Below are 288,358 nucleotides of genomic sequence, written 5' to 3'. Positions count from 1 at the left end.
TGCGAAAATTAGTATATGCTAATTTTCGTATATGCGAATTTTCGCATATGCGAAAATAAAACTACTATAACGAATATGCGAATATTCGCGAATATATGACGAATATTCGTCCATATATTCGCGAATATTCGCGATTTCGAATATGGCCTATGCTGCTCAACACTATTCAGGACACAAAATTCTTCACTACACCGGCACCTGTTGCCGGAGCCGAAAATGTCACACTGCCGCTCAGCCTATCACCGGCCGAGTCGGACTTTGCTGCGGCTGGAGATTGGCGCAGTAAGACTCTCCGACCACTGGCAACCAGGAAGACCGTGGATCACGGCGGAGACCAGAGCCGGTTACCGGAGCCCCCGGGGAAGTGGAGGAAGGTATGTACATCTTTATTTTTTTTTTACTGTCGGCAGTATGGTGGACAATTTTTATATTCCGGAGTTCTCCTTTAAGTGTGAGAGGAGCTAAGATTGGATGAGGCTGGACACACCCCTCCTCAGCACTCCAGGCTGCACTTCCTGTGTTTGGGCTTTGGTCCAAAGTCTGGAGTGCAATAGCAAAAATTAGTTTTAATGAGAGTGCCTGTTTAAATATAGTGATTTTTATTTTTTTCAAATATTAACATAAAACAGTCTAAACTCACAGCAGTAAATCTTCACCAAAATCTTCAATATTTAGTACAGCTTTTCGGCTCAGATTTACCGTCTGAGATGCTGTGGATTTTTGGCTGTAGAGAAAGTGTAGCATTTTTGTCTTGCATGTTTGTACCCTTAATATCAACCTTTTCACAATCCCAATCAGAGCCGTTCAGGTTGGAATCACTCCGGCCTTTCACTTGTTGCCATTTGTAAGTCCTAGAGACAGGACGTTCCTCTTACCAACCAATTATAATCAGCATTCCGCCTATTCCTCCGACACAAGAGCCTACGCGCTCTATAGAAACCTAATACAACCAGTGACTAAACATTGATATTTCACATTTATACTCATGGTCAACAATCCACGTCCATGATCCACCTGGCGTTTGCAAAAATTGCTGTAATTTGTGTTTTCTTTTTTAATTTCCCAATCCTGACAGATGTCCAATGTAGGCATCAGCAGTGGGTATGAGACGTAGGAGAGGGGTGAAGAATGGAGTCTGACCACATTTTTAGATATAGCAATATACATAGAGCACAGTAACATGCATAAAGCACCAGTTACAGCTGGATTACAATTCGAATTATATAGAATTATATAGAAAATAAACCAGGATTTACATTAATCATCATAATTCTTCTATATACTTGATAAAATATTTTTGATCTCCTGTGGTCTTTGTAATGACTGTAGAAATCATAGTATCATGTATTGGTTCATTGGCTGCCATACTCACTACAAGATAGCCTTGCTGTACTGCTCCTCCATCTATCTATCTATCTATCTATCTAGAACACACAAAAGAGGTTCCGCAGCATTTCAGTTGAATAAACGTGTTTTTATTGACCCAATGTCACATGCAACGTTTCAACAGCATCACGCTGTCTTTCTCAAGCATAAGTGGGTGGTTACAAATGGCACAATATATGCAGTGAACAATCAACTCCAATAAAAAATCCAATAAACAATCATATGTAAAAAACATCATCAAGTGTATATCAAAATTAGGTACATGAATAAACAAATAATCTACAATGTGATTATAATCATATATAAAAATATTGTGTACAGTGGCATACACCTATAATCATAAAATTACACCAAAGTGATTAAGTGCTTTAGCTGTGAAATTAAAAACCTTAATTAAAAACATTGATGGCGAGTGGGCGTGAGGCACGTACCGGTATCTGTCATGGCGCTCCCAAACACCGGGAGCCGGAGCGCAGGGAACTATGTGTTCTTCCTGGTTCCGGCAATACAACGAATCACATGATCAGTCATGTGATCGCATCCTCCTCCGTGTGCTTGCGCGCTCGGCTATGGAGTGTCAAGCCGGCATATTGGATAAGGGCAAGATATATTTGTATCTTAAGTGTATGACCGTAAGGTAAATAGTTGAGATAACATTATAATGTGATCCATATATAGTGGTTATGTGTATGGGGATTAATATTGTGGGAATAAAGTCTAGTGAACAGCGTGAATGAATTACAGTAACCATAAAAAAAACGCATGTGAAAAAAACAAAAAACGTGTCATGTGAATCGTGACAAAAATCTAATGTGTGAAGACAATATGCTCCCAACAGAAAAAGAGGTGAAAAAGAGAAAAGAAAGAGGGAGGGGAAGAGGGGGAAGAGGAGAAGGGAAGAGAGATGGGAAGGGGGAAAGAAGGGGGGAAAGAAAAGGGGAAGAAAAAGAAGGAAAGAGAAAAAGAAAAGAAAAGAAAAAGAAGAAAAGAGAGAGAGAGAGAGCAACTCTTTAATGTAAATAAAAACATGCATGTGTAGGTGTAGTTTGAAAAAACATTTCAATTTTTTTTTATAGAGATGAAAAGTTAGAAAAAGGAGGGGAGAAAAATTACTCCAAAAATTATGAGTATGTGGCAAAAATATGAAAAAATTATTTGGAATCAATATTGGTCTATAACTGTTTTATTTAATTACCCTATTATTCAACATCATGTTATTCAAATCGCAGCATATAAGAAAACAAAATCCAATATAAATTTATGATACTTGTTGTTCACCCCACTCGTCATCATGCATCTTCATTTCTGCAAGAGAAAGGAAATTATTTTAGACTTTATATATATATATACAATCGTGCATATCTATGTAATCACCATTCTCCACTAAGCATATACAGAGAAGTAGAATGACCGTATTTTTTATGGTACAAAAGAAAACAAGTCATAGTCAGTAAAATAAATAGTAACATAAATCCCTAAAAAGTTACGTTACGTTACATGTTGTATTTTTAATCAGGCTCTATAGATTGAGGGAGTCAATGTGAAATCCACGTTGAGTCCAGCTGGGCGCAAAGTGCCCAGCTCGTGGATCCAGAATAACTCCCTCTTTTTTAATACACTCACCCTGTCCCCGCCACGTTTAGATGGCGGAACATGATCTATCAAAGTGAACTTCAGATCATTTTCTGTATGGCCCATTTCTGCAAAATGTTTAGACACAGGCAGATCCATACGGGCTTTCCGTATAGAGTACCTATGCTGGTTTAAACGGGTACGAAAGTCGTTTCGCCTACATACAATTTCTGGCAGGGGCACATCAAAACGTATATAACAAAGCTAGATGTACATGTCAAGTAAAATTTTATGTTATAATCCCTGCCAGATTGTGGGTGACGAAATGTTGCTCCTTTAACCATTCGTGCACAACTGATGCACGACCTACACGGGAAAGAACCCTTTTTGTTTACCGTCACGTCTTCCCGTGTTGAGGGAGACATCTGTCTTGACTAGTTTGTTGCGTAGACTAGGAGGTCTATGATACGACATGAGTGGCGGCTGTTGGAACTCCAAAATTTCAGGAAAACATTCTCTCATCATAAGTTTTGAATAATTTTGAATAATGTCAATGACCACATTAAGTTTACGCTCACATTTTCAACAACGAATGTACAGTTTCTTGACAGCTCTGTGATGATTGTAGACCATGAACTAATCACAGATTTATTTGCCAAGCCAACAGATAGCAATGCTGTCCAAAGGTTTGACAGTAACCATCCTCGCCCAATGATCAGAGCACTTCCTACCAGTCAGATGATGCGGGCACGCCGCATCATAGGACAGGAAGAAAAATTGGAACTGGCTTTACAAAAGATAATTACTAACTTTACAAAAAGAGGAAACCCCCCAAATTTGCTTAATCACAGCAGGGACAAAGTTATGGGCATGGACAGACATGACTTGAGACAAAAAAAGAAATGATCTAAACCACCACGAATAGCTTTCATCTCAACTTATAACAATAAATCTAATGCTATCGCTAAGACCATACATAGACACTGGTTTATGATGAGAGAATGTTTTCCTGAAATTTTGGAGTTTCAACAGCCGCCACTCATGTCGTATTGTAGAGCTCCTAGTCTACGCGACAAACTAGTCAAGACAGATGTCTCCCTCAACACGGGAGGACGTACAACTTTTCTGACGGTAAACAAAAAGGGTTCTTTCCCGTGTAGGTCGTGCATCAGTTGTGCACGAATGATTAAAGGAGCAACATTTCGTCACCCACAATCTGGCAGGGATTATAACATAAAATTTTACTTGACATGTACATCTAGCTTTGTTATATACGTAGATGTATAGGTACTCCATACGGAAAGTCTGTATGGATCTGCCTGTGTCTAAACATTTTGCAGAAATGGGCCATACAAAAAATGATCTGAAGTTCACTTTGATAGATCATGTTCTGCCATCTAAACGTGGCAGGGACAGGGTGAGTGTATTAAAAAAGAGGGAGTTATTCTGGATCCACGAGCTGGGCACTTTGCGCCCAGCTGGACTCAACGTGGATTTCACAGTGACTCCCTCAATCTATAGAGCCTGATTAAAAATACAACATGTAAAACGTAACTTTTCAGGGATTTAGTTTACTATTTCTTTTACTAACTATGACTTGTCTTCTTTTGTACCGTAAAAAATACGGTCATTCTACTCCTCTGTATATGCTTAGTGGAGAATGGTGATTACATAGATATGCACGATTGTATATATATATAAAGTCTAAAATAATTTCCTTTCTCTTGCAGAAATGAAGATGCATGATGACGAATGGGGTGAACAACATGTACCATAAATATATATTGGATTTTGTTTTCTTATATGCTGCGATTTGAATAACAAGATGTTGAATAATAGGGTAATTAAATAAAACAGTTATAGATCAATATTGATTCCAAATAATTTTTTTCATATTTTTGCCACATACTCATAATTTTTGGAGTAATTTTTCTGTTGGGAACATATTGTCTTTCACCCATTAGATTTTTGTCACGATTCACATGACACATTTTTTGTTTTTTTCACATGCGTTTTTTTATGGTTACTGTAATTCATTCACGCTGTTCACTAGACTTTATTCCCACAATATTAATCACCATACACATAACCACTATATATGAATCACATTATAATGTTATCTCAACTAATTTATTTCTTGATATTTTTATATGTCCCCTAGTTGTCCGCAAATATATATCAATTTATTCTTGTGTGTATCTTCACATAGGACTTACTCGGTGACATTCTTTAGATATCAATTTATATGCGATTTGTTTTCAGTCTATGTGCATAACGGTTCTCTTTTGTAACTTAATATATCTATGCTTGTTTTCCATTCTCTCTATATACGGATCGTATATGATCTGTAGACACTATCTTCTTTTGTATCCAATATTGCATTTGTATCTATTTACCTTCCTGATACTTCAAGTTTATGTCTCCTGTGATTACACTGCTTTTTTACTTGTAAGGGGTTAATTCCTGCCGGTCACATGACCTGTGATCAGCCGCAATTACCTCACTGCCTATATAAACCGACATGTACCATGCATTTGTTGTATGACTAAGAGCGCTTAAAGCGATTGAAACGCGTTACTTGTTCCTTCCTTGTCCTATGAATTAAACCCGGTCATACACTTAAGATACAAATATATCTTGCCCTTATCCAATATGCCGGCTTGACACTCCATAGCCGAGCGCGCAAGCACACGGAGAAGGATGCGATCACATGACTGATCATGTGATTCGTTGTATTGCCGGAACCAGGAAGAACACATAGTTCCCTGCGCTCCGGCTCCCGGTGTTTGGGAGCGCCATGACAGATACCGGTACGTGCCTCACGCCCACTCGCCATCAATGTTTTTAATTAAGGTTTTTAATTTCACAGCTAAAGCACTTAAGCACTTTGGTGTAATTTTATGATTATAGGTGTATGCCACTGTACACAATATTTTTATATATGATTATAATCGCATTGTAGATTATTTGTTTATTCATGTACCTAATTTTGATATACACTTGATGATGTTTTTTACATATGATTGTTTATTGGATTTTTCATTGGAGTTGATTGTTCACTGCATATATTGTGCCATTTGTAACCACCCACTTATGCTTGAGAAAGACAGCGTGATGCTGTTGAAACGTTGCATGTGACAATGGGTCAATAAAAACACGTTTATTCAACTGAAATGCTGCGGAACCTCTTTTGTGTGTTCTGGATCTATGTGCGGTCTGCGACTGCGACCGACTACATCTGCTTGCACCCGATAACTACTTGCACTGCCTGGTTGTGCTGCTCACACTGTTGGATTGTATCTATCTCACATCTATCTATCTATCTATCTCATATCTATCTATCTATCTATCTATCTACCTATCTCATCTCTATCTATCTCATATCTATCTATCTATCTATCTATCTCACATCTATCTATCTATCTCATATCTATCTCATATCATATCTATCTCATATCTATCTATCTATCTCATATCTATCTATCTCATATCTATCTATCTCATATCTATCTATCTACCTCATATCTATCTATCTATCTCATATCTATCTATCTATCTCTCTCATATCTATCTATCAATCTATCTATCTATCTATCTCATATCAATGTATCTCATATCTATCTATCTATCTCACGTCTATCTATCTATCTCATATCTATCTATCTATCTCATATCTATCTCATATCCATCTATCTATCTATCTCTTATCTATCTCATATCTATCTATCTATCTATCTATCTATCTATCTCATATCTATCTATCTTATATCTATCTATATCATATCTATCTCATATCTATCTATCTAATATCTATCTATCTATCTCATATCTATCTATCTCATATCTATCTATCTCATATCTATGTATCTCATATCTATCTATCTCACGTCTATCTATCTATCTATCTATCTATCTATCTCATATCTATCTATCTATCTATCTCATATCTATCTATCTATCTAATATCTATCTATCTATCTCATATCTATCTATCTATCTTTCTCATATCTATCTATCTGTCTCATATCTATCTATCTCATATCTATCTATTATCTATCTCATATCTATCTGTGATAGCCTGGGGGATGTAGGGTATGGGGAGTGTAGCTGTGCGGTGATTAAAGGGTGCTTGTTAACCCCTGCTATTCGTGACGCCAGGGGGAGGGCTCCTCAGTAATGCTTGTCCTACCGCCACCCTTCCCAAGAGCGATAGGGAGGTAGATAATAATGGAATGTTCACAACCGGAGAGTTTTCTGAAACAGGTATAACTTTTACTGAAGATTTTCTGCAAGCTTCATGAACTGAAGAGTCTCTATCCATACAACTGCTTTCTTTGGAGATTGACAAAGGTTGGGACTTTAGCAATTTAGAGTCTTTAAGTATTAGACGCTGTTCCACTGGATTTAGGGGATTTAGTTGCGGTCCAGTAGTCACGCTAGCATTAGCGTGGGTATTTTAGAAACTCATGGTTTTAGTTCAGCTGAGGCTGGTAGCTTTTCAGGCCTAGCGTGTCTTTGCAAGTTGCGCAGATCCGTCCTGCTAGTCCGGCATCCACGAGAGCAGCAACCCAAGAGAGCGATAATTGGCTACAGCTCCCTTATATGGGCAGGGGCTGGACTAGTGCTAATTGGTCCAATACTTGTGTCAATCACCATTACAGAGACTTGTGGGCAACACGTGACCCAAGGACCTCCAAAGGTCCTCCAACATACCATAGAGAATATTAACATGGTAACATGACTGAAGGTCCTGCGACGCTAAACAAGGTAAGTACTTTACATTATATTAGATATACATTATTTATTAAATATATACATGTATTAACATTAGAGAATTAGACTTGAGGAGAGGCGACAAGGGGCTGTCCCACCTTAGGAACCCTACCTGAGCGTAGTTACTCTGACTTTGGGGATCTCTACACTAGGTACGGTATGCAATACGGTACCGAGCCACCACATATCTATCCATCTAATATCTATCTCATATCTATCTCATATCTATCTATCTCATATCTATCTATCTCATATCTATCTATCTATCTCATATCTATCTATCTAATATCTATCTATCTCATATCCATCTATCTATTTCATATATATCCATCTATCTATTTATATCATCTATCATTATCTATAAATCTAATATCTATCTATCTATCTCATATATATCTTATCTATAAATGTAATATCTATCTATCTATCTCATATATATATATATATATATATATATATATATATATATATATATATGTATATATCTTTAAAAAGGTCTCCTGCTAATACTGAGACACTAGATTCACTATTATCCCTAGATTCTACAGGGTTAGCTGCATATAAATGTTTTGTCCTTGTGTATCTTGTGTGTCCTTGTCTTGCTGGCACCCAGTATTTCTTGGACTTGGTAATGCTGCTTTCCTATTGTTATCTATGTATATATCTATGTATCTTGTTCTTTCTATCCATAGCCTTTTATCCCATATCGTCTTTGTATGGATCTATCATCTCATGCAGCGGTATATTGTTATACATACATAAATACATATGTTATAACTGTTATCACTGGTCCTGAGTCTCCCACAGGGAACAGGCTGAAATGACTTTCTAACAATGGGTATAAATATTTATGAGGTGCTGTGTATATACGGACACGCTCACTGCCCCAGACGGCTGCACTATATACAACTGTGCTTAAAATATACTCACAACTTCTGTTTGGTTATAAACACTCACTACATAATCTAGTGATGAAAATATGTACACAATATATATTTGCACAAATATGTTTCAGCACTTTTATAACCTGTATGTATGTACTGTGTTTTATACATGCTCTGATTAACCCCTTAAGGACTCAGCGTTTTAGCATTTTCATTTTTTCCTCATCACCTTCTAAAAATCATAACCCTTTCAATTTTGCACCTAAAAATCCATATGATGGCTTATTGTTAGTGCCACCAATTCTACTTTGCAGTGACATTAGTCATTTTACCCAAAAACCTACGGCAAAACGGAAAAATAATCATTGTGCGACGAAATTGAAGAAAAAACGCCATTTTGTAACTTTGGGGGCTTCCGTTTCTACGCAGTGCATTTTTTGGTCAAAATGACACCTTATCATTATTCTGTAGGTCCATACGGTTAAAATGATACCCTACTTATATAGGTTGGATTTTGTCGCGCTTCTGAAAAAAATCATAACTACATGCAGGAAAATTTATGCGTTTAAAATTGTCATCTTCTGACCCCTATAACTTTTTTTATTTTTACGTGAACAGGCCGGTATGAGGACTCATTTTTTGTGCCGTGTTCTGAAGTTTTTATCGTAACCATTTTTGGGTTGATCGGACTTTTTGATCTCTTTTTAAAAAATTTTTTATTATATAAAAAGTGACCAAAAATACGCTATTTTGGACTTTGGAATTTTTTTGCTCGTACGCTATTGGCCGTTAGGCTTAATTAATGATATGATTTTATAGTTCGGACATTTTCGCACGCGGTGATACCACATATGGGAAAAAGGGGGTGATTCAAAATTTTATTAGGGAAGGGGTTAAATGACCTTTAACTTTTTTTTCACTTTTTTTTTGCAGTGTTATAGGTCCCATAGGGACCTGTAACACTGCACACACTGATCTCGTATGCTCCCATAGGGACCTGTAACACTGCACACACTGATCTCTTATGCTCCCATAGGGACCTATAACACTGCACACACTGATCTCTTATGCTCCCATAGGGACCTGTAACACTGCACACACTGATCTCTTATGCTCCCATAGGGACCTATAACACTGCACACACTGATCTCTTATGCTCCCATAGGGACCTATAACACTGCACACACTGATCTCTTATGCTCCCATAGGGACCTATAACACTGCACACACTGATCTCTTATGCTCCCATAGGGACCTATAACACTGCACACACTGATCTCTTATGCTCCCATAGGGACCTATAACACTGCACACACTGATCTCTTATGCTCCCATAGGGACCTATAACACTGCACACACTGATCTCGTATGCTCCCATAGGGACCTATAACACTGCACACACTGATCTCGTATGCTCCCATATGGACCTATAACACTGCACACACTGATCTCTTATGCTCCCATAGGGACCTATAACACTGCACACACTGATCTCTTATGCTCCCATAGGGACCTATAACACTGCACACACTGATCTCTTATGCTCCCATAGGGACCTATAACACTGCACACACTGATCTCTTATGCTCCCATAGGGACCTATAACACTGCACACACTGATCTCTTATGCTGACCCATGCAAAGCCATAGCTTTGCACGGATCAGTGAGATAGGGACTCGATTGCTCAAGCCTGTAGCTCAGACTTGGAGCAATCAAACCCCGATCGGACGCTGCGGAGAGAGGTAAGGAGACCTCCGCCTGCGTCCCAGCTAATCGGAACATCGCGATTTTATCGTGAGGTCCCGATCAGCCCAACTGAGCTGCCGGGAAGCGTTTACTTTCGTTTTCAGACGCGGGGATCAACTTTGATCACCGCGTCTGAAGGGTTAACAGCGCGCGGCACAACGATCGGTGCCGTGCGCTGTTAGCCCAGGGTCCCGGTTATCGTTAGCAGCCGGGACCCGACCAACCCCGTTTTTCACACCGGGACCGAGCTCAGGGCGTACAGATACGCCCTGAGTCCTTAAGAGTTTATGCACATGCACTTTATTATTTTATGCTAATTTTTTTTACACTGATTATTATTGTACTAATTGAGTGATGTCAGTTGTGGCTATTTAAGAGCCAGTGTTTGTTCATTGTACTATACCTGAAGATGGTGGAGTGAGACTACTGACACGTTGCACTTTTTTGTATATCTTGCTAAGATGGAATAAATTGCACCTTTTTTGCACTTGGGACACTTTGTGTACTGCGTTTTTTTCTACTGTGTTGAAGTCCCTAACCAAGTCTCCTATGACTGCATGCACCAGTATTTCTTCTATTGACTGAGTGGATGTGATGCTTCTTTGGACTTTTTTTTTTTAGCTAGATAGATAGATAGATATGAGATAGATAGATGATAGATAGATAGATATGAGATAGATAGATATGAGATAGATAGATAGATAGATAGATATAGGCGAAATATGACTTCACTGTGTGTATTATCCCTGTACTGTGACATCACTGCATGTATTATTCCTGTACTGTGACATCACTGTGTATTATTCCTGTACTGTGACATCACTGTGTGTATTATCCCTGTACTGTGACATCACTGCATGTATTATTCCTGTACTGTGACATCACTGCGTATTATCCCTGTACTGTGACATCACTGTGTGTATTATCCCTGTACTGTGACATCACTGCATGTATTATTCCTGTACTGTGACATCACTGTGTATTATTCCTGTACTGTGACATCACTGTGTATTATTCCTGTACTGTGACATCACTGTGTATTATCCCTGTACTGTGACATCACTGTGTATTATCCCTGTACTGTGACATCACTGTGTGTATTATCCCTGGACTGTGACATCACTGTGTATTATCTCTGTACTGTGACATCACTGTGTATTACCCCTGTACTGTGACATCACTGTGTATTATCCCTGTACTGTGACATCACTGTGTATTATCCCTGTACTGTGACATCACTGTGTGTATTATCCCTGTACTGTGACATCATTGTGTATTATCCCTGTACTGTGACATCACTGTGTATGATCCCTGTACTGTGACATCACTGTGTATTATCCCAGTACTGTGACATCACTGTGTATTATCCCTGTACTGTGACATCACTGTGTGTATTATCCATGTACTGTGACATCACTGTGTGTATTATCCCTGTACTGTGTGTATTATCCCTGTACTGTGACATCATTGTGTATTATCCCTGTACTGTGACATCACTGTGTATTATCCCTGTACTGTGACATCACTGTGTGTATTATACCTGTACTGTGACATCACTGTGTATATTATCCCTGTACTGTGACATCACTGTGTGTATTATCCCTGTACTGTGACATCACTGTGTATTATCCCTGTGCTGTGACATCACTGTGTGTATTATCCCTGTACTGTGACATCACTGTGTATTATCCCTGTACTGTGACATCACTGTGTATTTTCCCTGTACTGTGACATCACTGTGTATGATCCCTGTACTGTGACATCACTGTGTGTATAATCCCTGTACTGTGTGTATTATCCCTGTACTGTGACATCACCGTGTGTATTATCCCTGTACTGTGACATCACTGTGTATTATCCCTGTACTGTGACATCACTGTGTGTATTATCCCTGTACTGTGACATCACTGTGTGTATTATCCCTGTACTGTGACATCACTGTGTGTGTTATCCCTGTACTGTGACATCACTGTGTATCATCCCTGTACTGTGACATCACTGTGTGTATTATCTTTGTACTGTGACATCACTGAGTGTATTATCCCTGTACTGGGACATAACTGTGTATTATCCCTGTACTGTGACATCACTGTGTGTGTATTATTCCTGTACTGTGACATCACTGTGTGTATATTATCCCTGTACTGTGACATCACTGTGTATTATCCCTTTACTTTGATATCACAATGTATTATCCCTGTACTGTGACATCACTGTGTATTATCCCTGTACTGTGACATCACTGTGTGTATTATCCCTGTACTGTGACATCACTGTGTGTGTTATCCCTGTACTGTGACATCACTGTGTGTGTTATCCCTGTACTGTGACATCACTGTGCTTTATCCCTGTACTGTGACATCACTGTGTGTATTATCCCTGTACTGTGACATCACTGTGTGTATTATCCCTGTACTGTGACATCACTGTGTGTATTATCCCTGTACTGTGACATCACTGTGTGTGTATTATTCCTGTACTGTGACATCACTGTGTGTATATTATCCCTGTACTGTGACATCACTGTGTATTATCCCTGTGCTTTGACATCACTGTGTATTATCCCTGTACTGTGACATCACTGTGTATTATCCCTGTACTGTGACATCACTGTGTGTATTATCTCTGTACTGTGACATCACTGTGTATTATTCCTGAACTGTGACATCCCTGAGTGTATTATCCCTGTACTGTGACATCACTGTGTGTGTTATCCCTGTACTGTGACATCACTGTGCTTTATCCCTGTACTGTGACATCACTGTGTGTATTATCCCTGTACTGTGACATCACTGTGTGTGTTATCCCTGTACTGTGACATCACTGTGTGTATTATCTTTGTACTGGGACATCACTGAGTGTATTATCCCTGTACTGGGACATCACTGTGTATTATCCCTGTACTGTGACATCACTGTGTGTGTATTATCCCTGTACTGTGACATCACTGTGTATATTATCCCTGTACTGTGACATCACTGTGTATTATCCCTGTACTTTGACATCACTGAGTGTATTTTCCCTGTACTGTGACATCACTGTGTGTATTATCCCTGTACTGTGACATCACTGTGTATTATCCCTGAACTTTGACATCACTGAGTGTATTTTCCCTGTACTGTGACATCACTGTGTGTATTATCCCTGTACTGTGACATCACTATGTGTATTATCTTTGTACTGTGACTTCACTGAGTGTATTATCCCTGTACTGGGACATCACTGTGTATTATCCCTGTACTGTGACATCACTGTGTGTGTATTATCCCTGTACTGTGACATCACTGTGTATATTATCCCTGTACTGTGACATCACTGTGTATTATCCCTGTACTTTGACATCACTGAGTGTATTTCCCCTGTACTGTGACATCACTGTGTGTATTATCCCTGTACTGTGACATCACTGTGTATTATCCCTGAACTTTGACATCACTGAGTGTATTTTCCCTGTACTGTGACATCACTGTGTGTATTATCCCTGAACTGTGACATCCCTGAGTGTATTATCCCTGTACTGTGACATCATTGTGTATTATCCCTGTACTGTGACATCACTGTGTATGATCCCTGTACTGTGACATCACTGTGTATTATCCCAGTACTGTGACATCACTGTGTATTATCCCTGTACTGTGACATCACTGTGTGTATTATCCATGTACTGTGACATCACTGTGTGTATTATCCCTGTACTGTGTGTATTATCCCTGTACTGTGACATCATTGTGTATTATCCCTGTACTGTGACATCACTGTGTATTATCCCTGTACTGTGACATCACTGTGTGTATTATACCTGTACTGTGACATCACTGTGTATATTATCCCTGTACTGTGACATCACTGTGTGTATTATCCCTGTACTGTGACATCACTGTGTATTATCCCTGTACTGTGACATCACTGTGTGTATTATCCCTGTACTGTGACATCACTGTGTATTATCCCTGTACTGTGACATCACTGTGTATTATCCCTGTACTGTGACATCACTGTGTATGATCCCTGTACTGTGACATCACTGTGTGTATAATCCCTGTACTGTGTGTATTATCCCTGTACTGTGACATCACCGTGTGTATTATCCCTGTACTGTGACATCACTGTGTATTATCCCTGTACTGTGACATCACTGTGTGTATTATCCCTGTACTGTGACATCACTGTGTGTATTATCCCTGTACTGTGACATCACTGTGTGTGTTATCCCTGTACTGTGACATCACTGTGTATCATCCCTGTACTGTGACATCACTGTGTGTATTATCTTTGTACTGTGACATCACTGAGTGTATTATCCCTGTACTGGGACATAACTGTGTATTATCCCTGTACTGTGACATCACTGTGTGTGTATTATTCCTGTACTGTGACATCACTGTGTGTATATTATCCCTGTACTGTGACATCACTGTGTATTATCCCTTTACTTTGATATCACAATGTATTATCCCTGTACTGTGACATCACTGTGTATTATCCCTGTACTGTGACATCACTGTGTGTATTATCCCTGTACTGTGACATCACTGTGTGTGTTATCCCTGTACTGTGACATCACTGTGTGTGTTATCCCTGTACTGTGACATCACTGTGCTTTATCCCTGTACTGTGACATCACTGTGTGTATTATCCCTGTACTGTGACATCACTGTGTGTATTATCCCTGTACTGTGACATCACTGTGTGTATTATCCCTGTACTGTGACATCACTGTGTGTGTATTATTCCTGTACTGTGACATCACTGTGTGTATATTATCCCTGTACTGTGACATCACTGTGTATTATCCCTGTGCTTTGACATCACTGTGTATTATCCCTGTACTGTGACATCACTGTGTATTATCCCTGTACTGTGACATCACTGTGTGTATTATCCCTGTACTGTGACATCACTGTGTATTATTCCTGAACTGTGACATCCCTGAGTGTATTATCCCTGTACTGTGACATCACTGTGTGTGTTATCCCTGTACTGTGACATCACTGTGCTTTATCCCTGTACTGTGACATCACTGTGTGTATTATCCCTGTACTGTGACATCACTGTGTGTGTTATCCCTGTACTGTGACATCACTGTGTGTATTATCTTTGTACTGGGACATCACTGAGTGTATTATCCCTGTACTGGGACATCACTGTGTATTATCCCTGTACTGTGACATCACTGTGTGTGTATTATCCCTGTACTGTGACATCACTGTGTATATTATCCCTGTACTGTGACATCACTGTGTATTATCCCTGTACTTTGACATCACTGAGTGTATTTTCCCTGTACTGTGACATCACTGTGTGTATTATCCCTGTACTGTGACATCACTGTGTATTATCCCTGAACTTTGACATCACTGAGTGTATTTTCCCTGTACTGTGACATCACTGTGTGTATTATCCCTGTACTGTGACATCACTATGTGTATTATCTTTGTACTGTGACATCACTGAGTGTATTATCCCTGTACTGGGACATCACTGTGTATTATCCCTGTACTGTGACATCACTGTGTGTGTATTATCCCTGTACTGTGACATCACTGTGTATATTATCCCTGTACTGTGACATCACTGTGTATTATCCCTGTACTTTGACATCACTGAGTGTATTTCCCCTGTACTGTGACATCACTGTGTGTATTATCCCTGTACTGTGACATCACTGTGTATTATCCCTGAACTTTGACATCACTGAGTGTATTTTCCCTGTACTGTGACATCACTGTGTGTATTATCCCTGAACTGTGACATCCCTGAGTGTATTATCCCTGTACTGTGACATCACTGTGTGTGTTATCCCTGTACTGTGACAGCACTGTGTGTGTTATCCCTGTACTGTGACATCACTGTGCTTTATCCCTGTACTGTGACATCACTGTGTGTATTATCCCTGTACTGTGACATCACTGTGTGTGTTATCCCTGTACTGTGACATCACTGTGTGTATTATCTTTGTACTGTGACATCACTGAGTGTATTATCCCTGTACTGGGACATCACTGTGTATTATCCCTGTACTGTGACATCACTGTGTGTGTATTATCCCTGTACTGTGACATCACTGTGTATATTATCCCTGTACTGTGACATCACTGTGTATTATCCCTGTACTTTGACATCACTGAGTGTATTTTCCATGTACTGTGACATCACTGTGTGTATTATCCCTGTACTGTGACATCACTGTGTATTATCCCTGAACTTTGACATCACTGAGTATATTTTCCCTGTACTGTGACATCACTGTGTGTATTATCCCTGTACTGTGACATCACTGTGTCTATTATCTTTGTACTGTGACATCACTGAGTGTATTATCCCTATACTGTGACATCACTGTGTGTATTTTCCCTGTACTGTGACATCACTGTGTGTATTATCCCTGTACTGTGACATCACTGTGTGTATTAACCCTGTACTGTGACATCACTGTGTGTATTATCTTTGTACTGTGACATCACTGAGTGTATTATCCCTATACTGTGACATCACTGTGTGTATTATCCCTGTACTATGACATCACTGTGTATTATCCCTGTACTGTGACATCACTGTGTGTATTATCTTTGTACTGTGACATCACTGAGTGTATTATCCCTGTACTGTGACATCACTGTGTATATTATCTCTGTACTGTGACATCACTGTGTGTATTATCTTTGTACTGTGACATCACTGAGTGTATAATCCCTGTACTGTGACATCACTGAGTGTTATACAAGTAGTATACAAGTTAGCCGATAACAGGGGGCTTGGCTGCTTCTCTGATGATACGTGCGCCCATATTTATGTCCTGCCGTGCTATCGTTGATCGCGTCCCTCCTATCTGCAGACTGTGCTTAGATCACATGATGGTGGTGGGCGTTGCCTTCAACGCTGGCATGGAAGGACATAGAGATGGGCCACATGCGTCAGTACCCAAAACCGGGAATACCTCTTTAAGTCTATCTCTTTATAAAATGTGACTCAATAAGACACACATTTTTGCGCAAGTTGACTTCATCCATTTCAAATGGCTCCCAAGCCCTTTGAAGCGACCACATTACACGTTAGAAAGACAACCAGTTCAGATGCACTTTTGTTCCTATAGTAAGTGAATATCTCACATAATTTAGTCTTTGCTGTTCATTTAAATAAACAATTCACAGGTAAAATATCTTGGCATGAAAATGAAGCAAAAAAGGCAATACAGCGAGTTGACTCAAATATAGTGTAAATTTGCATTAGAATAATATTAGACAGAACAATGTCAATTTTGCTGAACCTTGGCTTAATAAGAGTGTAACCCCGCTGGCATTACTCTAGCCACACACCCGAAATATAAACACTATGAATTGTCCAAGCAATGTCTACTGACTATTATCTGTGGGGGGAGGGAACACAGTGAGAGCGCATGGCAGCGCTGGAGTGCAGGGAGCAGGAGCAGCCTATCACTGCTGGGGTTTCTAGCGACTGAGAAAGCTGGGTGGCATGCAGTTTGCGTGCCACCAAGCTTTCCTAGTCTCCTACAGAGCTCCAATGTGGCCTCTTTACCAGAAAGATTTTTTTTCAGGAGACTGGGAAAGCTGGGGAAGTACTGTGAGCCCTGCACAGTGTAGTGTGTGCCACCCAGGTTTCCCAGTTTCCTGAAGTCTCCAGTCTCTTCCCAGTCCCAATATGGCTGCTTTACCAAAGCTGGGTGGTACACACTACACAGTACTTGTACACAAATTCCCCCCTACCCCCCAGCTTTCCCAGTTTCCTGAAAATATGATCTGTCTAGTATGTAAATGATAATAATTGTTGCCCGGCAATGCCAGGTATCCAGCTGGTTAAATAAAATTAAAAAAATATCCACATTTTCTGTGAGTACCTTAGTAAATGTGTTGGGATTTTTTGAAAATGTCGCCCCCTTTTACCAGCGGTCACACCCCTTTTCCGGGTTTTCTGAGTAAAATGGAGAGTTGGTTGGGTTTTTATTACTGTTAGGGGCATATTCTGGCACAGACACAGTTTGTGGCGCAATGCGCTAAATTCTAGTGCGCTGCGCCACATTGTGGTGCACAACCCGACACAACAGCTTGTGTTTGCAATAGTAAATGAGGGTCATTGTATATCATACATTAGATACGCAAAACATAAATGGTCTTTACTAAAAGAACAATAGAATATCTGCATAGAATGAGCAAGCTGGTGGCTGTGCAGGATGTAGCAGAGCTGATAAGGTACCGCGCCATAAAGATAACGCTGAGAACCTTCCTGCAGCCTGATGTGAAGTACGTTTACACGGCGGCTCCTCACATATTCATCCCGCTATAAACATAACGCTGAGAACCTTCCTGCAGCCTGATGTGAAGTACGTTTACACGGCGGCTCCTCACATATTCATCCCGCTATAAACATAACGCTGAGAACCTTCCTGCAGCCTGATGTGAAGTACGTCTACACGGCGGCTCCTCACATATTCATCCCACATCCTATCAGAACCATATTATCATGGATTTGCCATCAGTGGAAGCCCCAATGCAGACTCTCCATATCTTCCTTTTCCTAACCTCCGGTCTCTTCCCTGACCTCTTCCTCACCCACCACTGACCCCCGTGTAGTGCCCCCTCAGTCTCATGCTGACAGCGACATTACCAGGATTTTTGGATTGTCAATTAATGGACAGGGAGGAGGGTAGAGACTGTGGGAGCCGGGTCAGCAGTGATTACAATGACCAATGCTGAGGCCATCACATTATAACCCCCCTCTAGTAATATACTGAAGTGCTGAGGCAATCATGAGGTTATTATAAGGAGAAACAGGGAGGGCGGAGAGGGACACAAACACGCTGAGGGAAGCAAGAGAGGGCGAAAGTGAAGAGAAAAGCAAAAGACGCAAGAGGAGGGAGATGAACATTGGGCAAGATCATTATATGTTGAATATATATGCATTACATATGTAATACACGTCTGACATATCAATAGATGGAGATGAGATATAGATAGATAGATAGATAGATATGAGATAGATAGATATGAGATAGATAGATAGATATGAGATAGATAGATAGATATGAGATATATATAAGATAGATAGACAGATACGAGATAGATAGATATGAGATAGATAGATAGATAGATAGATAGATAGATATGAGATAGATAGATAGATATGAGATAGATAGAAAGATAGATATGAGATATATATAAGATAGATAGACAGATACGAGATAGATAGATATGAGATAGATAGATAGATAGATAGATATGAGATAGATAGATAGATATGAGATAGATATGAGATAGATAGAAAGATAGATATGAGATAGATATAAGATAGATAGATAGACAGATACGAGATAGATAGATATGAGATAAATATGAGATAGATAGATAGATAGATAGATATGATATAGATAGATATGAGATAGATAGATAGATATGAGATAGATATGAGATAGATAGATAGATAGATAAATATGATATAGATAGATATGATATAGATAGATATGAGATAGATAGATAGATAGATATGAGATAGATAGATATGAGATAGATAGATAGATAGATAGATATGAGATAGATAGATAGATAGATATGAGATAGATAGATATGAGATAGATAGATAGATAGATAGATAGATAGATATTAGATAGATATGAGATAGATAGATATGAGATAGATAGATATGAGATAGATATGAGATGAGATAGATATGAGATAGATATGAGATATATAGATATGAGATAGATAGATAGATAGATAGATGATAGATAGATATGAGATAGATAGATGTGAGATAGATAGATAGATATGAGATGAGATAGATAGATATGAGAGATAGATAGATATGAGATAGATAGATAGATAGATAGATGATAGATAGATAGATATGAGATAGATAGATATGAGATAGATAGATAGATGATAGATAGATATGAGATAGATAGATGTGAGATAGATAGATAGATATGAGATAGATATGAGATGAGATAGATAGATATGAGAGATAGATAGATATGAGATACAGTGCTTTTTGGGAGTGCCATCAAATAAAAGCAAACTTGAAAAAGTGTGCATCAGACAGTGTGTACTATATATATATATATATATATATATATATATATATATATATATATATATACTGTGGCTGGGTGTCATCTGTCAAAATCCATGTTTTATATTCTCTTTTTTATTCTATGATGTTCTGCATTGATTTGCAGACTATATTTGATGCTTTATACTGCTTTAAACCAGGTATGACTGCAGTGAGAGGTTTAGACACATACACACTGATAGGAACCTTCCAGTGGGAATGGAGGAGCTTGCTCTGGTCCAGCCTCACTACTGAGAGGAAGTTTTGCAGCCTCTTCATGTAAAAAGTGTTAAAGTGTACCTGTCGTCAACAAAAACTTTTTATATAATGTAGATAATAACTAGGAAATCGAAACCGAAACTTTAGGCTGTGCTTGGCCGAAAACCGAAACCGAAAATGCATTGTCCTGCCCAATTTTTTTCAATATAGTTTTTGTAAAATTGTATTATCAGACTTTTTTAGTTACTGATGTACTTGAAGGGGATGCGGGGTGACTATAGAAGGTACTGGTTGGGCTTGGAGCCACAACACTGTCATTCACCATACACTGACTCCAGGACACACTATAGGGTTACACACCTATCTGATTGGTTGCTATGGGCAACTACTCCATGTATCCTCAGCACGTTTTGATAAATCTCCCCCTTAGATCTTAAAAAAAAAAAAAAAATCAGTATGCTTAAAATGTTCTCTTCTGACCCCTATAACTTTCTTATTTTTCCATATACATGGTTGTATAGGGGCAAATTTTTTGCACAGTGATCTGTATTTTTTATTAGTACCATTTTTTATTTTGATAGGACTTTTTGGATCACTTTTATTTTTCTGCTACATTAAGTGAACAAAAATCTGCAATTCTGGACGCGGGTATTTTTTTTTTACGCGTAGGCCATTGACCGTGCGGTTTTATTAACATTTTATTTTAATAGTCCGGCATTTATTCACGCAGCGTTACCACATATAGTTAATTTTTGTTATCTTTATTTTATTTGAAAAGGGGGGGGGGGCTTTTTTTTTTACATTTATTGCCTTTTAATTGATTACAGATACATTTTTACAATATTTTTTGTCCCCATAGGACAATGTTTTACAGTGTGCCTCCAGTTGTTGCAAAACTACAACTCCCAGCATGCCCAGGCAGTCAAGGGCTGTACCGCATGCTGGGAGTTGTAGTTTTGTAACAGCTGGAGACACACAAATGTAATTTTTTACTTCTAGACACTGATCAATGCTATGCTATAGGAACCTATAGCACAGCACTGATCAGTGTTATTGGCGCTCTATTACTACAGGCTGCTAAGGCTGCCTGCATTATTGGAGCTCCGATCATACAGGACGGACGAAGGTAAGGAACGGCTGCGCCGTATACACACAGCGGCCGGCGGTGCAAGGGTTAAGTCACCTCCTCCCAGCGCCCAGCACTGCTGGGAGGAGTGACAGTCAGCCCATGATGAAGGGCCTGGACCGCGCCACACAAGACTGCGAGGGAGGGCATGCATCGCGCCACACAAGACTGGGGGGAGGGCCTGGACCGTGCCGCACAAGACAGGGTTCGGGGATTGTGTAGCGCTGTTGAGCAGTTCTGCACCTCACACCAGAGAGAGTATCACACCGGAGAGTTGAATGCCACGCCCCTATTCTAGGCAACGCCCACCAAAATTATTGGCAGGAAATCCCCTTGGCCGAAAGGGTCATTTTTGGTCGAAATTTCAGTGCATCCCTAATAATAACATTATATGTATATTTGTAATATACATTGGTTAAAAAATGTGCATATTTTTGGGTGAAAAATTGCTGTCTCTGCAGCTTTTGCCTGTGTGTCTCTATGAGGAGTCCAAATACAGGAAGTGAGGGCAGGACAAATAGGGCTCTGTGCAGGCTCCTGGCTTGTCAATCATCCTGATTGTGAGCCCGTAGCATGGCACATTGTCCTCAGTGCACAGAGCCCTGCTTGTCCTCAGTGTACAGAGCCCTGCTTGTCCTCACTGCACAGAGACCTGCTTGTCCTCAGTGTACAGAGCCCTGCTTGTCTTCAGTGTACAGAGCCCTGCTTGTCCTCACTGCATGGAGCCCTGCTTGTCCTCAGTGTACAGAGCCCTGCTTGTCCTCACTGCACAGAGCCCTGCTTGTCCTCAGTGTACAGAACCCTGCTTGTCCTCAGTGTACAGAGACCTGCTTGTCCTCAGTGTACAGAGCCCTGCTTGTCCTCACTGCACAGAGACCTGCTTGTCCTCAGTGTACAGAGCCCTGCTTGTCTTCAGTGTACAGAGCCCTGCTTGTCCTCAGTGTACAGAGCCCTGCTTGTCCTCAGTGCACAGAGCCCTGCTTGTCCTCAGTGTACAGAGCCCTGCTTGTCTTCAGTGTACAGAGCCCTGCTTGTCCTCACTGCATGGAGCCCTGCTTGTCCTCAGTGTACAGAGCCCTGCTTGTCCTCAGTGTACAGAGCCCTGCTTGTCATCAGTGTACAGAGCCCTGCTTGTCCTCAGTGTACAGGGCCCTGCTTGTCCTCACTGCATGGAGCCCTGCTTGTCCTCAGTGTAGAGAGACCTCCTTGTCCTCAGTGTACAGAGCCCTACTTGTCCTCAGTGTACAGAGCCCTGCTTGTCCTCAGTGCACAGAGCCCTGCTTGTCCTCAGTGCACAGAGCCCTGCTTGTCCTCAGTGTACAGAGCCCTGCTTGTCCTCACTGCATGGAGCCCTGCTTGTCCTCAGTGTACAGAGCCCTGCTTGTCTTCAGTGTACAGAGCCCTGCTTGTCCTCACTGCATGGAGCCCTGCTTGTCCTCAGTGTACAGAGCCCTGCTTGTCCTCACTGCACAGAGCCCTGCTTGTCCTCAGTGTACAGAACCCTGCTTGTCCTCAGTGTACAGAGACCTGCTTGTCCTCAGTGTACAGAGCCCTGCTTGTCCTCACTGCACAGAGACCTGCTTGTCCTCAGTGTACAGAGCCCTGCTTGTCTTCAGTGTACAGAGCCCTGCTTGCCCTCACTGCATGGAGCCCTGCTTGTCCTCAGTGTACAGAGCCCTGCTTGTCATCAGTGTACAGAGCCCTGCTTGTCATCAGTGTACAGAGCCCTGCTTGTCCTCAGTGTACATGGCCCTGCTTGTCCTCACTGCATGGAGCCCTGTTTGTCCTCAGTGTAGAGAGACCTCCTGGTCCTCAGTGTACAGAGCCCTGCTTGTCATCAGTGTACAGAGCCCTGCTTGTCCTCAGTGCACAGAGCCCTGCTTGTCCTCAGTGCACAGAGCCCTGCTTGTCCTCAGTGTACAGAGCCCTGCTTGTCCTCACTGCATGGAGCCCTGCTTGTCCTCAGTGTACAGAGCCCTGCTTGTCCACAGTGTACAGAGCCCTGCTTGTCCTCAGTGTACAGAGCCCTGCTTGTCCTCAGTGTACAGAGCCCTGCTTGTCCACCCTCACTTCCTGTATGTGGACTCCTCATAGGGACAAATAGGCAATAGATGCAGGGACAAAAATATACATATTTTTTAACCAATGTATATTACATATGTACATATAATGGTATTGTCTACATTATATCAAAACGTTTTTGTTGACAACAGGCAAACTTTAAGGTGAAGAGCTACCCCCTTTAGGGAGAGGGAGATGAGTGCAAGCTCTACTTGTGTGAGGATGAGTTAGAGTGGAGGGTTAGCCTCTCTGCTGAGAGGTAGTCTATTGAGTAACAGCAACTGATAATATCTCGTTTAGGGTACTGAAAGTAAACCAACCATTTTATCAAATGTCATAGTGATATGTTAGAAGGTATTATTGGTGGAGGTCTAGGTGCTGAGATCCAAATGATCACTAACACAAACAGCTGGGTTTTTATGTCTTCTTATACCTTGTTTTAGGTGAACGGTGAGGTCTTAGCAGCATGACCCCCACAGATCAACACTTGTCACTATAACATGTTTGTTTGTAACACCTAATCTACATTATATGACCAGTGATGTAAGCACCCAGTACCTGGGATAGGGGGGAGGTTTATCAAAACTTGTGCGAAGGACAAGTCGACCAGTTGCCCATAGCAAACAATCAGATCACTTCTTTCATTTTTTGAAAAGGCCTCTGAAAAATCTAAGAGGCAATCTGATTGGTTGCTATGGGCAACAGGACAACTCTTCCACAGCACAGGTTTTGATGAATCTCCCCCCAAATGCCCATTTTTTTACATAAGAGGATTTTACATTGGGGCCAAGTTAGGCTGGGTTCACACTACGATTTAACTATACCGGATACGGCTGGAGGGAGTGAAAATTGGGCTCTCCTGTATCCCAGCTGGCATACCATGGTTTTAGGTCTGGTCAGGATACCGGACACAGGGCAAAAATGAGCCGATTTGACTCCAGTCGGCTCATTGAAATGAATTAGATATGGGCTGGGTCCGTCCGGTTTTCACTCCCCCCAGCCGTATTCGGTTCCCATATAGTTAAATCGTAGTGTGAACCCAGCCTTAAAGGGGTAGTCCAGTGGTGAAAAACTTATCCCCTATCCTTAGTTTGAGATCGCGGGGGGTCCGACCGCTGGGGCCCCCTGCGATCTCTCTGTACGGGGCCCCGGCTCTCCGCCGAGATAGCGGGTGTCGACCCCCGCACGAGGCGGCGGTCGACACGCCCCCTCAATACATCTCTATGGCAGAGCCGGAGATTGCCGAAGGCAGCGCTTCGGCTCTGCCATAGAGTTGTATTGAGGGGGCGTGTCGGCCGCCGCCTCGTGCGGAGGTCGACACGCCCCCTTCCAGCGGGCTGTCGGGGCTCCGTACAGGAGATCGCGGGGGGCCCCAGGGGTCGGACCCCCCGCGATCTGCAACTTATCCCCTATCCTTAGGATAGGGGATAAGTTGCTCACCACTGAATCACCACTGGACTACTCCTTTAAACCTCTTGGGAAAGGACAATTTGCTGCAACTGGACTTTAGGAAATGACTGTGAAGTTTTCAAATTGAGATTCTTAGAAATACCGGTTTATATCCATTGTAGCCAGAATTCTTTTTATTTATTTTTTGTTAAAAAAAAGCCTTGACAATGTGGATCTCTGCGTCTGCTATGACAATTTTTTCCACAGCTGCTGAGAACGTTCAGTGCATATGGGAAAGGTGGGTGGTCAGCGTATCATTGTGCCTTGTCAGGGCGGAGGGTGTACAGTGAGCTCAGCAGCGTGTGTGTGTATTCCTCTGCATGGGCCAAGTATCTCCTGTGTTGTGACAAGTATGTCGAGAGCTCCTAGCTCTGCTTTATTTAAGCTGCCAAGAAAGCCAGGCTACTGCTTAATTGTTGTGTGGAGCATGCCAAGATGCCCAGCAGCCCTTTCCTCTGCTGTCTGGTATGCCAAGTATGCCTACAGGCTATTGTGTTATAAGAGCGTAGAGGCAGCCTGCTGATTAAAGGGCTTGTGACTGACACTGAGCTGTAATACCAGATATGGCCTAGGGAAAAGAGTGGTGCCCTTTCAGGGGGAAAATGCTGAATCCTTTAAATGAGGTTGTATCACAATCACCACTTTTCTATTTCTATGACCTTTAAAGCGAACCCGTCAGATCCAACAAAAAAATCCTTTATTGTAAGAAAGTCCCCCTGACACCTCTTTAACCATTTTATTAAAATTTAAAAAAGCGCAGGTCATTGAATAAGTCCCCAAATCAAACATAGTCCATTTATGTAACTGAAAGGCAAAAGAAAACACAAAAAAATGAAGTGCATGGAGGCTGTAGTCACATGCCTTTTTTTTTTTTTCAGAGGAATTTTTCAACAGTATTACCCGCATTAACCTCTTGGTATTGGCCTTTAAAGGCCATGTTAAAAAACACTATGAGGGAACACAGCCTGGCTTATCGCTCCTGGTTCCTGTCAGTTACAGTATCTTCATCTCTAGTCCCACCTCTAGGAACCATCTTGTGATCACTAGAGGACGGGATACAGAAGAAGACAGAACAGACAGGACACAGGAGTGTCATTTTTTAATATAGGCAAAACGTCAGGGGGGGGGGTGCTATAATGTTCTAAATTTTAGCTAGCAAACAGTGGATGGAAGTAGTGAGGGAGTAGGGAACTATAGAACTAAAGAGTACCACATCAGAGCCCCTTAAAGGGGTTCTCCCCTGTGAAACTTTTTTTTTTAATCAACTGGTGCCAGAAAGTTAAACACATTTGTAAATTACTTCTATTTTAAAATCTTAACCCTTTCAGTACTTATCAGCTGCTGCATGTTCCAGAGGAAGTTCTTTTCTTTGAATGTCCTTTCTGTCTGACCACAGTGCTCTCTGCTGACACCTCTGTCCATTTTAGGAACTGTCCAGAGCAGGAGAGGTTTCCTATGATGATTTGCTCCTACAGTTCCTGACATGGACAGATGTGTCATCAGAGAGCACTGTGGTCAGAGAGAAAGGAAATTAAAAAAGAAAAGAACTTCCTCTGTAACATACAGCAGCTGATAAGTACTGGAGGGGTTAATATTTTTAAATAGAAGTAATTTACAAATCTGTTTAACTTTCTGGCACCACTTGATTTAAATTTTAAATTTTTTTCCCAGTGGAGTACCCCTTTAAGAAACGATACCTACTGATAAGGGGTTCATTACAGATATCTCAAGGAATGATAAACAAAGAACCAAAGGAGAGAACCTCCACCACTGTTATGTAGTTTTAATACACTTTTAGCATTTTTGGATATTTTTTGATATCTTTGAATATTTTAATAGAGAAAATAAAAGTGAAGTTTTAAAAGGGGATTCCTAGTAAATGGAACTTATCCCTGAGGGGCAAAAGTCCTGAAGGGAATTGACTTACTGAGCTTATAAATACCCTGGGTACCCTATGGGAGATTTGATTGTGTTATATTTATCACTCTGTGTCAGGCCAAGTCTATTTAGATGGCCTGCTGCACAAATATGTGTGCCGTCGGCGATCCAAGAGTTACGGCATAAGAATTAGCCGGCATTTATTAAAAGATGCACATTCTTGATAAATGCCGAACGGATAGGCCTGGTGGACACAAGGGCGCTGCACAGGCTTAAATTTGGCTTGAGCTTTTGGAGTCATCGTTGTCAACATTGCAGGTGATCTGCAGATAGGGTGTCAATGGTGGCAAAACCTCTATAAAGTGTCCCTATACTACTGGAAGACATTTAAAGGGGTAGTCCAGTGGTGAAAAATGTATCTCCTATTCCAAGGATAGGGGATAAGTTTGAGATCGCGGGGGGTCCGACCGCTGGGGCCCCCTGCGATCTCTCTATACGGGGGCCAGGCTCTCCGGCCAGATAGCGGGTGTCGACCTCTGCACGAAGCGGCGGCCGACACGCCCCCTCAATACATCGCTATGGCAGAGCCGGAGATTGCCGAAGGCAGCGCTTCGGCTCTGCCGTAGAGTTGTAGTGAGGGAGCGTGTTGGCCGCCGCTTCGTGCGGAGGTCGACACGCCCCCTTCCAGCGGGCTGTCGGGGCTCCATACAGGAGATCGCAGGGGGGCCCCAGCGGTCGGACCCCCCACGATCTCAAACTTATCCCCTATCCTTAGGATAGGGGATAAGTTGTTCACCACTGGGTCACCACTGGACTACTCCTTTAAAGTGGATGCCTGGTTAAGAAATTCATGGCATAAACTTTAAGAAGATGCATTCAGAATACATATCTATTAGCCAGACTAAAGAAATGGCTACAAAGAGCACTTCATTATTCTTGATGACCCACCATGCCTGAACATTACATTAAGTGTAATGCTTCATTTCCCTTGTAGGTGCGCTACAGGGAAACTGAATGTTAGTTAGACATTGCTGCTGATCTCTGAAGGTCCCAACAGAGGAAAACCCCACGATCCGATAATAGGTAGGGCACTTTCCTAACAAACAAGGGAGAGACTAAAGTCAACAGCCCCTTTAAGGTCTTTACAAAACCTCTCATCAATTTTTCCCATCTACAAATGCACAAATATTTAATAGCTTCTTGCTCAAAGAGAACGGCTTCAGTCTATAAAGGACTTTTATCACTTCCCAGAATTCCTCTTCTATGATATGCACAAGGCCCTCTTGACCTGGAAAGCTAAAGTATCCAGTCTCCTTGGAGACAACAGCATGTCCACTGAGAAATGATTGTTTCAGATCATGGTTATAATATAAAGAGCTAGGATATGGGATCATCTTTATACCTGGTGCTATAAGTTAGTCTAGAGCAGAGGTCTCAAACTCAAATTATCTGGGGGCCACTGGAGGTAGAGGCTGGGCCGCATGCGCCCCTCACATATAATGCCCCCATCATGCTCCCCTCACATATAATGCCCCCATCATGCGCCCCTCACATATAATGCCAAGAGAGAAATGGATGCTTAAATATGCTAATATATACACAGACACAAAACTCAAATAACCAATCAAACTATAACATGATGATTTTGACGTGATAACTAACCTCCCCTTTTTGTCAAATGTAAAACACCAATGTACTTCCGTGTAATAAACAGAACTCTGTACCACTCTTGGGGACAGCTCCTGAGCTTCCTGCTGAGAAAGACTTTTGTACCAACTTTTTGCCTGGTGTATATTTCTTCGACACTCAGCAGTATACAGTGGCAGTCATGCACATTTTCAGGACTAACCAGCAGCCATCCTTGACACCCCTATCATGTGTCCCTCACATATAATGCCCCCATCATGCGTCCCTCACATATAATGCCCCCATCATGCGCCGCTCACATATAATGCCCCCAGACAGATATGACCCCCATCAGGTAGGGCTCCCCAGTTGGTAGACAGGCCCTCATATAGATATGACCCCCATCTGGTGGGGCTCCCCAGTAGGTAGACAGGCCCCCATATAGATATGACCCCCATCTGGTAGGTCTCCCATGTAGGTACATAGGCCCCCATATAGATATGACCTCCATCTGGTAGGGCTCCCCAGTAGGTACATAGGCCCCCATATAGATATGACCCCCATCTGGTAGGGCTCCTCTGTAGGTACATAGGCCCCCAGATAGATATGACCCCCACCAGGTAGAGCTCCCAAGTAGGTATAGAGGCCCCAGATAGATATGATCCCCATCACTGATGGGGTAATATCTACCTGGGGGCCTGTTTACCTACTGAGGAGCCCTACCTGATGATCAGGTAGGGGTTCCCAATAGGTGTACAGGCCCCCGCATAGATATTACCCCGGCAGGTAGGGCTCCTTTTTAAACAATTGCCCCCCCCTAAGAAGAAAGGTTAGCCCCTGGTGATATGCATGTCATCCCTATTGTATCATTAGGCAAGCACTGCTACAGTACTAGTGGTGTTGCTAAGGTTGGTGTCATCCGGTGTGGTAAAAAATGGTGTCACTCCCACCAAATGTAATTTTTTTGTCCATAATGTTGACAAAGATATACAGTACAGATCAAAAGTTTGGACACACCTTCTCATTCAGAGTTTTCTTTATTTTCATGACTATGAAAATTGTAGATTCACATTGAAGGCATTAAAACTATGAATTAACACATGTGGAATTATAGACATCCGGTTTGCGTTTAGTTGGACCATCATTTATTTTTCAACAGGACAATGACCCCAAACACACCTCCAGGCTGTGTAAGGGCTATTTGACCAAGAAGGAGAGTGATGGGTGCTGCGCCAGATGACCTGGCCTCCACAGTCACCGGACCTGAACCCAATTGAGATTGGGTTTGGGGTGAGCTGGACCGCAGAGTGAAAGCAAAAAGGGTCAACAAGTGCTAAGCATCTCTGGGAACTCCTTCAAGACTGTTGGAAGACCATTTCAGGTGACTACCTCTGAGGTGAAGCTCATCAAGAGAATGAGTGTGCAAAGCAGTAATCAAAGCAAAAGGTGGCTAGAACCTAGAATATGACATATTTTCACACTTTTTTGTTATGTATATAATTCCACATGTGTTCATTCATAGTTTTGATGCCTTTAGTGTCAATCTACAATTTTCATAGTCATGAAAATAAAGAAAATTCTGAATGAGAAGGTGTGTCCAAACTTTTGGTCTGTACTGTATATTGAAAGTAACCGCTACAGCCCTGATTGGACATATCAGACAATTATATAAGTAACTCACAGGTGATGTCTTCTCTATAATCTTTCCTTATCTAATTTAGGTACATACCGTTGTGACTTTGTTGGGTCTATAATATTCTGATATATTGATCGCTATATCTATACTCATATGCCTTTGCTAAAATGCTATATGCTATTGCTAAATATTGCAGAATAACTTTGCTTTCCTTAATATAAAACATTTCAGCTTGCTCTATGCCCGTAATCAAGACTAGAACCTTGAGATGGAGACTATGGATACAAGAAGTCTAAACATTGGGCTTTGTGGAAGGATTGAGAAATCTCAAGCTAGAGGGCTTGCAATATAAATGACTTATGCTACGCCATGCTCAAATGACCAATCAGCATATTGAACGATGCATAGTTTTACCTTTTACCCTCCCATTTTTGGTCAGATTGTAAAAAACTAATGTGATTTCCGGATAATAAACAGAACTCCCTGGAGTCAAGATCGAGGAGGGAATTCATACCAACCTGGTCTGGTGTAAATTTGCTTACGTCGACACTCGGCAAAATAGTACAGCGGTAGTCATTCACAGTTTAAGGCCGCACATTAAGGCATCCTTGACAATTTGGTGTCAGAAGTGGGATGGAACACAGGGACTGACTGGGACTATAGACCACAGAGTGCCAATAGAAGGAAAGACAATACCGACAAATCCCTACTACAAAGAATGACAATTGGATGTTGCGTAGTCCCCTGTGTAAAGAGAACAATCTCCACTGTAGAGGCCGCATTTCAAACAGGGACAATGTATGCAGGTATTGAACCTACTATTTCAGCTTATCTGAACCAAATTGATACATCAGACCCAAGCATGACCGAGGGAATTCCCCCATGAGAACAACTATCCTGTATGCCAATGGTGCAAGTACAAACCCAGCAGAGTAGGGCGAATATAGAAGTCCCAGGTAAAGGACAAGTCTGAGTACCAAGAGGGGCGGTTCACCAGGAGCCGCTCGTCTCAAATCAGTGAAGCATCCCTTACACGTTTTTTTATCCGCTTGAACCTGGGACTATTAGGCAGAACGCACCATAGGGAAAGATGAAAGGAAACAAACTTCTTAGGGGGGAATGGTTGGGTCTATAATAATCTGGTATATTGATCGCTATATCTATACTCATATGCCTTTGCTAAAATGCTATATGCTATTGCTAAATATTGCAAAAGAACTTTGCTTTCCTTAATTCAAAACATTTCAGCTGCTCTTTGCCCATAATCAAGACTAGAACCTTGAGATGGAGTCTATGGATACAAGAAGTCTAAACATTGGGCTTTGTGGAAAGATGGAGAAATCTCAAGCTAGAGGGCTTGCAACATAAATGACATGCTACGCCACGCTCAAATGACCAATAAGCATATTGAACGATACATAGCTTTACCCTTTACCCTCCCCTTTTTTGTCAGATTGTAAAAAACTAATGTGATTTCCAGATAATAAACAGAACTCCCTGGAGTCAAGACCGAGGAGGGAATTCATACCAACCTGGTCTGGTGTGAATTTGCTTACGTCGACTCTCGGCAAAATAGTACAGTGGTAGTCATTCACAGTTTAAGGCCGCACATTAAGGTGTTCTTGACAACTTCTTCAAGCTAAATTTTCTCTATGCAGAACTTGACGCCCAGTTGGCTCCTTACTTCATCAGAAGATTCTGATCCATATGAAAACAATAATTAATATAACACTGCCAGTCAATGTATCCTCTGAATATAATACTACCACACACTGCGCCCTCTGAATATAATACTTCCATACACTGTACCCTCTGAATATAATACTATCACACACTGTGCCTTCTGAATATAATACTACCACATACTGCGTCCTCTGAATATAATACTATCACACACTGTACCCTCTGAATATAATACTATCACACACTGCGTCCTCTGAATATAATACTATCACACACTGCGCCCTCTGAATATAATACTATCACACACTGCGTCCTCTGAATATAATACTATCACACACTGCGCCCTCTGAATATAATACTATCACACACTTCGTCCTCTGAATATAATACTACCACACACTACGCTCTCTGAATATAATACTATCACACACTTCGTCCTCTGAATATAATACTGCCCCTTCTGAATATAATTCTAACACACATTGTGCCTTCTGAATATAATACTACCACATACTGCGTCCTCTGAATATAATACTATCACACACTGCATCCTCTGAATATAATACTATCACACACTTCGTCCTCTGAATATAATACTACCACACACTACGCTCTCTGAATATAATACTATCACACACTGCGTCCTCTGAATATAATACTGCCCCTTCTGAATATAATTCTAACACACATTGTGCCTTCTGAATATAATACTACCACATACTGCGTCCTCTGAATATAATACTATCACACACTGTGCCCTCTGAATATACTACCACATACTGCATCCTCTGAACATAATACTATCACACACTGCATCCTCTGAATATAATACTATCACACACTGCGCCCTCTGAATATAATATTATCACACACTGCGCCCTCTAAATATAATACTACCACACACTGTGCCCTCTGAATATACTACTATCGCACACTGCGCCCTCTGAATATAATACTGCCCCTTCTGAATATAATTCTAACACACATTGTGCCTTCTGAATATAATACTACCACATACTGCGTCCTCTGAATATAATACTATCACACACTGGGCCCTCTGAATATAATACTATCACACACTGGGCCCTCTGAATATAATACTATCACACACTGCGCCCTCTGAATATAATACTACCACATACTGCGTCCTCTGAATTTAATACTATCACACACTGGGCCCTCTGAATATAATACTATCACACACTGCACCCTCTGAATATAATACTACCACATACTGCGTCCTCTGAATATAATACTATCACACACTGCGTCCTCTGAACGATGCATAGTTTTACCCTTTACCCTTCCCTTTTTTTGTCAGATTGTAAAAAAAACTAATGTGATTTCCAGATAAGAAACAGAACTCCCTGGAGTAAAGAATGTGGAGGGAATTTATACCAACCTGGTCTGGTGTAAATTTGCTTACGTCAACACTCGGCAAAATAGTACAGTGGTAGTCACTCACAGTTTAAGGCCACACATTAAGGCGTTCTTGACAACTTCTTCAAGCTAAATTTTCTCTATGCAGAACTTGACGCCCAGTTGGCTCCTTACTTCATCAGAAGATTCTGATCCGTATGAAAACAATAATTAATATAACACTGCCAGTCAATGTATCCTCTGAACTGCGTCATACTGCGTCCGCTGAACATAATGCTATCACACACTGCTCCTCTGAATACAATACTATCACACACTGCTCCTCTGAATATAATACTATCACACACTGTACCCTCTGAATATAATACTATCACATACTGCGCCCTCTGAATATAATACTATCACACACTGCGTCCTCTGAATATAATACTGCCCCTTCTGAATGTAATTCTACCACACATTGTGCCTTCTGAATATAATACTGTCACACACTGCGCTCTCTGAACATAATACTATCACACACTGCGTCCTCTGAATATAATAGTATCACACACTGTGCCCTCTGAATATAATACTATGACACACTGCGCCCTCTGAATATAATACTATCACACACTTTGTCCTCTGAATATAATACTGCCCCTTCTGAATATAATACTATCACACACTGCACCCTCTGAATATAATACTACCACATACTGTGTCCTCTGAACATAATTCTAACACACACTGTTACTGCCCCTTCTGAATATAATTCTACCACACATTGTGCCTTCTGAATATAATGCTATCACACACTGCGCTCTCTGAACATAATACTATCACGCACTGCGTCCTCTGAATATAATACTATCACACACTGTGCCCTCTGAATATAATACTATCACACACTGCACCCTCTGAATATAATATTACCACATACTACGTCCTCTGAACATAATACTAACACACGCTGTTCCACTGAATATAATACTTTCACACACAGCGCTCTCTGAATATAATACTACCACACACTGCATCCTCTGAATATAATACTGCCCCTTCTGAATATAATTCTACCACACATTGTGCCTTCTGAATATAATACTATCACACACTGCGCTCTCCGAATATACTACTAGCTTTTGCCCACAGCTTCGCTCGCGTTAAATTTGGAGTAACATAGATCTATTTTTTACGATCCTATAGAAATGAGGCCGCTCTGGGTAAAGTCTACGGGCATCCAAACAACCCGAATTCTTTCAACTTTGATCGCCGCATCTAAAGAGTTAATGCCGGACACCTGCCGGAACAGCGATGTCCGGCATTAGCCATGGGTCCTGGCTGCTGATTTGTTGGGGTGCTAACCGCGGATGTGCCGCCTGCAGCTGAGGACGGGGGGGGGGGGGTGCTGCAAGTGGACAGCACAGCTGACAGGGGAGAGGGTGCTGAGCGGCCATGGTGTCACCCGCCCGCAACTGGTGCTTACATCTTCCTGCAGCAGGCGATGCCGAGCCTTCTTTGCAGGGATGCGCTCGAGGAGAATGGACAGACTGGTTCTAGATGATAGAAAGACAACAGTAACTCACTCGTTACAACCAAGATATGCAGAATACCATCTATGAATGCACAACATGTCCAACCTTGAAGCAGATGGGCTACAGCAGGAAAAGACCACACCGGGTGCCACTCCTGCCAGCTAAGAACAGGATACTGAGGCTCCCAATATTGGACAATGAAAAAAGGTTGTCTGGTCTGACTAGTCTTGATTTCCACTGTAACATTCAGATGGCAGGGTTAGAGATTGGTTTAAACAACATGAAAGCATGGATCCATTCTGTCCTATATCTAATGGTTAAGGCTGGTGGTGTAATGATGTTGGGGAAATTTTACTACCACTCTTTGAGCCTCTTAGTACATATTGAGCACCGTTCAAATGGGACAACCTACCTGAGTATTGTTTCGGACCATGTCCATTCTTTAATGACCCAGGTGGACCCATCTTTTGATGGCTACTTCCAGCAGGATAATGCACCATGTCACATCACTGTGATGTCCCAGTACAGGACATGGTCCTGCACTACACATAGGCCCTGTCAGGTTGGTATCCCTCGGTGACCTGGGGGCTCTCCTGCAGTGTCTCCCCTGCTGTTAATATAGTGTTTGTCACGATTCGGCTGGCTGGAGGTGGATCCTCTGTGCCAGAGAGGGATTGGCGTGGACCGTGTTGGTGGACCGGTTCTAAGTTGCTACTGGTATTCACCAGAGCCCGCCGCAAAGCGGGATGGTCTTGCAGTGGCGGTAGCAACCAGGTCGTATCCACCAGCAACGGCTCAACCTCTCTGACTGCTGAAGATAGGCGCGGTACAAGGGAGTAGACAAGAGCAAGGTCGGACGTAGCAGAAGGTCAGGGCAGGCAGCAAGGATCGTAGTCAGGGGCAACGGCAGAAGGTCTGGAACACAGGCTAGGAACATACAAGGAAACTCTTTCACTGGCACAATGGCAACAAGATCCGGCGAGGGAGTGCAGGGGAAGTGAGGTATAAATAGGGAGTGCACAGGTGAACACACTAATTAAGCCTGCTGCGCCAATCAGTGGCGCAGTGGCCCTTTAAATTGCAGAGACCCGGCGCGCGCGCGCCCTAAGGAGCGGGGCCGCGCGCGCCGGGACAAGATCGACGGAGAGCGAGTCAGGTACGGGAGCCGGGATGCGCATCGCGAGCGGGCGCCTCCCGCATTGCGAATCGCATCCCGGCTGAGAGAGGTATTGCAGCGCACCCGGTCAGCAGGTCTGACCGGGGCGCTGCAAATGCGAGGATGTTGCGAGCGCTCCGGGGAGAAGCGGGGACCCGGAGCGCTCGGCGTAACAGTACCCCCCCCCTTGGGTCTCCCCCTCTTCTTGGAGCCTGAGAACCTGAGGATAAGACTTTTGTCTAGGATGTTGTCCTCAGGTTCCCAGGATCTCTCTTCTGGGCCACAGCCTTCCCAATCCACCAAGAAATTTTTTTTTCCTCTGACCGTCTTGGAGGCCAGAATCTCCTTCACGGAGAAGACGTCAGAAGAACCGGAAACAGGAGTGGGAGAAACAAGTTTGGGAGAGAAGCGGTTAATGATGAGTGGTTTAAGGAGAGAGACATGGAAGGCATTGGGAATACGAAGAGAAGGAGGAAGAAGGAGTTTGTAAGAGACAGGGTTAATCTGGCACAAGACTTTGAAAGGACCAAGATAGCGTGGTCCCAGTTTGTAACTGGGGACACGAAAGCGGACATATTTAGCGGAGAGCCATACCTTGTCTCCGGGAGCAAAAATGGGGGGAGTTCTTCTTTTCTTATCGGCAAACCTTTTCATGCGGGATGAAGCCTGTAAAAGAGAATTTTGGGTCTCTTTCCATATGGTGGAAAGATCACGAGTCACTTCATCCACAGCGGGCAAACCAGAGGGCAAGGAAGTAGGGAGGGGGGGAAGAGGGTGACGGCCGTACACCACGAAAAATGGGGACTTAGCAGAAGATTCGGAGACTCTGAAGTTGTATGAGAATTCGGCCCATGGTAGAAGATCTGCCCAGTCATCCTGGCGGGAGGAAACAAAATGCCGTAAATAGTCACCCAGGACCTGGTTAATTCTTTCTACTTGCCCATTGGATTGGGGATGATAAGAAGAAGAGAAGTTTAATTTAATCTTGAGCTGTTTACAGAGGGCCCTCCAGAATTTAGGCACGAATTGGACGCCTCTATCCGAGACGATATGCGTGGGCAAACCGTGAAGGCGAAAAATGTGTACAAAAAATTGCTTTGCCAACTGAGGCGCTGAAGGAAGACCAGGAAGAGGAATAAAATGTGCCATCTTGGAAAATCGATCAACGACCACCCAAACAACTGTGTTGCCACGGGATGAGGGCAAGTCTGTAATAAAGTCCATACCAATCTGTGACCAAGGCTGTTCGGGGACAGGCAGAGGGTGAAGGAGGCCAGCAGGCTTCTGGCGAGGAGTCTTATCCCGGGCACAGACAGTACAGGCCCGCACAAAATCAACAACATCCGTCTCCAGAGTCGGCCACCAATAAAAACGAGAGATGAGTTGCAAGGATTTTTTGATGCCCGCATGGCCTGCGAGGTGGGAGGAGTGTCCCCATTTGAGAACCCCGAGACGCTGGCGTGGAGAAACGAAGGTCTTCCCTGGAGGAGTTTGTCTGATGGAGGCTGGAGAAGTGGAGATCAGACAGTCCGGAGGAATGATGTGTTGTGGAGAGACCTCTACTTCAGAGGCATCAGAAGAACGAGAGAGGGCATCGGCCCTAATGTTCTTGTCAGCAGGGCGAAAATGAATTTCAAAGTTAAAAGGGGCAAAGAACAACGACCACCTGGCCTGGCGAGGGTTCAGTCGTTGGGCAGACTGGAGATAGGAGAGATTCTTGTGATCAGTGTATATGATAACTGGAAATTTTGATCCCTCCAGCAGATGCCTCCATTCCTCAAGCGCCAATTTAATGGCCAGTAGTTCTCGATCCCCGATGGAGTAATTTCTCTCCGCTGGAGAGAAGGTCCTAGAAAAAAAAAAACCACAAGTAACAGCATGCCTGGAAGAATTTTTTTGTAGAAGGACAGCTCCAGCTCCCACTGAGGAGGCATCTACCTCCAATAGGAAGGGTTTAGATGGGTCAGGTCTGGAGAGCACGGGGGCAGAAGAAAAGGCAGACTTGAGATGTTTAAATGCGTCTTCCGCTTGAGGAGGCCAGGACTTAGGATTGACATTTTTTTTGTTAAAGCCACGATAGGAGCCACAATAGTGGAAAAGTGTGGAATAAATTGTCTGTAATAATTGGCGAACCCCAAAAAACGTTGGATAGCACGGTGTCCGGAGGGGCGTGGCCAATCTAAGACGGCAGAGAGTTTATCTGGGTCCATTTGTAGTCCCTGGCCAGAGACCAAGTATCCTAGGAAAGGAAGAGATTGACATTCAAAGAGACATTTCTCCATTTTGGCATAAAGTTGATTGTCCCGAAGTCTCTGAAGAACCATGCGGACATGCTGGCGGTGTTCTTCTAAGTTGGCAGAAAAAATCAGAATATCGTCCAGATAAACCACAACACAGGAATATAAGAGATCACGAAAAATTTCATTAACAAAGTCTTGGAAGACGGCAGGGGCGTTGCATAGGCCAAAGGGCATGACCAGATACTCAAAGTGTCCATCTCTGGTGTTAAATGCAGTCTTCCATTCGTCCCCCTCCCTGATGCGGATGAGATTATAAGCCCCTCTTAAGTCCAGTTTGGTAAAGATGTGGGCACCTTGTAGGCGATCAAAGAGTTCCGAGATAAGAGGTAAGGGGTAGCGTTTTTTTACCGTGATTTTATTAAGTCCGCGGTAATCAATGCAAGGACGTAGGGAGCCATCTTTTTTGGACACAAAAAAAAATCCAGCTCCGGCAGGAGAGGAGGATTTACGGATAAACCCCTTTTTTAAATTTTCCTGGATGTACTCCGACATGGCTAGAGTCTCTGGAGCAGACAGAGGATAGATTCTGCCCCGGGGTGGAGTAGTACCCGGGAGGAGGTCAATAGGACAGTCATAAGGCCTGTGAGGAGGTAAAGTCTCAGCTTGCTTCTTGCAAAAGACATCAGCATAGTCCATATAAGCCTTAGGAAGACCGGATACAGGGGGAACCACAGGGTCACGGCAGGGAGTACTGGGAACCGGTTTAAGACAGTCCTTGAGACAAGAAGTACCCCAGTTCTTGATTTCTCCTGTGGACCAATCAAGGGTTGGGGAATGGCATTGAAGCCACGGTAATCCAAGAAGAATTTCAGAAGTGCAGTTGGAGAGGACCAAAAATTCAATTTTTTCATGATGAGGTCCGATGCACATTAGGAGAGGTTCCGTGCGGTAACACACGGTGCAGTCCAATCTTTCATTGTTAACAGAATTGATGTAGAGGGGTCTGGCGAGACTGGTCACCGGGATGTTGAACCTGTTGATGAGGGAGGCCAAAATAAAATTTCCTGCAGATCCGGAATCCAAGAAGGCCATAGCAGAGAAGGAGAAGGTAGAGGAAGATATCCGCACAGGCACAGTAAGGCGTGGAGAAGCAGAGTTGACATCAAGAACTGTCTCACCTTTGTGCGGAGTCAGCGTACGTCTTTCCAGGCGGGGAGGACGGATAGGACAATCCTTCAGGAAGTGTTCGGTACTGGCACAGTACAGGCACAGATTCTCCATGCGGCGTCGTGTCCTCTCTTGAGGTGTCAAGCGAGACCGGTCAACTTGCATAGCCTCCACGGCGGGAGGCACAGGGACGGATTGCAGAGGACTAGTGGAGAGAGGAGCCGGGGAGAGAAACCGCCTCGTGCGAACAAAGTCCATATCCTGGCGGAGCTCCTGACGCCTTTCGGAAAAACGCATGTCAATGCGGGTGGCAAGATGAATAAGTTCATGCAGGTTAGCAGGAATTTCTCGTGCGGCCAGCACATCTTTAATGTTGCTGGATAGGCCTTTTTTAAAGGTCGTGCAGAGGGCCTCATTATTCCAGGATAATTCGGAGGCAAGAGTACGGAATTGGATGGCGTACTCGCCAACAGAAGAATTACCCTGGACCAGGTTCAGCAGGGCAGTCTCAGCAGAAGAGGTTTGGGCAGGTTCCTCGAAGACACTTCGAATCTCCGTGAAGAAGGAGTGTACAGAGGCAGTGACAGGGTCATTGCGGTCCCAGAGCGGTGTGGCCCATGACAGAGCTTTCCCAGACAGAAGGCTGACTACGAAAGCCACCTTAGACCTTTCAGTAGGAAACTGGTCCGACATCATCTCCAAGTGCAGGGAACATTGCGAAAGAAAGCCACGGCAAAACTTAGAGTCCCCATCAAACTTATCCGGCAAGGATAATCGTAGGCCGGAAGTGGCCACTCGCTGCGGAGGAGGTGCAGGAGCTGGCGGAGGAGATTGTTGCTGAAGCTGTGGTAATAGCTGCTGTAGCATCACGGTCAGTTGAGACAGCTGGTGGCCTTGTTGCGCTATCTGTTGCGACTGCTCGGCGACCACCGTGGTGAGGTCGGCGACAACTGGCAGTGGGACTTCAGCGGGATCCATGGCCGGATCTACTGTCACGATTCGGCTGGCTGGAGGTGGATCCTCTGTGCCAGAGAGGGATTGGCGTGGACCGTGTTGGTGGACCGGTTCTAAGTTGCTACTGGTATTCACCAGAGCCCGCCGCAAAGCGGGATGGTCTTGCAGCGGTGGTAGCAACCAGGTCGTATCCACCAGCAACGGCTCAACCTCTCTGACTGCTGAAGATAGGCGCGGTACAAGGGAGTAGACAAGAGCAAGGTCGGACATAGCAGAAGGTCAGGGCAGGCAGCAAGGATCGTAGTCAGGGGCAACGGCAGAAGGTCTGGAACACAGGCTAGGAACATACAAGGAAACGCTTTCACTGGCACAATGGCAACAAGATCCGGCGAGGGAGTGCAGGGGAAGTGAGGTATAAATAGGGAGTGCACAGGTGAACACACTAATTAAGCCTGCTGCGCCAATCAGTGGCGCAGCGGCCCTTTAAATTGCAGAGACCCGGCGCGCGCGCGCCATAAGGAGCGGGGCCGCGCGCGCCGGGACAAGACCGACGGAGAGCGAGTCAGGTACGGGAGCCGGGATGCGCATCGCGAGCGGGCGCCTCCCGCATCGCGAATCGCATCCCGGCTGAGAGAGGTATTGCAGCGCACCCGGTCAGCAGGTCTGACCGGGGCGCTGCAAATGCGAGGATGTTGCGAGCGCTCCGGGGAGGAGCGGGGACCCGGAGCGCTCGGCGTAACAGTGTTATTTAATGTAATAGGATTATAGTCAGTATGTCAATGTATAGTCAGTATAAAGGGCTTTTGGAGGACTCAAGTAAATGTCTAAAGGACCTGTGAAATGTCACATGTTATGTTTGTGGTGTCCCAGTACAGGTACATTGTGTCAAGGTATTTTAGGCCCTGTCAGATTGAGACCTCCAGTGTCCTGGGGGCTCCCCTGCAGGGACTCAACCATTTCTAATGTGTACTTGCACTGTTATAACTTAGCAATCCGTTATTAGGTGTCTGTAGCTTTAAGTATGTTACCTAGCAACCTCATGCTTAGTCAGGGTATGTGAGAATGGAGGACTGAGGGCTAGACTAAACTTTTGTGTAAGGTGTTATATTATGTTATTACTTGTATGTAACTTTATTGTAAATCCTAAAGGGGATACAGACAACTCTATGATACACAGCTGCCTGGCCAATGGGCTTTAGTTTAGCCTTCCCTTATAAGGGGTGGCATTTCCTGTGAGTAGGAGAGTAGTAGTAGAGGAGTTGAAGAGTGGTGTGGAGTTCAGAGTGAAGAATCCGCAGAGGAGTGAGAGCAAAGATGAGAGAGCGATAAGAAAAGCATGAAGTAACCTCAATTAATAGCAAGCCTTTACTATAGCCTTGATCAGAGAATTCCTAAAGGACAATTCATTATCTTCCGGCGAAAAGCCACAAATCTACCGACACTTCAGTAAGTGACTTTAATCTCAAGCCTAATATAGCGCAGACCTAAAACTCCTAGTCTGGTCGTAAGAGCCAAGCATATATGCAGTATCAAGTCCAGGCACTGCAAGCTGTGTGGTCCTCTAGAGACTGTCTGTTAAACCTTTGGGAGACTTTGGTTGAGCGCTGTGGAGATTGTACCACCTATCTTCAAGTTAGTAAAGCCTCCGTTAAACTGCAACCTAGTGTGGAGTCAATTCTTTCCTTGCTAGCCTGTGGGGAGACAGAGTTCCCCGGACCTGTAGTACCCCGGGAAATACCAAGACTACAGTGGCGTCACGTGACATTATGGGTTAATACCATCCGACCCTGTGTTCATAACCCCCCAAGAACCAAGTAGCTAACCCCAGCGTAGCGGTGGCTGCGGACCTCACCCGTGGCCACCACATGTTTATGTTATCACATGTTACCCAGAGGGCACCAGTTTAACACATTACCCGCAGCTTGACCGATGGCTCAGCCCCCTCTATATAGGGGGCGGCCATTACCATCATCACTTTACTGAGACCAGCAAACACCAGATGTCTCAGTGCTTGTATCCAGTACCTGGAAGGCCTCAAATCTACAGTCATTCCAGTAAGTCAAGTCTATGTCTGCTGTCACTATCTACAGTCTAGTCAAGCCTCAAGTCAATTATCTAAAGTCTATTACAAGTATAATTGGTCCCAGCAAGCTGCGAGGTCCTTCTGTGTTCCTGGCCACCTCTCTGGGAATCTGGCCTAGCTGTGAAGATTATAAAACCTATCTGACCTCAGTAAAGCCTCCGTTAAACCTTAACCTGGTTTTGGACTCTCATTTTCACTGCCTAGCTATTGGAATAGCAGAGATATCATTTGTTTGGTTCCGCTACCCAAAAACCACTCTGGCGTCACGAATATTAGGGGTTACTAACACCTTGCCCCTTGGGTTTATACCATCTTTCCCCATCCACCTACACCCCGTGGTCCTGCCATCACCGTGGGTCACCACATCACATCCTCTCATACATGACAATGAGGTCACCAGACTCCAATGGCCTCCGCAGTCATCAGATCTTATCCAATAGATCACCGCTGGGATGCGGTGGAAGTGGAGATTCATCATGGATGTGCAGCCGACAAATCTGCAGCAACTGTGTGATGTCATCATGTCTATATGAAACAACTGTGTGATGTCATCATGTCTATATGGAACAACTGTGTGATGTCATCATGTCTATATGGAACAACTGTGTGATGTCATCATGTCTATATGGAACAACTGTGTGATGTCATCATGTCTATATGGAACAACTGTGTGATGTCATCATGTCTATATGGTACAACTGTGTGATGTCATCATGTCTATATGGAGGAACTGTGTGATGTCATCATGTCTATATGGAACAACTGTGTGATGTCATCATGTCTATATGGAACAACTGTGTGATGTCATCATATCTATATAGAACAACTGTGTGATGTCATCATGTCTATATGGAACAACTGTGTGATGTCATCATGTCTATATGGAACAACTGTGTGATGTCATCATGTCCATATGGAACAACTGTGTGATGTCATCATGTCTATATGGAACAACTGTGTGATGTCATCATGTCTATATGGAACAACTGTGTGATGTCATCATGTCTATATGGAGGAATGTTTCCAGACCCTTGTCATGAAGAATGAAAGCAATGGGGGTCTAACCCAGTACAGTGACCCCCGACCTACGATGGCCCCGACATACGATCATTTCAACATACGATGGCCTCTCAGAGACCATCGCATGTTGAAGGCAACATCAACATACGATGCTTTTGTATGTCGGAGCCATCGCATAAACGGCTATCCGGCAGCGCAGACTGCTTCAGCTGCCCCTGGATAGCCGTTTACGGTGCCCCGTGTTGTCCGCTGATGATCACTTACCTGTCCTCGGGGCTCCGGCGCGTCCTCTTCGGGATCCCCAGCATCATCGGCGCTCTCCATCGTCGTCATCACGTCGCGCGCACGCCGTCCCGTCATCCAATAGGAGCGGCGTGCGTAGTGACTTGATGGCGGCGACGGAGAGCGACGATGCCGGGGAAGCAGAGGCCTTGCCGGAGCGTCGGGGACACCCCGGGGACGCGGCGACAGCGATGGAAGGCTACATCCTGGGCAGCGGTGACGGTTCGGAGCGGAGGCGACATGTGAGTATAACCTCCAATACCAGTGGTCTTCAACCTGCGGACCTCCAGATGTTGCCAGACTACAACTCCCAGCATGCCCGGACAGCCGTTGGCTGTCCGGGCATGCTGGGTGTTGTAGTTTTGCAACATCTGGAGGTCCGCAGGTTGTAGACCACTGTCCTAAACTTTACATTGCACGAATCCCTCAACATACGATAGTCCATTTGGAACGGATTACCATCGTATGTTGAGGGACCACTGTACTAGCAGGGCGTACCTAATAATGAGGTTAGTGGGTGTATATGGGACCCTCAGCCAGCCTTACACATGCCAGAAAAATGTCAACCCCCCTTTTCTTCTGACATTATCAAAAAAACATCCATGCTCCATATCTACGGTATGTATATGGGGAGTAAGTCACTGTCAGATACTTCTCTGGGAACAAAGGATCAGGCATGATGAAACCCAACACGTGTGATTTATCTTTTTACCAACATCAGCTGTCAGGGGAAAGTCAGAAGACCCTAATCATGAGATCATCGAATCTGAGGAACTTTTATAGGGTAATCCTATTGTACACAACAGGTATGGTCCTGTACACGACAAAAAATTCATATAGATCCTCTTTGCAACAAAACAATATAAATCACCAGCTGACCAGTACCAGTGAAAGAGGTGCCTAAAATATACCTTTTATTTCCATTCTTAAAATTAATAAAAGCAACACATATGTGAATATTGTGCTTGTATTATGTTAGAAAATACCAAAACAAGAGATGAGAGCTGTTAAGATATATCTAGGGAGTGCTATATTGCCGAGACATAAGCACCTCCCATTTTTATTTGAGTATGATTATTGCAACTCAAATAATTAGAATTACTCCCTTAGTCATCCATTACTGGTGACTAGTTCACCCAACGCGTTTCTGCCGCCTTTTTAAACGACGTCATCAGAGGAGTTTAACAGAACATCAAGAGTTACTAAAAAATATATATGCCAGAGTCCAGTGACCCATCAGACAGTCAGAGATTATTTATAATTCCTCTCCACTACTGCCACATATGCTCTCAATCAAGGGGATATAACAAACCATATGGGTATGCCCCTTTAAGAATTGAAGTCCTCAGCCAGCGGGGGTTTGAACTTTTATAGGGTCTAATCATACGGTAGAATTTCTGCATGCGGAATTCCATAGAAGTCTATGGGCTTTAATTTGAGGCGGAATTCGGCAAGCGGAAGTTCTGCCGTGTGAATAGACCCTTAGTCCCCTAAGTTAGTGAGATGCTGATCTCCGTGAGTCCTACAGGGGTTGTGTGATCCATTTTAGCAATATTTACTAACCAAGAAGAATCACTGAGAAAATGATGCCCATGGTGTAAAGAAAGCCTTATATTATTGCAGCACATCTGATGCCCATGATGACAGTCCCCAGAACAGAACATCATCTGTATATATCAGTTCTTGATGCTGTCATGAGCCGGTGCCTTGTTGCGCTTTATTTACCAGGACAGTTGTGGACATTTGCTTAAGGCGAACACAGACACCAGGCTGCTAGTTAAACATATAAACCTCCATGCACCAGCAATAAAATCAACATGGCTGTGGAGATGAGCAGAGCGCTGACAGGATCCTCATCTGGAAATAAGTATTTGTCCCCGGGGACCGACTGTCATCAAGAAATCACAGGACAGACATAGAGACCTGCACTGTGTCTCTACATTAACTGTCCCCTGTCAGAGGTCTGTGCAACATCGCTCCATTACCCCTGTCCCAGCAGAGACCACTCACTTAACCCCTCCCCTGCTGGCAGCGCGTCCGCCGAGTATTGCCGAGGTCTTGATGGACATTGCTCCATTTAACTTGCCTAGGAGACTGCAGATTATTACTTCATTAAGTATCGGCTTATAACTTCATTAACACTTTATGAGGGACCAGGATAAAAGCCTGCAGATCGGACCTTCATCGGGTTCTCCATGAGGCTGGGTTCACACTAGAGGCGTAGCTTGTAGCTTTTGGGCCCCGATGCAAGATCTGCAACAGGGCCCCAAATGGCAATAATAATAATGGTCTCTTATGGGGCAGATGTGCTTTGAGGCCCCCTTAAGCACCAGGGCCCCGGTGGGACTGCTACCTCTGCTACCTCTATAGCTACGCCCCTGGTTCACACAGTTTATTTTTGTCAGTTTTTATAGCCAAAACCTGGGAGTCAATAGGGAAATATGAAAAACCAGACCACATGGAAGGTTCTTTTTTTTTATTTTTTTATACCCTTTTGTGGCGTTTCTTGGCTCAATTGCAATGGTTTTCTAAAATATCAGGGTCCTGAGGGTATGGCATTTTATTTCAAGACATTTTGGTGTTAGGGTTGCCACCTTTCCCTCAGAAAAATACCGGTCGTGGGTGTGGCTATGTGGGGGTGGAGCTAAAAAGGGGAGGGGTCCGATTGCACAGAGGACGAGACATCAGGGGATGGGAGGGGGTAAAGAAATGGAATGGGGGATGGGAGGGGGGTAAAGAAATGGCATGGGGGATGGGATGGATACAATATATATGCTGGGGGAACTTTCCTATATCGCACAAAAAAATAACATTTAGAGAATAAAACTTACAATTGTAAATAACATTTATTTAACAGGCAATAAATTTAAGGGGATACCCAGCAAATACAAATATAATATAAATACATTTGACAACCTCACCAAATAGTGCAAATGCAAACATTATAACAGCTCCTCTGTATACACACTACCAACAACAAAAAATAGGATGAAAAAATCATCAAAACCAAATTGATACTGATAAAGCCCTCATATAGCTCTGTAGGTGGAAAACGGAAAATGTTGTGCTGAATAAAACCCCTATATACAGACCAGTATACTATAAAGGATCTGTACACAATATAAGTGATTATATACAGGACCATAAGGCGGTAGATATCAGCTGTACACAGGATCTGTATACCATATAAGTGATTATATACAGGACCATATGGCAGTAGATAACAGCTGTACACAGGATGCGTATACTATATAAGTGATTACAGTTACATTTTGGGACTCACAATTACGTCTTTTCTGATCAGCGGCGTCCTCTTTCCTTTTCTTCTCCGTCCGGATAAGACCGCCATGTGGATCTCTTAACATCTGCAGGAAAAACATGTCAGACTCTGCATATATTCAGTGCCCTCCTCTACAATCTTCCCATGTATAGGCCCACAAACTGTAATAATGCCCTCCTTGGGAAGGTAGGTAGGCAGCCAGGTAAATAGGTAACCAGGTAGGTAGATCAGGAAGCCGGATATGTAGGTAGGTGACAAGCCAGGTAGGTAGGGGGCTAGCTAGGTAGTTAGGCAGCCATGTATGAAGGCCAGGTACATAGTTAGATAGCCTGGTATGTAGGTAAGTAGTTAGGCATCCAGGTATAAGTTAGGTAGCCCCCCCAATAAGTATAGGCAGTTACACCCCCTCCCCCGTTCCCTATAGGCAAAGTCACCCCCTCTCTTCCCCATAGGTATAGGCAGTTACCTCCCCCCCTCTTCCCCGTAGGTATAGGCAGTTACCCCCCCCCTCTCTCTTCCCCATAGGTATAGGCAGTTACCCCCCCTCTCTCTTCCCCATAGGTATAGGAAGTTACCCCCCCCCCCTCTCTCTTCCCCATAGGTATAGGCAGTTACCCCCCCCCCTCTCTCTTCCCCATAGGTATAGGCAGTTACCCCCCCTCTCTCTTCCCCATAGGTATAGGCAGTTACCCCCCCCTCTCTCTTTCCCATAGGTATAGGCAGTTGCCCCCCTCTCTTTTCCCCATAGGTATAGGCAGTTACCTCCCCTCTCTTCCCCATAGGTATAGGCAGTTACCTCCCCTCTCTTCCCCATAGGTATAGGCAGTTACCTCCCCCCTCTTCCCCATAGGTATAGGCAGTTACCCCCCCTCTCTCTTCCCCATAGGTATAGGCAGTTACCCCCCCCCCTCTCTTCCCCATAGGTATAGGCAGTTACCTCCCCCTCTCTTCCCCATAGGTATAGGCAGTTACCTCCCCCCCTCTTCCCTATAGGTATAGGCAGTTACCCACCCTCTCTCTTCCCCATAGGTATAGGCAGTTACCCCCCCTCTCTTCCCCATAGGTATAGGCAGTTACCCCCCCCTCTCTTCCCCATAGGTATAGGTAGTTACCCCCCCCCTCTCTCTTCCCCATAGGTATAGGTAGTTACCCCCCCCCTCTCTCTTCCCCATAGGTATAGGTAGTTACCCCCCCCTCTCTCTTCCCCATAGGTATAGGTAGTTACCCCCCCCCCCCCCCTCTCTCTTCCCCATAGGTATAGGTAGTTACCCCCCCCCCCCTCTTCCCCATAGGTAAGGGCAGTTACCCCCCTCCCCCCCCCCTCTTCCCCATGGAATTGGGGTGGGGGGGATTGCCACAGGGGAATTGGGGTGGGTGGGGTGGAATTCAGAGACACACACACTGGCCGACAGACACACAAACACTGACTGACAGACAGACACACAAACACTGACACACACATAGTAACGGACACACACAGACACATTTACCTACTACCGCAGCACCTCTCCAGTCTCCTCTCAGTCTCGGGCCGGTGAGTGACGTGACGTCCTGCGCGGGTCTGCGGAGTGACGTCACTTCCGCAACGTCCCTCCGCAGATCCAGTCTCCCGGCCGCACAGTGCCAGGTAAGGTTTTAGACTGGGACAGCCTCAGAGTCAGACAGGGTGCTGTGCTGAGCGGCATGGTGCTGGTGTGCGTCCCGCACCCCCGCTCAGTGGCGCCGTTTTTTTTAGGTTAGTGTGTGATGACAGTTAATGAAAAATACCGGCCATTGCATGGCCGGTATTTTTCATCCAAACTTACCGGCACAGCCCGGAATCTGAATGAAAATACCGGCTGTGCCGTTAAAATACCGGTAGGGTGGCAACCCTATTTGGTGTTTTTTTCCTCCAATAAAAAAAAAAATGTTCAATAGAAATCCTTGAGTCATATAATGAAAGAATCACATTACTTGTAATGAGAAAAACAAAGAGAGAAAATGCAAAAGAAGGGGGCAGCTTTTTGTGGCGTTATTGCAGGGAAAAAAAATAATATTTAAAATAAAATACTGTTTAAAATAGTATGAAAAAGGCCTAAGGCTACACCTAGGGGGAAATTAATCAAAATCTAGAGGAAATATATGAGGGAAATATAGTGAAGTTGCCCATAGCAACCAATCAGATTGCTTCTTTTATTTTTACAAAATCTGAAAAATGTAAGAATCAATCTGATTGGTTGCTATGGGCAACCTAGTAGTTCGCTATCGGTAACTGCACTACTGTTTCTCTGCACAAGTTTTCATAACTTTCCCTCAAGGAGTTTTATGTCTACATTCTGAAGGCCTTATTTACATGGCAGAATTTCCTCACTGGAAACATCTGGCGCAGAAATTTCAATTTCCGCCTCTGCAGAAAGAATTGACATGTCAGTTCATCCTGTGGAATCAGAAATGCATGGCTGTCTATGGAGATGGCGCATTTCTGAGCAGTCATTGCGGAATCTTTCCAGCTGGACATTCTGCCAACATTCCACCATGTGAACTTAGCCTAGCAAGCAAATGCGGAAAAATGGGGAATTCTACAAAAGCAAATGCGGATGCGAATTGATGCGGACATGTGGATTTTGCATCATGTGAACGCAGCCTAATTGGAGAGGAATTTACTTGAGTTATTTTTCTCACTTATTCCGCACCAAATCATCCAACAATGAAAGTTCCATTGACTTTAATAGACTTTCCGCTGCCCTATTCACACTGAGGAATTTCTGCTAGCGGAATTCTGACACTGAATTCTGTTCCGCCTGAAGATAGAACATGTTCCGTGAGGAAGGCTAGGTTCAGACTGCTGAATCTCCAGAAGGAAAATTTCCGTCTAGACTAGATTCCGATGAATCAGTCGGTGCTAGGACCACGCGGACATTGCAGACCCCAATGGACTGCAATGTGTTCCGTGAGGATATCCGTCTGAAGAAAGAGCAACGCCATTCTTCAGGCAGATATTTTAAAGCAGATTTTCCATTCACAAATTCCGCTTCAAAAATTCTGAAGTGTGAATTGGCGAATGGAAAACCCATTCACTAGCTTATACATTTTAGCAAGCAGAATTTCTGCCTGCAATTTCAAAGCGGAATTGCAGGCAGAAATTCCGTAGTCTGAACCTAGCCTAAAAGTGCATGACAAAATTAGTTTACCATGATTCTTTGTAAAACCGCTGCAAAAACTGCAACTGCAAGACGAAAAAATTTCAACGTGTGAACACAGACTTAATTGCTCCTTAAACTTTCCTCTTACCGTCCATTGGCCTCATTAGGTCTGGAGCATTTACCTGATAATACTCTAAATGCTTGTAGTTTATAATCATTCAGTCCTCGCTGTAATGGACATTGGCATTACACGCACTGACTAATCAGCTTGTGTTTACACACAGCAGCTAGTGAAGCAGAACAGCAGTATAAAGCATGGTTGACAGAGCATTAATCTCAGACCCTAATGTGACAGGAAGGACATCAAACTACTTCAGACTCTCAACAAGAAGTGCAGCTGAAATAGTCATTTATAGAGGGGACAGTGCATGACAAAGACATTTGCCCTTTCTGAATCCCCGTCCATGCACCGTAGCCAGGGCTGTATTTTCTATTGGGCCTGTGCCTAGGGCGGCAGTGTTGAGAGGGGCAGCTCTTCAGTGAGTCCAAAAATGCTAAATACTCGTGGACTGCTGCCATAATGTGGCTCTTTTAGCAGGGCTGGTGCAAGGATTTTTGCCACTGTGGTGGCCCAGTACAGGAGTTGCACCCCTGTACCATTGCTGCCCTGTCAGGCAGACTCCATTCCGTGACCCCTGGGCCTCCCCTTTACCTGTATGCCCTGAATAGTTAAATAATGTATATGTTATCCAATGCAATGTACATAATTGTTCTATGCCTTTAAGTACTGTTGTCATGTGATTGTAAACAAGGAAGGTACCAGTGACCATGTGACCTACATGGTGACCTATGGGACCCCTCCAGAGTCTCCCTGATATAAACCCTGTCTGGAGAGAACATCTGGTGTCCTAAAGAGGCCTAACGTCTACCACGCAGCCAGGAAACCACTACCCCCAAGGTCAAAGTCAAAACCTGGTAAGCTACAAACGGGGTAAAGTCTGTCATAGTCAGTATGAAGCTGTATAGACTGTTACATCTGTATGACTCAGTAAAGCTGCCGTTGTTCCTTAACTTGGCATCAGAGTCATTATTTGCCCCTGAGCCTAGCCCAGGATCCAGCGGTATACCTTGGGGTGATGTAGAGGATAAACCACGCCCTGGCATCACGAACACAAGATGTTAATGCCATCTTCCCCTAGAGTAATTCTATCTGCCCTCATCACACCCTCACAACTTTTGGCATCACGAACAGGATGCGGGTGTGCGCTTTATGCGAAAAGTACCCCCTAGTCTGAACTGTGTCCAGTGTTGCCAAAAACTTGCACACAGATGCGAACAAAAATTGTGCCAGAAAGTGTACGGGACTTTATCAGTGAAAAGTGTTTATTCCGAGGCACTTGTGAAATAGAGGGGGAGGTGACTGTTATCTGCCTTTGGGAATTGTCCAAGAACTGTGCCGACCATGTGTAAAATCAGGTCGGCACAGTTCGTCTCCAAAGGATCTCCATCGGGGCCGAAGAGGCCTACCTCAAAGTCCCACTGCCCGAGGACAATGGAAACTGGCCAGCAACCCCAGCGGAGGGTAAGCAGGTATCTTCTAGAGGAGCTGCGCCGGTGAGGCTGTCCCCTCATCACCGGACCTGAGGATCCTGGGCAGAGATCCACACGAAGGAGTCGGAAGTGAGTACCCTGGCTGAGGCCGCTTTCTCCCCCCCTCTTTCTACCCCCAGCCCAGAGCAAACCCCCCAGAAGCCTACAGCACTCCCCCAGTCACCACCGCTACCCCGGTGGTTGTTTGGCGACGAGCCTAGTCTAATCCACTATGTGCTGCCATGGAAGGCCGAAATAGTGGAGGAAATGAGGGCACAAAGAAGGAAGGAGTATGGTCCGAATCTGCTACCGTGCGAAGTGCGCCAAGCGCAGTAGCGAGATACCAAAGCCCTTGAGGCCCTGTACATTAGAATGCTGGACCACCCCCGAGAAGGAGAGCCACCCCTGCAAAGACGCAGAGCTACATTTGTGAAATTTGACAAAGTCCGGGGGTTTGGCACCCTCATGGACTGTCGTCATGGTGGAACCATCCTTGTGAATAGATGTGCAGTTAAAAGGGACTATCTCCCAACCCAAATGCATTCTCTGGAGAGCGGGAAGATTATGGAATACACTCCAGTTCAAAGAGTGAGAGGAGAGTGGGCGGCAGTGGTGACCCGTCCGAAGAATCCCACGCAGATGCCCTTTGCAAATTTTCCCTCGGATGATTGGGACGCAGATCCCTTCGGGTTATTATCTCCTAAACCTAAAGAGTCATCTACAGAGGAAGAAACCTACTTGCCTGAGGTGCCTGTCATGGCACCGAAGTATCTACATAAGTCGTCTTCGAATGTGCCCATGCCTACTCCTGTTGCTGAGGAGGTTTGGCCTAACCAGCGGGGCATATATACTGTTTATTCCTTTTTGCACAAGTGAATCCAAATAATGTCATTGTTGTATTGTTTAGGGCACATTGTAATGAAGTGTATTTAACGTGTTTATACAAAAATGTGTAAAGTGTTTAATCTCTTTTTTGCCCATGGCAAGTGTATAGGAGGTATCCTGATCCTGTCAGGTGCAGCGTATCCACTTCCTCACTACACAGGGACAGTTACCAGCCAGGTACAGAAAATAATAGTGCCTTTGTACAAAAGTTATTTGTCCATAGTATACCCATAGTCAGTATAGAATACATAATTCTAATGTCATTTCATGGACAGATAGTCAGTGTTGTACATAGCATTGTGCGTATCTAAACTAGTTGAATGTCATGTCTAGTTAGGACTGTAGATAACTGGTTTATATTTCCAGTCCACATCAGTCATCAAATGTCATATCTAATGTCTAAATATTTTCCTGTCCATCGTGTACAGGGTACACTACTGGCCAGAGAGTTCTCCTGGAAGCCTAAGTAAACATGTACAGTGAAAGAGCTACTATGTGTATAGGTAATATTGTCATGTTTTGTCAGGAAATGTGAATTTGCTATTTGTATAATGTTCTGGGGAGAAGTAGCTATAGCTGAAGGGCCCCAGCAGCAAAAGGCATTCGGATAGAGAGCCTCCGACAGCCCGATCCGAGTTTATCCTTATTCTCTAGCATGCAGTTGCAAGTCCTAAAAATCTCACATGTTTATATTACTGTCCCAAATATACATAAACTCATCAATTGAGCATGTAAGGACATTAAGAGCAATGCCACATGGACTCTTCCCCCAGTTGTTTATTTACCAGCCCTGAGAAGGACTTTGTCTTAAAATGCCGCAGGAACTGTTATTACTATCAACAGGCCTCAGTGGCCACATCATGTCGTCCGCCCTCCAGGACTTGGTGCCGAGGACGACTGTTGTTAAGAGGGGGAGTTTGTGGTAGCCCAGTACAGGAGTTGCACCTCTGTACCATTGATGCCCTGTTAGGCAGACTCCATTCCGTGATCCCTCGGCCTCCCCTTCACCTGCATGCCCTGAATAGTTAAATAATGTATACAGTGGGGATCAAAAGTTTGGGCACATAAGGTAAAAATTTGTATTAATGTGCATAAAGAAGCCAAGGAAAGATGGAAAAATCTCCAAAATGCATCAAATTACAGATTAGACATTCTTATAATATGTCAACAAAAGTTGGATTTTATTTACATCATTTACACTTTCAAATAACAGAAAACAAAAAAATGGCGTCTGCAAAAGTTTGGGCACCCTGCAGAATTTATAGCATGCACTGCCCCCTTTGCAAAGCTGAGACCTGCCAGTGTCATGGATTGTTATCAATCATCATCTGGGAAGACCAGGTGATGTCAATCTCAAAGGTTTTAAATGCCCAGACTCATCTGACCTTGCCCCAACAATCAGCACCATTAACCCAACAATCAGCACCAGTTCTTCTAAGCAGTTGTCTATAAATCTGAAACTGAAAATAGTTGACACTCACAAAGCTGGAGAAGGCTATAAAAAGATAGCAAAATGTTTTCAGATGTCAATATCCTCTGTTCGGAATTTAATTAAGGAATGGCATTCATCAGGAACAGTGAAAGTTAAAGAAAAATATCAGACAGAACAGCTTGCAGGATTGAGAGAAAAACAATTCAAAACCCACTTTGACTGCACAATCCCTCCAGGAAAGATCTGGCAGACACTGGAGTTGTGGTTCACTATTCCACTATAAAGAGATACTTGTACAGATATGGTCTTCATGGAAGAGTCATCTGAAGAAAACCTCTTCTACATCCTCACCACAAAAATCAGCATTTGTACTTTGAAAATTAACATATAGACAAGCCTGATGTATTTTGGAAACAAGTACTGTGGACCGATAAGGTTAAAATTGAACTTTTTGGCCTGAATGAGCAAAGGTACATTTGGAGAAGAAGGGGAACAGAATTTAATTAAAAGAACCTCTGTCCAACTGTTAAGCATGGGGGTGGATCAATCATGCTTTGGGGTTGTATTGCAGCCAGTGGCACAGGGAACATCTCACGAGTAGAAGGAAAAAATGGATTCAATAAAATTTCAGCAAATTTTGGATGCTAACTTGATGCCACCTGTGAAAAAGCTGAAGTGAAAGAGAGGATGGCTTCTACAAATGGATAATGATCCTAAACACAACCTCGAAATCCACGGGGGATTACATCAAGAGGCGTAAACTGAATGTTTTGCCATGGCCTTCACAATCTCCTGACCTCAAAATAATTGAAATTCTATGGATAGACCTTAAAAGAGCAGTGCGTGACAGACAGCCCAGAAATCTTAAAGAACTGGAAACTTTTGTAAGGAAGAATGGGCAAAGATACTTCAAGCAAGAATTGAAAGACTCTTGGCTGGCTACAAAAAGCGTTTACAAGCTGTGATACTTGCCAAAGGGGGCAGTGCAAGATATTAACTCTGCAGGGTGCCCAAACTTTTGCAGACACCGTTTTTTTGTTTTCTGTCAATTTGAAAGTGTAAATGATGGAAATAAAATCTAACTTTTGTTGATATATTATAAGAATTTCTAATCTGTAATTTGATGCCTTTTGGAGATTTTTCCATCTTTCCTTGGCTTCTTTATGCACATTAATACAAATTTTTACCTGGGGTGCCCAAACTTTTGATTCCCACTGTATATTATCCAATGCAATGTACATAATTGTTTTATGCCTTTAAGTACTGCTGTCATGTGATTGTAACCAGGGAAGGTACCAGGGTGGAGCTAGTTCAGACGTGGTAACGTCTACCACGCAGCCACGGATCCACAAGTCAAAACCTGGTAAGCTACAATCGGGGTAAAGTCTTTCATAGTCAGTCTCAGTCCACTTAGTTCAGGAACCTCCCATAGACTTGCATTGAGGGGGTCGGGGCGTGACATCACACGGGGGCGGAGTCGCGATGTCACGATACTCCGTCCCCTTGGTCGGGAGGCATAACACTGAGAGCCTCCAGCGCTTCCTGCAGTGCTTACAGGTGGGTGCTGCATGCTAGATTGTGGGGGTCCCCAGCGGCGGGACCCCCGCGATTAGAGATCTTATCCCCTATCCTTTGGATAGGGGATAAGATGTCTTGGGGCGGAGTACACCTTTAACCCCTATCACTGTCACTTTATGCATTAATAACTCTGGGATGATTTTACCTTTTATTCTGATTCCGAGAAAGTTTTTTCGTGACCTATTCTACTTTAACATAGTGGTAAATTTTCATCGTTACTTTCATCCTTTCTTGGTGAAAAATCCCACAATTTCATGAAAGTTTTTCAAATTTTGCATTTTTCTAACTTTGAAACTCTCTGCTTGTAAGGAAAAGGGATATTCCAAATAAATTATATATTGATTCACATACACAATATGTCTACTTTATGTTTGCATCATAAAGTTAACATCTTTTTACTTTTTGAAGACATTAGAGGGCTTCAAAGTATAGCAGTAATTTTCCAAATTTTCACGAAAATTTCAAAATCTGAATTTTTCAGGGACCAGTTAAGTTTGAAGTTGATTTGAGGGGCCTTTCTGTGACAAATACTCCATAAATGACCCCATTATAGAAACTAAACCCCTCAAAGTATTCAAAATGACATTCAGAAAGTTTGTTAACCCTTTAGGTGTTTCACAAGAATAGCAGCAAAGGGGAGGAGAAAAAACAAAATATGCATTTTTTACACTAACAGGTTCTTGTAGTTCAATTTTTTTTAAAGAAGGAGAAAAAGCCCCCCCACCCCCCCCCCCCCCCCAAAAAAAATGTGTAGCCCAATTTCTCTCAAGTATGGAAATATCTCATATGTTGACATAAAGTGCTCTGCAGGCTCACAACATGGCTCAAGAGGGAAAGAGCAACTGTGGGATTTTTGAAAACCAATTTTGCTGTCATGGTTTTTGGGGGCCATGTTGCCTTTAGGAAGCCCCCATGGTGCCAGAACAGCGGGAAAAAAACACATACTATTTTGGAAATTATACCCCTCAAGGAATGTGACAAATGGGTATAGTGAGCCGTAACACTTCACAGTGTATGGAAAATTTGATTTTTAATACAAAAATTATGGTGTTACCCCAAATTTTTCTTTTTCATAAGGGGTAATAGGAGAAAGTGGACCCCAAAATTTTAATCCCAATTTCTCCTGATTAAGAAAACGCCCCATATGTGGATGTTAAGTGCTCTGCTGGCGCACTACAATGCTGAGAAGACAAGGAGCAAAAATTTGGCTTTTTGGAAGAGAATTCTTGGGGGGGCATGTTGCATTTAGGAAGCATGGTGCCAGAACAGCAAAAAAAAAACACATGGCATACTATTTTGGAAACTACACCCCTCAAGGAACGTAATAAAGAGTATAATGAGCCTTAACACCTCACAGGTGTTTGACGACTTTGCATTAAAGTTGGACGTGAATATGGAAAATTAGATTTTTAACACTAAAATTATGGTATTAGCCCAAATGTTTCTTTTTCAAAAGGGGTAATAGGAGAAAATGGACCCCAAAATGTATAGCCCAATTTCTCTTGATTAAGAAAACGCCCAGTATGTGGATGTTAAGTGCTCTGCTGGCGCACTACAATGCTCAGAAGGCAAGGAGCAAAATTTAGCTTTTTGAAAGAGAATTTTGCTGAATTGGTTTTTGGGGGGGCATGTTGCATTTAGCAAGTCCCCAGTTTGCCAGAACAGCGAAAAAAAAAAAACACATGGCAACTATTTGGGAAACTGCAACCCTCAAGGAATGTAACAAGGGGTATAGTGAGCCTTAACACCCCACAGGTGTTTGACGACTTTGCTTTGAAGTTGGACGTGAAAATGGAAAATTTTATTTTTAACACTAAAATGATGGTGTTACCTCAATTTCTCCAGAATAAGGATATACCCCATATATGGCGGTAAAGCACTATGCGGGTGCAAAACAGGGCTTAGGAGTGAGACAGCACTGATGAGATTTGAGGCCTAAAGTGGTGCTTTGCACTGCAATGGTTGAGGTTCTGACATAAAATCTAAATAAAAAACCCGGCAAGTGACCACAATTTTGAAACTACACCCCTCAAGGAAGGTAACAAGGGGTACAGTGAGTACTTACACCTCACAGGTTTTTTGAACAGTGGTCCGTAAATGGAAAAATTTGATTTTTTTACACTAAAATGCTGAGGTTACCCAATTTTAAAAATGTTCACATGGGGTAATGGGAGAAATTGGGTTACAAATTTTGGAGGGCTTTTTCTCCTGACTATGGAAATACATCCACAAATGAGGTAATGTGTTGGGCGGGCGCACAACAAGGCTCAGAAGTCATAGAGGTCTGTTTGCATTTGAGGCCTATGGCACATCAGTAGCTGATGGTTACATACATTCAGAGGAAAATGCAAAAATGAAACACCCACATGTGACACCATTGGAGAAAGATGGGATTTGGAACAGATGGGTGTTCCCTAAACTTATTTTCCAGGAATGGATGAAGTGTAGTTTGGGGAAAATGAAAATTGCAATTTTAGTACTGATATGCCAATGATATTCTCAGAATGATGACCCAGAGTATAGCCGAAAGTAATAATGATGCCCACCCCAAACCCTATGCTCTGAATCATCATTCTGGGAATGTGATGTGTGTGGCTGTCCCTACTCTTAGAACTCCAGGAATGTCTCTGTGTTGTCAGTGTATTGGGACAGTACAAAAGAGTTGTACATGGCAACCTGTACCATGTAGACCGTAACATTTTGTACCATACCCGTGTTTTCCACATGGCGTTATATGGCTTGAGGACTTGATCAGAAAGATCAACTCCCCTCATATATTGATTGTAGTCCAGAATACAATCGGGCTTGAGGACCGATCCCCCGGTACCTCACACAGGGACAGGGGTGCTGCCGTTTCCATGAATTGTGGACAGCATAAGGACATCCCTCTTGTCCTTATACTGGACCAACAACAGGTTTTCATGGGAAAAGGTACGGGACTCACCCCGGAGGATAGGTGTGTGTAGGGGATGGGGCGGAAGGCCTCTTTGATTCTTCCGGACTGTCCCACAAGCGACCGTGGATCTGGCGGCGAGGGATGTGAAGAGAGGGATACTAGTATAAAAGTTATCCACGTAAAGGTGGTAACCTTTATCTAGCAATGAGTGCAAAAGGCCCCAAAAGATTTTCCCACTAACACCCAGAGTTGTGGGATATTCTGGGGTTTCAAAACAGAATCTCGTCCCTCATACACCATAAACTTGCAAGTGTACCCGGAGGTACTCTCGCAAAGTTTATACATCTTCACGCCATACCGCGCTCGCTTGGTAGGGATGTATTGACCGAAGGTGAGTCTCCCCTTAAAGCTGATGAGAGACTCATCAATAGCGACCTCCCTTCCAGGGACATAGGCCTCCCAAAATTTGGCCCCGAAGTGGTTGATGACCGGCCTGATTTTATACAGGCGGTCGGTCATACGCATGTGGTGAGCTTGTGGGGATGTAGGGTAGGTAGTGTGTAGCTGTGCAATGATGAAAGGGTGTTGGATTAACCCTTAACTGTCGTGACGCCAGGGTTTCTTCCTCTATATATATATATCCTACCACCACCCGTCCCAGGAACAATAGGGAGGAATAAAGGATTGTCCACAAACTTCTATGCAGGTTAACAGTAGTAACAGTTTTTACAGGGGACCGGACTTTGGGTTTCTCACAGTTGGTTGGGACCTTGTAGGGAAATAAGCTCTGAGGCTTGCTTTACACTGTTTTACTGAATTTAGGGTTTGGTTTTAGGTTCAGTAGTCACGTAGATTTAGCTGAATTGAGTTTAGTAGACTCATGGTTAGTAAGATGCTGAAGAAATAGGCTTCAGGCCTAGATTTGTCTTTAGACTTGCGCAGAGCTCCGCCCGCTGTCATATCCCGGGGGAAAGAGAGCGATGATTGGGTAACAGCGCCCTTATATGGCAAGGGGCAGACTCATAGCTTATTGGTTCCACCGACTGTCAGTCCCTTCACAAAGCATTGTAGTACATCATGTGACCCACTCACGTGACCTGAAAGGTCCTTAAGCTTAATCTAACAGTAGGCTTAGTAGTCATGTGACCTAAGGTCCTGGAAGTCCTATACATATATATAAATTATATACAAATTATATACACCAAACAAATCAAAGAAGGAAGAGGTGACCAGGGGTTATCCCACTTGGAGGATCCTACCGGTACGCAGGAACTCTGACTTTGGGGACTTAGCACAAAAGGTACGATGCAATGTACGCTACCGGGACACCACACGCGGGATCACTTCGGGGGGGGGGGGGGGGGGGGTGGGGACATGCAGCATTATCAGCATAATGCAAACATTTCCGAATGGCCTTGAACCGGGGACGTGTCATGGCCATACTCTAGAGCGGGGTCTGGTAGAGGACGTCCCCATTCCAGTACTGCCTGACCCTTGGTTTTTTAACTAGGCCAAAGGCTGTCCGGGCATGCTGGGAGTTGTTGTTTTTCAACAGCTGGAGGCACCCTGGTTGGAAAACACTGGTGTATGGAATATGTAGTAAACGAAAGGGATGCTACCCCTAAAGTCAATGTAAGCTGACTTTGCTGTGTATTCTTTTGTTCAGGTTCTCAGTCTTTTTAGGCTAAAAAGATGCCGACTGTAGAGTTCCTCCAATACATTAGTGAAAATGCTTTGGAAGAAGTTCTGAAAAATCCAGAAATGTTGACATACTTATGAGCGGACAGCATTACCGAATGTCCCTGCAGCAGCGTCATCGTCACTCCATGACCCAACAATACAGGGAGTGTGGAGGATACAGGAGTTTCCCTTTAATTAACCACTTCCCTGCCGCCCCTCCTAGTGAGACCTGTGGAGTGATGATCTGCAGACTCTCTCACTACTCTCTTCATCCCTCCCCGGTCACTCTGCCTCTAATTGATTTCCGAAGAGCTGATGCCGGGATTAATGGTCGGTTCCACCTATCAATCAGCCGACGTCGCAGTACCACGCATTTTGCTGAGTGGTCCCCGGGGAGGGTTGAGTGGACCAGTGTATTATTATTTATGTGTTATTCTTATTTAATGGACTTAATGCTGAACAAGGAAAAAACATGTTGGCAAAGCAGCATAACGTAGGCCACAGAGCTAGCACTTCAGATCCACAATCAATATGACTATACTATACCATAATGCCATCAAGACTCCCCATGACATCATAAGTGTACTTAAAGGGGTACTCCACTCCTAGATATCTTATCCCCTATCCAAAGGATAGGGGATAAGATGTCTGATCACAGGGGTCCTGCCGCGTGGGACCCTCGCGACCTCGACTGCAGCACCCCAGACATCCGGTGCATGGTAGCAAACTATGCTCCGTACCAGATGACTGGCGATGTGGGGTCACGGCCACACCCCCTCAATGCAAGTCTATGGGAGGGGGCGTGGCGTCCGTCACGCCCCGTCCCATAGACTTGCATTGAGGGGGCATGGCCTTGATGTCACGAGCCCCCGGCGCTGCACCCGACGCTCTGCAGCAGGGAGATCCCGGGGGTCCCCAGCGGCGGGACCCCCACAATCAGACATCTTGAACAGATGCCATAAAGTTAAACAGATTTGTAAATGACTTCCATTAAAAAATCTTTATCCTTCCAGTACTTTTAAGCAGTTGTGTGCTACAGAAGAAATGCTATACTTATTGAATTTCTTTGAATTGAATTTTTCCACAGTGCTCTCTGCTGACACCTGCAGCCCGTATCAGGAACTGTCCAGAGCAGGTGAAAATCCCCATTGCAAACCTATGCCGCTCTGGACAGTTCCTGACACGGGCAGCAGATGTCAGCAGAGAGCACTGTGGACAAGATTAAAAAAAGAAATTCGGAAAATATAGAATTTTCTCTGTAGCATACAGCTGCTAAAAAGTACTGTAAGAGTAAAGATTATTTTAATAGAAGTCATTTACAAATCTGTTTAACTTTCTGGCACCAGTTGATTTAAAAAAGAAAGTTTGCCACCTTAGTACCCCTTTACCACGGCCATGTTCTGCACTTGCATATGGTGACATCATAGCTGCAGCTAATTCAATGTGACAACGTCCTCCTTGGTATTACATCCTCAGGCGGTACATAAGAAGATGACAACAGATCTGCAGTTAATCGCCCCTTTCCCCTTTGCTGACTGCAGAACATTGCTCTTTAATAACACTCCCCAGCTAGGTTTATACAAGTTCCCAAAACGCTTTCATCTCTGGCGTGACGCAGCGCTCGGTCCATAGCGCAATGCAACGCACGTAGCTATGGGCCCCCAAGGGCTTCTATCGGTTTGGGCCCTGAGCCCCTGAATTTCAATCATTCAGAAGAACGGAGAAAAATCACTTGAAATATTCACGACGTGTAAAAAATTCACCATCCTCCAGTCTGTTCTGCTCCCATTCCTGAGGACAACGTCTTATCCACTCCCCGGGGCTGGATAGGGATCCTGAATAACTCCAGGAGCTTACAGTAATGCTGCCTGATGCTGGGAGGGAAATGAGCTGTGTGACGATGAATAGAATGTATATACACTCATAATAATACTGTTATATCTCTATATACTGTATAATGTATATACCCTCATAATAATACTGTGATATCTCTATATACTGTATAATGTATATACCCTCATAATAATACTGTGATATCTCTATATACTGTATAATGTATATACACTCATAATAATACTGTGATATCTCTATATACTGTATAATGTATATACCCTCATAATAATACTGTGATATCTCTATATGCTGTATAATGTATATACACTCATAATAATACTGTTATATCTCTATATACTGTATAATGTATATACCCTCATAATAATACTGTGATATCTCTATATACTGTATAATGTATATACACTCATAATAATACTGTGATATCTCTATATACTGATAATGTATATACACTCATAATTATACTGTGATATCTCTATATACTGTATAATGTATATACCCTCATAATAATACTGTGATATCTCTATATACTGTATAATGTATATACACTCATAATAATACTGTGATATCTCTATATACTGTATAATGTATATACACTCATAATAATACTGTGATATCTCTATATACTGTATAATGTATATACACTCATAATAATACTGCGATATCTCTATATACTGTATAATGTATATACCCTCATAATAATACTGTGATATCTCTATATACTGATAATGTATATACACTCATAATAATACTGTGATATCTCTATATACTGTTTAATGTATATACACTCATAATAATACTGTGATATCTCTATATACAGTATAATGTATATACACTCATAATAATACTGTGATATCTCTATATACTGTATAATGTATATACCCTCATAATAATACTGTGATATCTCTATATACTGTATAATGTATATACCCTCATAATTATACTGTGATATCTCTATATACTGTATAATGTATATACACTCATAATTATACTGTGATATCTCTATATACTGTATAATGTATATACACTCATAATTATACTGTGATATCTCTATATACTGTATAATGTATATACACTCATAATAATACTGTGATATCTCTATATACTGTATAATGTTTATACCCTCATAATAATACTGTGATATCTCTATATACTGTATAATGTTTATACCCTCATAATAATACTGTGATATCTCTATATACTGTATAATGTATATACACTCATAATTATACTGTGATATCTCTATATACTGTATAATGTATATACACTCATAATTATACTGTGATATCTCTATATACTGTATAATGTTTATACCCTCATAATAATACTGTGATATCTCTATATACTGTATAATGTATATACCCTCATAATTATACTGTGATATCTCTATATACTGTATAATGTATATACCCTCATAATAATACTGTGATATCTCTATATACTGTATAATGTATATACCCTCATAATAATACTGTGATATCTCTATATACTGTATAATGTATATACCCTCATAATAATACTGTGATATCTCTATATACTGTATAATGTATATACACTCATAATAATACTGCGATATCTCTATATACTGTATAATGTATATACACTCACAATAATACTGTGATATCTCTATATACTGCATAATGTATATACCCTCACAATAATACTGTGATATCTCTATATACTGTATAATGTATATACACTCATAATAATACTGTGATATCTCTATATACTGTATAATGTATATACACTCATAATAATACTGCGATATCTCTATATACTGTATAATGTATATACACTCATAATAATACTGTGATATCTCTATATACTGTATAATGTATATACACTCATAATAATACTGCGATATCTCTATATACTGTATAATGTATATACACTCATAATAATACTGTGATATCTCTATATACTGTATAATGTATATACACTCATAATAATACTGTGATATCTCTATATACTGTATAATGTATATACACTCATAATAATACTGTGATATCTCTATATACTGTATAATGTATATACACTCATAATAATACTGTGATATCTCTATATACTGTATAATGTATATACACTCATAATAATACTGTGATATCTCTATATACTGTATAATGTATATACACTCATTATAATACTGTGATATCTCTATATACTGTATAATGTATATACACTCATAATAATACTGTGATATCTCTATATGCTGTATAATGTATATACACTCATAATAATACTGTGATATCTCTATATGCTGTATAATGTATATACACTCATAATAATACTGTGATATCTCTATATACTGTATAATGTATATACCCTCATAATAATACTGTGATATCTCTATATACTGTATAATGTATATACACTCATAATAATACTGTGATATCTCTATATACTGATAATGTATATACCCTCATAATAATACTGTGATATCTCTATATACTGTATAATGTATATACACTCATAATAATACTGCGATATCTCTATATACTGTATAATGTATATACACTCACAATAATACTGCGATATCTCTATATACTGTATAATGTATATACACTCATAATAATACTGTGATATCTCTATATACTGTATAATGTATATACCCTCATAATAATACTGCGATATCTCTATATACTGTATAATGTATATACACTCATAATTATACTGTGATATCTCTATATGCTGTATAATGTATATACACTCATAATAATACTGCGATATCTCTATATACTGTATAATGTATATACCCTCATAATAATACTGCGATATCTCTATATGCTGTATAATGTATATACACTCATAATAATACTGTGATATCTCTATATACTGATAATGTATATACACTCATAATAATACTGTGATATCTCTATATACTGTATAATGTATACACCCTCATAATAATACTGTGATATCTCTATATGCTGTATAATGTATATACACTCATAATAATACTGTGATATCTCTATATACTGATAATGTATATACACTCATAATAATACTGTGATATCTCTATATACTGTATAATGTATACACCCTCATAATAATACTGTGATATCTCTATATGCTGTATAATGTATATACACTCATAATAATACTGCGATATCTCTATATACTGTATAATGTATATACACTCATAATAATACTGTGATATCTCTATATACTGTATAATGTATATACCCTCATAATAATACTGCGATATCTCTATATACTGTATAATGTATATACCCTCATAATAATACTGCGATATCTCTATATGCTGTATAATGTATATACCCTCATAATAATACTGTGATATCTCTATATACTGTATAATGTATATACCCTCATAATTATACTGTGATATCTCTATATACTGTATAATGTATATACACTCATAATTATACTGTGATATCTCTATATGCTGTATAATGTATATACACTCATAATAATACTGTGATATCTCTATATACTGTATAATGTATATACACTCATAATAATACTGTGATATCTCTATATACTGTATAATGTATATACACTCATAATAATACTGTGATATCTCTATATGCTGTATAATGTATATACACTCATAATAATACTGTTATATCTCTATATACTGTATAATGTATATACACTCATAATAATACTGTGATATCTCTATATACTGTATAATGTATATACACTCATAATAATACTGTGATATCTGTATATACTGTATAATGTATATACACTCATAATAATACTGTGATATCTCTATATACTGTATAATGTATATACACTCATAATAATACTGTGATATCTCTATATACTGTATAATGTATATACACTCATAATAATACTGTGATATCTCTATATACTGTATAATGTATATACACTCATAATAATACTGTGATATCTCTATATACTGTATAATGTATATACCCTCATAATTATACTGTGATATCTCTATATACTGTATAATGTATATACACTCATAATTATACTGTGATATCTCTATATACTGTATAATGTATATACCCTCATAATAATACTGTGATATCTCTATATACTGTATAATGTATATACCCTCATAATTATACTGTGATATCTCTATATACTGTATAATGTATATACCCTCATAATAATACTGTGATATCTCTATATACTGTATAATGTATATACACTCATAACAATACTGTGATATCTCTATATACTGTATAATGTATATACACTCATAATAATACTGTGATATCTCTATATGCTGTATAATGTATATACCCTCATAATAATACTGTGATATCTCTATATACTGTATAATGTATATACACTCATAATAATACTGTGATATCTCTATATGCTGTATAATGTATATACCCTCATAATTATACTGTGATATCTCTATATACTGTATAATGTATATACACTCATAATAATACTGTGATATCTCTATATACTGTATAATGTATATACACTCATAATAATACTGTGATATCTCTATATACTGTATAATGTATATACCCTCATAATTATACTGTGATATCTCTATATGCTGTATAATGTATATACACTCATAATAATACTGTGATATCTCTATATACTGTATAATGTATATACACTCATAATAATACTGTGATATCTCTATATGCTGTATAATGTATATACACTCATAATAATACTGTGATATCTCTATATACTGTATAATGTATATACCCTCATAATAATACTGTGATATCTCTATATACTGTATAATGTATACACCCTCATAATAATACTGTGATATCTCTATATGCTGTATAATGTATACACACTCATAATTATACTGTGATATCTCTATATACTGTATAATGTATATACCCTCATAATTATACTGTGATATCTCTATATGCTGTATAATGTATATACACTCATAACAATACTGTGATATCTCTATATACTGTATAATGTATATACACTCATAATAATACTGTGATATCTCTATATACTGTATAATGTATATACCCTCATAATTATACTGTGATATTTCTATATACTGTATAATGTATATACACTCATAATTATACTGTGATATCTCTATATACTGTATAATGTATATACACTCATAATAATACTGTGATATCTCTATATACTGTATAATGTATATACACTCATAATAATACTGTGATATCTCTATATACTGTATAATGTATATACCCTCATAATAATACTGTGATATCTCTATATACTGTATAATGTATATACACTCATAATAATACTGTGATATCTCTATATACTGTATAATGTATATACACTCATAATAATACTGTGATATCTCTATATGCTGTATAATGTATATACACTCATAATTATACTGTGATATCTCTATATACTGTATAATGTATATACACTCATAATAATACTGTGATATCTCTATATACTGATAATGTATATACACTCATAATAATACTGTGATATCTCTATATGCTGTATAATGTATATACACTCATAATAATACTGTGATATCTCTATATGCTGTATAATGTATATACACTCATAATAATACTGTGATATCTCTATATACTGTATAATGTATATACACTCATAATAATACTGTGATATCTCTATATACTGTATAATGTATATACACTCATAATAATACTGTGATATCTCTATATACTGTATAATGTATATACACTCATAATAATACTGTGATATCTCTATATACTGTATAATGTATATACACTCATAATAATACTGTTATATCTCTATATGCTGTATAATGTATATACACTCATAATAATACTGTGATATCTCTATATACTGTATAATGTATATACACTCATAATAATACTGTTATATCTCTATATGCTGTATAATGTATATACACTCATAATAATACTGTGATATCTCTATATACTGTATAATGTATATACACTCATAATAATACTGTGATATCTCTATATGCTGTATAATGTATATACACTCATAATAATACTGTTATATCTCTATATACTGTATAATGTATATACACTCATAATAATACTGTGATATCTCTATATACTGTATAATGTATATACACTCATAATAATACTGTGATATCTCTATATGCTGTATAATGTATATACACTCATAATAATACTGTGATATCTCTATATACTGTATAATGTATATACACTCATAATAATACTGTGATATCTCTATATGCTGTATAATGTATATACACTCATAATAATACTGTGATATCTCTATATGCTGTATAATGTATATACACTCATAATAATACTGTGATATCTCTATATACTGTATAATGTATATACCCTCATAATAATACTGTGATATCTCTATATACTGTATAATGTATATACACTCATAATAATACTGTGATATCTCTATATACTGTATAATGTATATACCCTCATAATAATACTGTGATATCTCTATATACTGTATAATGTATATACACTCACAATAATACTGCGATATCTCTATATGCTGTATAATGTATATACACTCACAATAATACTGCGATATCTCTATATGCTGTATAATGTATATACACTCATAATAATACTGCGATATCTCTATATGCTGTATAATGTATATACACTCATAATAATACTGCGATATCTCTATATACTGTATAATGTATATACACTCATAATAATACTGTGATATCTCTATATACTGTATAATGTATATACACTCATAATAATACTGTGATATCTCTATATACTGTATAATGTATATACACTCATAATAATACTGCGATATCTCTATATACTGTATAATGTATATACACTCATAATAATACTGTGATATCTCTATATACTGTATAATGTATATACACTCATAATAATACTGTGATATCTCTATATACTGTATAATGTATATACACTCATAATAATACTGTGATATCTCTATATACTGTATAATGTATATACACTCATAATAATACTGTGATATCTCTATATACTGTATAATGTATATACACTCATAATAATACTGCGATATCTCTATATACTGTATAATGTATATACACTCATAATAATACTGTGATATCTCTATATACTGTATAATGTATATACACTCATAATAATACTGTGATATCTCTATATGCTGTATAATGTATATACACTCATAATAATACTGTGATATCTCTATATACTGTATAATGTATATACCCTCATAATTATACTGTGATATCTCTATATACTGTATAATGTATATACCCTCATAATTATACTGTGATATCTCTATATGCTGTATAATGTATATACCCTCATAATAATACTGTGATATCTCTATATACTGTATAATGTATATACCCTCATAATAATACTGTGATATCTCTATATACTGTATAATGTATATACACTCATAATAATACTGTGATATCTCTATATACTGTATAATGTATATACACTCATAATAATACTGTGATATCTCTATATACTGTATAATGTATATACACTCATAATAATACTGTGATATCTCTATATACTGTATAATGTATATACACTCATAATAATACTGTGATATCTCTATATACTGTATAATGTATATACACTCATAATAATACTGTGATATCTCTATATACTGTATAATGTATATACACTCATAATAATACTGTGATATCTCTATATACTGTATAATGTATATACACTCATAATAATACTGTGATATCTCTATATACTGATAATGTATATACTGTATAATGATGAGTGGTATCTCTATATACTGTGAATGTATATACTGTATAATGATGAGCGGTATCTCTATATACTGTGAATGTATATACTGTATAATGATGAGTGATATCTCTATATACTGATAATGTATATACTGTATAATGATGAGTGATATCTCTATATACTGATAATGTATATACTGTATAATGATGAGCGGTATCTCTATATACTGATAATGTATATACTGTATAACGATGAGCGGTATCTCTATATACTGATAATGTATATACTGTATAATGATGAGCGGTATCTCTATATACTGATAATGTATATACTGTATAATGATGAGTGGTATATCTATATACTGATAATGTATATACTGTATAATGATGAGTGGTATCTCTATATACTGATAATGTATATACTGTATAATGATGAGTGGTATCTCTATATACTGATAATGTATACACTGTATAATGATGAGTGATATCTCTATATACTGATAATGTATATACTGTATAATGATGAGCGGTATCTCTATATACTGATAATGTATATACTGTATAATGATGAGTGGTATCTCTATATACTGATAATGTATATACTGTATAATGATGAGCAGTATCTCTATATACTGATAATGTATACACTGTATAATGATGAGTGATATCTCTATATACTGATAATGTATATACTGTATAATGATGAGTGGTATATCTATATACTGATAATGTATATACTGTATAATGATGAGTGGTATCTCTATATACTGATAATGTATATACTGTATAATGATGAGTGGTATCTCTATATACTGATAATGTATACACTGTATAATGATGAGTGATATCTCTATATACTGATAATGTATATACTGTATAATGATGAGCGGTATCTCTATATACTGATAATGTATATACTGTATAATGATGAGTGGTATCTCTATATACTGATAATGTATATACTGTATAATGATGAGCAGTATCTCTATATACTGATAATGTATACACTATATAATGATGAGTGATATCTCTATATACTGATAATGTATATACTGTATAATGATGAGTGATATCTCTATATACTGATAATGTATATACTGTATAATGATGAGCAGTATCTCTAAATACTGATAATGTATATACTGTATAATGATGAGTGGTATCTCTATATACTGATAATGTATACACTGTATAATGATGAGCGGTATCTCTATATACTGATAATGTATATACTGTATAATGATGAGTGGTATCTCTATATACTGATAATGTATATACTGTATAATGATAAGCAGTATCTCTATATACTGATAATGTATATACTGTATAATGATGAGTGATATCTCTATATACTGATAATGTATATACTGTATAATGATAAGCAGTATCTCTAAATACTGATAATGTATATACTGTATTATGATGAGTGGTATCTCTATATACTGATAATGTATATACTGTATAATGATGAGTGGTATCTCTATATACTGATAATGTATATACTGTATAATGATGAGTGATATCTCTATATACTGATAATGTATATACTGTATTATGATGAGTGGTATCTCTATATACTGATAATGTATATACTGTATAATGATGAGCAGTATCTCTATATACTGATAATGTATATACTGTATAATGATGAGTGGTATCTCTATATACTGATAATGTATATACTGTATAATGATGAGCAGTATCTCTATATACTGATAATGTATATACTGTATAATGATGAGTGGTATCTATATACTGATAATGTATATACTGTACAATGATGAGTGATATCTCTATATACTGATAATGTATATACTGTATAATGATGAGTGATATCTCTATATACTGATAATGTATATACTCTATAATGATGAGTGGTATCTCTATATACTGATAATGTATATACTGTATTATGATGAATGGTATCTCTATATACTGATAATGTATATACTGTATAATGATGAGTGGTATCTCTATATACTGTATAATGTATATACTGTATAATGTTGAGTGGTATCCACTACACCAAGTTTTAGAGTAAAGATGTGTGGTGACTAAGGGAGGACACAGTTAAAGTTGTTAGCATGGTAGCAGGGCCGGTGCATTTTTGTCTATACAGGCAAAGGTGTATTTTGGCACCCCCTCCCTGCCCCATCTAACGCTGAGGTGTCTCAGCATAGCCTGGGTTGGCAGCACAGGACAAGAGTAAGTATTGTGAATGCAAAGGCTCCTTCACATCTGCATTGCCACCCACCAGTGGTGCCCATAGGAGAAGAGCAGAGAGGAGCAGTGAGGAGGACGCGCTGGTATGGTAAGTCACCACTCACCAGCACGTCATCTTCAGTGCTCCGACCACCGCTCCTCTGGTCCCAGGACCTACTGCTATGGCCCTTAGGCCATAGCAGTAGATCGTGACCCCGGACCGGAGGAGTGGTGGTCGAACTATACTGCACCTAATGTGGGGGAACCATACTGCACCTAATGTGGGGAACTATACTGCCAACCTAATGTCGGGAAACTGTACTGCACCTAATGTGGGTAACTATACTACACTTAATGTTGGGGAACTGTACTACACCTAATGTGGGGGAACTGTACTACACCTAATGTGGGGGAACTATACTGCACCTAATGTGGGGTAACTATACTTCACCTAATGTGGGGGAACTCTACTGCCAACCTAATGTGGGGGAACTGCACTGCACCTAATGTGGGGGAGCTATACTGCATATAATGTGGGGGAACTGTACTGCAGCTAATGTTGGGGAACTATACTGCACCTAATGTGGGGTAACTATACTGCACCTAATGTGGGGGAACTGTACTGCCAACCTAATGTGGGGGAACTGTACTGCACCTAATGTGGGGGAGCAATACTGCATGTAATGTGGGGGAACTATACTGCACCTAATGTTGGGGAACTATACTGCCAACCTAATGTGGGGGAAATGTACTGCACCTAATGTGGGGGAACTGTACTGCACCTAATGTGGGGGAACTGAACTGCACCTAATGTGGGGAACTATACTGCCAACCTAATGTGGGGGAACTGTACTGCACCTAATGTGGGTAACTATACTGCACCTAATGTGGGGGAACTGTACTGCACCTAATGTGGGGGAACTGTACTGCACCTAGTGTGGGGAACTATACTGCATCTAATGTGGGGGAATTATACTGCACCTAATGTGGGGAACTATACTGCCAACCTAATGTCGGGGAACTATACTGCCAACCTAATGTGGGGGAATTGTACTGCACCTAATATGGGGGAACAGTACTGCACCTAATGTGGGGAACTATACTGCACCTAATGTGGGGGAACTGTACTGCACCTAATGTGGGGGAACTGTACTGCACAGTCTTATGTAGGAGGGCAGGGTCTTGTGCAGGGGGGTATGGGGTCTTGTGCAAAGGGGGCATGGTGTTTTGTACAAAAGGGGCATGGAGTCTTGTGAAGGGGGTCATGAGGTTTTGTGCAGGGGGGCATGGGGTCTTGTGTAGGATGGGCATGGGGTCTTGTGCAAAGGGGGCATGAGATGTTGTGCAGGGGGGCATGGGTTGTTGTGCAGGAAGGGCATGTTTTTTTTTTTTTATGTGGCCCACATAAACTTAAACTGATGTGGATCCTATCAGTGTTCTTGTAGCTATATTACTCCCGGCCAAATCCGTATACAGAATGTATATACCGAAGTATAGCGAAGTAAATCAAATCTGTCGGTTTCAAATGCTTCTTTGCCTTTATTCAGTCCTTCACTTGGCTTTATTACCTCTGTAATTGCCATAAGTTCCCACCCCCTGCTAGGGGTAAAGATATGCCATTCCTGAACTGTTTTCGGGCTTTCTTTGTTCAAAGACTTCACATGATGGGAGGGGTGATACCGGAGTGAGCAGATGGGGAAGCAGGATTGTCCTCATGGAACGCGGTTTCCTCTACACGATGGTGAGGGCAAGATGGGAGAGAGCAGATGGGGGAGGGGGGCTCCTAAATGAACATTTTACATTAAAAACATAGATACATCTATTACAAGCCCCCATAAAATGATAATTTTCCCTTTCCCTAATTTCCATCATCCTAACTCATCTGCCCCAATGTGTTTTCTTGAACGCTTCACTGTACTTTAGACGACCCATGGCTTATCCATGGACCTCCTTAGCCTCAGACTTTACACATATGGAGTCAGATGCTGTCCCTATGGGTCACAGGCATTATAGATGGCATTGAAGCTCTGTAATGGGGTATAGGCTTCATCTGTAATCCCAAAGTCCACATTTGTCATCACTGGCGTAGCATTCTTGACGGTCATCTCACACTTCTTCTTTAGGCAAGGCAAAACACAACACACAACAAAGCAAGATTATTAGAATTATAAGTATGATTAATTTACCGGTCCTATATTGGCTGAGATATATCTCCCCAACATCTTGTATACCCCCCTTTTTCCTCTTACACCATACATCATATCTAATGCCATAAAATTTTGGAATGTTATAGCGGATGTGGCTCTTAGTTGTTTGGCCTGACTTTACGGTAGTTACCATTTACTCATCCCTCTATTTGTACATGTTCACATACTGAGTCTCTCTGTTGTGATTATCTTTCCCTTTGGAACAACCATGGCTATGCAAAGACTTAGATTTAACAGTTATCAGAGATACATACAATACAGGTTTAATCATATGCAATCATCTCTTTCCTCACTAATTTCCTGCATAGGTTTTGAAGAAATGGGTGACAATTACAGAATCTGAACCAGGTACAATTTTACAAAAGGTTCCTAATTGTATTCTTTACTGTATCTATGGTTAGGGATCAGTACAATCAGACATGGAGATACTGATATTGACCTACCCCAGGCAGTTAGATGAAGTCTACTCATATTCTCTGAAACCGGTTAAGATGTTTATGGAGCGTGTTGGTCAGGTACCTTTATTGTTTTTACCTTATAAGTTTAAGACAATCAGCATCTTCATATTACACTAAATCTCATTGTAAAGTTATCCACTTAAAATGTATGTTATTCAAATAAATACAATGTAGAATGTATAGGTAGATCACATTGTGTATGCAGGTACTATAACACATTCAAGTTTAAACAGTAGATTTGTAGTTTCCTCAATCTAATGTAACTGTGTTTCAGAAGACCAAGGCTGTTCTGTCAAACTTCCTATAAGCCCCGCCTTTCTCCTCCCACTCCTCTATGTCACTGGTCACCACCCCTTTGAGTCTGGCTTTTTGTACTCCTTTCGGTTTGGTCATTCCTCAACAACTTTTGAGCAACCAGTGTCTACATGGAGACATACCATACACATGTAACATGTAACAATACCAACATTTACAAATACTCAACAAACAACACACACATGGCCCACATTCTCACCAAAAACAAAATGTAAAAGAATAAAAATATACAGAGCTCTTTCAAAAATTGGGAAAAAATCACCTTCAATGCGCATTATTTATAATCAATAAACCATTAGCTGATTTTAAATTCTTAAGGTAATATTCATTAAATTAAATAGTGATCAATTTTTTATTTAGTTTACGTTTTATTTTATTTTCCTTTGCCACACTTCTCTCTTTACTTCTATAATATAATCAAACCATTAATTGCATTTCCTTATACATTTATTTTCCTTTTTTTTTTATCCATGTTGCACTGCAAAAACAAACTTATTAAGATATTAATAAAAAAAATCATCAAATAGGTTCATTATGACATAAACATGTACATACACAGCTTAACCTGAAACAATTCACTGGTCATACTCCATGTATTCCTAATTCATCATACATGCTTCACTAGACTAGGTGTGTTAAAATTGCTGCCGGGGAGTGGAGGTGGGAACTAATTGGGTTAGCTAAAATGGCTGCTGGGGGAGGAACTTCACTTCTGGGGGTGGTAACATGGCTGCCCCCATACGGAGTAAGCATTGTGGCAGAGACTAGCAGCCTCATGGCTATCTCCAGAAAGAGAGAGTGAGAGAAAGCATGGGATGAAGAAAGGCAAAATTCCAATAATGTCTGGGCTGTGATCCCAGGGTGTCACTCCATAAGGGACTCCTGGATCCACAATGACAGAACCATGCAGACAGCCCAACTTTCACACTCCCTCCCCCCCCCCCCTCAATCAATCTCCATTCATGGCATCCCCCCCCCCCCCCACCCTAATACAAAAGCTCTCTTTATTGAATATATGATAATTCTCACTATCCTATTACTAGTTTGTAAAAAAAAATGTATATCTGTACATCACTGTTAATTTCATTACCTAAATATTTTCATCATACATTCAGCCAGCAACTTCTGCCTATCTATATACATTCAAATGACCACAATATAACTAAGTCAAATCACAATTGTTCTCAAGAATCACACTACTGTATATTACCCGGCTATGTATATATATATATATATATATATATATATATATATAATATAACTTCATGTAGAGAGAACAGAAAAACGGAGCAACACACCTGTATGACTTGCTAGTGACGATTTATTCTGTTTTCATAACCGGCAGGTTACAAAGTCCCAACACCTTTACACCAAGCAGAGCTGCAGTGCCAGGAGCCACACACCTGGACGACCGCACTGTTTCATGCCACAAAGGCGTTTCCTCAGGTCCCTGGTGACAGTTTAAAGTTCTTTTACTAGATGTGTTAGCACCACTCTGATTTCCTTGCACCCCGTTCCACATCTGATGCAATACAGACATTCTATATACGTGTATTTTTGTGCATCCGTCCGCTAGCAGTGCCCAGTGCAGACTTCTTCCAGCTGTATTTATATATAATATAAACCTTCTTATCCTATCAACCATCAATACATTTCAAACATGCAACTGCCTTAATATCTATAATTCATCAATTCTCAACTCACCACATGTTTTCCATCAAAACTTTACTTTTTTTTTTCTTCTTCCTGTGACCAACTCACTCTATCAGTGAGGTCAGGTTACATCTGCAAACTCCATAGCCCCCTCTGTCTCATCCAGAAGTCCACAAGCCCTGTTGGGCCTCCAGCTGTTGCCAACTAAAACCCTCTCAAAACCCTCCTGTACTTTTAGGAGATGTCTTTAAAACACTAATTCATTAGATCTAGTATTAGAAGGGAAGGTCCCCCCCCCCCCCTCTTTGTCTGAATTAGCCAATTTAACAATAATCCATGGACTATAATCCATCTATTACAAAACCTTGTTTTTTTGGCCCATGTTAGCCTTAGAGCTTGACATGCTTGCTCTAAAGTATAGCGTGTGTTGTTATACTCTGCATTTTTCCAGAGCCCTCCCCTCCTCTACACAATATTCCCATCTATAGGCCCACAAACTGTAATAATGCACTACTTGGTTTCCTGCACAGTAAAAGGGCAGGTAGGTAGCCAGGTAAATAGGTAACTAGGTAAGCATATCAGGAAGCCAGATATGTAGGCAGGTGACTAGCCAGGTAGGTAGATTGCTAGTTAGGTAGTTAGGCAGCCATGTATGAAGGCCAGTTATGTACACAGCTAGGTAGCCAGGTATGTAGGTAGGTAGCAAGATATATAGGTAAGTAGTTAGGCATCCAGGTATAAAGTTAGGTAGCCAGGGAGTCAGTCTCGTAGGAAGCCAGTCCCCCCCCCCTCCACCTAGTGGCAGATCAAGAGTCTAGTCTCGGGAGGGGCACTATCAGAGTATTTTGTGTTAGCAGACAGAAAATATGGTGTTGCTTACGGAAGTTACAGGTTGGTAATGTCCCCAGGAGGTAGTGGCCCCTAGTAGATCATGCCCCAAGGTAATTAATGTCCCCCAGGTAGGTAGTTATGCTCCCTGTAGGTAAATCCCCCAGATAGCTGCCCCCTGTATGAAACCCCTTATGTAGGTAGTAGTTAGCAGCAGAGTTCCCTCACATTTGGTGTAGGCAGCAGAGTTCCCCCATAGTAGGTGTAGGCAGCATGGTCCCCCAACAGTAGGTGTAGGCAGCAGAGCCCCCCCCCCAGTAGGTGTAGGCAGCAGAGTTTTTCACCCTCTAGCCCCTCCCCCCCCCCCCTTCCCAGGTTGAAAAAAAATTATGCTCACCTGAAGTCCCACGTAGCGATCTTCGCCTCTGCAGGGGAGCAGAGGCCCGCAGCTTCCGTCCTCCACAGTGCAGGTGTTGATGAGTGATAGAATTGGGTAGAGGAGACTTCATTTTGTGTTCAAAGACTCCATATTCTCGGTCTAAGTGACTGCATTCTATCATTCTTCTTTTTCTACATAACTCCTGACCTTTTGGACTTGAGACAATCGGTGTTTTATATTCCAGGCTACAGGACACGGGATACAGAACTCTTATCTTTTGTTACCACAGATGTGTCCTTGAAACAATGGCTTGTTAGATTTCAGCTTAGCTATGTATATTTGCATTCAACTTTCTGCTGACTATGCAAATGATTTACGGTTTCCTGTCTTTGTTACAATTTAAAGTTTACTGCGCATGTCATATTGAAAATCATGTATATAGGAAAATACACTTGAGAAGAGGGTTAGTCTTGTTACTGCCCTCAGCTTAGTCACAGCAGTTTGTGCCTGTGTCTTGATTTGAGTGGCAGGGTGACATTGCGGGAGAGTAGGGTGACTGCAGCCCCTTTCAAGCCTGCAACGCACTAATTGGGAATCCACCGACAGAAGACGACTCGACCTTTGGGGTCGAACCTAACATGAGTGACATCATTGGTTCCGGCACTGCATGGGGGCAGAGGTCACGTCTCCTCTGTGTAAGATGCAGATACAGTTGAAGGCAGAATGGGGAATCTGTCAGGGGTACGTGTCGCACAAGTGTCCTGGATGCTCCTCGGTGGCAGCGGAGCCAGCGGCGGGCCCCTTACCTGGCTGGGCCCCGGTCAGTCCGTCCCTGAATATGTCTGGTCAGAAAGGTGGATAATGAATCCAGTCTGAAATCAGAGAAATAAATCTAAGCTACAAATAAATTACATATTTCGTATTACCGCATCTGGAAATATACAAACTATTAACCTGTTAAGGACCCAGGGCGTACCCTGAGTCCGCTCCCCATCTACAACACGTTGCCACGGCGTGGCCCCGCGTCATAGCGGGTCGGGCCCGGCCTCTAACAACGGCCAGGACCCGTGGCTAATAGCGCGCGGCATTGATCGCGCGCTATTAACCCTTTAGATGCGGCGTTCAAAGTTGAACGCAGCGTCTAAAATGAAAGCATGCCGGTTAACTCAGTGGGCTGTTCGGGATAGCCGCGGTGAAATCGTGGCATCCCGAACAGCTTACAGTACAGCTGGAGGGTCCCTACCTGCCTCCTCGCTGTCCGATCGTCTGATGTCCGAGTGCCTGAGATCCAGGCATGAGCAGTCAAGTGGCAGAATCATCGATCACTGGTTTCCTATGAGAAACCAGTGATCAATGTGAAAGATCAGTGTGTGCAGTGTTATAGGTCCCTATGGGAGCTATAACACTGCAAAAAAAAAAGTTTAAAAAAAAAGTGAATAAAGATCATTTAACCCCTTCCCTATTAAAAGTTTGAATCACCCCCCTTTTACCATAAAAAAAACCAGTGTAAATAAAAATTTAAATAAACATATGTGGTATCGCAGCGTGTGGAAATGTCCGAATTATAAAAATATTTCATTAATTAAACCGCACGGTCAATGGCGTATGCGCAAAAAAATTCCAAAGTCCAAAATAGTGCATTTTTGGTCACTTTTTATGTCATGAAAAAATGAATAAAAAGTGATCAATAAGTCCTATCAATGCAAAAATAGTACCGCTAAAAAGTTCAGATCACGGCGCAAAAATTAGCCCTCATACCGCCCCATTCGCGGAAAAATAAAAAGTTATAGGGGTCAGAAGATGACAATTTTAAACGTATACATTTTCCTGCATGTAGTTTTGATTTTTTCCAGAAGTACGACAAAATCAAACCTATATAAGTAGGGCATCATTTTAACCGTATGGACCTACAGAATAAAAAGGTGTAATTTTTACCGAAAAATGTACTGTGCAGAAACGGAAGCCCCCAAAACTTACAAAATGGCGTTTTTTTTTTTTTTTCAATTTTGTCTCAATTTGATTTCTTTTTCCTTTTCGCCGTAGATTTTTGGGTAAAATGACTGACGTCATTACAAAGTAGAATTGGTGCCGCAAAAAATAAGCCATCATATGGATTTTTAGGTGAAAGATTGAGTTATGATTTTTTAAAGGTAAGGAGGAAAAGACGAAAATGCAAAAACGGAAAAACCCCAGGCCCTTAAGGGGTTAAAATAACATTATTTATCCTGTATGGAGAACAATGAAAATGTAAAAAACAACAGATCACATCCCAAATAACATGGCATAAAAAGTAATAAAAAGCCTCCATCTACCCCAAAATTGTAGCAATAAAAACTACAGTGCATTCTGCCAAAAAATTTAAAAAAATAAAAGCATGGATAAATGAAACAATTAAAGTTAAACAGTAAAAAAGCAACCAAATTTTTACCCAACACAGAATTGTGCAATTGCATTTTTCCCACAACAAAAAAAATTTGGGGGGTGTTTAAAAAGGGGCAGGAAAAAAAACAAAGAGGTGGAAAAATGTAAGCAAAAAGCTTACATGGCTTTAAAATAAAATGCAACAGAAAAAGCAGATAAAAATGCCATGAAAATCAGCATTTTCCAGAAAAGCGCCGTGTGTGAACGCAGCCTTACCGAATATACTCGAGTATAAGCCGACCCGAATATAAGCCGAGGCCCCTAATTTCACCCCAAAAACCCAGGAAAAGTTATTGACTTGACTATAAGCCTAGGGTGGGAAATACATCATCCCGACCCCCGTCATTAACACCCCCTTCATCGATACCCTGTCATCATCCCCCCTTCATCATTACCCTGTCATCATCCCACACCACCCCCTTCATCATCACCACTTGTCAATGTCTGATTTAACAGTGGTCTTCAACCTGCGGACCTCCAGATGTTCCAAAACTACAACTCCCAGCATGCCCGGACAGCCATCGGCCCGGACAGCCATCCCTGTGCGTCGTCGTCGTCAAGGCAACGTCATTATTCCGGGGCCGGGCGCAAAGCGCGGAGAAGAGGCCCACCTGGTGAAGATGGACAGCCCGGAACGACTATCCCTCCCCACCGGACAATCCTGCAGCACAGATGGCCCGGACCAGCTCACCCGAACGTCCCGCCGAGCGTAGGTGAGTACAAAACTAAAGGGGGGGGGGGGGGGGCTGGATGATGACGAAGGCACGGGCAGTGGTCTTCAATCTGCGGACCTCCAGATATTTCAAAACTACAACTCCCAGCATGCCCGGACAGCCGATGGCTGTCCTGGCATGCTGGGAGTTGTAGTTTTGAAACATCTGGAGGTCCATAGGTTGAAGACCACTGAGGGCGGAGAGTTCACTCGAGTATAAGCCGAGGGGGGGGGGGGTGTTTTCAACACGAAAAATCGTGCTGAAAAACTTGGCTTATACTCGAGTATATACGGTATGTATATATATATATATATATATATATATATATATATATATATCTAAGTAGGGTTGTCCTGCAGCAAGTACATGTTTTTTTGGGGGGTTTGTTTTTAAAGCTCCCTTCACAGGACAGTCACAGTCACATGTGAATTCACCCTGTGGATCTATCATGTTCATGACTCCGGGTATGAGGACCAGTGGTGTGTGTGTACAATGATATGTAGATATAATGGCTTCACCAGACGGATCATTTCTTCAGGAGACTGGGAAAGCTGGGGGGAGTACTATGGACCCTGCACTGTATACTGGCTGACACTTAGCCTTCCTAGTCTGCTGAAGAGAATATTTGTCTGGTAAAGCAGCCATACTGGAGCTCTTCAGGAGATTGGGAAAGCTGGGTGACATGCATGCCCTGTGCCACCCAGCTTTTCCAGTCTCCTGAGGTCCCAGCAGTGATAGGTTGCTTGTCCTCCCTTCTCTCCCTCCCTGCCCTAGCACTGATGTTGTCTCTTATCTTTTCTCAGCCCAAAATAACTATATATATATATATATATATATATATATATATATATATATATACACACACATACATATACATTATTGCTATTTCTGTATTATATGCCAGACATACCTATTTGTACTATGGCATTCCTATTTGTGCAGTATATGGTATTACTATTAGCATACTAAATGGCGCTGCTTTTTGTTTAAGCCACTGTAATTTATACACCATTTGGCGCTGTCATTTGTGATTTTGTGCTGTTTTAGAGATGAGCGGTCTTAAAAATTGCAGAGGAAGGTAAACTCAAGAGCTTCAGTAATTTCTGTGCTGAAAAAAAATTATAGCAATTTCTAACTGCTGGAGAAGCCCTTGAAGAAGCTGTCACCTGCCATACTTTACTGAAAATAACACTGGGAATGAGAGCGTAAGAAACTGCTGCCATCTAGTGTTCACTAAAGATCTGCAAGGGCGACAAAGACCATGTTCACACTGTATTTTGGTCTGGTTTTTGTGAATTAAAATGGCTGTTTTTTAATTATTGAATTTAATGGTTTACAGCCTATTATTTGTGTCCCTATACAGTTTTTTTTGAATGTTTTTAAAGGAGTAGTCCAGTAGTGAACAACTTATCCCCTATCCTAAGGATAGGGGATAAGTTGCAGATCGCGGGGGATCCGACCGCTGGGGCCCCCTGCGATCTCTCTGTACGGAACCCCGACAGCCCGCGGGAAGGGGGCGTGTTGACCTCCGCATGAAGCCGCGGCCGACACGCCCCCTCAATACAACTCCATGGCAGAGCCGAAGCGCTGCCTTCGGCAATCTCCGGCTCTGCCATAGCAATGCATTGAGGGGGCGTGTCGGCCGCCGCTTCGTGCGGTGGTCGACACCTGCTATCTGGCCAGAGATCCTGGCCCCCGTACAGAGAGATCGCAGGGGGCCCCAGCGGTCGGACCCCCCGCGATCTCAAACTTATCCCCTATCCTTAGGATAGTGGATACGTTTTTCACCACTGGACTACCCCTTTAACTTTATACAGTGACCCCCTCGACCTACGATGGCCCCGACATACGATCGTTTCAACATACGATGGCTTCTCAGAGGCCATCGCATGTTGAAGGCAGCATCAACATACGATGCTTTTGTATGTCCGGGCCATCGCATAAACGGCTATCCGGCAGCGCAATCTGCTTCAGCTGCCGCCGGATAGCCGTTTACGGTGCCCCGTGTGGTCCGTGACGATCATTTACCTGTCCTCGGGGCTCCGGCGCGTCCTCTTTGGGATCCCCTGCATCGTCGGTGCTCTCCATCGTCGTCATCACGTCGCTGCACACACCGTCCCATCATCCAATAGGAGCGGCATGCGTAGCGACGTGAGAGCGAGGATGCCGGGGAAGCAGAGGCCTTGCCGGAGCGTCGGAGACACCCCGGGGACGCGGCGACAGCGATGGAAGGCGACATCCAGGGTAGCAGTGACGGTCCGGAGCGGTGGGGACAGGTGAGTACAACTTCCAATACCAGTGGTCTTCAACCTGCAGACCTCCAGATATTGCAAAACTACAACACCCTGCATGCCCGGACAGCCGTTGGCTGTCCGGGCATGCTGGGTGTTGTAGTTTTGCAACATCTGGAGGTCCGCAGGTTGTAGACCACTGTCCTATACTTTACATTTCACGGATCCCTCAACATACGATGGTTTCAACAAACGATGGTCCATTTGGAACGGATTACCATTGTATGTTGAGGGATCACTGTACTGTATAGCTGGGAAGAAAACAGACCATTAACAAATAAAGGCTTAAAAAAAACTAAAAGGAACATGGGAACATTATGCCAAAACAGCTAAAAATACAGTAAATTGGCAGTTTTTTAAGCTGTAAATTGCAAAGAATTGTTTTATGCCAAGTTCTTCAGCCATAAAACTCAGTTTATTTTACACTGTGTGGACACGGCCTAAGGCTGAAATGGAGACCAAAAAACTAAGTGTGAACATAGCCTAAGACTGGTTTGCAAAATTGTATATAAGTATTTGCTATAGCAAAATAAAACCAAAATCTAAAAGAAATGTGTTTTTAAAAATGCAAAAACAGGCAAAAAAAAGATTTTAGCAATTTTTTTTAATTTTTTTTGCTTGAAAAGCATTTTTCTGGTGAGGCACAAAGGCTAACAGCGATCGCGGGGCAAAGTTTGCTGGGAGGTGGGGAGTAATGTGCACTGCTGTGCTCTTCTCTCTGCTTGTTCTCCTGATTGGTGGAGGTCTCAGCACTGAGACCAAGACCAATCAAAGCTTTTTATGTCTCGGTGACACATCAAAAGTTTTTATGTTTTTTTGACAAGTGCTCTTTTACCCCTTAAAGGGTACCTTTCATCAAAAAAACTTTTGATATATATATTATTAATTTATGCAGAATAACTTTCCAATAATATGTTATTTAAAAATATACTTCTTTCTATTTAATTTTCCACTTTGAAAAAATGACCACTAGGGGTCTCCTACCAGTTTTTTTTTTTTATATATAGATTTCAGACTCATGCAGGAGTCCTAAACCTCAGACTGCATCCGGGACACAGACAAGCTCAGCACTGCTCCCAGGCAGTGAGCAGTGGTGAGTTTGTCTGTGTCCCGGCTGCAGTCTGAGATTTAGGACTCCTGCATAAGTCTGAAATCTATAAAAAAAAGACTGGTAGGGAGTCATTTTTTCAAAGTGGAAAATTAAATAGAAAGAAGCATATTTTTTAGTAACATACTATTGGAAAGTTATTCTGCATACATTAATCTATAATATATCAAAAGTTTTTTTGATGAAAGGTACCCTTTAAGGACACAGCCAATTTTATTTTAGCATTTTTGTTTTTTCCTCCCCGCCTTCTAAAAATCATAACGCTTTTATATTTCCATCCATAGACCCTTATGAGGGCTTGTTTTTTGCGTGATCAATTTTACTTTGTAATGACATCACTAATTTTACCATAAAATGTACGGCGCAACCAAAAAATTATTATTTATGTCGGGAAATTGAATAGAAAACCTCAATTTAGCATATTTTGGAAAGTTTTGTTTTCACACTGTACATTTTATGGTAAAAATGACTTGTTTTCATTATTCTGTGGGTCAATTTGATTAAAATGAGACCTATGTTACATGTTTTTCTATTATTGTACCACAAAAATCTCAAACTTTTTTCAGGAGAATTTGTATGTTTAAAATTGCCCTATTTTGACCAGCTATAACTTTCTCATTTTTCTGTATACTGGGCGGTATGAAGGCTCATTTTTTGCTCCGTGATCTGTAGTTTTTATTTGCTGATATTTAACTTTTTGATCACTTTTTATTTATTTATTTATTTATTTATTTTATAAAGTGTGAAAAAAAGCAGCAATTTTGGACTTTTTTTTTATTTATAAATTTTTTTACGTTTATGCTGTTCACCATACGGGTTCTTTTACATAATATTTTGATATTTTGGACATTTACACACGAGGCAATACCAAATATGTATATTAATATGTTTTTTATGCTTTTTTGGGATAAAATTGTAAATTAATTTTTTTGTTGGGGAGGGGCTTTTTTTTTTTACACTTTTATACTCCCCATGGGGACTATTTATAGCAATCAAATTGCATATACTGAACAGTGCTATACATAGGCATAGCACTGATCAGTATTATCGGCGAACTTCTCTGGTCAGCTCGATTTCAGACCAGAGTAAAAGACCCCGGGATGACAGCCGGAGCAGGTGAGGGGACCTCCGGCCGCCATGTTGGATGATCGAATCCCTGCGACAGCACCACGGGCGATCCGATCATCCATTTAAACGACCGCATTGCCGCAGATGCCGTGATCTGTATTGATCACGGCATTTGAGGGGTTAAATTGCAGACATCACAGGCAGGTCCATGGTTGCTGATAGCAGCTAGGACCTGCTGTGCATGATGCAGGCATTGGTCTGGTTAAGTACCACCGCATCAGGACGTACATTTACGTCAGTTGCCGTTAGGGGTTAAATCTGCAGTATGACAATTTCCGATGCTAATGGCCCAGATTTACTCTTCTTGCCTTGAAAGATTTTGCAAAACTATTTTGCCGCTTGTTTTTGTGCCCCAAAATTGAAGCAAATTGCGACACTTTTAAAGAGGAAACCGGGAAAAAAAAACGCTCAATTTGCTGTTTAAGGCCCCATTCACATGGCAGAATTTCCAAGCAGAATTTGGCAGAAATTTCAGCTTGAAATTCTGTTTTGGCCGACTCTACTGTTTTCAAAGGAATTCTGCTGCATGCTGGGATTTCTACAGGGAAAACATCTGCCGCAGTAATTCTGATCCTGGACTTCTTCATGCAGAATCCGGTCTGAAATGCATTTCCGTCTATGGAGATGGCACATTTATGAGCCGTCCTAGTTTATTTGTGTCCGGTCATGCTGGGAGTTGTAGTTTTACAACATCTAGAGTTCCACAGTTTAGAGACCACTGATTTATGGTCCTATTGTTATTAAAGCTAAAATAGTCATGCCACGAATATACTAAAACCAGATACATAGTAGATTAAAAAGCCTCGTACAGCCCATTCACACTCACTTCAGATCACAGTCATACAGTTTTGTCAGTAAAATCATAAATGCATAGTGCCATCTGCTGGACAGCAGTGGTAAAACAGGAAAATGAAAAACAAACAAAAAATTCAATTTTTAGCAGGCTATTATTGGTTAAAGTATGACAACACTTATTTGAATGTGATTGCCTTGATACTGCAGCAGAGACCACTTCAGTGCCGGCAGGTACCAGTATATAACGCCCGCTCCAGTTACAAGAAATAAAGAGTAAATCCACTGTACTTACCTGGATCCCTGCAATGGCAACTAAACAAGGTCTAATTGTTATCTAAGTCACAATCATAGGCAAGCACAATCTAACTAAACTCAAGACACATAAACAGTTGAACCGTTCATGGTTTTTATTGAGCAAATTGAATAAAGGTCCACAGTACAGGGGGGAAAAGTAGATGAAAACCTCCGACCAGCATATCCCCTTAAAGAGTACCTGTCACGAAATAAACTTTTCTAAACTAACTCAGGCTATGTTCCCTAATTACTCCTAACACCCCTCCCGCCGATAAAAAGTTTTTTAGAGCTTTAAACAGATGTGTATCATACCTTTATTCTTGCGCTCAGCAATCTCCCAGCAGGAGAAAGTAGATGTTTCCAGCAGGCATGACATCATTGAAGCCTGCTGGGGGACCACTTCTGCCCTCACATGGTTGCAGCGCTATGATGAATAGAAGACCTCAGGCTCTGTGCAGCTTTCAGTGAGGCTCTATGCAAATGTCAATCAAGCTTAGCGCATATAGAAACACCTCCTGAGTTTGGTCTCCTGCTAGGCCGGGAAGAGACCAAACTCACTGTATTAATTGCAGCAGAGAACAGAGCCACCTAGTGGAAGATTTTTCTATTACATTATTAACATGTTGTTGTTGATCATTTTAAAAGCAAGTGAATGAGAAAGTGTCTGCTAATTACACAAGGAACACTATATTAAAAGTTTTATTTGGTGACAGGTACTCTTTAACCACCACCGTCACCTCCACCAATTGTCTCTAACTTCTGATCGCTATATTCCTACACTAGGATCTGTAAATTAGACAAACAGGATAATGTTCAAGGTATATATAAGTCCTTAAGGGGGTACTCCGGTGGAAAACATTTTTTTCCCCCTACTGCAATTTAGGTCTCTGACCTTTCCCAGCATTCCAAGCAGCCAACTCCACTCCACTCTTAGTAAATCAAGGCTATTCAGGGAGATTTATCAAAACCTGTGTAGCGGGAAAGTTGCCCATTTGCCCATAGCAACCAATCAGATCGCTTATTTCAAATTTCAGGGGCCCTTTTAAAAATCTTACTGGTTGCTATGGGCAACTGGTCGTCTTTTCCTCTACACAGATTTTGATAAATCTCCCCCAATAGCCCTGGTTTACTAAGAGTGGAGTGTAGGGACTCTGTCGGGATCTCTTTAGTAAATGACTCCCAATGGATCATAAGTCAGATGGTCTCCAGTGGGCGTGGCTATGCTGCAGTGAATGGGTGGATAGCATTACTTCATTAAATCCCTTTCACCCTGCTATCCACCCACCCACTACAGCGTAGCCCCACACCCTGGAGACCATGTGACTTATGACATATTGTCTCTGACCACATGGAATGCTGGAAAAGGGCAGAGACAACAGTAAAATAAAGAGACTCATTAATCCTCAATGTACTATACATTGCTTTGTGACTTTGTCGAGCACATCTTACGTGTCATTTTATTTTGTTTGTTTTATGTACAGTGGGGATCAAAAGTTTGGGCACCCCAAGTAAAAATTTGTATTAATTTGCATAAAGAAGCCAAGAAAAGATGGAAAAATCTCCAAAAGGCATCAAATTAAAGATTTGACATTCTTATAATATGTCAACAAAAGTTAGATTTTATTTCCATCATTTACACTTTCAAAATAACAGAAAACAAAAAAATGGCATCTGCAAAAGTTTGGGCACCCTGCAGAGTTAATATCTGGTACTGCCCCCTTTGCTGAGACCAGCCAGTGTCATGGATTGTTCTCAATCATCATCTGGGAAGACCAAGTGATGTCAATATCAAAGGTTTTAAATGCCCAGACTCATCTGACCTTGCCCCAACAATCAGCACCATGGGTTCTTCTAAGCAGTTGTCTAGAAATCTGAAACTGAAAATAGTTGACGCTCACAAAACTGGAGAAGGCTATAACATAGCAAAACTTTTTCAGATGTCAATTTCCTCTGTTCGGAATGTAATTAAGAAATGGCAGTCATCAGGAACAGTGGAAGTTAAAGCAAGATCTGGAAGACCAAGAAAAATATCAGACAGAACAGCTCGCAGGATTGTGAGAAAAACAATTCAAAACCCACGTTTGACTGCACAATCCCTCCAAAAAGATCTGGCAGACACTGGAGTTGTGGTACACTATTCCACTATAAAGAGATACTTGTACAAATATGGTCTTCATGGAAGAGTCATCAGAAGAAAACCTCTTCTACGTCCTCACCACAAAAATCAGCATTTGAACTTTGCAAATGAACATATAGACAAGCCTGATGCATTTTGGAAACAAGTTCTGTGGACCAATGAGGTTAAAATTGAACTTTTTGGCCGGAATCAGCAAAGGTATGTTTGGAGAAGAAGGGGAACAGAATTTAATGAAAAAAACCTCTGTCCAACTGTTAAGCATGGGGGTGGATCAATCATGCTTTGCGGTTGTATTGCAGCCAGTGGCACAGGGAACATCTCACAAGTAGAAGGAAAAATGGATTAAATAAAATTTCCGCAAATTTTGGATGCTAACTTGATGCCATCTGTGAAAAAGCTGAAGTTAAAGAGAGGATGGCTTCTACAAATAGATAATGATCCTAAACACACCTCGGAATCCACGGGGGATTACATCAAGAGGCGTAAACTGAAGGTTTTGCCATGGCCTTCACAATCTCCTGACCTCAAAATAATTGAAATTCTATGGATAGACCTTAAAAGAGCAGTGCGTGACAGACAGCCCAGAAATCTTAAAGAACTGGAAGACTTTTGTATGGAAGAATGGGCAACGATACCTCAAACAAGAATTGAAAGACTCTTGGCTGGCTACAAAAAGCGTTTACAAGCTGTGATACTTGCCAAAGGGGGCAGTACAAGATATTAACTCTGCAGGGTGCCCAAACTTTTGCAGATGCCATTTTTTTTGTTTTCTGTTATTTTGAAAGTGTAAATGATGGAAATAAAATTTAACTTTTGTTGACATATTATAAGAATGTCTAATCTGTAATTTGATGCCCTTTGGAGTTTTTTCCATCTTTCCTTGGCTTCTTTATGCACATTAATGCAAATTTTTACCTGGGGTGCCCAAACTTTTGATCCCCACTGTATATTGTATTAACTTATACTTAAAAATTCCTAATAAAAACTAACCAGAAAACGGGACAATTGGGCGCATGGAATTAATAGAAGAGTATTACACAGTATTATAATTTGGTATTATGGGCTCAAAGGCTACAGAATAAAGATCCTGGAATACCCCTTTAAAGGGGTACTCCACTGGCCAGCGTTTGGAAGTAAATTTTCTGAACATTGTTTTCGCGCTGCGGGGATCGGCCACGCCCCCTCAATGCAAGACTGTGCGGGGGGCCCCACCAATAGACTTGCACTGAGGGGCCGTGGAAACCCCCGCAGCGCGAAAACAGCGTTTGGAACATTTATTTCTGAACGCTGGCCAGTGGAGTACCCCTTTAAATACGGTATCTGTTCTAAGCTGTATTTTCCAAGCCATCAACAGGGATAACATCCCAGTGCAGCTCTGGTGGCATGGTTGTCAACTTTGAATCATATGTTGGGTCTTGAAATATGAATACCCTGACCAAAAAATCATGAAATAGTAATAACAAGGCAAAATAATAGCTAGAGCAAGACTAGCACACCTGAATACAAGAGGATTTTGCAGTGGGCCCAGGCTGTAACAATAAGGCCCACAGTTTAACCATAAGAGAACCCCATTTGGAGCCAATTATGGATTGATTTACATTGCAATTAACAGTGGATATTGGTCATGTTCTGTACAGATGGACCTTAGACCCTCAAATGATGCCCTTTGGTGGGCTCAATGAAGCCTAATGTAACAGTGAACATTCAAGGTTTTGTAATGTACTGTACAGCTTTAGTCATTGGGTGTGGATTATCTCACTGTCCAAGCTAAAAATATCTATCTGGAAATCAAATCATTAAAAGGGGTACTCCACTGCCCCAGAGTTCGGAACATTTTGTTCCGAACGCTTGGAGCAGGTGGCGGAGGGTCGTGACGTCATGGCCACGTTCCTCATGACTTCACACCACCCCCCTCAATGCAAGTCTATGGGAGGGGGCGTGGCGGCCACCACGCCCCCTCCCATAGACTTGCATTGAGGGTGTGTGGTGTGATGTCACGTGGGGCATGGCCGTGACATCATGACCCCCAGCTGACCGCATCCAGTGTTCTAAACGAACACCGGGTGCTGGGGTTCCAGCGGCAGAGCCCCCGTGATCAGACATCTTATCCCCTATCCTTTAGATAGGGGATAAGATTTCTAGGGGTGGACTACCTCTTTAACGAGATCCAGCTGGTGTATGGATTCTTACAGGCAATGCTCCATGAGTAAAAGAGATTTTGTCCTTTTTTAGTACAGAGTAGGTGATTGGGTGGACTGGTGAGTTGCCTTTGATGTAGTTCTTGGGAGCGTGTATTGGGAGGGGTTTGGTTTTATTTGAGGAGATTCAACTGGTGTACGGAGTCTATCAGGAAATGTGTAAGGAGAAAGAGTATGCAAATTTGCATTCCTCTAGAAAGAAGAAAACTCTCTTTAGTGCCACCTATTGGTAGCTATCCTGTAAGTCAAAGTCCAACCCATTAAAGAGACTTCAGTAATGAAAGCACAAATAATAAGAGGATGTAAGCTCAATCCAGCCAGTCTCTTGTTTTGAAGATAGTCCAGTTATGTTATAGTACAGTACGTGAAGGTCACCCAATAAATCGTGTAGCAACAATCAAATTTATGAGCAAAAAGGTCTGTGCACAAATTTTCGTACCTAACACTTTTTTTTAGTTTTTGAAACTTCAGTAGTATGGGTGGAAAGTAGGGTCTATAAAATATTTGGAGAAAGATCTTCAGCTCTCCTTTGCCCCCCGTAATGTAATATTGTCATATTCCCTTTCCTTGGTACCCTTTGCTCCCCACTCTTCCTCCTCTTCTTTCCCCTCCACTTGACAGGTCTTTCCTGCTCCCCTGGGCACTGCATAATCATCCCATCCTGGTAAATATGGATATTCATACCCAATCTCATGGGCATCAGTGGCTTGACTTTTCCAAGCATCCACCCTGATTCCTTCAGGCTCATCATACACTGGAGCAAGTTCTGGCTCATCGTAAATATGCTCAGGTTTGCGAAACTTTCTTGTTTTTGCCTGTGGGGGAACATTTGGTCCGAGAAGACCTCCGAAGCCTGTAGCCAAAAGATTTTGTGCCACTTTATCAAAAGGCACGGCATATTCACTCTCGGGAATGGGTTGGTTGGCAAGTGTATTGTTCTTGGGAAGAGTTGACTGTGTAGGGACCCCCGCTAGAGAAGCAGATCGGACTGGTTGACGTGGTAGATTGAAGCCATCCTCGTGATGCTGTTCATGGACAGCTGGGGAATCAATGTGACTTGCTTTAATGGCAGCTTCAATGGACTGGAAAATGTGACTTCCATGGGATGTTTCGAACTCAAAGTTGCCTTCTCCTGAAGCACAACGCCGGCCAGCTTCAAAAGAAAACATGGTCTGTTGGTAGAAGGGGATTAGAAGTATTAATATAAGTCTCTGACCATGGAGGAAGCAGGTATAATAATATTGTAAACTACTAGATGTTCTCAGTATGTGTATACAGTTATTTTAATGTTCAGCAAGATATAATGTATATGATTTCCACTCCGCTGACCTCAGCGTTCGGAACATTTTGTTCTGAACACTGGGTGCGGGCTTCGATAGTTGCACCACGCCCCCTCAATGCAATTCTATGGGAGGGGGCTTGGCGGCTGCCACGCCCCCTCCCATAGACTTGCATTGAAGGGGCGTGGCGTGACATCACAAGGGATGTGGCCGTGACGTCACGACGCCCACACCCAGCATTGGGGCAGTGAAGTACCACTTTAAGAATGGCTCTTTGCCTGGCTATCTCAACTTCCCATGGTGATAATGCTGCACACTATTTTAGTATAGAGTTTAGTGTGTCAACTGTATTCTGTTAAAAGGGTATCAAAAGATGCAAAGATATGCCCTAGCTATAGGATAGGGGATAACTAGCTGATCGTGGGGGTCTGACCTTTAGGAACCTTTATAAATCATGAGAACAGATGTCTATTGTCTGCCAAGTGAATGGAGACTCAGTGTACATGCTCGGCCAACGCTCTATTATCTATTTATGGGACTTCCCAAAATTGCCGAGTGCTAAAGTCAGCAATGTTCGGAAACCCAACTAAGAGAAAATTAGTGATGGCCGACCATGTGTACTACCACTCTATTCACTCGGTAGACTATTGACCTACATTCTAATGATCGGTGGGGGCCCCATAAATCAGAATGTTTACACTTGTGATAACCCCTTTAACTCAAAGCTCCCCCTTTAGTCCTGCCATCCTAATACCCATCAGATCTACTGCTGATCTTTACTTCTTGGTCCCATCTTGACACACAATAAATGTGAGTTTATCTAATCAGGGGCTGAGGTGAGTCACCACTATGGCCAATGATTGACATTTTTAGTCATTTCATGTGTGTTCTAAATGGGACCACAAACTGGAAATCAGCTGTTGAAAGGGTCGCAGTGGGGGAATGAGATGAGTAATGCTCATTTGGTAAATATTTTTTCTCAAAGGAAAACCCATTAACTTTATATAAATCCAAGAACACTTGGAACCATCATCTAAGCCCCCCCCCCCTTCCACCCATATTCATCAAAGCTAAGAGCCACTAACAAAGTGGTCTTTGGACCTGGTCAATAAATGTATTACATAAATGCTTATTCATCTGAGCTACTGCCAAGGAAATGTATGACTGGCTGCAGCTACCTATGACAAGGTTTCTAGAATTCAGAATTTCCGCTTGTGGAATTCCGCTTTTAGATTTCCGTCTCAAATCAAAGCCCATAGACTTCTATGGGATTCCGCACTCTCATTCACACTTCTGAATTTCCGCTTGCGCTTGCAGAAGTGTGGATGGGAGTGCGGAATCCCATAGAAGTCTATGGGCTTTGATTTGAGGCAGAATTCCGCAATCGGAAATTCTGCCGTGTGAATAGACCCTTACAGTGGTGGTGGTGGGGGGGCTAAATCTAAACACTCGGCGATCAACTGATCGCAGGGACAGCTTAAACCATTTCAGGGTTCCACCTCTAACACAGATCCACCAACACAAGCAAAGCATTTCTCTTGTCTTCCTGTCAATTATGTTCTTGAAGGACATTACAGTCATCCTTTTCTTGGTATACTGATCACAGAAAGCATTTTCATATCCCTTTAGGAAGAACAGCATAGAATGGACGGCATTACCTTGTCTCTTCCAAACCTCCTGAGATATGGATAAGGCCAGCTGAAGAGCACATTTCCCGTTTGGCGATCTCTCAGAGAAAGACATTTGTCTTCAGCTACAAGCGTGTACATACCGGAGAGACCACAGCGAGATGAAGCTTCTGTCTGCCTCACCCTCACTGCAAACTGGCCACCTACGGACAAGAAGCCACATTAACCTCACACAAACATTTTCAGCAAAAGTTTTTTTTTGAGGTGTTGTGTTCAAGAATGATGCAAAGTCTATTTTTCCAGGTTTTGGTTAGAGTATAGGCAAGAATAAGTCCGTCATGGGAAAATGTGCCATATCACATGGACACGTTTTGTATTACCATATATACTCGAGTATAAGCCGAGTTTTTCAGCACGATTTTTCGTGCTGAAAACACCTCCCTCGGCTTATACTCAATTGAACTCTCCGCCTGTCAATCACTTCTCAGTGGTCTTCAACCTGCGGACCTCCAGATGTTGCAAAACTACAACTCCCAGCATGCCCGGACAGCCATCGGCTGTCCGGGCATGCTGGGAGTTGTAGTTTTGAAACCTCTGGAGGTCTGCAGGTTGAAGACCACTGCGGCCTTCCTCATCATCCAGACCCCCCCCCCCCTTTAGTTTTCTACTCACCTCCCCTCAGTGGGAAGGAAGGGTGAGCTGGTCCTAGGCATCTATACTGCAGGGACCGTCCGGTGGGGAGGGTTAGTCGTTCCGGGCTTTCCATTTTCACCGGGGGGGCCCTCTTCTCCGCGCTCCGGGCCCAGCCCCAGACTAGTGACGTTGCCTTGACGATGACGCACAGGGACGCGCATGCATGTCCCTGTGCGTCGTCGTCAAGGCAACGCCACTAGTCCGGGGCAGGCCCGGAGCGGGGAGAAGAGGGCCCCCGGTAAAAATGGACAGCCCCCAATGACTAACCCTCCCCACCGGATGGTCCCTGCAGCATAGATGGCCCGGACCAGCTCACCCTTCCTTCCCACCGAGGGGAGGTGAGTAGAAAACGATGGCTGTCCGGGCATGCTGGGAGTTGGAGGTCCGCAGGTTGAAGACCACTGATGAAGGGATTAACAGGCGGTGATGATGAAGGGGGGGGGATGATGACGGGGGTCTGGATGATGACATGGGGGGGATGATGTATTTCCCACCCTAGGCTTATATTCCAGTCAATAACTTTTCCTGGGGCTTTGGGGTGAAATTAGGAGCCTTGGCTTATATTCGGGTCGGCTTATACTCGAGTATATACGGTACCTGTTTTGCTTGGCTCAATCTCTTAATGAAGAATTCTAAATAATGAATGTGTATTTTTGATAAAGTTCCAGTATAATTCATATCCCTATGCACAATGCCTACACTTGCATAAGTCCCAGTAACCATTGGAGAGCATTGGCTTATTTGTTGAAATGTTTTTGGACTATGTGAAGTTAAAAAAAAAAAAAGTATCCCTGTAACCAGTTTGACACAGATTCAGAGATATAAATTAAAGCTTCTGAGCTGCAGCTGCTCTGAAAAGCAGAAAGAAGCAGAGGAACTGGAAGAGGTGAGTATCTAAACATCTGGTCTTTGGTTTGTAAAGGGGTAAACTGGGGTCTACCCCTGGTTTGGGCATTATTTTTAAGAAATCTGGTCTGGGTCTGTGATAATTTAGTTACTCTGGGCTAGGCTTGTGTTCTTAAATGGGTACTCCAGAGTAAATATATATATATATATATATATATATATATATATATTCTCAAATCAACTGATGATGGAAAATTATACAGATTTGTAAACTACTTTTATTTGAAAATTTTATTCCTTCCAGTACTTTTCAGCTGCTGTATGCTTCACAGGAAATTGTATGGTTCTTTATTGTCCAAACACCGGAACTGTCTGACTGTGTCAGGAACTGTCCGGAGCAGGAGAGATTTGCTATGGGGATTTGCCCCTGCTCTGGACAGTTCCTGACATGGACAGAAGTGTCAGCAGAGAGCACTGTGGTCAGAATGGAAAGAACTACACAACTTCCTGTGGAGCATACAGCAGCTGATAAGTACTGGAAGGATTAAGATTATTAAATAGAAGAAATTTACAAATCTGTTTATCTTTCTGCCACCAATTGATTTAAATACATTTTTTTTTTATCTCCTGACTATCCCATTTAGAGAGTCTGGGGACTGCATTATTTTAAGGGTCTGGTCAAAGATCTCTACTTTTAAGGAGTCAGGAGTCTGTCATTTCAAGGAGGTCTGGTCTGGGGTCTGTATTTTTAGGTGGTCTTTTTTGGGATATGAGGAGGTCTGTAAATGGTAAATTAGGATCTATTTTTGGGCCTATGAACAAGAAAACTTCTGGTCTGAAGTCTGGAAACAGCTCATCTAGTTTGGGGTCTTTAATAGTATAGGGGTCTGGTCTATATTTATTTTTGTAGGGGGTATTTTTTTTCCATCCAGGATCTGAGTTACTTTAATGGGCCTGGACTCTGTATTTTTCAAAGATTCAGAAGTTTATACTTTTTAGGATGGTCTTGTCTAGGGTTTGTATTTATTTAGGGAAACTGTATTTATTTTACAGTCTTGTATGGTGTCCATACTTTTTAGAGGGTCTGGGTCAATACTTAATTAGTCAGTCTTTTTAGTTTTTTTTTTAGGGTCTATGGAATCTGTACAGTAGATATCCCTTCTCAAAAAATGGCATCAGGCCATATTTATTTAAACTGCATTAGTGCCCAATGAGTCCTATGAGCACTATTCTCTGTTACGATATGTTCTGTTTGCTTTTGTGATTTTTATTTTTTTAAATAATAATAATATGAAAAAAATGTATTGGTGCAGAGCCTCTTTTAATCTGGACATTGTCCTTGTACATCTGAGACAGAAGGAAAATACAGCATAGTTCAGCTTCTGCTAAACCACCCATCTCATGCCCAATAATGATGCCATCCTCTGTTACACCCCGCCGTGCCTCATCTGCAGATGCAATGTCTATACTCCGCTTATTACGAGCTCCCAGCACAGCATTTCCTTCCACACCTGCTGAACGCCACCTTGTCATCTCCAGCTCAAAGATCTTCACTACCACATCAAATGATTCTCGTACTCACTAGTTTCCTATGTATGTAAAATAATGCACCTTCTCCTGTCTTCTGACCTGTTTCTATCTCCTCACATAATGACGTGACCTGGTGTCTGTCCTCACCTGCTGAAGCCTCCTTGCTGGTGCCGTATAGAGTATTCTCTTGTAGTTGGAGAGATGGAATGAGCGGCTGGCTGCCTGTCCTCTCCAAGGTGCGGCGCTCCTGAGCACAAACAGAAAGCTTAGTAAATATTGTACACTGAGAGGGACGTTCCATCTATAGCCAAACATTGTATGGTCGAATGAAATCTATTGTTTTCTGTTATGTGTCATTTCAGGTTGGGGATTGGATCACTGGAGTAATCCTGGAGATAATTGGAGCCGAGGTCCAGGAAAATCACTGGGACCACTGTAAAGCAGGGGCAATGAACGAAAACTGAAAGGATAGCAGATGGGAGGCATCACTGCATGGCAGTTCCAGGTCACTGTGGTGGCCCAGTATGGGAGTTGTTACCCTTTACCCTTGCTGCTCTGTCAGGTAGCCTCCCTGCAGTGTCCTTTGGGCCACCATTTCACCCCCCGCATCTGTTCTACTGTAATTGTATATTATCCTCTATGCTTTGTATCTTTAACAAAGGTTAACATGTGATCATCAGTTGTCATGTGAGTTGTCATGTGATTGTTACTCAGAAGGTATGAGTGACCAGGTGACCTAAGGGTGACCAATGTGACCCCACCAGAGTCTCCCCCATAAAAGCCCTGGGATGAGTCTCTTCTCTCTCTTAGTTCCTGCTTAGCTGAGTTGCAGTAAGGTCAAGTCCTAGGTGTGTGTCTGGAGTCCAGAGGAGGCCAAAGTCTACCACGCAGCCACGGATCCACAAGCCAACTACTCCCCAGGTCCAAGTCAGAACCTGGTAAGCTACAAACAGGGTATGGTCAGTCTCAGTCAAGTCAGTCCAAGTCAGCTTGTCTCAAGTCAGCGTGGCCTACATCAAATTGTCCCAGTCCACCATAAGTCCCAGCAAGCCCTGAGGTCTCTGAAGTCACTGGTCACCTCTTTGGGCCTAGCCAAGCTGTATAGACTGTTAGATCTATCTGACTCAGTAAAGCTGCCGTTGTTCCATAACTTGGTGTCGAAGTCATTATTTGCCCAGCCCGGGATCCAGCGGTATTCCTTCAGGGTTGGTGTAGAGGATAAACCACGCCCTGGCATCACAAACACAAGGGGTTAATGCCATCTGCCCCTCGGGTAATTCCATCTGCACTCATTACACCCTCACCACATCACGTTATATGTATATTTGTAATCGACAAAATGTGTATAATTTGGTTGAAAAAATTTTCTCTCTGCAGCTATTGTCTGTGCAGAGACAAAATACAGGAAGTGAGGGTGGACAAGCAGGGCTCTGTACACTGAGGACAAGCAGGGCTCTGTACACTGAGGACAAGCAGGGCTCTGTACACTGAGGACAAGCAGGGCTCTGTACACTGAGGACAAGCAGGGCTCTGTACACTGAGGACAAGCAGGGCTCTGTACACTGAGGACAAGCAGGGCTCTGTACACTGAGGACAAGCAGGGCTCTGTACACTGAGGAAAAGCGGGGCTCTGTACACTGAGGACAAGCAGGGCTCTGTACACTGAGGACAAGCAGGGCTCTGTACACTGAGGACAAGCAGGGCTCTGTACACTGAGGACAAGCAGGACTCTGTACACTGAGGACAAGCAGGGCTCTGTGCTTTGAGGACAAGCAGGGCTCCGTACACTGAGAGCAAGCAGGGTTCTGTACAGTGAGGACAAGCAGGGCTCTGTACACTGAGAACAAGCAGGGTTCTGTGCACTGAGGACAAGCAGGGCTCTGTGCATTGAGAACAAGCAGAGCTCTGTACACTGAGGACCAGCAAGGCTCTGTACACTGACGACCAGCAGGGCTCTGTACACTGAGGACAATCGGGGCTCTGTACACTGAGGACAAGCAGGGCTCTGTGCACTGAGGACAAGCAGAGCTCTGTACACTGAGGACAAGCAGGGCTCTGTGCTCTGAGGGCAAGCAGGGCTCTGTACACTGAGGACAAGCAGGGCTCTGTACGCTGAAGACAAGCAGGGCTCTGTACACTGAGGACAAGCAGGGCTCTGTGCACTGAGCACAAAGCTGCCGTTGTTCCATAACTTGGTGTCGAAGTCATTATTTGCCCAGCCCGGGATCCAGCGGTATTCCTTCAGGGTTGGTGTAGAGGATAAACCACGCCCTGGCATCACAAACACAAGGGGTTAATGCCATCTGCCCCTCGGGTAATTCCATCTGCACTCATTACACCCTCACCACATCACGTTATATGTATATTTGTAATCGACAAAATGTGTATAATTTGGTTGAAAAAATTTTCTCTCTGCAGCTATTGTCTGTGCAGAGACAAAATACAGGAAGTGAGGGTGGACAAGCAGGGCTCTGTACACTGAGGACAAGCAGGGCTCTGTACACTGAGGACAAGCAGGGCTCTGTACACTGAGGACAAGCAGGGCTCTGTACACTGAGGACAAGCAGGGCTCTGTACACTGAGGACAAGCAGGGCTCTGTACACTGAGGACAAGCAGGGCTCTGTACACTGAGGACAAGCAGGGCTCTGTACACTGAGGAAAAGCGGGGCTCTGTACACTGAGGACAAGCAGGGCTCTGTACACTGAGGACAAGCAGGGCTCTGTACACTGAGGACAAGCAGGGCTCTGTACACTGAGGACAAGCAGGACTCTGTACACTGAGGACAAGCAGGGCTCTGTGCTTTGAGGACAAGCAGGGCTCCGTACACTGAGAGCAAGCAGGGTTCTGTACAGTGAGGACAAGCAGGGCTCTGTACACTGAGAACAAGCAGGGTTCTGTGCACTGAGGACAAGCAGGGCTCTGTGCATTGAGAACAAGCAGAGCTCTGTACACTGAGGACCAGCAAGGCTCTGTACACTGACGACCAGCAGGGCTCTGTACACTGAGGACAATCGGGGCTCTGTACACTGAGGACAAGCAGGGCTCTGTGCACTGAGGACAAGCAGAGCTCTGTACACTGAGGACAAGCAGGGCTCTGTGCTCTGAGGGCAAGCAGGGCTCTGTACACTGAGGACAAGCAGGGCTCTGTACGCTGAAGACAAGCAGGGCTCTGTACACTGAGGACAAGCAGGGCTCTGTGCACTGAGGACAAGCAGGGCTCTGTACACTGAGGACAAGCATGGCTCTGTACACTGAGGACAAGCAGGGCTCTGTGCACTGAGCCTCTATGACATGCTCCACAGAGCCCTGCTTGTCCTGCCCTTATACTTGTAACTGTATTTTGTCTCAGCCAAGACTGACCCAATAGCTGCAGGAAACCAAAAATATACACTTTTTTTTTTTAACCAATGTATATTACAAATATAAATATAATGTTATTATCTACATTATATAAAAAGTTTTTGCAAATGACACTGGCCATTTAAATAAATTAGGGTATCACCCACTATGGAATGAATGAACGGGGCATCCTCCCTATAGCAGCCACATAGCAGCTGTGATCATCGCTATCATGGGTTCCCACCTAGGGGAAAGGTGTCTCAGAAAGAATGTAAACTAACATGGAAGCCCCAGTCCAACATATTTATAAAACAATAAACATTTCTCCCAGTCTAAGGCTGCTTTGACACTATAAAATTCATCCTTTTTAAAGATCCGTCTGATCTTCCGTCATGAAACCCTGCAAATCAGCCGTTAAAGGGCCGTTAGAAAATCCCATTATAGTCTATGGGATTTTTACATTATCCGTTTTAATCCATTATAGTCCATTATTAATAACGGACGTTATTTTGTGATGGGAGAATGAATGGAAGAAATAGTGCATGCACTATTTCTCACATTACCATCTTCCATTACAAAATAACGTCCGTTATTAATAATGGACTATAATGGATTAAAACGGATAATGTAAAAATCCCATAGACTATAATGGGATTTTCTAACGGCCGTTTTGCAGGGTTTTCATGACGGAACATCAGATGGATCTTTAAAACTGATGAATTTTATAGTGTCAAAGCAGCCTAAGGCCACTTACAATGGTCCCATGGCAATAAGTGGCCTAGCACCTTTCTTAAAAGGCTCATAGGCAGCCAGTACCCTTTGTCAATGTGCAAAAAAATTTTTGGCATTTTTGGAGATGTAAAAAGATGTAAACAGATTTTGAATTTCAGCAGTAAGCAGGGTGCTCCCATTTAAAACAATTGGAACAATCCGAGCAGAATTTCTCCGCTTGGAAATTCTGTAGTGTGAAAGCATCCGAACTAGTTTTAGACTAACCATATGATAGCCCAAACCTGTGTTAGGCAATGCCAGTACAAATATAACGAGAACCATCTTATTAAAGGGTATCCAGCAACTAACTTCCTTTTAAAAATTGGTCAGGGAGGGGATGACCACGGAGCTCCGGTCCCTGCTGTACGTGACTTCTGAGGTTGGTGACGTGACATCACAAGTCTACTCATCCAAGCAGCGGCTATAGTGATTTGCCACCTCAGCTGCTGATTGGTTGAGCGGATGTGTGACATCACATCCCCAAACCCAGAAACGCCGAACAGCAAAGACCGGAGCTCCATTATACCGACGGTGGTGCAGGAGCGAAGAAGGTAAGAGAGCATTCTTTTTTTTTTTCCTTACCATTCCCTGACTAGTTTTTAAAAAGAAGCTAATTGCCGGACTACCCCTTTAAGTCAGTTTTGCTTATAAATCCTTTTTATTTTAAATGATCTAATGTTGTTTTTATTTTGCAATTTTTATGGTTATGGGAAAAGACACTAAAAGTGCTTATATTGATTCAGTTTACATGCTGTGACTATGCTCCAAGTATGCACTTTATAAAAATGTCATTTTTACTATGTAGCCAAATGCAATATAGTCATTGATCTGATATGAGAAAAATGCTATATACAGTGGGGATCAAAAGTTTGGGCACCCCAGGTAAAAATTAGTATTAATGTGCATAAAGAAGCCAAGGAAAGATGGAAAAATCTCCAAAAGGCAGCAAAATACAGATTAGACATTCTTATAATATGTCAACAAAAGTTAGATTTTATTTCCATCATTTACACTTTCAAAATAACAGAAAACAAAAAAATGGCGTCTGCAAAAGTTTGGGCACCCTGTAGAGTTAATATCTTGTACTGCCCCCTTTGGCAAGTATCACAGCTTGTAAACGCTTTTTGTAGCCAGCCAAGAGTCTTTCAATTCTTGTTTGAGGTGTCTTTGCCCATTCTTCCTTACAAAAGTCTTCCAGTTCTTTGAGATTTCTGGGCTGTCTGTCACGCACTGCTCTTTTAAGGTCTGTCCATAGATTTTCAATTATGTTGAGGTCAGGAGATTGTGAAGGCCATGGCAAAACCTTTAGTTTACTCCTCTTGATGTAATCCCCCGTGGATTTTGAGGTGTGTTTAGGATCATTATCCATTTGTAGAAGCCATCCTCTCTTTAACCTCAGCTTTTTCACAGATGGCATCAAGTTAGCATCCAAAATTTGCTGAAATTTTATTGAATCCATTTTTCCTTCTACTCACGAGATGTTCCCTGTGCCACTGGCTGCAATACAACCCCAAAGCATGATTGATCCACCCTATGCTTAACAGTTGGACAGAGGTTCTTTTCATTAAATTCTGTTCCCCTTCTTCTCCAAACGTACTTTTGCTCATTCCGGCCAAAAAGTTCAATTTAACCTCATTGGTCCACAGAACTTGTTTCCAAAATGCATCAGGCTTGTCTATATGTTCATTTGCAAAGTTCACACGCTGATTTTTGTGGTGAGGACGTAGAAGAGGTTTTCTTCTGATGACTCTTCCATGAAGACCATATTTGTACAAGTATCTCTTTATAGTGGAATAGTGTACCACAACTCCAGTGTCTACCAGATCTTTCTGGAGGGATTGTGTAGTCAAACGTGGGTTTTAAATAGTTTTTCTCACAATCCTGCAAGCTGTTCTGTCTGATCTTTTTCTTGGTCTTCCGGATCTTGCTTTAACTTCCACTGTTCCTGATGACTGCCATTTCTTAATTACATTCGGAACAGAGGATATTGACATCTGAAAACGTTTTGCTATCTTCTCATAGCCTTCTCCAGCTTTGTGAGCGTCAACTATTTTCAGTTTCAGATTTCTAGACAACTGCTTAGAAGAACCCATGGTGCTGATTGTTGGGGCAAGATCAGAGGAGTCTGGGCATTTAAAACCTTTGAGATTGACATCACCTGGTCTTCCCAGATGATGATTGAGAACAATCCATGACACTGGCTGGTCTCAGCAAAGGGGGCAGTGCCTGCTATAAATTCTGCAGGGTGCCCAAACTTTTGCAGACGCCATTTTTTTGTTTTCTGTTATTTTGAAAGTGTAAATGATGGAAATAAAATCTAACTTTTGTTAACATATTATAAGAATGTCTAATCTGTAATTTGATGCCTTTGGAGATTTTTCCATCTTTTCCTTGGCTTCTTTATGCACATTAATACAAATTTTTACCTTGGGTGCCCAAACTTTTGATCCCCACTGTATGTACTGTAAATCTTACTATGCATTTTGTGTACAATCTTTCAATCTGGCAGAGGTCCCTTGTGCCACCAAAACAGCTCTGACCCATGAAAACTGTGTTTCCCAACTTGGGTGCCTCCAGCTGTTGCAAAACTACAACTTCCAGCATGCCCGGACAGCCAAAGGCTGTCCGGGCATGCTGGGAGTTGCAGTTTTGCAACAGCTGAAGGCACCCCGGTTGGGAAACACTGCATCAAGGCACGGACTCTACATGACCTGTGAAGGTGTCCTGCGGTGTCTGACACTGAAATGTTATCAGCAGATCCTGTAGGTCCTGTAAGTTATGAGGTGCAGCCTCTATGCATTGGTGGTTTTGATTGATAGTCAATTGATAGTGGATCCAACATGTCACCCAGTCAGAGGCTATATGCCCAGCAGAGGTGAGTGTTATGAGTGTTAGGCTCAGAATTTGTGTTAGGGTCCCATCCGATATGAGGCCACCTCCATGTGGTGGATGGGGGTGGGGACATGTTTTGATCAAAAAGTGCGCTAAGAGCCTCCATTTTGTTGACCAAGTGTGCTGCTGCCATTATATTTCTATTTTTTTTACATGTTTTGCAGCCTCTATGCATCAGACTTTTTTTTCCAGCATATCCCACAGATGATCGATCAGACTAAGATCTAGGGACTTTAAAGGCCACGTCTCTACCCTAAAGGGGTACTACGGTGGCACAGAGATGGACAGAGATGTCAGCAGAGAGCACTGTGTCCGTGATGTCAGCAGAGAGCTCTGTGTTCCAAAAAGAAAATAATTTCTTCTGTAGTATTCAGCAGCTAATAAGTACTGGAAAGAGTAAGATTTTTTTTAATAGAAGTAATTTACAAATCTGTTTAACTTTCTGGCACCAGTTGATTTAAAAAATCATCAACGGCCGGGACCCGCGGCTAATACCACACATCGCCGATCGCGGCGATGTGCGGTATTAACCCTTTAGAAGCGGTGGTCAAAGCTGACCGCCGCTTCTAAAGTGAAACTGAAAAGTGACCCGGCTGCTCAGTCGGGCTGTTCGGGACCGCCGCGATGAAATCGCGGCATCCCGAACAGCTGACCGGACACCGGGAGGGCCCTTACCTGCCTCCTCGGTGTCCGATCGACGAATGACTGCTCCGTGCCTGAGATCCAGGCAGGAGCAGTCAAGCGCCGATAATGCTGATCACAGGCGTGTTAATACACGCCAGTGATCAGCATAGGAGATCAGTGTGTGCAGTGTTATAGGTCCCTATGGGACCTATAACACTGCAAAAAAAATGTAAAAAAAAAGTGTTAATAAAGGTCATTTAACCCCTTCCCTAATAAAAGTTTGAATCACCCCCCTTTTTCCATAAAAAAAATAAAACAGTGTAAAAAAAATAAATAAATAAACATATGTGGTATCGCCGCGTGCGTAAATGTCCGAACTATAAAAATATATCATTAATTAAACCGCACGGTCAATGGCGTACGTGTAAAAAAAATTCCAAAGTCCAAAAAAGCGTATTTTGGTCACTTTTTATACCATTAAAAAAATGAATAAAAAGTGATCAAAAAGTCCGATCAAAACAAAAATCATACCGATAAAAACTTCAGATCACGGCGCAAAAAATGAGTCCTCATACCGCCCTGTACGTGGAAAAATAAAAAAGTTATAGGGGTCAGAATATGACATTTTTAAACGTATTAATTTTCCTGCATGTAGTTATGATTTTTTCCAGAAGTGCGACAAAATCAAACCTATATAAGTAGGGTATCATTTTAACCGTATGGACCTACAGAATAATGATAAGGTGTAATTTTTCGATTTTGTCGCACAATGATTTTTTTTTCCGTTTCGCCGTGCATTTTTGGGTAAAATGACTAATGTCACTGCAAAGTAGAATTGGCGACGCAAAAAATAAGCCATAATATGGATTTTTAGGTGGAAAATTGAAATGGTTATGATTTTTAAAAGGTAAGGAGGAAAAAACGAAAGTGCAAAAACGGAAAAACCCTGAGTCCTTAAGGGGTTAATCTCTTTGTCATGTTTCTCAAACTGTTCTTAACTATTTATGGAGTGTGGCCGGGGCATTATTCTGTTGAAAGAGGCCACTGAACTTAGGTAATCCTGCTGTACATGGTCTGTACAATGTTTAGGTAGGTGGCACATATCCCAGTAACATCCACATGATGCTAGGACTCAAGATTCCCACCAGAACGTTGCCCAGATCACCACACTACCTCCACAGGATTGTCTTCTACCCATAGCGCATCGTGGAGCCATCTCTTTTCAAGGTATGGGTCGCACATGCACCTGTCCATCCACATAGTTTAAGATAAAAGTTACATTTATCACACCCATTCTAATACTCATGTGCCCATTGTGTGTGCTTTTGGCAGCAGGCGAGGGTCAACATGGGCACTCTGACCAGTCTGTGGCTACACACATCCAAAAACAACAAGCTGCAACACCCTATGGGTCCTGACTCCTGTCTATCAGAGCCAGCAGGCAATTGTTCATCAATTTATGCTACAGTGGCTCTTCTGTGTAGGCTAGGCTTCTCTTCCTAAAGCCATCAATGAGCCTGGAGTGCCCAAGACCCTGTTCCCGGTTGTCCTACCTTGGTACAGACCATTACATACCAACACCCAACAAGACCTGCCATTTGTTTGTTTTTTTAGTTGCTTAGCCATTACAATCTGGCCCTTGCCAAAGTTGTTCAAATCCTTACACTTGCCCACTTCTGCTTCTTTCAACACACCAACTTTGAGAACAGTTCTATTGCTGTCTAATATATCCTAACCCTTGATGGCACCAAGAAATAATCAATGTATGGGCCCGTTCACAGCTCAGATTAAGTATATGTTGGAAACCTGTCATAAGTGTCCCCAGCAGGCCCTTTGATTTTAATAGACCAAACTTAGTGAAATAGGGACTACATTAGGTTGACTTCTCTAATGTATATGTGGTGTCCCAGCACCAAAGGCTGTCCTGTGGGCTGTGGCATGCCTGCTGCTCCTGTGATGGGCCTACTGTTCTATTGTTCACTGTGTTTAAGCACTTTGCTGTATTTACTGTATTCTTGTATTATATGTACTGTACCTTTAAGAAGGAGATGCAGAGTGACCAGGTGACCCCTGTTACCCAATGGGAACCCCCAAATTGGCCTGTATATAGTGTAGGGGGGGAGTTGTCCTAGTTCAGTTAAGACCTTGTTCTGAGCAGAGCTCTATGTGAGCTACAGTGTGGAAAGGAGGTGGAAGAAGTGTGAGGTCATCCAAAGGGAAGCCTAAAGAAAAGATCTTCATCAAATCAGCCCTGCCATTCTGCAAGTGTTCCCCATCCAGGAGTTGGTGACTCATACCCTGATAGTGTCAGTGAAATTGGACCTTAGCAGAACCCTAGTCAGCATGGGATCTCTCTTAATCTCCAAGTCTCCAGTCTATCTAATCCAAGTGGGTGAAAAGCACTAAGTTCCAGCAAGGCAAAAGGGCTCCCAAGGGTTACACCACATCCCTTCTACTCTGCTCCGTACTGTGAGTGTTGTACCATCTGCTCCTGCCTCAGTAAAAGACAGTTATCCATAACCCGGCGACAGTGTGTTTATTGGCTCGTGCCTGGCCCAGGAGAAGCTGTCTCCACCTCAGACCATGTAAAGACTAACAGTGTCCTGGTATCACGACCTGACAAGTATATCTTGCACCCCCTGTGTCACCACATATACTTTATCTGTGCAAGACTGAAAAGTGCATAAGGCCATGCTTTAGAGATCCGCACAGACACAGTATATGTTAGAGACTTAGACCTGAATGAACTGTTCCCGTAAGTCACTATCCTCTCTTGTACTTTGGAAACTTACCTGTGGAAACGCCAGGCTGCAGAGCGCTCTTATCCAGTTTGGCTGTTCGCAAATCTCACAAGCTATCAGGTAGACCCTCTGCGCTGTCTCGATGCTGAATACCCGAGTGTCTTTTGGGCAATTTTCTCCACAGCGATCTGATAAACTCACACATTCACTGAGCTGTAGCAGCTTCCAGCATTCTTGCTTACGCCCTGTTTCAGGAGGCTGGAAGCCCTCGTACATCTCCAGGCGTGCCAGTCCGTTGGAAGTGGCTTCGTATAACAGTGCCCATACTTTCTTCCACTTCTGCGAATAAATATAAAATACAAAACACATTTAGTATGGTGACTATACCACTAGCATTTCAGCATGAACCTGGCCTGTACCCAAAAACTGAGGTATTTCTATCCTTCTCAAACCAATCAAACCCATAAGTCACACCCACAAGGATCCAGGAAGAGGAGAACAAAGAGGTTTGCTATGGGGATTTGCTCGTGTTCTGGACAATTCCTGACCTGGACAGAGGTGGCAGCAGTGAGCACAATGTGGGACTGTACAAACGACACAACTTCCTCTAGGGTGTTTAGCAGATGAAAAGTACTATAGGGCTTGTGTGGTATCCCGGTACAGGACCTGGTCCTGTCCCTGTCTAAAGCCCCCTCAGCCAGAGTCCCTTCATTCCCATAGGGCTCTTCTGCAGGGCTAACCCCTGGTTGCCTCATATAAATTGTATATTGTTTAATATATACCGTATTTATCGGCGTATAACACGCACTTTTTAGGCTAAAATTTTTAGCCTAAAGTCTATGTGCGTGTTATACACCGATACACCCCCAGGAAAGGCAGGGGGAGAGAGGCCGACGCTGCCCGCTTCTCTCCCCCTGCCTTTCCTGGGGTCTAGAGCCCTGCTGCTGGCCCTTCCCTCCCCCTGGCTATCGGCGCCGCTGCCCGTTCTGTCCCCCTGACTATTGGTACCGGCGCCCCATTGCCGGCGCCGATAGCCAGGGGGAGAGAAGCGGCGCTGACAGCCAGGGGGAGAGAAGGGGCAGCAGCACCCATTGCCGGCGCCGCTGCCCCGTTGCCTCCCCCCATCCCCGGTGGCATAATTACCTGGGTCGGGTCCGCGCTGCTGCAGGCCTCCGGCGTGCGTCCCCTTCTTCGTTGCTATGCGCTGCATGGCGCGGCGCATGACATCAGTGCGCCGCGCCGTGCATAGCAACGACGCAGGGGACGCACGCCGGAGGCCTGCAGCAGCGCGGACCCGACTCAGGTAATTATGCTACCGGGGATGGGGGGAGGCAACGGGGCAGCGGTGCCGGCAATGGGTGCCGCTGCCCCTTCTCTCCCCCTGGCTGTCGGCGCCGCTTCTCTCCCCCTGGCTATCGGCGCCGGTACCGATAGTCAGGGGGACAGAACGGGCAGCGGCGCCGATAGCCAGGGGGAGAGAAGGGCTGGCAGCAGGGCTCTAGACCCCAGGAAAGGCAGGGGGGAGAAGCGGGCAGCGACGGCCTCTCTCCCCCTGCCTTTCCTGGGGGTGTATCGGGGTATACACGCGCACACACGCACCCTCATTTTACCATGGATATTTGGGTAAAAAACTTTTTTTTACCCAAATATCCTTGGTAAAATGAGGGTGCGTGTTATAGGCCGGTGCGTGGTATAACCCGATAAATACGGTATATAGATAATATAAATGTATAGTCACGGGTAGGGTCACGTGATCTATTATAATGGTTGTATAGCTATTTAGGACCTTTCGGGTCACGTGATGTACAGTTGTAATGTATAATTGCTTAAGGACCTTCCAGGGTCATGTGATGTACCCAGAGTTCACTGGGTTCAGGACTGACAGGTTTGCTGACCAATGAGCTTAGTCCAGCCCCTTATTACATAAAGGGCTGTAGCCACTAAATTCTCTCTCTCTTTGTTCCGGATTATCAAGAAAGCACAAACATCTCAGCAGAAATCTCAATTCATCTAGGCCAAAGCCTAAGAATCCTTCAGCCACTATACCGTGAGTTACCAAGCTCAATCTATCAAATCCTGTGTGACTACTACCAGCTCAGATATTATAATTAGTAGCACAGTGGCCTGCATCAAAGCTCAATGCTTCAAAGTCCCAGCAAAACCTGTGAGGAACCTGCATTCCGGTTACCTCTTAAGGGACTGGTATGTTTAAAGACTGTTGCATAAAATCTTCAAGTAAAGTTCTTCAGTATATTCATAAAGTCTGCTGGGGACATTCCGTTATTTTCCCTACCGTTTCTGGGACGGTTGGCAGTAAGACCATTAACACTAAGGAAACCGCACCCTGGCGTCACAACATCTAAGGGTTAATACCACCAGACCCTGCACTTACATCACCGAAACACCCCAGTCACCACAACTCTCCTGGTTCACCACACATTAATTTTTATATAAATGTTATATATATCTGTATAACTTTCTGGCACCAGTTTTTGGAGGTTTTATGTCCTGAAAAAAAAACCACAAAAATCTGCAGTTGTTTTTGGTCCTTCATGATGCCGTTTTCGAGGCGTCACCCCTCCAATTTTACTAAATGCCTTTTGTGGCAGTTTTATCATTTGTTTTTTTCTCAAGTTATATGATTCTTTGGTCATGTGATTGAAAGTAAAACAAAAAAAATAACTATTGAGCGGAATTGGAGTAGAATATCAGTGCTTTCAAAACAAAGATGCCACTTGAATTCAGAGCCCCATTAAAAAGAGAACTCCAGCAAAGTTATCTTATCCCCTACAGGATAGGGAATAAGTAGCTGATTGGAGCCCCCCCCCCCCCCCCCCCCCCCCGATCTCCGGGACCCTGGCTCTCTCAGTGTGGAGGGCATGTCACATGCCCACCATTCCTTTTTATGGGAGCGTTGATGATGCCCGACGCTCCCTTCACAGTGATCGCGGATGTGTGGGGGTCCCAGTGGTCGAACCCCCGTGATCTGCTGCTTCTCCACTATCCTGCAAATTGGGGATGCGTTAATTTTTGATGAAGTTCTCCTTTAACTTCAGTGGGGCTCTGAATGGAAATTCGACTTTGTGAATGGGACAGTGGAATCCCCACTGAAGATAATGGCCCTCATTTACTATTCTAATCCCGACTTCTTTTGTCAGGTTTTTTTGGCGCATCTTTGTCTGCAACATGTAGCAGACATCGGGCGCCAGTCTGCGACACGATGCAAAATTTTTTCCCGACGGACCCGATGTGGATTCTCCCAAACCCGAAAAAGGGGCGTAACCCGACATTTCTGAGCTTTCCCACGTATTTATAAAGCTTTCCAACCCGAATTTGTTGAATTGTTGTGGATTTTTTCCCGACAACTAAGAGGAGTTGGAAACCAAAACCAACAAAACCCACGTGCGACAAACAGGATGCGACATAATAATAAATACCCGGGGAAAAAAGCAGTCGGGTAAGAAAGCAACATAGACTGGCATTTATCAAGCGATTTAGTAAATTTTTTTTTTTTTTACTAAAAATGTCGCAAAAATGTTGCACCTGCGACTACGCGATTTTTCGTGCAACAATTGGACTGGAAAGCGAGAAAAGCAGGTTTTCCAAAACTTAACTACGAAGTAATCATTTTAAAATGGACTACAGGTAGTCTGGTATTTATTAACTGCGACAGTCGCAACTGCGCAAAAAAAAGTCGCAACAAGGTTAAAAATTTACTACATTTACTCCAGCTCAAACATGGAGCAGAAAAGGCTACTACCCGCCTGCGCCGCACATCTCCCATCTGTCTGCTACGTGTTGCAAGACTACAACTCCCAGCATGTCCATACAGTGAGGGCATGCTGGGAGTTGTAGTATTGTAGCGGGCGGACAATGTGCGGCACGGACGGGTGGAAGACAAGGGGGGGTTGGGGGTATGTACAGCAGTGTCCCCATCCCCATCATTATCTTAGGGTAGCGGGGATAGAATCAGAGGAGCCCGGGCGGCTGCAGAGTGATGCCAGCCCGGGCGGCTGCAGAGTGATGCCAGCCCGGGCTCCTTTTAACAAATGTTAAAAGGAGCCCGGGCTAGCCACACTTCAGTCGCCCGGGCTCCGTCAACTATTATCACCGCAGCGCTGACATAACTCTGGCTCCTCATATATCCTGCAGCGTCGTGGTAAGGAGCCCGGGCTAGCCACACTTCAGCTGCCCGGGCTCCGTCAACTATTATCACCGCAGCGCTGACATAACTCTGCAGCCGCCTGGGCAGGGAGATGTGTAGGTGCCGTCCCTGTCATCCCTCAGCACTGTGGTACACGCCGAGAGATGGCAGGGGCGGCTTCTGCACATCTCCGTGCCCGGCTGTGGGAGTCCCGGGTGGCTGCAGTATTATGTCAGCCCAGGCTCCTTACCACAGCGCAGCGGAGTTTGGTGTAATTTCATATTTCCCGCTGGGTCCCGTGTCACGTGACCCGGCAGGAAATATGAAATTACAGTGATTCTCTAATCACTGCAGCCAGGGAGCCTAGCGCCTTACCACCCGCTTCCCTGGCTGGCACGACTACAACTCCCAGCATGTCCTTACAGTAAGGGCATGCTGGGAGTTGTAGTTGTCACCCGCCCCCCTACAACTCCCATCATGTCCTTACTGTAAGGGCATGCTGGGAGTTGTAGTTGTCACCCACCCCCCTACAACTCCCAGCATGTCCTTACTGTAAGGGCATGCTGGGAGTTGTAGTTGTCACCCGCCCCCCCTACAACTCCCATCATGTCCTTACTGTAAGGGCATGCTGGGAGTTGTAGTTGTCATCCACCCCCCTACAACTCCCAGCATGTCCTTACTGTAAGGGCATGCTGGGAGTTGTAGTTGTCACCCGCCCCCCTGCAACTTCCAGCATGTCCTTACTCTAAGGACATGCTGGGAGTTGTAGTTGTGCGGCAGGGGGCAGGTGACAGGCTTGTCACCCGCCCCCCTACAACTCCCAGCATGCCCTTACAGTGGGGATATGCTGGGAGTTGTAGTCATGTAGTGCGGGAGATTGTTTCCCCCCCCACACTACAATTCCCAGCATATCCTTACTGTAAGGGCATGCTGGGAGTTGCAGTCATGGGCGGGTGACAATAAATGTATTAACCTATTTTTCTTTTTTTTTTATTTCTCATTTCAGATCCGTGTATCCTGTGGACTACTTCGGATTCGGTGGACTGCTTTGATGACCAGCGTTTTTTAAAATCTGTTTAATGTTAATAAAATGGTTAACGAAGGCTTGTGGGGGAGTGTTTTTTGGAATAAATTTTTTTTGCAACGTGTTGTGTTTTTTTTTATTTACTTGACAGGCTTAGTAGTGGAAGCTGTCTTATAGATGAGTCCATTACTAAGCCGGGCTTAGCGTTAGCCACAAAAACAGCTAGCGCTAACCCCCAATTATTACCCCGGTACCCAACACCACAGGGGTGCCGGGAAGAGCCGGTTACCAACAGGCCCGGAGCGTCAAATATGGCGCTCCTGGGCCTAGGCGGTAACAGGCTGGCGTTATTTAGGCTGGGGAGGGCCAGTAACAATGGTCCTTGCCCACCCTGGTAATGTCAGGCTGTTACTGTTTGATTGGTATTTGGCTGAGAATAAAAATAGGGGGGACCCTATGTGTTTTTTTTTTTTAAATAAATAATTAAATGTTTAAAAAAAAAACACACATAGGGTCCCCCCTATTTTCATTCTCAGCCAAATACCAACCAAACAGTAACAGCCTGACGTTACCAGGGTGGGCGAGGACCATTGTTACTGGCCCTCACCAGCCTAAATAATGCCAGCCTGTTACCGCCTAGGCCCAGGAGCACCATTTTTGATGCTCCAGGCCTGTTGGTACCGGCTCTTCCCGACACCCCTGTGGCGTTGAGTACCGGGGTAATAATTGGGGGTTAGCGCTAGCTGTTTTGGTGGCTAACGCTAAGCCCGGCTTAGTAATGGACCCCGTCTGTAAGACAGCTTCCACTACTAAGCTTGTCCAGTAAGAAAAAAAAAAAAAACACAACAGGTTTAAAAAAAAATTATTACAAAAAAACACTCCCTCACAAGCCCTCGTTAACCATTTTATTAACATCAAGCAAAGAAAAACTTTGGTCGTCGAAGTAGTCCACCGAATCTGAAGGAGTCCACAGGATACACGGATCTGTAGAAGAAGTAACTAAACAGTGTTAAAAAATGACACACACACATTATATATATATATATATATATATATATATATATATATACACACACACATTTTTTTTCAAAGCTGCAAAGTGGTGTTCTGTAGTCATTATTTGGTTTTTGCTTATGTGAGCTAAAAAAAAATGGTATTTAAAAGTGATTTATTTTCTCTTTCCTTCTCTTTACTCACCTCTATTGTTTGTATCTCCCTCTAACCATTCCTCATCTGTCTTGTGATCCTCTCTATTTATCATATTTTCTGACTATACATGTCGAACATTCTCGACTGTTTTCCAAGGTCTCACTTTGATCTCACCTGATGGTTTGCTTTCTAATCCTCAAAACCGTCAAAAGCAACTACTTTCAATGGTGATGATATCACTCAATTTATGTAATTTATAATTGCCTCCTTATTTTTGCTTTGCATTACTGTTCTTAATTCAGAATAATCTTTTCCATGCCGCTTGACTTATTTATAAACCTGAGACCTCCTTTTTACTGAGATTTCACGGTTGGACACGTGATGATGAGGCCCCCCTGTGGTCTACTACTCAATACCTCTTATTCTTTCCCCTCAATACTCTTCCTTCTCCTTTTTTATTTATTGTCCTTATTTTTTACTGTTATTTTCCTGTTGATATGATGTTTGTATAACTATTTCCCTTTGTTATGGAAATTTTAAAAATTGTGATAATAAACAATTATAAAAAAAAATAAATAAAAAAAAGGGATTTCTTGGTTTTTGCTCACGTAAGCCAAGTTTATCAACCCCCTGTGATAGTATGATAAATATGTCATACATAAGCAAAAAAAATAGCAAGAAAAAAATGACTACAGAACTTGCTTACCAAAGCAATGATGATAAATGTCCCTGATAGACTTACAACCCGATTTTCTAAGTAAATGAGGGCCAATATGCACCAAAATATGTGACATTTTTTAGCTGAATTTTTCAGCAGAATTCTGCATGGAAATTGCACCATGTGAACACAAAAGTTGCACGGGTTAAAAGGGGACATACAGGGTTAGCCAACCACAAAGTTATGGGGACCATTCAAGAGACTTTACAGGAGGGAGTACTACTCATAGTTGTCTTGAACTACTCTACCCATCCTCCTTGTTGGTACCACACATATAAAGATCAAGGAAAAGAATGACTGTGCTCAAAGTTACATGGATATAATATCTCAAGTATGTGTTTATTAAAAATAACAATATAAAAAAAATACATAAAATATATAGCCGTCTGAAAACCCACAGGGCTCTTGTGGCTGACCTCTAGCTATATCAAAATAACGATTAAAACATGAAATAATGATACCAATAATGGGAAATAGGTAAAAGATATAGTGCCGTGGGAACTGCTGCTGAAATCAAATGCAAAATAATAAAAATCCAATAATAAAGTTAGTAGGGCATTGTGCCACTTGTAGTCCGTGCACATAAATATTTTACACTTTCAGGTGATTATATACTATAGCTGCTGAAGAAAGGATCTATGGAGATCCTGAAACTTGTCCAGCCTGAATATTAATCGTATTTCATCATTGCCCAGTGAGGTCTGCTGCTGCCCAGCATACTGCTACATGTGCTTAGGACAGAGGCTAGGACTCCACTGAGATTTTTGCCCTGCGATTTTTGTGGCATAAAAACGCCAGAAAAAACGCCAGCTACTACAGTTCCCAGCATTGGGCAGAGTGTACTCCATGTTGGGAGTAGTAGTACTTGTAGTTAAGGAAAGATCACTGCGGGTATCACTCCTGACACCCGCTGTGATCCTCCTGTATAATGTATAGATGCAGCGGCCACTCTCCCATGGTCCCCTGCACTGCCGTATATATACACATTCTGATTTCTCACAGAGAGCTGTGATTGGCTGAAATCATCTGGCCAATCACAGCTCTCTGCTGGAAATATGAATATGCGTATATATACGTCAGTGCAGGGGACCAGAGAAGAGCGTCCGGGCCGCATCTATACATTATACAGGAGGGTTGCGACGGGCGATCTTTCAATAAGTACAGGTAACTACTATTCCCATCATGGAACAGTGTGTTCCATGCTGGGAGTAGTAGTACTACCTAAAAAATGTTAAAAAAAAATAAAAAATGTGAAAAACACGCACACACTACATTTTTATTATTGTCGGCTACATTTTTAGTGCTTTACCCGCTCACATAAATTGATCCCTGTTTAAAAATTAATAAACATTTTGTAATAAAAAAAGATACATTTCGTTAGGTACAATTTTTCCCATCACTACTGTATCTTTTTTATAAATTTTTTTTATGGTACCCTACGAAATTTTAATAAAAAAGGTATCTCCATAATTTTTTGGGATCGCTAAAGTTCAAAAAGAATAAAAACGCTTGCAAAAACGCTAAATTTTAAACCAACACGGCGTTTTCTTGGCGTTTTTGCTCTCCCATAGACGCCACGATTTCAGGGCAAAAAACGCCAAACTAGGTTTTTGCAGGGCGTTTTGAAACTCCAGCCTCTGAGCCAGAAATTGCTGAAAAACGCCAAACTGAAAAACGCCAAGTGAATCTGGAATTTTGCAGTTTACCATTGACTTGCAGCTAACATCTGGATGCGGGAAAATTGGCGTTTTTGACGGCGTTTTTGCAAAAAAAACCTCAGTGGAGTTCCAGCCAGATAGTGCCCTGCCAATCAAGCACCCATCGCGCTCAAAGACACAAGGACGCCGGGGCTAAGTATACTTGAAGCAGAGCAGAGGTCCACATGTCTCCGCGGATCATACAGCTGACAGTACCTGCACGCTGCTGCAGAAGATCAGTGCCCGCAAGACACAACTTACACAGCCCGTGATATTCGGAGTTGCGCTGTCAACTCCAGGAGCTGCAGGATCCCGCCGCATCGATCCACACTCCCGTCTCCTGTGATCGGTGGGATAGGTGAGAGGTGCACAGCACCGCCGCACTATATACTGTGACATTATTTCTAACTTGCTGAATATTACTATCAATTGCCGGAGCAAAGTGCATTATCAAATTCCTTGCTGGAATTAGCGCTATTCATCTTGTGAGGACATTTGAATGTATAATCACCTGAAAGTGTAAAACATTTATGTGCACGGACTACAAGTGGCACAATGCCCTACTAACTTTAATATTGGATTTTTATTCTTTTGCACTTGATTTCAGCAGCAGTTCCCACGGCACTACAGTGACCCCCGACCTACGATGGCCCCGACATACCATCATTTCAACATGCCATGGCCTCTCAGAGGCCATCGCATGTTGAAGGCAGCATCAATATACAATGCTTCAGCTGCCCCCGGATAGCCGTTTACGGTGCCCCGTGTGGTCCGATGACGATCACTTACCTGTCCTCGGGGCTCCGGCGCATCCTCTTCGGGATCCCCTGCATTGTCGGCACTCTCCATCAATGTCATCACATCGCTGCGCACGCCGTCCCGTCATCCAATAGGAGCGGCGGCGACGGAGAGCGTGGATGCCGGGGAAGAAGAGGCCTTGCCGGAGCGTCGGGGACACCTCGGGGATGCAGCGACAGCGATGGACGGCGACATCCCGGGCAGCGGTGACGAGCGGTGACGGTCCGGAGCGGCAGGGACACGGGAGTACAACTTCCTCTAACAGTGGTCTACAACCTGCGGACCTCCAGATGTTGCAAAACTACAACAACCAGCATGCCCGGACAGCCAACGGCTGTCCGGGCATGCTGGGTGTTGTAGTTTTGCAACATCTGGAGGTCCGCAGGTTGTAGACCACTGTCCTATACTTTACATTGCACGGATCCCTCAACATACGATGGTTTCAACAAACGATGGTCCATTTGGAACGGATTACCATCGTATGTTGAGGGACCACTGTATATGTTTTACCTATTTCCCATTATTGGTATCATTATTTCATGTTTTAATCGTTATTTTTATATAGCTAGAGGTCAGCCACAAGGGCCCTGTGGCTTTTCAGACGGCTATATATTTTATGTATTTTCTATACTGTTATTTTTCATCAACACATACTTGAGATATTATATCCATGTAACTTTGAGCACCATCATTCTTTTCCTTGATCTTTACATGTGTGGTACCAACAAGGAGGATGGGTAGAGTAGTTCAAGACAACTATGAGTAGTACTCCCTCCTGTAAAGTCTCTTGTGTGGTTCCATAATTATTCACATTATTTATTTAACACCTAGGGTATAGGTGTTTAGAGGGGTTTTGCTCAGTTTTTGGTATTAAATGCTGGGTAAGCGCCTTCCATTTCTTTTGCACATATAAAGATCAACTGATGTTATTTGATGCCACCTTTAAAAAATAAAAAATAAACTTCATGAAAAGGGGTGTCAGGGAGCAGGAAGATAGTGAGTCCTAACTGTACATGACGGGAAACAAGTCAGGAACATAACGGGAATACTACAAAGCTTCAAACAGATATACCAGGCAGAATATAGCATACTAACAAACAGTTCAAGAAACAGGATCAAGATTAAAGGAGTACTCCGGCGCGCACTTTTTCCCTTTTATCCCGTCCGGGCTGCAAAATAAAAGAAAACACACTCTTACCTGCCAACGAGCCCCCGGAGCTCCGGTACAGGTGTTCGGTCCCTGGGCTGTATTCTTCTTACTTCCTGTTAGCCCGGCACGTCACACGGAGCTTCAGCCTATCACTGGCCGCAGCGATGTCCCGCCTCGGCCGGTGATAGGCTGAAGCTCCGTGTGACATGCCGGGCTAACAGGAAGTAAGAAGAATACAGCCCGGGGACCGAACACCTGTACCGGAGTGTACCGGAGCTCCGGGGGCTCGTTGGCAGGTAAGAGAAAGTGTGTTTTCTTTTATTTTGCAGCCAGGACGGCATAAAAGGAAAAAAGTATGCGCCGGAGTACTCTTTTAATGGCAGGTATGATAATATGAACAAGACTCTACAGTGTGAACAGAATACTAGCCTAGGAAGAAACAAAAATCCTAAATACAAGCAAACATGAGGACAGACACAAGACTAACTCACTCCTAGATATATGGATTAGCACAAAGCTCAGAACAGGATTCTATGCTAGGAGATCCAGGATAAACAAGGTCAAAACAGGACTGACAAAACGCATAGTGTGAATACAGACTCAAACACAAAGCATATGCAGAACAAACAATACAAGAATACTAAAACCTTACAAAGGTACTAAAACAAAGCAGGCTAAAATCTACATATCAAACAGGACATATAACCATGGTTTAAACTCAGGACATGTGCTAAGACTAACATAGTGAACATAATGCAAACATGGGCTGAGTAAAAGGTGAAATTATCATCCCAGAACAGTACCTGAAGAGGCCTTATATATCCTCCCAGTGTTGAAGGGCTGCTAGGTTAACTATTCCCAAACCAGGGAGAATAAGCACAGAAATTGTTCAGACATAAAAAATAAACAATAAACATAAACAGGACCCAAAGCAGAAACATGCAGAATACAGATAAACAGACACTACAAAACCTACAAAGGGCCTAATTGCGCCATGCTAGGTTTACAGAGGTCAGATCCTGTTCTGCATTTTACCAGCTCTCTTGTTAAGAATGCAAGTACCAATTCTCACATCTAATCTACTTCCTTCTGTAAATGTCACAGTTCATGGCCTACAGTCATCCGTGTCTTTAGCCATGTAATGATCAAACTCAGAGGATTAGAAAGCTATTCCAGGAGGGCCAGAGGGATTTCAGTCGCAGATGCTGCATTGCTCATTGATAATTATAGGTTTTCTTTAAAAACTGCCTTTATCTCGACAGCCACTTTTCATATGCCCTATTAGATCATATGCATGCCATAGGAGGAGGGGTCCCCAGCTTGGAACTCCACTCTTTGAGACAGAGCACAAAGTTGTTAAAGGGGTATTCCCAAAGTTACCACCTATCCACAGGCTGCTCCAGAAGTCGATATAGCAGCTCTGGAGCGGACAGCATGGGAGCGAAGGGGCACATGACAGGGGAGGATGGACAGCGGAAAGGTAGGGGTTAACAGGAGAAGGGGGGGGGTCTAAGGGGAGGGCTTACCAGACAGGAAGAGGAGCATTAGGTCAGTGCAGCGCTGACTGGAGAAGTTACTGGCAATGCTCCCTGTTCTTCTATATGTCGTCTGCCCTGGAGGAGCTGTTATGCGGGTCCGAGAGGAGGCACTGGTGCGGGGACCTGGCTGGCTGGAGGCCCAGCTGCTCAGGGCCTCTGGTGTTGCAGGGCCTTCCGGTGAGTCGCGCCCCACGAGGTCCAGTGCGCGGCGGTCTCGGGCCCCAGAGAGACCGAGCCCGGAGGTTGTCCCGCGCTCGCGCCGCCGCCACGGGTGTCCCGTTCAGGAGCTCTTGGATTCCTCATCCTGCTGCATCCAGGAGTGACCAGAGCCAGGAGAGTGCTGTGTCTGAGAGTGCTGTGTCTGCGACCGGAGCCGGTGTGGAGGTGCCGAATAACAGTGGGGCTCGGCGGTCAGGGAGGAGAAGGAGTGTCTCGCCCGCGGTCCATCCGGCGGAGCGGTGTGAACTGCTTCAGGACGGAGGGCTGCAACGGTCTCCCACGCTGCGTCCCCCCGGGGCGGCGGCCATCTGTGGACTCAGGCTGCGGGGGGAGCTGCTGGACTGCAGGGGGGCATGATGGTGAGCCGACGGGGAGGAGGGGCTTTCCACTCTGGCCTTTGAGGATGATGAAGATGCTGCTGTTTCCAGGAGGACTGGTCTGCCCGGCCAGCGGCTTGCTGTTCGCAGTGTGGTGGTACTGCCGGATGCGGGCCGCGGGGCTGGGGGCCTAAGTACGTCTCCTGTTGCTGCTGCTGTTCGAGATCGTGGTGGACCTGCTGGAGATACGGCTGCCAGGCCTCCTGCGCCGTTGCGCTTGAGCAAGTCGACCACCTTCTCCAGTTTTGGTGTTGTGGGTGGGGGTTTTGTGAGAGGGTTTGCAGGCTTTGATGCTTGATGTGCGGGTATTGTTAGAGGGACGGGGTTTGCAGGCGGGGTCCCCAGTAGTGGTGTGGTCTGGTGTAGGTCACGTGAAGGCGGTGGTGGGGTCATCCAGTGGGGTTGCTGGGTCCTCTGGGGCTCTGGGGGTGGGGAGTGCTTCTTTGGTGGGGGCGTCTGTGGAGACGGCCACCGCTTCGGGGAAGAGTAGTGAGGAGGTGCGTTTGGCGGATGCCGCTCGGGGGGAAGTTTATGTGTGTTTCGAGGGCCCGTTGGGTGCCCACTTAAAACAGGAGGTTAGGGAGCATATTTGGAAAGGGGATTATGTGGAAATATTTTCCCTGCTCCCCTTGAAGAAATTTTATCTGGACCGGGTTAAGCCGGACGAGTCTAAAAAGGAGGAGGAGAAGTGGCGGCGGTATCGCCTTATTCCTCATGCTTTTACGAATTGGCTACATTTCGCCTTATCCACCACCTCTCGCATCCTGCGGGGGCATTGGTGAATGACGGCATTTATCCGGCACTTTTCGTCGTTTCATACATGTGCTTTGATAAGGCCTTGGTTTGGGTTCAGAGGTACGGGGCAGGGTACCGTACCTCTTTAAAACTGACACTGAGTCGGCATTTCGGCTCCTGCCGATGCACCCAGACAGTATTTGTTTGTTGTGGTGCTGTTGGGAAGGGGAGTTTTTTGTGGACATGTGCTTTCCGATGGGTTGCTCCATCTCTTGTGCATATTTTTTGCTAGTTTCTGGAAAGGGTGGTGCGCTCGGAGTCGCAGGTGGCATCTGTTCTGCTCTACCTGGATGACTTCCTGTTCATTGGCCTGGAGGGCCCGGTGGTTTGCACTATTTTGTTGCAGACCATGGAGAGGGTGGCGGCCTGCTTTGGGGTGCCCTTGCCACCCGACAAAACGGAGGGGCCTGCTACTGAGTTGAAATTCCTTGGTATCGTTATTGATATGGTTGCCAAGGAATGTCGGCTTCCAAAGTAGAAGTTGGAGGAATTGTGGGTGGTTGTGGGGGCGGTGGCCCAGTCGCTGTTGGACCGCCTTAATTTTGCATGCCGGATCATGCCCGGATCGGCTGTGGAACGTGGTGTGAGAGCTGTGCTGGCGCTGGTGCAGCGGTCAGTGAGTGCGTCTACCTGGACTGGTTATGGTCGGTGTTGGGGGGAATGGGAAGCTTTGTTGTCGGAGGTTGATGGGAAGCGAGGCCCGGGTGACTGGGAGGTGTTGGTCCTGTTTTTTGTGGGGCGGTTGTTTGGTGACAGAGTGTCTCCATCTGGGCTGGGGCGCCGGTTGGCGGCATTTGCCTTTTGGTTTAAGGTTTGGGGCTTGGTGGATGTTACCAAGTCGTTTTTGGTTTGCCAGGCAGCGAAAGGTTTTCAGAGGGGTTTGTGGTTCGGGACTCTCTGCGCCCTTATCCTTTTTTCCTGTTGTTGGAGTTGGGGGAGGAGTTACAGTGTGTTTTTCAGTGTTTGAGGTGGCGTTGTTTAGGTTGGCCTTCGCTTTAGCTTTTTTCAGGGCTTTTCGGGTCTCGGAATTGGTTGCCCCTAGTAGGAAAGTGGCGGGCGGTTTGTTGGTGTCGGATGTGTTGATGGTGGGGCAGATGTTGGAGTGTCGCATTCGGGTCTCTAAGACTGACCAGTTGGGTCGGGGTTTTGTTGTCCGGTTGGCCTCGGTGAGGTGGTCCCTTATGTGTCCAGTGGAGTGTTTTCAGGCTTTCATGGTACTTCGCCCGCCTGGGGAGGGGTCTTTGTTGGTCCATGAGAATGGGTATTTTTTGTCCCGGTATCAGTTTACGCAGGTTTTTCGCCGTTGTTTGGGGGCGCGGGGGAGGCCCTCCAGGGAGTTTAGCTGTCACTTGTTTAGAATAGGGGCTGCCATGGAGGCGGCATGATGGGGTTTGGAGCCTGAGGTTATTCGGAGAATTAGGAGGTAGGAATCAGAGCGTTTTAGGTTTATGTTCGACCTCAATTGCTGTAAGTGGCCTTGCAGTGGTTTACTGCTTGATGGTCTGTTGCAGGGTAGTTTTCTGTTTATTTTCTGTCTGTATTTTGCAGGACCAGCTCCGTGTCTCCTGTGGATCGTGGAGCATTCTTACTTCCGGAGGGGCGCCTTGCGGCCAGATGTTCGCCCAAATGGGCATCAGCTGGGACTTGAAAGAGAGGTGGCTCAGGTTAGGTGGTTGGGGAAAAGGGGGCTTTTGTCCAATTTTATGTGGGGTTTTATTGGGTCCCAGATGTCTTAGTGTTGCATGCCGGGGGCAAGGATCTTGAGGCACGCACGTCCAGGTCCCTTATGCGTGACATTAAATTAGACTTGTTGAGGTTATGGGCCTCTTTCCCGGGGATTTTGATAGTATAGTCCTATATAGTGGCCCGATTGGTTTGGCAGCAGGCGAGGTCGGTACAAGGCATTAATAGAGCCAGGGCTAAAGTCAATCGAGGGGTGGGTTGTTTCGTATCCAGGAATGGGGGGTTTGTTGTTCGGCACAAGGAGCTGAAGGTGCCTTCGTGGGAGTTGATGGCGTCCGATGGCGTTCATTTGAATGCTATCGGGATGGACTTGTGGGTGCTTTCCACTCGGGAAGCGGTGAAGAGGGCCATGGAGTTGTGGGTGGCTGGCCACAAGTAAGGTGTCACTCGCGCCCGTTGTGACAGGGGCTGGAGGGGAACTTGGAGGCATTTGGAGAGACCTGGAGAAGAGTATTGGAGATATTAGTATGGTGGGGCAGTACCCAGCCGGTGGTGGAAATTCCCTGCGGCGGCGGTCACAAAGAGGGAATGGTCTCCGAACATGGTGCCCTTGGGTCAGGTGAGGCATGGCAGAGGGTAAAGTAGGAGACTGAAGATTGGTGTGCCTTCATGTCCCTCTCCTGCTCGGATAGTGTTTAAGGTTGTTATTTGCACTGTTGATAATGTTATTGGTAATGTTTACCTGATTATTTATGTAAGTTATTTATATTTGTTAAATATGTTATTTAATAAAAGTGGGCTGCTGTGGCCTTTTTCTACCATACATGGTGTTAGCATATTTTATTAGTGGGTATGGGTGGGTCATAGCGGCATAGACTATCCCCTAGTCAGGGTATAGTCCATTCATTCACAGTGCTCAGCAATGTAGGGAAGCTCCATAGGGGGAGATTTTTCAAAACCTGTCCAGAGGAAAAGTTGCTAAGTTGCCCATAGCAACCAATCACAATTTCTTTCATTTTTTAAAAGGCCTCTGAAAAATGAAGGTAGTGATCTGATTGGTTGCTATGGGCAACTCAGCAACTATTCCTCTGGACAGGTTTTGATAAATCTCCCCCATAAAGAATGAATGGAGCACTGGCAATACACATGTGGTGTGCTCCATTCAGGGACCAGTTATGCTCCATTCTATGGACAGGCTTATTATCCCCTATCCCAGTATTTCCCAACCAGGGTGCCTTCAGCCTTTGCAAAACTACAGCTCCCAGCATGCCCGGATAGACTTTGGCCGCAATTTTGTGGAATGTCCGTGTGGTAGGGCCTTGGGGGTGTAGTGTAGTTGGGGTGTTGCTTCGGTATATGAGGGGTTAATTTAACCCCTGTCACTCGTGACGCCAGGGTGAGGGTTAATACGCTGAGGTGAATCTTCAACCTATCGCCACCCTGACCAGAAACGGTGCGTGCTTAAATGAATGAAGGTCCACAATAGGGATGAACTTGAACTTGTATAAACTTTACTGAGGTACTTGCGGTACATCCAATTAACAGCAACAGTCTTAGTAATACAGTCTCTATGTAGTATGGCAGTGATTGACAGATGCCATGGACCATTAGCTTATCCAAAGGACTAGTAGAATTAGGATTGATGCAGAGATCCGTCCGGATTTAGGGGTCTGTTTAGGTCCGGTGATCTTGCAGACTTAACAGGGATTGAGGTAACTCACAGTTTTGTAAGATGGCCGTTGCCGCAAGGCTTGAGCCTAGGCACTGCTGACGACAGCTGCGCAGATCCTCCTCTATCAGCAGCCCACGAGGAAAGAGAGCGATTAATGGCCGCCGCTCCCTTATATGGGCAGGGCCGTTTTGGATTGGTCCATGTCAGCTGTCACTCACCGTTACAATGCACTCACCGTTACCTGACTTCCTCCAAAGGTCCTTGAACCATAAAACCATAGAGTTTTGGAACGCATCACGTGACCCGCAGGTCCTGCAACACTACAACAAAGTACGTACACTTTATTTACATATTTACACATTGAATTTGAATAATTTGAACTATTACAGGGGTGACAAGGGGCTAACTATTGATGAGGACCCCACCGGTACCTAGGGACTCTGACTTTGGGGACCTCACCACAAGGTAACGGATATAATCCGGTACTGGGACACCACATCCGCCTGGAAAATACCGCAAAAATCAGAGCTTGACAAATTGCTGCTCGGAAATGCGTCGTCTTCATAGGTGGCAATGCATTTACGAGCGTAAATTCTCTCAAAGGAAATAACTGTCATATGTTTCGGCGGAGACTGGAATCGAACTTTCCGTGGCAGAAACATCTGCCGCGAAAATTCTGCTGTGTGCACGGTGCAGCAGAATCTCACTGGAAACAATGGGACCGAATTTCCGAGCTGAATCTTTCCACTGGATTCTGTTCAGAAAGTCCGTCGAGTGCGTCTAACAATTTAGGACCAACCACAAGCCGCGTGTCAGTCATGAGCATCACAATGACTACCGAGTGATACAAAGTCATCACCCGTGATACGTCAGACTGAGATCTTAGAACCAGTATTGGCTAAATGACATATTAATATATAAAGGAATATAAATGGAATATATATTTATAAAGGAATATAACTATGTCCTGATGACATTCAAAGTATTCTTGAAATTCTGGCCCCGAAATACTGTTAGTGAGGAAGTGAAGCATTTGCACGAATAAAAGCAGCTGACACTGTAGGGGAAGTAGTGCTTACATAATTCACACTCTCTACCCCCCATCTCTCATCTATACAGACCACTGATACAATCTGCACCAGAGGGATTCTATTCTCCTTTTTGTTCCCTTTGATCAAGCTGTTTGCAGCGGTCAGCGACTAATCTCTGAACGGCTGTGTGCTCTATATAGTGTTTTTATGGTATCTGCTTAGGGGACTTTTTTTTTTTGTTGATGTGCCACCATTTTACAGCGGCACTTCTGAGAAATATGGTAGGAGGGGAATTGTGGGGGGGAAAAAAAGTGGTGTTCTTCAATATAGACCAGCTTTTTTTTTCCCACCTAGTGTGCCTCCAGCTGTTGCAAAACTACAACTATCAGCATGCCTGGACAGCTGAAGGCTGTCCAGGCATGCTGAGAGTTGTAGTTTTGTAACAGCTGGAGGCACACTGGTTGAGAAACACTGTTATGGACCACCTAAACTTATAGAGTACCTCTCATGAGCTTGTTAAATTTTATAATCCTCCCAGTTCACTGCCCCATCATGATAAACCACCCTCTGCCATTATTTTTATTATTTGTTTTCTGCCTTGATATTGCTCTGTATTTTCTGCTCAGTCTCAGTCAGATTCACAGACTGGGAAGGGGCGTTCCCCAGCAGGCGTGACATCATCTGAAGTCATACAGGGGAGAACTTCCTCCCTCACTCTGCTACACACAGCCCAGAGCAGTTCAGTGTGAGATGAGCTATGATTGGCTAAGGCTGCACAGACACACACCCCTCAGCAATCCAGACTGCATTTCCTGATTTTGGACTTCTGCCAGGCCAGCAGGAGTCCAAAGTCTGTGCAAGAGATGGGGGGGGGAAATGTGCTCTGGACAAGTAGTGGCAGCTTATTTAAACACAAATAAAACTTAATTATTTTTTTTAAAACAAAGTACATTAGAAAGAGTTTTTATTTACCATAAGGAGTGCAATATCAAAAATGTGTTTTAATGAGAGGGCTCATTTAACTCCTTAAGGACTCAGGACGTACCCGTACGTCTTGAGCCCAGCTCCCGGTGTTTAAAACGGGGTCACGCCATGACCCCGCATTACACCGGGTCGGTCCCGGCTGCTAATCATAGCCGGGACCCTGGGCTAACAGCGTGCGGCACCGATCGTTGTGCCGCGCACTGTTAACCCTTCAGATGCGGCGATCAAAGTTGTCCACTGTGTCTGAAAGTGAAACTAAACGCTTCCCGGCAGCTCAGTCGGGCTGATCGGGACATCGCGATAAAATCGTGATGTTCCGATCAGCTGGGACGCAGGCGGAGGTCTCCTTACCTGTGTCCGCGGCGTCCGATCGGGGTTTGATTGCTCCAAGCCTGAGCTACAGGCTTGAGCAATCGAGCCCCTATCTCGCTGATCCATGCAGAGCTATGGCTCTGCAGGGATCAGCATAGGAGATCAGTGTGTGCAGTGCTATAACACTGCGAAAAAAAAGTGAAAAAAAAAGTTAAAGGGGTACTCCGGGGAAAACATTTTTTCTTTTAAATCAACTGGTGCCAGAAGGTTAAACATATTTGTAAATTACTTCTATTAAAAAATCTTTATCCTTCCAGTACTTATTAGCTGCTGAATGCTACAGAGGAAATTCCTTTCTTTTTGGAACACTGATGACATCCCGAGCACAGTGCTCTCTGCTGACGTCTCTGTCCATTTTAGCAACCGTGCATAGCAGATGTATGCTAAGGACAGCATGGTGGCTCAGCGGTTAGCACTGCTGCTTTGCAATGCTGGGGCCTTGGGTTCAAATCCCACTAAGGACAACAATAAATAAAGTGTTATTATTATTATTATGACGTCAGCAAAGAGCACTGTGCTCGTGATGTCATCAGAGAGAATTCCAAAAAAAAAAAATTTCCTCTGTAGTATTCAGCAGCTAACAAGTACAGGAAGGATTAAGATTTTTTAATAGAAGTAATTTACAAATCTGTTTAACTTTCTGGCACCAGTTGATTTAAAAGAAAAAAGGTTCACTGGAGTACCCCTTTAACAAAGGTCATTTAACCCCTTCCCTATTAAAAGTTTGAATCACCCCCCTTTTCCCATAAAAAAAAAAACTGTGCAAATAAAAATAAACATATGTGGTATCGCCGCGTGCCTAAATGTCCGATCTATAAAAATGTATCATTAATTAAAGCGCACGGTCAATGGCGTACGCGCAAAAAAATTCCAAAGTCCAAAATAGCGTATTTTGGGTCACTTTTTATATCATAAAAAAATGAATAAAAAGCGATCAAAAAATCCGATCAATACAAATGGTACCAATAAAAACTTCAGAACATGGTGAAAAAAATAAGCCCTCATACCGACCTGTACCGGAAAAATAAAAAAGTTATTGGGGTCAGAAGATGACAATTTTAAACTTATACATTTTCATGCATGTAGTTATGATTTTTTTCAGAAGTGCGACAAAATCAAACCTATATAAGTAGGGTATCATATGAATCGTATGGACCTACAGAATAAAGATAAGGTGTCATTTTTACCAAAAAATGCACTGCGTAGAAGCGGAAGCCCACAAAAGTTACAAAATGAAATTTTTTCTTCAATTTTGTTGCACAATGATTTTTTTTCCTGTTTCAACGTGGATTTTTTGGTAAAATGACTAATGTCACTGCAAAGTAGAATTGGTGGCGCAAAAAATAAGCCATCATTTGGAATTTAATGTGCAAAATTGAAAGCGTTATGATTTTTAGAAGGTGATGAGGAAAAAATGAAAATGCAAAAACAGAAAACCGCTGAGTCCTTAAGGGGTTAATACCATGCATGCATCATAACTCCGGAGACTACAAGTGGCGGCAAACTAATGCTGACAACCACAAATGTAACAAGTTATAGAACAAGAATCAAATGTAGAAGAAACCTAATATCAGCAAATACAATTTTTGAATAGCAATAAAATGTACAGTGGCTCCGACCTGTTTCCCTCATTTTCTAGCCAGGTTCATCAGTGGACCAAAATAATTCATGCGTATAATAGAGGTTCATCAGGAGACCAAAACAATTCATGCATATAATAGAAAAAAAGTGACAGAACCAATAGTACCGGGCGGGTGTACAACTTGACAAGTGTATTAATAGAGAGTTTGCAGCTGCAGAGGAAAGTGGTGGACTAGCAATATGCAGAGTCTGAAAAAATACAAGCATTGAAGGAAAAGAATAGCTGCACTCACTAACTCCGTAGCATTAAAATGCAAACTTTATTCTAGATTTAAAAAACATGAGAAGTTATAGTGGCAACAAATAGTGGTAAAACGTATTAGAATGGCAATGAAATGTATTGGGGCTCCAACATGTTTCCCCCGTTTCTAGCCAGGTTCATCAGGGCACCAAAACATTTTATGCCATTTTGTATAAACTGTTATAATAAATATATAAAATACACCAGCAGGGTAAGGCTATATGTGGTGTCCAGGCACCAAAGGCTGTCCTGTGGGCTGCAGACCCCTAAATTGTCAAGTTCTGGTTTAGTTCCAGATCAGTTCTGAGCTCAAGTGTGGAAAAGAGTTGTGTGGAGAACTCTGAGGGAAGCCTAAGAAAATATCTCTTGAAAGATCTACCCAGCCATTCTGCAAGTGTACAGCAGAAATTCAAGCCCTGGCGGACAAAGTAATTGGACCTTATCAGAACCCTAGCCGCCGTGGAGAATCTACATTCTCTTTTCTCAAGTCAGTATTGTGGTGTCCCGGTACCGTATTTCATATGTTACCTTTGTGGAGGTCCCCATAGTCAGATTCCCTAGGAACGTCGGGGTCCCTCTCCTATAGTTATCCCGTTGTCACCCCTCAGTTAGTCTATGACTGTATAGAAGTTCTTATAAATATAAGTATATAGATATGTATATATGTAATTGCCTACCTATTCAAGCGTAGCAGGACCTGCGGGTCACGTGATTAGATTAGAACTCTATGGTTTTGCTACAGGACCTTTGGAGGTTCCCATGACGTGTTCACCCACAATGCAATGTAATGGTGAGTGACAGTTGTTATGGACCAATCCAAAACGGCCAGCCCCTGCCCATATAAGGGAGCTGCGCCATCTTGATCGCTCTCTTGGGTTGCTGATTCTGGAAGAGGTAGGACCTCCACAGCTTACAAGACGATTTACTAGGCCAAAGCCTTGTGGCCTCGGCCTCTAACATAGCGGATAGACTAAGCAATTCCCCGCTACTCAGCGCAAGATCACTGGACCTAAACGCACCCTTAAATCCAGCGGATCCCTGCTATACAATCCCTAAGAAGCTAAATTGGGCTTATCTGATCCCAACCAACTGTCAATCGCTGCTCAGCCATATCTATAGAGACTCTGTTATCTGGACTGTTACTATCGCTGCATGTACAGAAATTCTTCAGTAAAAGTTCCTGCAAGTTTTCAGTTAACAGTGGTTGTGGACAATCCTTTATTTCTGCATCACCTACTGCTCTTGGGAAGGGTGGCAATAGGCCTGTCAAGAATTACAGTGTTTAACCCTCACCCTGGCGTCACGAGTGTCAAGAGTTAACAGCGCCCTTTACTTTCCCGAACAGCAACACCCTAACTACCCTACAGCCCACAAGGCTTTATCCCAAATCCACCACCACAGTATAATTTCAAGTGGGTGAAAAGCACCATAAGTCGCAGTAGGGCTCCCAAAGGGTTACACTGCATCCCTTTTACTCCGCTTTATACTGTGTCTGTGTAATACCATCTGCACCCTGCTCAGTAAAAGACAGTTATCCCTAACCCCGTGTCTGGCTCAGGAGAAGCTGTCTCCACCTTGGACTGTGTATAGGCTAACGGTGCCCTGGCGTCACAAAGTGATTAGGAATTCCTTGCACCCCCGTGTCACCACACATATAAGTCATGAAACATGTCACTCACAGCCACCACCAGGACAAATACAAATGGCTTAGTAAATCCAGTTGATTTGTACGCAACAATAATACTTGTTGTTGATAGTCTTGCCTCATCTGAGGCTAGCTTGGTCTGTTGCTTTCTCCTCCATACTTTATAATGCAGCACTGCTTTTCCAGGTTTTACTTTCAAACTCACTAGGACAACAATGAGGAGATCACTCAGAGATTATTTCCATTACATTAAAACCAATCAAATTAAAAACATTGAAATAAAAAAAAATGTAACTCCTTCATTCAAAATACCAGTGCAAAAACTGTTGAAAATAAATCTATAGAGTTGCATCTATAGCCCCTATACAGAACAATCTGGCTCCATGGTAACAGACTACAAACAAACTGTGTAGTCTGAGGCCATGTTCACACAGCGGAATTTCCACATGGACATTCCACTGCACTGTTCACATGGCTGAATTTCCATGCCAGATGTTTCTGCCACAGAAATTCCAATTCCTGCATCCGCAGAAAGAATAGACGTCGATTCTTTCTGAGGTTTCCCACAAGGAAATGCATTGCAATCTAGGAGACTGCGTATTTCTGAGCGGTCCTAGCGCTGGCATGTTCTGGTGGCGCTCCGCAGATGGTGGAATGTCTGCTCGGAAACCCTCTGTGCGGACATTCCACCGTATGAACATAGCCTAATGCTTCCCTGGTTCTAGCTTCCTTACCAAGGTTTATGGCCTACACACGCACACGATATCCCTGCAGCTGCTATGGGGTACATGAAGAAGTTTAAGCGGAGCAAGCTTTGGGCTTTGTTCACACATTGCTCTCTGGGTCATAAAACAGCTGGGAAAAATGTCTGAAAATGTCAGGATTTTTTTGCGCCTGCCTTTTCTTTTGGCCATTTTTGGGGCTAAAGTCAAAGCCATATTAAAAATGTATTAGCAACTCGATGTGCCAAAATAAGTCTTAAATCCTATGACAAAATATATGTATTTTTCCATGTAAATATAAAAAAAAAAAAGTCCTGGCACTTAATTTTGTAAGGGTGCATTCACACTGTGTTTTACCTATACGGGGACCGGATCGCAAGAAATTTACCGGAGCACGCTCCCGGGGTTGTACGCATCCCACCTGCCAGCGGACGTCTCCCCAGCGAAAACCTTTTTCCGGCAACCAGGCTCCAGAACATTGCTGGTAAGAGGCACAGTGTGCCAAATCCCCAAATCCACTCTAAACTTTCCCTGTGCCGCCAGGGGTAGAGTGGTCCACATTTGAGGGGGCTCCAGCGCTGCAGAACGCAGCCTCATGCACCCACAGGATTACAATTAAAAGACTATCTATATCCCACTCACCAATCTCTATCCCTGTGCCACCAGGGTAGAGTGGGATACACACAAGGAAACCCCAACGCCGCAGAGCGCATTGATTTTAACCCCTTACCAACATGCTGCCACATGCAGTATCCTGACCAGTTACGAGCTATACAGAGGCATAGCTACTCAGACTATAACATATTTGTAATCAACCATACAAGGCCCGATCTCCGTGCATACATCTATAAGCGCTACAGACTATTTGCCACATGGGGATACCAGATCAGTACCAAAATGTCTATTTTATTTTATTTTATTTCATTGTATGAATATTTTAAACATTCACTACCTTGCTTATTGTGGTGAGTCTGATGTAAGGGCCCTACAAAGGACACCACAAGCACTATCATTGGAATAAGAAATTGTTTTAAATTAATTCACTGGATCTACATCATTTTTTATAAATATTTTATATACACCCATATATTGGTGACAATCAAGTTCAGACTTGAGGAAAGTGTACCCCCACTTTATACATTTATTGTACAGTGCTGAGATTTCCTCTTCACTCCCTGGCTCGGTGTCCATCCGTCTCATTGAAAGAAATGGGTTCCATTACAAGTCTATGGAGCCCATCACCTGCCTTATTGCCACGCTGGGGAGTGAAGCATGCTTCCCCTTAGCTATACAGTGATCCCTCAACTTACAATGGCCTCAACATACAATAGTTTCAACATACAATGGTCTTTTCTGGACCATTGTAACTTGAAACCAGACTCAACATACAATGCTACATACAGTCCAGATCTGTGAAACGTGTCACAACTGGAGGAACTGACCAATCAGAATGGGCATTTTACTGGTAAATCACCTCTATTACTGAAGTACATGCACTGACTGGTGTCTGGTAGCACCCCCTACAGTACAGGGAGGAACTACAAGTTCTGTTCTACTCCTTACCTGTACCAGGGTTAGCTGCTCCTTTGGACACCAAGTAAGGGCGGCTCCATTTGGGACACTGTGTACTGTATAATAGTGTTGCTCGCGAATATTCGCAATGCAAATTTTATTCGCGAATATCGCAAATTCGCGAATATTCGCGAATATAGCACTATATACGAATAGCACTATTTACGAATATTGTTTTTTTTTTTGTAATTTTTATTTTTTTCACAGTACACATCACAGTGATCATCCCTCTCTGCTTCCAGCTTGTGTGGTGTAAAGAAGGCTCTAATTCTACTGTGCAAATTTTCGCTTATGCTAATTTTGTATATGCTAATTTTCTCATATGTTAATGTTCGCATTCGCGAATTTTCGCTTATGCGAAAATAAAACGCAAATATTACGAATATGCGAATATTCGCGAATATATGACGAATATTCGTCCATATATTCGCGAATATTCGCAAATTCGAATATGGCCTATGCCGCTCAACACTACTGTATAAGACCCTGAAGAAGCTCCCGTCCTCTACATAAACCATTGTTTCCCAATCAGAGTGCCTCCAGCTGTTGGAAAACTACAACTCCCAGTATGCCCGGACAGCCAGCGGCTGTCCGGGCATGCTGGGAGTTGTAGTTTTGCAACAGCTGGAGGCACCCTGGTTGGGAAACACTGACATAGACAGTGATTATAGCTTCCAGCAGATCTTTATTACTTTTATATGTAAGAATTTGCTTTATCTGTATTAGTTACTACTTATTTTTCTTTAATCCTCACCTTTTCCTATTTTTGGATGACATTTTGGTGGCTTCAGAACCAATTACCAGGTTTCCATAGAGTTATGGTCTCAACATACGATGGTTTCAACATACAATGGCCGTCCTGGAACCAATTAATATTGGAACCTGAGGGACCCCTGTATCTCCAGATCTCAACGCTAAGCACCAACACCAAACTTCTGACATGTTTGACATTTCGAAGATTACCCGCCAGCTAGGCTGTTCTGACCAATCTGTTAGTTGTTGGGAGCAGTGGACAGCGCAGAAAGACCCCCAGTACAGAGGATAGTTTCATCCACCAACAAGCATGAGCAGCTCACACAGCTTCCTTGTCCACCATCCAAACACTGGTGGTATCTTCATTACACACCCCTGTCTCTGCCTGGAACATTTCCGGGCGCCTAGAAGGAAATTTGGTGTCACGGCACCAATTATGTGTCCTGCCATTGACTGCCAGCCACCGTCGCCTTCGTTTGCAGAGAAACCTAGACTGCTAGGGTCTGGAACCATATTGGGGGAGATTTATCAAAACCTGTGCAAAGGAAAAGTTGCCTAGTTGCCCATAGCAACCAATCAGATCCCTTCTTTCATTTTCCACAGGCCCTTTTGAAAATGAAAGAAGCGATCTGATTGGTTGCTATGGGCAACTGGGCAACGTTTACTCTGCACAGGTTTTGATAAATCTCCCCCCATTGTTTTTACAGACAAAGCCAAGTTCTGTTTGGGATCCAATGACATTTGGGTTCGAGTATGGAGGCCTCGTGGTGAGCGCTTTCATCCTGCCTTTGTTGTGGAGCAGCACACTGACCCAACTACTGATGTCATGATCTTAGGAGCCCTCACATGGCACTTTGTCCCTCCTATTAGTTATACATACAGTGATATGTGTAGGACATCCTGCGGCCATGTGTGTAGGCTCTCGTGGCTTTCAGCTGGTATTTTTCAGCATGATAATGCTCACCCATACACACAAGGGTTTCCCAGGAATTTCTCCGCCAGATTACAACACTTTCTTGGTCTGCCAAGTCACAATCTATCTATAGGACCAGCTGGGGTGCCAGCTTCAGCACCCTTCAATGGTGCTGGATCTCCAGGCCCTGCTGCAATATCTGTGAACAAATGTGCCGCAGGATGCCATACAGAACCTATACCATCTTGTATCCAGGCTAGAGGTGACTGACAGGGTACTAAGCCACCTTTCAGTTGAATAGTTTTCCCCAATAAACGTAATCTTTCGCTCTAATATTGAAATCACTTATATACAGTGACCCCCCCCCCCCCGACCTACGATGGCCCCGACATATGATGAAATCGACATACGATGGCCTCTCAGAGGCCATCGCATGTCGATGTCAGCATCGACATACGATGCTTTTTTATGTCGGGGCCATCGCATTAAGTGCTATCCGGCAGCGCCAAATGCTTAAGCTGCTGCCGGATAGCAGCTTAATGTTCCCCGTGTGGTGCGGTAAGTATTACTTACCCCTCCACGATGCTTCGGGGTGCCCTGCGGGTCCAGCGCTGGTCTTCCGGTGTCTTCTTGGCCCTCTCCGATGACGTCAATACGCTGCTGCGCACGTCATCCAATAGGAATGGCGTACGCAGCGGCGTAATGACGTCGCTACGCAGGCCCAGTAAGGCCTTGCGGAAGACAGAAGAGGACCGGAGAAGACAGAAGAGGACCGGAGAAGACAGCGGAGAGCCCAGCGGAGGCCCGGGATCACCATTGGGAGCGGCGGGGACAGGTGAGTACAGCTTCCTATACTTTACATTGCATGAATCCCTCAACATACGATGGATTCGACAAACGATGGCTCGTTTGGAACGAATTACCCTCGTATGTTGAGGGACCACTGTATATGAACATTCCAAATAAAGTTTCATTTGACTCCAACAAATCCTTCTTGGAGTTGGCTTCTCCTTAGTAACTGGGTAGATTTTTCCAGTCAGCTCCAGTCTGCTATTTTACCATGTAAAGACATATGATGTATGCAACAATTGACACCTTAAAGAGGTACTCCTCCCCTAGATATCTTATCCCCTATCCAAGGATAGGGGGATAAGATGTCTGATTGTGTGTCTCCCGCCGCTGGGGACCCCTGCGATCTCCCTGCTGCTCCCGGCGTTCGTTTATAGCTTCAGGTACAGCTCCATAGACCACGCCCCGTTTGTGGCATCACAGCCACACCTCCTCAATGCAAGTCTATAGGAGGGGGCGTGAGGCGCAGTCATGTCCTCTACCATAGACTTGCATTGATGGGGCGTGACCGTGACATCTCAAGCCTCCGCCCGGCATTGCCAGTCATTCGGCATGGAGCGAAGTTCACTGCGTGCACCGGATGTCTGGGGTGCCGCAGCCGAGATCGCGGGGGTCCTCAGTGGTGGGACCCCCACCATCAGACATCTTATCCCCTATACAGTCCCCTGTTTTTATGAACTCCCTCCTATGGACAGCAGAAGGACTTCTTATAACATAACCAGGGAATTGTTATGTATGCAATTGCTTAATCGATTCTATAAAACAGCTTCAATTTCTACAAGTTCACCAATGGCATTAACTAGGTGCCCATGTGATGTATTTTTGTGCCAAGTGGAGTGTCCACTAATATTTTGGGGTCTTGAAAAGAGCCCCCCCTCCTATTAGATGTCCATGTCCATACTATATAGACTTACATACATACATAGATGTCCATCCTACATAGAATTGAAATAGTTTATATAAAGTACACAGTGTTACACTCACCTTTCCGAACCGTTGCTGATGCTGTACATACAGAGCCCCCTGTTTCACCAAACCCCCATCCATCACCTGCTTCAAATGGCTTGCTTATTTCAGGTGACTCTCTCGCCTCTCCTCCCTCCCTCCGTTGCGCACTTTTACGGTTTCTTAACCTACAGTCAGCACAACCAACTCCTCTCTACACTGCCTCTACTCCTCGGACTCTGTTCCTCTACGTAACCTTCAAGAGTTCCACACCATCTAAGATAATTTTTTCTCTCATAGCTGTAAAGCTCAACCCTGATATCTTGAAATGCGCTCTCCGCTTCCTCCACTTCTATGCTCGCTCGCTCCTGAGAGCATCTATCTCACAAGTCCCTGAACCCATAGCTGTGCCTTCTGCTCTGTGGAACTCCTACGATGTCTCTGCCCTGCTTGTCTCTTTCCCTATAGTAAGACTTATTTTTGCAGACTCTTTCTGCCCCAACTCTGCTGTTCCTTTCCTCTCAGTTGAAGTATCTCTTGTGCAAGGCTTGTCTCTCTGCCTTTTTGGTGTCTCTCAGTTCCTCCCTTTCTTGAGCACACTTCCGCTTTATAACCTATGCTGTATTTGGGGATAAGCGTGCATCTATAAATGTTTGTAGGCTGCCTACTCATTTGTGGAACTTTATTAACCTCTAAAAGACTGGGACAATTTTTTTTTCTCTTGTTTTTTAAAGGGTACCTCTCATCAAATAAACTTTTGATATATTTTAGATTAATGAATGCTGAATAATTTTCCAATAGCATGTTAATGAAAAATATGCTTCTTTCTATTGTATTTTTCCCGATCAGTCCTGTCAGCAAGCATTTCTCACTCATGCTGGAGTCCTAAACACTCAGAGCTGCCAGCCTGCTTTGTTCACAGCCAAACAGGCTGTGAACAAAGCAGGCTGGCAGCTCTGAGTGTTCTCCTTTGTGAACAAAGCAGACTGGCAGCTCGTAGTGTTTAGGACTCCAGCATGAGTCTGAAATGCTTGCTGCCAGGACTGGTAGGGAGACCCCTAGTGGTCATTTCTTCAAAGTGGAAAATTAAATAGAAAGAAGCATATTTTTTAATAACATGCAATTGTAAAGTTATTCTGCATACATTAATCTATAATATATCAAAAGTTTTTTTGATGAGAGGTACCCTTTAAGAGCTATAACTCTTATTTTTTCCTTCCACAGTGTTTGTTTTTTTGCAGGACCAATTCTATTTTGTAATGACACCTTTCATTTTTCAAATTTACTCCAAAAACAGTTTATATGTAGAATGAAATTGAAAAATCACAATTTTGCTAATTTTGGGGGCTTTCATTTTTTTTCCCATTCTACTGACATGATATTTTTATTCTTTGGACCAGTACGATTACAGTAATACCTAATTTATACAGCTTGTGTGTTTCCACTTGTTTTTTTTTTCTGGCAGTTTTTGGAATACTACCACTGCAGTTTTTGAGCCAAAGCCAGAAGTGTACTCAAAAGGAATAGGACATATAATGGAAGGACTGAACTTCTCCTCTCTTATGGATCCACTTCTGACTTTGGCTCAAAAACTGCAGTGCCTGTATTCCAAAAACTGCCAGAAAAAAAACCAAGTGGAAACTTAGCCTTCTGGCAATTTTTGTATATTTTTTTTTTCCATTTACATCAATTACCGCGTGGGATCAATAACATTACACCTACCAACATTCTATTTGAAAAGTGGAAAAAGGAAGTGATTTGAATTTTTATTAGAATAGTTTTTTTTTACAGTATATTGAAAATGTAAACTTTTTTTAAACAATATTAAATTCCTTGTAGGGGACTTTTATAAGAAGTCACTAGATTGCTTATGCGGATCATTGCTTTGGTATTGCATTGCATTATTTAGTTGGATCAGTGCTCTGCTAGTACAGCCTGCCTGTGGCAGACTATATCAGAAGAATTACTATGGCAGACACAGAGGAATCTGGCTGCCATAGTAAGTGATCGGTATCCCATGGTCACGTTGCGGAGGTGCTCATCGTGCACCATACAGGAGCGACACCTGTGAGCCTTTAGATGCCACAATTACAAATTAACTGGGCATTCAAGGTTAAATTATCAACATCAGCATGATCACTGATGTCAGTCAATGACAGTGAGTGCCAGCTGCTGATAGAAGCCGCCACCTGCAGTCTATGATGCGAGGTCAACTCCAAAGCGCACCTTACAGTCAGTTAAAGGGGTACTTTGGTGTTCCAGCGTTCTGAACATTTTGTTCAGTACGCTCAGAGCCGGAGGTTGTGATTGTGACATTATGGCCACGCCCCCTCCATTTGTGTCTATGGGAGGGGCGTGGTGTGACATCACAAGGGGGCGTGGTTGTGATGTCACAACCACTGCCGCAGGAGCCCAGCGTTTGTTTAGAATGCTGGGGGCTGCGGGAGATCACCCAGCAACGGGACAACCGCGATCAGACATCTTATCCCCTATCCTTTGGATAGGGGATAAGATGTCTAGCAGTGGAGTACCCCTTTAAAGCACAGACGCACAGACGCCATACAGTCTAGGAAAAAAAAAAATTTTATATATCAACTGGCTCCAGAAAGTTAAACAGATTTGTAAATTACTTCTATTAAAAATCTTAATCCTTTCAGTACTTATGATCTGCTGAAGTTGAGTTGTTCTTTTCTAAGTGCTCTCTGATGACACCTGTCTCGGGAACTGTCCAGAGTAGAAGAAAATCCCCATAGCAAACCTCTTCTACTGTCAGCAGAGAGCACTGTTGCAAGATAGAAAAGAACAACTCAACTTCAGCAGCTGGTAATTATTGGAAGGATTAAAACATTTTTAATAGAAGTAATTTACAAATCTGTTTAACTTTCTGGAGCCTATTGATAAAATAAAAAAAAAAATTTAATTTTTTTTCCTGCTTTACCATAGATACACGAGTATCCCCCTCGGCTTATACTCGAGTGAACTTTCCGCCCTCAGTGGTCTTCAACCTGCGGACCTCCAGAGGTTTCAAAACTTTGAAACCTCTGGAGGTCCGCAGGTTGAAGACCACTGCGGCCTTCGACATCATCCAGACCCCCACCCCCTTTAGTTTTGTACTCCCCTCCGCTCGGCGGGACGTTAGGGTGTGCTGGTCCGGTGCTGCAGGACTGTCCGGTGGGGAGGTCGTCCCGTGGGATAGTCGTTCCGGGCTGTCCATCTTCACCGGGGGGCCTCTTTTCCGCGCTTCGGCCCGGCCCCCGGAATAGTCACATTGCCTTGACGACGACGCACAGGGACGTTCATTAGCAACGTCCCTCTGCGTCGTCATCGAGGCAACGCCTCTATTCCGGGCCCGAAGCGCGGTGAATATGGACAACCCGGAACCACTATTCCACCGGACTACCTGCAGCATCGGACCAGCGCACCCTAACGTCCCGCCGAGCAGAGGTGAGTACAAAACTAAAGAGGGTGAGAGGGTGGGGGGGCTGGATGATGTCAAAGGCCGCAGTGGTCTTCAACCTGCGGACCTCCAGATGTTTCAAAACTACAACTCCCAGCAAGATGGGATGATGACAGGGGATGATGAAGGGGGGGTGTGGGATGATGACAAGGGGATGATGACAGGCGGTGATGATGAAGGGGGGATGATGACAGGGTGATGATGATGAGGGTGTTAATGACAGGTCTGGATGATGACAGGGGGGATGATGTATTTCCCACCCTAGACCTTTTAAGTGGTTGACCACAGTGTATCGTGTAGAGTCTTAGACATACGTTGTAGGTCAGAGTCTAGGGACCTTCTCTGCGCGCTGCTCCCATGTTCACACTATGTATATCAAATGTAGAACAGGCCGGGCGAGAGGAGGGGTGACTTCCCCATTATCTACCAGAAAACCTATTTCCGTTACACATAGATATGTACATAGGCTATAAATAGACAAAGAAAGAGAACATTCAGAAATAGACACAAAGATAGAAAGTTACACTTAAATACAAAGATGATTAATAGAGGACAAAAAATGGTCTACAATGCCCTAGAAACTTGGCCCATCTGACGCATGACAGCAGCATGATGAATGGCTCCTGTAGAAAGCTGCAATCTGCACACTGTCTGCAACCTACCCACCTCTAGTACTGCACCCAATGACGGGGTTGTCAGAACATATACACAACTGCTGGATGTAAAAGATAAATGACTTTGTATTGTCCACATAAGTGTTGCTCCTACTGTTTACAATGATGATATGCAGCTCATATGTACATGTCATATCACAGAAAAAATAAGGCTTATACAGTATATGTTACTTACTAGGTCATGCAGATACTTTGTGTCTTTTTCTGTGTCTAGCTTCTGTATTTGACTTACAAATCCCTCTGTTCTGCTGCTCACTCATTGTGACATCTATTGCTCACTGAGCCCGCAATCACTCACCATGCATTCATTTCCTCCCTGAGTCTGCTGTGCTGTGCTAGGTCTCTTCATCCAATCATCCCCTCCTCTCTGTGTTCAGACAGGAGTCTTATAGAGAGGACAGGAGTGAGCACAGAGGAGTGCTAGTCCCGCCCTCACTTCCTGGATTTTGTCCCAGTCTGTGCTTCAGCTGGGACTAAGATGATGCTGCAGCTAGAAAGGATTATGTTCTGGTTGGTATGGGGACCCCTAGTGGTCTTTTTTTTTTTATAAGCTATGATTCTATAAAAAGGAGATAAAAAATGTTAAACTTTTGGTGCCAGCTGTAAAGTTCCAGGTGTATTGGTTACACGACAGTTAAGGTGTTCCTAAACTATGGTTAAAGGGGTACTCCGCTGCTCAGCGTTTGGAACAAACTGTTCCGAACGCAGGAGCCGGCGCCGGGAGCTTGTGACGTCAGTTTGTTCCAAACGCTGAGCAGCAGAGTACCCCATTAACTTGACTTATGAAGACAACTCTAGTCCAAATGACTGGTTTGGGCATATGAATACCACAGAGTACCCTGTACAAGGGTCTCTCATCCTGGTGGACATGAGCCATCTTTGTTATTCTACATTTCCCTTACTAATTGTTTGTTTTAGTTGTTATGTAACTGTCTCACAGCTGATCTGTTGCTTTGGATCAGCTAACATGACTCCATTTATATAGATGGCTGTATACTGTATGGAGCTGTACACTTACCCATCCGGGTTCCTGTGCAGCATCTTCTTTCTAATGTAGCCCCACCTTTAGAAACAGCCTGGTCACTAGAGACAGAATGGAGGGGTAAGTGATGCTATGTTCACACATAGCAAGATACCGTATTTTTCGCCGTATAAGATGTACTTTTTCTTCCCCAAAACTGGGGGGGAAACGTTGGTGCGTCTTATAAGGCGAATACACACCTATCGTGGCGGTCCCTGCGGCCATCAATGGCCGGGACCCACGGCTAATACAGGACATCACCGATTGCGGTGATGCCCTGTATTAACCCTTCAGACGCGGCGATCAGACGCGGCGATCAAAGCTGACCGCCGCGTCTGAAGCGAAAATAACACTAACCCGCCTGTTCAGTCGGGCTGTTCGGGACCGCCACGGTGAAATCGCGGCATCCCAACAGCTTACAGGACATCGGGAAGGACCTTACCTGCCTCCTCGATATCTGCTCCGTGTCGGGATCCCCTGCATGGCCGGCGCTCTCCTTCGTCGTCATCATGTCGTTGTGCACGCCATCCCGTCATCCAATAGGAGCGGCGCGCGTAGCAACGTCATGGCTGCGACGGAGTGTGAGGATACCGGGCAGCAGAGATGTTCCGAGATTTTACGAGATAACATGAAACTTTTACTTGAACTGTTATGCAACAGTCTTTACAAGTATACAGTGTCTCTCGAGGTAATCGGGATGCAAATTCCTCACAGGCTTTGCTGGGACGGATAGTCTTTAGCTTTAAGCAGGCCACTGTGCTACTAATTATAAGATTTGAGTGAAATAGTAGTCACACAGGATTTGTAGGTTGAGCTTTATAACTCACGGTTTTAGTGGCTGCTGGTTCTTTAGGCTTTGGCCTAGTTGAGAAGGATGAAGATGTGCTGATTGTGCTTGCTTGATAGTCCGGAACTAAGAGAGAGAGAGTTTACAGACTACAGCTCTTTATATATTATGGGGGCTGGACTAATCCCATTGGTTGCAAAGCCTGTAAGTCCTGAACCCAGAGAACTCTGGGTACATCATGTGACATTAACACATGACCCAGGAAGGTCCTAAATATCTATACAACCATTATGATATACCATGTGACCTGGGCAGGTCCTATACATTTACATACTATAGAAAGATATTTATATGAGACGACCAAGGGGGAAGCCCTGCAGGAGAGCCCTGTGGAATGGAGGGGCTCTAGCTGAGGGGACTTTATACAGGGACAGAACAAGGTCCTATACCGGGACACCACAAACCCCCTTATTTAAGATAAGTCGTCCTCAATGTAGGTCCCCTAAGGTAGAGGGACGGAATGGCCATAGGGCCGGATGCAGTCCTGAAGCATTCATACAAATGTCCAAGTCCAGGCTGGTAATAATAGAAATGAAGAAAAAAATATATAGAGTCTCTGTGCATTGAGGTAATGTCCATACATGCTTTCAAAAATGATACGCAAACAGGATTGTTGGGAATTAATTCGCGAACAGGATAGTATAAGTCCCTATTTATGAACAGGATGAACTAGATAGGAGGAGCATATATTTTATACCTTTGAGTTTCTACATTTTATTTTATCGTAGGACATTATGCATTTACTGACTATGCATTACATTTCATTATGGACTAGCTATAACATCCTCAACTATATCTGTAAATTTGATTGACATCTGACATTTGATTTCTATCCGACTTTTGACATTTGACTGACAGATTTTTGACTTTACAATCTCTGACTGTGAAGTATGTATAGTTATTGTAATGCTTCTACATACTACAATTAATATCACTGTTATTTTATTTCATACATTTCATACAATACCGCATATTATTTCCATTTGTTATACACTGGTTGCGGACTGGGTTGCCTGAGGCTTTCTGCCCAATGCCTTAGCTACTAGGGTCTATCGGTACTACACACTACACCCCTAGAACTCTTTAGACCTAGATAACAATTAAGCATACTGTTACCTTACTGGATACGTATATTTTTAGTTAGATACAGGTATACCTTCTGGCCAGGAAGAGCATCCTGAACACGCGAAGACAAAAGAACATATTAGTGCAAGACATTTGTGCATAACAGAGGTATGGACTGAGATAGAACATTGTTACAGTCTCTAAGACTCAAAATTATTATTTTTTATTTGTTGGTGAGATATATCCATGTACCTATTTTTCTTGTGAGTATAGGTTATGAGTTATGTGTACTAAATTCTGAATGTACACTAATGAATTTTATTAAAGTGAAGTCAGTCTTGATATCTTATTGGTATGTTTCCCTTGTTAGGTGCTAGTGAAGGGTGGCATTTATGGTTACTCCCAGAGGAGCTGGGAGGGCACTTTTAACCCCTTAAGGACCCGGGGGTTTTCTGGTTTTGCATTTTCATTTTTTCCTCCTTACTTTTAAAAAATCATAACTCTTTCAATCTTGCACCTAAAAATCCATATAATGGCTTATTTTTTGCACCACCAATTCTACTTTGTAATGATGTCAGTCATTTATCCAAAAGTCTACGGTGAAACGGAAAAAAAAAATCATTGTGAGACAAAATTGAAAAAAAAAATGCCATTTTGTAAATTTTGGGGGCTTCTGTTTCTACACAGTACATTTTCCGGTAAAAATTACACCTTCTCTTTATTCTGTAGATCCATAAGATTAAAATGATACCCTACTTATGCAGGTTTGATTTCATCGTACTTCTGGAAAAAATCATAACTACATGCAGGAAAATTTCTGACCCCTATAACTTTTTAATTTTTCCACGTATTGGGTGGTATGAGGGCTCATTTTTTGCGCCGTGATCTGAAGTTTTTAGCGTTATTTTTGCATTGATAGGACTTATTGACCAAAAAAACACTATTTTGGACTTTGGAATTTTTTTGCGCATACGCCATTGACCGTGCGGTTTAATTAACAATATCTTTTTATAATTCGGACATTTCTGCCCGCGGCGATACCACATATGTTTATATTTATTTACACTGGTTTATTTTTTAAATGGGAAAGGGGGGGGTGATTCAAACTTTTATTAGGGAAGGGGTTAAATGATCTTTATTCATTTTTTTTTTCACTTTTTTTTTTTTTTGCAATGTTATAGCTCCCATAGGGACCTATAACACTGCACACACTGATCTTTTACATTGATCATCGGTTTCTCATAGGAAACCATTGATCGATGATTCTGCCGCTTGACTGCTCATGCCTGGATCTCAGGCACTGAGCAGTCATTCCGCGATCGGACACCAGTAGGCAATGTAAGGGACCCTTCTGCTCTGTCTCAGATGTTTGGGATGCCTCGATTTTGCCGCGGCGATCCTGAACAGCTCCTTGAGCTAATGGCCAATGATTTACTTATTTTTTTTTATTTTTTATTTCAAATTACAATAATGCATTTCAAAATTCGCTTTACACAATATAAATAATCCCACCCACACCCCTATCCCCCCACCCACTACCAGCTAGGATGCCTCATCCCATTTCTTCCACTCGTTTTCAACTTTTTGGCCTATATTTTTTCCCTGATAGTAAATAACTTCAAATCTTCTCATTTGTTGAACTTCCCTCTGCCACTCAACCCAACGTGGGCCCTGGGGAGCAAACCATCTCCTAAGAATAATTATTCTAGCTAATCCGAAAGCCTTTATCAGAACACTGTTCTTACACTGTACCCTAAATCCTATCCCTAGAATGGCAGTTTTAATATCAAAGCAGTTTTGGGCAGCTCCACACCATGTGTGACAAATCCGCACCTTCCATATTACATTTCGGACATTTAGAGTCAAGTCTTTTTCCTATCTTATACAAAAACCCCGGCGTATATGGGATCCTAGGTATCAGCTTTATCATAGAAGTTTTATGGTTCATGTTGAGAGATGATTGGGAAATATTTATAAACACTTCCCTCCATTCTTCCCCATCAATCTGACCTACTACTTGCTTCCATTTATCCCTACTCTTTGGAGGAAATTTTTCAACGGAAAATCTAACTAGGCCCTTATATAAGTTACCTAATACCTTTGTCGAGGAGGACCGAAGCCCAAACATATAGTCAATTAACTCATGTCTATTTATTGCCCATCTAGGGTTTTTCCTCTCCTTCTCAAAAGCGCTTTTGATTTGTAAGTATGAAAAGTAATCGCTCTGACTAATACTAAATTCCCTATTGAATGTTTTCCACTCTTTTAACGTGCTTTCTATCACAAAATCTTTAACTCTAATAACCCCATTTCTTTCCCAGTTAACATATTCCTTTAGTTTCAACATTTTTGGAGAATTTCCATTACCCCACATTAGTGTGTAGTGCATACTACCCTTAGTCCCTAATAAACGTCTCGTGAATCTCCATACTTTATTAAACATATTACAAGTGGGGATTTTTCCCCTGTGCATCCATCTTCCCCCTTCAATTAACTCCAAAGTGCTATCCCCCCTAATACCTAATTTAGAAAAAAAAACTTTTAAAACATCATCTTCCTTTATCATGTATTCAATTTGTGCCGCTATATAATACAGTTGCATATTTGGTATACCCAAACCACCACTACTCATAGGAGGACTCAGAAATGTGTGTTTCATCCGTGTTTGTTTCCCAATCCCATAAAAAATCATTAATCTCACTCTGTATTTTATTAAAATGGTGTTCCCCCAACCAAACCGGTGCTGCTCTAATCACATGCAAAACCATAGGGAAAATGATTGTCTTTATCAGAGTAATTCTTTCAGCCATATTCATACGCAACTTTTTCCATATTTGAATTTTATTTCTTACTTTCTGTCTCAATGGAGTAATATTCAACTGGGCAAACTCTTCTATATTTCTCGAAATCTTAATTCCTAGGTATTCCAGGGCCTCGTTTTCCTGCAAAACATGTATCACTCTCTGGCAGCCCTGGCTATCACCTGACAACATTAATAATCCTGATTTATTCCAGTTTATCTGAAAGCCAGAATATTTACCAAAATCCTTTATCAAATCGATAATACTAACAAGCTTTCTTCCAGGATCTGTGACAAACAATACAACATCATCTGCATAAAGCAGTATTTTCTCCTCCTCTCCCTCGACACCAAACCCATCAAACAAGCTGGAAGATCTAATCAACTGCGCGAGTGGTTCAATGAAGAGGGAGAAGAGGAGCGGTGATAGGGTGCATCCCTGCCTAGTTCCTCTCTGCAGCTTCACTACTTCCCGGGAAATAAAATTATTAATATTAACTTTGGCTTTGGGGGATCTATATAGGGCCCTAAGCCCCTGTAAGAAGCCTTCTCCAAGATTCATATGTTCTATTATTTTAAAGAGGAAGCCCCACTCCACCCTGTCAAATGCTTTTTGAGCGTCAAGAGACAGGATGGAGTGGGAACCCCCCCTCACCCCTTGCCTGCATATTAAGAAAAACTCTTCTAATATTATTGTAGATATTTCTTCCCTGCATAAATCCTTTCTGTTCCTTCCCTATTAGCTTATCCATCACTCGTTGCAAGCACCTGGCCCAAATTTTAGCTAGTATTTTCTGGTCTGTGTTTAGGAGGGAAATTGGCCTAAAATCATCCATTACGCCACTTTCCCTACCTTTCTTAGGAATCAGTACAATGATGGCTTCAGCCATAGTTGGGGATAACTCCCCCCTACTCAAGGATTCATTATAAACCTCTAAAAGGTATGGCAGTAGCACACCCCCAAAACATTTATAAACTTCAAAGACCAGACCATCATAGCTCGGGGCAGAGTTATGTACAAAGGACTTTAGGGCAGATTCCATTTCTCCTATACTAATCTCTTCCCCCATTTTCACCTTTTCTTCCTCGCTGATACTAGGAAGCCCTATTTTCTTCAAAAAAATGTCAATTTCATCATCTGACACAGAGCTTTCCCTCGAGTATAAATCCTGGTAAAATTGGGTTGCCACACTTGTTATTTCCTCCTGTTTAGTACATTCCCTACCCTCTTTATTTTTTATCCCAATAATTGTTTTTTTCCCTTTCTGATTAATAATTCCCATAAGTGTTTTGTTTGGTTTACCTGTTTCAACATAATGAGGGATATTTATCAATGTTTGCTTATGTATTCTTTTTTTTAGTAATTTTTTCCTTACTTTTTTTTTGCTTATGTGCGACGTATTTATCAACTGGTTTCAGCCTGTTGATAATTTTCTTTCACGTAAGCAATTTTTCCTTTTTTACTTTGGTAGTAGCTTTTTCTGCTCCATGTTTGAGCTGGAGTAAATTTAGTCAATTTTTAACGCTGTTGCGACTTTTTTTTGCGCAGTTGCGACTGTCGCAGTTAATAAATACCTGACTACCCGTAGTCCATTTTAAAATTATTACTACATAGTAAATTTTAGGAAAACTTGCTTTTCTCGCTTTCCAGTCAAAATGTCGCACGAAAAATCGTGTAGTCGCAGTTGCGACAATTTTGCGACAATTATAGTAAAGAAAACCTGACTAAACCCGTTGATAAATGTCCATAATTGTCTCTGTTTCCTGAAAAAAATAGCGTGTTGAGCCTTCTCTAGGGCAATTTTACTGTACAGGTCTTGCAGCTTTTTAAGATGATCCCAGTTCTCCGAGTTAGGATTAATACCATATGTATTTTCGGCTGCCACTATTTTCCCAATTATCGCGTTTTCCTTCTCCTTACATTTCCTTTTAAACCTGGCGATATTCCTAATGAGAAGCCCCCTCAAGAAAGCTTTTAATGTATCCCATACTATCAGAGTATCAGCTGTGCTTTTGTTTATTTCCCAAAATTCTCTAATTTCGTAGCTTACCCCCTTTGTGACATCCTCAATTTTTAACCAATGGGGATTTATATACATACTCCTAGAGGCTTCTTGTGTCTTCCTCTCCTTTTTAATATAACAGACTAACATTGCGTGATCTGACACACACCCGGGCTCATACACTATTTTATGAGTAAAAATTAGACCTGCATTATTAACAAGGACATGATCAATTCTGGAGGCTGTTTTGTGAGTGGCATTATAACAAGAGAATTTCTTCTTATACGGGTATAACTTTCGCCAAGCATCCTCCCATCCCACCTCCTGACACCAGCTATAAAGCAGAGTATTATTATTTCCCAAATTTCTACCCTGCCAGTCAAGATCCTTATTCATGATGCCATTCATATCACCCATTACCCAAAGGTCAGTAAACTCTTTATCCATTTGAAAATCCATTAAGACTTGAAATACTTCTGTTGAAAAGGGAGGGGGGATATATGTAAACGCTAAGATAGATAACCTACCCTCCCATTTAACATAGAGAAATACAAATCTACCTCTATGATCGATTAGAGAGTTTAACACTTGCATGTTTACAGCCTTATGGATTAAGATTGAGACCCCTGAGGAATATTCTGAAAAAGTAGAATGGAAAGCTTCCTTTACCCAACCCTTACTTAAGATATTCAGCGAATCCTTAGTCAGATGGGTCTCTAGGAGACATACAATTGCTGGGAGATGCTTGTTTATTCTATCGAATATTGCTACCCATTTACTCCTGTTTTTTAACCCTCTCACGTTCCACATTAATATTTTATTACTGTTATTCGTAGACATAAACATTTTTCTGTTCTTTTTTTCGGAACCGACAGGCTCCACTTCTCGCTATGGGGTGCATCCCAGCTGTTAGTGCCTCAACCCTCCCCAACCCTCCCCCCAACCTCCCATCCTCCCCCCAACCCCCCCCCCCCCTCTGTTGACTCGTGATACCCACGAATCTCTAAACTGCACTATGCCCCATCCCTCTGGACCCCCTCTCCACCACCTTCTACATAATTTCTGCTTCCCCTACCACTCCTACAATCCCCTCTCCTCCAGCCATTTACTGGTTTCATCGTCACTAGTGAAGAAATACACCCTTTCCTCAAATGTTATCCTCAGTCTGGCGGGGAACAAAAGAGAGAATTTAATGCCGGCCGCATGCAGTCTCTTTTTAACAGGGTTAAAGGCCATTCTTCTATGCTGGGTATCTCTTGAGAAGTTCGGGTACATGAACACCCTAGAGTTGCCGACTGGGATTGCTCCCTTTTCTCTTGACAATTTCAGAAGGCAGTCTCTATCTTGAGAGCATAATAGTTTAACCAAGAGCGTTCTTGGCGCGAGACCCGGAGCAGGCTTTTTCATGGGGATCCTGTGGGCCCTCTCGACATGAAATAAATTTGTGAGTAGGGATTCCCCAGCAACCTCCTTCAACCATTTTTCAATGTAGGATGTTGGGTTTTCCCCTTCTTCACCCTCCGGGATCCCCACAATTCGTACATTATTACGTCTTGATCTGTCCTCTAAGTCTGCCAGCTTTTCTCTAAAATATTTGTTATCCTCTTTCAGAACTTCTCGCTCCTTTCGCATTTCGCCCAGCTCTTTTTCCATACGTGGAACTGCTTTTTCTATCTGCTTAACTCTATCTTTAATCTTGTTGGTGTCTTCTCTTATAAAGGAGACCTCCGCACTTAAAGCGCCCATTTGTGATGTTAGGTCCTCCAGTGACTTATTACATTTTTCAACCCCGTTCATAATGGATTTCAGAACCTGTGAGTCTAGATTCCCCCCTTCCACCTCTGGCAAGTCATCTCCTGACTGTAATATAGTAAATCTCATCCACTCATAGTATTATGATGTTCTTGTTCTTTTCCCACTTGTTTTTGGTTCCTAGTTTTGATATTATCGAGTGGGGACTTCAGGAATTTATCCATTCTTGTATTATGTGGGGCATCGCTCCCCCCGTTAGATTTTCTGGCATTGACTTTGGGAGGCATGGCAACACCTGGAGCCGAAAGTAGTTCTGCAGTATATTCAGTTCCCAGACCAAAAATGCGTACAATCCACCACCTCTCACTTGAGTCTTTCACTGGCTCAATCTGTCTCCACACACTCCTCCAGCCCTTGGTGCAGGCTCCTGTGCCTCTCGTCCTGCCTCGGCGTCTTCCTGGAACACTGAGTCACATGTATGCTGGATCACATGGCCCCATCCAGCCACTGATCATGAAGCTGTCAGGCCCCTCTCCAGGAGCCTGAGCTGGCTCAGCTGTGCCTGAGCGTAACATCGCCCTATCGTGTCCGGATCCTGTCCTCCGATGAGGGAGCTCGATCAGCAGCACATCTTCATTGAGAGGAGGGGGGAGGAGGGGGGAAGCCAGGGCAGGGTAGCAGGAGTTTTTCGTAAGTGAGGGGCTGGTCCGGAGGCCCGGAGCTGACGGCGTTACGTCATGCCGTCACGTGACAATGCTTCATGTGTTGTCTAGGAGACCTCCAACTCACATAAAAGGATCATTCTTCAACAGCCACCAGGCGCTGATGTGTCTGCCCCCGGCCCCAGCAGCAGGCCCCTCTCTGTCCCAGCAGCAACCCGGAGCCGGCTGGCATTTGCGCATGCGTAATGATTTACTTTAACTTTAGATGTGGCGTTCAACTTTGAACCCTGCGTCTAAAGGGTTAATAGCGCGAGGCACTGTGATCAGTGCTGTGCACTATTAGCCAAGGTTCCGACCCGCTATGACGGGGGGCCACGCCGAGTACAGGAATTTTATACTTCTGTACAATAATACCATTTACATGGTAGACATTTTATGTAACCAGACATTTTATTTATCAGAACATAAGGGTTACATGACAGCCGCACCACACGTAAACATTCAGGCAACATTCACCTGCTGTTTGGGTGCAACATTTTGTGCACAAAAATAAATGACTATGAGGAAATTTACACAAATGATCATGCAAGGCTTAACAGTCCACCTGTATTATACAGTCTTAAATAAAACACGGCTGTTGCTGAATGCCGGGTACAGACTTACTAGGATCTCCTCAGGCAAGGAGTCTATCGGCCCGGGGCCGGGCACAAGCTTAGGAAGATGGTTACATTGCTGAACAAGTGAACTTCTTGGCATAGTCCTGCCAGGCACTTCATCTTGAACTGGTTACCAAACTGAAGAAATCTGCAACGCAAGAGGGTACTGGTGTACCACACAATTAATGGCAAAAAAAATACTTTACAACGAGAATTTGCTTGACTTCCAACCTCGCCTATCAGCGTGCTTCCTACTCTGCGACATGTAGCGAGGAGCAGGAGGTTGGGATTCCCTCATGGGATTTATGGCAGTGTCCAAAGAGACATTTGTGAGTCGGGATTGTGCCACAGATGGGTTCACGCTCACCACAATATTCATAGCAGTGGCTGAGGCCACTGGTAGTACAGTTGGTGCTGGTTGGTCCGGCCTCACCTCCTTGGGTGGAGTAGGCCAAGGCACTTCCGTCGGTGCCTGTTGGTTAGGCCACACCTCCTCAGGGGGAGTAGGCCTAGGCACATATGTTGGTGCCCATTGCTTAGGCTTCACCTCCTCAGGGGGAGTAGGCCTGGGCAAATACGTTGGTGCCCGTTGCTTAGGCCTCACCTCCTCAGAGGGAGTAGGCCTGGGCACATCTTCTGTTAGAGATGCTGTAGAATGGGACCTTGGCATATACTTAGGATCCATGATGGGCACTCGGTACATTTCCTCTTCACAGGATATGTTAGGCAGCCTCATCGGCCAGATTCCGTGGGGATCTGTGTCCCAGTCGTCCGAAGGGAAGTATGTGAAGGGTATTTGTGTTGGGTCTTTGGGTCTTGTTACTGCTGCAGCCCATTCACCCTGCAGACTCTTGACTGGGGTGTACTCTACAATCTCCCCTCGCTCCAGGGAGTGGTAACTTTTGGGCAGGTAGTCCCGCTGAACGGCCCTTCTATTGACCAATATGGACACTCCGTGTCGGCAGTCCAGGAGGCTACCAAAACCTCAAGCCTTGTCGAACTTGACCACTGTGGCGCGTCGGCACTCCAAGGGTGGCTCACCCTCCCGTGGGTAGTCCAGCATGCGGATATAAAGAGCTTCTAACTTTTTAGTGTCCCTCTGCTGCTCTGCCTGGACTTCATAAGGGAGGCATTTCGGCCCGTATCTCTCCCTATGCTGGGCCTTTAGCTTTTCAATGAGGCTGTTGATTTCAGCCTCCCTGCGGGCCTTTTCTGCCTCAGCTGTGGGGACCGGTGGATGGGACTTTCCCGACAGGGGAAGGACGTGGTCCCACATATACTGTATCAACGCAGGCTCATTGCCGAACAAACATTTCGGAAGAGAGGGTGACCACGGGCGTGCGCTGGCTGGAGTTACTTGGGACAAAGGGACCTCTCTCTCTGGGCTTGATGAAGAAGAAAAGGTACTCACATCTGATTCTTCAGTAGGAATCTCGGCCCAGGATCCCCATGTCCGGTGGTGAGGGGACAGTCTTACCGGTGATGCCGTTCCTGATGTCCTGAGTGATGCCCCTTTTGGGGTAACTGACCACTCGTCCTCCTCTGGTAGTGGGGGTAGGTTGCAGGCCTCCTCGGCCCCAAGGGACAACTGCTGCAAGCGGTCGGCGAGGTCTTGGAAAGGTTGCGCTGTGGCCGCGGCAACTTTCCTCTGCTCCGGCGCCATCTTGCTGCTCTCCTCACGTGTTGCGGTGGGCTCCGCCATCTCTGTACACCTTGCTGCCATCTCCAGAGTGTAGAGGTCTGGCTGCGTGGCTTCTTTTATATGAGGCTCCCACAAGATGGCCGTCAGCAGGAAGGACGTCATCGGTGCAGCTCTGACTCCCTGTCCCCCGGCAAACACAAGCAAAAGATAACAGTTCCACTTTGGCATAGGAACAGCTACACAATGTCCACGCCCAGGGGTGGGACACAGACCAGCGCGGTACATTTTGGCGCGTTATTCGGGTTCTGCCTTAACCCTTTCAGGTACAGTCTCCAGTGGAGCATGTAGCATGGCTTTGTTCATAATCTTACACATGGCCAAAATACAGTTTTCTTCACCTCCCCCTTACTTTTTCTTGCGCCCCAGCTAAGCACAATTTCAGCATTAAAGTCTCGTACACTTTTGGGCGCAATTTCAATCGCAACTTGCGATAATCCCGGACAGTTCATAAAACACATTCCTGCAAGAGCTATGGCTCTTGCAATAATGGTATACACCCATTTTTCTTTGCGGGTGGTCAGGGTAGCAAAGTTATTAAAGGCACACACCCATATCCTGTTCGTAGAACGCCAAAAGAGTTGTGGGGTCTGGGGTATTGTAATGATATTACAGGGTCTGGTGGTATTAACCCTTACTTGTCGTGACGCCAGGGTGTGGTTTGCTTAGTATTGGAGTAAACTGAATGTCCACAGCAGATTTTACGAGATAACTGGGAACTTTTACTTGAACTTTTATGCAACAGTCATTACAAGTATACAGTGTCTCTCGAGGTAACCGGGATGGAGGTTCCTCACAGGCTATGCTGGGACGGATAGTCTTTAGCTTTAAGCAGGCCACTACTAATTATAAGATTTGAGTGAAATAGTAGTCACACAGGATTTGTAGGTTGAGCTTTATAACTCACTGTTTTAGTGGCTGCTGGGTTCTTTAGGCTTTGGCCTTGTTGAGAAGGATGAAGATGTGCTGATTGTGCTTGCTTGATAGTCCGGAACTAAGAGAGAGAGTTTAAAGACTACAGCCCTTTATATATTAACCCCTTAAGGACCCAGCCATTTTACACCTTAGGACCCGGCCATTTTTTGCACATCTGACCACTGTCACTTTAAACATTAATAACTCTGGAATGCTTTTAGTTATCATTCTGATTCCGAGATTGTTTTTCGTGACATATTCTACTTTAACATAGTGGTAAAATTTTGTGGTATCTTGCATCCTTTCTTGGTGAAAAATCCCCAAATTTGATGAAAAATGTGAAAATTTTGCATTTTTCTAACTTTGAAGCTTTCTGCTTTTAAGGAAAATGGATATTCCAAATACATTTTTTTTTATTCACATATACAATATATCCACTTTATGTTTGCATTATAAAATTTACGTGTTTTTACTTTTGGAAGACATCAGAGGGCTTCAAAGTTCAGCAGCAATTTTCCAATTTTTCACAAAATTTCCAAACTCACAATTTTTCAGGGACCAGTTCAGGTTTGAAGTGGATTTGAAGGGTCTTCATATTAGAAATACCCCACAAATGACCCTATTATAAAAACTGCACCCCCCAAAGTATTCAAAATGACATTCAGTATGTGTTTTAACCCTTTAGGTGTTTCACAGGAATAGCAGCAAAGTGAAGGAGAAAATTCACAATCTCCATTTTTTACACTCGCATGTTCTTGTAGACCCAATTTTTTTATTTTTACAAGGGGTAAAAGGAGAAAATGTATTGTTATTTTTGTAGCCAATTTCTCTCGAGTAAGCACATACCTCATATGTCTATGTAAAGTGTTCGGCGGGCGCAGTAGAGGGCTCAGAAGCAAAGGAGCGACAAGGGGATTTTGGAGAGTACGTTTTTTTTAAATCGTTTTTGGGGGGCATGTTGCATTTAGGAAGCCCCTATGGTGCCAGAACAGCAAAAAAAAAAAAACACATGGCATACCATTTTGGAAACTAGACCCCTTGACGTACGTAACAAGGAATAAAGTGAGCCTTAATATCCCACAGGGGTTTCACGACTTTTGCATATGTAAAAAAATAAAAATAAAATTTCACTAAAATGTGTGTTTCCCCCCAAATTTCACATTTTTGCAAGGGTTAATAGCAGAAAATACCCCTCAAAAATTGTAACCCCATCTCTTCTGAGTATGGAGGTAACCCATAAGTTGACCTGAAGTGTACTATGGGTGAACTACAATGCTCAGAAGAGAAGGAGTCATATTTGGCTTTTTGAGAGAAAATTTTGCTTGGGGGCATGTCGCATTTAGGAAGCCCCTATGGTGCCAGGACAGCAAAAAAAAAACACATGGCATACCATTTTGGAAACTAGACCCCTTGAGGAACGTAACAAGAAATAAAGTAAGCCTTAATACCCCACAGGGGTTTCACGACTTTTGCATACGTAAAAAAAAAAATCACTAAAAGGTGTGTTTCCCCCCCAAATTTCACATTTTTGCAAGGGTTAATAGCAGAAAATACCCCCCAAAATTTGTAACCCCATCTCTTCTGAGTATGGAGGTACCCCATAAGTTGACCTGAAGTGCACTACGGGCGAACTACAATGCTCAGAAGAGAAGGAGTCATATTTGGCTTTTTGAGAGCAAATTTTGCTCGGGGGGGCATGTCGCATTTAGGAAGCCCATATGGTGCCAGGACAGCAAAATAACCCCAACATGGCATACCATTTTGGAAACTAGACCCCTTGAGGAACGTAACAAGGCATAAAGTGAGCATTTACCCCCCATTGGTGTCTATTAGATCTTTGGAACAGTGGGCTGTACAAAATTTTTTATTTGCACAGCCCACTGTTCCAAAGATCTGTCAGACACCAGTGGGGTGTAAATTCTCACTGCACCCCTCATTACATTCCGTGAGGGGTGTAGTTTCCGAAATGGGGTCACATGTGGGGTTTTGTTTTTTTTGCGTTTGTCAAAACCGCTGTAACAATCAGCCACCCCTGTGCAAATCACCTCAAATGTACATGGGGCACTCTCCCTTCTGGGCCTTGTTGTGCGCCCCCAGAGCACTTTGCGCCCACATATGGGGTATCTCCGTAGTCGGGAGAAATTGCATTACAAATTTTGGGGGGCTTTTTTCCCCTTTACCTCTTGTCAAAATGAAAAGTATAGGGCAACACCAGCATGTTACACTTTTTTTTATTACACTACACTTATTTTTTTACACTAACATGATGGTGTAGACCCCAACTTCACCTTTTCATAAGGGGTGAAAGGAGAAAAAGACCCCCAAAATTTGTTAGGCAATTTCTGCCAAGTACGGCGATAACCCATATGTGACCCTATACTGTTGCCTTGAAATACGACAAGGTTCCGAAGTGAGAGCGCCATGCGCATTTGAGGCCTGAATTAGGGATTTGCATAGGGGTGGACATAGGGGTATTCTACGCTAGTGATTCCCAAACAGGGTGCCTCCAGCTGTTGCAAAACTCCCAGCATGCTTGGACAGTCAACGGCTGTCCGGCAATACTGGGAGTTGTTGTTTTGCAACAGCTGGAGGCTCCATTTTGGAAACAGTGGCGTACCAGACGTTTTTCATTTTTATTGGGGAGGGGAGGGGGGCTGTATAGGGGTATGTGTATATGTAGTGTTTTTTACTTTTTATTTTATTTTGTGTTAGTGTAGTGTAGTGTTTTTAGGGTACAGTCACACGGGCGGGGATTACAGCGAGTTTCCTGCTGCGAGTTTGAGCTGCCGCGCAAAATTTGCTGAATCGCAAACTTGCAGCCTGATAACTCACTGCAACTCACTGTAAGCCCCCTGCCCATGTGAATGTACCCTGTACATTCACAGGGGGGGACCTCCAACTACAACTCCCAGCATGCACAGTCTATCAGTGCATGCTGGTAGTTATAGTTTTGCAACAGCTGGAGGCACACGGGTTGGGAAACACTGAGTTAGGAAACAGACAATGTTTCCCAACCAGTGTTCCTCCAGCTGTTGCAAAACCACAACTCCCAAACATTCTCAGGCATGATGGGAGTAGTAGTTCGGCAACATCTTTAGAGCCAGATGTTGCCGAACTACAACTCCCAGCATGCTTGGAGTTGTAGTTTTGCAACATCTGGAGGACTACAGTTTGCAGACCACTAATACAGTGGTTCCCAATCTGTGCCCTTCCAGATGTTGCAAAACTACAACTCCCAGTATGCCAAAACTGTCCAGGCATGCTGGGAGTTGTAGTTCTGCAACATCTGAAGTGCCAGATGTTACAGAACTACAACTCCCAGCATGCCTGGACAGTAAGGGCATGCTGAGGATGTGTAGTTTTGCAACATCTGGAAGGGCACAGTGGTCCCAAAACTGTGGACCTCCAGAAGTTGCAAAACTGCAACTCCCAGCATGCCCAGACGCCAAGGGCTGTCTGGGCATGCTGGGAGTTGTAGTATACAGGGTCCCAATACAGCAATGCATGTCACTTTACGGCGACGTGCATTGCTGTAAAGGGCCCGACCGCGGCTGAAGATCTACTCACCTGTCGCCGCCGCCGTCTTCATCGCTGGGATCCGGGTCTTCAGGGACGAGGTAAGTACCGGGGCCGGTCCCCAGCACTCCCCCGTCCCCCGACGCATCCTTCGGTCTTCCTCCCGTCCTCTCCGGACTTTAAGGGGCCGGGCAGGGCGGGAGGAAGTAAACGCCCCCCCTGCGATTGGTCGGTTAGTTAACCGAAGAATCGCAGGGTATGGGAGGAGGTGGCAGGCTTGCCACCTCGCTCCTATTCTTTAGCATGGTCCTGGCTGTCTGTGACAGCCGGGATCATGCAAAATTACCGGGCGGTCGGGTCCCAGAGACCCGATCAGCCCGTTATCGCCGCAGATCGCAAGGGCGATTTCCCTTGCGATTTGCGGCGATCGCCGACATGGGGGGCCTACATGGCCCCCCTCGGCGTTTGCCCTGGATGCCTGCTGAAGCATTTCAGCAGGCATCCGGTTCCGATCTCTGCCCGGCGCGCGGCAGGGACCGGAATACGCCAGGACGTACGGGGACGTCCTGGGTCCTTAAAGCCCAGGGTGTGGGGACGTCCCCGTACGTCCTGGGTCCTTAAGAGGTTAAGGGGGCTGGAATAATCCCATTGGTTGCAAAGCCTGTAAGTCCTGAACCCAGAGAACTCTGGGTACATCACATGACATTAACACATGACCCAGGAAGGTCCTCAATATCTATACAACCATTATGATATACCACGTGACCTGGGCAGGTCCTATACATTTATACACTATAGAAAGATATTTATATGAGGTGACCAAGGGGGAAGCCCTGCAGGAGAGCCCTATGGAAGGGAGGGACTCTAGTTGATGGGACTTTAGACAGGGACAAGACAAGGTCCTGTACGGGACACCACATATAAAATAATTGAATAAAAAACATTATCATGCCATTTAACCTGCACAGTAAAAATTTAAAGTAAAAAATCATGTCAGAATTGCATTTTTTCTCTAGCTCAAGACCAATTACAGTGGGGCAAAAAGTATTTAGTCAGCCACCAATTGTGCAAGTTCTCCCCCTTAAAAAGATGAGAGGCCTTTAATTTTCATCATAGTATACCTCAACTATGAGAGACATAATGAGAAAAAAAAATCCATAAAATAACGCTGTCTGATTTTTAAAGAATTTATGTGCAAATTATGGTGGAAAATAAGCATTTGGTCACCAACAAAAAAGCAAGTTTTCAGGCTCTCACAGACCTGTAACTTCTTCTTTAAGAGTTTCCTATGTCCTCCACTCTTTACCTGTATTAATGGCTCCTGTTTGAACTTGTTATCAGTATAAAAGACACCTGTCCACAACCTCAAACAGTCACACTCCAAACTCCACTATGGCCAAGACCAAAGAGCTGTCGAAGGACACCAGAAACATAATTATAGACCTGCACCAGGCTGGGAAGACTGAATCTGCAATAGGCAGGCAGCTTGGTGTGAAGAAATCAACTGTGGGAGCAATAATTAGAAAATGGAAGACATACAAGACCACTGATAATCTCCCTCAATCTGAGGCTTCACACAAGATCTAACCCCATGGTGTCAAAATGATCACAAGAATGATGACCAAAAATCCCAGAACCACAGGAGGGGACCTAGTGAATGAGCTGCTGAGATCTGGGACCAAAGTAACAAAGGCTACCATCAGTAACACGCTACGCCGTCAGGGACTCAAATCATGCAGTGCCAGACATGTCCCCCTGCCTAAGCCAGTACATGTCAGGGCCCATCTGAAGTTTGCTAGAGAGCATTTGGATGATCCAGAAGAGGATTGGGAGAATGTCATATGGTCAGATGAAACCAAAGTAGAACTTTCTGGTAAAAACTCAACTTGTCATGTTTGGAGAAAGAATGCTGAGTTGCATCCAAATAACACCATACCTACTGTTAAGCATGGGGGTGGAAACATCATGCTTTGGGTTGTTTTTCAGCAAAGGGACCAGGACGATTGATCCGTGTAAAGGAAATAATTAATTGGGCCATGTATCGTGAGACTTTGAGTGAAAACCTCCTTCCATGAGCAAGGGCATTGAAGATGAAATGTGGCTGAGACTTTCAGCATGACAATGATCCCAAACACACCACCCCCGGGCAATGAAGGAGTGGCTTTGTAAGAAGCATTTCAAGGTCCTGGAGAGGCCTAGCCAGTCTCCAGATCTCAACCCCATAGAAAAGATTTGGAGGGAGTTGAAAGTCTATGTTTCCCAGCGACAGCCCCAAAACATCACTGCTCTAGAGGAGATCTGCATGGAGGAATAGGCCAAAATAGCAGCAACAGTGTGTGAAAACCTTGTGAAGACTTACAGAAAACGTTTGACATCTGTCATTGCCAACAAAGGGTATATAACAAAGTACAGTCGTCCCTCAACATACGATGGAATTTCGTTCCAAATGAACCATCGTTAGTTGAAACCATCGTATGTTGAGGGATCCGTGCAAGGTTAAGTAAAGGAAGTTATACTCACCTGTCCCCGCCGCTCTGGACCATCATCGCTGCCCTGGATGTCGCCCTCCATCGCTGTCGCCACGTCTCTGGGGTGTCCCCGCACCACTCACCTGGCCCAGCTGTGAAGCATCGGACTTGGTGCATCCAGGTGAGAAGTCCCTCTCATAAGTATTCATTCACACCACGTTTTTGCAATTCAGTTCCCGTATCAGGTTTTTGATGAAAAACTGATTCCTCAAAACTGGACTAAACTGTATCACAACACTTTTCACTCCCACTGTATGAAAACATGTGTACAAATTTTAACCCGTATACTGTTTGAAAAATGATGTCCGGTTGCATCTGTTTTTTAACCCCTTAAGGACCACGGACGTACGTCCCTGCGCCCTGGGTCTTAAGGACCAGGGACGTACTCATACGTCCCAGCGAATTTCGCATCCCGCTGCGCGCCGGGCGGGTTGCAAAACCGGATGCCTGCTGAAATCATTCAGCAGGTGTCCCAGGCAAACGCCAAGGGGTTCAGGGAGCTGCGTGCGCCACCCTTTTTTTTTTTTGGCCGCAGCGTTACCCCCCCCCCCCCCCCAATTATAACACACCGTTATATAAAGTAGTACACCAAGCACCACATATACACTTCTTCAAGTGCTCATCATTACTGGAGCAGGGACATCCTCTACCAGACCCCGCTTTACAGTATGGCGATGACACGGAGGCGGTTCGAGGCTATTCGGAAATGCCTGCATTATGCAGATAATGCGGCATGTCCGCCCCGAGGTGATCCCGCCCATGACCGGCTTTACAAAGTGAGGCCGGTCATCGATCACTTTGGGGCCAAATTTTTGGAGGCCTACGTATCGCTCAGGGACCTCTCATCAGTCTCTCATCAGTTTTAAGGGGAGACTCATCTTCCGCCAGAATATTCCCTCGAAGCGGGCGCGGTATGGCATGAAGCTCTATAAACTCTGCGAGAGTACCTTCGGGTACACTTGCAGGTTTAGAGTATATGAGAGACGAGATTCCCGTATTGAACCCCCAGATTGTTCCCCCACTCTGGGTGTTAGCGGGAAAATTGTTTGGGACCTTATGCGCCCATTGCTGGATAAGGGTTTCCACATGTACGTGGATAACTTTTATACCAGCATCCCTCTGTTCAAATCCCTTTCCGCCAGATCCACGTCCGCTTGTGGGACCGTGCGGAAAAACCAGAGAGGCCTCCCTCTAAATTTGGTCAAGACGCCTATTCTCAAGGGTGAGTCCCATGCCCTGACCCATGATAACCTGTTGTTGGTGAAGTATAAGGATAAGAGGGATGTCCTTATACTTACCACTATTCATGGGAATGGCAGCACCCCTGTCCCTCTGCGAGGTACTGTGGGACCGGTCCTCAAACCCGATTTTATTCTGGACTACAATCGGTATATGGGGGGAGTTGATCTCTCAGATCAAGCCCTCAAGCCATACAACGCCATGCGCAAAACACGGGCATGGTACAAAAAGTTGCGGTCTACTTGGTACAGGTTGCCATGTACAACGCTTTTGTACTATCCCAGTACGCTGGCAACACAGGGACATTCCTCCAGTACCAAGAAGAAGTCCTAAGGTTCCTGATCTTTGGCAACTGGGAAAGATCAGGACGGACTTCCCAAGGGTCTGGAGTTATAGGTGCCAGGATCGACCCCGGCCAGCACTTTCCAGGTGTGATCCCCCCCCCCCCCCCACTGGAAAGAAGGGACGAACCCAGAAAAAATGCAGAGTGTGTTTCAGGAAGGGGATGCGCAAGGACACCACATATCAATGTGACACTTGCCCAGATAATCCGGGCCTCTACATAGGCTGCTTCAGGGAGTATCACACTTCCATGGAGCACTAAATTTTCCCTTTTCATTTTAATTTTCCATAATTTGACCAATGTACCAAGTCCAGAGTACATTCCAAAATTTAACCCCCATAAAATCACTAAATTGCCTAAAAAAAACCAAAACCTGATAAGACCTCTGGGGGTGTTTTTTTCAAAAATGGGTCAGGTCACTGAGTCACTATCATCGGGGACTTTTTATGTTGCCTCAAATGCGCAGCTCTCTCTCTCCACCTGAGCGGGTGCGCATTTGAGGCAACAGGTTAGGGACGGCAACACACATCACATTCCCAGAATGATGACTCAGAGCATAGGGTTTGGGGCGGGCATATTTTTTTAAATTTTGGCTATGCTCTGGGTCATCATTCTGGGAACATATCCTGTTTTATTATGTTTTATAATTTTCTGGCCCACTGTACCCCATATTACGGGCCTCTGTACCCCACCTGTCTACCCCAGTTACGGCCCGTTGTCCCCCATAGTGTTCCCCTATTTTAGGGCTCAGTGCTCCCTCCATTAGCGCTCCTTGAGGAGGGGTCCCATATTCTGGCTCCATGTCAAGCTCAAGGTCCCTGACTGCGCTCCCACTCAAACAAGACCTGTTGTGCACCCGCCAAGCCTAAATCATCAAAAAATAAGGTATGTCCTTACTCCAAAGAAATGTATTTACAAATTGTGGGGTGTCTTTTCTGCCATTAACCCTTGTAAAAATGTAAAATTTGGGGGGAAACACACATTTTAGTGAAAAAAATTTTTTTTTTTACATATGCAAAAGTTGTGAAACCCCTGTGGGGTATTAAGGCTTACTTTACCCCTTGTTACATTCCTCAAGGGGTCTAGTTTCCAAAATGGTATGCCATGTGGGGGGTATTTTGCTGTCCTGGCACCATAGGGGCTTCCTAAATGCAACATGTCCCCCCCATTTCAGCAAAGTTTGCAAATGTGACTCCTCTTCTGAGCATTGTGTCGCTCCTGCAGTGCACTTGACGTCCACTTATGGGGTACCTCCATACTCAGAAGAGATGGGGTTACACATTTTGGGGGGTCTTTTCTACTATTAACCCTTGCAAAAATGTGAAATTTTTGGGAAACCAAGCATTTTTGGTAAATTATTTTTTTTTTTACATATGCAAAAGTCGTGAAACCCCTGTGGGGTATTAAGGTTCACTTTACCCCTTGTTACATTCCCCAAGGGGTCTAGTTTCCAAAATGTGATGCCATGTGTTTTTTATGCTGTGCAAGCACCATAGGGGCTTCCTAAATGCGGCATGCCCCCAGAGCAAAATTTGCTTCCAAAAAGCCAAATGTGACTACTCCTTTTTTGAGACCTGTAGTGCGCCAGCAGAGCACTTTTCACCCCCATATGGGGTGTTTTCTGAATCGGGAGAAATTGGGCTTCAAATTTTGGGGGGTATTTTCTGCTTTAACCCTTCGTAAAAATGTAAAATTTTTGGGAAACCAAGCATTTTTGGTAAATTATTTTTTTTTTACATATGCAAAAGTCGTGAAACCCCTGTGGGGTATTAAGGTTCACTTTACCCCTTGTTACATTCCCCAAGGGGTCTAGTTTCCAAAATGTGATGCCATGTGTTTTTTTTTGCTGTGCTAGCACCATAGGGGCTTCCTAAATGCGGCATGCCCCCAGAGCAAAATTTGCTTCCAAAAAGCCAAATGTGACTACTCCTTTTTTGAAACCTGTAGTGCGCCAGCAGAGCACTTTTCACCCCCATATGGGGTGTTTTCTGAATCGGGAGGAATTGGGCTTCAAATTTTGGGGGGTATTTTCTGCTTTAACGCTTTGTAAAAATTTAAAATTTTTGGGAAACCAAGCATTTTTGGTAAATTTGTTTTTTTTTTACATATGCAAAAGTCATGAAACCCCTGTGGGGTATTAAGGTTCACTTTGCCCCTTGTTACGTTCCCCAAGGGGTCTAGTTTCCAAAATATAATGCCATGTGGTTTTTTTTTTTTGCTGTCCTGGCACCATAGGGGCTTCCTAAATGCGGCATGCCCCCAGAGCAAAATTTGCTTCCAAAAAGCCAAATGTGACTACTCCTCTTCTGAGACCTGTAGTGCGCCAGCTGAGCACTTTTCACCCCCATATGGGGTGTTTTCTGAATCGGGAGAAATTGGGCTTCAAATTTTGGGGGGAATTTTCTGCTTTAACCCTTTGTAAAAATGTAAAATTTTTGGGAAACCAAGCATTTTCGGTAAATTATTATTATTATTTTTTTACATATGCAAAAGTTGTGAAACCCCCGTGGGGTATTAAGGTTCACTTTACCCCGTGTTACGTTCCCCGAGGGGTCTAGTTTCCAAAATATAATGCCATGTGGGTTTTTTTGCTGTCCTGGCACCATAGGGGCTTCCTAAATGCGGCATGCCCCCAGAGCAAAATTTGCTTCCAAAAAGCCAAATGTGACTACTCCTCTTCTGAGACCTGTAGTGCGCCAGCAGAACACTTTTCACCCCACATGGGGTGTTTTATGAATCGGGAGAAATTGGGCTTCAAATTTTGGGGGGTATTTTCTGCTTTAACCCTTTGTAAAAATGTTACATTTTTGGGAAACCAAGCATTTTCGGTAAATTATTATTTTTTTTTTACATATGCAAAAGTCGTGAAACCCCTGTGGGGTATTAAGGTTCACTTTACCCCGTGTTACATTCCCCAAGGGGTCTAGTTTCCAAAATATAATGCCATGTGTTTTTTTTTTGCTGTCCTGGCACCATAGGGGCTTCCTAAATGCGGCATGCCCCCAGAGCAAAATTTGCTTCCAAAAAGCCAAATGTGACTACTCCTCTTCTGAGACCTGTAGTGCACCAGCAGAGCACTTTTCACCCCACATGGGGTGTTTTCTGAATCGGGAGAAATTGGGCTTAAAATTTTGGGGGGTATTTTCTGCTTTAACCCTTTGTAAAAATGTTAAATTTTTGGGAAACCAAGCATTTTCGGTAAATTATTATTATTTTTTTTTTACATATGCAAAAGTCGTGAAACCCCTGTGGGGTATTAAGGTTCACTTTACCCCTTGTTACATTCCCCAAGGGGTCTAGTTTCCAAAATGTGATGCCATGTGTTTTTTTTTGCTGTGCTAGCACCATAGGGGCTTCCTAAATGCGGCATGCCCCCAGAGCAAAATTTGCTTCCAAAAAGCCAAATGTGACTACTCCTTTTTTGAAACCTGTAGTGCGCCAGCAGAGCACTTTTCACCCCCATATGGGGTGTTTTCTGAATCGGGAGGAATTGGGCTTCAAATTTTGGGGGGTATTTTCTGCTTTAACGCTTTGTAAAAATTTAAAATTTTTGGGAAACCAAGCATTTTTGGTAATTTTTTTTTTTTTTTACATATGCAAAAGTCATGAAACCCCTGTGGGGTATTAAGGTTCACTTTGCCCCTTGTTACGTTCCCCAAGGGGTCTAGTTTCCAAAGTATAATGCCATGTGGGTTTTTTTTTCTGCTGTCCTGGCACCATAGGGGCTTCCTAAATGCGGCATGCCCCCAGAGCAAAATTTGCTTCCAAAAAGCCAAATGTGACTACTCCTCTTCTGAGACCTGTAGTGCGCCAGCTGAGCACTTTTCACCCCCATATGGGGTGTTTTCTGAATCGGGAGAAATTGGGCTTCAAATTTTGGGGGGAATTTTCTGCTTTAACCCTTTGTAAAAATGTAAAATTTTTGGGAAACCAAGCATTTTCAGTAAATTATTATTATTTTTTTTTTACATATGCAAAAGTCGTGAAACCCCCGTGGGGTATTAAGGTTCACTTTACCCCGTGTTACGTTCCCCGAGGGGTCTAGTTTCCAAAATATAATGCCATGTGGGTTTTTTTTGCTGTCCTGGCACCATAGGGGCTTCCTAAATGCGGCATGCCCCCAGAGCAAAATTTGCTTCCAAAAAGCCAAATGTGACTACTCCTCTTCTGAGACCTGTAGTGCGCCAGCAGAACACTTTTCACCCCACATGGGGTGTTTTATGAATCGGGAGAAATTGGGCTTCAAATTTTGGGGGGTATTTTCTGCTTTAACCCTTTGTAAAAATGTTAAATTTTTGGGAAACCAAGCATTTTCGGTAAATTATTATTTTTTTTTTACATATGCAAAAGTCGTGAAACCCCTGTGGGGTATTAAGGTTCACTTTACCCCGTGTTACATTCCCCAAGGGGTCTAGTTTCCAAAATATAATGCCATGTGTTTTTTTTTGCTGTCCTGGCACCATAGGGGCTTCCTAAATGCGGCATGCCCCCAGAGCAAAATTTGCTTCCAAAAAGCCAAATGTGACTACTCCTCTTCTGAGACCTGTAGTGCACCAGCAGAGCACTTTTCACCCCACATGGGGTGTTTTCTGAATCGGGAGAAATTGGGCTTAAAATTTTGGGGGGTATTTTCTGCTTTAACCCTTTGTAAAAATGTTAAATTTTTGGGAAACCAAGCATTTTCGGTAAATTATTATTATTTTTTTTTTTACATATGCAAAAGTCGTGAAACCCCTGTGGGGTATTAAGGTTCACTTTACCCCTTGTTACATTCCCCAAGGGGTCTAGTTTCCAAAATGTGATGCCATGTGTTTTTTTTTTTGCTGTCCTAGCACCATAGGGGCTTCCTAAATGCGGCATGCCCCCAGAGCAAAATTTGCTTCCAAAAAGCCAAATGTGACTACTCCTCTTCTGAGACCTGTAGTGCGACAGCAGAGCACTTTTCACCCCCATATGGGGTGTTTTCTGAATCGGAAGAAATTAGACTTCAAATTGTGGGGGGTATTTTCTGCTTTAACGCTTTGTGTAAAAATGTAAAATTTTTGGGAAACCAAGCATTTTCGGTACATTTCTTTTTTTTTTTTTTTTACATATGCAAAAGTCGTGAAACCCCTGTGGGGTATTAAGGTTCACTTTACCCCTCGTTACGTTCCCAAAGGCGTCTAGTTTCCAAAATGTGATGCCATGTGTTTTTTTTTTTTGCTGTCCTGGCACCATAGGGGCTTCCTAAATGCGGCATGCCCCCAGAGCAAAATTTGCTTCCAAAAAGCCAAATGTGACTACTCCTTTTCTGAGACCTGTAGTGCACCAGCAGAGCACTTTTCACCCCCATATGGGGTGTTTTCTGAATCGGAAGAAATTAGGCTTCAAATTTTGGGTGGGTATTTTCTGCTTTAACCCTTTGTAAAAATGTAAGATTTTTGGGAAACCAAGCATTTTCGGTAAAATGTATTTTTTTTTTACATATGCAAAAGTCGTGAAACCTCTGTGGGGTATTAAGGTTCACTTTACCCCTTGTTACGTTCCCTAAGGGGGTCTAGTTTCCAAAATATAATGCCATGTGTTTTTTTTTTTGCTGTCCTGGCACCATAGGGGCTTCCTAAATGCGGCATTCCCCCAGAGCAAAATTTGCTTCCAAAAAGCCAAATGTGACTACTCCTCTTCTGAGACCTGTAGTGCGCCAGCAGAGCACTTTTCACCCCCACATGGGGTGTTTTCTGAATCGGGAGAAATTGGGCTTCAAATTTTGGGGGGTATTTTCTGCTTTAACCCTTTGTAAAAATGTCAAATTTTTGGCAAACCAAGCATTTTCGGTAAAATTTTTTATTTTTTTTTTACATATGCAAAAGTCGTGAAACCCCTGTGGGGTATTAAGGTTCACTTTACCCCTTGTTACGTTCCCAAAGGGGTCTAGTTTCCAAAATGTGATGCCATGTGGTTTTTTTTTTGCTGTCCTGGCACCATAGGGGATTCCTAAATGCGGCATGCCCCCAGAGCAAAATTTGCTTCCAAAAAGCCAAATGTAACTACTCCTCCTCTAAGACCTGTAGTGCGCCAGCAGAACACTTTTCACCCCCACATGGGGTGTTTTCTGAATCGGGAGAAATTGGGCTTCAAATTTTGGGGGGTATTTTGGGGAAACAAGCATTTTTTTTTTTTTTTTTACATTTGCAAAAGTCGTGAAACACTTGTGGGGTATTAAGGCTCACTTAATTCCTTTTTACATTCCCCGAGGGGTCTAGTTTCCAAAATGGTATGCCATGTGTTTTTTTTTGCTGTTTTGGCCCCCTAGTGGCTTCCTAAAGGTGACATGCCCCCCAAAAACCATTTCAGAAAAATGTTCTTTCCAAAATCCCCTTGTCGCTCCTTCCCTTCTGAGCCCTCTACTGTGCTCACTGAACAATTTACATAGACATATGAGGTATGTGCTTACTCGAGAGAAATTGGGCTACAAATAACAGTAAAAATTTTCTCCTTTTACCCCTTGCAAAAATTCAAAAATTGGGTCTAAAAGAACTTGCGAGTGTAAAAAAATTTTGAATTTTCTCCTTCACTTTGCTGCTATTCCTGTGAAACACCTAAAGGGTTAAAACACTTACTGAATGTCATTTTGAATACTTTGGGGGTGTAGTTTTTATAATGGGGTCATTTATGGGGTATTTCTAATATGAAGACCCTTCAAATCCACTTCAAAACTGAACTGGTCACTGAAAAATTCCGATTTTGAAAATGTTGTGAAAAATTGGAAAATTGCTGCTGAACTTTGAAGCCCTCTGGTGTCTTCCAAAAGTAAAAACTCATCAATTTTATGATGCAAACATAAAGTAGACATATTGTATATGTGATCCAAAAAAAATTTCTTTTGAATATCCATTTTCCTTACAAGCAGAGAGCTTTAAAGTTAGAAAAATGCTAAATTTACATTTTTTTCAGCAAATTTTGGGATTTTTCACCATGAAAGGATGCAAGTTACCACACAATTTTACCACTATGTTAAAGTAGAATATGTCACGAAAAAACAATCTCGGAATCAGAATGATAACTAAAAGCATTCCAGAGTTATTAATGTTTAAAGTGACAGTGGTCAGATGTGCAAAAAACGCTCTGGTCCTAAGGTGTAAAATGGCTTGGTCCTTAAGGGGTTAAGAAAAAAACATATACTTTTTTAACTTTTCTCTCCATTATGAACAAAGTTTCACTTGTTTGATTGAAATTCCAAGAAAAAAACTGCAAAGTCAAAAACCGTATGTTGCAAACCATATGGACTCGTACGCACATACGGTTCTGTACGGTTCCCATTGACTCCCATGTTAAAAAAAAAAAAAAAACATATACGGTTTCAATACGGTTTTTCACCCGGAGCAAAAACCATGGTAGGCTATGGTTTTGGGTACGCCAAAAAACGGACAAAACTTTACAAGACGCAAAGCAGATGCAATTGGATGCATCATTTGGCATACTGTTTTTTTTTTATTTTTTATAAATTTTCCATGGTATATAATACAGACAAATAAATGTAACAAAATAATACTCCAGCACATATTAACAACATCCATTCTCTCATATCTCAACCTAATCTCTCTCAACCACTTACTCACATATCTTACTCCACCTCACTTTCCCACACCCATCATTCAGACATTCTGACCTCTTCTCCCTCTTCCCAAAACATATATACACACATATATATATATATATATATATATATATATATATATATATATACACATATATATATATATATATATATTTTTTTTTTTTCAATGGAGAGTCAATGCATACGGTTTTCAATGGAGAGTCAATGCATACGGTTTTCAATACGGTCCCGTACGGTTTTCAAATTGACAACATATACGGGAACTGTATTGCAAAAACATGGTGTGAATGCACCCTAAACCAGAACCAGAGGCAAGCACAGTCCAGTCCTCCTTGTGTCCTTAATAATCTTCCATCTTATGCTATCCTTGAACTGTGACTTCATATCCTGACGGTCTTGGCTGAGGTAATAATGCAGCTTCCCTCTCAACTCAGACTCAACTTAGGGGCAGTGACCCAGGCTTTTTATAGCCTTTTGAACACATGACCTGACATGTACCTGCAAGGTTCTAGTAGACTAGATATTGCTTTTCCATTGCTCTCTATGGAAAGCACTACTTTAAAGGTTGACCACTAGATGGCACTGTGTACTTACATGTGTGTAAGGGTCTATTCACAGGACAGAATTTATGCATGCGGAATCCCTAGCAAATTCCGCATGTGGATTCCGTCTCAAATTGAAGCCCAATAGACTTCCGCACTCCCATTCACACTTCTGAATTTCTGCATGCGGATTCCGCACCAATTCCACACAAAATCCATAAAAGCCGGAAACCACCGTAAGCGGAATTGGGGCAGATGTGTGGAAATTCTGCTGTATGAATAGACCCTTAAAGGGGTACTCTGGCCCTAATACATCTTATCCCCTATCCACGAGGCTGGAGTATCGTGACGTCAGGACTCCGCCCCCGTGTGAATATCTCTCCCATAGACTTGCATTGAGGAGGCGGGGCGAGGCTCCGAGTGTGTAGCATGACAACCACAGGGCTGGAATATCGTGACGTCACGACTACGCCCCCGTGTGACATCACGCCCGCCCCGTCAATGCAAGTCTATGGGAGGGGGCATGACGGCCGTTACATGTATGTTAATGTGGGTGATAATTGCAATCTAAGAGGCCTAGCGCCTGTTTTAAGGATGCTATCTGGCTGGCCAGAAATCGCCTCATTTTGAAGAGGGAGAACACGTACGTCCAGGACTGCCGCAGGCTGATTCACTGTTTGCTCATTGACTATACCATCATGGACAGTTCCGACATCGACGAAGAAGAGAACTCACCCACTCTCCTTCCCCGTTCTCCCCTTGTGTGTCTTTGTCTTTCAATAAAGCTTTGGGCCTGTGATTTCCCCTTCCTATCCCCTCTTTTACCACCCCCCTTCCCCTATCGCGGTCCCCTATGCCTTGTTGTTTGTCATTATTGTTTTTAATAACATTTTATGAAGCATGCAGGAGTATTAGTGTAGCATGTGGTACGATGTATAGTGTAGGGAACTTGTGCTGTATATTGTGCTGTTGTACTATGTACGGTAAATATATTATTTATTTTATAAGTGATTGACATTTGATTGCTAATAAAGGCATTTTCAATCAAAAAAATGTGGGTGGTGATTAAGTAGTAGTTCTTGCGGCACCAGACCAGCACAACAGAACTATAGAGCAAAGAATAATTCATATAACATGATCAGATACATATCCCCTATCTAGCGGATAGGGGCTACGTTTTAAAGTGTGTGTATAAAGAGGTGTGTCTCTTTAACACTTCATTTATACCACACATCCAATGCTGTACAAAACAAAACACAAATTGCAAAACATCAAAAACTAAGAAATAACTTATTTCAATTTCTCTCCAAATAAAGCATTGAATACATAAAGGGGTTCTCCAATTTGCTTAAAGGGGTACTCCGGCGCTTAGACATCTTATCCCCTATCCAAAGGATAGGGGATAAGATGCCTGATCGCGGGGGTCCTGCCGTTGGGGACCCCCGTGATCTTGCATGTCGCACCCCGTTAAAATCAGTCCCCCGGAGCGTGTTCGCTCCGGGTCTGATTACTGCCGATCACGGGGCCGGAGCGTTGTGACGTAAGGGCTCCGCCCCCCTCAACGCTCCGGCCCCGTGATCCGCAGTAATCAGACCCGGAGCGAACGCGCTCCGGGGGACTGATTTTAACGGTGTCCCCAGCGGCGGGACCCCCGCGATCAGGCACCTTATCCCCTATCCTTTGGATAGGGGATAAGATGTCTAAGCGAAGGAGTACCACTTTAAAAACCTCAGTGCACCCAGCTTAGGGTGTAAAATAACAAACTGCCCCATACTCACCAGGACCAGTGTTGGCACTCCTGTCCACCCCAATGTCTCTGTTTACTTCCCCTGGTGATGTGCTGTCCCTGCTCTGCTGCTGATTTTCGTAATCAAATGGACTTGGGTGGACTGGAGTGTCAACGACTTTCTGGGCATTCTGGGAGTTGCAGTTTTGCAACATTTGGAGGTCCACAGTTTGGAGACCACTGTAATCAGTGTGGTCTTATTTATACTGTGGTGTCCCTGTACCGTATTTCATATGTTACCTTGTGGTGAGGTCCCCAAAGACAGAGTCCCTAGGAACAGTGGGGGTCCTCTACCTTAGCTAGCCCCTCGTCACCCCATAGTTAGTTAATATTTATGTGAATAAATATGTAAATATGTCTATTAAAGATTCCTACCTTGTTTGCGTTACAGGACCTGCAGGTCATGTGACTTAGTTCAGAACTCTATTGTTTTTGCTAAAGGACCTTTGGTGGTTCTCATGACATGTGATCACCCACAATGCAATGATTGGACCAATCCAAACCGACCAGCCCCTACCCATATAAGGGAGCTGCGCCATCTTGATCGCTCTCTTCGCTCTTGGGTTGCTGACTGGATGAGATAGGACCTCCGCAGCTTACAAGACAAATTACTAGGTCTAAGCCTTGCGGCCTAAGCCTGCGCTAGAGACGGATAGTTCATACAATTTTCCGCAAGATCTCCGGACCTAATCAAACCCCTAAATCCGGCGGATCTATGCAAATACAATCCTCTAAAGCTAAAGTGAACTTTCCGGTCCTAAGCATCTGTCAATCACTGCTGTGCTGTTTCAATAGACTCTGTTATCTGGACTGTTACTGTTATTGCAACTACAGAAAATCTTCAGTAAAGGTTCCGCAAGTTTTAAGTTCAGCACTGCTGTGGACAATCTATTTATTTCACACTCACCTATCGCTCTTGGGAAGGGTGGCGATAGGCCCAGCATCACTACAGAGTTTTAACCCCCACCCTGGCGTCACGAGTGATAAGGGTTAACAGCGCCCTTTCTAGAACAGCAACACCCCAACTAACCTACACCCCACAAGGCTTTCCACACAGTTCCTCACCACAATACAAACTCTTTTGTGTTTAACCCCATAAAGTATACATGTCATTGAGCCGTTAAGGACATATGGTGCGGGCTCTAGACCTAAGTCCCCACCGTTAACCCCCAACTGATTTCAGCAAGCTGGGGGCTGCCACTAGATCGCAACAGCTGGCTATTAACCATTTAGATGCCGCTGCCAAAGTTGACAGCTGTCACTGGTGGTGCAGTGTTGAAAAAAGTAGTAGAAAAACATGACATAATATATACAAAGTGGGTATTGCTGTAATCACAACAAACTACAGAATCAAGATATGTTGGTTTGACCACACGGTGAAAGGTGTATATAATAAGCCCCCCCCCCCCACACGCACACAAATATGCAAAATTGCTTCATTTTATTTTTTTTAAATGTCACTTCACAAATATATATTTTTTTGTTATAGAAAAATGATGGAAGCCATTGCAAAGTACTGGTGGTCCTACAAAAAACAAGCCCTCATATGGGGGTGTGGATGGAAAAATAAAAGACTTATAGGGGAGATTTATCAAAACCTGTGAAGAGGAAGAGTGGTGCAGTTGCCCATAGCAACCAATCAGATCGCTTCTTTCATTTCTAAAGAGGCCTGTGAAAAAAAAAGCAATCAGATTGGTTGCTATGGGCAACTGCACCACTCTTCCTCTACTCAGGTTTTGATAAATCTTCCCCTACGGTTGTTAGAAGGCGAAGAGGAAAAAACAAACGTGTAAAAACAAAAAATGGTAGGTCATTAAGGGGTTAAGACAAGCCCCGCCCACTTGTACAGGCCACGTCTTTAACATGACAGCCAACTGTCAAAACGCTCTTTGAAACCCATAGCAACCGATCACAGCTGAGCTTTCATTTTATCAGAGCAGTTTATGAAATGAAAGCTGAGCTGTGATTGGTTGCTTTGGGAAACTAAGACCGTTTTTTTTTTCTTTAAAGGAGTAGTCCAGTGGTGACTCAGTGGTGAACAACTTATCCCCTATCCTAAGGATAGGGGATAAGTTTGAGATCGCAGGGGGTCCGACCGCTGGGGCCCCCTGCGATCTCTTGTACGGAGCCCCGACAGCCCGCGGGAAGGGGGCGTGTCGACCTCTGCACGAAGCGGCGGCCAACACGCCCCCTCAATACAACTCTATGGCAGAGCCGAAGCGCTGCCTTCGGCAATCTCCGGCTCTGCCATAGAGATGTATTGAGGGGGCATGTCGGCCGCCGCTTCGTGCAGAGGTCGACACCCGCTATCTGGCCGGAGAGCCTGGCCCCTGTGCAGAGAGATCACAGGGGGCCCCAGCAGTCGGACCCCCCCCGCAATCTCAACCCCTATCCTTAGGATAGGGGATAAGTTTTTCACCACTGGACTACCCCTTTAAGGGCACGTTCACACGTACAGGATCCGGCGCAGATCTGATGCGCAGGATTTGTAACTGCTGATTAGAAGCTGTGATCAGTCATTTAGTTTACATTGAAATCTGCAGCAGAAAAAATCCTGTGCATCAAATCTGCATACGTGTGAACGTGCCCTTAGACAGTAAGCTGTCACAGCAGAGGCGTGGCTTGTACAAGTGGGCGGGGTTTATCTTAAAGAAATATGTGCAGATATTTCTACATCTCCCTAATTCTTAATATTCCTAACAAATCTGGTATAAATTCGGTAATGCATGTAGTTTCTATCCCTATAGTGTAACACACAGTTGTCAATGTTGTATTATAACACATTCAAGATGAACGGTTCCTCTCTGCTGTCATTTCTCTCGTTTTCCAAGATGGCGCCCGTCCCCTACAAGATGGATCCTTTTTTTTTTTTCCTCAACCAACATGGCGCTTTTTTTTTTTTTTAATACCTGCCTTGACAACTTTAGCAATGAACGGCTCTGTCAGGTTTTATCATCTCTCCCCCAACAATAATCGCTTCCCTCAACAAAGATGTCGGCTTCCCCACACCAACATGGCCGCTCGGAGCCTTCACCAGTAAGCAACATGGCGGCGCCGCGCCGTCGACCCCTCCTCTGTTGTCTATGGTTGCGGGGATCCCTGGGCGCGCGTGCGCAGTGCTCGCTGTGAGGTGTCGCGCAGGCGTAGATTGTTCCTCGGGGGGACAGAGGAGCATGAATGGAGCAAGATGGCGGATCCTGTGCAGGTGAGGGGGGGATCCTGAGGATGTGCAAGGATGTGCTGCAGCAGGGGGCAGAGGGGCGGCAGATGGGCACCGGGGGGGTCACGGGGAGGCCGCTCTGGGCGCTGTGTGGGGAGGTGCTGGGTGGCAGGGTGGCAGCTCAGGGTGACAGGAGGCTGAGGCCTGCAGACTGTATATAAACACAGGGGGATGTGTGTGTACAGAGCATTGCAGGGCCACCTCGGGCACACACTGCCACCATGGCTGCCCCCTGGCACTGGATCACACGTGGGCACATGGTGAGGGCATGGAGATCACTGCACACTGTCACCTCTCACCTGGGATCACTGACTCTCCATTACATTAGTGGACTCCATGCTGCACTCCTACCTATGTGTGTGTCTACAGCGCCGCCCTTCAGGTGTGTCCTGGTATTGAGGTGTACCATCACTGTGCAGGTGGCTGCCCCTCCAGACCTCCCCGCTGGTGGGAACTGATCATCATCATCAGTAGTGTCGCCATAACAACAGCTAAAATTGTTACCGCTGATCGCTATCGCTGGTGCCACGTGACGACTTTTCCGCCGTATCGCTTTATCGGATTTGCACCTTCACGCAATTTTAACACTATAAGAATGCAAAATATTTGGGAGCCTTATGTGCTTATATAATGTTGTTATAGGAAATAGATTTTCCGCTGTATCACTTTGCACCTTCGTGCAATTTTAACACTCAAAATTCTGGGGAGCGTGAGAAGGTAATGTAATGTCTTATGAGATAGACAGCCCGCTATTACTTTAGGGCAGTGTTTACCAACCAGGGGGCCTCCCGCTGTTACAAAACTGCAACTCCCAGCATTCCCGGACAGCCCGCTATTACTATAGGCCAGTGTTTCCCAACCAGGGTGCCTCCAGCTGTTACAAAACTGCAACTCCCAGCATTCCCGGACAGCCCGCTATAACTTTAGGTAAGTGTTTCCCAACCAGGGGGCCTCCAGCTGTTACAAAACTGCAACTCCCAGCATTCCCGGACAGCCTGCTATTACTTTAGGGCAGTGTTTCCCAACCAGGGTGCCTCCAGCTGTTACAAAACTGCAACTCCCAGCATTCCCGGACAGCCCGCTATTACTATAGGCCAGTGTTTTCCAACCAGGGGGCCTCCCGCTGTTACAAAACTGCAACTCCCAGCATTCCCGGACAGCCCGCTATTACTTTAGGGCAGTGTTTCCCAACCAGGGTGCCTCCAGCTGTTACAAAACTGCAACTCCCAGCATTCCCGGACAGCCCGCTATAACTTTAGGTAAGTGTTTCCCAACCAGGGGGCCTCCAGCTGTTACAAAACTGCAACTCCCAGCATTCCCGGACAGCCCGCTATTACTATAGGCCAGTGTTTTCCAACCAGGGGGCCTCCAGCTGTTGCAAAACTGCAACTCCCAGCATTCCCGGACAGCCCGCTATTACTATAGGCCAGTGTTTTCCAACCAGGGTGCCTACAGCTGTTGCAAAACTGCAACTCCCAGCATTCCCGGACAGCCCGCTATTACTATAGGCCAGTGTTTTCCAACCAGGGTGCCTACAGCTGTTGCAAAACTGCAACTCCCAGCATTCCCGGACAGCCCGCTATTACTGTGTCAGTGTTTTCCAACCAGGGTGCCTCCAGCTGTTACAAAACTGCAACTCCCAGCATTCCCGGACAGCCTGCTATTTCTTTAGGTCAGTGTTTTCCAACCAGGGTGCCTCCAGCTGTTGCAAAACTGCAACTCCCAGCATTCCCGGACAGCCCGCTATAACTATAGGCCAGTGTTTTCCAACCAGGGTGCCTACAGCTGTTGCAAAACTGCAACTCCCAGCATTCCCGGACAGCCCGCTATTACTATAGGCCAGTGTTTTCCAACCAGGGTGCCTACAGCTGTTGCAAAACTGCAACTCCCAGCATTCCCGGACAGCCCGCTATTACTGTGTCAGTGTTTTCCAACCAGGGTGCCTCCAGCTGTTGCAAAACTGCAACTCCCAGCATTCCCGGACAGCCTGCTATTTCTTTAGGTCAGTGTTTTCCAACCAGGGTGCCTCCAGCTGTTGCAAAACTGCAACTCCCAGCATGCCCGGACAGCCCGCTATTACTTTAGGTCAGTGTTTCCCAACCAGGGTGCCTCCAGCTATTGCAAAACTACGACTCCCAGCATGCCCGGACAGCCTGCTAATACTTTAGGGCAGTGTTTCCCAACCAGGGTGCCTCCAGCTGTTGCAAAACTACAACTCCCAGCATGCCCAGAGAGCCCGCTATTACTTTAGGTCAGTGTTTCCCAACCGGAGTTCTTCCAGCTGTTGCAAAACTACAACTCCCAGCATGCCCAGACAGCCAATGGCTGTCCGGGCATGCTGGGAGTTGTAGTTTTGCAACAGCTGGAGGCACCCTGGTTGGGAAACATTGCTTTAGGTATTACTTTGATTTTCATGTCCTATTGAAATGACACCTTCATGCAATTTTAACACTGAGGGGAGCGCAAAGAGGTTATGTAATGTTGCGCTATGACCGTAATCTCCAAACTTCCACACGTTGTCAAACTACAACTCCCAGCATGATCCAACTAGGCTGGGAGTTGTTGTTTTGCAACATTTGGAGGTCCACAGATTTCCATGCCATATTGCAAGTGCACCCTCGTGCAATTTTAACAATAGGAGATTGAGCAGGTTATGTATTTTTTTTGCACTATAAGGGTATCTTCACACTACGGAGTGTCAACGGAATCTCCGCGAGCGGAGATTCAGCCTGGCAGCCGGCGGCGGCGGTAGGACCACACTGCACTCCGCCATCACCATTGACGGCTATGCAGTACTCACGGACTTCCGTGCAAAGAATGAACATGTTCTTTCTTTGCGCGGAACAATTTCACCGGCGGAATTGTCTGCCGCTGAAATTCCGCAGTGTGAACAGATCTTGCGGAGACCCATTCACATTACAGAGTTATTCCAGGCCAAAACTTTATATATATATATATATATATATATATATATATATATATATATATATATATATATATAATCTCTATCTATCAACTGGCTCCGGAAAGTTAAACAGATTTGTAAATTACTTTGATTAAAAAAAATCTTAATCCTTCCAATAGTTATTAGCTTCTGAAGTTGAGTTGTTGTTTTCTGTCTAACTGCTCTCTGATGACTCACGTCCTGGGAGCTGTGCAGTTCCTATGGGGATATTCTCCCATCATGCACAGCTCCCGGGATGTGACATCATCATCGAGCAGATAGACAGAAAACTTCAGAAGCTAATAACTATTGGAAGGATTAAGATTTTTTAATAGAAGTAATTTACAAATCTGTTTAACTTTCCGGAGCCAGTTGATAGATATATATATATATATATATATATATATATATATATATATAGAAAAGTTTTTGCCTGGAATACCCCTTTAATGTTAAGTTCACACCGCGGAGGGGGGGGTCATGTCATGTTGCCATAGGTAACCATAACCCAAGGTTTCCCGTGTCCTATTGAAATGGCACCTTCATGCAATTTTAGCTCTATTTAGTTGCAAAATACTGGGGACCGCAGGGAGGTTGTGGAATGCCGCAATATGGCGGCCCACCATTTCTTTGGGTATCGTTCTCTAGGATTTCCATTTAGTATTGAGATTGCACCTTCATGTCATTTTAACGCTATGGGGGGGAGATTTATCAAAACCTGTGCAGAGGAAAAGTTGCCCAGTTGCCCATAGCAACCAATCAGATGGCTTCTTTCACTTTGCAGAGGCCTTGTTAAAGATGAAAGCAGTGAGCTGATTGGTTGCTATGGGCAACTGGGCAACTGTTCCTCTGCACAGGTTTTGATAAATCTCCCCCTATGAGAGCAAAACACAGGGGCGCATCAGAAAGTAATATAATGTCATATGAGCTAGATAGATTGCCCGCTATTACTTTTGGGGATACATGGCTTAAAGGGGTATTCCATGAAAAAACATTTTTTTTATATATATATCAACTGGCTCCAGAAAGTTAAACAGATTTGTAAGTTACTTATATTAAAAAAAATCTTAATCCTTTCAATAATTATCAACTGCTGAAGTTGAGTTGTTGTGTTCTGTCTGGCAACAGTGTGAAGTTCCCGAGACAAGCAGAGATGTCAGCAGAGAGCAGAGTAGAAGAGGTTTGCTATGGGGATTTGCTTCTAAACTGGGCGGTTCCCGAGACACGTGTCATCAGAGAGGACTTAGGCAGAAAAGAACAACTCAACTTCAGCAGCTCATAAGTACTGAAAGGATTAAGATTTTTTAATAGAAGTCATTTACAAATCTGTTTAACTTTCTGGAGCCAGTTGATATATATATATATATATAAAAAAAAAAGTTTTTTCCTGGATAACCCCTTTAAAAGCAACTTTTGTGTGTGTGTGTGTGTGTATCTGAACCCCAGCTTTTGGGAGCTATAGTTATAGTTCTATTGGTTGTGTCGCTTAGGTTTCCTACAAGCAGATTGAGTTCAGAAACGGCCAAATAGTGTGTTTCCCGCTGTTGCAAAACTACAACTCCCAGCATGCCCAGACAGCCAAAGGCTGTCTGGGCATGCTGGGAGTTGTAGTTTTGCAACAGCTGGAGACACACTATTTGGAAAACACTGAGCTACATAGAAGAGGAAAGTTAAAAAAATGATAAAATAAAAAAATACATACGGTAAGTAAAAAAAATTAATTAATAAATGAATAAAAATATTAATAAAAAATATATTGTAGTTGTTGTTTTGCAACATCTGGAGACACACTGTTTGGAAAACACTGAGCTAAATAGAAGAGGAAAGTTAAAGGAGTAGTCCAGTGGTGAACTCAGTGGTGAACAACTTATCCCCTATCCTAAGGATAGGGGATAAGTTGAAGATCGCGGGGATCCGACAGCTGGGGCCCCCTGCGATCTCCTGTACGGAGCCCCGACAGCCCGCGGGAAGGGGGCGCGGCGGCCGACACGCCCCCTCAATACAACTCCATGGCATAGCCGAAGCGCTGCCTTCGGCAATCTCCGGCTCTGCCATAGAGATGTATTGAGGGGGCGTGTCGGCTGCCGCTTCGTGCGGAGGTCGACACCCGCTATCTGGCCGGAGAGCCGGGGCCCCTGTACAGAGAGATCGCAGGGGGCCCCAGCGGTCGGACCCCCCGCGATCTCAAACTTATCCCCTATCCTTAGGATAGTGGATACGTTTTTCGCCACCGGACTACCCCTTTAAAAAATGTCTTCAGCTGTTGCAAAACTACACATTGCATACACTTAAATATTTTTTTTTATATTTATGTATTTTTTTTTTAATTTTATTTAAATGTAATAAGTCAATTTAAAATAAATAAAAATAATAATAAAAAAATTGTAGTTGTAGTTTTGCAACAGCTGAAGACGCACTGTTTGGAAAACACTGAGCTAAGTAGAAGAGGAAAGTTAAAAAAATGCTAAAATAAAAAAAACATAATTTTTTTTTACATTAATAAAAATATATTGTAGTTGTAGTTTTGCAAAAGCTCGATACACACTGTTTGGAAAACACTGAGCTAAATAGAAGAGGAAAGTTAAAAAATGATTGAAATAAATTAAAATAAAAAAAATTAAAATAATGTCAGTTAATTAATAAATAAAATACAAATAATAATACTAATAATAATAAAAATAAATATAAATATATCTGATAATACCCTGATCAGTAGGGGGACCCCTAGAGTGCTCCCTGTTGGAAAGCAGGTTGTACATCTCTGCATTTAAATAGATGAAAGTAGTGTTGAGTGGTTGACATGTTGTATACTGATGTACATTGTGGGTTTCTCCGTTGCGACCCTGCGCCTGTTGTTGTATACTTTTGAAGAGCCCGGAGAGCTTACTCATTGGAGCTCGGCGCAGACTTGTTTGTATTTGATTTTTGAAGACGAAGCATAAACCAAAGTGACAGCGAGATAAGGTGGGGGGGGGGGGGGGGGGGCTGGTTGGGCTGCTGTCACCTCTGTGCTGTCACCTCTGTGCTGTCACCTCTGTGCTGTCTGGGCTCAGGACACTGCAGCGAAGTCGCAAGAAGGTCGCCTGCTGTAGGATTTTTGTAAGCGCCTAATCCAAACCTGGGGCTGGGGGGGTCACTGTTATAGGCAGATCCTTCCAATACTGACTGCGGGTGTTTGCTGTCTACCACACCAGTAGTAATTGGGATCAGGTTTTGTAGACAGGGTCAGTTGTGTGGCAGCCACTTACCTCTCATGTTCAGCTGTTAGTGTCATTGAAAGAAACTTTTGACTTGTCACAAAGGCATATCAAAAGTTTTGATCGGTCAGGGTCTCTGACTTTTGATATGCCTTTGGGACAAGTCAAAAGACCCCCACTAATCAGGAGGATGAGCGGGGAGAAGCGACCTGGCTTGCCATCTAGTTTCTCTGTTCTCTGCTTGTTCTCCTGATCGGTGGGGGTCTTGGGACCGAGACTCCAACCGATCAAAACTTCTGACATGTCAAATGTTTTTTTTCAAATGAAAACCAAAACGGACTATTTCAGCAGCACCGGTTGACCATGTAATGCCTAGGTGTCCAAGCTGTAGTCCATCCAGCTGTTGCTAAATCTCCCAGCATGCTCTGCCAGCCATTGGCTGTAGTTTTGCAACAGCTGGAAGGTCCATAGGTTGGAGTCCTAGGATCTAACAGGTACATTAGGCTCACCGATGTTGTTAGAATCTTGAGTGTATAAGACTATGTTCACACGACACTTTCTGCATGAAATTCTGCTGGAAAATTCTGTAAAATTGCAGAAATGAATTGCCCATAAATTTCATTGGAATTTCTGCAGCCGAAATTCTGCTGTGTGATGGGACAGCGGAATCCCTTTAAAGGAAATCTGTCATCAGTGTCACCTGCACTAACCTGTCAGTATAGACATGTAGTGCAGCTGACACTGATGACATTGATACTTACCAGGTCCCGTTCCATGCTGTGGTTCTCCGTCAATTCTCTTCAGTATCTTCCGCTCCGGACCTGGCTTGGAGCACGGCAGGGCTTTGTAAAGTCACTGTGACATCAATAAGCTCCACCCAGGCTCCAAAGTAGGCCCCAGAACGGAAGGTAAGGCAGAAGATTTCGGGAGAACCACAGCATGGAACGGGACCTGGTAAGTATAAATGTCAGTGTCACCTGCACTAGCTGTCTGTAGGGACAGGTTAGTGCAGGTGACACTGATGACAGATTTCCTATAAATTCATGCAGAAATTCTGGCGTGTGAACAAAGCCTAAAGGCTATGTTCACACCTCGTAATTGCCATGTGGAATTCCACTCGAAAGTCTGAATGGAAATTCTGCTGCAGCAGAGTCCTGTTTAATTCAGTGGGATTCTGCTGCACTGTGCACATGTCGGAATTGCCGTGCCATGTTTCTGGCATGGAAATTCAGAATTCTGTGTCCACAGAAAGAATGAACCTGTCCATTATATTGATTTTGCACGGAATGCATTACCGTCTGCATGTGGCGCATTCCTGTGCGGTCCTAGCGCCGGCCTATTATGCTGGTGCCCGAAGTCTCCTGAATGTCCACATTGAGATATTCCATGCGGACACTCCAAGGTCTGAACATAGCTTAAGGATGACTGGACTTTGATGTCTTAGGAAAGTAGGATCGGACCTGCTGGATTTCTGGTGTCTGGCAGTGGCCTATTCCAGTCCTTTGAGCACATATGCACGCTAGGCCAAACAGAGCATGCATAGGTTGCACCCTTAAGTGGTACTCCAATAGAAAAAATATATATTTTTTATTATTTATTTATTTATTTATTTATTTATTTATTTTCTTATCAACTGGTGCCAGAAAGTTATACAGATTTGTAATTTACTTCTATTTGAAAATCATAATCCTTCCAGTACTTATCAGCTGCTGCATGTTCCAGAGAAAGTTATTTTCTTTTTGAATTTCCTTTCTGAGCACAGTGCTCTCTGCTGACACCTCTGCTCATTTTTGGAAATGTCCAGAGTAGGAGCAAATCCCCATAACAAACCTATCCTGAAATGGACAGAGGTGTCAGCAGAGAGCACTGTTGTCAGACAGAAAGGAAATTCAAAAAGAAAAGAACTTCCAGTATTTATAAGCTGCTGTATACTCCACTGGAAGGATTACGATTTTTAAATAGAAGTAATTTACAAATCTGTTTAACTTTCTGGTACCAGGTGATTTAAAAAAAAAAAAAAAAAAAAAAAAAATTTACCCCTTTAAGTCTCTGCACATTTGGCAAATTTCTCAGAAAGTCTGCAATGAAGTCAGCACGAGGACCGCTCAGAAATGCGCCGTCACTATGGACAGCTCAAAAAAATAAAGGGAACACTAAAATAACACATCCTAGATCTAAATGAATCGTATGAAATCGTACAATGCAACACTAAAGAAACAGAAGGTTGAATAAGCCGGCACTGCCTTAGCCCCGTATGTCCATTGGTGAACTGCACAGGTAAGCGGTTCAGGTGTGTAGGTAAAACACAATCAGGCGGCGCTGCACGCTACAGAAATGCAGTAACTATCACAAAAGAACAGAAAGACCGGAGAGCTCACCGTTCAGAAGATAGAACGGGCACGGGAAACTTAGTCCATGGACCGATTCGGTCCTACGCAGGGAGGCGGCAGCTGGATACGGGGGAACTCAGACGCCCAATGTCTGAGCTCCCCCGTATCTAGCTGCCGCCTCCCTGCGTAGGACCGAATCGGTCCCTGGACTACCTGTAAGTTTCCCGTGCCCGTCCTATCTTCTGAACGGTGAGCGCTCCGGTCTTTCTGTTCTTTTCTGTGATAGTTAATCATATGAAATACTTTTGTCTCTACATAGATGAATGTGCTGACAACAAAATCACACAAAAATCATCAATGGAAATCAAATTTATCAACCCATGGAGGTCTGGATATGGAGTCACACTCGAAATCTAAGTCAAAAACCACACTACATGCTGATCCAACTTTGATGTAATGTCCTTAAAACAAGTCAAAATGAGGCTCAGTAGTGTGTGTGGCCTCCACGTGCCCGTATGACCTCCCTACAATGCCTGGTCATGCTCCTGATGAGGTGGGGGATGGTCTCCCGAGGGATGTCCTCCCAGACCTGGACTAAAGCATCCGCGAGACATGATGTCCCAGATGTGCTCATACGCATTCAGGTCTGGGGAAGGGGCGGCCAGTCCATAGCATCAATGCCTTCCTCTTGCAGGAACTGCTGACACACTCCAGCCACCTGAGGTCTAGCATTGTCTTGTATTAGGAGGAACCCAGGGCCAACCGCACCAGCATATGGTCTCACAAGGGGTCTGAGGATCTCATCTTGGTACCTAATGGCAGTCAGGCTATCTCTGGCAAGCCCATGGAGGGCTGTGCGGCCCCCCAAAGAAATGCCATCCCCTACACCATTAGTGACCCACTACCCAATTGGTCATGCTGGAGAATGTTGCAGGCAGCAGAACGTTCTCCACGGCGTCTCCAGACTCATGTCTGTCACATGTGCTCAGTGTGAACCTGCTTTCATCTGTGAAGAGCACAGGGCGCCAGTGGTGAATTTGCCAATCTTGGTGTTATCTGGCAAATGCCAAACGTCCTGCACGGTGTTGGGCTGTAAGCACAACCCCCACCTGTGGACCTCGGGCCCTCATACCACTCTCATGGAGTCTGTCTCTGACCGTTTGAGTGGACACATGCACATTTCTGACCTGCTGGAGGTCATTTTGCTGGGCTCTGGAAGTGCTCCTCCTTGCACAAAGGCGGAGGTAGCGGTCCTGCTGCGTTGTTGCCCTCCTATGGCCTCCTCCACGTCTCTGATGTACTGGCCTGTCTCCTGGTAGCGCCTCCATGCTCTGGACACTACGCTGACAGACACAGCAAACCTTCTTGCCACAGCTCGCATTGATGTGCCATCCTGGATGAGCTGCACTACCTGAGCCACTTGTGTTGGTTGTGGACTCCGTCTCATGCTACCACTAGAGTGAAAGCACCGCCAGCATTCAAAATTACCAAAACATCAGCAGGAAGCATAGGAACTGAGAAGTGGTCACCACCTGTAGAACCACTCCTTTATTGGAGGATGTCTTGCTAATTGCCTATAATTTCCACCTGTTGTCTGTTCCATTTGCACAATAGCGTGTGAAATTGATTGTCAATCAGTGTTGCTTCCTGAGTGGACAGTGTGATTTCACAGAAGTTTCATTGACTTGGTTACATTGTGTTGTTTAAAGGGGTACTCCGGTGCTTAGACATCTTATCCCCTATCCAAAGGATAGGGGATAAGATGCCTGATCGCGGGAGTCCCCTGATCTTGCACGCCACACCCCGTTTATAATCAGTCCCCGGAGCGTGTTCCCCGGAGCGTGATTACCGGCGACCACAGGGCCGACGGCGTGTGACGTCACGCCTCCGCCCCCGTGTGATGTCACGCTCCGCCCCTCAATGCAAGCCTATGGGAGGGGGCGTGATAGCTGTCACGGGGTGCCGCGTGCAAGATCCCGGGGGTCCCCGCGATCAGGCATCTTATACCTTATCCTTTGTATAGGGGATAAGATGTCTAAGCCCCAGAGAACCCCTTTAAGTGTTCCCTTTATTTTTTTGAGCAGTGTATTTCCGAGCAGATTCTTCAGAATGAATTGGCACTTCAATTCTTTCGGCTGAGGCCGGAATAAGAAATTCCGCGGCTGGTGTTTTAGTTGTAAACAACGGGACCCTGCTGCAAGTTTTTGTGTTTTTTATTTATTTATTTATTTTGTTCTTTAAATGATAGGGCATGCTGGGAGTTGTAGTTTTGCAACAACACGAAGGCTACATGTGAACACCTTAGCCTAAGGCTGCGTTCACACGGCCATCTAGACCCGTCCCGTTCTTCTCCCGTCAAAAACAAAACAAAAAGAACGACAGTAATGGATGCAAATGGATGTTATCTATTTGTATCCGTTTGTATCTGTTATTGTTCAGTTAATAAACCCAAAAAAATTATATAAAAAATTTTTTTTTTGTTCTGAGCATGCTCAGAAGTAAAAGCCAATCAAAAAACTGATTGAGAAAAACGGATGCAAACAGATGGCATTTACGGCTCATCCATTTTCCATAAACTTCAATGTTAATTTTACTGTATCTATTTTTTCTTCTGTTTTTTTTTTTTTTTTTTTTTTTTTGACGGAAGAAAAAATACTGCATGCGCCGTTTTTCTGCCATCATAAAAAAAAAAACGGAAACGAGTGCAGACGGGTACAAACGTATGTAAACGGATTGTAAAAAAAAATCCCATTGACCTGAATGGGATTTAAAAAAACAAAAACTTTTTTTTTATCCATTTACAGCCTGCAAGAACGGAACCGAAACAGGAATAATAAAAAAAAAACAAACAAACCGGGGACAGACGGCCGTGTGAACGCCACCTTAGCAGTGTTTGCCAAAACTGTCTCTCCAGCTGATGATGAACTACAATTCCCATTATGCCTGTGGACAGATACAACTGTCAGGTCATGATGGGAGTTGTATTTTTGCTACAGCTGGAGAGTAGAGATGAGCGAAGTTACAGTAAATTCGATTCGTCACGAACTTGTCGGCTCGGCAGTTGATGACTAGAGATGAGCGAACTTACAGTAAAATCGATTCGTCACGAACTTCTCGGCTCGGCAGTTGATGACTTATCCTGCATAAATTAGTTCCGCTTTCAGGTGCTCCGGTGGGCTGGAAAAGGTGGATACAGTCCTAGGAAAGAGTCTCCGGGGACTGTATCCACCTTTTCCAGCCCACCGGAGCACCTGAAAGCTGAACTAATTTATGCAGGATAAGTCATCAACTGCCGAGCCGAGAAGTTCGTGACGAATCGAATTTACTGTAAGTTTGCTCATCTCTATTGATGACTTATCCTGCAATAAATCAGTTCAGCTTTCAGGTGCTCCCGTGGGCTGGAAAAGGTGGATACAGTCCTAGGAGACTCTTTCCTAGGAATGTATCCACCTTTTCCAGCCCACCGGAGCACCGGAAAGCTGAACTAATTTATGCAGGAAAAGTCATCAACTGCCGAGCCGAGAAGTTCGTGATGAATCGAATTTACTGTAAGTTCGCTCATCTCTACTGGAGAGCTACAGATTGTGTATCCTCCAGATCAGTCTTTCCCAACTAGTGAGCCTCCAGCTGTTGCACAACTACAACTCCCAGCATGCCCGGACAGCCGAAGGCTGTCCGGGCATGCTGGGAGTTGTAGTTGTGCAACAGCTGGAGGCTCACTAGTTGGGAAAGACTGATCTAGATGGGAGAAAGGTGTAAAGGGGTCACCTATGGAGCCTCATCCAGAACAGAGAGGTGCTGCGTCACCATGTCCCAGCGCCGGGTTATCTTTGGGAGGCAGATCGCCCTCTTATATATACCTATCGCTCTCCCGTCCCCTTATCACAGGGGCACACGCCCTCAGGGCTTCCCAGTTCTCACAGTTTTGCCGGCCAGTTTACCCTGTCGTCAGTAATATTCACCCGTCTAGTGTTTAAAGAATGCGTGACACCATCATGTGACCGTCATCCCCTGCCCCCCCGGCCCAGGACTGATAACGCGTAGACTCTATCATGTATATCTATATACCATCTATATCCAGAAGCAGCTCATGCACCAGCAGACGTCTTAGATTTTCTTCTTTCCTCTTCCTTCAAGCAGAGTATAGTTATTTCTGGTTGTAAACCTTTTATTATAGCAAAATGCAACTCTCTCATATACTTCATAATGCCATTTTTTGGGGGCTTTTCAAGCTCTTTATTAGAGATGAGCGAACTTACAGTAAATTTGATTCGTCGCGAACTTCTCGGCTCGGCAGTTGATGACTTTTCCTGCGTAAATCAGTTCAGCTTTCAGGTGCTCCGGTGGGCTGGAAAAGGTGGATACAGTCCTAGGAGACTCTTTCCTAGGAATGTATCCACCTTTTCCAGCCCACCGGAGCACCCGAAGGCTGAACTAATTTATGCAGGATAAGTCATCAACTGCCGAGCCGAGAAGTTTGTGACGAATTGAATTCACTGTAAGTTCGCTCATCTCTACTTTTTATGTATGGTCAACAAATGGGATCTGTCTTGGAGCTGACAGTCTGGCCTGATCGTGTACTAGTCGCGCCAAGATGGAAAAGACGGCTCGTTGTGCCGCACTGTACGGGTAGGGTCCCACGTAGTGTATACTCTATACCCATTGAAGTACATGCTATATGGGACCCTTCCCTAAACATGCAGATTTTTTTTGTGTGATTTTAATATATATAACAAAATAAAATAAAAAAATTTGTGTCAGCAGGTCACTATAAAGTGTCCCTGTCATTAAAGGGGTACCTAGGGGAAAGCATTATTATTATTATTATTATTATTATTAATATAAATATATATAATAATAATAATAGATTTTTTTTTTTTTTTCAAAATTAACTGGTGCCAGAAAGTTAAACAGATTTGTAAATTACATCTATAAAAAAAAAATGAAAATAAAAAAAATCTTAATCTTTCCAGTGAGCTGCTCTATGATCCACAGGAAGTTCTTCTCTTTTTGAATTTATTATTAATAAATATATATTTATTTATTTATTTATTTTTTACTTTTTCAAAATTAACTGGTGCCAGAAAGTTAAACAGATTTGTAAATTACTTCTATAAAAAAAAAAAAAAAAAAATCTTAATCCTTCCAGTATTTATCAGCTGCTGTATGATCCACAGGAAGTTCTTTTCGAATTTATTATTAATAAATATATATTTATTTTATTATTTTTTTATTTTTTCAAAATTAACTGGTGCCAGAAAGTTAAACAGATTTGTAAATTACTTCTGTAAAAAAAAAAAAAAAAAAAAATCTTAATCTTTCCAGTACTTATCAGCTGCTGTATGATCCACAGGAAGTTCTTTTCTTTTTGAATTTCCTTTCTGCTTGACCACAGTGCTCTCTGCTGACACCTCTGTCCATGTCAGGAACTGTCCGGAGCAGGTTAGGTTTGCTATGGGGATTTGCTTCTACTCTGGACTGTTCCTAAAATGGACAGAGGTGTCAGCAGAGAGCACTGTGGTCAGACAGAAAGGAAATAACTTCCTGAGGAGCATACAGCAGCTGGTAAGTACTGGAAGGTTTAAAATTTTTAAATTGAAGTAATTTACAATTCTGTTTAACTTTTTGACACCAGTTGATTTAGAAATGTTTTCCAGTCGAATACTCCTTTAAAGAAGATCATAACAACAATTTAACCCCCCGGGGTTAACAAGACCTCTATATACTATGTGTCCAAACTAAAACGTATCTTTATTTCAATTAAATAATATCTCATTTAGTAAACGGTGAGAAACACACATTTAAAAACACGACCCCCTATGTGTCTCTAAGGGTTATAGGATTTAGAGCAGCCACTGGTGGCCTCAATATAGTCTGAGAGCACTTGTTAGGTGTTAATATATATATATATACACCATTAGATCAGGTTTTAGGGACATTTCATGCCTTCCCTGTATAGTGCTCTTATATGGGCTGTAGTTTATGCCATTCGTCTGCTGTGCACCGCAGGTGCTCAAATAACAGTGCACTTTCATCATTTGTGCATTATATAAAGGACACTTAGGGGTTGCACATTAAAAAGTGATACTGTCACACCCCGACATGTTTCGCCACTATGTGGCTTTATCAAGGAGGACAACTGACAGCAGTTAGGACAACTTTAAAGAAGTACTCCAGTACTGGAAAATTCATCAGTTTCAGATTGCGGGGGTCCGATCGCTGGGACCCCCCATACGGCACCCCGGCTGTCCGTGGGAAGAGGGCGCATCGACCACCGCACAAAGCAGCGGCTGACACACCCCCTTAATACAACTCTATGGGCGAGGGGGAGCGCTGCCTTTGATAATCTCCGGCTCTGCCATAGCGTTGTATTGATGTGGCGTGTCGGTCGCTGCTTTGTGTGGTGGAAGACACACGCTATCTGCCCTGAGATCCGGGGCCCCATATGGGAGATCGTGGGGTCCCAGAGGCCGGACCCCCCACAATCTGAAACGTTTCCTCTATCCTTAGGATAAGAGATACGGTTTCCATTACTGGACTACTCCCTTAAAAAAAAAAAAAATTGACAAAAGTTTTGATCCGTAGGGGTCTCAGTGCTGTGATCCCCACTGGTCAGGAGAATGAGCGGGGGAAAATGCTGTTCAAGCCACTGTGCTTTACCTGATTCATCCCACAACAGATACCAATAGTGCCTGACAGTCCCATTGACTTGTAGTGGGGTCCAACGTAGTGTCCTTTTTTAATTCTGTCAAATGTAATGGAATCTGCAACAGAGGTTTGTCAGGCCGGTGTGAATAAAGCCTAAATAAGAGCTGCATAGACCTCGGCAGATGACATCCTCCAGATAGGCCAGTGTATCCCAACCAGGTGCCTCCAGCTGTTGCAAAACTGCAACTCCTAGCATGCCTAGACAGCCTTGGGCGCTCAGCGTATTGCTGGCCACAACGATGTCCCCCCCTCGGCCGGTGATAGCCTGAGACCACTGTCATGTAGGAACCTGGGCAGCAGGGAGAAGGGGGGTCCGAGCTCCTTACATGACAGTGCGCTCAGCCTATCACCGGCCGAGGTGGGACATCGCTGCAGCCGGCGATACGCTGAGCGCAGTAGGAGTCACTGAGTCCAAGAAGCAGGAAGAAGACCAGCACCAGAGGAATGGGACGCTGACATCGGCACAACGGGGAACGTAGGAAGGTGAGATAACGTGTTTTTTAGTTTTTGCAGCCCGGGCACAGGGGAAGTGAAAAGTGTTGCGCCACAGTTCTCCTTTAAAGGGGTACGCCGGGTAACTAAAACGTATCTACAGCATTAATTGTCTAATCACAGGCGTCGGACCATGGAGTCCCTGGTGATCTTCGGAATTAGTTGGTGATTGGCTGAGCGGGCCGTCACTCCCACATGTCTACGGGGTGGGGCCGCTCCAAGTTTTAGACCCCCGGAGTGCCCCTTGAAAAACATTGCACTGCCACCATTTTGGATTCCTCAACGGAGGTGCCCGAATAATGTCCCAATACAGTAAGTTAGGGACGCGGTAACCTATCGCTGGTGTCATGTGCACTTGACCTCTGCTGACCTTACTGACTCCTCTGGGGGGGTCACATGTCAAGATGATGCATCATGGCTGCAACTTGAAACTCTCACTTGACTGTATTAACTTTCCCTCCCCTACTGCTAGTCCTTCAGGTCATGTGACTGTGATAGTCAAGCATGGTCCGGGCCAGTGGTCACAATATCTGCTTGCAAGTAGATATGTACAACAAACTGATGACCCACATGTCAGTATATACTATGGTGTGTGGTACCTGCTGGCAGACGTACATTGTGACCAGTTCATATTGTATATTCTATAGACACCTACAGGCGTATAACGCGCACAAAAAATACCCCAAGCAACGTAGTAAATTTATTAGAAATTACAATTTATTAATGTATGAAAAAGACAACATTTAAAAAAAAAACTATGAATGGAAAAAATACATGGATACTGGGATGAGAAAGTCCTGTGAGCTGTATGTCTGTATATGAGGATTATGCTACACAATAAAGAGAGAGTGGTGTTTGAGGTGCACGTTAAAGGGACGACAATTCTTAAAGGGGTTCTCCACCATAAGGTGATTTTAGTACGTACCTGGCAGGCAGTAATGGACATGCTTAGGGAGGATCTGCGCTTGTCTTGGGGCTATATGGCTATGTTGTGAGATTACCATAACACTGTGGCTAGCTGTTTGTGAACTGGTATTTCCTGTTTGACTTTTTTTTTTTTTTTTACTACAAATCCCACAATTCCGTCTTCCTCCCTCCCACACATCAGCCACCCCTCCCATTGAAACATAAATGAGCTGCATCCATTCAAAAGACCTGTGGTTTTCAATCAGGGTGCCTAGAGCTGTTTCATTAGTTGCAGATTGATCTCTCTCCCTCCAAACGATCGCTCCACCCATTGAAGCAGACAGGCTCCCTGTCATCAGCTGACTAGTGAGTCAGGTCTTGGCTGCATTGCTACCTGGGAAAAATCTGAGACAACAGTCATTTTGTATGCAGATAAAAATAAATATTGGGGTGAAAATCACAGAAGAATTGTGAGAAAACCGTCACACACAGGTACAGACACTATATTACGAACTACTCTAACTTTACAGCCCCTGTAGCATAGTCAAATAAAAAAAAATCCTGGAATACCCCTTTAAGACAGAGCAAGAGTAGAGAGAACCCTTAAAAGTGAATAACAGAACAAGCCAATGAATTAATATCAGAGCTTGCTAAATAGCAGCCACGGCCTAAAAGCAGTATTAAGATATAAAGTCCCAGATTTATCAAACTGTGTGAAAGAAAAAGTGGAGGGATTTTCCCACAGCGACCAATCACAGCTCATCTAATGAGCTCTAGTAAAGTGAAAGCTGAGCTGTGATTGGTTGCTGGGGAAAAATCCCTCACTTTTTCTCTGTTTGCTAAATCTGGGCCAAAGTGTACGTATCGTACAGCTGACAGGACTCGCCCCAGTTCCACACTAGTTCTCCGACGCGTTTTGCCGGGATGGGCTTTATCTGGGGGCTCTCATGCATGGTTCGGTAATAATGTAATTGATCTGCTCTTTCTCTCTTTCCTAGAGTCTAGCCCAGCTAGAGATCCTGTGCAAGCAGCTGTATGAGACCACAGACACCAGCACCCGATTGCAGGCTGAGAAAGCCCTTGTGGAGTTTACGAACAGCCCGGAGTGTCTGAGCAAGTGCCAGCTGCTGCTGGAGAGGGGCAGTGTAAGTACCTGTTCTGTTTTTTTTATTTTATTTTGACGTAATTCTGATATAAATGACATTATAGGTTGTTAAAGTGCAAGTCAAGACCACCCGTACTGCACAGATTGGTTTAGACACAGTGGTCTCAAACTGTGGCCCTCCAGATGTTGCAAAACTTCAACTCTCAGCATGCCCGGACAGCCGTTGGCTGTCCGGGCATGCTGAGAGTTGAAGTTTTGCAACATCTGGAGGCCACTGTTTGATACCACTGGTGTAGAGAGACGCAGCTCACACTGGGTGGTACAGTTGCCAAGGCAACAGTTTGATGCCCAGCGTATCCTGTGCACAAGTCTGGTTCATCAGAAAAGGGCTTGCTGGGTGTTGTATTTTTGCCTCGGCAACTGTACCTATTAACGTAAGCTGCAACCCGCTGCACCTATCTTTGCAGAATGGGCACGTGACAAGCTCTGGGCTTACACTTGCCTTTAAAGGAGTACTCTGGTGCAGACTACTCCTGCTCTGTCCTGCCCGGGGTGCAAAAAAAAAATGAAGATAAACCATCCCTCACCTTCCTGGGTTCCCGCGGAGCGCCACTGCAGCTGATCGGTCCTCCGGTCCATATTCTTCATACTTCCGTGTGAACGAAGCGTCACATGGCGCTCAGCCTATTATGGGCCGAGGCAGAACATCGCGGCGGCCGGCGATAGGCTGAGCGCCATGTGACGCTTCGTTCACACGGAAGTATGAAGAATATGGACCGGAGGACCGATCAGCTGTAGTGGCGCTCCGTGGGAACCCAGGAAGGTGAGGGATGGTTTATATTCATTTTTTTTGCAGCTCGGGCAGGACGGAGCAGGAGTAGTCTGCACCAGAATACTCCTTTAACATAATGGTGATACCAAATTTATATTTATGGTTTTTTTTTATATATATATTTTTTTTCTACTACAGTCAGTAATAGTGTACACGGCCAGCAGTCAAAGGTTGCTTTTATTGTTTCCACCGCATAAGCACTCTACAGATTCTGGGGCACAGTTCGCATGTACAGATTGGATAGGTGAAAAAATAGTCAGATCCTCTTAATGCAGCGTGCAGAAAGCCTCCGTTTTTGGGGGCTTCTCCTATGCTTTCTGTACATGTAAGCTGTGCTCACACATCTGTTAAAGGGGTACTCTGCCCCTTTACATGTTATCCCCTATCCAAAGGATAGGGGATCACATGTCTGATCACGGAAGATCCGGCCGTGGGGACCCTCTGTGAGCTCCGGGCCGGTGCTGCAGCATTACAGTCTCAGAAGTCTGGTGCTTCTGTGACGTTGCGCCATGCCCCCTCCATTCATGTCTATGGGAGGGGGCTTGACACCTAGTACACAGCCATCACGCCTCCTCCCAAAGACATGAATTGAAGGAGCGTGGTCGCTGTGTTCGCCAGTCATCCGGCACTGCACGGAGTTTGCTCCGTGCACCGGATGACTGGGCCGGACCCCCACGTTCAGACATGTGTTTTTTTTTTTAAAGTATTTATATAATTTTGGCATTTTAAGTTATAAGCATCACCAGTAAGGTGAAACAATGTGAAGCACAGACAGCCTCCGCAGGTCCCAGAGACGGACCCCAGCACAGTGGCAGGGATTCAAAGTATTCAAAAACATTCGCCAGTAGGACAGAAGGTTGCATCTGAGACCCAACCAGAGGAAGCCCAACGCAGACAGACACACACACATACACATACACACACACACGAACACACAACCCGGTAACCCCAACCCCAAACACCTCCCTCCAGAAGAGAGCAATGATGTGACACTCGACTCGACACTCCCACACAGCATGCAAAAAAGTACAGACTTCCGAAGAACAACGAAAACACAGATCAGATGAGGAAACACCAATGTTCTTCAACTTTGCAGGGGTATAATACAACCTCAAGACATATCTAGATTGGATCAGCATATCTCTATTACTGACTACTGTGGAATAATAAGAGCCTTCAACCTCCTTCCACTGACTGACAGACAAATCCGGGATATCAGCCACCCATTTATGAAAGGCTAGTGAGAAAGGGCTAAGCCCCAGTGTCTGGAGGAGAGCATAGGCCTGAGTTAGGGGTTTACAAAGATCCGTAGTGCCCAGGAGAAGCTCCACCTCAGAAAACACAGGAGTAAATGTCAGGGAGCCAAACTGCGCCCAAACCGCATCCCTAAGCTGAAGATACATGTAAAAGGCATTTCCAGGGATGCTATAAAGTTCCTTCATGTCCGAGAAGGGTAAGAAAACCTGATCCTCCCCAAGCAAGGGGATCACAAATTTGACTCCATGAGAACCCCAGAAACTGGCCTACTGTAACCCATGTAGGTGAGATAAATGTACATTCCCCCACAAGGGTGCCCTAGGAGATACCAGAGGCTGCGGAAATTTACTCGACACCATGGGCCACACTTTAGCTACAGTCTGAAGGGGAATAGGAAAAGAAGAACGAGAATGATACCTGTAGAGTGTGTTAGTAAGAGCTTCATAGGAACCCATAATTGCTCCAGCCAAGGCCGTCGCCGAGTTCGACAGATCCAGATCGATCCACCACGCTGCATAGACCAGTTGGAAGGCAAGAAAATAGTTATAGACATCAGGGGCAGCCAAGCCGCCATGCCATTTAGCCAAGCCTGGAGAAGAGCCCGACCAAGTCTGGGAGGTTTTCCCTGCCGTTAGAAGAATCCCAGAGCACAACATTAAAATATTTCCTGGGGGGGATCAAGGGAATTAAAGGGCTACTCCACCCCTTGCATCTTATGCCCTATCCAAAGGATAGGGGATAAGATGTGAGATCGCGGGGGTCCCGCCATTGGGGACCCCCAGGATCTCCACTGCAGCACCCCACTATCATTACTGCACAGAGCAAACTCGCTGTGTGCGTAATGACCGGCGATACAGGGGCCGGAGCATCTTGACGTCACGGCCCGCCCTTTTAATGCAAGTCTATGGGAGGGGGCCTAATTGCCGCCACGCCCCCTCCCATAGACTTGTATTGAGGGGGCGGGCTGTGATGTCACGATACTCCGGCCCCTGTATCGCCGGTCATTAAGCACAGAGCGAGTTTGCTGGATAGGGGATAAGATGCTAGGGGTGGAGTACCCCTTTCAGTGAAAAAGGTAAAGGAATTTGGAGAGGTAAATCATTTAAAATGTATTGATCCTGCCAGCTAGGGAGAGAGGAAGTGAGGACCAGGCCTTCAACCGCTCCACAGTGGAGCATAAGAGCGGCTCTGAGTTTAGGGACATATAGTCCACCAGGGACGCAGTCGCCTCCACCCCTAAGTATCTAAAACGAGGGACCACCTGCACCCCTGCCGGAAGAGAGGAGGGGGACACCAGACGAGAGCACCATTAGGGAGGACTTAGCCCGGTTGACCCGAAATAGAACCAAACAGGTCAAGTAGATCAATAAGGCACAGGAGAGAACCAGTGTGTCATCTGCATAAAGGGAAACCTTCTCTACAATAGACCCCCTGGCAATACCACAGATAGTAGGGTCCCTATGGATGGCTGCTGCCAAAGGCTCCACCACCAGCGCAAAAATTAAGGGAGATAGCGGGCACCCCTGCCTCGTCCCACGACCCAGGAGAAAGGGAACAGAAACATCCAAGTTAGTTTGAATACGGGCTCTAGGGCTATCATATAATAAGTGAACCCAAGCACAGAATCGGGACCAAACATCCCTAACACCTCCCACAGATAAGGCTACAACACTGAGTCAAAGGCCTTATAAATATCTAGACTAACCACCACACCATTAGTACGAAAGCCCTCCCCTACCGATGCTATGTTGACGCTTCACATTCACATCAGTAGTCCTACCCGGCATAAACCCAGTTTAATGACTCCACATAGGCGAGTAACTAGCACTCTAGCCAAGATCTTAACATCAACATTCAAAAGGGAAATAGGTCTATAACAGTGTTTCCCAAACGCGGTCCTCAAGCACCCTCAACAGGTCATTTTTTCTGGATTTCCTTAGTCTTTCACAGGTGATATCACTGTGGTGATGCCTGGTTCACTGACCATAATTATATCACCTGTGAAAGACTAAGAAAATTCAGAAAACATGACATTTCCAGGCTTTGGGAGCACTACAATCAACGCCTCCCTCATTGAGTCTGGAAGAGAATCTGCCACAGCTATCGAATGAAACAATTTAAGGAGTATAGGGGCCAGTCGCTCCTCATTCATCCTATACCAATCACCTATTATCCCATCTAAACCCGGGGTCCTCCCATGAGGAAGATCACGTATGGCCTGTTCCAACTCTTCAGCTGTAAAGGGGCCATCTAATGCCTCTACCTGAGCACGATTAAGCATGGGAAGGGATAGGTCACGTAAGAAAAACAGAAGTTCCCCTTGACAGGGTTTAGAAGGGGCAGCATACAAAGAGGAGTAAAAGTCCCTGAAGACAGAGTTAATCAACTGGGGATCATTCACCACAGAACCATTCTGGCCACTAATACAAAGTATAGAGGCCGCAAGACGACTAGCCCTCACCAAATACGCCAACAGTTTAGCATTCTTGTTGCCAAACTCAAACAGGGTAGCTTCCCTATCTGCCAACCGCAACTGGACCACCAAAAGAGACCTCTGAGCTTTGGCCCACACCCTCTCACTATCACGAGATGGATCCCTAATATATATGCCGCCTCCAAGGCACTCATTTCCTGCAACAGCCTTCCCTCCATAGCCGACCTAATTTTCCTCTGACCCGCAACACCCACTATAAAGGCACCTCTAACCGTGGCTTTGTATGCATCCCATTGAACTAAGGGGTCAGGATGAGAAACATTATGCTCCCAATACTCTGCATGTGCAACCCCCCAGGGCCTCCACAACTGCCTCATCCAGCCAGGGTGCATGCGCCAAATACGGGAAGGGGGTCTAGGACCTAGGTGGAGAACGATCAGTACTGCAGAGTGGTCTGAGATCCCCCTAGTGGTATAGGAAACATCACTTACCATCCGGAGGAAGTCCAGAGCAAGATCAATTCGAGAAAAGGACCTATGGGCTGCAGAATAAAAAGAAAAGGAGGACTCAGTCGGGTACTTCCACCTCCAGAGATTGGTCAGGCCCAACACCAAGCGCCAGGTATTAAGTGAGGATCAGCCAGGGTCAGCCACAGTGGTGCGGTCAAGCATAGGATCAGGAACCACATTGAAATCACCTATGAAGAGGACAGGATCAGAGGGAAAAGACAACAGTTTGTTAGTAATGAGCTCCAGCACAGAGACCTGAAAAGGAGGAGGCACATAAACAGAGACAAGAACAAAAGAAAAAGAACCCAGAGAACAATGTAAGATCACAAATCTCCCAAAGTGGTCACATGCTGCCTGGGAAATTGCCAACAGCAGGGACTTGGTGATTAACACAGAGACACCTCTAGTATAAATTGAGTAGGAGGCGTGGTAACCCTTCGCTATCCAAGCCCTTTTCAGGGCAAGAACTTTCTGACCCATTATAGGCGTCTACTTTAGACAAATAATGTGAGGAGACTGGCGTTTCACAAAGTCTCGACATAAGGCCCTTTTAAACTTCCTCAGAGTCCCCATCATGAAAAATAACACTATAGTGGAACAGGAACAACCAAAGGAGAACCAGGACAAGGAAGGGCAGAGCACCGGGACCACACGCAACCAACATAAAGACAAAACGGCACAGACACAAAACATGTAGACAAAGGTAACAAAGCAGAACCAAAACATTCCCCAAAAAACCCTGTCTAACACTAAATGGGACATAATAAATGCCTACTACGGAGCATAAAAAGAACGCCAATTGAGTTTAAAACTATTATTACTAAAACCCCCTCTCCCGCCCCCACCATAAACTAAATCGTCCGGTAACTAAGGGAAACTACCCAGAGAGTCCTTGGGGAGACTGGAACCTATGGAGACCCTAAGGAAAAATCTAGCTCCCTAACCACTATCTAAAGACAATCCTGGAGAGCAGTCTCTAGTAAGGTAGTCCTGGACAGTTCAATCCGGAGGTCTGACAGGGGGGCTGCATCCACCCAGTGAAGAGTGTCAATCGGAAAAGTAATTTTAGTAGAGGCCCCACCCACCACTCTCAGGCGAGCAGGATACAACATCGAGTAGCGGTAGCCCCTGGCATGTAGCTTCGGCCGGACCTCCGTGAACTGCACCCGCTGCTTGTGTAACTTCACTGAGAAATCATGATAGAAGGACACTCTGCTGCCATCACAGATGACCTTGCCCTTGATACTAGGGATCGACCGATTATCGGTATGGCCGATATTATCGGCCGATAATCACGATTTTGGGCATAATCGGTATCGGCAATTACCTTGCTGATAATGCCCCGCACCGCCCCCACCGCACCGCGACCGCCCCCCCCCCCCCTCGATCCGCCGCACCGCGACCGCCCCCCGTAGTGCTGGGCGGTATACCGGTATGGATTTTTGCCCATACCGCTATACCGGTCAGGCCCCTCCCCCACCCTCCGAGTCAATAAAAAAAATATTAAACTTACCCGTAATGGGGGTGGTCCGGCCCATCCTTCCTGTAGTGTCCGGCGGCATTCCGGGTGGAGGGTGAACCGGTCCGGGCTGTCCTTCTTCTCCGGGGGTCCTCTTCTCCATTCCGGGCAGGCTCCGGCCTAGTACGCTGCATAGACGCCGCTACGCCGTGACTTCAGGTGCGTCGCTGCGCACGGGCGTCACTGCGCAGCGGCGTCTATGCAGTGTACTAGGCCGGAGCCTGCCCGGAGTGGAGAAGAGGAACCCCCGGAGAAGGACAGCCCGGACCGGTTCACCCTCCACCCGGAATGCCGCCGGACACTACAGGAAGGATGGAAGGATGGCCCGGATCACCCTGACAGGTATGGCACCGCAAAAGCCCTATGGCACCGCAAAAGCCACCGCAGTGCATTGATTTAAAGCGCCACTTTAAATCAATGCTCTGCCGCGGTGTCGAGGGGGGATAAATAGCCGATAACTTATACCGGAATATCGGTATAAGTTATCGGCGCTAACCTCCACCGATTATCGGTTTCGGCCCTAAAAAAACGATATCGGTCGATCCCTACTTGATACACACTGCCCGTAGAATAGCATCTCTGTCCTTAAAGTGTAGAAGTTTGTCCAGGAAGGGACGTGGAAGGAGGAGGTCGAGCTGGAACTCGGTGAGCCCTCTCAACGGAGAAAGAAGGAGAAAATGTGTCCACAGGAAGAATTTCCTTCAGCCAGATTTCCTGGAACAGCACAGGGCCATTCCCCTCCACCTTCTCAAGGAGGCCCACTAAGCGTATGTTATTGCACCTCAAGCGGTTCTCCAGATTATCCATTCGACTCAGAACCCCCGTAACGTCAACCCGCTCCGGCAATGGGTGTAAAGTATCTTCCACCGTATAGACGCTACGCTCCACTTCTTCAGTGGGCTCACGGATCTTTTGTGTCTCATTTCACAAGATAACAAACTCTTGCCGCAGTTCATCAACTTTGGTTACCATGATTGATTGGCATGAGGTAAAGGCAGCCAAGAGTTCAGTGAACCGCTGGTCCATAGTAGCATCATCATAGACAGGCCTTTCAGGGGACTGCTGCTGCAGCGGAGTCGCAGATCCCTCAAACAATGACAGCGGAGGATCAGGAGAATCCCCTCTAGGACTGTCCGAAGCCCTGGAGAACTGGCTCATCGCTTTCACTGCCTGCACCGAGACTCTAGTAGCAAGCGGGGTCTGAGCACCAGGATCCCGTTGAGAAGGGCCACAGGAACGGGAGGACACATCATCAGAGGAGGCATCCTCATCAGAAGTCGGACGGGAGGCCTCGGCATTCAGTTTGGATTTCTTATTTCTATTACTACCACGGGGGCCACCCATGGCTGATAGGGCGACACAGAGAGCAGGTAGAAAGTCACTAGTCGCACAGTCCAGTAAGCTCAGGGCACCCCAGCAGAGCAGATAGGCTTAATGAATGCGCAATGCACCACAAGTCCCTGCAAGTACAGATGTCTCCCACCAGGGTACTCACAAGCAAGAAGGGCGATTCAGCAGGCAGTTCAGCAAAAAGTCCTTGAAGAGTGAGGCCAGGACTCCAATAGGGTACCTCTGGGTGTCTGAAGGCGGCACTTTGTAGCCCCCCCCAGGAAGGGCAGAGGAGAGATTAGCTGCCACACAGGTCTCACTGCACTAGAATCTGCAGCGCAGCCAGGGATCACTGCAGAGGCCGCACTCCATGGGGGGAGTAACCACAGCAACCAGGACTGGAGGTGCTAGCCCTGCCCACGAAAGCTGATAACGGTGACCAACCCCAGAAAGGGCCAAAGAAACGGGACCCCGGGAGAGCCAGTGGAGCCAGCAGAGACCACACAGCCCGCTCACTCAGAATGTCCAGGATCAGGGGGTGCCGCACCACACGACCAGCTACTCCACCGAAGCTCTGCAGTTCAACCCGGCCAGAGCCACAGGCCGCAGGGGAAGTAAGCCGCCCGCACCACCGAGAGCCGCCGGGCCCAGACCAAGGACCGCACAGAAGGGACCTTCAGGGAGAAGACTGGCCGATCAGGGTACAATCAGGGTGAAACAGTGGGGTCAGCGGGAGCTCTCACGGCACATGACCACTCACGCCGGCCTTCAGGCCACCCCCCGACTTCACACATATTTTCCCCTGTCCTTAGGAGATAACATGTCTAGCAGTGGAGTACCACTTAAAAAAATGTATGCGCTTAAATCAGTAAAGGTAATAATAAGATTTTATGTCCAATTGAGCGCTGGCCTTATATACTATTACTGACTGTGCTTCAAAGGAGCTGAAGCTGTGCACAATTACCCATGTGAGCTTTGTATTACTTGTATGTTTTTACTTTTTACTTTTTTTTTTCATTTTGCTAAACACATAAGAGGGGATTTATCAAAAGATTTAACTCATTTCTTGGGCTAAGAAAGTGGGTTAATTTGTCGCATGATGGGTCTCGGTGTTAAAGGAGTATTCCCACCATAGACATCTTATCCTCTATCCAACGCACAGGTTATAAGATGTCTGATTGCGGGGGGGGGGGACCCCCCTGTGATCTCTTTGCAGGACCCGGCATTCTGTACCGGGCTGCTGCTCCAGTCTTGGTAACCTCACTGTTTTCCGGGACTGGAGACGTGAGGTCATGCCACGCCCCCTTGTGACGTCACGTCCCCTACCATAGACATGCATGGAGGGGGCATGGCATGACGTCACGTCTCTAGTCCCGAAAACACAGAGGTTTCAAAAACTGGAGCAGCAGCCCTGAACAGAATGCCAGGTCCTGCACGGAGATCGTGGGGGGTCCCCTGCGATCATACATCTTATGTCCTATCCTTTGTATTGGGGATAAGATGTCTATGGCCGCAATACCCCTTTAAATTTGCTACTTTTTCTACAACTTTTGCTTTAGAAGCTTTTCCAAAACTTAAATAGCTATAGCATAGTTTGGTTAACTCTTTCCAGTGGTCCGGAATTTATCATATACCCGTACTATACCATGGTGTTCAGTCCGGTCAGAAAACCGGATACAGGGCAAAAATATCTGACTGGTCGGTTCATTGAAATGAATGAGATGCGGGCTGGGGTACGGGAGCGCCGTTTTTCACATCCCTCAGCCTGATCCGGTGACCATATGAACAAATCGTGGTGTGAATGCAGCCTAATTTGAGTCATTCTGCTCCAACACCTTTTTGGTGTTAAACACCAGTCTATAATATATTTCCTCCTTTGGCTCTTGAACATATCACCCTTGGGTAACGGAGCTGATAACTTGCTAGTAAAAGCCCTGGTAGGAAAATGTAATGTATTACAATGCACATCATATAAGGAGGCTGATGGATCACAGGATAAAATAAATGAATATCGGTGTATTTCCTTAAAGGGGTACTCCGGTGGAAAGTTAAACAGATTTGTAAATTGCTTCTATTTAAAAAATCTTTATCCTTCCATTACTTTTTAGCAGCTGTATGCTACAGAGAAAATTATTTTCTTTTTGAATTTCTTTGGACACTGTCTTGTCCGCAGTGCTCTCTGCTGACTCCTGATGCCCGTATCAGGAACTGTCCAGAACAGGAGAAAATCCCCATAGCAAACCTATGCTGCTCTGGACAGTTCCTGACACGGACAGAGGTGTCAGCAGAGAGCACTGTGGACAAGACAAAAAAGAAATTCCTAAAAGCAAAGAATTTCCTCTGTAGCATACAGCAGCTTATAAGTACTGGAAGGATAAAGATTTTTAATAGAAGTAATTTACAAATCTGTTTAACTTTCTGGCACCAGTTGATTTAAAAAAAAAAAAAAAAAAAAAAGTTTGCCACCGGAGTACCCCTTTAATTTCTCCTGTGGTGGCGCTGCTGGGAAATTGCCAGGTTCACCACAGAGCACAGCCGAGGCCGATCACTGGGGATCCCACTTTGTGGGGACCCATGTAAAATTAATAAATAAAAAAACAGGGATTTCCAAAGCGGAGGACCCCTTTACTTTTTGTTGTAATTTTATTATCTTAATAAACAGCAATGTTTTTCCTCTTTTGTCCACAGTCTTCTTATTCCCAGCTACTTGCTGCCACGTGTCTCACCAAGCTGGTGTCCCGGACCAGTAATCCCCTTCCACTGGAGCAAAGAATTGACATTCGTAAGTACAGAGCATAGGTCTTCCCCACTGTCATGCGGAGGGATCCCGACTTTGCATGTGCCCTAATACAGTGTTTCCCAATCAGTGTGACTCTTGCTATGAATCTCCAGGCATGCTGGGAGTTGTGGTTTTGCAGCAGCTAGTTGCACCCCGGTTGGGAAACACTGTCCCAATAGGACGTATAACCATCATAGAGGGGATTCCTTTACAGGACATCCCCTCTATAAGCCTTGTTGTCTAAGAGACCCTTTTCACTGACATCTATATGACCCTTATTTCCGAATAGGGCACACGGACGGGGTCTTCATGAGAGATCCCGTTTTAACATCTACAGCAGTGTTTCCCAACCAGTGTGCCTCCAGCTGTTGCAAAACTACAACTCCCAGCATGCCCGGACAGCCAAAGGCTGTCCGGGCATGCTGAGAATTGTAGTTTTGCAACAGCTGGAGGCACATTGGTTGGGAAATGCTGTTCTACAGCACCAGTGTTAAAGTTCCCTTGCTGACTCTTGAAGAGAGCAATGTTCTCCTTCTTTGCCTACAAAAGTGTCTTCAAGCTACAGTTTAGACTGCGTGTAGGAACCGTCCATATGCATTGTCAGAGGACTCGCTATCATTGTCGCTATAGATCCCATTCTAGTAAGCTCTGCACATGCCCATAGGAAATTTTACATTTAGTTGTGGTCCCAGTTTTATGTTGCAGTACTGGGATGAAATTACTGTGTGTGTGTGTTATGTGTATATGTGTATGTATATGTATATATATATATATATATATATATAGGGGAATATGCAAATCCGCTCATTACATCACCTTTTCAGTCGATGTTCCCTGGTATCAGCTTAGCTCCAGTTACGGAATATAAAAAGCTAATCGGGATTAATGCCAAGCCAGAACTCTCTCTCCAGAAGGAAAGAGAGACCCATGCAGATAATTATTATTATTGTATATATTATTATTTTAATTATTATTATTTTATATATATATATATATATATATAATTATTATTATTTTATATATATATATATATATATATATATATATATATATAATTATTATTTTTTTATTATTCATTATTATATTAATTTAGTTCTTAAATAACTTGTTTCTTCGTCCTTACAGGGAACTACGTATTAACTTATCTGGCCACCCGCCCAAAACTCGCCTCCTTTGTTACCCAAGCCCTGATTCAGCTGTATGCTCGCATCACCAAACTGGGCTGGTTTGACAATCAGAAGGATGAATATGTGTTCCGTAGTGTCATCGTGGATGTTACCCGCTTCCTGCAGGTTAGTGGTCGGTGAGAAAAATGTCATGAGTTACCTCTGGACTAATGCCAGGCTCTCTCTTCATCGTGCCAAATACTGACAGCCCTGCGCTCCTTATTGCCCAGGCATGTTCTGCACATACACGGCTTCCTGTGCCCACCCACATATTAGATTTGGGAGGGGGGGTGCAGGTAAGCAGGCAGATGAGCATCGATGCTGTCCTTTAAATGGGCGCTGTCATTAAAGGAAAACAGTCACCCGTTCACCCACACTAAACTCAATACACCGGGTGAACAGGAGACGGATGCGGGGTCTCTTACCAATATACATACCTGCAGTCCGGCGTGGTATCGCCCTGAAGATCGGATTCTTTCTGCGCTAAATTGCGCGCTGGAGGCGGGCCCACCGGCTGAATTTGAATATTCATGGTCGCTGGCCACGTGAGCATTCAGTAGGCACAGGCCAGCGACCATGAATACAAGAATTAAAAAGTATAAAAAAAGAACAAAACGAAAAAAACAAGAAGAAAAACTTTTGATGTCATAGAGACATATCAAAAGTTTTGGTCGGTCGGGGTCACTGCATAGTAGCACACCACATTGACTAGGGGGATTACTACCATCATTTAGTGAATTTATTTATACATTTCCAGGAGGAGTCAAAGAGGAACAGCACAACACAGAGTCTAGTAAACCGAACAAGAGCTCAGTCACCGCGGGGCGGCCGTGGCACTGATCAATGCAGGACAAAGCATCAAGGCACACGAACAAAAAGAACAAACAGGATCCAGCTCGGCAGATGCATAAAATCTCAGGGTTTATTCCCAACTAGTAACACACACAGAGCTACAGGTGGACAGATGTGACGCGTTTCACTTCCGTCAGGGGTCAAGTCCTGGGGGGAAAAAAGTGAGGGAACTCGCCCATAATTTCCACTCAAGGGCGGTGTTGCTGCTGTGGAAAAAGTGCAGGAACTCAGTTCCCACACATTCCTGCAGGACTTGAGCCCTGACTTCTGTCCACTTGTAGATCTTTTGTGTGTTACTAGTTGGGAATAAACCCTGAGATTTTATGTCTGCCGAGCTGGATCCTGTTTGCTCTTTTTGACACTCTAGTACAGTGGTCTCCAACCTGCGGACCTCCAGATGTTGCAAAACTACAACTCCCAGCATGCCCGGACAGCCAACGGCTGTCCGGACATGCTGGGAGTTGTAGTTTTGCAACATCTGAAGGTCCGCAGGTTGGAGACCACTGGTCTAGAACTTATAAAACATTACTTACTGATATTAATCAATTTGTTCCTTTTTATTTTTTTTACGGTGCATATATAGCTTTGTATATGTTCTTGTCCCCAGCTTTGTTTGGGTTTCTCACATACTTTGAAGGCCCAGTATTTCATTTGCCATAGTGTGTAATACTGATCAGCAGACTACAGACTTCTAGACTGTATTTTATCCTTCTGAATAAAGAAGCACTCCAGGAAACTTCTTTCTTGCTTATATAGTGCTGCATAGGCTGTTATTAGAGAATAATGTAGAGGTTCCTATGTATGCCTTGCGCTTACCTGTTTTAGTAGATGTGGCAGGCATGGGTTTTCAGCCATACTCATTGCAAACAGAATCGCAGAAATTTTTTTTCCAATGCTGCCTAGATTTCCCATGAATCCTCTGGCTTTGCAGAGAGAGAGTGTAGAGCCTGGTGATCACCCGGAGACCTGATTACATGGCTGTAATCCAGCAGCTGTGACTCATAAGTGGGTTGGAGTCAGGCCACATTATGTTCAGTTTTGATGCATTTTCTTATTCAAAGCGCGTTTTAATAAGCTTGCCATGAGCTCCTGCTACAGACCTGTGCCACAGACCGCCTGAAAGAATTTGCCCAAGATGGCGCCCGTGCCTCACAGTCCTCTTCTAAGAACTCTCCTGCTCCGCCATGTGCTCAGGCTGTGGGGAGGAGGCTGAGCTCACGCTGCTAGATGTGTCTACTCAGCTTCTGACTGTCATTCACTCCTGCAAGACCACCCTGACGGGCAAGATGGAGTGTCATTCACTCCTGCAAGACCACCCTGATGGACAAGATGGAGTGTCATTCACTCAAGACCATCCTGACGGGCAAGATGGAGTGTCATTCACTCAAGACCACCCTGACGGGCAAGATGGAGTGTAATTCACTCAATACCACCCTGACGGGCAAGATGGAGTGTCATTCACTCAAACCACCCTGACGGGCAAGATGGAGTGTCATTCACTCAAGACCATCCTGACGGGCAAGATGGAGTGTCATTCACTCAAGACCACCCTGACGGGCAAGATGGAGTGTCATTCACTCAAGACCATCCTGACGGGCAAGATGGAGTGTCATTCACTCAAGACCACCCTGACGGGCAAGATGGAGTGTCATTCACTCAAGACCACCCTGATAGGCAAGATGGAGTGTCATTAACTCAAGACCACCCTGACGGGCAAGATGGAGTGTCATTCACTCAAGACCACCCTGACGGGCAAGATGGAGTGTCATTCACTCAAGACCACCCTGACGGGCAAGATGGAGTGTCATTCACTCAAGACCACCCTGACGGGCAAGATGGAGAAGGTAAAGATTGATGTAGGCCTCGTAAGACAAGATATACAGGTCCTGAGGGAGAGAACCACTGAGGCTGAGGTGAGGGTTTCCTCCCTGGAGGACACGCTGGTTCCTGTACCTGCCTCTATCTCCAGCTTGGAATCGCAGTTAGAACTTTGTAGGCAAAAAGCTGAAGGCTGTCAAAACCGGCAATTATCAGTATTCCTGAACCGTCATGGCTCCACACCTGGTAACTTTGTGGCTCAGCGACAGGTTTCCCGATGCTGAATACTCTGGACAGGAAGTCAGCTGACCCAGGACTTGCCACTTCCTCTGACACATTAAACCAGTGTTTCCCAACCAGGGTGCCTCCAGCTGTTTCAAAACTACAACTCCCAGCATGCTCGGACAGCCTTTGGCTGTCCGGGCATGCTGGGAGTTGTAGTTTTGCAACAGCTGGAGGCAGCCTGAGTTAGAAACACTGCATTAACACACGGGTGATTACATGACCCAGTTACATCAATAAACGACATTGATGCAAATGGCTCTGTAAGACTAGTGAGGATTATATGGACAAAAAGAAAGCCTAAAGAACACACTGGAGTGCTCCTTTAAGACTATATTACCAGGATCCCTCATGGTTTTTCGCAACCAAGTTTCCTCCAATCTCATATTTGTCATATATCAAAAAAGCTGTATACATGTATACAATGAAATCCATGAATAGACAATACAGCAAGTGATAGGATTTGGCGCTTGTTTCCAGCATAGCGCTACAATGTAATGAAGCAGAAAACTGAGCAGAGAGAACCCGTTATGAAATGTTATTCTGTACCATCGTCTTGAACTCTTTATTAGGCCGGATTCACACCACGTTTTTGCAATACAGTTCCTGTATACGTTTTCAATTTGAAAACCGTTTGGAACCGTATTGAAAACCGTATGGAACCGTATGCATTGACTCTCCATTCAAAAACCATATGCCAAACGATGCATCCAGTTGTGTCCGTTTTGCAACCTGTACAGTTCTGTACGTTTTTTTTTCCCGTACCCAAAACCGTAGTCTACCATTTTTTTTTTGGTCTGGGTGAAAGACCATATTGAAACCGTATACATTTTTTTTTTTTAACATGGGAGTCAATGGGAACTGTACAGAACCGTATGTGCATACGTTTCCATCCGGTTTGCACCATACGGTTTTGACTTTGCACATGCGCAGTGCACACCGAAAAAGTTTTTTTTTTCTTATGGAATTTCAATCAAACAAGTGAAACTTTATTCATAGTGGAGTGAAAAGTTAAAAACATATACGTTTTTATTTTTCTTTAAAAAAACGGATGCAACCAGACATCATTTTTCAAACCGTATACGGGTTCAAATTTGTACACATGTTTTGATACAGTTTAGTCCGGTTTTGAGGAATCGGTTTTCCATCAAAAACCTGGGAACTGTATTGCAAAAACCTGGTGTGAACCCAGCCGTAAGGTGTATACACACACGTTTTTGCAATACAGTTCCCGTATCAGGTTTTTGATAAAAAAAACTGATTCCTCAAAACCTGACTAAGGCTACGTTCACACTGCCGGATGACTCTGGCAGCGTGAAGTCTGTTATTTTAGGATCGAGAAAAGCCGGAGAAAAAAATTAGTGCTTGCACCGTCTTTTTCTCCGGCTTTTCTCTCCAAAAATAACGGCTGCTATTGAATACAATGGGGTCCATCGGGACCCGTTATTTGCCGGTATGCTCCTGCAAAATCACGGCCGTCAAAATGCAAAAAAGATATAAAAAAGAGGGAGTTTGATGGCCGAATTTGCCGGAGCATACCGGCAGCGTGAAAGGGGCCTAAACTGTATTAAAACGTGTGTACAAATTTTAACCCGTATACGGTTAAACACTGTATACGGTTTGAAAAAAGATTTCCGGTTGCATCCATTTTTTATGAAAACAATATGTTTTTTAACTTTTCATTCCATTATAAATAAAGTTTCACTTGTTTGCACAGTTTTTTTTCTTGGAAATTCAATCAAAGTCAAAAACCAGATGGTGAAAACCGGATGGAACCGTACGCACATACAGTTCTGTATGATTCCCATTGACTCCCTATTTTTTTTAAAAAACTTTTTAATATGGTTTTTCACCCGGACCAAAAATTGGTAGGCTACGGTTTTGGGTACGGGAAAAAAACTGACAAAACTGAATAAGATGCAAAACGGACTAAACCGGATGATGCGTTTGACATACGGTTTACATTGTTAAGTCAATGCATACGGTTTTCTATACGGTTCCGTACAGTTTTTAACTTGAAAACGTATACGAGAACTGTATAGAAAAAACGTGATGTGAACCCGGCCTAGTACTGTGTGATGGGTTGGTCAGGTTTCCAGGAAGTTATTCTGGCATAAAAAAAAAAATTGTAAACCTGATGGAAAAGAAGTAACGTGAGTGTGAACATGGACCGATGCGTTAGGGTTTGAGCTTCTTCTCCCTTGTTTGTGTCTATTCACTGACAAGGACTTGTGTACACTCCACAGGACAGCGTGGACTATTGCGTCATTGGAGTCAGTATTCTATCACAGTTGACCAATGAAATCAACCAGGTAAGTGACTCCTTCCTTAACTCTTGCCAAATGTTATCACTTCAGATCTGTAATGGGCGAGATACACTGCAACGTTTACACAGATGGGAATCCGTATGTATGTGCGGGGTTAATAAGGGGTTAATACTCCGATGATTAAAAAAAAATAAAAAATCCTAATACAAAGTTATTTAACTTTTTATATTAGGTTTATCATTCCAGTTGTATGTGGGATCCCATCACTTCCCATACAGACATTTCCTGGCCCCTGGAGCATTGTTTCCCAACCAGGGTGCCTCCAGCTGTTGAAAAACTACACCTCCCAGCATGCCCGGACAGCCGTTGGCTGTCCGGGCATGCTGGGAGGTGTAGTTTTGCAACAGCTGGAGACACCCTGGTTGGGGAACACTGCCCTGAAGTGATGCTGATGTGTGAGGAGATGGTATTAGGAAAGGCCGCCGGGCAGTAAAGCCGTGCGCAGGGTAGGACCGGACCGCACGCCATGTTGCTCAATAATCTCTAAGGGGGCAAATAGCTCAACATAACCCTATAATTTATAGGAGAAACAATGGAAGGTTTTTATGTGGTTTAGGTAACCCATTGTTTATACACTTTATTAGAGAATGAATTCGGGTAGAATACAGACATGGTGCACATCTACAATCTTGTATAATGATCTGATTGCTTCTCAGCATAATATCAAAAACTAACAGGTGGTTAGTATACATTTTTGATCAAAAAGTACAAGCCCACTCACCACGTCAAGGCCACCTATTCAGAGTGGGTCCCTAACGTCCCTAGCATAAAATGGCGCAGCACCGGGCGGCGACCATCACTGCCGCGACGCCAATGCCCACAGGGGGGAACGACCCACTGGCAGAGCAGCCCCAATGCCACTCAAACCAGTCTATGGGCCGCACCCTCCCGCAGACACGGCGCCACGGCAGCAACGGACACCGCACAGCACCACACCAGTGTGAACAGGGATGTAATAGCTCACTTACCATACTCTCCCAGTCAGACTGGGAGAGTATGGTAAGTGAGCTATTACATCCCTGTTCACACTGGTGTGGTGCTGTGCGGTGTCCGTTGCTGCCGTGTCTGCGGGAGGGTGCGGCCCATAGACTGGTTTGAGTGGCATTGGGGCTGCTCTGCCAGTGGGTTGTTCCCCCCTGTGGGCATTGGCGTTGCGGCGGTGGTGGTCGCCGCCCGGTGCTGCGCCATTTTATGCTAGGGACGTTAGGGACCCACTCTGGATAGGTGGCCTTGACGTGGCGAGTGGGCTTGTACTTTTTGATCAAAAATGTATACTAACAACCTGTTAGTTTTTGATATTATGCTGAGAAGCAATCACATCATTATACAAGATTGTAGATGTGCACCATGTCTGTTTTTCTACCCGAATTCACACTTTATTAGAGAATACTGATTTTCTATACAAGGGTTCACATTCATGATTTTAAAAGGGTTATCCAGGAAAAAAAACTTATAAATCAACTGGCTTCAGAAAGTTAAACAGATTTGTAAATGACTTCTGTAAAAAAAAGAAAAATCTTAATCCTTTCAGTACTTATGAGCTGCTAAAGTTGAGTTGTTCTTTTCTGTCTAAGTGCTGTCTGATGACACCTGTCTCGGGAACTGTCCAGGGTAGAAGCAAATCCCCATAGCAAACCTCTTCTACTCTGTGCAGTTCCCAAGACAAGCAGAGATGTGAGCAGAGAGCACTGTTGCCAGACAGAAAAAAAGAACTCAACTTCAGCAGCTGATAATTATTGGAAGGATTAAGATTTTTTTATAGAAGTAATTTACAAATCTGTTTAACTTTCTGGAGCCAGTTGATATATAAAAAAAAATTTTTTCCCCTGGAATACCCCTTTAATCTATCGGCCATATTGGAGGGTGGCTATAAAAAGCCTGTCTTGTTTTGGAGGGTCCTGAAATGCCCATACATTACATGCTAAGTAGCTCCTCGCCAGAAGGAAGTTAGTTTGCTATTTGGTGCCCTCTATTCCAGGTTGCCTATTGACTGCACTGTGTACTGTTCCATGTCCCCTTTGGAGGGAGCTGAATGCACTTACTGACAAAAAAAAATTTATATTAAAGGGGTACTCCGGTGGAGAACATATATATATTATTATTATTATTTTTTTTTAAATCAACTGGTGCCAGAAAGTTATACAGATTTGTAAATTACTTCTATTAAAAAATCTTTACCCTTCAAGTACTTATTAGCTGCTGTATGCTACAGAGGAAATTCTTTTCTTTTTGAATTTCTTTTTTGCCTTTTCCACTGTGCTCTCTGCTGGCACCTGAAGCCCGTATCAGGAACTGTCCAGAGCAGGAGAAAATCCCTATAGCAAACCTATGCTTCTCCGGACAGTTCCTGATACGGGCATCAGGTGTCAGCAGAGAGCACTTTGGACAAGACAAAAAAGAAATTCAAACAGTAAAGAATTTCCTCTGTAGCATACAGCTGCTAATAAGTACTGAAAGGATTAAGATGTTTCAATAGAAGTCATTTACAAATCTGTTTAACTTTCTGGCAGCAGTTCATTTAAAATAAAAAGTATTCCACCGGAGTACCCCTTTTATGCACACAGACAGAAATTTGGGATAGCTGCAACACGGCATGAAGTTATGTCTCAGGCAGATATGTAAATGATTACAGGTGTGGTCTGATAAGACATTAAAGGGGTACTCCCGGGAAAAACTTTTTTTTTAAATTTTTTTTTTTTTTTTTAAATCAACTGGTGCCAGAAAGTTAAATAGATTTGTAAATCACTTCTATTAAAAAAAATCTTAATCCTTCCAGTACTTTTTAGGGGCTGTATACTAAAGAGAAATCAAAAAAAGAAATGCATTTCCTCTGATGTCAAGAGCACAGTGCTCTCTGCTGACCACTGCTGTCCGTTTTAGGAACTGTCCAGAGTAGCATATGTTTGCTATGGAGATTTTTTCCTGCTCTGGACAGTTCCTAAAATGGACAGCAGAGGTCAGCAGAGAGCACTGTGCTCGTGACATCAGAGGAAATCCATTTATTATTATTTTTTTTTATTTCTCTTTAGTAAATGGCTCCTAAAAAGTACTGGAAGGATTAAGATGTTTAAATAGAAGTCATTTACAAATCTGTTTAACTTTCTGGCACCAGTTCATTTAAAAAAAAAAAAAGTTTTCCACAGGAGTACCGCTTTAAGTCTTGCCACAAGAGGGCGTATAAGTGCTTTCCCCGCTGCATTGTAAAAGGCCTCTGAGGCTGTTTTTGGGTAATGTACCAATCGGTGAGAGATCATTGACTGCTAGACATGCCTCTACAAGACCCTCTAAGACATTTTGCTCAGTTGACAGAGGAGGTATATAATTGGATAGCAGGATGGTCTTTTTAAATAATTACCCACCATCTAGGCCAGTGTTTCCCAACCCGGGTGCCTCCAGCTGTTGCAAAACTACAACTCCTGTTGCAGACCCTACTTTCCATTGTACAGTTTTTTTCCCCCCATAAACTTCTCCTTTCGCTTTAAGGGTATGTTCACACTGAGGAATTAGGGTCTGTTCACATGGCTGAATTTCCGCTTGCGGAATTCCGCCTCAAATTAAAGGCCATAGACTTCTATGGGATTCCGCACTCCCATTCACACTTCTGAATTTCCGCAAGCGGAAATTCAGAAGTGCGAATGGGAGTGCGGAATCCCATAGAAGTCGAGGGGCTTTAATTTAAGGCGGAATTCCGCAAGCGGAAATTCAGCCGTGTGAACAGACCCTTAGAGAGGAATTTACTGGAGTAATTCTGCTCGCTTATTCTGCTCCAATTTATCCTCAAATGAAAAGTCCATCGCCTTCAATGGACTTTCCGCTGCCCTGTTCACACTAAGGAATTTCTATTGACAGAATTCCAACACTAAATTCCTTTCCGCCTGAGAAATAAAAATGTTCATTTTCAGGCGGAATCGGCTGTTAAAAGCCCATTGAAGTGAATTGGATCTTTATTCATTAATTTTTTTTTCTACTTCTTCGTGTGGAAATTCTGCACTAATTCCACTAAAGGGAGAAAATGGCAAAAAAACAAGGTTTTCCTGATCGAAATTAAATTCTCTTAAAGAGGTACTTTGGCCCTAAGACATCTTATCCCCTATCCAAAGGATAGGGGATAAGATGTCTGACCGCAGGGGTCCTGCCGCTAGGGACCCCAGCAGTCTTTCATTCGGCACCCACCTCTTTGAGCTACACGCCGCGCTGCCAGCTCACAAACTGCCGGGTGCCGACCACGGGGCCGGAGTATCGTGACGTCACGACTCCGCCCCTGTGTGACGTCACCTGCCCCCGCCCCCTCCCATAGACTTGCATAGCGGGGGCTTGACGTCACACGGGGGCGGAGTCGTGACGTCGCAATACTCCGGCCCCGTGGTCGGCACCTGGCAGCGCGGCATGCAGGAGGGTGCCGAATGCAAGATTGTGGGGGTCCCCAGGGACAGGACCCCTGCGATCAGACATCTTATCCCCTATCCTTTGGCTAGGGGATAAGATGTCTTAGGGCCGGAGTACCCCTTTAAACTCCTCAGTATGAACATACGCATGCATTGTAATCCCTTACATATACCATCATTACATTCACACATAGAAAGTTTCATTCCATTTCTACAACTCCTCCTTGGTGCTTTCTTTCTAATCGGTTTCTATTTTCTGATTGTAATTTTTAATATTTACCACATTATTACTTGAGCTTTCCTCACAGCATTTAGTGATTTGCTTTGCAGCAAGACATATGTTATAGACACAATAGTCTGGAGCTGACCCTATTTATTTGTATGGGAGAGGTTTCTGAGCATTCTCTGTGACCTACAATGAGAGCGTTGTACAGGGAGGGGAAGGAGGGTGAGCGGCAACAAAGTCAGGGGTGCTCCCTAATAGCTTCCAAGGGGTGTTCCCACCTCCTTTTGAAGATGGCTAAAGGACCCCTCTTGCCTGTTTGCAGCCGCCGTAGGTGGTTGCAAAACTTACCCTTTTTGTGCGTTTTTGGCTTTCCAAATTGTGTAACTTATATTGATTTTTTTTTGGGAATAACATGAACAGTGTAGCTTGCATGGCTACTCCGATTAAAGTTAGTAGGAGTTACTACACTTGATCTTAGCTAAAAGGCCAATTAATATCTGATACGTCCCTTATCTGGGGACCATATATTAAATGGATTTTTGAGAATGGGGCCGATTTCAAAGCTTGCTTCAGTCGCCCTATGCATTGACACAATATGGCAATATCTTCGGTAGAGATGAGCGAACTTACAGTAAATTCGATTCGTCACAAACTTCTCGGCTCGGCAGTTGATGACTTATCCTGCGTAAATTAGTTCAGCTTTCAGGTGCTCCGGTGGGCTGGAAAAGGTGGATACAGTCCTAGGAAAGAGTCTCCTAGGACTGTATCCACCTTTTCCAGCCCGTCGGAGCACCTGAAAGCTGAACTAATTTATGCAGGATAAGGCATCAACTGCCGAGCCGAGAAGTTCGTGACGAATCGAATTTACTGTAAGTTCGCTCATCTCTAATCTTCGGGTCCAGTGCAAAAAAGAAAAAGAAGTTTAGTAGGAGTTAGGCAAATTGTGTAACTCATCCTGATTTTGGCTTTCTGGCCATCTCCAGTGACTTTACAGGCCAGAGGGGATGGAAACCCACATTTCGGAGAAATTTATGGTATATCCCAGATGGGAATACCCCTTTAACATGTCTAGATATTTCTATAGCAGTGGTCTTCAACCTGCGGACCTCCAGATGTTGCAAAACTACAACTCCCAGCATGCCCGGACAGCCAACGGCTGTCCGGGCATGCTGGGAGTTGTAGTTTTGCAACATCTGGAGGTCCGCAGGTTGAAGACCACTGATCTATAGCTTTCTCTTTAGGTCTTAAGAAACTACCCAAAAGCCACATAAAAAATTTAACAAAACAAAAAAGTCAAAACCTCCAAAAAATCTTGTTTAATGAAATAAATAACAGCAAAACTATAAGATCATTGAGAAACAAATGTGAAGAAGGCCTTAAAGGGGTACTCCACTGCCCCAGCGTTCGGAAATGTTTCGAACAATGTGTGCGGGCTGCGGGGGCTGTGACGTCACGGCCATGCCCCTCGTGATGTCACTCCACACCCCTTCAATGCAAGTCTATGGGAGGTTGCCACGCCCCCTCCCATAGACTTGCATTGGCGTGATGTCACGAGGGGCATGGCCATGATGTCACGACCCCCGCAGCCCGCACTCATCGTTCTAAGCGATTCCGAACGCTGGGGGCAGTGTCGTTACCCCTTTAAACACCAATTCCGTTAAGTAAGAGTAAATGTTTGGAGAGGCGGAGATGTATGTGACTTTTGTATCTTTACAGGCAGATGCCACACACCCTCTGACCAAGCACCGCAAAATCGCATCATCCTTCAGAGACTCCTCTTTATTTGATATCTTCACCCTCTCTTGTAACCTCTTAAAACAGGTATGAATAGAGATCCATAGACATGTGATGGTCTCAGCATATACCTCCCTTCCTGTTGAGAAATGACTATTGTGCACAAGGTGAGATATTGTAGTCAGACATGTCCACCACAGCGAGAACCACCATTTGTTAGTGTCTCTGGCTCATAGGGGATAGATGCAAAATCTGGACCAGTGCCCTCACCTACCAGGTTTCGTTAAAGGAAAGCTGTCATATGTTTTCTCCCGCACTATCCACAGGTACCGATGGATAGTGTGGGAGACGCTGAACATTTTGAGTCCTACCTTGCCCAGATGCGCTGCGCCGTTCGCCCGTTATAGCAGTTTTACTGTATATTTAAATTAGCTGCTAACTGGCACGGGCGGGGTTACTGCCTTCATCTGGCACTGTGACGTAACCGCCGCCCGGCACGCAGCACCGCCCCCGGCTAATGAATATTCATATAATGTCTTACACTCTCCTCATCCCGGCCGATGCTGCGCATGTGCGGGATTTCCTACTATGCCCTACTACTTCATTAGTCCGGAGCAGCGCTGGAGTAAATCCCGCACATGCGCAGTATCGGCCGGGATGAGGAGGAGAGTGTAAGACATTATATGAATATTCATTAGCCGGGCGGCGGTTACGTCACAGTGCCAGATGAAGGCAGTAACCCCGCCCGTGCCAGTTAGCAGCTAATTTAAATATACAGAAAAACTGCTATAACGGGCGAACGGCGCAGCGCATCCGGGCAAGGTAGTACTCAAAATGTTCAGCGTCTCCCGCGCTATCCACCGGTACCTGTGGATAGTGCGGGAGAAAACATATGACAGCTTTCCTGTAATAACACTGCTTTCTCATGTGACAAAGGGTGGGGGGTTTGTCGGGCACATTATTTTTCATGTGCACCCCTCATAGCCAGGCTCCTGAACGGAGACAGCCCTTTTAATTCTCTGACGGCCCTTATGCCATTAGTTCTGACATTTAGTTGTGAATTTAATTGTTGCCTCGCCTAAAATTGCTTTATTTTTATAAACGTTTTCTTTTTCCTTTCTATTTCAAGGCATCAGGGAAGTCTTTGTTACTCTCTGATGGGTCCCAACAAGACCTCCTTATGCAGCTCCTCAAGCTCACCCACAGCTGCCTGAACTTTGACTTCATTGGCACCTCCACAGACGAGTCCTCCGACGATCTCTGCACAGTACAGATCCCCACAAGCTGGCGTTCAGGTGAGAGAAGACACGGATGGTGGGAGATGTAAGAATAAGGGATGTCCTGACACATTCTCATGTAATGTCATTGTCTCCGCAGCTTTCCTGGACTCTTCCACACTACAACTTTTCTTTGACTTGTATCATTCCATCCCTCCCAACTTCTCCCCATTGGTGAGTGTACAGCTGGTTTAAGGTGCAAGGCTGGTTTTGTTATGTTCTATTTCAGTTCTTACTACTTATAGGGTTTTTCCACCTCCGCAGGTCCTCTCATGTCTGGTACAAATTGCCTCTGTCCGACGCTCCTTATTTAATAATGCAGAAAGAGCCAAGTTTCTCTCTCACCTGGTGGACGGAGTAAAGAGAATTTTAGAAAATCCCCAAGTAAGTGATTAAAGGGTATTTAGTTAGAGCTTTAAAGGGATTAGACACTCATCACCTATGTGGATGACAGGTGATGAATGTCCCATTGGCTGGTTTCTAATCGCTGGGATGCCCATTGATGCCCCTGGTAGAATTGAAGATGTTTGGACATGTGTATTGCCATTCCATACAACTCTATATGACTGGGAAATAGGAAAGTACAGAGCTTAGCTATCTTCATCAGGGGAAGAAGTGTGGAATGGGACAGCAGCTTTCATGTCCGATCACCATTTCATCCAACAAGGGAAATGCAGGATCCCCGTTTTCTTGATCGATGGGAGTCCCGGTGGTTAGACCTCAAACAACCAGTCAGACACTCATCACCTTTGCTGCCGGCTGAGGTTATCCAGTGCCTTTCTCTTTGACCTGGTGATGAATGACTGATCGGCTGGGTTCTGAATGCTGGGACCTCATTGACTCCCCAGTAGAATTTAAAGGGTATTCCGGGTTTATACATCTTATGCCCTATCCAAAGAATAGGGGATAAGATGTATGATCGCAGGGGTCACGCCGCTGGGGACCCACACGATCTCGGTGCAGCCCTCGGCATTCTCCCTCAAAAATGGAGACGTGACATCACGGCCACGCCCCCTAGTGCTGTCATGCCACGCCCCCTCCATTCATGTCTATGGAAAGCCGTCACGCCTCCACCCATAGACATGAATGGAGGGGGCGTGGCGTGATAGGGGATATGATGTATAAACCCAGAATACCCCTTCAACAGTATATTTACATGCACGATTCCATTGAATTCTATAGGATTGCAGAGAATATACAGGTACAGTGCTTGGCCAGACTCCCATTTTCTGAAACGAAGGGTGTCCCAGTGGTTTTACCTCCAACCAATCAGATACTCATCACCTTTCCTGCCGGCTGGGGTTATAGAGCCTCTCTCTTCAACCTGATGTGAAATCAGGCCTGGCCGGTATTCTCCATGTGTATACGTATAAAACAAAATCCTTGCCTGGTTTGATCATTCAGATAGCTAAAATTAACTCTGCTTTTGCCCTTCAGAGCCTTTCTGACCCCAATAACTACCATGAATTTTGCCGCTTGCTGGCACGCCTGAAGAGTAACTACCAGCTAGGGGAGCTGGTGAAGGTGGAGAACTACCCTGAGGTCATCAGACTCATTGCAAACTTTACAGTCACCAGTCTACAGGTACATGAAAGTGAAAGGCAGTGAATTATATGTAATGACAGTCATGGCTGTAAATGTTGGAACCCCTGAAATTTTTCAAGAAAATGAAGTATTTCTCACAGAAAAGGATTGCAGTAACACATGTTTTGCTATGCACATGTTTATTCCCTTTGTGTGTATTAATTAAACCAAAAAAGGGAGGAAAAAAGCAAATTGGACATAATGTCACCAAACTCCAAACATGGTCTTGACAAAATTATTGGCACCCTTAACTTAATATCTGGTTGCACACCCTTTGGAAAAAATAACTGAAGTCCGTTGCTTCCTATAACCATCAATAAGCTTCTTACACCTCTCAGCCGGAATGTTGGACCACTCTTCCTTTGCAAACTTCTCCAGGTCTCACTTATTGGAAGGCGCCTTTTCCCAACAACAATTTTAAGATCTCTCCACAGGTGTTCAATGGGATTTAGATCTGGACTCATTGCTGCCACTTCAGAACTCTCCAGCGCTTTGTTGCCATCCATTTCTGGGGGCTTTTTGATGCATGTTGGTGGTCATTGTCCTGCTGGAAGACCCAGGATCTCGGACGCAAATCCAGCTTTCTGACACTGGGCTGTACAGTGCGACCCAAAATCCATTGGTAATCCTCAGATATTATGATGTCTTGTACACATTCAAGGCACCCAGTGCCAGAGGCAGCAAAACAACCCCAAAACATAATTGAACCTCCACTGTAGGTACTGTGTTCTTTTCTTTGTAGGCCTCATTCCATTTTCGGTAAACAGTAGAAGGATGTGCTGTACCAAAAAGCTCTATCTTGGTCTCATCTGTCCACAAGACATTTTCCCAGAAGGATTTTGGTTTACTAAAGTTAATTTTGGCAAAATGTAGTCTTGATTTTTTATGTATCTGTGTCAGCAGGGGGGTCCTCCTGGGTCTCCTGCCATTCATTTAAATGTCGATGGATAGTTTGTGCTGACACTGATGCTCCCTGAGCCTGCAGGACAGCTTGAATATCTTTGGAACTTGTTTGGGGCTGCTTATCCACCATCCAGACTATACTGCGTTGACACCTTTCATAAATTTTTCTCTTCCATCCACACCCAGGGAGATTAGCTCCAGTACCATGGGTTGCAAACTTGATAATGTTGCGCACTGTGGACAAAGGTAAATCTAGATCTCTGGAGATGGACTTGTAACCTTGAGACTGTTGATATTTTTCCACAATTTTGGTTCTCAAGTCCTCAGACATTTCTCTTCTCCTCTTTCTGTTGTCCATGCTTAGTGTGGCACACACAGACACACAATGCAAAGACTAAGTGAACTTCTCTCCTTTTTGTCTGCTTTCAGGTGTGATTTTTATATTGCCCATACCTGTTACTTGCCCCAGGTGAGTTTAAAGGAGCATCACATGCTTGAAACAATCTTATTTTTCCACAATTTTGAAAGGGTGCCAATAATTTTGTCCAGCCCATTTTTGGAGTTTGGTGACGTTATGTCCAATTTGCTTTTTTTTCCTCCTTTTTTGGTTTAGTTCCAATACACACAAAGGGAATAAACATGTGTATAGCAAAATGTGTTACTGCAATCCTTTCTGTGAGAAATACTTCATTTTCTAGAAAAATTTCAGGGGTGCCAACATTTACGGCCATGATTGTAAATGTACTCTTTTATATGTTTATGCATGGACTGATAAACAAGGATTTACTCTTTAACCCTTTATGGACCACAAGTTTTTTCATTTTTGCACTTATTTTTGCACCTCACCTTCTAAAAATCAGAACGTTTTAAATTTTGCACCTACAGACCAATTGTACTTTGTAATGTCATGAATGATTTCACCACCAAATTTATGGTAAAAACAGAAAAAAAATATTTGTGGGGCAAAATTGGGAGAAAAAAAAAATGCTGTTTTGTAACTTTCGGGTGCTTCCAATTCTATGCCGTGCATTTTTCGGTAAAAATGACACCATATCTTTATTCTGTAGTTCCATACGGTTACAATGATAACTATATAGGTTTTATTTTATTTTACTACTTTAAAAATTATAACTACATGCACCAAAATTTGTATGTTTAAAATTGTCATCTTCTGACCCCTATAACTTTTTCTATTTTACCACATCCGGGGCTATATGAGGGCTAATTTTTTGCGCCGTGATTTAAAGTTTTTATCGGTACAATTTTTGTTTTGATGGGACTTTTTGATTGCTTTTTATAAATTCTTTTGGGGGTATACAAAGTGACCAAAAATACGCAATTTTGGACTTTGTAATTTGTTTACGTGTACACCATTGACCGTGCGGTTTAATTACCATTATATTTTTATAGTTAGGACATTTACGAATGGGTGATTCAAACTTTTATTACTGAAGGGGTTAAATCACACTAACTTCTTTTTTTTACTTCCCATAGGGGACTATAACATGCAATCCTTAGATTGCATGCACTGAACGATACTATGCCATAGCATTGATCAGTGTTATCTGTGCTCGATTGTTCAAGTCTGGATCTCAGGCTTGGAGCAATTGAGCGATGATTGGACGGCGAGAAGGAGGGCAAGCACTCTCCTGCTGTTCTCCCTATTTCACTGCGGTGGTCCTGAACAGCTCCGCTGAGCTAACCGGCAGTGTTTTCTCCCGTTTTAGACGCTGATTAAAACGAGCCCTACCTTGGTCTGATCCGCGCCGCCGTACGCCCGCAATTGTAGTTTTAATCTCTGTGTATATCCTGCTGTAACTGGCAAAGTTGGGGCTTCTGCGGGCTAACAGACACTGACGTCAGCGCCGCTCATGAATATTCATCCCTCCCTCTGGTTAGGAACGGCGAAGAGAGGGAGAACAGAAGGGATGAATATTCATGAGCGGCTCTGACGTCAGTGCCCGTTAGCCCGCAGAAGCCCCGCCTTTGCCAGTTACAGCCGGATATACACAGAAATTAAAACTACAAGTGCGGGCGAACGGCGGTGCGGATCAGACCAAGGTAGGGCTCGTTTTAATCAGCGGCTCCCGCACTATCCACCAATACCGGTGGATAGTGCGGGAGAAAATATGTGACAGTTTTCCTTTAAGGGGTTAATATGTTACTGAAAGCAAATACATGCAGAAGTACAGTAAGGGCTTCCTACTGCTCTGTAGGTGCTTTATTACAGCTCTTAAGGTGGCCATACGCATAGGAAAACAATGTTTGTTAACCTTTATCAATACACCTATATCCCCTCATAAGTGTGCTCATCCACCAGCTATTTATCAATACACCTATATCCCCTCATAAGTGTGCTCATCCACCAGCTCTTTATCAATACACCTATTTCCCCTCATAAGTGTGCTCATCCACCAGCTCTTTATCAATACATCTATATCCCCTCATAAGTGGACTTATCCACCAGCTCTTTATCAATACACCTATATCCCCTCATAAGTGTGCTCATCCACCAGCTCTTTATCAATACACCTATATCCCCTCATAAGTGTGCTCATCCACCAGCTATTTATCAATACACCTATATCCCCTCATAAGTGTGCTCATCCACCAGCTCTTTATCAATACACCTATATCCCCTCATAAGTGTGCTCATCCACCAGCTCTTTATCAATACACCTATATCCCCTCATAAGTGTGCTCATCCACCAGCTATTTATCAATACACCTATATCCCCTCATAAGTGTGCTCATCCACCAGCTCTTTATCAATACACCTATATCCCCTCATAAGTGTGCTCATCCACCAGCTCTTTCAGTGGAGCCAAGTAAAATAACTGACTGGGCTGTTTGCTTTTTCAGAAGGAACAATGCGTTTAGACAGAATAGTAGAATCTGTTGTCTTGACCATCTTACCACTATTGCACAACCTCACGATTCCAACCAAATATTTACATCTCCTGTTGTATTTAGGTTTCAATGACTCTTACTTAGGTGGCGTTCACATGGCCGTCTGTCCACGTTTTTTATCCCGGTTTGGTTCCGTTTTTGCAGGCTGTAAACGGATTAAAAACTGTTTTAAAAACGTCCGATTCATGTCACTGCGATTTGTTTACATCCGTTTGTACCCGTCTGCACTCATTTCCGTTTTTTTGATGGCAGAAAATTCGCCACATGCAGTATTTTTTCTCCCTTCAAAAAACGGAAGAAAAAAACAGGTACAGTAAATTTAACAATGAAGTCTATGGAAAACGATGAGCCTTTAAGGTCATCCGTTTGCATCTGTTTTCTCAATCCGTTTTTTGATCTGTTTTTACTTCTGAGCATGCTCAGAACAAAAAAATATAATAATTTTTTGGTTTATTAACTGAACAATAACGGATACAAACAGATAACATCTGTCTGCATCCATTATTGTCAGTTTTTTAGTTTTTGTCCCTTTTTATTTTTGACTGGAGAAGTTCAGGGCGGATCAAGATGGCCGTTTGAACGCAGCCTTACATATATTTTTATTAGGTATTATGTTTATTTGGCTGTATTCCTAGGCCTTTGGATTGTTAATTTTCCTCAAGTCAGTCTGCTGAATAATGAATCTGGATTTGTTTTTTTCAGCACTGGGAATTTGCACCCAATTCTGTACATTATCTCTTAAGCTTATGGCAGCGTCTTGCTGCATCTGTACCCTATGTGAAGGCAACAGAGCCTCATCTTCTGGAGACCTATACACCAGAGGTGACCAAAGCCTATGTCACATCCCGCCTGGAGTCCGTTCACATTATCCTCAGGTACAATGACAGAATGTATAAGGGAATTGCTTTCCATTTCTGCAGAGAGTATATCTATCCAGTACTGGATGTCGGTAAAGAATAAAGATTACTACTTGGATTCTTTAAGATATCCATATTTGCTCCAAGTATTTCAGTTTTTTTTTTTATCGTAATCCGTAAGCAGCTGATAATACATCCGTAAATTAGTGTATGCGAAAACACGAATATCCAAAAAAGTACAGTTAAAGGGGTACTCCGGCCCTAGACATCTTATCCCTTATCCAAAGGATAGGGGATAAGATGTCTGATCACGGGGGTCCAGCTGCTGGTGCCCCCCACCATCTCTTGCAGCAGCCGGAATTCTAAACAAACGCCGGGTTCTTGTGGCAGTGGTCGTGACGTCACGGCTACACCCCCTCGTGATGTCACGACACGCCCCCTCCATTCATGTCTATGGGAGGGGGCGTGTTCAGCAGGGGCATGGCCTTGACGTAATGATCACAGCCTACGGCTCCAAGTGTTCTGAACAAAATGTTCAGAATGCTGGAGTACCCCTTTAAGCCTTTAGCTCAATACTGATTTTGCATTCTCAATAGGCCGCCACAACCCCTCCCATAGACTTGCATTGAGGGGAGCGGGGCGTGACGTCACAAGGGTCAGGGCCGTAACGTCAAGATACTCCGGCCCCTGTATCGTGAGTCATCAGACACAGATTTTCGCTCCGTGAGGCTGAAGACTAGTGGGTGCTGTATGGGGATCGCGGGGGTCCCAGCGGCGGGACCCCTGCAATCAGACATCATAAGATGTCTAGGGCCAGAGTACCCCTTTAAAGATAAACTGTCAGCTTTCTCCCCCTGCACTAACCAGCGGTACTGGCTGGTAGTGCGGGGGACGTTGATCAGTTTGATCCTTACCGTGCCCGATCCGGCTGTAATCTTCTATTTTCGGTATATGCTAATGAGGTGCTAACTGGCACTCTGACGTCAGTGCCACCGGCCACAGCGCCGCCCAGCTCATCAATATTCCTCCCCTCCCTCCGCCTCTCCCTCTTCTCCCCGCTCTGTAATGAAGAGGGAGGGGAGGAACATTGATGAGCTGGGCGGCGCTGCGGCAGGCGGCACTGATGTCAGAGTGCCAGTTAACACCTCATTAGCATAAACCAAAAATAGAAGATTACGGCAGAACGGTGCGGCGGGTCTGGGCACGGTAAGCATGAAACTGATCAGCGTCCCCCGCACTACCAGTCTGTACCACTGGTTAGTGCAGGGGGAGAAAGCTGACAGTTTTCCTTTAAACTTTATTAGGAAAAGGTTTGTCAGTGATTCATAGATACCCAAAAAGGATACCATTGAAGGATATAACTTTTCCCATAAAAAAAAATAAATAAAAAAAAAAGTTTTGACTATGTCAATGGAAAAATAAAGTTTATGTAGGTTAGGATTTAAAAAATGCATTGTCCTGAAGGCCAAAACAGACTCAAAGTCCTGAAAGGGCGACATCAACCGGTGACATGAAGCATAATACTGTGTCTTAGTATCTCTTCACTAAATGTTCTAGAATTGTTACTGTGATATACAATCCACAAGACTAGCATGGAGCTGCTTTCTTTCTGCAGGGATGGCCTGGAAGACCCCCTTGATGATGCGGGTCTGGTGCAGCAGCAGCTGGATCAGCTTTCCACCATTGGGAGATGCGAGTACGATAAGACGTGCGCCCTGTTGGTGCAGCTCTTTGATCAGTCAGCTCAGACCTATCAGGAACTTCTGCAGAGTGGATCTGCCCCCAGCATGGAGCTGACTGTGCAGGAAGGTAAGTAGCTCATAGAGGGGACAGGAGCAGGAAAAACAAAAAGTGAAATCGCTAAATGGGAACCAATGTGTGAATATGACCGGGATACACAAAGCAAAGAATCACCCAGGCAGCCCTTCCACTGTCCCTGTTGGAGAGCTCCATAAGAGTGGCCCCTGTTCTGGCGGACCCTGCAGGTCCATGCATTGTATAATGGCCAATCCTTCTGTTGTACCTGAATATCTTTCAGCTGTTTAGTACAGTGGTCCCTCAACATACGATGGTAATCCGTTCCAAATGAACCATCGTATGTTGAGGAATCCGTGCAATGTAAAGTATAGGACAGTGGTCAACAACCTGCGGACCTCCAGATGTTGCAAAACTACAACACCCAGCATGCCCGGACAGCCAACGGCTGTCCGGGCATGCTGGGAGTTGTAGTTTTGCAACATCTGGAGGCCCGCAGGTTGAAGACCACTAGGATTGGAGGTTATACTCACGTGTTCCCGCCACTCCAGACCGTCACCGCTGCCCTGGATGTCGCCGTCCATTGCTGTCGCCGCGTCCCTGGGGTGTCCCCGACGCTCCAGCAAGGCCTCTGCTTCCCCAGAATCCTCGCTCTCAGTCGCAGTCATCACGTCGCTACGCACGCCGCTCCTATTGGATGATGGGACGGCGTGCGCAGCGACGTGATGACGACGATGCAGGGGATCCCGAAGAGGACGCGCCGGAGCCCCGAGGACAGGTAAGTGATCGTCAGCGGACGTAAACGGCTATCCGGTGGCAGCTGAAGCAGTCTGCGCTGCCGGATAGCCGTTTATGCGATGGCCCCGATATACAAAAGCATCGTATGTTGATGCTACCTTCAACATGCGATGGCCTCTGAGAGGCCATCGTATGTTAAAATGATCGTATGTCAGGGCCATCGTAGGTCGGGGGGTCACTGTATCTGTCTGTATCTGCTATTTTTTACATTATAGGCTGATACCTTTTATATGTTGCAGGTCGGCTCACTTGGTTGGTTTACATTATTGGTGCAGTAATAGGAGGCAGGGTGTCTTTTGCCAGCACCGATGAACAGGATGCCATGGATGGAGAATTAGTGTGTCGGTATGTATTGTTTGAATGTTATCCCCAGCAACACCCTGAGAGCAATGGCTAGGGATATAATATAGCAGGCAAGATCATACATTACATACTTGGCTTATTCATTGATAGGCACCATGTAATACTGCATTTCCCCTGCAGATGCCAATGGAAATGCAGCCAAAAAGGGTTAAAAAAGAGCCAAAAAAGTTTAATCACTACTGATGTTAAAGGGATAATCCACTCCCCAGCATTCGGTTTAGTTCCGAATGCTGGGTGCAGGCTTTGGCGGTTGCCCCGCCCCCATCATGACATCATGCCCCGCCCATTGTGACATCATGCCCCACCCCCTCAATGCAAGTCTATGGGAGGGGGCGTGACAGCCGTCACGCCCCCTCCCATAGACTTGCATTGAGGGGGCGGGGCGTGACGGCCCAAGGGGGTTGTGGCGAAGCCCGCACCCAGCATTCGAAACGAAATGTTCCGAACACTGGGGAGTGGAGTACCCCTTTAAGTCATGGTCCCTAGCTCAGCGTACTGTATATGAATTATTACCGGAGCCCACCTGCAATTTATATAATAAAAGTTACGTTTTAAAAAATAGCTTTAGTGAGGAATAATGTGGATTCTTTATTCCGTCTTTTGACAGAATTGCTTGTAAATAATTAACCCTTGGTATATCTATTGGGTCTCAGTCTTGAGCTTTGTTTAAAAGGAAAAGCTTTGCCACGGTAAAATTGCAGTCCAGTAGCTGAGCAGACTGAAATGTAATGTTGTGGGAAAATATTCAGTATAACCTGTGATTTATTCCTGTAAACTTCTGCTCATTCTGGACTAAGTAGTCAAGTGGGCGGTCCTAGTGACTGACCTAGTTATCTGTGTGTAAGTTTGCATGTAAAGTTGTCACTTACTGAGTAGGACCGCCCACTTGACTCCTTAGGGCAGAATGAGCAGAGGTGTAACATCAATCAAGTTATTCTGGAAAATTATTCTTACAAAACTACTTAGTACATTCAGAAAGTCTGTGACACTTTTACTAATTTTTTTAAGTTACGTGCTAAAATAAAATTAAAATTCAATGCCCCATAATGAGAATGTGAAAAAACTGAATTTTAGAAATGTTTGCACTTTAACAGTAACCTTTTAAAAAAGTTTAAAGCGATACCTGCAGTAAAGGGAATAGGTGTCTGATCACTATGACTGCTATAAACTCGTTTCAATCCTGATTTAAAAGAGAAATGTGGCGCTAAACTTTTAACTCTCCCTGTGCCTGGGCTGCAAAAGAAAGCGAACTTTAAATCACCTTCCTATCGTCCCATCAAAACAAAAATGAGACAGATAAAAACTTCAGATCATGGCGCAAAAAATGAGCCCTCATATATCCCGGTGTACGGAAAAATAAAAATGTCATTGGGTCAGAAGATGACAATTTTTATTTTAGGTGCATGTAGTTAAAAAAAATTTTAAGTGGTAAAAAAAAAAAAAATAAAACCTATATAAATTTGGTATCTTTGTAATCGTATGGACCTACAAAATAAAGATAAGGTGTAATTTTTACCGAAAAGTGTACTGCATAGAAGCCCCCAAAAATTACAACATGGCATATTTTTTTTTTCTTTTAATTTTGCCCCGCTAATATATTTTTTTCTGGTTTCGCTGTAAATTTTGTGGTGAAATGATTGATGTAATTAAAAAGTACAATTGGTGGCGCAATAAATAAGTTCTCATATGGATTTGTACATGCAAAAGTGAAAGCATGATTTTTAGAAGGTGATGAGAAAAAAACGGAAAAACCCTGCGTGCTTAAGAGATTAAGGGGTTAAAGAATATTCTTTTGGGAATGGCAAATCAGTATTGAGCTAGAGGCTTAAAGGGGTACTCCGGTGCTCCAGCATTCTGAACATTTTGTTCAGAACGCTCGGAGCAGGAGGCTGTGATCGTGACGACACGCCCACGCCCCCTCTTGACGCCATGGCCTCTCCATTCAGGTCTATGGGAGGGGCGAGTCTTCTGACACGTCCCTCTCATAGACATGGATGGAGGGGGCGTGGCGTGACATCACAAGGTGGTGTCACAACCACTGTCGTAGGAACCCGGCATTTGTTTAGAATCGCAGGGAGCCCCAGCAGCTGGACCCCCGCCACCAGACATCTTATCCCCTATCCTTTTGATAGGGGATAAGATGTCTAGCAGTAGAGCACCCCTTTAACTATGGTAGCAATAGGCTAAACGTATCTGTTATTCATAACAGTGTGCTGCAACTGATGAACCTCACAGATTCCCGTCTAGCCCAGGCTGGCAATGAGAAGCTGGAGCTGTCAATGCTAAGCTTCTTTGAGCAATTCAGGAAAATCTACATCGGGGATCAAGTGCAAAAGTCCTCCAAGGTAAGTAGTAGTCTTGTGTTTATAAAAGAAAAGTTGATGTGCAGGTACAATGCCACATTGTCATGAGAGTCCATAACACAGCCAACCATATGTTGTTTTCAGCTGTATCCTATTAAACTGATAAAGCGAAAGGTGCCAGTCACAGCTGGTTGGGTCCCCCTGGCTCATGATGCCCCTCTCGGACTCATAATGTGCATACATGAGTTTTCTTATTTCTGTTACATGTAGATGACAGATTCCACATCCTCCCTGTTCATTTTCTAGCACAGTACCATTCTCTTTCTTTTCCAGCTTTATCGTCGCCTTTCAGACGTCTTGGGTCTGAATGATGAAACTATGGTGCTGAGCATCTTCATTGGCAAAATGTAAGTTAATGTCTAGTATATGGAAGTCTGGTATTCTATTCCATACAGTGGTACCTGCAAAATACACTTCTCAAAAAAGATTAAGGGAACACTAAGATAACACATCCTAGATCTGAATGAATGAACCTATCGTATGAAATACTTTCGTCTTTACATAGTTGAATGTGCTGACAACAAAATCACACAAAAATTATCAATGGAAATCAAATTTATCAACCCATGGAGGTCTGGATATGGAGTCACACTCAAAATCACAGTGGAAAACCCCGCTACAGGCTGATCAAACTTTATGTAATGTCCTTAAAACAAGTCACAATGAGGCTCAGTAGTGTGTGGGGCCTCCACGTGCCCGTATGACCTCCCTACAATGCCTGGGCATGATCCTGATGAGGTGGGGGATGGTCTCCTGAGGGATGTCCTCCCACAACTGGACTAAAGCATCCACCAACTCCTGGATAGTCTGTGGTGCAACGTGGCGTTGGTGGATGGAGCGAGACATGATGTCCCAGATGTGCTCAATCGGATTCAGGTCTGGGGAACGGGCGGGCCAGTCCATAGCATCAATGCCTTCCTCTTGCAGGAACTGCTGACACACTCCAGCCACATGAATCTAGCATTGTCTTGCATTAGGAGGAAGCCAGGGTCAACCGCACCAGCATATGGTCTTACAAGGGGTCTGAGGATCTCCTCTCGGTACCTAATGACAGTCAGGCTACCTCTGGCAAGCACATGAAGGGCTGTGCGGCCCCCCAAAGAAATGCCACCCCACACCATTACTGATCCACCACCAAACCGGTCATGCTGGAGGATGTTTCAGGCAGCAGAACGTTCTCCACGGCGTCTCCAGTCTCTGTCACATGTGCTCAGTGTGAATCTGCTTTCATCTGTGAAGAGCATAGGGCGCCAGTGTTGGGATTGTCTTGCTAATTGCCTATAACTTCCACCTGTTGTCTGTTCCATTTGTGAAATTGATTGTCAATCAGTGTTTCTTCCTGAGTGGACAGTGTGATTTCACAGAAGTGTCATTGACTTGGAGTTACATTGTGTTGTTTAAGTGTTCCCTTTATTTTTTTGAGCAGTGTGTTTATATTGTGCAATATACAGTGACCCCCCGACTTATGATGGCCCCGACATATGATCATTTCAACATATGATGGCCTCTCAGAGCCCATCGTATGTTGAAGGCAGCATCGACATATGATGCTGCTGTGTGTCGGGGCCATCGTACAAACAGCTATGTGACAGCGCTGACAACTTCAGCAACTGACAGATAGTTGTTTAATGTGCCCCGTTCTGCCCCCTGTTACTCACATGCTGTCCTGCTAACTCATGCAGGCTTCCACTGTGAGCTCCGTGTAAGCCCCGCCCCCCCAGTGCAGCCATAGCCAATAGCCTGCAGCATCATGCTGCAGGCATCCAATGAGCTGCTGGCTGCCCTCCCCTTCCTTTCCTATAGAGCTGTAGTCGGCAGGATGGTAATGGAGGACATTCTGTCCCCCCTGAAGGTATTTTAAGAACTGTACAGTACTGTATGCGATGTCACACATCACATACAGTACATATACACACAATACACCCCATACATCAATGTTTCCCTATCAGTGTGCCTCCAGCTGTTGCAAAACTCTAACTCCCAGCATGCCCAGACAGTCAATGGCTGTACATGCATGCTGGGAGTTGTAGTTGTGCAACAGCTGGAGGCACCCTGGTTTGTTAAACACTCCCCATACACTCCACATACAATGGTCATCCCAGAACCAATTAGCAGTTTCCCATAGAGATATGCATTCAACATACAATGGTTCCGAGGCCCCAGAACCAATTAGAATTTTTACATAGACATATGTACTCGACATATGATGGTTTCAACATATGATTGTTCTCCTGGAACCAATTAATATCATATGTTGAGGGACCACTGTATACATATACATATATAAAAGGAGCATATGGGCGACATATCCCACTAGATGCCTATATAGCTGCATATGTCAAAGTCCTTTAATTCCCCTTACTTTATTGTCTTACTTATGGCATAGACTGCAAATTCTGTGTGAATTGACATGAAAGTTATATTTTCATTGTAAGAAGAGAATAGTAACCTGTTGTCTTTTGTTTCCCACAGTATCACGAATCTCAAGTACTGGGGTCGCTGTGAGCCCATCACATCAAAGACATTACAGCTGCTGAATGACCTTTCTATAGGATATCCTTTACTCTGTGGTGGATATTTGTAGACTTGGTTATAGCAGACGGGTTACATATTTACCTTTAGCTATTGATGTCCATCAGAGGTGCCTTCAGGCACTTTGGGGGAGATTCGCAAAAAATCAGTTACGCGCCAAAATTTGGGCGCGAAAAGGATCGACCACATTTTCAAAGAGCTTTATGCCGCGGTTTAGACTGTTCGCGTAACTTTTGTAAAAGTGGGCGTGTCCTCGTATATTGTCTGCTTTACATTATATTTTCAAAGGGTGAGAGTCCAGTTTACATGAAAAATTTCACCCCAGCTTTTTCATAGTGTAGAAATCACTGAAATGGTTGTAGTTTTATTGTTTTTTTTTGTTCTCTGTTTTTTGGGAAAAGGTGTTTAAGTAATTATTAAAAAAAAGAAATAATTATTGAAATATTTTATTTAAAAAAAAAAAAATATATATATATATATATATATATATATATATATATAATTTTTTTTTTCTTGGTCACAGCACCTGCACTCACATTTAAAGGGGTACTCCCATGGAAAACTTTTATTTATTTATTTTTAAATCAACTGGTGCCAGAAAGTTAAACAGATTTGTAAATTACTTCTATTAAAAAAATCCTAATCCTTCCAGTACTTTTTAGGGGCTGTATACTACAGAGGAAATGCTTTTCTTTTTGGATTTCTCTTCTGTCACGACCACAGTGCTCTCTGCTGACCTCTGCTGTCCATTTTAGGAACTGTGCAGAGCAGGAGAAGATCCATATAGCAAACATATGCTGCTCTGGACAGTTCCTAAAATGGACAGCAGAGAGCACTGTGGTCGTGACAGAAGAGAAATCCAAAAAGAAAAGCATTTCCTCTGTAGTATACAGCCCCTAAAAAGTACTGGAAGGATTAGGATTTTTTTAATAGAAGTAAGTTAAGTTTCTGGCAACAGTTGATTTAAAAAATAATAATAAATTCCACAGGAGTACCCCTTTAAGCTCAGAAATGTTTAATTTATACAGTTATCGCTTGTCTGGGCATTAGTAACCCTTGTGAGATGTTGCCGCCAGAGTTTTCTGGGATGTAAAATTTGGCGCAAAAATCTGCAATTTTGGCGCAAAAAAATCCAATATGGCTGGAACAAAAAATTTACCTATGTGTATTGTGAATGGGAAGGACAAAAAGCAGTAGGAATGATAGCTTAGACACCAAAGACTAGGATTGAGAAAATAGATTCAAACAGATGGAGCAGAGAAGTTATTTCCAATAAAAATAAAAAGAAATTGTAAAGTCTAATGTAGCGTTTCCAAACCAGTGTGCCTCCAGCTGTTGCAAAACTACGGCTGTCAACGGCTGTCCGGGCATGCTGGGAGTTGTAGTTTTGCAACAGCTGGACGCAGACTGGTTGGGACATGCTGGTCTAAGGCATTTTTAAACTCTGAAAGGCGAAAACTAAACAAACTTTGAGAACGTGTGATTTTTGTTTCCTTTGTCCTTAACCTTTCGCACATACAGCAGTGTAAGGAAGCTGGTGAAGCTCAGTGCTGTCCAGTTCATGTTAAACAACCACACAGTAAGTACACTTACTTGAATATCATAACAGATTTCCAGTATGTTAAAGGGGTTGTCCAGTAAAAAAAAGTAATTTTTATATATATCCACTGACTCCAGAAATTAAACAGATTTGTAAATTACTTCTATTTTTTTTTTATCCTTTCAGTACTTATGAGCTGCTGAAGTTGAGTTGTTCTTTTCTGTCTAATTGCTATCTGATGACACCTGTCTCGGGAACTGTCCAGAGTAGAAGCAAATCCCCATAGCCAACCTATTCTGCTCTGTGCAGTTCCCAAGACAAGCAGAGATGTCAGCAGAGAGCACTGTTGCCAGACAGAAAACAACAACTCAACTTCAGCAGCTGATAATTATTAGAAGGATTAACATTTTTTAATAGAAGTAATTTACAAATCTGATTAACTTTCTGGAGCCAGTTGATATATGTAAAGACCTTTTTTCCTGGAATACCCCTTTAACAAATAACATCCCTGGTGTCTAGAGGATTGAAAACTGGTGTCTGCGCTAATAAATTACAACCCTGGCATCCAGTGGGTTGAAGGGGTTGGCCACCATTGAACAATTTTATGGGAAGACATTCTAAATATGAAAGTTAGACACGTATACATGTTTCAGTGCAGCTTCCTTCACTGTATATAATGATGTAGCCCTGCACCCGGAAGGTACCATGTCCAAAATATGAACTCCTACAGAGGAGCATGTGATCATACATGTCACTGCACCTCCACTTATGTCATATGCTCTTCAACAGAGAGCCGTGTATGGATAAGGGAGCTCCCTGGTCACATACTGGGAAGGGGGGGGTTAATATCTACATAATTATACCAAACAGGGCCACACTGGAGCATGACAGAGTGTCTCCCTTTCATGTTTTATATGCCTTCCCATCAAATTGTTCAAAGATGGCCAACTCCTTAAAGGGATACTCCGGTGGAAGGCATACTTTTTTAATCAACTGGTGCCAGAAAGTTAAACAGATTTGTAAATTACTTCTATTAAAAAATCTTTCTCCTTCCACTACTTGTTAGCGGCTGTATATTACAGAGAAAGTTCTTTCGATTTTGGATTTCTTTTTCTTTTCTGTCCACAGTGCTCTCTGCTGACACCTCTGTCTGTATCAGGAACTGTCCAGAGCAGGAGAGCTTTGCTATGGGGATTTGCTCCTTCCTGATATGGACAGAGGTGTCAGCAGAGAGCACTGTGGACAGAAAAAAAAGAAATCCAAAAACAAAAGAACTTTCTCTGTAGTATATAGTGGCTAATAAGTACTGGAAGGATAAAGATTTTTTTTATAGAAGTAATTTACAAATCTGTTTAACTTTCTGGCACCAGTTGATAAAAAATAAATAAAAAATAAAGTTTTCCACCGGAGTACCCCTTTAAATAGAAAGTCCAGAGCTGCTCTGCTACCCTTTGTGCGCAGATAAGGCCCTTTCACACTACTGTTATGTTCCTGCGAAAACACCCGTCGGAAAGTCCATAAAACGTCCGTCAAAAAATCCTATTCATGTCAATGGGATTTTGTGACCATCCTTTCGCATCAGTTACGTCCTGTTATGACTAACGTTCGTTATTTTTGACGGAACAAAAGACGGTGCATGCGCTAATTTGTGTCCCGTCAAAAATAATGGTGGAATAACGGATGTTAAAATTTTAACATTGAAGTCTATGGGTGACGGATGTTCACAAACGACATCTGTTATTGTCCGTTATTTTTATATTCCGTTATGATCCGTAATGGCTACTGAGCATGCTCAGAACAGCATCACAACCAGGAAGTCACATGGAAATAGAACAGACTATAGAGGTGCATGACGGAGGGCACACGTCCGTCATAATTGATCATCAGTTATCATCCATTGTATTCAGTTATTTCATCCATTTTTTCATGACCCCTTATTGCTGAATAACGGGTGTCAGAATGCAGGAACATAGCGGTAGTGTGAAAGGGGCCTTAGTGCTGGGGGAGGCAGCTGTTTCTAGGCCGTATGATGCTCAGCGAGTTCTGTGCATGAGCCCCTTTTCTGATGAATGGAAATTGTGCACGGAATTTGCTGGGCGTCGTATGGTTGCCTAGGCAACTGTACCACCCGGCGTGAGCGGCGTCTCCCGGTCCGCACTGAACAGTACAGAACAGACGGGAGAGCAGCTTTAGATTAACACTTTAACAAATTACATTCCTGGCATCCGTTATGTCGACTAAGACGTGCCCATTGTCTTACAGAGCGAGCACTTTTCCTTCTTGGGGATCAACAGCCAGTCCAACTTATCAGACATGCGCTGCCGGACCACCTTCTACACTGCACTGGGCCGCCTCCTCATGGTGGATTTAGGTACTGCCTTAGAACTAAGCCCAGAGGTTAAAGGGGTACTCCCGCCCTAAGACATCTTATCCCCTATCCAAAGGATAGGGGATAAGAGGTCTGACCGCTGGGGACCCCCGCAATCTTGCATTCGGCACGCACCTCTTTGAGCTACACGCCGCGCTGTCAGCTCACAAACTGCCGGGTGCCAACCACGGGGCTGGAGTATTGTGATGTCACAACTCCGCCCCCGTGTGATGTCACGCCCCGCCCCCTGCGGGGGCGGGGCGTGACATCACACGAGGGCGGAGTCGTGACGTCACGATACTCCGGCACCCGGCAGTTTGAGCTGCACGCCGCGCTGCCAGCTCACAAAGAGGTGGGTGCCAAATGCAAGATTGCGGGGGTCCCCAGCGGTCAGACATCTTATCCCCTATCCTTTGCATAGGGGATAAGATGTCTTAGGGCCGGTGTACCCCTTTAAACATAGTTGTGATCACATCTGATGTTTTCGTGCTTTGTCTATAGGAGAGGATGAGGAGCAGTTCTCTCAGTTCATGATGCCTCTCACCGCTGCCTTCGAGTCAATGGCCCAAATGTTCAACAGCAACAGCTTTAATGAACAAGAAGCCAAGGTAATGGGGAGGATAGATGAATACATCTACACTGAGCTGCAGGAACTACCATAGTATTGGATAAGTGTATTCTCACTGACTTAGATGCCGAAGAGCCTAATATGTCTGAAGTTAACCCGTAGAAATGTCACATTCCAACCACATTGCATTACACCTATTTTAATGTAATAAAATGTTTATTGGGGAAAAACATAATGTTTATGCCTCATTGCACAGGATCGCATCCTGTAGTTCAGCTTGGTGGTGGAGCATGCTCAGTTCAGTAATGTGTGATTTTGACGGGGGGGGGGGGGATAGTATAGTCTTTTACCGAGATGGACTGCTGCTAATGTAAAGTCACCTAATATATTGTAACTAATATATTGTTCCTTAGGTAATTATAAGACGCTTTGCTATTTACTTGCTGTTAAAATTCTCAACCTTTTATATGTTTTTAATGTGAAAAAACGGCTATTTATTTTTATTTTTAGTTTTTAAATCAACTGGCGCCAGCAAGTTAAACAGATTTGTAAATTACTTCTATTAAAAAATCTTAATCTTTCCAGTACTTATTAGGGTCCATATACTACAGAGGAAATTATTTTCTTTTTGGAACACAGAGCTCTCTGCTGACATCATGAGCACAGTGCTCTCTGCTGACATATCTGTCCATTTTAGGAACTGTCCAGAGCAGCATATGTTTGCTATGGGGATTTTCTCTTACTCTGGACAGTGCTTAAAATGGACAGAGATGTCAGCAGAGAGCTCTGTGTTCCAAAAAGAACACCATTTACTCTGTTGTATTCAGCAGCTAATAAGTACTGGAAGGATTAAGATTTTTTTAATAGAAGTAATTTACAAATATGTTTAACTTTCTGGCACCAGTTGATTTAAAAAAAAAAAGTTTAAGTTTTTCAGATTTAAAGAAAACATTTTTTAAAGGGGTACTCCGCCCCTAGACATCTTATCCCCTATTCAAAGGATAGGGGATAAGATGTTAGATCGCTGGGGTCCCGCTGCTGGGGACCCCCGGGATCCCCGCTGCGGCACCCCGCTATCATCACTGCACAGAGCGAGATCGCTCTGCACGTAATGACGGGCAATACAGGGGCCGGAGCATCGTTACGTCACGGCTCCGCCCCTCGTGACGTCATGGCCCGCCCCATCAATACAAGTCTATGGGAGGGGGGGTGGCGGTCGTCACGCCCCCTGCCATAGACTTGCATTAAGGGGACGGGCCGTGATGTCACGAGGGGCGGAGCCATGACGTCACGCTGCTCCGGCCCCTGTATCACCCGTCATTACGCACAGAGCAAACTCGTTCTGCGCAGTAATGATGGCGGGGTGCCGCAGCAGCGATCCCCGGGGTGGATGCCAGGGGCGGAGTACCCCTTTAAGGGCAGTTAGGAGTAGTCAGGGAATATAATCTGAGTTAGTGTAGAATATATGGTTTGATGACAGGTACTCTTTAACCTCTGTAGAGCAATAGATGGTGTTAAGCAATGTTTCTAGTAAACCATAATGTTCTCTTGTGTTTGCAGAGGAGTCTGGTTGGATTGGTGAGAGATCTGAGAGGAATCGCCTTTGCGTTCAATGCTAAGAGCAGCTTCATGATGCTGTTTGACTGGATGTATCCTCAGTCTTTATAAAGTTGACAGTAAGGGTGTACATAGACTATGGATGATGACACATAATGCTCCGGTATTACTGGACTCGCCTGCCGTTTTCAGATTCATAGAATAGCGCTCAGATTCATTTATAATAAAGCAGAGGCCATGTTCCTGGTGAACTCTAAGACACTGCTACTTTTTGGAGAAAAACACCTGTCAGTCATGAGGCACTTAACCAAATAACTAGTTTTAGAGTAAAACGTAGGTGATTAGAAGTCATTCTGCCTATCTTGGTGACAAGTTCCCTTTAAAGGGGCTCTCCGCCCCTAGATATCTTATCCCCTATCCAAAGGATAGGGGATAAGGTTGTCTGATCGCAGGGGTCCTGCCGCTGGGGACCCCCGCGATCTCCCTGCTGCACCCGGTGTTTGTTTAGAGCGTTGGGTGCAGCGCCGCAGGCTCGTGATGTCACGGCCACGCCCCCTCAATGCAGCCGCCACGCCCCCTCCCATAGACTTGCATTGAGGGGCATGGCCGTGGCGTCATGAGCCTCTGCCCCGCTTTGCCAGTCATCTGGCAGAGTGAAAGGGGTACTCCGGTGGAAAACTTTTTTTTTTCTTAAATCAACTAATGCCAGAAAGTTAAACAAATTTGTAAATGACTTCTATTAAAAAACACAGAGTTCTCTGCTGACATCACAACACAGTGCTCTCTCCTGACATCTCTGTCCGTTTTAAGAACTGTCCTGAGTAGGAGAAAATTCCCATAGCAAACATATGCTGCTCTGGACAGTTCCTAAAATGGACAGAGATGTCAGCAGAGAGCACTGTGCTCATGATGTCAGCAGAGAGCTCTGTGTACCAAAAAGAAAAGAATTTCCTCTGTAGTATTCAGCAGCTAATAAGTACTGGAAGGATTAAGATTTTTTTAATAGAAGTAATTTACAAATCTGTTTAACTTTCTCACTAGTTCCACCGAAGTACCCCTTGAATTTCACTCCATGCATCGGATGTCTGGGGTGCCGCAGCGGCGGGACACCCACGATCAGACATCTTATCCCCTTTCCTTTGGATAGGGGATAAGATGTCTAGGGGTGGAGTAGTACCCCTTTAATTCTTTACTGTATGCTAAAGCTACTGCCCTACTTTAGGAAAATAATGCAAAATAAAACAGATATCTAGTTGCAGAAGGAAGGCTCCAGAGGCGTTTAGTGACTGTGGAAAGCGATGACTGTGTTTATCCCTTAGCGCTCCTTAGATATCCCGCATACATGCCCATCCTTCAAAGAGCACTAGAACTCTGGTTCCATGACCCAGCCTGCACCACACCTATCCTCAAGCTCATGGCAGAACTGGTACACAACAGGTTTGTGTTCTATTTTATTTCTGATGGTTTTAGTTTTTTAGTGTATTATTTACTGCGATTATATCCATTGTGTCTTTTCCCCTTCATAAAGGGGCTCATTCTCCATGCAGGGGGGATACAGCAAGTGGTTAGTCAGCGAGTATGCATGGTTCTCCTTCGAATTATCCAAGAAAGTGAATCTGTCCCCTTACAATACAATGTATGTACAGTGACCCCCCGACCTGACCCGACGGGCCATCGCATTAAGTGCTATCCGGCAGCGCCCAATGCTTAAGCTGCTGCCGGATAGCAGCTTAATGTTCCCCGTGTGGTGCGGTAAGTATTACTTACCCCTCCACGATGCTCCCGGGTGCCCTCCAGGTCCAGCGCTGGTCTTCCGGTGTCTTCTCGGCCCTCTCCGATGACGTCAATACGCTGCTGCGCACGTCATCCAATAGGAATGGCGTACGCAGCGGCGTAATGACGTCGCTACGCAGGCCCAGTAAGGCCTTGCGGAAGACATCAGAGGACCGGAGAAGACAGCAGAGGACTGGAGAAGACAGCAGAGGACCGGAGAAGACAGCATAGGACCGGAGAAGACAGCATAGGACCGGAGAAGACAGCGGAGGACCGGAGAAGACAGCGGAGGACCGGAGAAGACAGCGGAGGACCGGAGAAGACAGCGGAGGACCGGAGAAGACAGCGGAGGACCGGAGAAGACAGCGGAGGACCGGAGAAGACAGCGGAGGACCGGAGAAGACAGCGGAGGACCGGAGAAGACAGCGGAGGACCGGAGAAGACAGCAGAGGACCGGAGAAGACAGCAGAGGACCGGAGAAGACAACGGAGGACCGGAGAAGACAACGGAGGACCGGAGAAGACAGAAGAGGACCGGAGAAGACAGAAGAGGACCGGAGAAGACAGCAGAGGACCGGAGAAGACAGCGGAGGACCGGAGAAGACAGCGGAGGACCGGAGAAGACAGCGGAGGACCGGAGAAGACAGAAGAGGACCGGAGAAGACAGAAGAGGACCGGAGAAGACAGCGGAGGACCAGAGAAGACAGCGGAGAGCCCAGCGGAGGCCCGGGATCACCATCGGGAGCGGCGGGGACACCATCTCGAGCGGCGGGGACAGGTGAGTACAGCTTACTATACTTTACATTGCACTAATCCCTCAACATACGATGGATTCGACAAACGATGGCTCGTTTGGAACGAATTACCATTGTATGTTGAGGGACCACTGTATTATGATGACAGATCTGATGAATAAAGCAGGAGCTCTGTTCTGGGATCTTCTGTGCTGTGTGTACAGGTGCACTACAAATTTTTAAGGGCCCCTTCACGTATGTCTGTCATCCATTGGATTTTCCCATCCAGCGCTGTAAAAAAAAAAAAAAAAAAAAGCACAAGAGGTGAACTGATTGTAGAAGTGATCCCATTCATTTGAATGGGTTAGTTCATATTCATGCATCCCCCTGTTCAGCATTCACAATTAAAGGGGTATTCCAGGAAAAAATTACTTTTTATATATATATATCTCAACTGGCTCCAGAAAGTTAAACAGATTTGTAAATTACTTCTATTAAAAAAATCTTAATCCTTCCAATAATTATCAGCTGCTGAAGTTTAGTTTTTTTTTTTTTTTGTTGTTGTTGTCTGGCAACAGTGCTCTCTGCTGACATCTCTGCTTGTCTCGGGAACTGCACAGAGTAGAAGAGGTTTGCTATGGTGATTTGCTTCTACTCTGGACAGTTCCCGGGACACGTGTAATCAGAGAGCACTTAGAAAAGAACAACTCAACTTCAGCAGCTCATAAGTACTGAAAGGATTACGATTTATTTTATAGAAGTAATTTACAAATCTGTTTAACTTTCTGGAGCCAGTATATAAAAACAAAAAAGTTTTTTTCCTGGAATACCCCTTTAATGGCTGCTGGATTTAAATAACTGATGACAAATGATGCACGTTTGTCATCAGTTTTGCCAAGTTGTAGGCCGGGTTCACTGAGCCGGGTGCAGGATATATGTGAACCCAATAATCAACGTACACATATAGGGATTTATGTGAAAAGCAAAGATAACGTGGGAGCTACTCACCAAAATATATCAACCTATCAAGTAGACGCCACAATTGCACAAAAGAATATGCTATGATGTCTTTAATAAAAATATTTCTTTATTATATCAAATTAAATTGACATGGATACAAAAATTTAGTGACCCCCCCAATTAATCCCATAAAATTACACATACACAAGATATTTAAAATACATCCATGTAGAAGGGGGAACAGCAAGTGACAGACAAATAGGATATAAAGGGGTCCTCCCCAATAGATATCCCCTATATTGCACAACTATACAAAAAAAAGTCCAAATAACACAAAGGGGATTATTTATTTAGACATACAGTCATCATGGCCGTAAATGTTGGCACCCATGAAATTTTTCTAGAAAATGAAGTATTTCTCACATGAAAAGGATTGCAGTAACACATGTTTTGCTATACACATGTTTATTCCTTGTGTGTATTGGAACTAAACCAAAAAAAGGAGGAAAAAAAGCAAATTGGACATAATGTCACCAAACTCCAAAAATGGTCTGGACAATATTATTGGCACTCATTCAAAATTATGGAAAAATAAGATTGTTTCAAGCATGTGATGCTCCTTTAAACTCACCTGGGGCAAATAACAGGTGTGGGCAATATAAAAATCACACCTGAAAGCAGAAAAAAGGAGAGAAGTTCACTTAGTCTTTACATTGTGTGTCTGTGTGTGCCACACTAAGCATGGACAACAGAAAGAGGAGAAGAGAACTCAGTCCAACTGAGACATACACAGGTTCCATCTCATATGGACATTACCTGCTTTAAATAAATGAATTGCGGACTTACAAATGATGAAGGTACCAGGAATAGTCACTCCAACGCGTTTCGCTATCCTGCATCCTCCAGGAGCGGTGAGGTTGGGGGGGTGTTTATGTCTCAACTTCAATCAAGAATGACCAATAACTTACACGCCATGACGCGAGCTGTTCGGCACTCCGGAAGTGACGGCTGGCGAAAGCACGTCACCACCACGCCAGCGAGGCCGCAGACTTGCAGCATCCCCGGCCGGGCAGGGACACCCCTCCCCAGCGCGTCAACCCGGAGGATGCGCTGTTGTGCAATATTGGGGTCACTTAATTTTCGTATCCATATGTCAGTTTAATTTGATTTAATAAAGAAATATTTTTAAAGACATCATTGCATATTCTTTTGTGCAATTGTGGGGTCTACAACTCTACATAGGTTGATATATCTGAACCCCGACTATTTTTTATTTTTTTTCAAACACATTTTTAGCTTTCAAATAATATAAAATAAGACAATAAATCGTGGCCTGCCACTTCCATCTCTTCCCATATATCAGTGGTCTTCATTCTGCGGACCTCTAGATGTTGCAAAACTACAACTCCCAGCATGCCCGGACAGCCGTCGGCTGTCCGGGCATGCTGGAAGTTGTAGTTTTGCAACATCTGGAGGTCCGCAGGTTGGAGACCACTGCCATATATGATGTGAGAGGAATAAGGAACTTTTCTTTATGTTATCACTAGAGATGAGCGAACTTACAGTAAATTCGATTCGTCACAAACTTCTCTGCTTGGCAGTTGATGCCTTATCCTGCGTAAATTAGTTTAGCTTTCAGGTGCTCCGGTGGGCTGGAAAAGGTGGATACATTCCTAGGAAAGAGTCTCCTAGGACTGTATCCACCTTTTCCAGCCCACCGGAGCACCTGAAAGCTGAACTAATTTATGCAGGAAAAGTCATCAACCGCCGAGCCGAGAAGTTTGTGACGAATCGAATTTACTGTAAGTTCGCTCATTTCTAGTTATCACCTCTTTTACCAATCATCATAACCTGTTGCGGTCATCTCTACCTGTGTACGGCATTCAATGACCCAGGGAAGAGTACAAGAACTTCAGATTGTCACCTTTCTTACCAATCGCAGCCTTTTACTGCCCTCTCTGCCTAGTACATCGTCCAATCACCCCTGGGTGGGGGATACAGGAACTTTAGTTATCCTTCCCCCACCAGTGAGTGACTATCTGTGATCTCTGACACATTTAGGGGGTGTATTTTCTTGCACCTCTACTAAAGGAGTGAATATATGAGCCGTTTTACATTTAGAAACAAAACAGTGGATATTGCAACTCGGCTCACTCACCATTTAAACCAGAGATGAATGGACTTTCTCAAATTCTGCAGCGCTGGAGCTCGGACAAAGCGGGCCGCCTCCCCGTTTGCTTGCTTCCAAGCAAATATTCTGTTAAAATTCAAGCTTTAATGAAACATGGTAGGATCCAAAGGATAAAAACATACACACCGACGCGTTTTGGGCTTAATTCAAGCTCTTAATCATGGCAAACAATCATAAGACAATGCTTACTTATACACCCAAAGTATAACTGAATTAGCTACCAGAGTATTCCCATCTGGTCGGACTGGCGTGTGACGACATTTCCGGCTTGAGAGACTGAGTCTCGCGTCGACGTGTATGGTTTTATCCTTTGGATCCTACCATGTTTTAATAGAAATCATTAAAGGGGTACTCCCGTGGGAAAAAAAATTAATCAACTGGTGCCAGGAAGTTAAACAGATTTGTAAATTACTTCTATTAAAAAATCTTAATCCTTCCATTACTTTTTAGGGGCTGTATACTACAGAGGAAATGTTTTTCTTTTGGGATTTCTCTTATGTCACGACCACAGTGCTCTCTGCTGACCTCTGCTGTCCATTTTAGGAACTGTCCAGAGCAGCATATGTTTGCTATGGGGATTTTCTCCTGCTCTGGACAATTTCTAAAATGGACAGCAGAGGTCAGCAGAGAGCACTGTGCTCATGACAGCAGAGAAATCCAAAAAGAAAAACATTTCCTCTGTAGCATACAGCCCCTAAAAAATACTGGAAGGATTAAGATTTTTTTTAATAGAAGTAATTTACAAATCTGTTTAACTTTCTGGCACCAGTTGATCTAAAAAAAAAAGTTTTCCACGGGAGTACCCCTTTAAAGCTTGAATTTTAACAGTTTTACATTTACTCATCCCATGTACCCAATCTCATAACCTGTGCCATTATGTCCAGTTTGTTAGTCTTATCCATTGTTTTCCCACTTTACCTCTTCATCCTATATTACTCCTTGTAACTTTATCTCCCCCTGCAGGTCACAGAGGTTACAATTTGACGTCTCTTCTCCAAATGGCATTCTTCTGTTCCGAGAGACAAGCAAAATGATCACAACTTATGGTATGTCTCGGTATTATTTTCCTTTTCTTGTGATAAAGCCATTCCTTCTATTTCATATTCGCATATCATTGCTTTCACCATTAGGTAACAGGATCCTGACTCTGGGGGAGCTCCCTAAGGAGCAGCTGTACGTTCTGAAATTGAAGGGAATCTCTATATGTTTCTCGGTGCTAAAAGCTGCTCTCAGTGGTAGCTATGTCAATTTTGGGGTCTTCCGCCTCTACGGTGATGAAGCTCTGGATAATGCTCTTCAGACCTTTGTCAAACTACTGCTGTCTGTGCCACACAGTGATCTGCTGGTAAGTCACCTTAGTTCTGGCTGTATTGGACTTAAGCTGCAGGTTTCTCTCAATCCTAAATGTTTGTAGATATAATGGTCTCTTTTATAGTAAAATTCTTTAAAAGGTACCTTTCATCAAAAATACTTTTAATATATTCTAGATTAATGTATACAGAATAACTTTCCAATTGCAGGTTATTTAAAAATATGCTTCTTTCTATTTAATTTTCCACTTTGAAAAAATGACCACTAGAGGTCTCCCTACCAGTCCTGGCGCAAGCGCTTTTTATAGATTTCAGACTCCTAAATCTCAGACTGCAGCCGGGACACAGACAAGCTCAGCACTGCTCCCTGCCTGTCAATCACAGCAGGGCATACTCCTGACTCTGCCTTACTGCATGCCCTCATTCATTTTACTATCTGAGCTCCGATCTTTCTTCTCCCTGCACATGCAGTTGTAACCAGAAAGGAGAAGATTCAGAACTGTCAGCTGAGCTTGTCTGTGTCCCGGCTGCAGTCTGAGATTTAGGACTCCAGCATGAGTCTGAAATCTATAAAAAGGGCTTGCGGACAGGACTGGTAGGGAGACCTCTAGTGGTCATTTTTTCAGAGTGGAAATAAGTAGAAAGAAGCATATTTTTTAATAACATGCAAATGGAAAGTTTTTCTGCATACATTAATCTATAATATAGCAAAGTTTTTTTGATGAAAGGTACCTGTCAATTTTTAAAAAATTAAAAAAACACCTTTTTGACATGTCCTAGGGACTTTTCAAAAGGTTTGATCGGTCAGGGTCTTATTGTGCAGACTCAAACCAATCACAAGAATGAGCAGAGAGAGAAACGCACAGCTGCATGCTTCTTTCTCCGCTCTGTGTTTATGAGAACAGGACGGTCCCATAGACTTACATTATGAGTCCGTCCTAGCCGGAAGAGAACATGATAAGCACCAACTACTTCTGTCTCGTGTGACCCCGACCATCAAAACATTTAATGGCTCCCGGTTTATTGGACAAAGTCCCTACACTGACTGACATCTCTCATTGGACAGGGTCAGGGTAGGGTCTTACGGTGCAGAACCAGGGTGGCCACGGTTTGATTGCAATACAAATGTAAGCCGCATGGACATGCTATGCTGCTAATGTTGCGAGCTGTTTAACAGCCATTAATGAATAGACCCTATGGGGGAGATTTATGAAAACCTGTCCAGAGGAAAAGTTGCTGAGTTGCCCATAGCAGCCAATCAGATCGCTTCTTTCATTTTCAGAGGCCTTTTCAAAAGTGAAAGGGGTACAGGTAACCTCCAGCTGACAATTTACACATACGTTTACATTAGAAATAATAGAAGTATGGTGCTAGGGAATACACACATTTACTAAAACAGGGATTTTAGGACTGCTGACAGGTTCCATTTCATGATAAAATTTAAAGGGGTACTCCACTGGAAAAAAAAATTCTTTAAAGAACTGGTGCCAGATTTGTAAATGACTTCTATTAAAAAATCTTAATCCTTTTAGTACTTTTTAGCAGCTGTATGCTACAGAGGAAATTCTTTACTTTTTGAATTTTATTTTATGCCTTGTCCACAGTGCTCTCTGCTGACACCTCTGTCCGTGTCAGGAACTGTCCAGAGTAGCATAGGTTTGCTATGAGGATTTTCTCCTGCTCTGGACATTTCCTGATACGGGCCTCAGGTATCAGCAGAGAGCACTGTGGACAAGACAAAAAGAAATTTAAAAAAATAAATATTTTCCTCTGTAACCAACAGCTGCTAATTTGCTCCTTCCTGATATGGACAGAGGTGTCAGCAGAGAAAAAAGAAATCCAAAAACAAAAGAACTTTCTCTGTAGTATATAGCAGCTAATAAGTACTAGAAGGATAAAAAAATTTTTATAGAAGTAATTTACAAATCTGTTTAACTTTCTGACACCAGTTCATGAAAAAATAAACGTTTTCCACCAGAGTACCCCTTTAAAATGATTGTGTACGAGCCCATTCACACTACTGATATTCCTTTGAAATTCTGGCTGAATTCTTCTTGAAGCCACCTCCTATTCATTTCAATGGGATTCTGCTGCACAGTTTACACTGAGGCGGGAATTTCGGAGTGCGTCTAGATTCTTTCAGGGGAATTCCATGGCAGAATCCCATTTGTCAACTGGGACGTTTATTTCTGCGCAAAATAACTTCAGATTCCACGAATGCAAGCAGAATTCTATTGTGTGAATGGGCCCTTACTGTAAGGCAGTGTTTCCCAACCAGGGTGCCTCCAGGTGTTGCAAAACTACAACTCCCAGCATGCTGGGAGTTGTAGTTTTGCAACATCTGGAGGCACCCTGGTTGGGAAACACTGTTGTAAGGACCCATAGTACTGGTTCTACGTGTAACTTTACATAGTCCTAGTACACGGTACGAGGGTAAAATATTCACATTTGGTGATATACTGAAATGAAGGCTTCCTGTTTCGTAGGATTATCCCAAGCTCAGTCAGTCATATTACTCGCTCCTGGAGGTGCTGACTCAGGATCACATGTCTTTCATTGCCAGCCTGGAGCCACATGTCATCATGTACATTCTCTCCTCCATCTCCGAGGGGCTCACAGCTCTGGGTAAGAGGGGGGGATCTGGTCATGTTTCCCCGTAGTCACTTCATGTTGTGTGATCCTCTTCCTAATCGCTTGTCTTATGTCCACAGACACCATGGTGTGCACAGGGTGCTGTTCTTGCCTGGACCACATAGTCACATACCTCTTTAAACAGCTATCTCGCAGCGGTAAGAAAAGGGGTGCACCGCCGCCGCAGGAAAGTGAACGCTTCCTACACATAATGCAGCAGCACCCGGAAATGATCCAGCAGGTGATAATAATAATAACCAAATAATAACCAAAACAGTAACCAAATAATCAATAAAATATTTATTATACATTTTTTGGCACTTTTGGGTATAGTGCAACTCAGTACCTCGGTCTAGACACTACGTATTTATATTACTGTGCAGCCGCCCAATTCATATTTTTCTTCTCCTATATTGCAGCGACTCCCCAACTTGTGGCTCTCCAGCTATAATAAAACTACAGCGCCCATCATTCCCTGAAGCAGTTGTCTATGATGACACCTCTTTCATGTAAACTTACACTGATGTGTATTAGGCTCTGTTCACATCAGTTACATAAACAATATCTCTGTACAAGATCCCTCACACAACAGACCCCCGCAGTACCCAATTAACCCACAGTGGGGGGTCCGTTGGGTCCCGCTTACCTATATGCCTGCATGCGCTGTTTTTCACAGGAGAAACTATAACATTTGCAATACAGGCTCAACAGAGCCTTTAAAGGGGTACTCCCACCCTAGACATCTTATCCCCTATCCAAAGGCCGTCACGCCCCCTCCCATAGACTTGCATTGAGGGGATGGGGCGTGATGTAACACGGGGGCGGAGTCCTGACGTCACGGACTTCCGTTCCCGTGGGTAATCCACTGGAAAACATTTTTTTTTTTTTTTTTTTTTTTATCAACTGGTGCCAGAAAGTTAAACAGATTTGTAAATTACTTTTATAAAAAAAAAAAATCTTAATCCTTCCAGTACTTATCTGCTGCTGTATGATCCACAAGAAGTTCTTTTCTTTATGAATTTCCTTTCTATCTGACTACAGTGCTCTCTGCTGACACCTCTGTCCATTTTAGGAACTGTCCAGAACAGGTGCAAATCCCTATAGAAAATCTATCCTGCTCTGGACAGTTCCTGATATGGACAGAGGTGTCAGCAGAGAGCACTGTGGTCAGACAGAAAAAAAAATCCTTATCAGCAGCTGATAAGTACTGAAAGGATTAAGATTTTTTTTAAATAGATTTAATTTACAAATCTGTTTAACTTTCTGGCACCAGTTGATTTAAAAAAAAAAAATGTTTTCCAGTGGAGTACCCCTTTAACACAGATGTGAACAGAGACTAAGATGAGCACACATCTCTATATGACAGTATTTGCAGTCTATAGTGATATTGATGAGTGCCTAGTCCCCATTGCCTCTTGCACTTCTGGCTAATATCAGGATGTGGTATATTCCTCCATTAAGTTGGACTGTCTCCTAAAACAATATTTCCCAACCAGGGTGCCTCCAGCGGTGGCAAAACTACAACTCCCAGCATGCTGTCCAGGCATGCTGTGAATTGTAGTTTTGCCACCGCTGGAGGCACCCTAGTTGGGAAACACAGTCCTAAAAGGCCAGTGGTATGACATAGTTGATACCAGGCTGCATGTTTAGGTGTATAAGTCCATATGAACGCTGTAGATCAGTTGTATGCTATGACCATATTGTCAAATGGCTTTGCCGCACATGTTCAGAAGCTGACAGCCCAGGTCTATCTCTAATGCTTCCTCATACTTGTATGTTTATTCCATGATATTTCATGTATTTTGACCTTTCTTACACCCCCAGATGCTTTCCACGGTTCTCAATATCATTATCTTTGAAGACTGTCGAAATCAGTGGTCAATGAGCCGGCCATTGTTAGGCCTGATCCTCCTCAATGAGAAGGTAACACGTCTATAGCTAGTTAGTACAGTATAGGATGGGAGGGGGTCCATTGGCCGCCATCTTTAATGCTTTTTTGTCTACTAGTATTTCTCGGACCTCCGGAGAAGCATAGTCAGCAGTCAGCCCCCGGAGAAGCAGCAAGCCATGCATCTATGCTTCGAGAACCTAATGGAAGGAATTGAGGGGAACCTACTCACGAAGAACAGAGACAGGTTAGTAGTGTCAGCATCACAGGTTATCATACACTGCTCAAAAAATAAAGGGAACACTAAGATAACACATCCTAGATCTGAATGAATGAACTAATCGTATGAAATACTTTCGTCTTTACATAGATGAATGTGCTGACAAAAAAATCACACAAAAATGATCAATGGAAATCAAATTTATCAACCCATGGAGGTCTGGATATGGAGTCACACTCAAAATCAAAGTGCAAAACCACACTACAGGCTGATCCAACTTTATGTAATGTCCTTAAAACAAGTCAAAATGAGGCTCAGTAGTGTGTGTGGCCTCCACGTGCCCGTATGACCTCCCTACAACACCTGGGCATGCTCCTGATGAGGTGGGGGATGGTCTCCTGAGGGATGTCCTCCCAGACTTGGACCAATAACAAGGGGCATATGGTCGTACAAGGGGTCTGAGGATCTCATCTCGGTACCTAATGACAGTCAGGCTACCTCTGGCAAGCACATGGAGGGCTGTGCGGCCCCCCAAAGAAATGCCACCCCACACGATTACTGACCCACCGCCAAACCGGTCATGCTGGAGGATGTTGCAGGCAGCAGAACGTTCTCCATGGCGTCTCCAGACTCTGTCACATGCTCAGTGTGAACCTGCTTTCATCTGTAAAGAGCACAGGGTGCCAGTGGCGAATTTGCCAATCTTGGTGTTCTCTGGCAAATGCCAAACATCCTGCACGGTATTGGGCTGAAGCACAAACCCCACCTGTGGACGTCGGACCCTCATACCACCTTCATGGAGTCTGTTTCTGACTGTTTGAGTGGACCCATGCACATTTGTGGCTTGCTGGAGGTCATTTTGCAGGGCTCTGGCAGTGCTCCTCCTGCTCCTCCTTGCATAAAGGCGGAGGTAGCTGTCCTGCTGTTGAGTTGTTGCCCTCCTACGGCCTCCTCCACGTCTCCTGATGTACTGGCCTGTCTTCTGGTAGCGCCTCCATGCTCTGGACACTACACTGACAGACACAGCAAACCTTCTTGCACAGCTCGTATTGATGTGCCATCCTGGATGAGCTGCACTACCTGAGCAACTTGTGTGGGTTGTAGACTCCGTCTCATACTACCACTAGAGTGAAAGCACCGCCAGCATTCAAAAGTTACCAAAACATCAGCCAGGAAGCATAGGAACTGAGAAGTGGTCTGCAGTCACCACATGCAGAACCACTCCTTTATTGTGGGTGTCTTGCTAATTGCCTATAATTTCCACCTGTTGTCTGTTCCATTTGCACAACAGCATGTGAAATTGATTGTCAATCAGTGTTCTTCCTGAGTGGACAGTGTGATTTCACAGAAGTGTCATTGACTTGGAGTTACATTGTGTTGTTTAAGTGTTCCCTTAATTTTTTTGAGCAGTGTAGTTTTCACCATGGGCATTTGTTTTCCTTAAAGGGGGACATCTTATCCTATCGGGGGTCCGGCCGCTGGGAACCCACGCGATCTCCCTGCTGCCGGGTTCGTTTAGAGCGTCGGGTGCAGCGCCGGAGGCTCGTGAGGTCACAGCCGCTCCCCCTCAATGCAAGTGTATGGGAGGGGGTGTGATGGCCGCCATGCCCCCTCCCATACACTTGCATTGAGGAGGCGTAGCCGTGTTTTTGGAAGAAATTTCCTGTTTTTCTATTCCTGGATAACCTCTTTAGAGTATGGGTTTTTTCTTTTCCTTTTTTCTGTTATGTTAAACTTTCTATATATCTGTGTGGAGCTTGGTGGCATTCCATGTGATTGCTATTTCAGCTTTCTAAGAGGTCAGCACGCAACTATGTCAGACATCTGACTAATAAACCTGTATTGATTTTACCATAATACAATCACTGCCCCATATTGCCATAGGTGACACCCTCTTCTAAAATTTTCCTAGGGCAGATCAAGAGAAACTATTTTAGACAAATTTTCTTAAAGGGGTACTCCGTCCCTAGACATCTTATCACCTATCCAAAGGATCAGCGATAAGATGTCTGATTGCGGGGGTCCCGCAATCTCTGCTGTGGCACCCCAGACATCCGGTGCACGGAGTGAACTTTGTTCCATGCCGGATGACTGGCCATGCGGGACGGAGGCTCGTGACGTCACGGCCATGCCCCCTCAAAGCAAGTCTATTGGAGGGGACATGACTACGTCACGCCCACTCCCCTAGACTTGCATTGAGGGGGCATGGTCATGACATCATGAGGGGGCGTGGTTGTGACGTCACGATCAGACATCTTATCCCCTATCCTTTGGGTAAGGGATAAGATGTCTAGGGGCGGAGTACCCCTTTAAGGAAACCTATTCCAGAAACAATGCCACATTTGTCCACTTGTGTGGCCTTTCAGTTCTGACCCATTCGCTTCAATGGAGTTGAGCAGCAATAACACGTACACACACAGGTACCCCCATGGACAGGTTTGGCATTGTCGTGGTTGCTGTGTTTTTTTTCTTGTGAAGCAGCCATTATTTTTTTTCTACTTCCTTTAAAGGGTAACTCTCATTAAAACAAAGACTTTGGACCGAAATCCAAACACAGGAAGTGCAGCCTGGAGTGCTGAGGGGGGGGGGGGGGGCGGTGTCCAGCCTCATCCAATCATAGCTCTTCTCACACTTAACTGCCCTATGCGGTTGGACACCCCCCCCCCCTCAGCACTCCAGGCTGCACTTCCTGTGTTCGGGCTTCGGTCATAAGTCTGTGTATAAGATGGGGGAAAATGTGCTCTTGAGCTTTTTGCTTTTTAAGCACAAATAAAACATAGAAAACTTTATTTTTTTTTTTTTTTTTTTAAACAAAGTATATTAGAAATCTTTTTTATTTACCATAAGGAGCGCAATAGCAAAAATTAGTTTTAATGAGAGTCGCCATTTAAATGCAATATGTGTATTTATTACCTGTCATTTTGCAGTAGTTTCTTCCATAGAATCTGATCACAGCCCTGACTTTTTCCTGACGCTCTATCACCTTCACAGGTTTACACAAAATCTCTCAGCCTTCCGACGAGAAGTCAACGACTCAATGAAAAATTCAACCTGCGGCCCCAACAGTAATGAAATGATGAGCTGACCTCCCCCCACACCTCCAGCCATCCTCTCCCCACCATCTTCCTCCCCTTGTACAAAACCCTGCACATTTTTTGGTAATGTTTTGAATTCTTTCTACGGACAGGGGAAATCTATGGCGAGTGGATCTCTGCCTCCTCCCCCCCTCTTTCCACAGAGTGGAGGCAGTTGGGGTGCTGATGAGCGAATGTTAGAGTCACGCCTGTTCACCTGGACTGAGCCCCCTATTGAAAAAAAATTACAAATATATAAATATATATATATATATGTATGTATGTGTCATTTGGAGTGACAAGTAAAATGACCACCCCCCCTCCCCAAAGATTCCCTTTCCCCCCTTACCCTCAGCGTGGATGAACGGCGGAGTGGCAGAGCATTACGTTGGTAGAGTGAAGCTCTGCAGAGACTGCACTGAAAGGGTGAACAGGTTTTGCAAGGACATTTTGTAATAAACAATCCTGTATACTGAGGGACACGGCCCTCTCACTGCTCTTATTTTGACTGTGGGATGAGTGACTAGCGGCAAAACCGTCTCTCTCCGTCTCTCTTGTTGGATCTTTGGCGCCACCTTGATGCAACCAGAGAGAATGCAGCCCAACTGTTCTACACATACACAGCTCACACTGAAGTATTGGGAGACTGGTTTATAACAAAGATTGGTTTATAGCAAAGTGCTTAATAGAGCCTGCGGTCTACTCAGTGGTTGCCTTACTAGTCCTGGATGGATCTATCAGAACTGTGGAGTGGTTATTGTTACTTGTAGATGACAATGACAGCTGCTTATGGTGTAACTTATATCATAAAGAGTAGTACAAGGGGAAAAAACTTTTTAATATACCATACTACAGAAAAATGCTTCCTTCTCCACTCCTCAGACTCCTTTGCCTCTTCTGTCCTCCGCATTCTGAACATTTAACTCTGAATTTGCTTCTAAAATCTTAATACAGGAGTCTATACACTGAGAGATCAGGTTACAGCTGCTGACCACAGATGTCCATAGAACAGGTAGAGGGAGCAGCTGCAGAGAGAGAGAGATGCTGCTGCTTCTAGTAAGGGTTGAAGCATTGTGCACCAGTGCTAGATTTACAGTATCACTGCTTATTACTGCTGTATAATGTCATTCATTTTGCTGCTTCTGTGTATGTGGGATACTTGCATATACAGAAGCAAATGTGCTCTTGCTCTTTCTTTCTTTCTCTCTCTTTCTCTATCTCTCTCTCTCCCCCTCTCATTTTGCAACTGCTCACTCCTCCCATCTTCATAGACTTTAGGCAGCACATGTAATCTGATCCCTCAGTGAAGCTGTCTATGGCTTATACCAATGAATTCAGAATAAATGATCAGTGAAGGAGGAAGAGAAAAGGAGTAAAAGTAGTAAATGGAGAAACAGGTGTTTTTTCTGCTTTAAGATAAAAAGTTTATCACCACTTGTACTGTGGATTACTGGAAAGTTGTCTATAGTTGGAGGTACACTTAACTATATGTAACCAGTCTCCCTGACTCTAGATTATCATTATTTAAAGGGGTACTCCCATGGAAAACTTTTTTTTTTTTTTTTTAATCATCTGGTGCCAGAAAGTTAAACAGATTTGTAAATGACTTCTATTAAAAAATTTTAATCCTTCCAGTACTTATTAGCTGCTGAATACTACAGAGGAAATTATTTTCTTTTTGGAACACAGAGCTCTCTGCTGACATCATGACCACAGTGCTCTTTGCTGACATCTCTGTCCATTTTCGGAACTGTCCAGAGCAGCATATGTTTGCTATGGGGATTTTCTCCTACTCTGGACATTTCTTAAAATGGACAGAGATGTCAGCAGAGAGCACTGTGCTCGTGATGTCAGCAGAGAGCGCTGTGTTCCAAAAAGAAAACCATTTGCTCTGTAGTATTCAGCAGCTAATAAGTCCCTGAAGGATTAAACATTTTTAATAGAAGTAATTTACAAATCTGTTTAACTTTATGGCACCAGTTGATAAAAAAAAATACTTTTTAAGGCAGTGTTTCCCAATCAGGGTGCCTCCAGCTGTGGCCAAACTACAACTCCCAGCATGCCCGGACAGCCTTTGGCTGTCCGGGCATGCTGGGAGTTGTAGTTTGGCCACAGCTGGAGGCACCCTGGTTGGGAAACACTTATTTAAGGATATACAGCTAAGTAGACTTCCAACTATAGATAGTAATATTTTCTTAAAAACAAATATCCTGAATACACCTCTGAATAGTGAAACACGTATGAAGACTGGAAACAAAACTGTGTCATGCCTAGTGCAGGGCCTGAGGGATTCCGAATACACCAAATAGAATTTCCGCATTATGCATCGTCCTCTCCGGCCCTGCGTCAGGCTAAACATGGCGAGCAGGCAAATCTCCTCTTTCTTTTCAATTGACTTCTAAGTGGTGACCTAACTGCTGTGGATAACCACCTACCTTACACCTCCCAGTGACATCACTTACTGATGGGAAAACCAATTTGGGTATCTTGGATGCGGATTAAGCATTTTTACTGCAGATTCTTCCAGTGGAAAATCCATGTGAACATTTAAAGTTAATCTTCCTGAGAGCTGGTACAAGCATCGTGTCTCTTTTCTTGTCTTCTTTGGAGATTTAACAACAGGTCATACGATGGTTAAATGTCAAACTTTGCTTTTATGGCCCCTTTTTTTTTTTTTTTTTTATGGCAAAATAGTGTTTTTTTAAAAGATATCTGACTTTTAATTTAAAGGGGTACTCCAGTACTTAAAGGGGTACTCCAGTGGAAAACTTTTTTTTATTATTATTATTATTTTTTTTTTTTGTAATCAACTGGTGCCAGAAAGTTTAACAGATTTGTAAATGACTTCTATTTAAAAATCTTAATCCTTCCAGTACTTATCAGTTGCTGTAAACTACAGAGGAAGTTCTTTCTTTTTGAATTTCTTTTCTGACTGACCACAGTGCTCTCTGCTGACACCTCTGTCTATGTCAGGAACTGTCCAGAGCAGGAGCAAATCCCCATAGCAAACATCTCCTGCTCCGGACAGTTCCAGACAGAGGTGTCAGCAGGGAGCGCTGTGGTCAGACAGAATAGAAATTCAAAAAGAAAAGAACTTCCTGTGTAGAAATACAGCAGCTGATAAGTACTGGAAGGATTAAGATTTTTAAATAGAAGGAATTTAGAAATCAGATTAACTTTCTGACACTAGTTGATTTTAAAAACATTGTTTTCCGCTGGAGTACCCCTTTAACTTCTTATACCCTATCTACAGCATAGGCCAGTGTTTCCGAGGAGGCACCCTGGTACGGAAACACTGGCATAGGGGGAGAAGTGTCTGATCACTGACACTCCCGTGATTTCCTGCCCGGCCCCCCGACTCTCTCCAGCTCTCCCATGGACAGTACATGAGGGGGTCATGTCGACCACCGCCACTCCGTGTACTAGGAGAGCGGGTGTTGTGACAAACAATCGGAGTGCCATGGACGAGATTTTGCGGGGTCCCAGCTATTGGACCCCCACGATCAAACACTTCTCACCAGTCCTGTGGATAGGAGATAAGAAGTGCTGGAGTTCCCCTTTAATCCCCCATCTGAAATGAATATAAAATGAGTTTCACATATTATACAGCCCTCTGGCAGGGTGTAAAAGCAGCCTCAAAAGTCTACTGGTCCTATAGGTGATGTTGGGAGGCATCCTCCTTTATTTGGTGTAGAGCAAATTCCTAAAATCTATGTTGCTGCTTATGCAAACTATTACCATTCTTGTCCATAAATGGTTTATAGGGTCTCTATGGTCACAAGTAAATGCCTTTTTTTGTATTGCTTTTTGTATTGCTTCTTGCTTTGTACTCATAGTACAAAACTTTTCATTTCCCCCTATAGGTCTTTATTAAACATTTTTCTGTCTTCGGCCTCTTAGCCTCCACACACAGTGCTGATCAGTCCCATTCCAAGTGAAGTCTATCAGAGAATCATCCTTTCTGCTTCTCCTGAACACACTTGTGAGGTGGTCTATGACCAGAGCAAGGGTCAACTTAGTTCATAAATGAGCTTGGGAGAAAGGACTGAGCGGTCAGGGAGCTTTTCTGAAGGATTTCACTAAACAGCACTATACAGCCATGGCTTAAATGTTGGCTTCCCTGAAATTTTTCTAGAAAATGAAGTATTTATCACAGAAAAGTATTGGAGTAACACATGTTTTGCTATACACATGTTTATTCCTTTTTTGTGTATTAACTGAACCAAAAAAAAGCAAATTGCACATAATGTCACACCAAACTCCAAAAATGGTCTGGACAAAATTATTGGCACCCTTAACTTAATATTTGGTTGCGCACCCTTTGGAAAAAATAACTGAAATCAGTGGCTTCCTATAACCATCAATAAGCTTCTTACACCTCTCAGCCGGAATGTTGGACCACTCTTCCTTTGCAAACTGCTCCAGGTCTCTCTTGTTGGAAGGCGCCTTTTCCCAACAGCAATTTTAAGATCTCTCCACAGGTGTTCAATGGGATTTAGATCTGGACTCATTGCTGACCACTTCAGAACTCTCCAGCACTTTGTTTCCATCCATTTCTGGGGGCTTTTTGTCGTATGTTTGGGGTCATTGTCCTGCTGGAAGACCCAAGATCTCAGATACAAACCCAGCTTTCTGACACTGGGCTGTACAGTGCGACCCAAAATCCATTGGTAATCCTCAGATTTCATGATGCCTTGCCCACATGTAAGGGACCCAGTGCCAGAGGCAGAGAAACAACACCAAAACATCAACCTCCACCATATTTCACTGTAGGTACTGTGTTCTTTTCTTTGTAGGCCTCATTCTGTTTTCGGTAAACAGTAGAATGATGTGCTTTACCCAAAAGCTCTAACTTGGTCTCATCTGTCCACAAGACGTTTTCCCAGAAGGATTTTGGCTTACTCAAGTTCATTTTGGCAAAATGTAGTCTTGCTTTTATATGTCTCTGAGTCAGCAGTGGGGTCCTCCTGGGTCTCCTGCCATAGTGTTTCATTTCATTTAAATGTCGACCGATAGTTTCTGCTGACACTGATGCTCCCTGAGCCTGCAGGACAGCTTAAATATCTTTGGAACTTGTTTGGGGCTGCTTATCCACCATCCGGACTGTCCTGCGTTGACACCTTTCATAAATTTTTCTCTTCCGTCCACGCCCAGGGAGATTACCTACAGTGTCATGGGTTGCAAACTTTTTGATAATGTTGCGCACTGTGGACAAAGGCAAATCTAGATCTCTGGAGATGGACTTGTAACCAGGAGATTGTTGATATTTTTACACAATTTTGGTTTTCAAGTCCTCAGACATGTCTCTTCCCCTCTTTCTGTGGTCCATGCTTAGTGTGGCACACAATGCAAAGACTAAGTGAACTTCTCTCCTTTTTATCTTCTTTCAGGTGAGATTTTTATATTACCCACACCTGTTACTTGCCCCAGGTGAGTTTAAAGGAGCATCACATGCTTGAAACAATCTTATTTTTCCACAGTTTTGAAAGGGTGCCAATAATTTTGTCCGGACCATTTTTGGAGTTTGGTGACATTATGTCCAATTTGCTTTTTTCCCTCCCTTTTTTGGTTTAGTTCCAATACACACAAAGGGAATAAACATGTGTATAGCAAAACATGTGTTACTGTAATCCTTTTCTGTGAGAAATACTTCATTTTCTAGAAAAAATTTGGGGGTGCCAACATTTACAGCCATGATTGTATGTGATGGTTTACTGGCTGTAGAAGAGAAACTAAGCAAATGTTTTAATAAAGACCTATGCAGCATAGCCTTTGTATCAGAAGTTCAAAGCAAGAATATATAAATTTGCATTCGAAGGCATCAATAGACTTAATTAAATCAGACCGTGTGACTGTGTTTGCCAAACTGTGGCTTTCTAGCTGTTGCAAAGGTATAACTCCCATGGTGCTCTTACTGTTCTGCTAGAGTCACATGTTAAAGACCACTGTTATATACATTAATGCAGTGTTTCCCAACCAGGGCGCCTCCAGCTGTTACAAAACATCTACTTGTTGTAGTTTTGCAACAGCTGGGGGCACCCTGGTTGGGAAGCACTGCAATAATGTAACCCTAGTACTTGTCTCCATACAGTGCTCGTTCCAAGGACAGTGCGCTTCTTCTCCGAGGTGTTAATCTGCACGTTCTGTTTGATGCGGCCATTCTTTTTCGGCCCTGGGTAATGACGAGACTCCCTCTTTACAGCACTTATGACTCTATAAAAAGCAGTCACTCGAAGGATCATTACCAGTGACTGGTGGTGACGTCCTGCAGAGATAAGATTCTGTATATAGTTCTTTTAAAAAAAAAAAATTTTACAAATTCAAGCTTTACGTTTTAGTTTCATGATTCGGTGATGTTACAAATAAAATATCCTAAATATTCCAACGCGATAGAAGTGGTCACTGCCTTGAAGGACACAATTAAGGTAGTACAGGGGTCTATATGGCATTAAAGGGTTACTCGGGTGGAAAATATTATTATTATTATAATTATTATTATTTTTTTTTTTTTTAAATCAACTGGTGCCAGAAAGTTAAACAGATTTGTAAATTACTTCTATTTAAAAAATCTTAATCCTTCCAGTACTTATTAGCTGCTGAATACTACAGAGGAAATTCTTTTCTTTTTGGAACACAGAGCTCTCTGCTGACATCACGAGCACAGTGCTCTCTGCTGACATCTCTGTCCATTTTAAGACCTGTCCAGAGTAGGGGAAAATCCCCATAGAAAACATATGCTGCTCTGGATAGTTCCTAAAATGGACAGAGATGTCAGCAGAGAGCACTGTAATTGTGATGTCAGCAGAGAGCTCTGTGTTCCAAAAAGAAAAGAATTTCCTCTGTAGTGTTTAGCAGCTAATAAGTACTGGAAGGATTAAGATTTTTATTTTTTTTAATAGAAGTCATTTACAAATCTGTTTAACTTTCTGGCACCAGAAAGTTTCCACCGGAGTACCCCTTTAAATGCAGGAAGAGATCCCAACCTGGGAAAAAAAGGAAACACAAAAAAATAAACTGACGCACTGAATACGGTAATTAGTTGTGTATTATATTAGTTGTAAATATATATGAACCTATTTTAGTGTGAGGATTTTTTCTTGTTTTTCTAAGAGGTATTCATTATAAGATTGTAGATAAATTATTGTACTACATGTATATGCATTAGATATGCCATGCTTGTCATCGCCATCTACAGGCTATAAGAAAGTACTGCATGAGTTACAGGCTAGGGATACTCTTCAGTATAAGGCAGTGTTTCCCAACCAGTGTGCCTCCAGCTGTTGAAAAACTACAACTCCCAGCATGCCCGGACAGCCGAAGGCTGTCCGGGCATGCTGGGAGTTGTAGTTTTACTACAGCTAGAGGCACACTGGCTGGGAAACACTGGTACAGGGATAAGATCCTGTGATTTATGACCTAGACAAGGCCAACAAATGTAATAGGTATTAAAAAGTACTCTGCCTATTTGCCGTGGATGTAGAATTATTATTTTTTTTTTAAGTGGATAAAAAAATAAAAGTTTCATTTTGCTATTTAATTATAAGCAAAATGTATTTTTATTATATAGTATGCTGTGGAATAGTGAACTCTACTATTCTTTATACTAGACTACATAACAATTTTTGGGTTTTAAAGAGGTTATCCAGGGTTAGAAGAACAGAATTCTGGTATTGCAGCTCAGTTCTATTGAAGTGAATGGAGCCAAGTTGTAATACCACGCACAATCTTTCGACCAGTGTGGCACTGTTTTTGGAAGAAATCAGCTCCATTTTTTTTCTAATCCTGGATAGCCCTTTCAAAGGGGTACTCTGGTGGAAAACTTTTTATTTTTTTTTTTTTTTTTTTGTATTTATTTTTTAATCAACTGATGCCAGAAAGTTAAACAGATTTGTAAATTATTTCTATTAAAAAATATGAATCCTTCCAGTACTTATTAGCTGCTGAATACTAAAGAGGCAATTATTTCCTTTTTGGAACACAGAGCTGTCTGCTTACGTCACGAGCACAGTGCTCTTTGCTGACATCTCTGTCCATTTTAAGAACTGTCCAGAGCAGGAGATAATCACCATAGCAAACATATGCTGTTCTGGACAGTTCGTAAAATGGACAGAGATGTCAGCAGAGAGCACTGTGCTCGTGATGTCAGCAGAGAGCTCTGTGTTCCTAAAAGAAAAGCATTTCTTCTGTAGTTCTCAGCAGCTAATAAGTACTGGAAGGATTGAGATTTTTTAATAGAAGAAATTTACAAATCTGTTTAACTTTCTGGCACCAGTTGATTAAAAAAAAAAAAAAGTTTTCCACCGGAGTACCCCTTTAACTCCTTGGGAACGGAAGGCGTACAGATATGCCCTCAGCCCGCTCCCTGTCTATAACGCAGGTCAGGCCTGGTCTCTAACAACGGCCGGGACCCATGGCTAATCGCGATCAATGCCACGTGCTATTAACCCTTTGGACGCGGTGTTCAAAGTTGAACGCCGCGTCTAAAGTGAAAGTAAAGTAGTGCCGGTTAGCTCAGGAAGCTGTTCAGGATCACCACGGTGAAATCGCGGCATCCCAAACAGCTTACAGGACAGCCGGAGGATCCCTACCTGACATTGTGCCTGAGATCCAGGCATGAGTAGTCAAGCGGCAGAATCATTGATCAATGGTTTCCTATGAGAAACCATTGATCAATGTAAAAGATCAGTGTGTGCAGTGTTATAGGTCCCTATGGGAGCTATAACACTGCAAAAAAAAAAAAGTGAATAAAGATCATTTAACCCCTTCCCTATTAAAAGTTTGAATCACCCCCCTTTTCCCAATAAAAAAAAAAACTGTAAATAAACATATGTGGTATCGCTGCATGCGGAAATATCAGAATTATAAAAATATATCGTTAATTAAACCGCACGGTCAATGGCATATGCGCAAAAAAATTCCAAAGTCCAAAATAGCGTATTTTTTGGTCACTTTTTATATCATAAAAAAATTAATAAGTGATCTCAAAGTCTGATCAATACATAAATAGTACCACTAAAAACTTCAGATCACGGCGCAAAAAATGAGCCCTCATACCGCCCCATACACGGAACAATAAAAAAGTTATAGGGGTCAGAAGATGACAATTTTAAACGTATTAATTTTTCTGCATGTAGTTATGATTTTTTCCTGAAGTACGACAAAATCAAACCTATATAAGTAGGGTATCATTTTAATCGTTTGGACCTACAGAATAAAGATAAGGTGTCATTATTACGGAAAAATGTACTGCGTAGAAACGGAAGCCCCCAAAAGTTACAAAATTGCATTTTTTTTTCAATTTTGTCGCACAATGATTTTTTTCTGTTTCGCCCTAGACTTTAGGCTAACATGACTGACGTCATTACAAAGTAGAATTGTTGGCGCAAAAAAATATCCCATCATATGGATTTTTTGCTGCAAAATTGAAAGGGTTATGATATTTAAAAGGTAAGGAGGAAAAAACGAAAGTGCAAAAACTGGAAAACCCTCCGTCCCCAAGGGGTTAATGCAAACATATTCACATGCTTGGTGTGTGGGTCAAGAGCTTTTCCCGTCATCTATGCTGAGTAGAGGCTGTTCACATCATCTGTACAGGGCCTAATACTTAGAGTGGGTGTCCAGATTCTTCCCCCATCTGCAGATATTTAGGGTTAATGCGGGAGATTTATCAAAACCCGTGCCAAGAAAAAAATTGCCCAGTTGCCCATAGCAACCAATCGGATTGCTTCTTTCATTTTTAACAAGGCCTCTGCAAAATGAAAGAAGCGATCTTTTGATAAATCTCCCCCTTTGTTCTTTTTGGAACAATGGGGGAGAAACCTGGCTTGGGCTTATATCCCACTTCCCTATGGTTCTTATCTTACAAAAATATCTAGAGTTCCAGATGAGGCGAGCTGCTTCACATCTGTTTACATACAGCATCTCAAGTGAGTCCACACCTCATATCTTTGATAATATTTTGATATCTTTTCATGTGACAATACTGAAGAAATGACCGTCTGCTACAATGTAGTGAGTGCCCGGCCTGTATAACAGTGTATAGTGGTGTGCCCCCTTAAAATAAGTCAACATAGCCATTAATGTCTAAACCTTGGCAACAAAAGTGAGTGCACCTCTAAGTGGGAATGTCCAAAATTGGGCCCAAACTGTCAATATTTTGTGTGGCCACCAATATTTTTTGGCACTGCCTTCAAGCCTCTTGGGCATGGAGTTCAGTAGAGTGTCACAGGTTGTCACTGGAGTCCTCTTCTACTCCTCCATGATGACATCTCGGAGCTGGTGGATGTTAGAGACCTCACACTCCCCACCTTCCCCTTGAGGATGCCCCACAGATGACCAACAGGGTTTAGGTCTGGAGACATGCTTGGCCAGTCCAACAGCTTCTTTAGCGTCTTTGAGATGTATTTGGGGGTTGGTATTATGTTGGAATACTGCCCTGCGAGCCCGGTCTCCGAATGGAAGGAATCATACATGTTGGCATTCATGGTTCCCTCAATGAACTATCGCTCCCCAGTGCCAGCAGCAGTCATGCAGCCCCAGACCATGACACCCCCACCACCATGCCTGACTGTAGACAAGACACACTTGTCTTTATACTCCTCACCACACGCACTTGTCTTTATACTCCTCACCACACACACACTTGTCTTTATACTCCTCACCACACACACGCTTGTCTTCATACTCCTCACCACACACACACACTTGTCTTTATACTCCTCACCACACACACACACTTGTCTTTATACTCCTCACCACACACACGCTTGTCTTCATACTCCTCACCACACACACACACTTGTCTTTATACTCCTCACCACACGCACTTGTCTTTATACTCCTCACCACACACACTTGTCTTTATACTCCTCACCACACACACGCTTGTCTTTATACTCCTCCTCACCACACACACACACACACACACACACACACACACACACACACACACTTGTCTTTATACTCCTCACCACACACACACTTGTCTTTATACTCCTCACCACACACACACACACTTGTCTTTATACTCCTCACCACACGCACTTGTCTTTATACTCCTCACCACACACACACTTGTCTTTATACTCCTCACCACACACACGCTTGTCTTCATACTCCTCACCACACACACACACTTGTCTTTATACTCCTCACCACACACACACACTTGTCTTTATACTCCTCACCACACACACACACTTGTCTTTATACTCCTCACCACACACACTTGTCTTTATACTCCTCCTCACCACACACACGCTTGTCTTCATACTCCTCACCACACACACTTGTCTTCATACTCCTCACCACACACACTTGTCTTTATACTCCTCACCACACACACACACTTGTCTTTATACTCCTCACCACACACACACACTTGTCTTTATACTCCTCACCACACACACACACTTGTCTTTATACTCCTCACCACACACACACACTTGTCTTTATACTCCTCACCACACACACTTGTCTTTATACTCCTCACCACACACACTTGTCTTTATACTCCTCACCACACACACTTGTCTTTATACTCCTCACCACACACACTTGTCTTTATACTCCTCACCACACACACACACTTGTCTTTATACTCCTCACCACACACACTTGTCTTTATACTCCTCACCACACACACACACTTGTCTTTATACTCCTCACCACACACACACACTTGTCTTTATACTCCTCCTCACCACACACACTTGTCTTTATACTCCTCCTCACCACACACACACACTTGTCTTTATACTCCTCACCACACACACTTGTCTTTATACTCCTCACCACACACACTTGTCTTCATACTCCTCACCACACACACTTGTCTTCATACTCCTCACCACACACACTTGTCTTTATACTCCTCACCACACACACACACTTGTCTTCATACTCCTCACCACACACACTTGTCTTTATACTCCTCACCACACACACTTGTCTTTATACTCCTCACCACACACACTTGTCTTTATACTCCTCACCACACACACTTGTCTTTATACTCCTCACCACACACACTTGTCTTTATACTCCTCACCACACACACTTGTCTTCATACTCCTCACCACACACACTTGTCTTTATACTCCTCACCACACACACACACTTGTCTTTATACTCCTCACCACACACACTTGTCTTCATACTCCTCACCACACACACTTGTCTTTATACTCCTCACCACACACACACACTTGTCTTCATACTCCTCACCACACACACTTGTCTTCATACTCCTCACCACACACACTTGTCTTTATACTCCTCACCACACACACTTGTCTTTATACTCCTCACCACACACACTTGTCTTTATACTCCTCACCACACACACTTGTCTTCATACTCCTCACCACACACACTTGTCTTTATACTCCTCACCACACACACACTTGTCTTTATACTCCTCACCACACACACTTGTCTTTATACTCCTCACCACACACACACACTTGTCTTCATACTCCTCACCACACACACTTGTCTTTATACTCCTCACCACACACACTTGTCTTTATACTCCTCACCACACACACTTGTCTTCATACTCCTCACCACACACACTTGTCTTTATACTCCTCACCACACACACACACTTGTCTTTATACTCCTCACCACACACACTTGTCTTCATACTCCTCACCACACACACTTGTCTTTATACTCCTCACCACACACACACACTTGTCTTCATACTCCTCACCACACACACTTGTCTTCATACTCCTCACCACACACACTTGTCTTCATACTCCTCACCACACACACTTGTCTTTATACTCCTCACCACACACACTTGTCTTTATACTCCTCACCACACACACTTGTCTTCATACTCCTCACCACACACACTTGTCTTTATACTCCTCCTCACCACACACACTTGTCTTCATACTCCTCACCACACACACTTGTCTTTATACTCCTCCTCACCACACACACACACTTGTCTTCATACTCCTCACCACACACACTTGTCTTCATACTCCTCACCACACACACTTGTCTTCATACTCCTCACCACACACACTTGTCTTTATACTCCTCACCACACACACTTGTCTTTATACTCCTCACCACACACACTTGTCTTCATACTCCTCACCACACACACTTGTCTTTATACTCCTCACCACACACACTTGTCTTCATACTCCTCACCACACACACTTGTCTTTATACTCCTCACCACACACACACACTTGTCTTTATACTCCTCACCACACACACTTGTCTTCATACTCCTCACCACACACACACACTTGTCTTCATACTCCTCACCACACACACTTGTCTTCATACTCCTCACCACACACACTTGTCTTTATACTCCTCACCACACACACTTGTCTTCATACTCCTCACCACACACACTTGTCTTTATACTCCTCACCACACACACTTGTCTTTATACTCCTCACCACACACACTTGTCTTCATACTCCTCACCACACACACTTGTCTTTATACTCCTCACCACACACACTTGTCTTCATACTCCTCACCACACACACACACTTGTCTTCATACTCCTCACCACACACACTTGTCTTTATACTCCTCACCACACACACTTGTCTTTATACTCCTCACCACACACACTTGTCTTCATACTCCTCACCACACACACTTGTCTTTATACTCCTCACCACACACACTTGTCTTCATACTCCTCACCACACACACTTGTCTTTATACTCCTCACCACACACACACACTTGTCTTTATACTCCTCACCACACACACTTGTCTTCATACTCCTCACCACACACACACACTTGTCTTCATACTCCTCACCACACACACTTGTCTTCATACTCCTCACCACACACACTTGTCTTCATACTCCTCACCACACACACTTGTCTTCATACTCCTCACCACACACACTTGTCTTTATACTCCTCACCACACACACTTGTCTTTATACTCCTCACCACACACACTTGTCTTCATACTCCTCACCACACACACACTTGTCTTCATACTCCTCACCACACACACACTTGTCTTCATACTCCTCACCACACACACACTTGTCTTCATACTCCTCACCACACACACACTTGTCTTCATACTCCTCACCACACACACACACTTGTCTTCATACTCCTCACCACACACACTTGTCTTCATACTCCTCACCACACACACTTGTCTTCATACTCCTCACCACACACACTTGTCTTCATACTCCTCACCACACACACTTGTCTTTATACTCCTCACCACACACACTTGTCTTTATACTCCTCACCACACACACTTGTCTTCATACTCCTCACCACACACACTTGTCTTTATACTCCTCCTCACCACACACACACTTGTCTTCATACTCCTCACCACACACACTTGTCTTTATACTCCTCACCACACACACTTGTCTTTATACTCCTCACCACACACACTTGTCTTCATACTCCTCACCACACACACTTGTCTTTATACTCCTCCTCACCACACACACACTTGTCTTCATACTCCTCACCACACACACTTGTCTTTATACTCCTCACCACACACACTTGTCTTTATACTCCTCACCACACACACTTGTCTTCATACTCCTCACCACACACACTTGTCTTTATACTCCTCACCACACACACACACACTTGTCTTCATACTCCTCACCACACACACTTGTCTTTATACTCCTCACCACACACACTTGTCTTCATACTCCTCACCACACACACACTTGTCTTCATACTCCTCACCACACACACACTTGTCTTTATACTCCTCACCACACACACACTTGTCTTTATACTCCTCACCACACACACTTGTCTTTATACTCCTCACCACACACACTTGTCTTTATACTCCTCACCACACACACTTGTCTTCATACTCCTCACCACACACACTTGTCTTTATACTCCTCACCACACACACACACTTGTCTTCATACTCCTCACCACACACACTTGTCTTTATACTCCTCACCACACACACTTGTCTTTATACTCCTCACCACACACACTTGTCTTTATACTCCTCACCACACACACTTGTCTTCATACTCCTCACCACACACACTTGTCTTTATACTCCTCCTCACCACACACACACTTGTCTTCATACTCCTCACCACACACACTTGTCTTTATACTCCTCCTCACCACACACACACTTGTCTTCATACTCCTCACCACACACACTTGTCTTTATACTCCTCACCACACACACTTGTCTTTATACTCCTCACCACACACACTTGTCTTCATACTCCTCACCACACACACTTGTCTTTATACTCCTCACCACACACACACTTGTCTTTATACTCCTCACCACACACACTTGTCTTTATACTCCTCACCACACACACTTGTCTTTATACTCCTCACCACACACACTTGTCTTTATACTCCTCACCACACACACACACTTGTCTTTATACTCCTCACCACACACACACTTGTCTTTATACTCCTCACCACACACACTTGTCTTTATACTCCTCACCACACACACACACTTGTCTTTATACTCCTCACCACACACACTTGTCTTTATACTCCTCACCACACACACACTTGTCTTTATACTCCTCACCACACACACTTGTCTTTATACTCCTCACCACACACACTTGTCTTCATACTCCTCACCACACACACACACTTGTCTTTATACTCCTCACCACACACACTTGTCTTTATACTCCTCACCACACACACTTGTCTTTATACTCCTCACCACACACACTTGTCTTTATACTCCTCACCACACACACACTTGTCTTCATACTCCTCACCACACACACTTGTCTTTATACTCCTCACCACACACACTTGTCTTTATACTCCTCACCACACACACTTGTCTTTATACTCCTCACCACACACACACTTGTCTTCATACTCCTCACCACACACACACTTGTCTTTATACTCCTCACCACACACACACTTGTCTTTATACTCCTCACCACACACACACTTGTCTTCATACTCCTCACCACACACACTTGTCTTTATACTCCTCACCACACACACTTGTCTTCATACTCCTCACCACACACACACTTGTCTTTATACTCCTCACCACACACACACTTGTCTTTATACTCCTCACCACACACACACTTGTCTTTATACTCCTCACCACACACACACTTGTCTTTATACTCCTCACCACACACACACTTGTCTTTATACTCCTCACCACACACACACTTGTCTTCATACTCCTCACCACACACACACTTGTCTTCATACTCCTCACCACACACACACTTGTCTTCATACTCCTCACCACACACACACTTGTCTTCATACTCCTCACCACACACACACTTGTCTTCATACTCCTCACCACACACACACTTGTCTTCATACTCCTCACCACACACACACTTGTCTTTATACTCCTCACCACACACACACTTGTCTTTATACTCCTCACCATACACACTTGTCTTTATACTCCTCCTCACCACACACACACTTGTCTTCATACTCCTCACCACACACACTTGTCTTCATACTCCTCCTCACCACACACACTTGTCTTCATACTCCTCCTCACCACACACACTTGTCTTTATACTCCTCCTCACCACACACACTTGTCTTTATACTCCTCCTCACCACACACACTTGTCTTTATACTCCTCCTCACCACACACACTTGTCTTTATACTCCTCACCACACACACTTGTCTTTATACTCCTCACCACACACACTTGTCTTTATACTCCTCACCACACACACTTGTCTTCATACTCCTCCTCACCACACACACTTGTCTTTATACTCCTCCTCACCACACACACTTGTCTTTATACTCCTCCTCACCACACACACACTTGTCTTTATACTCCTCCTCACCACACACACACTTGTCTTTATACTCCTCACCACACACACACACACACTTGTCTTTATACTCCTCCTCACCACACACACTTGTCTTTATACTCCTCCTCACCACACACACACACACTTGTCTTTATACTCGTCCTCCCCACACACACACTTGTCTTTATACTCCTCCTCACCACACACACACACACTTGTCTTTATACTCCTCCTCACCACACACACACACTTGTCTTTATACTCCTCCTCACCACACACACTTGTCTTTATACTCCTCACCACACACACTTGTCTTCATACTCCTCACCACACACTTGTCTTTATACTCCTCCTCACCACACACACACACACACACACACACTTGTCTTTATACTCCTCCTCACCACACACACACACACACTTGTCTTTATACTCCTCCTCACCACACACACACACACACACACTTGTCTTTATACTCCTCCTCACCACACACACACACACACACACACTTGTCTTTATACTCCTCCTCACCACACACACACACACTTGTCTTTATACTCCTCCTCACCACACACACACACACACACACTTGTCTTTATACTCCTCCTCACCACACACACACACACACACACACACTTGTCTTTATACTCCTCACCACACACACTTGTCTTTATACTCCTCACACCACACACTTGTCTTTATACTCCTCACACCACACACTCTTGTCTTTATACTCCTCGTACACACACACACACACACACACACACTTGTCTTTATACTCCTCCTCACCACACGCTTGTCTTTATACTCCTCACCACACACACTTGTCTTTATACTCCTGACCACACACACACACACACACGCACGCACACGCTTGTCTTTGTTCTCCTCACCTGGTTGCTGCCACCACATATACTTGACACCAGCTGAACTAAATAAGTTTATCTTGGTCTCATCGGACTACAGGATATGGCTCCAAGAATCCATGTCCTTAGTCTGCTTGTCTTAAGCCTTCAGCAAACTGTTTGCAGGCTTTTTGTGCTTCATCTTTAGAAGAGGCTTCCTTCTGGGACAACAGCCATGCAGAACACTGACAAGCTGAATCCCCCCCTCCCTCTCAATGATGCTGGAAGTCCTCATACATCCATGTTCCATACATACATCTGTTTCCAAAAGACAACCTCTGAATATAACACTGAACATGTGCACTTAAAAGGGGAACTTCGGTGGAAACAAATACTTTCAAATCAACTGGTGCCTGAAAGTTAAACAGAATTGTACATTACTTTACTTAACCCCTTAAGGACTCAAGCACCACGGCGGTCCCAAACAGCCCGACTGAGCTGCTGGGATGCTTTCGGTTTCACTTCAGACACGGCAGCAATTTTGATTGCCGCGTCTGAAGGGTTAATTACGGCATCACCGCGATCAGTGATGTCCAGTATTAGTCGCGGATCTCGGCCAGGACCGACCCGATATGACGCGGGTTCACCGCATGACCCCACATTATATAGTGGGAGCCAGCGCAGGACGTACATATACGTCCTGCATCATTAAGGAGTTGAAAAATCTTAATCCTTCCACTATTTATTAGCTGCTGTATAAAACAAATACATTTTTAATTCCAGTCTGACAACAGTGCTCTCTGTTGACACAGTCTAAAGGAACTGTCTTTGGATAGGGGATAAGATGTCTAGGGGCGGAGTACCCCTTTAAGACACCTGCTCATAACTGAGACCTTGTAACACTAACAAGTCACATGACACCAGGGAGAAAAAAAAATGACAAATTGTGCCCAATTTGGACATTTTATACTTATGGGGTGTATTTACTTTTGTTGCCGGGTGTGGTGAGAGGTAAACTGTTATACCGGCCGTGCACTCATTACTTTACATTGTAGCAGAGGGTCATTTATTCAGTGTTGTCACGTGAAAAAATAGAATAATCCAAAAATGTAAGGGTTGTACATTATGTTTGGAACCAGCTAGATGCACACCGATGTCCTAGCTGGTGGGATACTGACACCAGAATTAAACACAGTACAGAGGTGTAAACCTCAGCTTTGTATATTTTATAGTGGTGATGCAGGATTACAGCAGTACAACTACTAATAGGAGCTGCACTGAAGTAACCCAGCATCACCAATACACAATGTACAGCACAGAGGCTCGTGGCTATGCACATTGTGGACTTCTGGGGCCGTGCTGAACAGCTGATAGGACGCTATTCACACAGATGTCTTTTACACATAAACAGTGACCCCTCCGACCTACGATGGCCCCGACATATGATAATTTCAACATGCGATGGCCTCTCAGAGGCCATCACATGTTGAAGGCAGCATCAACATACGATGCTTTTGCATGTCTGGGCCATCGCATAAACGGCTATCCAGCAGCGCTGACTGCTCCAGCTGCCCCCGGATAGCAGTTTACGGTGCCCCGTGAGTTCCGGTGATGGTCACTTACCTGTCCTCGGGGCTCCGGCGCGTCCTCTTCGGGATCATCTGCATAGTCAGCGCTCTCCATTGACGTCATCACGTCGCTGCGCACACCGTCCCGTCATCCAATAGGAGCGGCGTGCGTAGTGACGTGATGGCGACGACAGAGAGCGAGGATGCCGGGGAAGCAGAGGTCTTGCCGGAGCGTTGGGGACATTACGGGCAGCGGTGACGGTCCGGAGCGGCGGGGACAGGTGAGTACAAATTTGTCTAACAGTGGTCTACAAGCTGCGGATCTCCAGATGTTGCAAAACTACAACACCCAGCATGCCCGGACAGCCGTTGGCTGTCCGCGCATGCTGGGTGTTGTAGTTTTGCAACATCTGGAGGTCCGCAGGTTGTAGACCACTGTCCTATACTTTACATTGCACGGATCCCTCAACATACGATGGTCCATTTGGAACGGATTACCATCGTATGTTGAGGGACCACTGTACCTTGCATAGGATTTATACACCATTTGCCTGTGTCATCCTATCACAGCACAGCTTTTATTTAATATTTTGCTGTTGAACTACAAAAGCTGCACTGTGATTGGTTGATACAGGCAACAAAGTTTTAAATATTATATCCTATTGTCTCATTAGATCCATATTTAACTCCTAAGTAAATATGGATCCAATAGGACATAATACATTACTGAAAATACATAAAATTAAAGGGGTATTCCGGTTAAAAACTTTTTTTTTTTATCCACTGGCTCCAGAAAACTAAACAGATTTAGACAGCAGCAGGGGCCTCCCCCCGTTTAAAAAGCAGCAGTCCCCCCTTGTTTAGACATTAGTAGCACCCCCCCTCCTTGCAGGCAGCTCACCTCTTATGTCTGGTGCTGCCGCTCCGCTGCCCCGTTCTCCTGTCCTCATCATGGCGTCCTATGGAGGAGCATGTGACATATAAGTCACTCTGCTTCCTCCCCAGCGTTACGCTGGGCGCAGGGGAGGAGGCGGAGTGACTTATATGTCACATGCTCCTCCATAGGACGCCATGATACTGACGGGAGAACGGGGCAGCGGAGCGGCAGCAGGTATGGGGCATGGTATTGGGGACACTAAACGAGTCCCCGATACCATGCAAATGGCTAGTATCGGGACATCCCTAAAGATAATGATCCCCTGGGTGGCACAATATGGATTTTAGAGAGGTTATCATGACATTAGGCATGTGTGAATTGAAAGTCTAGGTTAGAAATAGCAGGAGCTATTGTGTAAGATTATTTTGCAGTTCAGTTGTGGAGATGCATCCAGGATTGAGGCAACTATAACAAGGGAATATATGACAAATCTGTATATAGACATGCAATTTATTAAGATTCAAAAAAAAAAAAAAACCTCAGGTGTCTGAATACTCCTGGTTGGCACTTTGTTTCAGTTTAAAGCGGTTTTAAAGTCTGTGGTGGCAGCAATGAGTTTTGGGTATTTTCCTGTTTGCCAAATGAGTGAATAGTGGAAAACAGCAGAAAATAAAGTTTCAATTGTTTGGTAACTGGTATCGTCATGTAGGGCACACGGGTCAGATCTCATAGTTCTCTCTTCACCCCCCATCTGCACGATGGCATTCAGCCGCTGCCAATAGATATTACCCATGTATCCGTCACTTTGCAGCGTCATTTAGCCTCTGATTGTAAACCACGTCATTGCATCCTTCTCTGTTCCGTGCAATTTCGATAGCAAAAAACTGGATTCTGGTAGCTGGAAGACAAAACAACAAGAGGAGAAACAGTCAGAAGGTACATCAGGCGCATTGCAGCTATCTGTAGAAATGTAATATACACTGCCCACTCTGTCAGAAAACCCCTAGGTCAGTGTTTCCCAACCAGGGTGCCTCCAGCTGTTGCAAAACTACAACTCCCAGCACTCACTCTTGTGACTGTAGTCGGAGCATCTGCATCCTGCGTATTACCATACCCTTATTGTTTAATGTGCATGACTATATTAAAGGGAAACTCTAGTGAAGATTTCATTTCTCCTGTATGCCCAGGCTGCCAGAATAAAAATAATAAAACTTTGACTTACCTTCCACCTTTCCCCCGAAGCTGCTGGAATTGGTCTCCCCTTCCCTGGCGGCCCTGATCTTCTGGCGGCCCTGATCTGTCACACTGCCCTCAGCTAATGGCTGGCTGTAGTGATGTGCCCAGACTCCCTTATAGCTCCGGTATCCGGGCACCCTGTCCACGGCCAGTGACACTGGTAGAGAATAGAGTCTACAGCTGGGGAAACTGACAGTGCCAGTCACAGAGAAGGTTAGGGGAGTCTGATACCAACCTGCCCAATCCCTTTGTTCTCCAATCTCCCCATTGAGAGCATACACATGTAATGATGAGCATGTATGTTGGGGATCTTGAATGATAGCTGAAGGCCCAACAAGTGTTTGGCAGACCGCTATCTAGTGTGTATGACCAGATTTAGTCTGTCCTCAGGGCCTCATGCACCTAGAGGTCAGTGTTTTCCAAACAGGGTGCCTCCAGCTGTTGCAAAATATTTGGCTGTCTGGGAGTTGTAGTTTTGCAACAGCAGGAGGCACACTGGTTGGAAAATACTGACCTAAGCTGTCTCATAGCTGGTATGTAGCAATAAACAACAAGCTAACTCTCTTAGACACTGGTGATACAGGAGGCTTACGGTCCATTCAATATACATTTGCAAGAAAAAGTATGTGAACCCTTTGGAATTATATGGATTTCTGCACAAATTGGTCATAAAACGTGATCTGATCATCTAAGTCACAACAATAGACAATCACAGTCTGCTTAAAGGGGTACTCCGGTGGGAAACTTTTTTTTAAAATCAACTAGAGCCAGAAAGTTAACAGATTTGTAAATTACTTCTATTAAAAAATCTTAATCCTTCCAGTACTTATTAGCTGTTGAATACAACAGAGGAAATTCTTTTCTTTTTGGAACACAGAGCTCTCTGCTGACATGAACACAGAGCTCTCTGCTGACATCACGAGCACAGTGCTCTCTGCTGACATCTCTGTCCATTTTAGGAACTGTCCAGAGCAGCATATGTTTTCTATGGGGATTTTCTCCTACTCTGGACAGTTCTTAAAATGGACAGAGATGTCAGCAGAGAGCACTGTGTTCCAAAAAGCAAAGAATTTCCTCTGTAGTATTCAGCAGCTGATAAGTACTAGAAGGATTAGGATTTTTTAATTAAAGTAATTTACAAATCTTTAACTTTCTGGCACCAGTTGATAAAAAAATAAAAAATAAATAAAAAAGTTTTCCACTGGAGTACCCTTTTAAACTAATAACAAACAAAAAATTAAATGACACCATGTTTTTACACACCATGTAAACATTCACAGTGCAGGTGGAAAAAGTATGTGAACCCCTAGACTAATGACATCTCCAAGAGCTTATTGGAGAGAGGTTTCATCCAACTTGAGTCCAATCAATGAGATGAGATTGGAGGTGTTGGTTACAGCTGCCTTACCCTATAAAAAACATCCACCAGTTCTGGGTTTGCTTTTCACAAGAAGCATTGCCTGATGTGAATGATGCCTTCACAAAAGAGCTCTCAGAAGACCTACAATTAAGAATTGTTGACTTGCATAAAGCTGGAAAGGGTTATAAAAGTATCTCCAAAAGCCTGGCCATTCATCAGTCCACTGTCTATAAATGGAGAAAGTTCAGCACTGCTGCTACTCTCCCTAGGAGTGCCCGTCCTGTAAAGATGACTGCAAGAGCACAGTGCAGACTGCTCAATGAGGTGAAGACAAATCCTAGAGTGTCTGCTAAAGACTTACAAAAGTCTCTGCCATATGCTAACATCCCTGTTACAGAATCTAATATACGTAAAACACTAAACAAGAATAGATTTCATGGGAGGATACCAGAGGAAGCCACTGCTGTCCAAAAAAAACATTGCTGCCCGTTTACAGTTTGCACAAGAGCACCAGGATGTTCCACAGCAGTACTGGCAAAATATTCTGTGGACAGATGAAACCAAAGTTGAGTTGTTTGGAAGAAACACACAACACTGTGTGTGGAGAAAAAGAGGCACAGCACACCGACATCAGAACCTCATCCCAACTGTGAAGTATGGTGGTTGGGGCATCAAGGATTGGGGCTGCTTTGCTGAGTCAGGGCCTTGACGGATTGCTATCATCGAAGGAAAAATAAATTCCCAAGTTTATCAAGACATTTTACAGGAGAACTTAAGGTCATCTGTCCACCAGCTGAAGCTCAACAGAAGATGGGTGTTGCAACAGGACAACGACCCAAAGCATAGAAGTAAATCAACAACAAAATGGCTTAAACAGAAGAAAATACGCCTTCTGGATTGGCCCAGTGAGAGTCCTGACCTCAACCCGATTGAGATGCTGGGGCATGACCTCAAGAAAGCGATTCACACCAGACATCCCAAGAATATTGCTGAACTGAAACTGTTCTGTGAAGAGGAAGGGTCAAGAACTACTCCTGACCGTTGTGCACGTCTGATCTACAGGAAACGTTTGGTTGAAGTTATTGCTGCCAAAGGAGGTTCAACTAGTTATTAAATCCAAAGGTTCACATACTTTTTCCACCTACACTGTGAATGTTTACATGGTGTGTTCAATAAAAACATAACATTTAATTCTTTGTGTGTGATTGTCTATTGTTGTGACTTAGATGAAGATCAGATAACATTTTCAGACCAATTTGTGCAGAAATCCATATAATTCCAAAGGGTTCACATACTTTTTCTTGCACCTGTATCATCCTTTTTTCCATATACACTTGCAATCTATCATCCATTTTCTATACACTCACAAAAGATGGTATTCTCCTCCGTATACTCCTTGCTGCTGTCCAGTCTTAGCAGGGTCCCGTAGTTAAAGTCTTCCACCTGATTTTCAAACTGCATGCAGAATGGCCGCCATTTCTGTGGGGGATAGAATTCACTGTCAGTGTCTTATAGAGATAAGACTGGTAAGAAGCAGAAAGCTCCTCGGTACAAGTTTTACTTCTTTTGCAGCTGGGGACTTCAGGTCTTCAGGGTCGATTACATCGATGCGAAGATCTGGAAATTCTGTTCGGAAAGCTGTGTAGATGTCTTGGTCCATGCGCGTCAGCTTCAGGAGGTGCGGGTCAACTGAGCATATAAGCTGGGGGTAAAAATATAGAGGTGCACAAGCATGACTATCGTGGGGTGGGGGTTTTGGCCTGTGCTTCATTTGCATATTTTTGTTACAAGTGCAAACAGAAAACTCCCTCCAACCAGGGTGCCTTCAGCTGTTGCAAAACTACAACTTCCAGCATGCCTGGACAGCCTCTGGCTTTGTTACCCGAGACTGTATTGTAAGACATTGCAGCTTTATGTACACACAAGACTGGACATCCCGACTTACATTGAAGTACACCTCTGCGTGCTGATACGCCTTCACGGCCCACGCCATCTCAATATTGGGCTGCAAAATAAAAGACAGACATTATTTACTTCACTGAGAGAGTAGTGGATGCATGGAATAGCCTTCCTGCAGAAGTTATAACTACAAATACAGTGAAGGGGTTTACGCATGTATGGGATGAGCATAAGGCTATCCTTCATATAAGATAGAGATAGGTATAAGGCTATCCTTCATATAAGATAGGGATAGGTATAAGGCTACCCTTCATATAAGATAGAAATAGGTATAAGGCTATCCTTCATGTAAGATAGAGATAGGTATAAGGCTATCCTTCATATAAGATAGAGATAGGTATAAGGCTATCCTTCATATAAGATAGGGATAGGTATAAGGCTACCCTTCATATAAGATAGAAATAGGTATAAGGCTATCCTTCATGTAAGATAGAGATAGGTATAAGGCTATCCTTCATATAAGATAGAGATAGGTATAAGGCTATCCTTCATATAAGATAGGGATAGGTATAAGGCTACCCTTCATATAAGATAGAAATAGGTATAAGGCTATCCTTCATGTAAGATAGAGATAGGTATAAGGCTATCCTTCATATAAGATAGAGATAGGTATAAGGCTATCCTTCATATAAGATAGGGATAGGTATAAGGCTATCCTTCATATAAGATAGAGATAGGTATAAGGCTATCCTTCATATAAGATAGAGATATGTATAAGGCTATCCTTCATATAAGATAGAGATAGGGATAAGGCTATCCTTCATATAAGATAGAGATAGGTATAAGACTAGCCTTCATATAAGATAGGGATAGGTATAAGGCTATCCTTCATATAAGATAGAGATAGGTATAAGGCTATCCTTCATATAAGATAGGGATAGGTATAGGGCTATCCTTCATATAAGATAGGGATACGGCTATCCTTCATATAAGATAGAGATGGGTATAAGGCTATCCTTCATATAAGATAGAGATAGGTATAAGGCTATCATTCATATAAGATAGGTATAAGGCTATCCTTCATATAAGATAGGGATAGGTATAGGGCTATCCTTCATATAAGATAGGTATAGGGCTATCCTTCATATAAGATAGGTATAGGGCTATCCTTCATATAAGATAGAGATGGGTATAAGGCTATCCTTCATATAAGATAGAGATAGGTATAAGGCTATCATTCATATAAGATAGGTATAAGGCTATCCTTCATATAAGATAGGGATAGGTATAGGGCTATCCTTCATATAAGATAGGGATAGGTATAGGGCTATCCTTCATATAAGATAGGGATAGGTATATGGCTATCCTTCATATAAGATAGAGATAGGTATAAGGCTATCCTTCATATAAGATAGGGATAGGTATAAGGCTACCCTTCATATAAGATAGAAATAGGTATAAGGCTATCCTTCATGTAAGATAGAGATAGGTATAAGGCTATCCTTCATATAAGATAGAGATAGGTATAAGGCTATCCTTCATATAAGATAGGGATAGGTATAAGGCTACCCTTCATATAAGATAGAAATAGGTATAAGGCTATCCTTCATGTAAGATAGAGATAGGTATAAGGCTATCCTTCATATAAGATAGAGATAGGTATAAGGCTATCCTTCATATAAGATAGGGATAGGTATAAGGCTATCCTTCATATAAGATAGAGATAGGTATAAGGCTATCCTTCATATAAGATAGAGATATGTATAAGGCTATCCTTCATATAAGATAGAGATAGGGATAAGGCTATCCTTCATATAAGATAGAGATAGGTATAAGACAAGCCTTCATATAAGATAGGGATAGGTATAAGACAAGCCTTCATATAAGATAGGGATAGGTATAAGGCTATCCTTCATATAAGATAGAGATAGGTATAAGGCTATCCTTCATATAAGATAGGGATAGGTATAGGGCTATCCTTCATATAAGATAGGGATACGGCTATCCTTCATATAAGATAGAGATGGGTATAAGGCTATCCTTCATATAAGATAGAGATAGGTATAAGGCTATCATTCATATAAGATAGGTATAAGGCTATCCTTCATATAAGATAGGGATAGGTATAGGGCTATCCTTCATATAAGATAGGTATAGGGCTATCCTTCATATAAGATAGGTATAGGGCTATCCTTCATATAAGATAGAGATGGGTATAAGGCTATCCTTCATATAAGATAGAGATAGGTATAAGGCTATCATTCATATAAGATAGGTATAAGGCTATCCTTCATATAAGATAGGGATAGGTATAGGGCTATCCTTCATATAAGATAGGGATAGGTATAGGGCTATCCTTCATATAAGATAGGGATAGGTATATGGCTATCCTTCATATAAGATAGAGATAGGTATAAGGCTATCATTCATATAAGATAGGTATAAGGCTATCCTTCATATAAGATAGAGGTAGGTATAAGGCTATCCTTCATATAAGATAGGGATAGGTATAAGACTATCCTTCATATAAGATAGAGAAGTATAAGGCTATCCTTCATGTAAGATAGAGATAGGTATAAAGGTTATTCTTCATATGAGATAGAGATAGGTATAAGGCTATCCTTCATATAAGATAGAGATAGGTATAAGGCTATCCTTCATATAAGATATAGAAAGGTAAAAGGCTATCCTTCATATAAGATAGGGATAGATATAAGGCTATCCTTCATATAAGATAGGGATAGGTATAAGGCTATCCTTCATATAAGATAGAGATAGGTATAAGGCTATCCTTCATATAAGATAGAGATAGGTATAAGGTTATCCTTCATATAAGATAGAGATAGGTATAAGGTTATCCTTCATATAAGATAGAGATAGGTATAAGGTTATCCTTCATATGACAGGGATAGGTATAAGGTTATCCTTCATATATGACAGGGATAGGTATAAGGCTATCCTTCATATAAGATAGAGATAGGTATAAGGCTATCCTTCATATAAGATAGAGATAGGTATAAGGCTATCCTTCATATAAGATAGAGATAGGTATAAGGCTATCCTTCATATAAGATAGAGATAGGTATAAGGTTATCCTTCATATAAGATAGGGATAGATATAAGGCTATCCTCCATATAAGATAGAGATAGGTGTAAGGCTATCCTCCATATAAGATAGAGATAGGTATAAGGCTATCCTTCATATAAGATAGAGATAGGTATAAGGTTATCCTTCATATAAGATAGAGATAGGTATAAGGCTATCCTTCATATAAGATAGAGATAGGTATAAGGCTATCCTTCATATAAGATAGAGATAGGTATAAGGCTATCCTTCATATAAGATAGGGATAGGTATAAGGCTATCCTTCATATAAGATAGAGATAGGTATAAGGTTATCCTTCATATAAGATAGAGATAGGTATAAGGCTATCCTTCATATAAGATAGAGATAGGTATAAGGCTATCCTTCATATAAGATAGAGATAGGTATAAGGCTATCCTTCATATAAGATAGAGATAGGTATAAGGCTATCCTTCATATAAGATAGAGATAGGTATAAGGTTATCCTTCATATAAGATAGAGATAGGCATAAGGCTATCCTTAATCAGACCCTCCGCGATTGGGCCGTACCTGGTCTGATGAGTCTCTCAAAGCCCCCATAATACTTCAGATGTCGTGACCAGTATTGATTGCGGCATCTGTAGGCTAAATGGCCATTAGCAGGACAACCCCAGCTAATGATAGCAGCCGGGACCTGCGGTCTAGGAAGCGAGTGCAGCTCCTGCCCTCACTTCATAGTCCGTATGGGATTTAGGACATACATGTACATCCCAGTGCGCCAAGTACCAGGCAGCCAGGGTGTACAGGTACGTCCTGCACCCTCCACAGGTTAAACACCTTTTAATATGTGTTTTATTACTGTATGTGGATTAACATGCATTACACTACATGCAAAGACTATATTTTCTCTCAGTGAAAAGTGAGGGCTGCCCACACCCACAAACATTTCAGATCAAATGGCCCAAGGCAGTAACAACATGAAAACCTTACATCATTGCCGTAGGATTCTGCAGGTAGGGACAGTGCATCGGCCACAGACAGCGCTTCTGCTGCTCCCTGGTAAACAAAGAAAAAGACATTTTATTACTATCCCAAAAATTCATTTTATAGGCAAAATCGCAGATCGCACCAAATACGTCTCTGTACAAGCTCTAAGTTACGTGGGGACATATCCAGCACCTGTACAAGGCTATGGGCCCCATATAGTACCGCCATATGACTTCGATCTTATACAGGTGGTTTTTTGTTTTTTTTAAGTCAGATTCATAAAGAAAGGGATAAGAAAAAAAAAAATATATATATATAGTGTGTGTTTTAATTTCGGAAGCCCATTATAGTGGAAAACATCCCCCCATAATACTGCAGTATAGTATGGACCCATAGGGACACCTATTAACATAGGATAAACCCGCCTATGGCAGGGGTCTCCAAACTGTACACCTCCAGCTGTTGCAAAACTACAACTCCCAGCATGCCCGGACAGCCGTTGGCTGTCCGGGCATGCTGGGAGTTGTAGTTTTGCAACAGTTGTAGATCCACAGTTTGGAGACCACTGCCCTGTGGGAATATTACAGTATATAAGGGTTCTCCAATCTGTTGCAATACTACAACTCCCATCGGGCAATGTCATGCCATAATGGGAGTTGTAGTTCTGCAATCGCTGGGATACTTGTCATTCCTATACTGTAGATGCATGAATAATATATATGTAATCCTATTCATTCTTATGGGGATCAGTTTGGGGGTGACACACACTATTTTAGTCTGTAATGGGGGAACAAGAATTCTTAATGTGTCAGATAAACGCGTGGTTCTGACAGGATCATCATGGCGGCGGCCGCAGCTAGGGGGCGCTAGAGCTACTGCAGGCCTGCCTCCTTCCCATAGTAACGAGAAAAGTAGCCGCCTCTAGCAACGCCAGGCTATCGGGACACATCGATATGAAACACGGTATAAATTCTCACCAGTGAGCCCAAGCCACCCAAATCTCCCGGAGCCGCCATTTTGACAACCTCTGACCTTTAACCTCCTCCCCCTCCCAACCCGGAAACAATTAACCTTCTATTACTGTGAATCTCGCTTCGCCATTTGTACTATACCATGCGCTTGCGCAGACACGGTCCGCGGTTCACGTGATAAGCGACCCCAGCCAACGACGTTGCAGCGACTGAGCGGTTGCTATGGGATCTGGGGAGTTGTTCTTCAGGAGCGGCCATTGAGCATGCGCACTGTGCTCCGATTAAGCGCTGTACTCGGGTATCTTCGGTAGTCTCATAGGGAGTGAAAGGAATGATGCGGCAACGCGCATGCTCGACTACAGTTCACTTTAAAATGGGTGGACTAGGGGAATGGCCCTAGAAGTCGGACCCCTCCTCCATCAGATTATTTTCACCAATCCTTTGGACGGGTGAAAAGGTTTAAAGTGGGAATAACCCTATATAAAAGGGCACTCCACTGTTTAAAGTGTATTCCCTATCAGTTTTTCTCCAACCAGTATGTCTCCAGCTGTTGCAAAACTACAACACCCAGCATGCCCAGACAGCCGTTGGCTGTCTGGGCATGCTGAGAGTTGTAGTTTTGCAACAGCAGGAGGCATAAGGATTGAGAAACACTGCCCTATCCACAGGATAAGCGGCAGATCACTAGGAACAACTGTGTTTTCTGGAACCTGGCCTCTAATTTAACCCATTTTGGAATTTGCGGGTGGTCTCAGAGTCGGACCCCTTGAGATCAGACACTTATCTCGTGTCCTGTGCATAGGGGATACGTTTTTAAACATTAGAGTACTCCTTAAAGGGGTACTCCGGTGAAAAACTTTTTTTAATGAACTGGTGCCAGAAAGTTAAAACAGATTTGTAAATTAGAAAATCCAAGAAGGAGAGAGCACACCAGGTAGCAAACCAAATAGGTGGAAAAAGCAAACATACGATACCACAAGGTAACCGCTAGGAGCGTCCGGACTCACTTCTATATATGCGCAGCACCTGCGGGGTGCACACACTAGGTATAGTATCGATATATGCAAAAACAAAGAAAAGTATGCACTCACCGCTGGTAAGCTGCTACAGGCTCCGAGTCCGGGATCACCACGGCATGAATGTAGACGTAAGGGGCGCTCTGAGGCTACGCCGGCCGTTTCGGACGTAGGAACGTCCTTCTTAGCAGCTTACCAGCTGTGAGTGCATACCTTTATTTGTTTTTGCAAATTACTTCTATTAAAAAATCTTTACCCTTCCAGTACTTTTTAGCAGCTGTATGCTACAGAGGAAATTCTATTCTTTTAGATTTTTTTTTTGTCTTGTCCACAGTGCTCTCTGCTGACACCTCTGTCCGTGTCAGGAACTGTCCGTAGCAGCATAGGTTTGCTATGAAGATTTACTCTTGCTCTGGACAGTTCCTGATACAGGCATCAGGTGTCAACAGAGAGCACTGTGGACAAGAAAAAAAAGAAATTCAAAAAGAAAAGAATTTCCTCTGTAGCATACAGCTGCTAAAAAGTACTGGAAGGGTAAAGATTTTTAATAGAAGAAATTTAGAAGTCTGTTTAACTTTCTGACACCAGTTGATTTAAAAAAAAAAAATGTTTTCCACCGGAGTACCCCTTTAAGAACGGGGACTCAAGTCTTGTTTTGGAACACAGGAGCAAGTCACTCATGCATGCTGCCACTAGATTTGTAGTTTATGGGGCTGCAAAAAAAATAGCATAGTACAGCAATAAGGTATGCATAAAGACTGCAACCTGCAAAAAAACAAATAAATACAGGACTCCATATTGTTCAATACGTAAAAAAAAAAAAAACATCCTACTTTTTCTTTTGCAGTAGTTCCCCAACCCTCTGCGCTAGAAAACCAGTTCCATTCATCTGAATGGGGTTGTTGCATTGATTTCTGTAACAGTTTTCGCAATCTTCAAAGTCTCTACATGTGAATTTTAACAAAAAATTATAATCTTTATTTCACAGTAGGTTAAAAGTACATACACATTAAAATCACGAGAGGCATGATATGGTGGTCAGAAAAACACACACTGAAAAGCAGAGTGAGACTGTCCCAAATATTCAACTTAGGAAAAAATACAAATAGATAGACAATTATAATTCTATCTGTATATACAATAGTATCCTCCAACATGCAATGAAATAACTAACTAAAGACAGTTAGTAACAATGTAAATGGATGGAGGTAATAGTATATCAGATGATGGAATCAGAATGAATAGAAGAATAGGGGAGACTGAAAATGAAAGCAAAGCAAATATAATAAACAGTACCAGTCATGCACCCTATGGGGGAACATCTCACCTACCCCGAACGCGTTTTCGCTATTCGCTTCGTCTGGGGGCGTGTCTCAGGTTAGAAAGGATGGAGTATAAATAGCCAGAACCTACCTATCATGAGACGCCGTGTCTAATAACTAAAGTAACACACCTGCTAAGTTAGTGTAGTCATAACCCTGCGCTCCGGAAGAGACTATCTGGTGTAGCACACACCAGGGAGGCGGATGCCGGAACATCGTCGGCATCTGAGTGACGTGGATCGTCACGTGACCCGGCGGCGTCACATGACACAAAGCGCTCTTAATATCACGCGACTTGCGCGCAAGTCAGGAACTGAATGGGAGAATGGGCGTGCGGCTACGGCGTCTCACGTGATACTGATCACGTGTTGCGCCGGCGCCGAGCGTCAAAGCAACAGTTGCTAAGCGCTGTGTAAACAATACATAGAGACATGCAAAAAGAAAGAAAACACCATGGTGAGAAAAAGTGCAGAGTGATTTGAGAAGCAACTTACCAGCCAAGAAGTGCGAATGTGCCACCATCACCAAAAGAGTGAATTAGGACCTAGTTAAAGCAAAAGCAAAATTATTCAATACATTGACAACTTTAAACTGGAAAAGAGAATGACCTAATATATGAATGTTTATTATTAATAGCATGTATTGTTCACACAGCGCTTAGCAACTGTTGCTTTGACGCTCGGCGCATTACGTGATCAGTATCACGTGAGACGCCGTAGCCGCACGCCCATTCTCCCATTCAGTTCCTGACTTGCGCGCAAGTCGCGTGATATTAAGAGCGCTTTGTGTCATGTGACGCCGCCGGGTCACGTGACGATCCACGTCACTCAGATGCCGACGATGTTCCGGCATCCGCCTCCCTGGTGTGTGCTACACCAGATAGTCTCTTCCGGAGCGCAGGGTTATGACTACACTAACTTAGCAGGTGTGTTACTTTAGTTATTAGACACGGCGTCTCATGATAGGTAGGTTCTGGCTATTTATACTCCATCCTTTCTAACCTGAGACACGCCCCCAGACGAAGCGAATAGCGAAAACGCGTTCGGGGTAGGTGAGATGTCCCTCCATAGGGTGCATGACTGGTATTGTTGATTATATTTGCTTTGCTTTCATTTTCAGTCTCCCCTATTCTTCTATTCATTCTGATTCCATCATCTGATATACTATTACCTCCATCCATTTACATTGTTACTAACTGTCTTTAGTTAGCTATTTCATTGCATGTTGGAGGATACTATTGTATATATAGATAGAATTATTAGTGTCTATCTATTTGTATTTATTCCTAAGTTTAATATTTGGGACAGTCTCACTCTGCTTTTCAGTGTGTTTTTCTGACCACCATATCATGCCTCTCGTGATTTTAATGTGTATGTACTTTTAACCTACTGTGAAATAAAGATTATAATTTTTTGTTAAAATTCACCTAGATTGCCTCCTTTTCTGTGAGAGTAGTTACAAGTGGCCTAGGTTGCTATCTGTGCCTTTGTTCAACTTTCTGGATAATTAAAGTCTCTACATGTCTACATCTAAAGCAGTGTTTCCCAACCAGTGTGCCTCCAGCTTTCTGACACTAGTTGATTTTAAAAACATTGTTTTCTGCTGGAGTACCCCTTTAACTTCTTATACCCTATCTACAGCATAGGCCAGGGTGCCTCCAGCTGTTTCAAAACTACAACTTCCAGCATGCCCGGACAGCCTTTGGTTGTCCGGGCATGCTGGGAGTTGTAGTTTTGAAACAGCTGGAGGCACACTGGTTGGAAAACACTGATCTCAAGACTAAATTCACGTGGCCATTGTGCTCCAACCAGTTCAGGGTTGGTTAATTATTTTAAGTATTTTTTTTTTGCATTAAAGCGTACCCGTCAGATCCAACTAAAAATGTTTTTTATAAATATATCACTCAGTACCTAATCCTGACCATGTACATCTAATTTTTGTGTCTAGCACCTTTATTTATTTTTTTATTACACTTTTTATTTAGCTCACTAGTCTGAATTTCTCTCAAATCGAGGGGGCGTGGCCTCACTGTGCAGGTCTCCGCCCCCTCCAGTAGCTGGACACAAGCTGACAGTGGGAGGAATTTTCCTCCAGCTCTGAGCCCTGCACTCACAGCTGTCAATCAAGGAAGTGTGTCCATGTCATAGATGATGATGCATGGACACAGCAGGACTAGTATGTGTCCAAGCAGGCAGGAGGGGCAGTTGTTTGACTGGCTTTTTCAGCATGAAATACTGAAAATTTTCTAATGAAAGCAATTGCAAAACCTATTGGTTATACATGCTTTACAACATATCAAAAGTTTTTGTATCTGACAGTGCCCATTTAAATTGAACCTGAACGGGTTGGAGCACAACTGACCGTCGAGTCTCGACAGATCCTATTGGCTTGAATGGGGTCTGTCGGGATTCAGTATTTTTACAGGGTTTGATCAGAGAGAAAAAAATAGGCATTTTTTTTCTACGCTTGCTGGCACTGTGAACAACCCCTCAAAAGACACGGAGTCACTCATTTTTTGTTGTCTTTTATATGCAACCTAAGTGGCTGTGGCTAGTGGCTAGCGCTGGTTCTACCCCAATATTTTAGGCTGTACAGTTGTGCTCATTAGTTTACATACCCTTTACCTTACCCTTAAATAACCATTGTTCAGGGAATATGAATGACAACACAAAAGCCTTTCTTTCACTCATGGTTAGAGGATGGGTGAAGCCATTTATTGTCAAACAACTGTGTTCACTCTTTTTAAATCATAATCACAACACGAACTACCCAAACGACTATGATCAAAAGTTTACATACCCTGTTTCCGAAATAGGGTCACATGTGGGTGGGTCCATTGTTCTGGTAGCACGGGGGCTTTGTAAACGCACATGGCCCCCGACTTCCATTCCAAACAAATTCTCTCTCCAAAAACCCAATGGCGCTTCTTCTCTTCTGAGCCTTGTAGTTCGCCCGCAGAGCACTTTACATCCACATATGGTTTATTTCCAAAATATTGGGAGACTTTTTCTCCTATTGCCCCTTGTGAAAATTGAAAATTTGGGGTAACACCAGCATTTTAGTGAAAAAAATCTAATTTTTCATTTTCACGTCCAAATTTAGCGGAAATTTGGCAAACACCTGTGGGGTGTAAAGGCTCACTGTACCCCTTGTAATGTTCCATGAGGGATGTTGTTTCCCAAATAGTATGCCATGTGTTTTTTTTTTTTTTGCTGTCCTGGCACCATAGGGGCTTCCTAAATGTGACATGCCCCCCAAAAACAATTTCAGCAAAATTTGCTATCAAAAAGCAAAATATGGCTCCTTCTTTTCTGAGCATTGTAGTTCGCTCACAGAGCACTTGATGTCCACACATGTATTTCTATACTCAGAAGAAATGGGTTACAACGTTTGGGGGCATTTTCTCCTATTACCTCTTGTAAAAATGGTAAATTTGGGGAAAAAACTGCATTTTAGTGAAAAAATGAAATTTCATTTACACATCCAACTTTACCGAAAAGTTGTCAAACACCTGTGGGGTGTTAAAGGACAACTGCAGCCTCTTGTTACATGCCTTGAGGGGTGTAGTTTCCAAAAAAGTATGCCATGTGGGGTTTTTCTTTGCTGTTATGGTACCATAGGGGCTTCCTAAATGTGACATGACCCCCCAAAACCATTTCAGCAGAATTTGCTTTCAAAAAGCCAAATGTGGCTCCTTCTCTTCTGAGCATTGTAGTGCACTCACATAGCACATGATGTCCACACATGTTGTATTTCCATACTCAGAAGAAATGGGGTTACAACTTTTGGGGGGCATTTCTCCTATTACCTCTTGTAAAAATGGTAAAGTTGGGGTAAAAACAGCATTTTAGTGAAAAAAGGAATTTCATTTACTCATCCGATTTTACCGAAAAAGTCGTCAAATACCTGTGGGGTGTTAAGGTTCACTTTACCCCTTGTTATGTGCCATTAAGGGGTGTGGTTTCCAAAATTGTATGCAATGTGGGGGTTTTCTTTGCTGTTATGGCACCATAGGGGATTCCTAAATGCGACATGCCCCCCCCCCCCCCCCCAAAAAACCATTTCAGCAAAATTCACTCTCCAAAATCTCATTGCCACTCCTTCCCTTCTGAGCCCTCTAGTGCACCCACAGAGCACTTTACGTTCACATATGAGGTATTTCCTTACTCGAGATAAATTGGATTACAGATTTTGGGGGTCTTTTTCTTCTTTTACCCCTTGTAAAAATTCAAAGACTGAGTCTACAAGAACATGTTAGTGTAAAAAATGGAGATTTTGAATTTTCTCCTTCACTTTGCTGCTATTCCTGTGAAACACCTAAAGTGTTAACAAACTTTCTGAATGTCATTTTGTATACTTTGAGTGCAGTTTTTATAATGGGGTCATTTATGGGGTATTTATAATATGAAGGCCCCCCAAATCCACTTCAAAACTGAACTGGTCCCTGAAAAATTCTGATTTTGAAAATGTGAAAAATTGGAAAATTGTTGCTGAACTTTGAAGCCCTCTGATGTCTTCCAATAGTAAAAACATGTCAACATGCAAACATAAAGTAGACATATTGTATATCTGAATAAACATATAATTTATTTTGTATGTCCATTTTCCTTACAAGCAGAGAGCTTCAAAGGTAGTGTGGTGTCCCGGTACTGCATCATATCCGGTACCTTTGTATATAAGTTCCCATAGCCAGAGTCCCTAGTTCTTCTTAACTAGCCCGCCCCTAGTCACCTCTCATCTAGGTATTAGTTATCTAATAATTCTTCAGGATTTGTATATATATAGGATTGTACAAGTGTATATAAATGGTTAATTACCTATGCATAGCG

General features: G+C 43.5%; 4 protein-coding genes across 19 annotated transcripts in view; 2 read left to right on the top strand and 2 right to left on the bottom strand.

Moving 5' to 3' along the window:
* Positions 1 to 90,767: 90,767 nt before the first annotated feature.
* On the bottom strand, positions 90,768 to 174,100 carry DOK2 (docking protein 2). 9 transcript variants are annotated; one of them, XM_056571098.1, is made up of 6 exons: positions 141,097 to 141,154; positions 124,521 to 124,599; positions 107,367 to 107,654; positions 97,094 to 97,193; positions 93,908 to 94,080; positions 90,768 to 92,141 (listed from the first exon to the last, which is right to left on the bottom strand). In XM_056571098.1, exons 1-6 carry the CDS (start codon positions 141,117 to 141,119, stop codon positions 91,488 to 91,490), a joined length of 1,317 nt encoding a protein of 438 aa, XP_056427073.1. In that variant the 5' UTR covers positions 141,120 to 141,154; the 3' UTR covers positions 90,768 to 91,487. The 9 variants fall into 9 exon arrangements, with proteins under 9 accessions (XP_056427073.1, XP_056427074.1, XP_056427080.1 ...); XM_056571099.1 differs by lacking the exons at positions 124,521 to 124,599; positions 141,097 to 141,154 and adding exons at positions 135,987 to 136,566; positions 140,254 to 140,389; XM_056571105.1 differs by lacking the exons at positions 124,521 to 124,599; positions 141,097 to 141,154 and adding an exon at positions 173,963 to 174,100.
* On the top strand, positions 172,834 to 251,825 carry XPO7 (exportin 7). Of its 3 annotated transcripts, none has more exons than XM_056571097.1 (28): positions 172,834 to 172,854; positions 191,845 to 191,991; positions 202,520 to 202,613; positions 203,736 to 203,902; positions 208,975 to 209,040; positions 215,383 to 215,487; positions 216,530 to 216,695; positions 216,778 to 216,851; positions 216,942 to 217,061; positions 218,115 to 218,261; positions 222,777 to 222,949; positions 224,547 to 224,740; positions 225,724 to 225,829; positions 228,057 to 228,192; positions 228,484 to 228,557; positions 230,683 to 230,766; positions 232,261 to 232,321; positions 234,545 to 234,653; positions 235,152 to 235,258; positions 236,779 to 236,867; positions 238,105 to 238,212; positions 243,396 to 243,478; positions 243,563 to 243,777; positions 246,229 to 246,367; positions 246,454 to 246,614; positions 248,198 to 248,296; positions 248,381 to 248,508; positions 251,473 to 251,825. In XM_056571097.1, exons 1-28 carry the CDS (start codon positions 172,852 to 172,854, stop codon positions 251,564 to 251,566), a joined length of 3,249 nt encoding a protein of 1,082 aa, XP_056427072.1. In that variant the 5' UTR covers positions 172,834 to 172,851; the 3' UTR covers positions 251,567 to 251,825. The 3 variants fall into 3 exon arrangements, with proteins under 3 accessions (XP_056427072.1, XP_056427070.1, XP_056427071.1); XM_056571095.1 differs by lacking the exon at positions 172,834 to 172,854 and adding an exon at positions 173,691 to 173,768; XM_056571096.1 differs by lacking the exon at positions 172,834 to 172,854 and adding an exon at positions 174,026 to 174,085.
* A 20,335-nt stretch (positions 251,826 to 272,160) lies between these two features.
* On the bottom strand, positions 272,161 to 281,487 carry PBDC1 (polysaccharide biosynthesis domain containing 1). 2 transcript variants are annotated; one of them, XM_056571093.1, is made up of 6 exons: positions 281,333 to 281,487; positions 280,224 to 280,289; positions 276,214 to 276,273; positions 275,830 to 275,970; positions 275,636 to 275,747; positions 272,161 to 272,570 (listed from the first exon to the last, which is right to left on the bottom strand). In XM_056571093.1, exons 1-6 carry the CDS (start codon positions 281,447 to 281,449, stop codon positions 272,473 to 272,475), a joined length of 594 nt encoding a protein of 197 aa, XP_056427068.1. In that variant the 5' UTR covers positions 281,450 to 281,487; the 3' UTR covers positions 272,161 to 272,472. The 2 variants fall into 2 exon arrangements, with proteins under 2 accessions (XP_056427068.1, XP_056427069.1); XM_056571094.1 differs by lacking the exon at positions 281,333 to 281,487 and adding an exon at positions 281,198 to 281,288 and having other exon boundaries at positions 272,166 to 272,570.
* Positions 280,992 to 288,358, top strand: part of NPM2 (nucleophosmin/nucleoplasmin 2) — a 29,535-nt gene continuing 22,168 nt past the window's right edge. For 2 of the 5 annotated variants that reach the window (XM_056571092.1, XM_056571085.1), the window contains exon 1: positions 281,383 to 281,489. The gene's annotated coding sequence lies outside the window, so the exon portion shown is untranslated. Of the gene's footprint in view, positions 281,184 to 281,382; positions 281,499 to 281,625; positions 281,649 to 288,358 lie in introns of those variants that run through there. The other 3 variants (XM_056571087.1, XM_056571089.1, XM_056571090.1) reach the window with 3 other exon arrangements.

This window comes from Hyla sarda, chromosome 4 (assembly GCF_029499605.1).
Source record: "Hyla sarda isolate aHylSar1 chromosome 4, aHylSar1.hap1, whole genome shotgun sequence".
NCBI lineage: Eukaryota > Metazoa > Chordata > Amphibia > Anura > Hylidae > Hyla > Hyla sarda.
The sequence above is the reverse complement of the archived record's forward strand: the minus strand, read 5'-3'. Positions and strand labels throughout refer to the sequence as shown.

Bases quoted from the DNA above. Each gene is read 5' to 3' on its own strand.
- DOK2 (XM_056571098.1), bottom strand. From the start codon at position 141,119: ATGCTGCACAGGAACCCGGATGG. The intron at 107,655-124,520 runs GTAACGGTGAGT...ATTTATTCGCAG, and splicing joins GGACCTTTGGAGGAAGTCAG to AAGTGGAAGAAAGTATGGGC. The intron at 94,081-97,093 runs GTGAGGACAGAC...TCTTGTCCGTAG, and splicing joins CAGCAAGGAGGCTTCAGCAG to GTGGCCAGTTTGCAGTGAGG.
- PBDC1 (XM_056571093.1), bottom strand. From the start codon at position 281,449: ATGGCCGCTCCTGAAGAACAACTCCCCAGATCCCATAGCAACCGCTCA. The intron at 280,290-281,332 runs GTATAGTACAAA...TTTGTTTACCAG, and splicing joins CGTGTCTGCGCAAGCGCATG to GGAGCAGCAGAAGCGCTGTC. The intron at 276,274-280,223 runs GTAAGGTTTTCA...TTTATTTTGCAG, and splicing joins CAGAATCCTACGGCAATGAT to CCCAATATTGAGATGGCGTG.
- XPO7 (XM_056571095.1), top strand. From the start codon at position 173,706: ATGTGCAGATATTTCTACATCTCCCTAATTCTTAATATTCCTAACAAA. The intron at 215,488-216,529 runs GTATGAATAGAG...TTCTATTTCAAG, and splicing joins CTTGTAACCTCTTAAAACAG to GCATCAGGGAAGTCTTTGTT. The intron at 224,741-225,723 runs GTAAGTAGCTCA...TATATGTTGCAG, and splicing joins GGAGCTGACTGTGCAGGAAG to GTCGGCTCACTTGGTTGGTT.